The sequence below is a fragment of the Pipistrellus kuhlii genome, unplaced genomic scaffold (genome assembly GCF_014108245.1).
Source record: "Pipistrellus kuhlii isolate mPipKuh1 unplaced genomic scaffold, mPipKuh1.p scaffold_m20_p_39, whole genome shotgun sequence".
Classification (NCBI taxonomy): domain Eukaryota; kingdom Metazoa; phylum Chordata; class Mammalia; order Chiroptera; family Vespertilionidae; genus Pipistrellus; species Pipistrellus kuhlii.
This window is the reverse complement of record NW_023425539.1, coordinates 284,865-562,763: the sequence shown is the minus strand read 5'-3', so window position 1 is coordinate 562,763 and position 277,899 is coordinate 284,865. Positions and strand designations below refer to the sequence as shown.

At 52.6% G+C, this 277,899-nt stretch overlaps 2 protein-coding genes and 1 pseudogene across 11 annotated transcripts; 2 read left to right on the top strand and 1 right to left on the bottom strand.

The window, feature by feature from the left end:
* Window positions 1-10,407: 10,407 nt before the first annotated feature.
* Window positions 10,408-31,609, bottom strand: CCDC92B (coiled-coil domain containing 92B). The gene is made up of 4 exons (XM_036408412.2): window positions 31,341-31,609; window positions 18,071-18,223; window positions 13,431-13,478; window positions 10,408-11,485 (listed from the first exon to the last, which is right to left on the bottom strand). The coding sequence occupies exons 2-4, from the start codon at window positions 18,198-18,200 to the stop codon at window positions 10,917-10,919; spliced, it is 747 nt and encodes a 248-aa protein (XP_036264305.1). The 5' UTR covers window positions 18,201-18,223; window positions 31,341-31,609; the 3' UTR covers window positions 10,408-10,916.
* Window positions 31,610-36,309: 4,700 nt separating this feature from the next.
* Window positions 36,310-247,347, top strand: RAP1GAP2 (RAP1 GTPase activating protein 2). 10 transcript variants are annotated; one of them, XR_006739624.1, is made up of 27 exons: window positions 36,310-36,394; window positions 50,069-50,185; window positions 72,021-72,056; window positions 150,890-150,974; window positions 189,424-189,459; window positions 194,738-194,782; window positions 195,534-195,566; window positions 196,369-196,581; window positions 197,766-197,869; window positions 207,662-207,740; window positions 208,574-208,627; window positions 210,996-211,079; window positions 218,145-218,245; window positions 220,929-221,058; window positions 223,272-223,427; window positions 228,504-228,575; window positions 229,092-229,178; window positions 230,536-230,670; window positions 238,760-238,897; window positions 240,338-240,456; window positions 241,611-241,724; window positions 241,926-242,043; window positions 242,550-242,676; window positions 244,946-245,022; window positions 245,428-245,464; window positions 246,295-247,173; window positions 247,209-247,339. XR_006739624.1 is itself a non-coding variant. In XM_036408404.2 (26 exons), the coding sequence occupies exons 1-25, from the start codon at window positions 36,345-36,347 to the stop codon at window positions 245,434-245,436; spliced, it is 2,319 nt and encodes a 772-aa protein (XP_036264297.1). In that variant the 5' UTR covers window positions 36,310-36,344; the 3' UTR covers window positions 245,437-245,464; window positions 246,295-247,346. The 10 variants fall into 10 exon arrangements, 8 of the variants coding, with proteins under 8 accessions (XP_036264297.1, XP_036264298.1, XP_036264300.1 ...); XR_004982734.2 differs by having other exon boundaries at window positions 242,555-242,676; window positions 246,295-247,347; XM_036408404.2 differs by having other exon boundaries at window positions 246,295-247,346.
* Window positions 247,348-264,686: 17,339 nt separating this feature from the next.
* Window positions 264,687-276,587, top strand: LOC118702564 (annotated as a pseudogene).
* Window positions 276,588-277,899: the final 1,312 nt, after the last annotated feature.

The following is a 277,899-nucleotide window of genomic DNA, read 5'->3' as shown; positions in this document are numbered from 1 at the left end:
TTTTTTTAAATAGAAGAAACTGCTTAAAGAATTATGGCATAACCATACAATGAAATATTATTTAGCCATAAAATGGAATGAAAAAGCTTTTTGTGCATAAAAGATTATTATGCAATAATCTCCAGAATATATTGTTAAATTAAAAAAATCAGCACTGGTTTTGTTCAATGGATAGTGCATTGGCCTGCGGACATGTACCTCCGTTGCAAGTTCCTCCTCAGCCTGGGCCTGTGGACTGACAGGTCCCAGGTTCAATTCCAGTCAAGGGCATGTGCCTTGGTTGTGGGCACCTCCCCAGTAGAGGGTGTGCAGCAGTTTCTCTCTCACCAACGTTTCTGACTATCCCTCTCCCTTCTTTCTTCCATTGATTTTTAAAAAAATATATTTTATTGATTTTTCACAGAGAGGAAGAGAGAGGGATAGAGAGTTAGAAACACCGATGAGAGAGAATCATCGATCAGCTGCCTCTTGCACACCCCCTACTGGGGATGTGCCCGCAACCAAGGTACATGCCCTCAACCAGAATCGAACCCGGGACCTTTCAGTCCGCAGGCCGACGCTCTATACACTGAGCCAAACTGGTCCCGGCACTTCCATTGATTTTTTTAGAGAGAGTGAATGGATAGGGAAAGACACATCAATGTGAGAGAGACACATAGATTGGTTGCCTCCTGCATGCACCCCAACCAGGGCCAGAGATCATCAACTGAGGTACACATCCTTGACCGGAATCGAACCTGGGACCTTTCGCTCCGCAGGCTGACACTCTATCCACTGAGTCAAACCGGCAAGGTCTAAACTAGGACACTTTTTTTTTTTTTTAAATATATTTTATTGATTTTGTACAGAGAGGAAGGGAGAGAAAAAGAGAGTTAGAAACATCAATGAGAGAGTCATCGATCAGCTGCCTCTTGCACACCCCCTACTGGGGATATGCCCGCAACCAAGGTACATGCCCTTGACTGGAATCGAACCCAGGACCTTTCAGTCCCCAAGCCGATGCTCTATCCATTGCGCCAAACCGGTTTCGGCTTTTTTAAAAAAAATTTTTAATTTTTTATTTTATTGATTTTTTATAGAGAAAAGGGAGAGAGGGATAAAGAGCTAGAAACGTCGATGAGAGAGAAACATCGACCAGCTGCCTCTTGCACACCCCCTACCGGGGATGTGCCTGCAACCAATGTACATGCCCTTGACCGGAATCGAACCTGGGACCTTTCAGTCCGCAGACCGACGCTCTATAAGGTGGACATTGTTAATAATAACATTGGTTCATTGGGCATAACCCAAGACTTCTTGGCCAAACTGGGATGTCTGGTTCTCAAGTGAGGAGTCCGGCTGAGAGACTGGGTGACTTGGAGAAAAGGACCATACCTTATTTATCGGGGTATCCCCATTACCTTCCCAGAGACTGATGCATTGTGGGTGTTGAATGCATTTGTTTGTTGAATGGATGGCCCAGGTGTAGGGAGGACCACGCAGTCTTTTTTGAGGGCTCCACAAGATGCTAAGGGGGGAGAGCTCCTAGCAGCCCAGCCTTTCACCTTTGAGCCCCATCATTATTTGTAATATCTGGGCCTTCCTCACAGATATCCCCTTCCTGTACGCTTTGACCTTTGTATCCTTAGCTCCAGATCGTTTTCACAATGCTTGGCTGAGACCCACCAGGCTGAGCCCTGGAAAGGCACTGGCCTTGCTCTTCTGTCCTCCTCCTGGTCAGGGGCTGGGAGTGCCTACGGTCAGCATGGGTGCTGGTGACTCAGCAGTCCCAGAGGCCTTAGAGCCGGTAATTTGGCTTCCATGGGTGTCCTCTTCCCCTCCCCTAGCAGGCTCTTGTTACACAGTCCCCTTCTGCAGGGCTGCCTGGGTGGTACCCTGAGCACCTCAGTTTCCCCATCTGGGGAAAGATGCTAAGTGAGCACAGAGGGAGCTTTATCGAGGCTGAGACCTAGCCTACGTAATAAGCCTGCTTGACGCCGCCCACGCCTCTAATTACTGTTATGATAGATAGACCCACTCAGCCAGGCATTCCTATCCCTGCCTCCTTTCCATAATTCCCCACCCCCTGGAGAGCAGGAGGGAACCCCCTTCTTGCCCGCCTTACTCTAGGGACCCATAATAGAGGAAGTGTTCCACCTCCCTCAACCCCAAACCTGTGTGGGCAGAACTGCCAGGAGGGACGGGATGACAGTCAGCAAGATGCCCTCGGCCTGAGCCTCCCGATCTATAAAATAAGGGGGTTGCACAGATGATCTCCGCGTTATTTGATGTTGGCATTGCACCTCCTCACCCCACACTGTGATTCTGGCTGGGCTCAGCAGAGCGCCCCCAGGAATATGTGTGTGTGTGTGGGGGGGGGACTCTAAGTCCAATCTCTTCTCTCCTTTCTCTGTCTGCTCTCCTTTTTCTTGAGTTGTACATGAGAACCCAGAATCCTGGGCAGATGCTTATACAGGGCTGGGCCTTCCCTATGCCAGCTGCCCCTGGAGATAAAAGGCCACGGACAAGTAGAGGCCCGGCCGCACTTCCTGGGCTTGCTGCAGGTCAGGTCCCAGCCCATCCTGGGTTCTAACCTGATCCTCAGAGGCGAGAGCAAGGAACTGAGATGGGACAGCCAGGGCCTGCCTGCCTGCTCCGCGTTGATACACTGGTTATGTATGTGACTTCAAGTCTAGCTCCATCCCTGACTCCTTCACTATGTGACCTTGAGCAAGTCACTCACCTTGTCTCTATGCCAGCTTCCCTGGAGAAGTGTCCTGGGGAGAGATGTGGGAGCCACCCCATGTCTACGAAGTCAAATTCAGAACCGTTGTGTCTGTTGAACTTCGTAGTGGCAGCTGGAAGTCCCTCCCCAGGGCTCTGTGAATATTTTATTCAGCGGACTTTATTGGTTGCATCCACTTGATTTGCCTCCGCTGATTGTTTTTTTTTACATCATCCATTCTTTTGAGGTTAGCAAGGCACTGCAACTCAACTCAAAATGGCTTTAAAAGTGTGTTACAGCTCGGCCTTGGCCAGTAGGGCTGATTCGATTCCTAGTCAGGGTAGGTACCCGGGTGGTGGGCTTGATCAGAGATGGAGGAGGTGGGTGTGCGCAAGAGGAAGCTGATCAAGGATTCTCTCTCATCACTGATGTTTCTATCTCTCTCTCCCTTTGCTTTCCTCTCTTAAATCAATTAAAAAACAAACATTAAAAAGAAGTGTGCCACAGAATGGAGGAGACTAAAAATAATAATGGTAATAATAAATGCAATGGGATCCCGGATAGGATACTAGGACAGAAAGAGGATGCTAGGGGAGAAACTGATGAGATTAAAATGAGGCCTGTGGTTTAGTTAATAATCACATACCAATGTTCACTTCTTTTTTTTTTTTTAATTTTTGTTGCTCCATATAGACCAATTTTTTATTGATTTTTAAAAAATATATATATTTCATTGATTTTTTTTTTCAGAGAGGAGGAGAGAGCTAAAAACGTTGATGAGAGAGAAACATCGACCAGCTGCCTCTTGCACACCCCTACTGGGGATGTGCCTGCAACCAATGTACATGCCCTTGACCGGAATCGAACATGGGACCTTTCAGTCCGCAGACCGACGCTCTACCACTGAGCCAAACCGTTTTTTTTTTTGTTTTTTTTTAATAAAATATATTTTATTGATTTTTTACAGAGAGGAAGAGAGAGGGACAGAGAGTTAGAAACATTGATGAGAGAGAATCATCAATCAGCTGCCTCTTGCACACCTCCTACTGAGGATGTGCCCGCAACCAAGGTACATGCCCTTGACCGGAATCAAACGACCTTTCAGTCCACAGTCTGACGCTCTATCCACTGAGCCAAACCGGTTTCGGCCCAAACCAGTTTTGGCCAATGTTCACTTCTTGTTTTTGATAATTGTGCTATGATAAAGTAAGATGTTAACAACGCGGGAAAATGTGAGGTATATACACCTCTGTGTTGTTATTGCAAATTTTCTCTAAATCTAAAATTGTTTCAAGTAAAAAGCAGGGGAAACTCACAAATGAATGCTCACCACTTAAATACAAAAGTGGGGGAGGGGCCTATTGGCCTATGTAACTGAAAGGGGCAGGGGCGTATGGGCCGCAGGCACACTGGACCCAGGTGGCTTCCTTCCTAGGAATTGTCTCCATCTCAACTGATCCCGCTGCTTTGCTGGAGCTTCCTCCTCGGGCAGCCCTATCCGTAGTGGTGGCAAACCTTCAGGCTTATCTTCTGCCATTTTATTTTATTTAAAAAAATATATTTTTATTGCCGAAACCGGTTTGGCTCAGCGGTAGACTGAAAGGTCCCAGGTTCAATTCCGGTCAGGGGCATGTACCTTGGTTGAGGGCACATCCCCAGTAGGGGGTGTGCAAGAGGCAGCTGGTCGATGTTTCTCTCTCATCGACGTTTCTAGTTCTCTATTTCTCTCCCTTCCTCTCTGTAAAAAATCAATAATAATAATTAAAAAAATATATATATATATAATCAATCTTTATTGTTCATATTATTACAAAGGTTCCTCTTTTCTTCCCCCCTCCACCAGGTTTCCACCCCACCCTCCGCCCCCTCCCCACCCCCCCATTGTTCTCATCCATAGGTGCACAGTTTATGTTCAGTCTCTTCCTCCTTCCCTTCCCCCGCACCTATGCCCCCCCAGAACAGTCAGTCCACTCCCCTCCCATATCGCCGACTCTACTACAACAGCTATTATTGTTCATCAGGTTTTTCAATCTCTTTTTTGTTGTTGTTGTTGTTGTTTTTTAAATTAATAAACTTTTACACTTCTAAGAATAAATTTTAAACCTTGTTTTTTTTTCTGCCCTGGGAATTGAGAAGCAAACTTGTTTACATGTAAACTTGCCCTTAGGCTATCAAAAGGTATAGCCATTCAAGTGTAAATGGACGCATTGTTTAAAGATAGCGGCTGGTTGGAATTGGATTACCTGTTCTGGGTGGGAAGGGCTTGTCTTCCCCTTTCTCCATTAAAATTAAGGTGTTAGCTTTAAAACCTCTTTTTGGCGAGAGACCTTAAACTTTCAGAACTTTAAACTTTTCAGGTAGTAAATCAGTTACTTAGCATTTTCTCAAATCAATAATACCTCCACATGCCCAAGGATACACTTCACACAAAAGACATTTCCAAATAGGTCAACCAACCTCGTCCAGGCCCCACACAAGGCACTCACAGATCAACACCCCACCGCTATACTAACTCAACACATCCAGATCTAAGCCTTCATCACTTGAAAAAATATATATATATTTTATTGATTTTCCACAGAGAGGAAGGGAGAGGGATAGGGAATTAGAAACATGCGAGAGAAACATTGATCAGCTGCCTCCCGCACACCCCCTACCGGGAATGTGCCCACAACCAAGGCCTGTGCCCCTGACAGGAATCGAACACGTGACTCTTGAGTCCGCAGGCTGGGCGCTCTATCCACTGAGCCAAACTGGTTTCGGCTCTTCTTCCATTTTGGATTAATGCTCATTGGCTCGGAGGGAGTCAACTGCCCTTCTCCAGCCCAATCACTGTGACCTGCCTTACTCCAGTCACCTGTGTGGGATCAGCCCTCCCTGAAATATGGTAGCAATCATACTTGGGTAAAAACTGCCGTTTGAATTTTAACCTTGCTATCTGACTTCGACCTTCGAAACAATAGGGTAGTTACAGGAGATTGACTCCCACTGACTCAGTAGCTTCAGGGTTAGAAACTATAGATAATCTTTAGTTCTGCTTTTGTATTATGGGCAAGATAGGGCCACGTTCCAATGTCTAGCAGGGTGTGACTGGGAACCAACCCTGCGGGCTGCCCCCCAGTCTTTAGAATTTAGTCTTTAGGATTTAGGAACAGATAAGGATGGCCAGTTCTTTGTCCTAAGGGGCCAATCAGGGTTAGCTGAGGCAGTGACATCACTGACCTGAGTAAAACCCCTGGACTGGGCGAAATTCGCTCTCTTCCGCCATGCTGCCGGCGTGAGTGGGACAGCCCATGCTAGCATGGAGATGGCTCTTTTGTTTATTGCATTGGACTCGGCTCCCTGGTGGTCCTTGGGGATCATGACTGGAATCCCCAGCCAGGACCATGAGGGACCCCAGTCCGGAGAGCCTGACTGGCCACGGTAGGTGTGTGTTTGTCTGTTTTTGTGTGAGCGCTCTGGAGGGACTGCCCCTCCATCGGGGCTCTCACCTGGGTGTTTGCCGGCTGCTGCGTCAGCCAAGGTTTGAGTCCAGATTCGAATCTGTAATAAATTCTAGCATGCTTAATCAAATTGGCTCCGGTGGTCCATCTCTTGGGGACTCGCTCCATAACACTCCCCACCCCCAACACACAGACTGAGATGGGCGAAGGGCAGGCACCCAAAAGGAAGCAATGTGTCCCGCTTCCAGAAGGCTCACAGGCAGAACCATGGGGCCCCTGCAGCCTTAGCAGGCAGAGCTGCTGCCCTTTCTCCTAGAGCAGTGATTCCCCACCCTTTTCATCTCAGCTCAAAAATAAGCAAATCACTAAACTGCTGCAGCACACCACGTGATACTTTTTTTTTTTGCTGATTTGACAAAAAATAGTTATGATTTTGATTCATTCACACTGTGTTGGCTGTTGTCATTTTTTTTTTTAATGGTATCATTCCTTAATTTGACAATCACTTTTGTTTTTGATAAGGGAAAAGAGGTCAGTGCCCCTAGCTAAATAGTCAGGTATTTGCACCGTTTTAAAAACTCTTGTGGCCCACCAGTGTGCCTGCTGTGACACAGCGGTTGAAAATTGCTGTTCTAGAGCCTCCCACAACAGGCCTACGCTGAAATGTACAGGCTTGAATTCTCGTGGGTGTTGGGTGTGCTAAGCTGTCAAGCTGCAGCCCCGGGGTAACCGTCATGAGTGGAGGGTAAGAACGGGGCTCTTCCCTGGGAGGCTGGCTTCTTGCAGCTGGATCAGGCGGGGATGGTGTCAGGGGAGGGGATCAGCATGGCCCAAGATGCCAGAATACCAGGATGATGGTCCATTTCAGGCATGGAGCGCTTCCAACCCATCCTTCCCAGCCCTAGCCAGGAGCCTCTGACCTAAGGTCTCATTGATTCATTCGAATTGGGGTGGCATGGAGAGAGGGACAGGGCTAGTCGAGCATTGGGACAACTCAGAGGAGTGCCCTCTGCCTTATGTAAGAAATATCTACTGAGCCGAAACCGGTTTGGCTCAGTGGTAGAGCATCGGTCTGCAGACTGAAAGGTCCCCGGTTCGATTCTGGTCAAGGGCATGTACGTTGGTTGCGGGCACATCCCCGGTGGGGGGTGTGCAAAAGGCAGCTGGTCGATGTTTCTCTCTCATAGACGTTTCTAGCTCTCTCTCTCCCTTCCTCTCTGTAAAAAATAAATAAAATATTAAAAAAGAAAAGAAATATCTACTGAGCCCGGCCAGTGTGGCTCAGTGGTTGAGCGTCAACCTATGAACCAGGAGGTCACGGCTCAATTCCCAGTCAGGGCACATGCCTGGGTGTGCGGGCTCAATCCTGGGGTGTGCAGGAGGCAGCTGATCAGTGATCCTCTCACATCATTGATGCCTCTTTCTCTTTCCCCCTTCCTCTCTGAAATCAATAAAAATATATATTAAAAGAAGAGAGAAATATCTACTGAGGGGATTCTCAAGTCTCAGCTCCCAGTCTCATCCATTACCCGCCCCCCCCCCAGCCCCCCGGCTGACTCCCAAACCAGAGGGAACAGGGTGGGGTGCCCACAGAGAAAAGGTCTGGCTTATGTGTTTTTCAGATATTTTATTAAGAATAAGGCATATGACAGTCACCCCTAAAGCACAGGGCTCCATTTCTGAGGGTGAGTGAATACACTCTGAAAAGCATTGGGTTAAAAAGCACAGCCAACAGAGAATTTGGAGCAGGAAGCTTCCCCCCCCCGCCCTGCCCGTCCCCCACTCAAGGCTGGCACCTCAACGACCAGGGCTGAGAGACCCCCCCCTCTCTGCACTGGGGTGCTACTCCACACCCCTGCCTCCTGCCTCTGCTGATTTGGGGAAGGCTCACTCCCTTTCAGTCTTAGACTGATTCCCCAAACTGCAGGCCACTGTGGGTAGGACGGGGGAGGCAGGGTACAGATCCTCATATTGCAGTCCTCCTTCCTGGGCCCCTCCACACTTGGGGAGCGGCTGGAGCTCCAACAGGGACTCTGACTGCCCATGTCAACACGCCCCTCCCCTAATGGGGGCCCTGGGCGGCGAAGAGGGGAGAAGACACCATCCTTTCCCTTCCAGTCACCTAAGCTTTCCAGGGGCTGGCGGGAGGGGATCTTCCTCTGGCGGGTGGGCCCCCCAGGCTAGAGGATGGGGTGGGCCGGAAGCTGAGGGCGGGGCCTCCCAGGCTGGGCTCTGGCGCCTTGAGGCCAAGGGCAGGCCGCTGGTTCTAGTCCCATTCTGCTGCCCGGCGGGTTTTGTCCCAAACCCAGAGCAGGGCAGAGTTGTGGAGGGAAGTCTCCAGCCCAGGAGAGGGAGGGGAAAGGGGAACCAGTTAAAATGGGAACCCGGTGTCTGCCTCGGCCCCTCCTCCAGCTTGCTGAGTGGAGTGGGAAGGGTTGTCTTACTTCCTTTCCCAGGCCGAGCGTTGAGTCAGCCGCCCCAGCACTCAGAACCTTTCATCTGGGGGATCTCCGAGCACCCCCACAGACAATTAAGTGTCATTATTCCTGCTTGTTAGGAGAGGGACAGGAGTGGGGAGTTGCTGACGGGGGTCCCTTGGGGAGAGGCAGGCAGGTCACCTGAGGATCCCCGGGGTGGGGGTTGGATAGGGGTCCCCAGATAGACAGACACCTTGGGTTCAGGAGGGAAGGGGGAAGAGGGCTATTGCTATAGAGCTGGGGGGCGGGGAGGCAAAGTGGGGGAACTATGGCTTTTCGTGGGTGGGTGGACCGAGTATTTCACCGTCTCTGTAGAAGCATCGACACAACAACATCACCCTGTTCGCCCCAAAGTGTGGTTGTGGAAGATGGAGGCTGAGAGGAAGGCACCCTTTCCCTCCCCTCCACAGGCCTCTGGCTCCTTCAAGTGGGTGCAGCTGGGAGAGGAGGGGCCTCCTTCAGTCTCCCTGTGAAAGGGAGGTGACAGAATGAGGGAACATCGAGTTACACACACTCGAGGGGAGTCACAGAGGGCAGAGGCACAAGCACAGAGGCTGGCAGGGGAGGGTCAAGGGCAGGCAGAGCAAGGACCCTAGGCCACTGCCGTGGCCCGAGTGAGACGAGAGAGCACTGGGACGCCCACACCTCGGCCTCTGCATCCCAGCGGCCGGACGCCTAGACCAGGCTGGTTACTGCTCAGGGGTCTCAGCAGTCCCCAGTGCGACGGGCTGGGGAGGGGGCTGCGTCCGTGCGGGCTGGGAGTGTGCTCGGGGGGCTCTGCTTCCGGCCGATCTGCCACTCCCTCCAAGGCGCAGCGAAAGAGGGTATGTGGGGATTTCCTCTTCTCCGAGGGGCCCGGGGTGGCGGAAGCATGCTTCTCCCCTAGAGACTGGCTCTGCTCCCGCATGGCCCCTTGGTTCACACACACAATGTGGCCTCAGCCAGGTCAGGATCTGCCAGGACGGGGTGTCTGCGAGGGAGGCCAACGCCTCTCCCTGCCACGTGTCCTCCCTCTGCAGTCCCTGGAAGACCTCACAGGCACTTAGGACTCCATGCAGGGCCCATGACAGAGGAAGGATGGCTTGGGGTCGTGGGGGGCGGGGGGGGGACACTCTAGAGATGTTTCTTTCTAGGCTGGGCTTGGGGCGAGGGCAACGAGGGGGCTGGAAACTGCCCTTGGCCTTGAGAGCGGGCAGCAGAGAAAGGCCGGGAGCAGGTGGGGCATGCCACTCTCTATCGTGCCACCCCCACCCCCTAGACAGAGGACCCTGAGCAACACACCACCGCCAGGTCTGACCGCACTGGGGGCCTCCCTGGAGGGGCCTGGCTGGGGACGTCCTCCCCAGCGAACCCAAACCTCTATCAACGGCCACTGCCAGGAAGCTGGGGAAATTAGCACCAATAGACAGGACCCGGAACCTCCCGGGGCCCAGGGCGCCTCAGGTCCCAGCTACCTCCTGAAGGCAGTTTCTGCCCCTCCATCGGCCTGGCTGCCCCTCACTTCCCCAGCACAGCTCCCCGTCCAAGTCCCGCAGGTGGCTCTGCCGCCAAACCCACCCCAGTCCTCTCTGAGGGTCTGTGGGTGCTGCCTGCCAGGAGTCCCAACTTCCATGGGCCATGCTCACCCCCCCCCCCCCCCACCTCCCAACCAGGCTCTGGGAGGCGGTGTCTTCCACCAGGAAATCTAAAGTGTTAGGTGCTAACCTGGACGGACCTGTCAGCGGGGTGGGGAGAAGGGGCTCCGAGGAAAAGGTCCAGCCAGTCGCGCACCTCCCCCCCCCCCGCCCCCCAACTCCAGCCTCTCCTAGAGGGAAGGCTGGGAGGGAAGGGCACGTGCGGGGCTGGGGAGGGTGGAGCTGGAAGGCAGAGGGGCGGTAAGGGCCACTGGGTTCCTTTCCATAGACCAGCCCAGCCTTTCCCCGGGCCCAAACGATTGTCAGCTTTCAGGGATGGGGTGACCCCCTCCCCTCTCCCCTCCCCTCCCAGGGGCAGGGTGGGGACCAGATGGGAGCAGTATTGCGAGTCCCGTAGAGAGAAGGCGCGCTCGCTGAGCCCCGCGGAGGGGCTCCTTGGCGGGAGGGGAGAGCTCGAAGCTTTGAAAACGTGGGGAAATACAAAAGGCGGGGCGGCGGGAAGGGAAGGGGAGCGGGGCTGCCTCAGATGGATCTCTGGAATAGGACCCGCTTCCTCGCCTTTCCCCTCCTCCCCCCGGACCTGTCTGCAAGGCCGGGCCGCGTTTCCAGCCGGGAAGGGGGGGCTCCCTCCCTCCCCGCCGCCCCGCCAGCCCCGCGCCTACTCCGGGGCCCCGGGCGCAGCGGGCGCGGCGGGCGGGCAGGCTCGGTCCGGGGGCTCCAGCGGCGGCGGCGGGCGCGGGCTGCGGCCGCCGGGCCGCGGGGGCCTCCGCGCGCAGAGGAAGAGCGCGGGGTCGGGCATGGGCTCGGCGGCGTCCAGGGCGCGGGCCGCGCGGTCCCAGGCGGCCCAGTCCCGGCCGGGGCCCTTGGCGGCGGCCTCGGCGGGCGGGCGGCGAGCCCGCTGTGCGCGCCGGCGGGACCGGGGCTCGGCGGCGGGCCCGGGGCGCGGGGCCTGCAGTCTCTGGCGCGCCGCGTGCAGCTGGCCGGACAGGTGCGCGGCCGCCTCGCTGTGCCTCTGCAGCTCGGCGCCCAGCACGGCGGCGCGGTGGCTGCGGCGGCGCAGCTCCTCCAGGAAGCGGCGCTCCTCGGCGCGCAGCCCGCAGCGCAGCGCCGCCGCCAGCGCCTCCCGCTGCGCCACCTCCCGCCGCAGCTCCGCGTTGGCCGCCGCCCGCGCCGCCAACTGCGCCTCCAGCGCGCGGCACCGGCGCTCCAGCTCCCGGGACGCCTCCTCTGGGAAAGGGAGAGAGGGAGGTGAGGGTGCAGACATCCTCCGGACCAAGCCCTGCGACTCCCCAGCTATGTACCCAGCACCCAGCTTTGTACCCAGCTGTGCTCGGGGGCGGGGGTGGGAGTGGGGGCTTCCTTTTCCTTCCTTAGGCCTTGGCGCCTATCCTGCCCTCGGCTTGCTCTCCCCTCTTATTCTCTTTTTAAATGCAAAACTCTCCTTATTCACTTATCTACCCCACAAGTATTCGCGGAGCCTTTCCTATGTGCGTGCGCTGTGTCAGGCACAGGGACTAGGGTGGATAAGAAAACATCATAACCCAGCCTGGGTGGCTCAGTGGTTTAGCATCGACCTATGAATCAGGAGGTCACGGTTCGATTCCCAGTCAGGGCACATGCTTGGGAATGTGGGTTTGTTTTTTAAAAAATATATTTTATTGACTTTTTACAGAGAGGAAGAGAGAGGGATAGAGAGTTAGAAACATCGATGAGAGAGAATCATTGATCAGCTGCCTCTTGCACACCCCCCATGGGGGATGTGCCCACAACCAATGTACATGCCCTTGACCGGAATCAAACCTGGGACCTTTCAGTCCGCAGACCGACGCTCTATCACTCAGCCAAACTGGTTTCAGTGAGAAAGACTATTTTTGTGATTCATTTTTAGTTAAGCATTTATGGAATCCCTGTCCATGTCAGGTCATGTGTTTTGTACTTTGAGACAACAGGTACCATCCAGTCCTAATTCTCAGAGATCGTATACTCAGGTGCTTAAGATCTCAACAATGCGACCCCTTCCATTTTTTTTTCTTAAAAATATTTTTATTGATTTAAAAGAGGAAGGGGGAGAAAGATAGAAACTTCAATGATGAGAATTATTGAGGCAGAATGATTAGCTGCCTCCATCACACCCCCTACTGGGGATGGAGCCAGAAACCCGGCCTGTGCCCTGACCACGTTCAACTGTGGCCTGGTTCAGAGGTCAACATTCAACCACAGAGCCATACCGGCTAGGCCTCTTCCATTAAAAAAAAAAGAAAAAAGTTTTATTTCTGGTAAAAATAACAACATAAACTTTTTACCATTTCTAAGTGTACATTTCAGTATTGTTAAGTATACAGATCTCTAGAACCTAAAAAAATATTTTTTTATTGATTTCAGAGAGGAAGGGAGAGGGAGAGAGTGATAGGAACATCAATGATGAGAGAGAATCACCGATCAGCTGCCTCCTGCACCCCTCCCCCCAAACCAGGGGGGAGCATGCAACTCAGGCGTGTGCCCTTGGCTAGAATCGAACCTGGGACCCTTCCGTCTGCAGGCTGACGCTCTATCCACTGAGCCAAACCAGCTAGGACGTCTAGGACTTTTTTTATCTTGCGGAACTGAAACTCTATACCCCATGAATACTATCTCCCCACCGCACCTGCCATTTAATGGGTGAACTAACAACCCGTAAAAAAGTCTTTTAGTGGGGAAATATTTGGGGCTGGGGAATGGTAAAATGATGGATTTGCTAATGTGCTTGTGTCAGCTTTCTCTTCCAGACTCAGTTCTTTAGAGTCAAGGACCCCATAGTGTCATCGTGTTGCATCTTGACATCATCTTAGAGGATTCGGACTGTGACCATGGGAATCATTTGTGCACGGATGGGAAGGATTGGGGAGGGAGGTCACAGAGAGGAGTTAATTCAGCCAGGTGGACCTCCTGGACACCACCTCCTTCTCCTCCTCCTCCTCCTCCCTGCTTCATTTTCCTACTTTGGCCGGGAACTCGGCTACAGGGCACTGTGTATGGCGGTGCAGGCTGTTCACCGCACACATGGGGCTGACATCCTGGCCTATGCTCACCAAGCCTGGACCGGGACACGGAAGGCTTGGGTCCTACTGAGAGGGGGGGAAAGGTGACCTGTTGGGCCCCCATGGCACCTCCCCACCAGCCATCCTTCTCTTACCTTGCTGGTGAGATTGGGCCTCTCTCATCTCCAGGTCACGGGTCAGTTCTGGGGGGAGAGAAAAGAAAAGGCAATTTTTTTTTGTTTGTTTGTTTGTTTGTTTCTCTGTGTGTGTGTGTGTGTGTGTGTGTGAGAGAGAGAGAGAGAGAGAGAGAGAGAGATATCAGGGAATCACAGCTCAGTAAAAGTGGCAATAAGGATCCAAATCACACGCCAGGCCCACTGTGCTACAGCCCCACCGGGAAGAGGTGAAGAGAGGCACCGAGCCTGATCTGCCTCGTTCTAGGTCCAGCGCAGGCTTTGTGGCTTAGATTTGGGAGGTAGTTGAACCCGGTGGGATGGAGGAGCCTGGCTGCTCTGGGGCTGGGGAAGGATTTGCTTCTTCCCACGGGTGATGCACAAATATTGAACACGCCACCCACCAGAGCTGGTCTGAAGGCCCCCCATCCTCCACCACGGCCACTGCAGAGGGTACAGACGTGTGGCTGGTTTGTTTTTTAAGTAGCAATGGTGGAAATTTATTGAGAAACAAGCACAGACTCCCGTGTGGGGAGGGGGAAAGAGTTTCCGGGCACAGACTCTTTAGTGTTTAGTTGGTGGATCCAGGAAGGCTGAGTGCACTGGCTGGGCTGCTCGGTGCCACTGGAGGGGGATTCAAGGCAGCGGCAATTTACCAAGAGGACACATGTTTCTCTGTTTTCACAGCCGGTACTGCTGGGCCAATGTTATTATTTTTTGAACATGAGCCCCGCCCCTTTCCCAGCCCCTTTCTGCCAGGCAGAGAGAGGGGCTTCAAGGAGGACAGCGCCACCTGGTGATGAAAGGCATGCAGGGCACTTGGAACCACATGTGTGGCTCGGCCCTGAAGGGGTGGCGCAGCCAAGGAGCCCGCCAAGGGCGCTAGTGCAGGGGCAGTCTCCTCCTGGGCACCGGCTGGCAGCCCAGCCACACCTCTCTACCTGGCTGTCTCCCCAGCCCCGTTCCTTACACCCCAGAAGGTTATATCCCTCAGCCAGCTGAGTTTGATCATTTTTCTAGCCCCATCCCACCTCCCCGACTCCCCCAGGAGCTGGGACAGGGACACTGGGGAGCTACAGCTGCCTATGGGAGGGCACCTGCTCAGGAGCACCTTTGTGTACCTGTGAACCTGGGGTGGGAGGAGGTAACGCATCTCTGGGACATCCCCTACAGAGACAGCCGTGTGGGCCCTGAGCTGCCTCTCCTCTCTGCCCTCACCCAACTCTCCTAGAGAATCAGGGGCTTTGCTGGAGGCGCCTTCCCCGGGGACGCCAGCTGTTGCTAGGAGACAGAGAGCTGGGGTGCCTGGGCTTTTCGCTATGACCTGAGCCTGAACCTCCTCCCTGGGGCCCCTGGAAGGACTCTGATGCTCCATCCGCAGGGCTTCCTCCTCCAGGGGCCCTGCGCTGTAGCTCAGGGGAGCCTGGAGGAGGCTCAGGGACAGCCCAGGGATTTTGGCGACGCTGCTATCTCCCGGTGGACTGGTTTCTCCTCGGCCCTTAACCACGGGAATTGGGGAAGAGGAGATGAGTCTCAGCCGGGCCCCGTGTCCCCATCCATCAACTCTCCCTGATCATCTTCTGGTCAGAGTTCCCTCCGTGTAGATGAGCACGCTGTGAGGTCAGATACACTGTGACCCTGGGCCAGTGACGACACCTTTCTGAGGCTCAGTTTTCTCATCTGCAAAACGGGGACAAAATTGCTCCTGCCTCACAGGGGCTGGTGCTGGGATGGAGAGAAACAGAGGATTGAATACACAGGAATAGTTCCCGTTCTTGTCCCGCTGCCCTGCCACCTAAAACACACTCATCCCCCCTCAAGGCCTTCGTTCTGTGTCTTCATCTCTTTTTGGCAGGCTCTCCCCGTACTCTGCCTCCTTGGTGCCTACCCTGGCCCCTCCATCGCCCATCCCCTTCCGTGTCCTCTAGAACAGTGGTCGGCAAAATCAGTAGTCAACAGAGCCAAATATCAACAGTACAACGACTGAAATTTCTTTTGAGAGCCAATTTTTTAAAACTTAAACTTCTAACGCCACTTCTTCAAAATAGACTCGCCCAGGCCGTGGTGTTTTGTGGAAGAGCCACACTCAAGGGGCCAAAGAGCTGCATGTAGTTTACTGACCACGGCTCTAGAGCAAGATTGTCAAACTCTCGGCCTAAAGAGGCATACGGCCTGCCGGCCTGAGTTTGACAGGCTGGCTCTAGAATCTTCTTAAACAAAAACAAAAAACAAAAAAACGAACAAACAAAAAATCTCTTTTGTTCTGTTCTCTTCTCCTCACTCCCCCACCCCTTGGAGGAGGCCCTTAGTCAGTCATTTCAGCCCCCAGAGTGGCTGCCCCAGGCCAGCTCAGTTATTTTTATCTCCTTAATCAATAACCTAGAGGCTGCGGGCCCACACCCATCTGAGAAGGATGATGGGGGCTGAGGGCACTCTGTTCCTGCCTGTTATACTTTCTTGGATCCTGGCCTGTGTCCTGAGTGGAAGGACCCAGGTCTTCAGAATGAGGGCAAAACAAAAAGGAACTAGAGGAGGAGCTGTAGGGTCTGAGGATTCGCTCATCTCAATTTTCCTTTAATGCCATTGCAACGGGAAGGGGCATCAGGCAGGGGTGAGTCCATGTGGGGCTGGCACTGCTGCTGCCATGCAGGCTTTGGAGGAGACTGCAGGGAGCCTGGCCTTGGACCCAGGCACATGGAGGGGGAGGAGGCTGTGGGGGCGGAGCGTCAGGACTACCCGCTTTTCCTGACAAAGTGAGAAGCCAGCCAGGTGGCTCTGGGCCTCAGTTTCCCTCCAGGGAATGGAGAACCTCCCATGAGCGGGCCTGGAGGAGTGATAGGAGTCTGGCCATCTTGGGGAAAGAATAAGAGGAAAGCTGTAGAGGCAAGAAGGATGGAAAGTCTAGAGATCTGGGTTCTATTCCTAGCTCTGCCATTAGCATATTGTGTCTGTCTGTCTGTCTGTCTGTCTCTTTCTCTCGCTCTTTGGGCCTCAGTTAAACTGCTTGTACTCTGAGGAGGTTGGGCTGTTTCAGCTGAGACATCCTGTGGGTCACTGGCTCTGAAGCCAGGGCTTGGAGACTCCGCTTGGGTGAGCACTTGGGGCAGAGCCAGGCCTGGGTGAGGGCCAGGCAGGAGGTCAGGCCCGGGGTTCAGCTTTGTCCTCAGTGCTTCCCTCTGTCCTGCTCTCAAACCCAATCTGTTGCCAACTCCCTTCCTTCCATCTGCTTCCCACGGGCCCTTCCCTTCCGTTCCCCCTTCCTCTCTCCTCGGGACCATTTCATCAGCCCCGTCGCTGGTCTCCCTGGGCCCCTCTCTCACCAGTGCTTCTCCCACACTGAGTTTCGTCATGCAGCGTGATGCTGCCCCAAACCTTCAGCGACTCCCACCACGCAGGAGGACAGGCCGAACTTCTCCGCTGTGTTTGTCAAGATCCCCCGTGACCCGGCTCCAGCCCTCCTTCTTACCAGGCCCCTCTTTAAGCTCAGCTGCATCCATGGAATAGAACGCTTCTGAAGCGTGTGGGGTCTTATGTAGGAGTGTGCCACGCTGTTCCCTTCATCTGGAGTGCTCCCTCCCCGCTCTGCCCCGGTAACAGCTCAGCATATACACGTCTTCCTCAGCCTGTGGGAGTGGAAATGCTTCCTTTCTCTGGGGGCCCGGGATGCTCGTCTCCTCCTTTATCACACCCACCTCAAGCTGGACATGGTCCTGCCAAAGAACTCCCATCAGCCCTCTTTATTTTCTGTTATTTTTTTTAAGTTTGTCCTATTTTATTTTATTTTTATATTGTATTGATTTTTTACAGAGAGGAAGAGAGAGGGATAGAGAGTTAGAAACATCAATGAGAGAGAATCATTGATCAGCTGCCTCTTGCACACCTCCTACTGGGGATGTGCCTGCAACCCAGGTACATGCCCTTGACCGGAATTGAACCTGGGACCTTTCAGTCTGCAGGCCGACGCTCTGTCCACTGAGCCAAACCGGCTTCAGCAGCCCTCTTTATTTTCTGTTATCTCAATACTGTGTGTGTGTGTGTGTGTGTGTCTGTGTGTGTATGTGTGTGTCCCCAATTAAACTGAGGTTTTCTTGGGGCTGGAAGGTGCTTGATGAAGACTTATTAGAAAGGGACAGGAGCCAAAACCAGTTTGGCTCAATGGATAGAGCGTCGGCTTGGGGACTTCAAGGTCCCGGGTTCGATTCCTGTCAAGGGCATGTACCTTGGTTGCAGGCATAGCCCCTGTAGGTGGTGTGCAAGAGGCAGCTGATTGATGACTCTCTTTCATCGATGTTTCTAACTCTCTATCTCTCTCTCTTCCTCTCTGTACAAAATCAATAAAATATATATTTTTTAAAAAAGAAAATAATTAAAAAAAAAAAAAAAAGGGACAGGAAACTCCCAGGAATGGTTCCCAGGTTTCCCTCTGCTACCGACTGAGAACCCCGTTACCATGAAGACTCACTTTCTTCATTGAGAAAAACGGGTGATGCACATCACTGGCAGGAGGACTGTTCTGAAGCTTTTGGGGCTCACAGTGGACACCCCATCAGAGACAATGATTGTGCTGATGACTGTTGCCCTCCTCCCTGCCCCCCGCCTGCAGCCACCCCTCCTGGTCGCACCTGAGCAGCGTTTCTGCAGCCGCAGGATCTCCAGGTGCAGGTCTCGCAGCAGGGCCATCTGCTCCTTTTTCAGGAAACTGATGTGGCGTTGCACGCTCTGGATCTGATGCTCTAGGGACATGGTATCCATGGCAACCCAGGCCTGGGACTCACCTGGGGAGGATGACAAGGTGAACACACATCTTCTGGGCCCATCTGCCCTGCCCACCCTCACACCCCTCACAGTCGCCTCCAATCTGGGGTCCTATTGTCACCGGGTAAGTATTTTGCCATTGAGGCCATTTCCCCTGTATTTACTCACCAGAGCTCCATAAACACGTGGTGGTGTTGGCAGGGAAGTATAGTTATTCCCATTTAACAGAGGGAGAAACAGAGGCCCAGAGGGAAATGGCTTCACTCCCCTGCCCAAGGCCTCTTCTGCTTCTCAGAGAGGAAAGCCAATGGAGCATCAAAGTCAGGGAAGAGAAACAGAGACGGGCTCCAGCTGCTTTTTTTTTTTAAAAGATATTTTATAGAGAGGAAGAAAGAGGGATAGAGAGTTAGAAACATCGATGAGCCCTAACCGGTTTGGCTCAGTGGATAGAGCTTTGGTCTGCATACTGAAGGCTCCCCCAGGTTCGATTCCGGTCAAGGGCATGTACAATACATTTGTTGCGGGCACAACCCAGTAGGAAGTATGCAGGAGGCAGCTGATCAATGTTTCTCTTTCATCGATGTTTCTAGCTCTCTATCCTTCTCCCTTCCTCTCTGTAAAAAAAAAATCAATAGAATATATTAAACAAACAAAAAAGGAAATATCAATGAGAAAGAAACATTGATCAGCTGCCTCCTGCACACCCCCTACTGTGGATGTGCCCGCAACCAAGGTACATGCCCTTGACGGAAATCGAACCTGGGATCTTTCAGTCCGCAGGCTGATGTTCTATCCATTGAGTCAAACTGGCTAGGGCTCTAGCTGCTTCTTAAGCAGCTGTGTGACTTTAGGCAAATCCTCTCTCTCCCTGGGCTCTTGGTTTTCTCTTGGCCAAACTGGGTGTGGCAAAGAAGAACCCTGAGGTCTCGTCCAGCTCCGTCATCCTGCGAGCATTCCAGCTCCCGGGTGACCATCACCGGGCAGGGCAGCAGGTGGTTCTGAGCACCTCCTCTCCCAGGTCAACTCCATTTCTCTGACTTAACCTCAAGTAGGGCCCTGGGCTCTTTTGGGTCAGAGGAAGAGCTGATGAGTGTTTCACCAACATTGACTCAGTGGGCTAAAGGCAGGTGGTAGAGTCCCTTTTAAAAAAATATATTTTATTGATTTTTTACAGAGAGGAAGGGAGAGAGTCAGGAACATTGATGGGAAAGAAACATCGATCAGCTGCCTCCTGCACACCCCCCACTGGGGATGTGCCCGCAACCAAGGTACATGCCCTTGACCAGAATCAAACCTGGGACCGTTCAATCCACAAGCCAAAGCTCTATTCACTGAGCCAAACCCGTTAGGGCGGTAGAGTCCCTTTTAAGAGAGGAATAGGAGAGGGTGCTAAGGAGACGCATGTGGTGAATCCACGGTGGAACATAGGACACTGATGGGAGGGGGAGATTTGTATCCCTATGGATGGCCTGGCCTTTCAGCTCTCCTGCCGGCTCCACCCCTTTCCCAGTGAGTCCCTCCTGTGGTGATGAGAATCCTGAGAAGCAGAGGCAAAGAGTAGTGGAGGCCCTGGCCTCTGGAGGACTCAGAGCTCACGCCTTCTCTGCCAGGGCCTCCCTAAGCTTTTGAAGGACCTGCCCCCACCTGTCCCAGGAACTCCCAGGGCAGTAATGAGGGAGGCTAGTTGATGGACAGCTCTCGTTAGCAAATGGTCCCCTCCAGACTGGCTTCCATGTAAATCTCTGCAACTTCACATTAAAAACAAACAAACATATTTTATTGATTTTTTTACAGAGAGGAAGAGTGAGGGATAGAAAGTTAGAAACATTGACAAGAATCATCTACCAGCTGCCTCTTGCACACCCCCTGCTGGGGATGTGCCCACAACCAAGGTACATGCCCCTGACTGGAATCGAACCTGGGACCCTTCAGTCCACAGGCCGATGCTCTATTCACTGAGCCAAACTGGTTTTGGCCAACTTCGCATTTTTATTTGTAGGGTCACACCAAGCAGGTCCGCCAGACACCCTCCCGTTCACAGGCTTCTCTTTCTGGGTTCCCTTCCCTCGTACCCACCTGACCCCCCCTGGTCCAACCAAACAGGCCTATCACTTCAGTCGCGGTGGCCCTTTGGCCTGTGAGAACCACTGGCTCTGTTTACCGACCACCTGCTAGTTTAAACAACTTTATACACATTATCTTGCTCCTGCCAACCATTTTTCAGTACGTACGACCACACCCATTTCACAAGCAAATAGTCTCAGCGCTGAAGTGACCCGTGCCAGTTCACAGGTCCAGTAAGTTGTGGCAGATCCAATTCTCCAACCAAATCTTTTGAATCCAAAGAAGATTCTCAATATTTATACTGAGGACAATCTTGGGTTTGAATCCTGGGTCTTTTAGTTACTTGCCACAGGATTTAGAGGAGTGGTCGGCAAACTGCGGCTCTCGAGCCACATGTGGCTCTTTGGCCACTTGAGTGTGGCTCTTCCACAAAACACCATGTGCGGGCGCTCAGGTACAGGGCGATTGAAACTTCGTGGCCCACACACAGACGTCAGGTTTCGGCTCTCAAAAGAAATTTCAATCGTTGTACTGTTGATATTTGGCTCTGCTGACTAATGAGTTTGCTGACCACTGATTTAGAGCAAGAAAGTCTAAAGCCCCGCCCCCTCCCCCTTCCGTAAAACAAGGCTATTACTGTGTTTCCCCGAAAATAAGACATCCTCCGAAAATAAGACCTAGTGCATGGAAAGATAAGACATCCCCTGAAAATAAGACCTAGCGCAACTTTGGGAGAAAAAATTAATATAAGACACTGTCTTATTTTCAGGGAAACAGGGTAAAAGTAACAATGAGGATGAAGTGAGATTAAAAAGGATAGAACAGGAATCACAGGACCTGGTGCCACACCCCTTCCCGTTTCTGTTAAATGTGTGCGGAGGTTAATCCCTGTCTTGATTTATACATCTCTTCATCCTTCATTCATTCAGTGAGTTATTATTATTATTTTAATATATTTTTATTGATTTTACACAGAGAGGAATTGAGAGGGACAGAGAGTTAGAAACGTCGATGAGAGAGAAACATCGACCAGCTGCCTCTTGCACACCCCCCACTGGGGATGTGCCCGCAACCAAGGTACATGCCCCTGACCGGAATCGAACCCGGGACCTTTCAGTCCGCAGGCCGACGCTATATCCACTGAGCCAAACCGGTCCCAGCCATTCAGTGAGTTATTATTGCCAACTGCTCTACTGGTTATGGGGAACCCTGATGAACAAGACAAAGTCCTTGTCCTCATGAGCTCCCAGGGCTCAGGGGAGAGAATCAAACAAGCGAAAAGTGCATCACAGAAACAATAATACAGATAAGTTTACAGTTACAATCTGTGGTAGGTGCCATGAGAGAAACCTACGGTGTTATATGAAAGAAGGTCCCTGAGGAAGTGATTTTAGAATGAGACCTCATGGCAGACAGAATTCTGCAAGGGTCCTCAGCATTCCCAGGCCATACAGGTCATGCTCTCCTATATTATCTCCCCTGACTTGGTGTGGGTGGGACTGCGAACATGAGATTTCACTGCTGCGATTAGGTTTATGACAGAGGTGAAAGGACCGTGCAGGCGTAATTAAGGCCTCCAATCAGTTGCTTTGAGTTAATCAAAAGAGAGATTACTCTGGGCGGGCCGGTTCAAAGGGTCCTTACTGAACGAAGGAAGAGATTTGAAGCCTGAGAAAAATTCTGCTGCTGGCCTCGAAGAGGTAAATAAACGGCCGTGCTGTGAGAGAGTAATGGAGGAAACCACACGCGAGGGCCTGAGAGAGGCCACTAGCTGCTGAGGATGGCCCCAGGCTAACAGCTACCAAGACCATGATGGCGCTCCAGTCCTACAACCACAAGGAACTAAATCCTGCTAACAACCTAAGTGACCTTAGAAGTGGCTCTCGCCCTAGTGGAGCCTTCAGATGAGGATGTAGCTGGTCTTAATTTCAGCCTTTGTGAGATCCTGAGCAGAGGACCTAGGTGTAAAGTGCCAGACTCCTGATCCTTGGAGACTGTGAGAATATTCATTGGTGTTGTTTTAAGCCACTTAGTTTGTGGTTAATTTGCTATGCAGCAACAGAAAAGTAATAGAGACTTGACGGAGGGGCAGGAGTTAGTCAGAGGAGTACCAGGAAGAGCGCCCCAAACAGGAACAGCACTTGAAGGCCCAGAGGCAGGATAATGACGGCTGACGGTTACTGAGTGCCTACTAGAAGCGAAGCCCTATGTGTTAAGTGCTTCACATGGCCTTTCTGAGAAACAGCATCATCGCCAATTGCTGATGAAGGCTGATGGCTAAGGTTGGGAGGGGGATGGGTGGGGAAGGGGGAGGGGTTGCAGGCAGTGAGGTAAGCAAGGAAAGGATCACACAGGGTCTTGTAAACTGTGTTAAGCTTTGTGGGTTAATATTAAGTGAATTGGGAAATTATTAAAGGAGTGTAGGCAGTGAGGAACATGAGTTGCATTGTAAAAAAAAATCACTGTGGCCCTAACCGGTTTGACTCAGTGGATAGAACATCAGCCTGCAGACTCAAGGGTACCAGGTTCGATTCCGGTCAAGGACATGTACCTTGGTTGCAGGCACATCCCTAGTAGGGAGTGTGCAGGAGGCAGCTGATTGATGTTTCTCTTTCATAGATGTTTCAAACTCTCTATCCCTCTCCCTTCCTCTCTGTAAAAAAAATCAATAAAATATATTTTTAAAAAATCAGTGTGGTTGCTGGGGGGAGGGCAGAGTAGAGGGGACAAAGTGGATACCAGGATGTCAGCTGGCTCAGGTGAGAGAGGATGGAGGCCTGGGCCAGATGGTGAAGATGGAGATGAAGGGAAGTTCCAGGCCTATTTTTGGGGGTAGAAATGGCAGGACATGGGGATGGATTGGACTAGATAAGCGATTTTCAACATTTTAAAAAAATATATATATTTTATTGATATTTTACAGAGAGGAAGAAGGGAGAGAGCTAGAGAGCTAGAAACGTCGATGAGAGAGAAACATCGATCAGCTGCCTCTTGCACACCCCCTACCGGGGATGTGCCCGCAGCCAATGTACACGCCTTTGACCGGAATCGAACCTGGGATCTTTCAGTCCACAGACCGACGCTCTATCACTGAGCCAAACCGGTTTCGGCGATTTTCAACATTTTTTTTGAAGGTTTTTTTTTTTTTTTTTTTTTTAATTTGATTAAAACATTTTTTTAATTTTTTTTTAATAAGGAGGGCCGAAACTGGTTTGGCTCAGTGGATAGAGTGTCGGCCTGAGAAACTGAAAGGTCCCAGGTTCGATTCCGGTCAAGGGCATGTACCTTGGTTGCGGGCACATCCCCAGTAGAGGGTGTGCAAGAGGCAGTTGATTGATCGTTTCTCTCTCATGAATGTTTCTAGTTCTCTTCCTTCCTATCTGTAAAAAATCAATAAAATATATTAAAAAAATAAATAATAAGGAGAAAGGGAGCGGGAGAGAGATAAAAACATAAATGATGAGAGATTGGCTGCCTCTTGCACGCCCCACACTGGGGATGGAGCCTGCAACCGGGCACGTGCCTTGTCTGGGAATCAAACCGTGACCTCCTGGTTCATAGGTCAGTGCTCAACCACTGAGCCACACCAGCCATGCTTCAATCTTTTTCATTTCATGGCACAAATAAGTAAAATTCTGCAGCACACAAAAAAATATATATGTTTTTGCTGATTTGACAAAACAAATAGGTATAATTTTGATTCATTCACACCATAGGGCTATTGTATTGGCTGTTGTCATTTTTCTAATTGGACAGCCTAAATAGTCAGGTATTGTATATTTGAAGCATCTTTGCAGCACACCAGTTGAAAATCGCTGGGGTAGGCCATGATAAGAGAAATAATTCAGGGTGTTTAACCGTTTTCAGCATTGGGAAAACTCTAGTAGGAAGGCACATTTGCTGGATTCCCTCTATTTCCTCACCTTTCACATGGGACCTCTTCTCTGTCTAATCGCTCCTAAGGTGATCGTGTCCAACCCCATGGCTGTGAATTCTATTTCTCTGTTGACTCGAACACAGACCGACTATCTAACACATCCACCTGGATGTCTCCCAGGTCCCTCAGACTTGAGTCCCAGGACTGAGCGAGCTCTCATGATCACTCCTGCAAACCCGCTCTTGCCTACTGTTCGCCATCTAAATAAACAGCACTTTATCTGCCTTTCCCTCGGTTGCTCAGGACAAATGACTATATGTCATCTTTTATTCCTTTCTTCACATTCCACTGCCAATCCATCTGCAAATCCTGCTGACTCTACCTTCAAAAAACTTCCTTTAACTCCGACCAGTTCTCACTGTCCCCATGTGTTTCCCTAGTCCCGGTTACCGCTACCCCTTGGGTGTAACCCTGCAGTAGCCTCCTAACTTCTCGCTTCCACTATTTTTCTTTTTCTTTCTCTCTCTCTCTTTCTTTCTTTCTTTCTTTCTTTCTTTCTTTCTTTCTTTCTTTCTTTCTTTCTTTCTTTCTTCCTTCCTTCCTTCCTTCCTTCCTTCCTTCCTTCCTTCCTTCCTTCCTTCCTTCCTTTCTTTCTTTTTTAAAAAAAATATATTTTATTGATTTTTTACAGAGAGGAAGGGAGAGGGATAGAAAGCCAGAAACATCGATGAGAGAGTAACATCGATCAGCTGCCTCTTGCACACCCCTACTGGGGACGTGCCCGCAACTCAGGTACATGCCCTTGACTGGAATCGAACCCGGGACCCTGGAGTCCGCAGGCCGATGCTCTATCCATTGAGCCAAAACCGGTTTGGGCTCTTTTCTTTCTTTCTTTCTTCCTTTCTTTCTTTCTTTCTTTCTTTCTTTCTTTCTTTCTTTCTTTCTTTCTTTCTTTCTTTCTTTCTCTTTTTCTTTTTCTTTTTTTAAAAACACACATATTTTATTGATGTTTTTACAGAGAAGAAGGGAGAGGAGGGATAAAGAGTCAGAAACATCTATGAGAAACATCGATCAGCTGCCTCTTGCACACCCCCTATTGTGCCCACAACCAATGTACATGCCCTTGACTGGAATCGAACCTGGGACTCTTCAGTCTGCAGGCTGATGCTCTATCCACTGAGCCAAACCGGTCAGGGCTCGCTTCCACTCTTGTCCTTCTTTTCCGTGCAGCAGCCAGAGCTCCTTTAGCAAATCTGATCTGGTCACCTCATCTCTCATTCAACCCCCGCCACGGGCTTCCTATCACACTTAAAGCCAGATTCAAAGTTCTCACCAGACCCTACACAACGGCCCCTGGCTCTGTTTACCTTCATCTCCTGCTATTTTCCCACTGTTGGCTCCATCCCGGCCTCCTGGCTGTTTCTTGAATATGCCAAGCCCCTGGCCTCAGGGACTTTGCATGCACTGTCCCCTCTGCCAGGAATGCCCTTTGCCAAGATGCCCTCGTGGCCCATCGCTCCCTGCATTCAGGACTCTGTTCAAAGGTCACATAATCAGGGTCCTTCTCCGATTATTTGATTTAAAACAGACCCCTCTGTCACTCTCCACTCCCTTCACCAGCATTGCTTTTCTTCCAGGAATTTATCACCACATGCATATATTACATTTGTGTTTACTGTCTGGTTCCCCTGCCAGATTGTTGGCAACACAAGATGAAAGACTGTTTTGTTCCCTAGCACCCAGGACAGAATCTGGCAAACAGGAGGTATTCTGTAAAATATCTGTAGAATGCGCGAGTGAGTAGATTTGTGGCGCTGGTTTGTGAACTGATGTGGAAGGGCAGATTTACAGAGAAGGTGAGATCCAGCCAGTTAGACCTGGCATGCTCAAGAGACCTCAGACAAGGAGAAACAGATGTGAAGAGGGCAGTCAGATATACTGACACATTACTCAGGAGGAACAGGTGAGCCGGGCCTGTGCTTTTGTCTGTCTGTGTTGGGATATGTGTGCCTGTATATGCATCTGAGCCCATGTCCAAGCCTGAAGAAGTACATGTATACATGTATGCATGCATGCATGTGTGTGTTGCATCTCTTGAATCTAAGTGTCTGCTGTGTGCACAGCTGGAGGATGAAGGTGTGTGGGCCCGTGCTTACCCTGAAGAGAAAATGTCAGCTCCCAGCTGCTGAAATGCAAATGTTTCGGAAGAGTCAAAGGCCTTTGCACACAGCCCTTGGGGACTGGATGCTGGTCACAGTGACAGGCTGCGCCAACCAGCTGTTTCCATGCTTCACAGAATGGCTTGAGTGTTTGCTTCCAACGAGCCAGGTGCTCTTCTCAGGGCAGAAATTGGGGTCACAAATGGTCTTGGCAAATATACTTTCTTAGACGCTATTGCTTAGTTTGTTTTGGGGAGGGTGGGAGATGGGGGTAGGAAGGGGAAACCAGGGTCAACAGGGATCTGTGTGTGTGGCTGGGGAGCCACAAGTGTTTGGAAGACCCAACTCAGAACAATGTCAGGTTTCCACACACAAATGTAGACCTGGAACCTCCCAGCTTCTGAGGACAAGGTCCGGGCCAGCAGCAGCAGCTGCTGAGGGGCAGGAGCTGTCAGCTCCATCTTCTCCCCACGCCCAGCCTGAGCCGCCCGGCCTCCCAGGTTACAGTGAGGTCTCCCACCTCTGTCCGCTGTCCTGACTACCTCAGGAGCGGCATTGTTCCTGCTGCCCGCCTTCTCCCGGTGCTCCCACCTCTTTAATTTTCTAGCTGGATGGAAAATGTTCATTTTTAAAGAACTGTCATCAAGAGTAAAAAAGGACCTGTAACACAGAGCTCACAATGTATACAGTTAATTCCAAGTACTTTGGACAGGCCTCTCATCTGTCTGAAATCTTGTTTTCTTGGCATGTCTTCTGTTTGGCTCAAATAAACTCAAGTCAAGAAAAAAAAGGAAGGAAGGCAGGCAGGAAGGAAGGAAGGAAGGAAGGCAGGCAGGAAGGAAGGCAGGCAGGCACAAATGTTTTCCATTTAAGGAAGTTGGTGGGAGGAGCCTTCTGTGTTCAGGTCCCCAACCCCAGACAGTGTCAGGTGCAGGACCCTCTGACCCTGACACAACAGTGCCGCTCTAAGGCCTAAGCTCCTGGTCCCTGAAAAAGACCTCACCTCCTGCTTGGCTTTGGAACTCTCGGGTACCCACTCTCCTCCCCAGCTATCTACCTACAACTGACCTGGTAACGTAGGAAACTGTGGCCCTCTCCCCTCCCCAGGGCCTATCGTTCTTTGCATTGGAAGAACCACAGAAAGTACAGAATCATAGCACTCAGGGCTCTGAAGGGTCGTCATGATCGTCTCAATCAGTGATTTTCAAATTTCCCCAGAGAACCCCAGAGTTCTGCAGAGGGGTCTCCGATCTTGTCAAAGGGTTGGGGGAAAGGGCAGGGCTCGACGTTTTGCTGTCTTCACCCCTCTGTTCTATGATGGGTTTGTGCTCACAAATTCATCGCAGAAAAGGCTTCTGTTAACCAAAACTTTGAAAACCACTTTTATAGTCCAAACTTCCTTTGGGTGGCTAACTCCTGCTCCCTTACTCTGTTCCATGTCCCCGAGCCTCTGCTGCCCCCTCTCTCCCTCAGGCAGGTGCGTGGCCGGGGAGGAGCCAGAGCTAAGCCTCTGGCTTTTTGCTCGCACGGAGTCTGCCATGTCTGCCACCCTCACCCTTGCTGCTTCTCTTGTCCTAGTTTCTATTTCATTCTCAGGACTAAAAATATTTATTCAGTCAACAAATATTCTTGCACTGCTCTGAATACTCACCCATATATATATATTTTTTTAGCCCTACAGTTTTATTTTTTTAAATAAATTTTATTGATTTTTTACAGAGAGGAAGGGAGAGGGATAGAGAGTTAGAAATATCGATGAGAGAGAAACATCGATCAGATGCCTCTTGCACACCCCCCTACTGGGGATATGCCCACAACCAAAGTACATGCCCTTGACCAGAATCGAACCCGGGACCTTTCAGTCCAAAGGCTGACGCTCTATCCACTGAGCCAAACCAGTTTTGGCCTCACCCACATTTTGTTAAAAAAATTCTAAGTATGCCTTCTTGTTTCAAGGAGAATGTTAAACTTATTTTTATCATTCTAATTGCCAGGGGAGGTATATTAGATAGGACAGTGATGGTAATAAAGGAATAAGTAAGTGAATTAAAATGTTCTTTACTTTTCTTCTTTTTAAAAAATGTATATATTTTTAATTGATTTCTGAAAGGAAGGGAGAGGGAGAGATAGAATATTAATGATGAGCCGAAACCGGTTTGGCTCAAGGGATAGAGCGTCGGCTTGGGGACTGAAGGGTCCTGGGTTCGATTCCGGTCGAGGGCATGTACCTTGGTTGTGGGCATATCCCCAGTAGGGGGTGTGCAAGAGGCAGCTGATCGATGACTCTCTCTCATCAATGTTTCTAACTATCTCTCTCCCTTCCTATCTGTATAAAATCAATAAAATATATTTTTAAAAAGAGAACATTCATGATGAGAGCACATCATTGATCAGCTGCCTCCTGGGGACCGAGCCAGAAACCCAGGCATGTGACCAGGAAGCAAACCATGACCTCCTGGTTCATAGGTCGATACTCAACCACTGAGCCACACCAGTCAGGCTGTTCTTCACTTTTCTTACTTGTTATTCCTCTTAACTACCTGACTCTGAGGATTGGGGCAGGAAGGAAAGCAAGAATCAGAAATTCTTTCTCAGACATGGATGCACAGGTAATAATACTTATAATAATTACTAGAGGCCCGATGCACGAAATTCGTGCACTCAGGAGGGTCCCTCAGCCCGTCCTACACCCTCTCGCTGTCAGGGAGCCCTTGGGGGATGTCCAACTGATGGCTTAGGCCCACTCCCCTAAGCTGGCAGTCGGACATCTTTATCGCTGCTTTGGAGCGGGGAGAGGCTCCCGCCACTGCAGCTGTGCTCACCAGCTGTGAGCAGGCTTAGGGCTTCTGGCTGAGTGGCGCTCGCCACTCCTGCATCAAGAGCCTGCCCCTGGTGGTCAGTGCTTGTCATAGCAACCAGTCGTTCTGCCATTTGGTCGATTTGCATATTACCCTTTTATTATATAGGATTATTATATAGGATTATTGCACAGGTATTAACACTAATAATAATAATAATAATAATAAAAATGGCTGGCACTATTCTTAGCACTTTACATATAGTAATTCATTTATCTTCATAATTGCCCTACTCAGTGGTCGGCGCACTAATTAGTCAACAGAGCCAAATATCAACAGTACAACGATTAAAATGTCTTTTGAGAGCCAAATTTTAAAAACTTAAACTTCTAACGCCACTTCTTCAAAATAGACTCGCCCAGGCCGTGGTGTTTTGTGGAAGAGCCACACTCAAGGGGCCAAAGAGCTGCATGTGGCTTGTGAGCTGCAGTGTGCTGACCATGGCCCTACACTGAAGGTTCTGTTAGTACTCCACAGATGAGGAAACAGAAGCTCAGAGGAGTTAAGTAGTTTGCCCCATATAGTAGTTAACAGTGTCTCACAACTTGGAGCACTCCCTGGCATTTAAGGCCCTTCACAATCTATTTTTTAAAAATATTTTTAATTGATTTTTTTTTTTACAGAGAGGAAGGGAGAGGGATAGAGAATGAAAATTATTGCTGAGAGAGGAACATCGATCAGCTGCCTCCCGCACACCCTCCACTGGGGGCCTGCAACCAAGGTACATGCCCCTAACTGGAATTGAACCTGGGACCCTTCAGTCAGCAGGCTGATGCTGAGCAAAACTGGTTTCAGCTGTCCTTCACAATCTAAATGTGGTCCACATTTGCAGTCTCCTCTTTTGGATTCTACCTCTTGCTGCTCCCACAACAAACTCTCCTCATACCCGTGAGCATTCCTCATTTACTATCCCTCTATCCTGTCTTCCCCTCCTTAAACCTCTGAAGGATGCTTCCCCGCTCAAATGCAGAAAGTCTTCCCTGATCCCCACCAGGCCGGAATGCCTCTCTTCTTTTCTTTTCTTTTTCTTTTTCTTTTTTTTTAAATTTATTTATAATTTTTGTAGTTTTAAAAAAAAATATATATTTTATTGCTTTTTACAGAGAGGAAGAGAGAGGGATAGAGAGTTAGAAACATCGATGAGAGAGAATCATTGATCAGCTGCCTCTTGCACACCCCCTACTGGGGATGTGCCCGCAACCATGTTACATGCCCTTGACCGGAATCGAACCCGGGACCCTTCAGTCCGCAGACCGACGCTTTACCACTGAGCCAAACCGGTTTTGGCTGGAATGCCTCTCTTCTGCCACTGGATTCCCCCAAGCATTCCACCAGGCATCCCTGTGTGTGTGTGTGTGTGTGTGTGTGTGTGTGTGTGTGTGTGTCTGGCTTCTGCTGCTCTGAGCAATAAGCTTCCTGAGGGCAGGGCTCTGTCTCCGGGAATTCCTTGCACGGAACAGGACCACCAGGAATGTTGGTGAAACAGGCAGAAGGAGTGAACATCATTGGCAATCACCAGGGCAAGTATGAAAAAATAATCACTCCCTTCGTTCTCAGGTCCTTGGCTCTCCGGGGGGTTTGGGTTGGGAACAAGAAGTCAGCTCTAGATAAACGTCTGAGACTCTGGGGTCACTTGACTCGTGAGTGGTGGAGCCACATTCTCTAGGGGTCTCCTGGTCCTCTCCACTCCAGACCCTCCTCCTCCAATACCCCTAGGACATGGCACCCCCCCCTCCACTGAAGACCGCAGGAGCCCCGACCTCAGCAAAGCAGAGGACCCAGGAACACGGGAGTGGGGCGAATGGGGAAACTGGAGCTCCCACCCACTTCAGTCTTGATGTTCTGCCCTGATTACGCCTCCAATATGACTCCCTGAGAGAGGGGGGGCATGGAGCCGGAGGGAGCCGGGGAGAGAGGTGCCAGGGAGGACAGGGACAGGCAGGCAGAAGGAGAGGTGTGTGTGGCAGGAGATGGCAAGGGGTAAGGGTGGCTTGCTCTCGGCTGCTCTGGACTCTCCGCCAGGGCCGGGAAGGGTCCGAGTCTGGGCGGTGGAGGACAACTTCTGCCAGCAGCCCGCGGGTCCTGCCTGCCTCCCGCGCGCTGCGGCGCCCACCCCCAGGCCAGCGCTCCCGCCGGGGGACCCCTCGGCGCCCACCCCCACGCCCACCGGCCTCCTCACCTTCAGGACCTGAGGGAGCGATAGGCCGGAGGAGCCGGTCCGCGGGCTGGGTGGCGGGGAGGAGCTCTTCTCCCCACGCTAGCTGCGCCCCGGGTTCCGCAGCGCCCGCCCGGGCTGCGGCGCCATCAGCTGCTTCGAGGCTGCGGGGCGGTGGGGTCGGGGCTCCGGGGGCTCCGGGGCGCCGAAGGGGGGGTCCCGGGCTGCCTCCAGGCGTAAACACCCAGCAACGTGACCGGAACTGGCGAACGAGCAGTAGGGGGGAGCTGAGGGGGCGGGAGAGATCAGGGGAGGGGAGGGACCTGGGACTGGCGGGGAGGGACCATGGGCGGGGCCGGGGGGGCGGGGGGAAGGGAGGCTGGCGGCTCCCGGTCGGGAGAGGGGCGGGAGAACCCCGGAATCCCCAGGAGCCAGGTCTAAGGACCCCGAAGGGCCGCTGAAAACTCGAGGAGCTGGCTTTGGCTGGGATCTGGAAGGGAAACCTGGGGAACCCGCCTGCCGCCTGGCGATCCAGGGCGCGGCGGGCGGATCAGCACCGCGGACAGCGCCCAGGCAGGCAGGCAGGCAGGCAGGCCGGGATCCGCTGGGCCCGCTGCCTACTGCTCGGCATAGGAACCACAGACAGTGCCCCCGCTGGCCCAGGGAGGAGTTGGGTGGGAGGTGAGTTGACCAGGGGTCAGGAAACCTACCTTGGGCCTCGTTGGCAACAAAGCTGCCCCAGGCCTCTCACTAGCTGTATAACCTTGAGTGCATCACATCACTCACTCTCTGGGTCCCGGTTGATAAAACACTCTATGTGAAGGTCCGAAAAGCCCAGAGGAGATGCTTTAGAAACTGAAGTCCAGAACATTGGCATTGATCCTTTTTCACTGCACATGGAAGGCTTCTAAAACCGGGCTGCTTGGCTTCTAATTCTGGCTCTGTCAATACCTTCCTCCTCCCTGGGCCTCAGTCTCCTCATCCATAGAATGGGATAATGATGGTCTAGGCAGCTCATGAGGTCTTTGGGTTATTGTGAGGGTGAAATGAGTTTATACAGTATATGTAAAATGCTTCAAACATGCTGAGTTCTCATTAGCATCTGTGCTGGTGATGGCAAGGGACCAGGTGACGTTGTGTGAGTGGCTGGTGGCTCAGAGCTCATTTCAGGGAAAAGCACCATGGACTCTGCCAACAGGATCGTTTTGTGAGTGCATTCGAATGGGATTGTTATGACTAAGCCCCAAATGTTATTCTCCTTGATCTGTAAAGGCCTGGCCGCTAGGGCTGCCCTCGGGACTCTTACCACATCTTTGGCTGAAAAAATATTCATAGGTGAGACAACAAAAAGATATGCACAAATCACTTACAGAACCACTAAATAGATGAGCCTGCAGAGCTGAGAGATGGCCCTGTGAAGGCAGAGCTAGGGAATGGACTAGGTGGGGCAGGTGAACAATCAGTCAGTCAACACAGTTATATTGAGCAAGACTGACTGCATGGCACTCTACCTGAAGTTGTGTGGAGACCCAGAGATTCATTATAAACCATGGCGGTGATGACAATAAGAATTAAGATTTATCAAGTACTTTCTGTGTACCAGGCAATCTATTAACTATTGTTAAAACATCACCCTCCCCCATTTTCAGCATTAAACTTATAACAAAGTCAATGCAAACTAAAATGTATAAAAAGTGTACATCTTACCTCAGAAGTAACCATTATTTTGAGTCGAGCACTTTACACATTTCATCTCATTGAAACCCTATTGGAAATTTAACACCAGGCAGTTTGTAAGCAGCGGAGCCAGGATTCAAGTCCCAGTCCAGTCAAGGTCGAAGGTAAGCTTCATCAGGTCCCTCAGCGAAGAGATGAATCTACTTGTGGCAGAAAACACCCCTGAGCTTTACAGGAAGGTGATAGCCATGAAGACTAGTTAAGAGAGTGAGTTTGGGGTGACAGAGAAGGCCTTGGGGCTCCCTCCATCTCTTCATGATAGCTTGGAATACTGACTTTTTTTTACTCCTCACCCGGGAATATTCTTCCATTAATTTTTAGAGAAAGTGGAAGACAGAAAGACAGACAGAGAGAAATATCGATGTGAGAGAAGCACATCGATTGCTTGCCTCCTGCGTGCACCCTGACCAGGGCCCGGGCTGGGGAGGAGCCTGCAACTGAGGGACGTGCCCTTGACCAAAATCGAACCCAGGACCCTTAGGTCTGCAGGCCAACGCTCTGTCCACAGAACCAAACCAGCTAGGGCAGAAGACTGACTTTAAAAAAAATATATTTTTATTGATTTCAGAGAGGAAGGGAGAAAGAAATATAGCAAAATCAATTATAAGAGAGAATAATTGCTTGGCTGCCTCCTGCACAATTCTGGAGATTGAGCCTGCAGTCTGGGTATGTTCCTTGACCAGGAATAGAACTCTGATCTCCTGGTTCTTGGGTTGATGCTCAACCACTTGGCCACACCAGCTGGGCTCTTCCAGATTTTTCAATGAATATATGAATGTACTAGTTATATTTGGTAACATTTTTTCCTCTTAAATTTTTTTTAAAATTGAGATACAATGACATAATTTTAAGTGTATAACACAATGATTCGATATTTGTAATATCACTACAATAAGGCTTGCTAACATCCATTACTATACAGTTAAATATGTTTTTCTTGTGATCTGCTCTCTTAACAACTTTCAGTTATGCCAGATAGTATTATTAACTATAGTCACCATACACAACAAAATACATCTTGAGTTTTTCATGCCAATAAAGTCTTCTTTAGTAGCTGTATAATATCCCATCATATGGACTAGCTTCTTTAAAAAAAGTTTAAACGTTTTTAGTTGATTTTTTTAGAGAGAGAAAGGTAGAGAGAGAGAGAGAGAGAGAGAGAGAGAGAGAGAGAGGGAGGAGATATATTTGTTGTTCCATTTATTGGTTGATTCTTGTATGTGCCCCGACCAGGGCTGGAACCTGCAACCCTGGAGCATCAGGACAACAACCCAACCAACTAAACTACCCACCCGGCCAAATTAACTGATCTCCAATTTGACTTTTGTGTTGTTTCCCTTTTTATTCTATTGAAAACAAATGCTGCAGTGGATATTCTTGTACAGATATATCTCTTTTCATGTTTCTAATTATGCTCTTAGGATGAATTTCAAGGAGAGAAATCAAAAGACATGCACACTTGAAGGCTTTTCATCAGAGTGTCAAATGGCCGTGCACAAGGGTTGGACCAATTTATTCTCCAACCTCAGTCACAGTTAAGAGTGTCCACTTCCCTTCTCCATACAAACAAAGGTGGGGTAGTTAAAAAGCAATCAATGGGCCCAGCAGCGTGGCTCAGTGGTTGAGCGTCCACCTATGAACCAGGAGGTCATGTTTGATTCCCTGTCAGGAGACATGCCCGGATTATGAGCTCAACCCCCAATGTGGGGTGTACGGGAGGCAGCCAATCAACGATTCTCTCTCATCATTGATGTTTCTGTCTTCCTCACACTCTCTCTTTCTCTTTGAAATCAATAAAAATATATTCAAACAAAAAACAAATGAACAAAACAAAAAACAGCCCTGGCTGGTGTGGCTCAGTGGAAAGAGCGGCGGCCTTCGAACTGAAGGATCCCAGGTTTGATTCCAGTCAAGGGCACATGTCAAGGTTGCCGGCTTAATCCACAGTGGGGGGCGTGCAGGAGGCAGCCGATCAATGATTCTGTCTTATCATGGATGTTTCTATCTCCCCCTCTCTCTTTCTTTCTGAAATCAATAAAAATATATTAAAACGTTCACACAATCTATAGTTACAAATTAGACAAGTAAAAAACAGTATCACATTTAACTTTTCAAGTGTTGACCACTGGGAGGGCACCTATGGTCAAACTTACAAATGTCAGTAGCCTTTGGATTCCCCGTGCACACGCTTCCAGTGCTCCTGGCAATGGCCACAGACGCCAAGAAGAAGGCACACAGGTCCTCACACTGGGGCCAGGTTTTGTCCTCTCTGCACCAGTTTCCCTCTTGCAAAGGATGTGGGCTGCCCTGGTATTGGATGCAGGTGAACTGGAAGGACCATGTTCAGACAAATGTTCCTACTAATAAACGGTTCTAAAACTCAGCTCCTTCAAACCAGGCTTGACATGCATGGTCCCATGATGCCTTGGGCCAGGCGGGTCCCTGCTCTCCTGCAGGAATGACCGGGTTCCTGGGGTGAAGCTTGACTGAAGACACGAGAGGAGCTGGTCCTAGTATTGGCAGTGCGCCCCGCTAATATTGTCACCTTAAAATACTTTAACCAGTCTTCCTTTTAAGCATTTAGAGTGGTTTACTTTTTTTTTAAAAAAAAATATTTTATTGATTTTTTAAAGAGAGAAAGGGAGATGGATAGAGAGCTAGAAACATTGGTCAGCCGCCTCCTGCACAGCCCCCACCAGGGATGTGCTTGCAACCAAGGTACATGCCCTTGACCGGAATCGAACATGGGACCTTCAGTCCGCAGACCCACGCTCTATCCACGGAGCCAAACCAGTTTCGGCAAGAGTGGTTTAATTTTTTACGCATAACTTCCTAGGTGGGCAGAAGGGGTGTCAGGGAGTAAGGCAGAGCTGGGTTAGGAAGATCGCCTCCAGTCACTCAGCAAGTCAGGCGTCCCGCACCATGGAACTGGGAGAACCCGCCTCCTCACCTGGTGCACCGGACGTCTGCTCTGCTGCGCCCCCCGCCAGCGGGGCGAGGAGAGGGCAGGGCGAGGGCAGAATTTGGTCGTGCCGGGGCGGTGACCCAGCCCTGGTGGGATCCAGAGTCCGGGCGGGCGGCGCCCAGGGGCCCAGGGGGTGGGATGGGGTGGGGTGGGGTGGGGATTGGGGAGATGAGCGCAGAACGCGTCGCACAGCCCGGCTGCGGCCCGCCTCGCCTCGCGCCCGCCCCGCCCCGCTCGCCGGTCCCGCGCCGCCCCCCGCGCCGGCGAGCGCGCCCCGGGCACTGGCTGCGGCAGCCGTGCGGGGAGCGGGCGGCGGCGGGCGAGGCATGGCGGGCCGCGGGACGCCGGGGGAGAAACGCTGGCAGCTGGTGCGCTGGTGAGTGGGCGCCGGGGGTGGGGGCCCGGGGCAGCACCGAGAGGAGCGGGGCCGCAGGCGCAAAGTTTCTTCTCGGGCTGAGGCTTCGGGCGGCTTTAGGGAGAGGCGCGGGCTGCCCGCTCACCAGCATCCCGCGCCCCGGGTCCCCGCGCGCGCTCTGTGGCTTTCCAGGTAGTTAGGCGCTGGGACCCAGGACCAGGTCCCTGAAGGTCCCGGGGCCCCCTTCCACAGGCTCTTCGCCAGGGCTTCCTCCCCACCCCCCTCTGCTTTTCTATTTTTGCAATGGGGGACCCCGCCACCTGCATTCCTTCTGCTGCTCGGGGTCGGGCCAAGGACTTGTGCCCAGGAGAAGCGCTGCCACAGTCCTCAGCTCCCCTGTTTAAGGAGATGTCCTCGCCCCCTAAACCGGGACCCCTGAGAGTGGGCACTTTGGGGGTGGGGGCTTAGAGAAGGGGGCTTGGGAGGCTAGGGGAGAGGTCCCATTGCGGGGCGTGGTGGCCATCCCACCCCCCACCCCCCCCCCCCCCCGCCCTGCCCGGCGGGGGAATCGGGCCTGCGGGTGTCGGGTTACGGGACTGCAGGCTCAGAGGCTTTCAGACACATCGCCGCCCAGTCACCTGGGTTGGGCCCAGTATCCCCGCGTCCGGATGTGGAGGGCCGCTTTAGCCAGGGACCTGCCCCGGGCTTGGCGGGCTGAGACTGCAGGGTAGGCTGCTCTGCCCACCACATTCTCAAAGGAGACTGTCTGACTGGGACCCCTCCCCACCGCACATCATCCCACCCGCACCAGGGCCGGGAGACGTCTCGGAAGTAGCACACCAGACAGCTCTCACCGGTCACACTCTGTAGTGTGAAGACACAGCGACAACGATGTGATCATCCATAGTAGCAACCGAGCCTTCCGGAGCGCCTCCTGCTGGCTCCACCATAGGATCCAGGCTCTGACTTAGTTACTCTTCACAGTGAAACTCAGAGGGAGGTATCAGCACCCCCATTTTACAGATTAGGAAACCGGGGCTCAGAGAAGGAAAGTGGTTCGCCAGGGTCACCCAAGCAAGCAAGTAGCAGAGTCAGGTTTTGAACCCAGGTCTTGCTGAACGGAACCTTTGTTTTGCTTCCAGTCTGGCCACGCATCCAAGTGCACATGGTTAGAAAATCCCAGCATGTCAGAGCAGCCTGCTCACCCATTCCCCAACCTGGGAGGATCCCAACAATCAAAGTCCAGATATTCAACATTATTTATTTTTTAAAAATCTATTTTATTGATTTTTTTACAGAGAGGAAGGGAGAGAGATAGAGAGTTAGAAACATTGATGAGAGTCATCGATCAGCTGCCTCTTGCACACCCCCCACTGGGGATGTGCCTGCAACCAAGGTACATGTCCTTGACCGGAATCGAACCCGGGACCTTTCAGTCCCCAAGCTGATGCTCTATCCATTGAGCCAAACCGGTTTCGGCGATATTCAACATTATTATTCAGCAGTGGAACCACTCTTCAAAAGAAGCCCAGAATGCACAAATCAGATCAAGGTAGAGCTCATCTGTTTGAAGAGCTGGCAGTTACTTACTGTCCACTTTCTAAAAAGGAAGCGAAACCTCAGGACCCCAAGACTTCCCAGATTAAACTAAATTTGCTTAGTTTCATTCCTTCCCTCACTTCATGGAGGAAACAGGAAGAGTTTTAAAGGGTCAGGGCTTGGATTTCGGCTCTGACTCTCTCTGCCTGGTGATGCAGGGGTCATTGTTAGTGCCTCTGATTAGGTTTTGGGTCACCTCCCCATCCTCATATGAAAGCCTATTGCTTTGAGAAGGTCCTGAAAGAAGTGGCTTGAGTGGTGAGGCAGCCTGGCCAGGAGCATCCTGAAGGCAAGAAGCCCTCTGCACCCCACGGCATGCTCCCAACACGGTCAGCCTTGGCCCCTGGTCCCGGGATTTCAGGTTGAGTCAGTTGGCTCAGCTCAAACTGGCTGAAGAGAAAAAGGGAAATTGTTGGCTTACAGAACGGAAAACTCCAGGAACTCTCCATGCTTCAGGCATAACTGCATCCAGGTGCTCAAATAATAGCACCAAATAACACTCTACTCTTTGTCTTTCTGTTCCACTTAAAAATATATATTTTTATTGTCTTCAAAGAGGAAGGGAGAGGGAGAGATAAAAATATCAATGATGAGAGAGAATCATTGAATGGCTGCCTCCTGCATGCCCCACAGTGGGGATGGAGCCTGCAACCCGGGCATGTACCCTTGGCTGGAATCAAACCCAGAACCTTCAGTCTGGAGGTCGATGTTCTACCCATTGGGCAAAACCAGCTAGGACCCTCTGTTCCACTTTCATTCCCGTGTGGAGGCGAGTGGCTGTCAGCTGCAGGCAGCCCCCAGGTTAGTGACCTCTTCTTTTTGAGTGGTTCCAGCCAAAGTCTCAGGATGTCATCTCTTTGGCAAGAGTTGAGTCACGTGGATATCCCTGAGGCAATCGCTGTGGTCAGGGTGATGGACCGCTCAGATTGGCCAGGCAGGGTCACATGTCCACCCGTGGAGCTGGGGCTGCAGTCAGCTCCATCCAAACCACAGAGCCTCTGAGTGGGAGAGAAGATGAGGAATGGTGAGTTGTTGGGCAAGAAAAACAAGTCATGCAAACATGCAATAAAGTTAAAAGGTAAACTAGAAGCTAGATAACAATATTCCCATATAGCAGGCTAAATGTCTATATGCTAAATGTAAGAAGCACTCTTAAAAGAAAATAAAAAAAAAATACTGCAGGCTGCTTGGTTTGGACAACAGAAATTTACTTTCTCATAGTTCTGGAGGCTGGAAGTCTAAGATCAGCATGCCAGCATGCTAAGGTTCTGGGGAGGCCTCTCTTCCTGGCTTGCAGGGAGCTGCCTTCCCATGTGTCCTCTCATGATAAGGAGAGAGCACACAAGCTCTCTGGTGTCTCTCTCTTTAAAAAAAAAAAAAATATTGCCAGGACCGGTTTGGCTCAATGGATAGAGCGTCGGCTTGGGGACTGAAGGGCCCTGGGTTCGATTCCGGTCAGGGGCATGTACCTTGGTTGCGGGCATATCCCCAGTGCGGGGTGTGCAAGAGGCAGCTGATCGATGACTCTCTCTCATTGATGTTTCTAACTCTCTATCTCTCTCCCTTCCTCTCTGTACAAAAATCAATAAAATATATTAAAAAAATATTTTTATTGATTTCAGAGAGGAAGGAAGAGTGAGGTAGAAATATCCATGATGAGAGAGAATCATGGACCGGCTTCCTCCTGCAAGTCCCTCACTGGGAATTGAGCCCACAACCCAGGCATGTGCCCTTGACCGGGATGGAACCTGGGACCTTTCAGTTTGGAGGATGACGCTCTATCCACTGAGCCAAACGGGCTAGGGCTCTGGTGTCTCTTTTTATAAGGACACTAATCCTGTTGAGCCAGGGAGCTACCTAACCTTAATTTGTTCCAAAAAGGGCCTATTTCCAAATACAGTCACACGGGGTGGGGGTAAGGGGACTTAAGGCTTCAACATATGAATTGGGGGAGGGCAGGGACAAGGACAAACATCAATCAGTCTCTAATGCTTACCAAGAAAAACACGGGAGTGTAAGTGGTGAATGATTCAAGCTTAATACCTGAAAGCTGGTGGATGCTGCTCAGGATCTCATCTGGGAGAATAATGTCTGAACAGGAAGCAAGGGAGCCAACTTTGGAGCTAAGTGTGGGGCATCTGGCAGAAATGGCAGACACAAGGAGCAGGGATTTCCCTCCCTACAGCAGTTTAGGAGTCTAGGGGGCTGTGCAAGACTGGTGTTAGACAGTGCCACCTTGTGGTGCAGAGATGCAAGAGCAAGAGAAGGTAGTTGCAGTTTTCTTAGAATCGGGTCCATATTTCAGACTTAAGGTAAGGTTCTGGGGATTTGGAAAATTCAAAAGCAAGATATTAAGCTTTGGACTTTGAGGGGAGGAAGGTTTCAAGTGATTAATTAGAAAAAAGATGGCCATGCCCTGACTGGTTTGGCTCAGTGGATAGAACATCGGCCTGCGGACTCAAGGGTCCCAGGTTCGATTCCGGTCAAGGGCATGTACCTTGTTTGTGGGCATATACCCAGTAGGGAGTGTGCAGGAGGCAGCTGATCGATGTTTCTCTCTCATCGATGTTTCTCTCTTTCCCTCTCCCCTCTTCTCTGGAAAATCAATGAAATATATATATATATACAAAATATATATATATATATATATATATATATATATATATATATATATATATATATATATGGCCAGTTTCTCATCCTAAACTATTATAGGGCATACTAGTGTCACAGGAAATGAATGTATATGCATACATATTAATTTTTGGTATTAATGATATTTTTTTAGCTGTTCAAATTGGCCAACCTTTTTATATATTCACGGTACATAAGAGCACAGGCACACCTAAATGCCACAAACATAGGGCAAGACTTTAGTGGTTCTCTCATAAAACAAAATGCTTCACATGCTTTTTAAATGTTTAAAAAATTGATTTTAGAGGTAGAGGAAAGGAGAAGGAAAAAGAGAAACATCCATGAGAGAGAAACATTGATCAGCTGCCTCTTGCATGCCTGGTACTGGGGATTGAGTCTGCAACCCAGGGCATGTGCCTTGACTGGGAATCGAACTGGTGACCTTTTGGTGCCTGGGATGATGCTCAACCAACTGAGCCACACCTACCAGGGCTCACGTGCTTTTTAAAAGTGAAAAGCCAAGACAGAACCTTTGTCTAAGTAAGGTCTAAGTGTGGCAACCAATTACCATGTTTGCATTTGTGGGAGAATGGAGGTCTTTTTTTTTTTTTTTTTTTTTTTTTTTTAAGTAGTGGTTTTAAACAACAATGGGTTACCACTATACACCTGCCAGAATGGCCAAATTCTGGAACACTGATGACTCCAAGTGTTAGCGAGGATGTGGAGCAACAGGAGCTCTCAAAGATCGTTGGTGTGAGTAACCATGGTGTTGTCGCTTTGGAGGACAGGTTGGTGGTTTCTTACAAAACTAAACATACTCTTCCATACGATCCAGCAGTTACACGCCTCAGTATGGACCCAAAGGAGTTGAAAACTTATCTCCACACAAAAACCTGCACATGCATGCTAGTCGAATCTTTAGTTATAACTGTTAAAACTTGGAAGCAACCAAGACATTCTTCAGTAGGTGAGTGGACAAATACATGAGTACATCCAAACAGTGGGATAGTGTTCAACCGGGACCCTGGTGTATTGGGACTGTGCTCTAACCAACAAAGCTCCCCAGCCAGGGCAGAAGTTGCATTTTTTAAATGTTTATTGGTCATTTGTGTTTCTGTTGTTGTAAAGTACTTATTCATTTTTTTTTCATATTGCTTTGTAAAAGCTCTTTGTTTACCATGGAAATTAGTCTTTTTATCTTTTAGTAAATTTTGTTAGTAAACAGAAAGGAGCTATCAAGCTGTGAAAAGACATGGAGGAACATAAATCCCCAGTACCAGGCTTGCAGGAGGCAGCTAATCAATGTTTCTCTCCCAATTAAACGAACAAAGCCAATCTGGAAAAGCTACATTCTGTATGATTCCAGCTATATGACATTATGGGAAAGGTAAAACTGAAAAGGTTAAAAGCTCAGGGGTCTCCAGGTATGTGTGTGTGTGTGTGTGTGTGTGTGTGTGTGTGTGTGTGTGGTGAGAGGGGAGATGAATAGACAGAGCACAGGGGGTCTTTAGGGCAGTGAAAATACTCAACTATAATGATGGATTCATTAAAAAAAACAACACAAACTGCCCAGCTGGTGTGGGTCAGTGATTGAGCATCGACCTATGAAGCAGGAAGTCATGGTTTGATTCTCTGTTAGGCACATGCCTGGGTTGTGGGCTTGATCCCCAGCAGGGGGCATGCAGGAGGCAGCTGTCAATGATTCTCTCACCATTGATGTTTCTATTTCTCTCTCCTCTCCCTTCCTCTCTGAAATCAATAAAACTACATTTAAAGAAAACCGTCCAAAACCAAACAAACAGCAACCCAGGTCCAAGTGCCCTTGCAGAATAGCCTTCTTCCTTTGGACTTTCCTTCTCCAAACCATAAAGTACCAACAATTAAATTAGAATTTCATTGGGCTCATTAGTTCAAGATATTAAATATCCTTTCAGCATTCCTACCATATCAGAGGCCTGTGCTGAGCCCTGCCCCGTTTCTGATGGTGGGCCCTAGAGTCTGGGAGAGGGAAGGACAGGGGGTAGAGGCCAAGGCTGTGTGAGGAGTCAGAGAGCGGCACAGAGCATTCTGTCAGCGTTCTTTTTTTTTATTTTTATTTTTTTATTTTTATAATATATTTTATTGATTTTTTTACAGAGAGGAAGGGAGAGGGATAGAGAGCTAAAAACGTCGATGAGAGAGAAACATCGACCAGCTGCCTCCTGCACACCCCCTTCTGGGAATGTACCCGCAACCAATGTACATACATGCCCCTGACCGGAATCGAACCTGGGACCTTTCAGTCCACAGACCGACGCTCTACCACTGAGCCAACCCGTTTTGGCGAATGAACCAATATTGACATATTATCATTATTAGCTACAGTCCACAGGTTATTCAGATTTCCTTAGTTTCCCCCCAATATCTTTTTGGTTTGTTCTAGGGTCCCATCCGGTACCACATGACGCTTAGTGGTCCCACCTCCTGAGGTTCCTCTCGGCTGTGACCGTTTCTCAGGCTTTCCTTGTGTTTGCTGGCCTTGACTATTTAGAGGAGTACTGGTCCCTCACTTGGAATGCTCTCTCATAATTAGACGAGGGTTATGAGTTTTGGGGAGGAGGCCCACAGGGATAGGCCTCACACACATCATATGAAGGGGACACACCAGCCACGGGATTTGTCACTGTCGATGTTGACCTTGGTCGCCTCACTGAGGGAGTGTTTTTCAGGCCTCTCCATCTCAGCCCCATTTCCTGAGCATTCCCTTTGGAAGGGAGTCGCTATATGAAACCCACATTGCAGTGGCGTGGACTTGCGAGCTGCCTCCTCGAGGGTGGGGCATTTACATACATGGCTTGGAATCTTTCTGCCTGAGAAGTCTGTCTCTTTCCTCCTCTTCATTTACTTTTCAACCATTTATGTCAGTACACACTCATGGATATTCATTTATTTTAAACTAGGGACCCAGTGCACGAATTCGTGCACCTTGAAAGGAACTGTGGGCCTCGAGGCTGCGGTGGGTGCAGGGATGGGTCTTGGCCCATCTTCTAAGCCCCCACCAGACCCCTCCAGCCACGACCCCTGGTCCTCTGTCTTCCAGCAGCCCCGCTCCCACCACCACTCTCCCACACACTGATGGTGTGGGGCAATTGGGGCCAGTGTCAGCAGCTGGTTCAAGCATTGGCTGCTGCTCCAATTGCCCCTCAAGAGCAGGGGAAGGGAGAGAAGCTCTGAGGGGCGATCAGGGCCAGCAGCCGCCAATTGCAACCGCTGATAGTGCTGAGTGATCAGGGACTGGCGGCAGTGGGTGTGAGCACTGGGTGGGACCGTGGTGCTCCGGAACAAAGAATTTTCAGTAACTGCCATAGGCTCATCCTGATAACAGTGACCAGTGCCCCACCTTGGTCTGGCGCTCATCTGCTCCACCACCATCCCGCTGCAGCTGATGTCTGCCATGTTCCGCGGGTGCTCCTGGTAGTCAGTGCATGTCCTAGTGATCGGTTGTTCTGCTGTTCGGTCTATTTGCATATTTGGGGTTTTATATATATAGATTTTTTATTGTCAATAGTATGCATCTTTTTAAAAAAATATATTTTATTGATTTTTTACAGAGAGGAAGGGAGAGGGAGAGAAAGTCAGAAGCACCAATGAGAGAGAAACATCGATCAGCTGCCTCCTGCACATTCCCCACTGGGGATGTGCCCACAACCAAGGTACATGCCCTTGACTAGAATCGAACCTAGGACCCTTGAGTCCATAGGCTGACACTCTATCCACTGAGCCAAACTGGTTTCAGTGAATGCATCTTTTTTATGACAGGTTTATTGAAATAGAATTCATATACCATGCAACTCACCCATTTAAAGTATAAAATTAAAGGGTTTTTAGTATATTCACCGAATTGTGCAACTATAAAAAAAAAATTGTGCAACCATCACCATAATCGATTTTAGGACATTTTCATCACCCTCAAAAGAAACTGTCATCTTTAGCAGTCCTTCTCCATTGCCTCTCAACCCCCACTACCCCCAGCCTTCAGCAACCGCTAATCTACTTTGTGTCTCTGTGGATTTGCCAATTCTGAGCATTTCACAGAAATGGCCTATTGTGACTGGCTTCTTCCTCTTAGCACAATGTTCTTACGGCTCAGGTTTCAGTCTCTGCCTGACCTTCCCCTGTGTTCGACTTAAAACATGGGTGCAACCTGTGAAGTGCCAGACCCTTCTCTTTGGTGATGGCCGCATCCTCTGAGGGTGTCACCCTCCCACCCCCCTCAGCCTGGGGCCTGTTTCTATGAGCAGCCCCCACCCTTCCTCTTCTCTTCCTATTCCCTTCAGCATGTTCCTGACAATGCTCCTGCTCTCCTGGGGAGAATCTGAGACGCTGGTGTCTGCTCCAGTCTGAATGGCTGATGAGTGGTCTACAAGGCTGGTTTTTAACCTCCTCCAGGGTACCACCCCTGGCATTTCAGGGACATGGCAGGTTCACCGGGGAGATATTTGGAGATGGGAGGTCTCCTGTTTTTCCTTGTAGTCAGTGTGGTCCAATTCAGCAAATACACTTCCTAAGTGAAGTTGTACTTATTAGTGGAGATAATCAGGGTGTGAGGGGTCAGTGATCACTGTTGCAGGTGTGATTTGCACGGCAGGCCGGCTGGGTTGACCAGAAGGCTGCAAAGGCTGCTGCAGGCTTTCCCTGAGGCTGCTGCAGGCTTTCAGAGGCTGTGGCGGGGTTTCAGAGGCGCTCAGACACCGTCTTGCACTGCACCGGGGAGACAGACAGGCTCATAAATAACTCACTTGCGGGCGGGCAGAGAGCAACGTGAACAAGGTTACGCAAAGCATCCTGGAACCTTGGAGCCGGCCTGGATCCCAGCCGGCCCGGGGGCTTGGGGGCAGATGCTCAGAGGCTGGTTTGAGCCGTTGGGGCGGGAGGGTGGGGCTGGTCTGGGGTAGAGACGGAGGGAGAGCAGGTCAGGAGGGAGAGCGGGAGGGAGGCTCTGCAGGGAAGAGAGGGGAAGCACGTTTCTAGGAAGACAGGGGTGCGGGGGCGTGTGTGTGTGTGTGTGTGTGTGTGTGTGTGTGTGTGTGTGTAAGGACGGGGTGGCATGCAAGGACGGAAAGGGCTGGAAGGGAGCAGGGCCGGGAGGATCAGAGGAGCGGCTTGGTGACAGCTGATCTGCAGTGGAGGAGGCGACCCCTCCGGGTGCTGGGAAGCGGAGGCGGGTGGGGAGGGGGGAGAGGATGGGTGAGGAGCAGGCGGGTTCAGAGGAAGCCAGATGCCTCCAGCTGCAGGTGCACGGAAGGCCGGCCTCTGCTGCTTCCTGCGAGAACGACCTCGGACAAGTCCCTTTCCCTCCCGCAGCCTCCTCTTCCTCACCTGTACAATGGGATGGACAAGGTCCACGGGGTTTGCTGTGTGGCTGGAGGAGAACATGCCGGGAGCGGGTGTGTCTGCCTGTCATCGGGAAAGGCGTGAGGCCGGGGAGACTGGCCGCTGAGGATGATGGGAAGGGAAGGAAATCACGTGGCAAAGAGCGGCCCTCACATCTCACTGAGTCCTGCAACAGCCCTTCGCAGAGGGCACTGTGATTGCTCCCACCTGACGGGTGAGGAGTCTGGGACTCACGTGGACGCTCACTCACTGGAGCTGGGGAGTGGGATCCCATCGGGGAGCCTGCAGAGGGCGGAGGGGGGGGGGGCAGTCCCTGCACCTGTCTCTGGGGGAGGGGGGAGAGGGAAAGGGGAGGGGAGGGGAGGGGAGGAGAAGGTGGCTGCAGCAAGGACGGGAGGTGTGCTTGTGGCCGAGGCTGTGTGGACTCCCCGTGGGTAGGGGTGACGGTGGGTGAGGAGAGAAGCTGGGTGGGGATGGCTCCTGTGTGGGCCTATTCCTCTCTCAGCCTAGGGACCTGTGTGCGCCTCCTGGGGTCAAGCCTGGGAGTGAGGGGTCACCACCACTGGCCTTGGCTCTCGCTTCATTGACCAGCCCTGTGTCCGCTCTGGGCCTCATGGCCTCATGTGTAAAATACAGCTTTTGGACCAGTGAGTGGCCTCTGGTGTTTGTTTTTTGCCCTAATCACCTAAGACTCCATCATCAGCAGAGTTCACACACACACACACACACACACACACGATATTTACTTCTTGAAAGCATAGTATATTTCCATGGTTCAAATTCAAAGGGCACTAAAGCATTTACAATGCTCCCCAGCCACTCACTTCTCTTCTTAAAAAAGAATTTAAAAAAATTTGATTTTAGGGAGAGAGGAAGAGAGAAATAGAAACATCGATGAGAAAGAAACATCGAGCCAAAACCGGTTTGGCTCGGTGGTAGAGCATCGGTCTGCGGAATGAAGGGTCCCAGGTTCGATGCTGGTCAGGGGCATGTACATTGGTTGTGGGCACATCCCCGGTGGGGGGTGTGCAGGAGGCAGCTGGTCGATGTTTCTCTCTCATCGACGTTTCTAGCTCTCTCTCTCCCTTCCTCTCTGTAAAAAAAAAAATCAATAAAATATAAAAAAAGAAAGAAAGAAACATCGACATTGATAGGTTGCCTCCTGCATGATTCCCAATGATTGGAGCCCATAACCCAGGCATGTGCCCTGACCAGGAATCGAATCGGTGACTTCCTGGTACATAGGTTGATGCTCAACCACTGAGCAACACCAGCCAGGCTCACTTCTCTTCTTTGGAGGCAATTGGTGTTATTAAGTTGCTCCCACAGAGATGGCAAGAGGGTGTCATTCAAGGCTGAGTCCCGAGGAGCCCAAGGACAGGGAAAGGCATGGACGCTTGTCATCGGAATGGGATGGGATTAACCAGGGCGGCTTCCTGGAGGAGCCGAGGTTTGAGCCAGATTTTACAGGAGGAGCATCATCGTGGGGCAAGAAGCAGGTCACAGAGGAGAATCGTGTCCAAAGTTAAAGACAGGATCTTCCCTCCCAAACATGTCCTTGTCCAGCGTGGATGGCATGGAGGCCAGTGCCCGCACAAACCAGGAGCTGGGGAACAACGTTTCCACCTGTCTCCCCCTCACCCAGGTCCAACCCATCCCGGGGAGCGCAGCCAGCGCTGCCTTCTTAGCCGCCTGAGAGCCCACCCGCTTCACTCCCTCGCCAGCACCATCCCCTCTGGCACCACCCTCCCACCTGGAGCCCTGCAACAGCATCTACCCTGTCTGCCTCGCCATTTCCCACTCAGCAGCGGGGAGGACCTTCCCACAGTGCCCATCAGATCCGAGGGAGGAGAGGGAAGGAAGCAGGCAGGAGCCAGATGCCCTGATATGGGCGGCCTGGGAGCCTGGAAACACTCTTCCCCAGCAGCCGTGCCTTCTGGGAAATCTGCCCCAGCCAATAGCCGTGGTCCCATGGCAGTGTCGGAGCAGCTGCTCAGTTGCACACATTTTTTTTCCTCATAGCACTTTACACAGTTTGTAATCACACACACACACACACACACACACACGCACGCACGCACGAGCACAAACATTTGTAATAGGTAAAACCTCTCTTGTATGAAAAGATAACATTGTTAAAAATGCCACTTCCCTCTGCCCCCACTCACCAGTTCCCCCTTCTCCCCGCCCAGGTAACGATTTTTATTAGCTTTTGTGTCTCCAGAGTTTCCGTACATAAAGATAAGCAAATACGAATTTATACTTTATTCCTTCCCTCCCCCTTTTAACATAAAGTACACATACTGCTCTTCTGCACCTGATTTTATCTTAAGAATGTGTCTTGCAGATCTTTGCACGATAGCACTTAGGGGACGCCGGGGATGCCCGCATTGAATTTTTTTTTTTTTTTTTTTTTTTTTAATGTGGCTGCACACTGTCTTAGGTCACGGATGCACCGCTGTTTATTTAACCAGCCCCTGACTGATGAGAGCTTGGGCTGTTTCCAGTTTTTGTTTTTATAAACAATGCCACAGACAGCCTTGTCCACATGCTGGAGTGTCTAGAGTAAGTCTCCGAAAGGCGATCGTGGGGCTATTGGGTAATTGTAACTTCGACATTGCCGGGTTGTCCAGCGGAAGGCGTGTACCCCTCCCCTCCCTCTCCCACTGGTATAAAGAGCCTGCTGGTTTCTCTCCCACAAAACAGTAAACTCCAGGAGGGCAGGGGTTAAGTCTCTATCTTTTTAAAAAACCATATCTTTATTGATTTTAGAGAGGAAGGGAGAAGGAGAGAGAGAGAGAAACATCAATGATGAGAGAGAATCATTGATTGGCTGCCTCCTGCACACCCCCTATTGGGAACTGAGCCCACAACCCAGGCATGTGCCCCTGGCTGGAATCGAACCTGGCACCTTTCAGTTCGGTGCAGGCTGATGCTCTATCCATGGAGCCAAACCAGCCAGGGCGGGATTAAGTTTCTTTTGTTCATCACCATAGGCACGCAGTAAATGTTGAATTAATCAATGAATTCATGTTTCTACCAGGAGGGGGTGGCCAAGGTGAGAGAGATCCTTTTGTGTTCGCTGGGCCCAGCCCAGCTTTCCCTGCCCTTACCTGCGGCTGAATGTCTGTCTGGAGGGTGGCTGGGACCCTGGAGGTTCTGGAAGATCTGAGCCTGGCATCTGACTCCTTACCTCCTCTCCAGAGCAGCCCTTCAGCTGTGAAATCAAGAAGCCCAGTGTCTCAGCACTGTATGGGACTTGGAGAATGGACCCTTGTCTGATGCTTGAATTCCCAGCCACACTCTGCTTACATACCTCCCGTGACAGAGAGCTCACTCCTTCCAACGGGCTCCTGCCAACGCCCGACAGCTAACTTTTAGAGAGCCTTTCCATCTTGTGAGCTGAAACTTGCTCTCCGTAGCTGCCCGCTCTTCGGGGAATTTTCTTTTTTAAAAAATATATTTTATTGATTTAAAAAAATATATTTATTGATTTTTTTACAGAGAGGAAGAGAGAGGGATAGAGAGTTAGAAACATCGATGAGAGAGAATCATCAATCAGCTGCCTCTTGCACACCCCCTACTGGGGATGTGTCTGCAGCCAAGGTACATGCCCTTGACCAGAATTGAACCCAGGACCTTTCAATCCGCAGGTTGACGCTCTATCCACTGAGCCAAACTGGTTTCGGCTTAATTAATTTTTTTTTTTTTTACAGAGAGAAAAGGAGAGGGATAGAGAGTTAGAAACATTGATGAGAGAGAAACATCAATCAGCTGCCTCCTGCACACTCCCTGCTGGGGATGTGCCCGCAACCAAGGTACATGCCCTTGACCAGAATGGAACCTGGGACCTTTCAGTTCGCAGGCAAAAGCTCTATCCACTGAGCCAAACTGGTGAGGGCTCCTCGGGGAATTTTCACTGTGGCCTTCTGGAAAAGTCTTTCTGGCAGATACCCCCGGGGCGGGAGGTGGGGAGGCGGTGAGTGCAAGACAGGTACCCCACGTCTGTCTTTTCCCAGCAAGCCAGGCCAGTTCCTCAAAGGAGCTCTGCAGCGCCCTGCCCACCTCCCTCCTCTCTCCCGCCTGCAGGTACGTGCAGGAGGGGCGCTTCCGAATTGAGGAGAGGACGCTGACCGCCTTCCAGTGGCTCTACAGCCCACAGCAGCACCGCATCCTCGGCCGAGCTGACCTCGAGTCTCCCTCCCGGTGAGTGAGCCACAGCCCCGAGTCTCATTCTTTGGCCCCCACAGGGGGTACTTAGCCACACGGGCCCATAAACCCACACGGGGGAACCCTGGGCGTGGGGAGGCCTCCCGGGTCCTGCCAGGAGTTTGTCCGGCACTGAGTGATCTCAGGCAGCTCACGAGGCCTGCGCTGTCCTCTGTAACGTGGCTGGGGCCCTGTGTTCCCTCCTTTCTATGAGGGAGAGCGTGGTTCTCAAGTGAAAGGAGGCCTGCAGAGATGCCCCAAGCCTGGAGGCCAGCTGGTCCCTCTTTAAGAGGGAGAAGGAAAGCCAGATTTGCCGGGCAGCCCCTGCTCTGACCCAGGCGGAGGCAGCCCTGCCTTCCCTGTCTCTTTCCTCCCCCATGCCAGAGGAGCCGGCTGGGGCCCGCCGTCTGGGTGACCGGCTGGGCGACGAGGGCTTTTCCGGGCCCAGATTCCTGCTCCCAGGCTCCTGCCCACTCTTCATTCATACTGTGACAGGTGTGACCGGTGCTAGTGGTCTCAACAGAGCTGTTCTGTGGCCCTGCCGCCGCCACAGCCCTTCCCAGGGCTTCCGCTAGACCGATCCTGGACCTTCCTTCCCACTTGCCCATCAGGACCCCCTTGCCCTAGATTCTAACCGAGCAGGAGCCTGGGTGCCCAGGACGAGTGGCTTCTCCTCCAGGGGTGTTTGAAGGGAAGAGGGACGGAAGTGATGCCGTCCGGGGGGTAGGCCGTGGGCTGGCCGACTGGAGGACAGGGACGATGCTCTGACGCAGCTCCCCGAACTGGCCCCGGGAAGGAAGTGTAGACGTGATGGGTACCTTCACTTCAGCGCCATCTGCCAGGAACCCCAGTTAGCTAAGAGCAGTGCATCTGCTCCCTCTTATCTCACTGGTGACTTCAGAAGGTGCAGGAAGCCGTGAGGTGGACGGGTACTCGGGACCCAGTTCTGTGGAAAGAGAAAGAAAGGACTAAGTGATGATGTGGACATGACAGGAGCCCAGGGAAAGGTGACTCAGGCCACCCAGGAACTCCTGATGTTCAGGGAACAGTGCCTTGGGTTCCAGAGGTGGATTTCAAATAATGCAGAGAAAGGGCAGAAACGCCTCTAGAGCAAGCATGTCAAACTCGTAGCCCACAACGAATATTTTTGCAGCCCAGCCAATATAATGGTATGTAAGAAACGCTTTAAAAATTTTTTTTATTGATTTTTTACAGAGAGGAAGAGAGAGGGACAGAGAGTTAGAAACATCGGTGAGAGAAAACATTGGCCAGCTGCCTCCTGCACCCTCCCCCCCCCCCCCCCCCCCCACTGGGGATGTGCTCGCAACCAAGGTACATGTCCTTGATCGGAATAGAACCATGGACCCTTCAGTCCGCAGGCCGATGCTCTATCCACTGAACCAAACCAGTTTCGTCTGTAAGAAATGTTTTTATTTTATTTTATATTTTATTGATTTTTTTACAGAGAGGAAGGGAGAGAGATAGAGAGCTAGAAATGTTGATGAGAGAGTAACATCGACCAGCTGCCTCTTGCACACCCCCTACCGGGGATGTGCCCGCAACCAATGTACATGCCCTTGACAGGAATTGAACCCGGGACCTTTCAGTCTGCAGGCCAACGCTCTACTGCTGAACCAAACCGGTTTCGGCAGTAAGAAATGTTTTAATAAAAATTCTGTAACTTAATTTTTACAATATCCTGTTATACATAATTATTAATAACAAACTACAATGTTTGCTAATGACCGATTACTATAATCGTGTTGCATTCATTTCCTTTATGTGCCTTACATTCGCTTCAATACTAGGAGCAAATATTTTAGCAGCCAATTGCCATGTCATTCAGTCTTGGACTGACTTGTTTGGTGTGTGCAACAGGAATTATTTCTCTTTCCGAGAACAAGAAAAATAGGTTTATTTGCGTTATGCTTATTAATTTGTGTAGTTATTCAGTGTCTGGTAAGTTCATGCTCAAGAAAAAAATATTAATTTTTATAAAAGTCTTCTATTATTTTATGTTAACAATTATTTATTTCAGCCCTTGTATTCAGCATGTCTCTGTCGAAATAAACCTACATTTCTTTTTAAATATATTTTTATTGATTTCAGAGAGGAAAGGAGAGGGAGAGAGAGATAGAAACATCAATGATGAGAGATAATCATTGATCCGTTGCCTCCTGCATGCCCCCTACTGGAGATTAAGAATGAAACCTGGGCATGTACCCTTGACTGGAATGGAACCCGGGACCCTTCAGTCTGCAGGCCGACACACTGTCCATTGAGCGAAACCAGCTAGGGCTAAACCTACGTTTCTATGAAAACTGAAGCTTTTGTTTTTTTGTGGCCTACATGAACTTAAACCTTGTTTATTCGGCCTGTGTTAGCCTTTGAATTTGACATGCTTGCTCTAGAGCTTGAGACAAGAGTACTGAGAAGGGCGCAGGAATGAGATTCTGAGTGTACAGCTGTGCTTGTTTGAAGGGGAAAAGGAAGAGGCATTGTGGCTGCCTTAGGAGCATCCTAGGACACCCAGACAGAAGGGGACGTGGGTTCATTTTCAGGCACCTGCGAAGCTTATTGTGTGCCAAGTGCCTCTGACATAAACTAGCTCCTCCCTCATCTTCTTTCCTTCCAAGCTCTCACCACCAGCTGACAGGATCTCATGGGTCTATTTGCTCACCGCCCTGTGGCCCCTGGGATGTAAGGCCTTTTCCACATTGTTTTCCTCTGTCTCCTGAGGTCCTAGCCCAGAGAAGGAGCTCACTGAATGGAAGACAAATGAACAGAACGTAGCTCAGAACCTGTAAGAATTTGATAGAGAGGCTAGCTCGAGACTGAGGTGGGCCAGTTACATCTGCCCAAGAAAAGAGGAAGGAAGAATGGAGAGCGGTTCAAATGGCCTGAGGCGAGGGGAGCTGCTCTGTTTTCTGAGCCAAAGAACAAGGATGCTCTTTGGAATCACAGGAGGAGAGCAGAGTCCATGACTCAGTGGATAGAGCATTCTGGTCAAGGGCATGTACCTTGGTTGCAGGCACAACCAAGACAGAAGCAATCATAAGACAGGATAGAGCCATTTGAAACAACTTCAGCTTTCACATTTGGGAAGGCTGCATCCCAGGATGCTTAAAGAGCAGGCTGCCACCACTCCATGACTGTACTAATTTTTATGATAGACTATTAATCATTAATTAAAAAATATATATATTTATTGATTTCAGAGAAGAAGAGAGAGGAAGAGAGAGAGAAACATCAATAATGAGAGATAATCATTGATTGGCTGCCTCCTGCATGCCCCCAACTGAGCCGGCAACCCAGGTATGTGCCCTTGACCCGAATCGAACCTGAGACCTTTCGGTCCACAAGCCAACATTCAGTTCACTGAGCCAAACCACCTCGGGCTATTTATCGATAATTTTTGAGTGCTTATTACATGTCATGTTGTCAATGTTTTGCAGGAAAAATTGATTTACTCTTCATAACAATGCTGTGATCTTGGTGCTATTGTTCTCCCCATTTTTCAGATGGCAAAACCGAGGTGCAGAGGTTCCATAAAAGCAGCTAGTAAGTGGCAGTGCTCACTGCGACTCTGCACACTGCTTCTCAGAAGCTAGAGCCTGTGCCAAGGGCAGGAGACAGGGAAGGTGCTTTCTACCTTTACGAAGAGGAAATAAGTCCATCAGCCATAAACAAGTGAACTTAGTTAGAATCAGTCCTGGCCAAGCTGTAGAGTCTGTTATGACAGAGATGGGGTGGGGGCACCTAGGAAAGGGGACTGCGAGTGGATGCCCCTAGAATCCTCCCTGCTGGGGAAGCTTACTTGCTTTTCCGATTAGTTTTCCAGTCTAGAAATACGTAAGGGTTGTGCTTTTCAGCAATAAATGTTTTGTTTTGTTTTTTCATCAGCAAAGCCTTGCAGGAGACAGAGGCATGTGAGCCAGGGGTGGGGGGCTGATGAGTGACTGACACGGGTTGAGTCCTGCTCAGTGTGTTTATGAGTGGCTTGGTGAGGAAGGCTGTGGACAGCATGCTGGTGTCACTGCGGATGGAGGGAACCTGGACACCATCCCAACAGTCGAGATGTCAGCATTGGACCCATACTGTCCTGGGGGCCGGATCCAGGTCTAGGAGGTTCACTTCAGCTGGGATAGAGAAGTCCATTTTGGCTTCTCATCCCGTCTGTGCCTGGGCGTGTGTGTGTGTGTGTGTGTGTGTGTGTGTGTGAGGGAATCAGAGCTGTCAGGGGAGTTCCAATAGACTAGAAGCTTGGGAATGTTCCTGTGTTTTAGGTTTTAGTGGAACTGCAAGAGCTCAGGGCAGAGCCGAGAACGGGGGAGGGCAGGACCAGGGGTTTGGAGTCTCAGACTTTCAGAGGAATGTCCCTGTGTCTGTTCACTTATTTATTTAATATAGTTTTTATTGTTTTTTTTTTACAGAGAGCAAGGGAGAGGGATAGAAAGTTAGAAACAATGATAAGAGAGAAACATCGATCAGCTGCCTCTTGCACACCCCCCATTGGGGATGTGCCTGCAACCAAGGTACATGCCCTTGACTGGAATCGAACCTGGGACCCTTCAGTCCCAGGCCGACGCTCTATCCACTGAGCCAAACCGGTTTCGGCTGGTAATTTATTTGATGGCTAGGGTTGGAGCACCAGTCCTCTGCCAACGCTGTGCCAGATGTTACCCTTGCACGGCTGAGCAGACTGCCTTCCGGGTGATGGGCCAGGCTGCGGAAGGGACTCAGACCACGGGCTGGCCACCCGGCCTCCCTCCCATCCTGCTGTGGGTCAGGCCCTGGGGCACACATTCTCGTAGGGGAGACAGACTGCAGACACACAGACAAGAAAATGTCAGAGTGAACTTTCCAGAGTGCCGAAGAGACTAACACGGGGCCTCGAGGTGAGGAGCGCCCAGTGGTGTGAGGGGCTTCGGGAGAAGTGGATGTTCTCTCTGACAAGGTGACATTGGGGCTGAGCCCTGGAGGACACGGGGTAGCCGTGTGGAAAAGGTGTTGGTGAGGGGTGCGGAATGGATGGGGCTGGGGTGGGCTCAGGAGATGGGGTGGAAGAGTATTCTTGCAGGCGGAACAGCTAGTGCAAGGCCCTAAGTATGTTCTAGAAGCAGAAAGCCACTGTGGCCAGAGCAGCGCGAGGCCGTGGCCAACAGACAGGAGCAAGGCCGAGTTGTGGGCCAGGAAAGAAAAGGGTTTCTAGCTGCTCCAGGGCACCCAGGTCGCCCCCTTAGGGAGTGAGCGTCCCATGGCCGAGGTGTGCGAGCCACATTCAGAGGCCGCCCTCGGCGGAGGCTGCTGAGGAAGAGTGTGGGCAGGCCAAAGGCTTCCTAGAAGGTTCTTCACTCCTTCCCCCTTCAGGCTCAGAGCGCCTTTGGCCTGGCAGAGGCTGAGGCCTGTGTGGAGTGAGTTCGAGCTCTGGGCTGCCAGGCCCGGGGAGGGGCAGTCTCAGGGGTTCTGGCAGCTCCTGGAGCCCCCCAGTTCCAAGTGCAGGTAGCACTGCACCCCTCAGGTCCCTCCGCGCTCAGAGCTGGAGAGTGTCTTCAGGAGACCAGGAACCCAGGAGCTTCCTGCACCCCGCTTCCCCGCAGCCCCGGGGGTCCCATCTTCCAGGAACCTCCATGGGCAGGTGGGATGCTCCCTCCTCTCTCCCCTGGGTCCCCCGGGATGCGCCCGCCCCGCCCCGCGCCTTTGTTCCTGGGAAGCGGCCTCTGGCAGTCCCGGCGGCGGTGACGGCGGCGGTGACGAGGCGTCCCTGCCGAGGTTGCGGCGCTCAGGCCCCGCGGCGTTCCCCCTCCCACCGGCTCCCCGCTCTCCGCTCCCCCTTCCACCGGCTCCCCGCTCCCCGCTCTCCGCTCCCCCTTCCACCGGCTCCCCGCTCTCCGCTCCCCCTCCCACCCGCTCCCCGCTCCCCGCTCCCCCTCCGCCTCGGCGCCGGCCTCCCATTCCCTCCCGGCAGCTGCCTGGGTGAGCACCGTGCGCACCGGGGCCACTGGGCGGTGTCGCGGTGCGGGAGGGCGGGGTGGGTGCGATCGCGGCGCGCGGGTGGCGGGGTGGGGGGCACCCCAGCCTCTGACCGGCCAGGTGACCGCGGCTGCGGGCGGCGCGCCGGGTGCGTCCTGAGCCGAGCCGCCGGGTGTGCGGTGCGCTGTGCGGTGTGCGCGCCGCGGTGACGGTGCACGCGCGGGGCGGGCGGCGGGAGCAGCCGCCGCCGGGAGGAGGAGGAGGGGCGAGGAGGGGGGAGAATGAGGGGGGAGGAGGAATGGGGGAAGAGGAGGGAGGGGGGAGGAGGGGGCCGGTCCGGATGGAGACGGCGGGCGGGCGCACGGGCGGGCGGAGCAGCGCGGGGCGGAGGCAGCCGCCAGCCTGGCTGTTGACACTCGGAGGGAGCCGGGGCCGGCAGGCGCGGGGCGGGGTGCGCAGCCCCCCGGGCGGCTCGGAGCAGGAGGACGTGAGTCCCGGGTGAGACCGGACGCGGGGCCGGGGCGCGCGTTGTGAGTGTGGATGGATGCGCGTGTTTGCCAAGAGCCGTCCCGCCCGTGCGGGGTGTGCGCCCGCGCTGCTGGCGGTCCGGGCGGCGGGGCGTCTGTCTGGGCGGCGGGGAGTCTGTCTGGGCGGCGGGGAGACTGTCCGGGTGGTGGGGAGTCTGTCTGGGCGGCGGGAGTCTGTCTGTCCTCGGAAGCCCGGCGGGCGGGGCGCTGCGCACACACGCCGGGCACAGGGGTGTGTGTGCGGGGAGACGTGGCTCAGCCCCGCGGAGTCTCTGCCGGGGGAGCGGATGGAGGGGGTCCGAGGTGGGTGTTTACAGGTGGCGGGAGGAGGAAAAAGCCAGGAACCTCAGGAGGACCCTGTGGCTGCGCTGGGTTGGTTTGTCCCCCCTGCACCTCCCCCCACCTCTGCCCCGCACCTCGCCCAGAGGTCATCAACACCACCCCATCCTCACTCCAGCCACAGGGAGGGGAGCTGGGATGTGAGGGGCTGGCTGCCAGGCCTCCATGGACCTTTGGGGCAGAGCCAGCCTCCAGCCTGCTGCTCACCCCGGGAGGGCCTGTGTGTGTGTGTGTGTGTGTGTGTGAGCCAGCTCCCGGAGGGGGGTCCGGGGCAGGTGTGTGTCCCGGGGACCTCAGGACCGTGTAGAATCCACTTGTCTGTGCCGCCACCAGACGCCGAGTGTCTGGAGCTGGTTGCTGGTGGAGGGGGCACCCTCCTCGCTCCTGTTTTCCTGTAGTAGCTCCCTCTGCACCCTTAACACACTGAAGGGCATTCACAAGCAAGTGGGGTTTGGCCTGGGAATGCCGGGATCCGCCTCTGAGCGGCCCCCACCAGAGCGGCCTCCAAGGGGGATAATAGGGCTGTCCTGGGCCCGGCGCCAGGACTCTGGCTCTTTTCCTGCATCGTGACCCCCAGGGCTGCTCCTGGAGCCCCACGGCCTCAGTTTCCCATGGAGAGGGGAGAAGGCTCCCTCCCCGCTCTTCCAGCTGGCTGGAGGGGCTGAGGAGTAAACAGAAAGCTCACCAGCTGCGGGGGTTGTTGGTCGCCTGTCGTTCTCTCCCCAGGAAAGGCCCGGGGGAGGCTCTGCCCTCTCCTCCAAGCAGGGGTGTTGGTCCTGAGTTCAGGGGTGGGGCAGGGTGGGTGTCCGCTAGATCTGGCCCCGGAGGCTTCCAAAAGCTCCCTCGGGCGCCCCCTCCCTTTCCAGATGTTGAGAAGTGGGGAAGGATGGGGCTCGAGGGGCCTGGTGGGCAGTGGGACGGGGACTGGAGCCCAAGAGCCACAGGGGTTTCCGAGCAGAAGCAGGTGCTCGGCTTGAGCAGGGACTGCCGCTCGGCCCCGGGTGCTGGAGCAGTTTGGTGGGAGGTGCCCCCGGTCCCACAGGAGATGACCCTTGTGCTGTGGGCACTGCCACGCCTCCCCCACCCTCTTCTCCTTGACCCCGTGGAATCCAGTGTGGCGGAACCACAAGTGGTTCAAGTGACTCGGACTTTGAGGGGAAGGGAGCCTGGCATGGGTGGTGGTGGCCGCGGCAGGCACAGTGGTCACACATACAGGCTCTGTTGTCACTCCGACGTGGGTTTAAATCCCATCCCCCCCATCCCCCCTCGCTCGCTGCGTCTCACCTGTGGCGTTTCCGGAAGCAGAACCTGAGCGGAACCCTTGGGCAGTGGTCCCAGGGAGGAAGGGGGGGGGAGCAGGAGGAGGGAAGGAGGGAAGGGGGAGGCAGCGCTAGGATGCATCCTTTTTATCACCACCCCCTCCCTCTCTGGCCTGAGCCGGTCTCCCCGGAGTCCGTGGAATGAGTTTCCACCGCCCTGTCGGAGAGGAAAACATGGGAGTGTCCATCCATTAGCTCTGTCCCCCGATGGACAAGGCGCCTTCAGGGACGTGAACTCCCCTGAGATTGCAGGTGCACGTGTGTGAGCCCCGGGGGGGGGGGGGGGGGGGTTCCTGTGGGCGGCCCCTGCTGGAGCCGCACAGAAGGCTTCTGTGGCCCCGGATGGAGCTTAGCCGCTCAGCCCACAGGGGACCAGCTGGCTGTGGCCCAAGTGGCCGGAGTGAGAGAGGGGCCCTCAGGGGTCCCACACCCTGCATGACCTGGGGCAAGGGGCCCCTTCTCTGAGCCTCTGTGTCCTCATTTGGGGTCTGTGAGCGAAAGGAAGATGTTTGTTACATTTTTGAACACGGTGATGGGTCCGAAGCAAGGGTTCCAGGAAGGGTTCCATTTCTGTCTCTTTGGGAAGACCGCGCTTTGCGGTGGCTCAGAGATTCATTTGCTCAGGTGGAGGAGGCGGCTGGTAAGGTGACTGCCCATGACCTTCCTCCCGGTTGTAGAACCTGGGCTCCAGGCCGGGATACCTACCGTACCTAGTCAGTTCCTTCTGGAGCTGAGGCCCTGGCTCCCAGACCCCCGGGAAGGTTCTGGCTCACAGTTTGAATGGGAGGCAGCAGTGCCCTGCCCCCGGGGGGCCCCTCAGACGTGCCTCGCGCTGGAGTCTGTCCCAGGAGGACATGGGGCCTGGCGGTGGGCAGAGGGGATGAGCAGGCAGCTCAAGAGCAGGTGCCTGAAGGAGGCGTGGAGGGAGGGCAGATGCTGGCGTTTGAAGCTGGCAGATGGTCGTGGGCACTGGTCTGGGCCCCATCAGTGGGGAGGACGGGGCAGGGGGATGGGAGGGAGGGCGAGAGGAGACGGAAGGCAGGAAGGGAGGAAGGAAGAGTGGACTGGCAGAAAGTGGCCAAGAATGATGGAGGGAACAGGGCAGTGGGTGAGGTGGGCAGCCCTAATGCAGGGGGTTTGGGGGTGTCTGGGTGGTGGGGACAGGCTGGGCTGCAGGGGAGGGATGGGGTGGTGTGAGAGAGGGGAGGCCGTGGTTGAGGGTTCGTTAGGGAGTCCGGGGGCACAAGCCGGAGCAGCACCTAGCAGCCTCATGCTCCTTTTCCCAGTGTGTCTACCTGTCCCTCCCAGGCCACCCCCTCCCCCCTGCGGCAGGAGAGGTGTTGTCTGCAAACACTTAGCTTCTGTTGTGAGCGGTGATTGGACAAGGCGTGGATGTGTCTCTGCCGAGGCCTGTTGCCATGGCACCATGGTGGCCCTTGTCTCCCTACCCTCTGCCATCTCTGAGCAACGTGCCAGCCCCTCGGGGAGAGGTCACGCAGCGGGGAATGTGTCCAGCTGCCTCTTGCTCGTGCACGGGAGCTCGGGCTGGCATCTAAAGGTCACTGCGCCCGTCCCTCGGCCCGGAGGCGAGATCACACCCAGCCTGGGCTGAGGAGGGGCAGCCGCCACCGGCTCTGTTTACCGTTCTTTAAAGACTCCTCTGCTCATTTGGGGCTCATTTTGTTTTTCATAAGTTTAGTAAAAAGCAAAGACAAAACAGTAATGCCAGCCTCTCCATCGTCTCCACTTTCCAAGAGGGCTTCTTCATGGAGCCCGGTGACTCTCTCTTCTTGCCTACACCTCCTTCACGCTTCTCCAGTGGGAAGCTCTGCCTCAGGTCTGCCCTCAGCCTGCCACGCTGCACTTGCCTTTCACCCTCAGTTTGCCACCCCCCCACCCCCATCCCCTGAAGGGACTTCCAACTACCGTGTTTCCCCGAAAATAAGACATCCTCCAAAAATAAGACCTACTTACAGGTTTCCTTCTGAGTGAAATATAAGGCATCCCCCCCGAAAATAAGGCCCCCCCCTAGGCTAAACATGAGAGATTTGGTCCACTGATTCTGAAAGAAATGGAGTCACAAGAAATTCACCAGGAAATTCAGGAATATGATGATGTTCCAGAAGATGATGACATGATTGTCATTGAATAAATGAGTAAATTCTTGATACTGTAGGATTCACAGTTTGTCTGGTTTGTGTTGACAACTACCGTACTACCGTACGGTATACAGGTAGTAAATTTCCTTTATTTTCATTTAACAGTAAATGTGTACGGTATTCTTCTTCATGGAAAAATAAGACATCCCCTGAAAATAAGACCTAGCGCATTTTTGGGAGCAAAAATTAATATAAGACATTGTCTTATTTTCAGGGAAACAGGGTGGTCCCAAGGGGATTCCTCTCCACCTGCTCAAGATGGGAAGCGGTTGTAGGGGCCTCCCAAGGCACATGGGGTGCCAAGGCAAGGCCTGTGCTCTGGAGGACCTGGCCTGAGCATTCTCTTTCCTCCCCTCCCCGCCTCGTTCCCCCCCACCCCTCCTGGGCTGGCTGGTGTCCCACCCCCTCCCCTCGTTCAGATCCAAGGCTGTCAGAATCCTTCCTGAATCACGCTGGGCCTGCCAGGTCCGGGCCAACAGATGGCACTGGGCACGGGCGTGGGGGACCTGCTGGTTAGATGGCTGGTAGTGAGCAAGAGCGGAGGGGCGTGATGGCTGTCAGGAGCAGGGAGGCGTGCAGGTCTGCGCACGTGTGTCCCTGGAGGACGTGCTGCTGGGCCGCTGTGTCTGCACATGTGTGTGTGACTGTGTGTGGGTCCCCTGAGCGCACCCCTGTGCGCACTGCACTGTTGGGTGTTCCGGGTTGTTCTTTGCTCTGGGTGTGTGTGATGGGCACCCACCAGCCACTCTCCCAGGTACTCAAGGGCGTGCCTGGTCCATGGCGGGTGATACCTGACCCCAGCAGGCTCTCCTGGCCCCGGGAATCCCTGAGGCTCATGCCCTGTCCAGTTCTGCCCTCTCTCCAGGCTTCCTGTCCCTGTCTGTCTGTCTGTCTGTCTGTCTCTCTCTCTGCACTCAGGAAGCTGCTTCTCCCGCAGTGGGTGTGTGGGTGCCCACGGCCATTGGGGTGGGACCTGGGGAGGGACAACCAGGCCAGCCTCCAGCCCTATTTTTTGAGCACTGAGATAAGGGTGATGGGTGGGTAAGCCTGGGCTGAGGAGATGAGTCAGGGCCGGCTACAGGGGTGGGTGGAAGCTGGGCTGTATGTCAGCCGCTCCAGGAAACGTGCACCCCCACCCACTCACAGAAGCTTGGGTGCCCGTGCGGCAGTGGGAGGCCCCGCACCCCTCCGCTCTGCCCTGTGGCTGGCAGAGCTGTCGCTGAGGCTCTGGGCAGCCCACCAGGGGCCTGGGCCTCAGCATACTTCCTGCACCACAGTCACAGAAATGCCTGAGCTCTTCCTGTGCCAGGCCCCGGACCGCACGCTCCACATGTATGAGCTCATTGGCCCCTCAAAGCAATCCCATGAGGTGGGTTCTGAAAGCGTCCTCATCCTATGAGGAAGAGGAGGCTCAGAGAGGCTGGGTTACTTCTGTGAGGTCACACAGCTAGTAAGCGAGCCCAGGTCTGATTTATTTATTTATTTAATATATTTTATTGATTTTTTACAGAGAGGAAGGGAGAGAGATAGAGAGCTAGAAACGTCGATGAGAGAGGAACATCGACCAGTTGCCTCCTGCACACCCCCTACCGGGGATGTGCCTGCAACCAAGGTACATGCCCTTGACCGGAATCGAACCTGGGACCTTTCGGTCCGCAGACTGACGCTCCACCACTGAGCCAAACCGGCTTCGGCTGTTGACCGAGATTTTCACCAAACGCCGGGATCCTGCCTCCATTCGGGGCACTTTATTGTGCAGAGCCCTTTTGAGGGTGGGGGCAGTGACGGGGAGAGAAGGGGAGACCTTGAGTGGAAAAGGCCTTTCCTGTCTCAGTTCACTATGTCATTCCGAGTCAGCTCTTCTACGGGGCAGGGGTTGGTGGAGAGGACAGGATGCTGGGGCTCCAGAAGGACTCCTCTGGGCTTGGGGGCGGGGCAGACCCTGCGAGGACCCCCATCTTTCTCTGAGCTGCAGGCCTTTAACATTTTTTAAAATTTATTATTATTTTAAAATAGATTTTTATTGATTTCAGAGAGGAAGGAAGAGGGAGAGACTGAAACATCAATGAGGAGAGAGAATCATTAATCGGCTGCCTCCTGCATGCCCCCCACTGGGGATCAAGCCCGCAATCTGGGCATGTGCCCTGACTGGGAATCGAACTGTGATCTCCTGGTTCATAGGTGGACGCTCAACCACTGAGTCACACCGGCCCGGCTGAACTTCAGGCCTTTTTAAAAAGTGTCTGAGGGAGCCTTTCCTGTGTCACTGCTCCTCTGCCAGAGGTGTGATTCCCCCAGCCCGGCTGCCAGGGCTGGGGGAGGAATCTCAAGGTTCGTTCATTCCAGCCCAGGTTGGGGCTGGCTGCTCCTTATCTGGGCGTTGGCAGGGTCGCCCTGGCCCGGCCTGGTGCTAGCTCACATCTAGCCCTGCCCTCATTGGGGCCTGCTCTGCAGTAAGCTTCCCTATGGGAGTGGCAATATAGTTAAAAGCCGTGGCCTGGACTGAGTTTGCAACATCCCTTGACTGGGAATCAAACCTGAGACTCTTCAGGGCACCCTTCTCTCTCTAAGAAAACCGATGGACACTATATCCTTGGGTAAAGAAAAAAAAAAAAAAAAAAAAAAGCCAGGGTTCTGGGTTTTAATTCTGTTGCCACCACCTACCAGCCCTGAGACCTGAGTGGGTTTCTTAATGTGCCTGAGCTCCATGCCCTCCCCAGGAAGGACAAAGTTATGGGGTAAATGAAATAAGAAGCATGGCATACCTGGCTTATGGGAGATTCTCAACAGATGATCGCAGTTATTCTTCACAGATGGAACACCTGAAGCAGAGGGAGTGTAAGTGGTTTCCTCGCAACTACGTTGCAGACCCAGAGCTGCAACCCAGGTGTTCTGGCTCAAGTGGTTGTTACTTATCTCTTGCAACACAGAGAATCCCCCCCACCGTGCAGTCCCTTTTTGCTTGAAGGCGATGAGGCTGCCAATACCAGCCAGAAGACACCCCCTTTTCCTCCTTGCACTACACTGACCTGCCTGCAGAGGGCGCTGATGTCCACCTTCTGGTGGGGAAGAGGCTCTGCAATGCCAGGGAAGGGTTGGAGTGGCCCAGCCTGATGGAGGGAGAGTGAAGAGCTGGCTTCGGATCTCTTTTAGGAAGAATTCCCTTCAGCCAAAACCGGTTTGGCTCAGTGGATAGAGCATCTGCCTGCGGACTGAAGGGTCCCAGGTTTGATCCTGGTCAAGGGCATGTACCCTGGTTGCAGGCACATCCCCAGTAGGGGGTGTGCAGGAGGCAGCTGATGGATGTTTCTCTAGGTTTTTTTTTTAATAACCTTTACTATCTGATGGACAAAAGTGATACGTAATTATTATGTAAAATTAAAAAAAAATTACAGTACATTTTGTAGTTTCTTTAGTCCACAGCCACGCGTTGCTAGTAGCTGTCTTGGTGGGCTGGCATTACTGGACAGACCGGAGTGAATTGTGCAGCCCTGGGTGAGAGGCCTGCTCTTGCAGTTTTTTTCTGGAATTTGCACCATCGGGAATTCAGGCTGGCCCTCGAGACGTGAGCGTGGGAAGTGGCCGGCGCGCTGTCAGTCACAGTGCGGATGTTGGATGTCATTCATCTCAGGCCCAGGTGTGGATCCCCACCCCCCGTGGGCTGGCTGGCTCTATGTGCCACGGTGCCCTGCTTTCCTGGTGACCAGAGTGCCGTCTGCCCTTGTCCTCGGTTCTCACCAGGTTTGTAAAGGAAGCAGCGGGAGGTCAGCTGGAGCCCCCGGAGTTCATGCCGTGATGGGCAAGGTGATTCAGTGGCCGAGCTGTGAGGAGAGCCGAGCAGAGCCCCACCTGGTCAGCCCTGGTGCCAACTCCCGCCGCCCGGAGTCGGGGAGGGTCTAGGCTGAACGATGTGCCCGCCTCTCTAGGGGCATCTGTTTCCTGAGCTTCCGGTAACTGCTTCAGCCCCGCGCCCGGGAAGGGAATCTGTCTCATCTTTCAGCCCCATGGGTGGCTGTGAGGACAGAGCTGCCCACGGAGAGGAAGCCACACCACGTCTCCCTCCCCTCCTGCCCCCAGAGGCTGGCAGACACAGCGGAGGGGCCGCTGGCCGGGGCCCGGCTGCCTCGTCCCCTGTGACCCCAGCCGGCTCCCTCGGCTCTGTGTTCAGAGAGCTGGGCGGGGGCCGGGGAACTCTGGCTGGGACTTGCCCCTTCGGCTGGTACCTAGGAGCACCCATAGGCCTCCACCAGGGAGGCCAGGGCCTTGTGCCTGGGAGACTCAGAGTCGGCTGTGAGTAGTGGAAGGAGCAGCCTCGAGAGGGAAGGAGGCTCTGAGGAATGGAAGGAGCAGCCGCGGGAGGGAAGGAGCAGCCTGTCTGGCCAGGGGTTGGGAGGACTTGCCCACTTGGCCGCTGTTCTCTTCCAGCTGTTGAGCTGAGCTTTGCCTCCTCAGGGCCTCAGATCTCCATCTGTGAATGGGCACTGTGCCCATGGGCACTGCCATCTCTGTAGGCTGAAGAGTCAGCAGGGCAGTGTGACGGGCTGGCCGGCCCACTGCCGCCGATCACCGTGTGGAACCCCGGTTGAGAACCTGGGCCCTGGAGTTAGACCCAGCTGTGCCACCATCATGCCAGGTCGATTTTGTCAGGGTCCATACCCTCTCTGAGCCCCGGTGTCCCCGTTTGGTAAAATGGGGATGACTGTGGTACCGTCTCACAGGTGGTTGTGGGACTGAAATGAGCTAGGCCAGTGGTCGGCAAACTCATTAGTCAACAGAGCCAAATATCAACAGTACAGCGATTGACATTTCTTTTGAGAGTCGAAACCTGACTTCTGCACATGGGCCTTGAAGTTTCAATCGCACTGTACGTGCATGCCCGCACATGGTATTTTGGGGAAGAGCCACTCTCAAGGGGCCAAAGAGCCGCATGTGGCTCGAGAGCCACAGTTTGCCGACCACCGAACTGGGCTGTTAGGTGGGTGCTGGTCCCTAGTAAACCCACACACATCTCCACCCTGACCTCCCGCGTGCTGACTCAGCGAGGGCCGGGCGGAAGCTGGGCTGTGCTTGAGGGGAACAGGAGGGCAGGGGCTGGCGCACAGAGCTTCTCTTTTCTCATGATTCACAATCTCTCCCAGAGGGCACGCGGGCCCCTCACTGGCCACCCGCTCAGAAGAGGGGTCAGGGCAGGGGTGACAGGAAGCTGAGGGAGGCAGGGGAATCATCACAGATAATAATTATAACGGCTCCCATAGCGGGGTGGGAGCCCCGTGTGAAGGTCCATTTGTAATCTTGTGGGGTTCGTGGCAGCCACCCTATATCATACAGGAGGAAACTGAGGCCTGCAGAAGTTACATAACCTGCTGGCGGGCATGGGCCTCCAAAACCTGAGTGCTGAGGAGAGGGGAGAGGGGGAGGCGCAAGGATGGCTCTTGCCTCCCTCCAGAACATACGGAAAACAGATTGAAATCCATCTGTGGCCAAAACCGGTTTGGCTCCGTGGATAGAGCGTCGGCCTGCGGACTGAAGGGTCCCAGGTTCGATTCCGGTCAAGGGCATGTACTTTGGTTGCGGGCACATCCCCAGTAGGGGGTGTGCTGGAGGCATCTGATTGATGTTTCTCTCTCATCAATGTTTCTAACTCTCTATCCCTCTCCCTTCCTCTGTAAAAAAAAAAATCAATATAATATATTAAGAAAAAGAAGAAAAAGAAATCCATCTGCTGCCCTCCTCCTCCCTCTCCAGCCCCTCCCGCTGGGGAGCCAGGAGGGCACGGGCTCTCCTGGCCTCTCCACGGTCCCCAGATCTCAGTGGCCTCCAGGAGGTGCAAGGTGCTGGGCGGTCTGTGCTCTCTCTCCTGGGGCTTAGCAACCCCCAGTAAGAGCGGGGAGCACGCTGGGAGTGAGTCCTGGTGGGCCTGCTGAGGTCTCCTGCCCACTCCTGAGCCAGGCTCTGTGGCCAGGAGGGTGGATGTCCTGGGTGGCCAGGCCTGGCCAGGTGCTCCGCTGGGTGCTCTGCTCAGAGAGAGGCCAGGCTGCTGCCCGTGCCCCCTGGAGGTGTCAAGGAAATAGAAATGTCCGTGCCATTTGTCCACAACCTGGGGGTCGCCCTCTGGCACCACAGCAAGGATCTGACTCCCCAAGTAGCAGCGGGCCCCACACAGGAAGCTGCGGGGGGAGTGGGCCAGGGAGAGAGGCCACTGGTGGCAGCCACAGCAGCGTTGTTTCCCTTTCTCTCTGCTTGGGGGCGGGGCAGGGGCCTGGCACCCTTCTATGTCCCCCTACCCTGGTCCGGTCCAGGTATGTGCCACGCCCCTCTGCGGGCTGTTCAGTGAGCGCTGCTGTGTGCCCGGCATGCTCAGCGCTGGAGCACGAGGAGGCGAGGGCCCGCCTTCAGTTCCAGCTGGAGAGAGCACTGCGCACAGGTGCCCCCTCCCACCCTGTTGCGTGAAGGGTGGCACTGCTGGCTCCTGTCTGGACCCGCGAGGGGGTCTGGGAAGTGCAGATCTGTGCCTGCGTATGGTACCCGTGAATGTACGTTGCAGGCATGTGTGCAACCTGAGCGTGTGCCTGGGTTGCACATGTATGTTGATGCGTGTGTGAGCATCACACGTGATGCACGCGTGTGTATCTCCATCCGTGTGTGAGCCTGTGTCTGATGGGGAGTTATATGTATATAAGATATATGTACACATGTCCAGGTGTCTGTTAATGAACTCGACTGTGAGCGTGCATGTCCAATGACATATGTGAGCACACATGTACCTATACGTACAGGTGGATCATGCGCACATATGTGCACAGGGATCATTACATATGTGAAGCTGGCTTTCCTGGTGTGCGCGAAGCCATGGTGGAGCAGGAAGGCAAAGGTCGCATCTCGGACGGTGGGCATGAGGGGCCCCAGTCTGCAGGGGTCCCCCAGTGTCCCAGCCAGGTCTTCCTCCCGGCCAGGCCCCATGCAGGAATCCTCGGCCCTCCTCAGGGTTCTGGGAAGCCAGGGCTGCTTGGGGCTGAGCTGCCGGCTCGGGCTGTGGTGTAATCTGCCCGCCGAGCCCCTTCCGGAGCTGCGGGTTCCTCTGGGCGTGGGGAAGCTGCCCTCTTCAACCTCCCCTGCTTGTCTCAGTGCCTCCCAGAACCCAGGACACACCTCCTGGCCCCGGGGCCTCACCCACAGGAAGTACAGGTTGTGGGGGGTGGCCGTGGGGGAGGTGTCACGCTGGGCGCCCCGCCCTGCGCTGGTGGCCCGTTGACCTGCTGCACTGAGGCACGGAGGCCCCCTCGCCGACAGCCCCGGAACATCGCTTGGCCCTGGGGGCCCGGCGGCCACCACCATGTTTGGCAGGAAGCGCAGCGTGTCCTTTGGGGGCTTCGGATGGTGGGTGACGAGTCGGGGGCGGTGGAAGGGATGGGGGTGAATAGCTGTGCCGTCTTGTTGAGCACTGTGGGTGCTTGTGGGTACAGGGACCTCAGGTTATGCCTGAACCCTGGGTGTGGGGGGTACTTTTAGATGCCAGCGGATGGAGCTGGAGGGTCCTGGTGGTGGCATCAGACACTGTAAGTTTTCCTCATCGTCTGTTGGGTCTAATCTTCTAGGGAAGTTGGAAGGTTGGAGCTGGAGCCAGTATATGTGACTGGTGACTGGTTGTGTGTGTGTGTGTGTTGTGTGTGTGATGTTCCCATTTCTGTGTGTGGCCTGCACCTCTGATGATTGTGCATGTGTGTGTGCGTGCCTGAGATTGTGCATGAAGTGTGCCTGTTGAGTGTGAGGTGTATGCCTGGCTGGGAGGGTGTGTCTGTGCGTGAGCCCACGTGCACGCCCTCTGTTTCCGAGCAGGTGCCAGTCTGTGCCTGTGTGTGTGCTTGTCTGTGCGTGTGTGTAACGTTCCTGTCTGTGTCTCCTTTGTGACTCGGTGGCAGAAGGAGTCTGTGGCCTGCTGACCGTGGGGCTGCCTCCTCTCTGCAGGGGGTGAGCTGTGAGAGGAGGGGGCAGGCCTGCATCTCCGGGTCCCTCCCCTCCGTCCCTCCGCCTGGACAGCCAGTCCTAGCTCTGTCCCAGGGTGAGCAGCTGCGTCTGTGCTGGGCCTGTGGCCCGGTGCCCTGGGCCACCTCTTGCCTCTCAGTTACTGTCTGGACAAGGAACAGGCTTTTTCCTCCGCGGGGGCCAGAACGTGGGGAGATGGAGGTCAGAGGTTTGTCTGGTCAGCAGCTGGGGAGCGAGCGGGATCCTAGTGGTTTTCATTATCGGTTTCCTTTCAGCTTCTGGGCCTGGGGCGTTGGCACAGCCGGGGTCCCGCTCATGTAGGGAGGGTGGCCGGGGTGTCCTGGTGTAGAAGCTGGTGGGGTAATGGGGGCCCAAGAAGCGAGGGGGCCCGGAAAGGAGGCCTGGGGGCTGGGAACAGAAGGGCTTTGTTCCTCGGGCCGGTTCCTTGATCCCATATGCATGCAGCTCTCATTTCCCCTTTCTCCGCTCTGAGGGCACTTCGCCTCCCATCCTGCGGCAGGAAGGCCTACGGCTGCTCTGTGCTTGGCAGATGAGGACGGAGGAGACGGAGTGGCCCCGTGTGGCCTGGTGCCTGCTCATGGTCCTTCCTGACACTCACACCAAGGGCTCCTATCCTGAGGCGGGGGTGCATGCTCAGATCCCTCGTCTGCTTCCTGGTCAGGGACAGTGTGCGAGGCTGGGCTGGGCTGGGATCCTTGTAGGGCTGGACCCTGGCGGTGACACGGTGTCCCCTGAGGCCCACCCTTCTGTGGGGGCGTGGAGCAGAGAGAGGGACTGCTTGGCACCGTGTAAGCGCTCAGGAGACGCTTATGGAATGGCTACGTCAGGCGTTTTGTGCTGTTGAGCTTGAGAGAATGGCAGGGCTTCCTGGTAGGCTTGGAGGTTTGAGGATGGCTGTCAGCCGGGAGGGGATATTCATTGGTTGGGGACTAGTTTACAGCTCTGTGGAGCCTGGTCTATCGCAGACCGCAGACAGTGAGCAGAATCTCGGGGGTGGTCACTTTATTTATTTATTTATTTATTAATTAATATATTTTATTGATTTTGTACAGAGAGGAAGGGAGAGAGATAGAGAACTAGAAACATCGATGAGAGAGAGAGTCATCGATCAGCTGCCTCTTGCACACCCCCAACTGGGGATATGCCCGCAACCAAGGTACATGCCCTTGACCGGGATCGAACCCGGGACCTTTCCGTCCCCAAGCCGACGCTCTATCCACTGAGCCAAACCGGTCTCGGCGGGGGTGGTCACTTTAAAAGCCCCTTTGGCCCTAACTGGTTTGGCTCAGTGGATAGAACCTGTGACCTGAAGGGTACCAGGTTTGATTCCGGTCAAGGGCATGTACCTTGGTTGCGGGCACATCCCCAGTAGGGAGTGTGCAGGAGGCAGCTGATCAATGTTTTTCTCTCATCCATGCTTCTAACTCTCTATCCTTCTCCCTTCCTCTCTGTAAAAAAAAAAATCAATAATAAAAAAAAGCCCCTTTGAATGCCAGAGGTAGGCCAGGCGGTGGGAGTGAATGGGATGAGGAGAAGGTCCCGGGAGAACCTGGGGACTTTGGCTTCCGGGAAGGGAAAGGTCCAGTGTCACAGCCACTGCCCTGTCTGCTGTCTCAGCGCTGCCAAGGCCGTAGGCCCCGCCCTCCGGGGCCCGCCCCAGCGTGGGAACCCTGTGTGGGTCAGGCTGCTGGGAGGTGTGGATGTGGGCAGGACGGGGTGCTGAGGCCCAGAGCGCGGGCGGGTGGTTGGGCTGAGCGGGTGCAGGTTTAGTGCTGACTCCACCCTGACTCGGGGAGGAACTCAGAGGGGACACTTCCCTCCTCTGGGTCTCAGTTTCTCCATGTGTAAGTGGGGCTTTCTGCCTTGCCCACAGCACAGCTTGTTGGAAGAAGTAAGAGAGACTCCCTGAGAAATTGTAGAATGTAAGGGCTTATCGTTTGGGGTTACAATTGGGCTGCTCTCGGTTACAAATATGACCGCAGAATTTGGGGATCTGACTCCTCCGGGGTCCAACCTACCTTCCAATGGCGGGTTGAATGGGAGAGGAGGAGGGCCAGCGTCCCAGAGGGGGTTGGGGGCCAATGAGACCCGGGGGACCCGTTGTGAAAAATACATTTTATTGATTTTTTACAGAGAGGAAGGGAGAGGGATAGAGAGCTAGAAACATCGATGATGAGAGAAACATCGACCAGCTGCCTCCTGCACACCCCCTACTGGGGATGTGCTCGCAACCAAGGTACATGCCCTTGACAGGAATCGAACCTGGGACCCTTCAGTCTGCAGGCTAACGCTCTACCTACTGAGCCAAACCGGTTTCGGCCCTTAAAAACTTTTAGGAGCACCCCATGCCTTTCCCCTCTGAACTTCACCACATGGCCCTGAGATCACTCCCCTGCCCCTGCTGGCCCCAGCAGCCAAGTATGTGGGAAGAAGCTGTGGCAGTTCTGAGCTGGATGGATCGGGGTGGCTGAAAGAACTTTCCAGGGTTTCAAGCATCTTGGAGGTGTGGTGATTTTGGGGGCACTGATGGTGTTACTGATGCGGTGGTGACATTGATGGTGATGGTGATACCGATGGGGTGGTGACACGGATGGTGGTGGTGGCACTAGGGTTGATGGTGAGGGTGACATTGAGGGTGAGGGTGACATTGATGGTGATGTGACATTGATGATGATAATGGTGACACTGGTGGTGGTGGGGACACTGATGGTGACAGTACTGGTTGTGACCCCCAACCAAGAGGAGACACCAGCCGTGGCAGTCTTGCCTACCCTTCTGTCTCCGGAGGGAGGAAGGGGCCTCTTTCCCCAGCCATAAGGGCTGGCATACGTAGGGGGTAAAAATAGAAGCTCAGCCGCGCTGCCTTGCCTTCCAGAGAGGCGCAGGCTGGGCGGAGGCGCTGGCTGCCAGGACAGTCTGCCGCAGACGTGATCGTCCCCGAGCTGAGCTCCTGGGCGTGACTGTCCCAGCTGCCCGTGCACCTGGGCCTGCTGGCGGCTCTGTCCCAGCTGTGGGGCCTGTCTCCTTGGCTGGACTGGCAGTGCCCAGAGCAGGAGGGGCCTAGGTGCTGGAGGTATGGGGAGGGAGGGGGAGCGGCTTGCATCTTTTAAAGCAGAATCCTAGGAAGTATTGAGGTGCTGAATGTCCAGTTGCCAGTGACTGATGGATCTAGGATTCAGAGTTTCTTGTGAAATGGGGGCCATGAAGGGAGAGGCCGCCCAAAGTGCTTACCATCCCTGGGTCTGGCGTCGGATACCTGGCTTCAGGCTGGGACATTGATTTCACCCTTCTGAGCCTCAGTTTCCTGACCTCTGAAAGGGCGAGAATAACTGTACCCACCTCCCAGGGTTCTGTGTGGCTCCAGAGCTCACTGCCCTGCCTCCCAGGGCTGGCCGAGAGCTCCCTGCCGGAGCAGCTGTCCCTGCAGCGCCTTTGTCGGGCCGGTGGTCTGGACCTAGGGGGGAGCCGTCAGCCCTGGCACTGACCGAAGCCCTTGCTTTTCTCTTGGCAGGATCGACAAGACCATGCTGGCAAGCCTGAAGGTCAAGTGAGTAGCCACTTCCTGTTACGTAGAGGTCAGAGGGCAGACCGGGGCTCTGCTGGGGCCCTCGTTTCCCCATACGTTGTGGGAACCATGGGTGGGGCTGTTGCGTTTGCCAGGTTCTCCTCAGTCCGGGGGCTTCTGGCCTGGAGGAGGCTGGTCAGGTCAGGCTCTTGCCCCTGGGGCATCTGGGCAGCAGATGCTGGGAAGGAAGCGGTGGTGGGACTGTGTTTAGCGCCGTGACTTTTAGCCTACAGCTTAGGGTGTAAGGAAGAGAAATGTATTTCCTTCCTCCTTAGTTTTTATGGAAAGCCCTAGTCCCATAGGCTGTCTTCCTGGCATGCCCACCTACCTAAAACTGTGCTGTGTAATTCTAGGTCACCATAGAACACCGCGGGGTGTGTGTGTGTGTGTGTGTGTGTGTGTGTGTGTGTGTATGTATGCGCGCGCGCAGTAGGTTATTGAGTCATCTGGTACCAGATGGTGCCATGCTGGTCGGCCTGGCCCCGGGGTTCTCCGAGGCTTCCAGCACCAGATTCTGGGACCGGGAATTATCTGCTCCGTTTACCATGCGTGTCTGCTTGTCTGTCTGGGAAGCCCTGAGCAGACACACCTCTCCGCTCGATCCTCCCACTGCTCTTCCTCACCACTGTTGTTCCTTTTCTCTCCACATTTCTGACCAGTCTTGTCTGCATCCTGTTCCTCTTTTCCCCGTGAGGCTTAAACAAAAATCACTTCCATCTGCATCCCTCCTCTGGGCAATGAGTGCTGACCAGTCCCCTGCCCCCACGGAGTGAATTGAAAATGAGGAAAATTCTAGGAGGGAAAAACAGCACTGGTCACAAGCTCAAAACACCATCGTGCTGCACGGGAATCAGCTCACCCGTGAAAATCCCCTTTTCAAGGCAGCTCCTTCTGTCTACAACTCCCTCACCTTAGCGGAAATTTTCCCAGGCCAGCATTCCTCTGCCCTGCCATTCAGCTGTCAGCACTGCCTGTGTGTCCCCTGGGTACAGGTCTCTGGGCAAAGCACAGCTTAGGGGTGTAAGGAAATGTATTATATTTCCTCCCTAAGGGTTGGGATATGATATGGTTAAAAAATGAGGCCTCCCATTCTGGTTTGTTCTGTTCAGAAAGGAGAGGGTGGGCAGTTAGGGCAGGGATGCATGGCAAACTGTTCCTGCCCTCGGAGAGCTTTTAGTCTCTCTGAAGAGTTGACATCAGAAGTGCCGTTGGAGCAGTCCTGGAAGACTGGCAGGAGGAGGTGGCTTGTTTAAAAATATTTTTATTGATTTCAGAGAGGAAAGGAGAGGGAGAGACAGATAGAAACCTCAATGATGAGAGAGACTCACTGATAGGCTGCCTCCTGCACGCCCTACACTGGGGATCGAACCTGCAACCCAGGCATGTGTCCTGGCCGGGAATTGAACCGTGACTTCCTGGTTCATGGGTTGATGCTCAACCACTGAGCCATGCTGGCTGGGCAAGGAGGTGTCTTCTACTAGGAAAGCAACTTTTATATATGTAATTTTTTAATATATATTTTATTGATTTTTCACAGAGAGGAAGAGAGAGAGATAGAGAGTTAGAAACATCGATGAGAGAGAATCATCGATCAGCTGCCTCTTGGACACCCCCTAGTGGGGATGTGCCCGCAACCAAGGTACATGCCCTTGACCGGAATTGAACCCGGGACCTTTCAGTCCTCAGGCCGACGCTCTATCCACTGAGCCAAACAGGTCCCGGCTAGGAAAGCAACTTTTAAAGATGGGGTGGGACAATGGGCCGGCCAGTGCATGTACATGGGATGCACATAGTACAGCCCAGTGTCCAGGGCCAGTCACTCTCAGGCAAGGCACAGTTTCTCTGGACTTCAGTTTCTGTATCTTTTGTCCAAAGGGCACATCAATGTTTGGCCTTCCTAGAGCTTCTTCCCTGCCTATGAGCGTGAAGTGGAAATACTAAGTGGTGTAGAGTGGTACCAGTCTATTTCATGATGTTGTCTTGTGACCTCTTGTTCAATTTCACAAGCACATATCGAGGGCATGTTTGCTTTAACTGGTGAAGATGATATATGTAACCTGGAAAGGAACTAGCTAGTTACAAGGCTCAGTGAAGGGCTGGGGTCAAGGGTCATCGCTGAGGTTGGGACCTCAGTGGGGTCTCTGGGTACTTGAGGGACAGTCTGAGGGCTTCAGCCCTGGAGAGGTGGTGTTGAGATGGTTGTCTGAGACAGTGTGTAGGACCGTGTTCCTACTGTATCTGGTTATGATTCTTTTGATTGCAAGAAACAAAACCTAGTTTAATCTGGTTAAGCAAAAGATGGAAATTAAAAAATTATTTTTATTGATTTCAGGGAGGAAGGAAGAGGGAGAGAGAGAGAGAAACATCAATGATGGTAGAGAATCATTGATTGGCTGCCCCCTGCATGCCCCCTACTGGATATTGAGCATGTAACCCAGGCATGTGCCCTAGATTGGAATCAAACCTGGGACCCTTCAGTCTGTAGGCCAACGCTCTATCCATTGAACCAAATTGACCAGGGCAAAGATGGAACTTATGGAAAAGATTTTAGTGTGCCTCCGGGAACCCAGGGGGAGGAGAGGGCGTCGAGGTTGGGAAGGGCTGAACGGGAACTGGAAACCCATCCTCATTAAATTTTAGCTGGCTTCTTCGCAGATGTGGATAAACTGATCCTAAAATTTATCAGTGGAAATTTAAGGATAATCTTGAAAAAGAATAATATGTTTTTAAAATTTACTGAAAAACCATAGTAATCAAGACAGTTTGGTACTGGCACAAGGATAGGCATGCAGATCAATAGAATGGAATTTTAAGTCCAGAAATAAACCCTCCCATTTGTGGTCAGTTGATTTTCAATGAGTGTGCCATGACAATTCAATGGAGAAAAGCAGTTTTTCCACAAATGGTGTTGGGACAAGTGATAGCCTATGCAATAGAATGAAGCGGAACCCTTCTCTGATGCCATATACAAAAATGAACTCAGAATGGATCAAAAACCTAAATGTTAGAGCTAAAACGAAAAACTCTTAGCAGAAACATAGATAAAAATCGTTGTGACCTTAAATAAGCCATTGGTTTTTTTTTTAAAGATGTGACACCAAAAACACAAGCAACAATAATAATAATAACAGATCGATAAGTTGAATTTCATTAACATGAAGAACTTTTGTGTTATCAAGGACGCCATTAAGAAAGTGAAAAGACAGCCGAAACCGGTTTGGCTCAGCGGTAGAGCGTCGGTCTGTGGGCTGAAAGGTCCCGGGTTTGATTCCGGTCAAGGGCATGTACCTTGGTTGCGGGCACATCCCCGGTAGGGGGTGTGCAAGAGGCAACTGGTCGATGACTCTCTCATCGATGTTTCTAGCTCTTTATCTCTCTCCCTTCCTCTCTGTAAAAAATCAATAAAATATATTAAAAAAAAAAAAAAAAAGAAAGTGAAAAGACAACTCACAGAATGGGTGAAAATATTTGCAAATCACAGACGGGGGCTTGCACCTAACATACATAAAGAACCCTTATAGCTCAGTCATTCAAAGGCAACCCAATTAAAACGCGGCCCAAGGACCTGAAGAGGCCTTTTCCCAAATACAGTGAGCTCACCATCACCCGCCATCAGGGACATGCGAGTCAGAGCCACCGTGAGATGCTGCTTCACACCCACTCCAATGACTGTAATAAAAAAGACATAATAACACGTTGCTGGTGGCAATATAAAATGGTGCAGCTGCTTTGGAGAAACAATAAGGTAGTTTCTCAAAAGGCCAAACATAGGATTATCATCAGGCCAGCAACTCCACTTTTAAATATATTGATAGATCCAAGAGAAATGAAAATGTATGCTCATGCAGAAACTTGTACATGAGTGTCCACAGCAGCATTATTACTGGTAGCCCAAAGTGAAAATTACCCAACTGTTCGTCAGGAGAGGAATGGATAAACAACATACGGCACATCTGTGCAATGGCATGTTATTTGGCCATAAGAAGGAATGAAGTCCTGATACATGCTTACAACATAGGTGCGATCGATGACTGTCACCCAGGACTGGCTGCCGTGGGACTGGGTGAGCACGGGGTCGGCTCAGTGTAGCCGGTCTCCATTGCTGGGGCCGCAGTGTCATGCACAGCCCCAGTGATGGAGAGACCTAGGACCTCTGCCTTGTAGAAATGACATCTCTGCATAGAGAGAAAGCTGGTGATGGAGCCGAGAGGGTTCAGTCCTGTTACTTCTTCCTCAGGAGAGGGGTGGAGAGGCCCGGGAGGAGCTGTCTTCCTCGCAGCCTGGCGAGGCAGTATTTCAGCTGTCCCGTGGTTTGGCCAGAAGATGACACCACACAGTCACGTGTACTCTAGCTTTCGGATTCCACCAGCTCAGAATCCAGAATCCAATTAGAAACGAGGTGACCCCACAGGGCCGGAGCAGACCCCCCAGGGCCCCTGATGGCAGCTGCTGGAGCCATGGCCCACGCAGGACTGGGGAGCAGGGGTTGTTGTTGCTTCCAGAAAGCTCAGATCTCCTGCCGTGTCATAGCCCTTTACACTCAGGGCTTCCTTTCCCACCCTCTGAGAACGATGCACAGATGATCACCTCTGTGGACATCTGCTCCTCCTGGGGCTTCTCCTGGTTCTCTTGGTGTTGTTAGCAAGGTCACTGTTGGGGGTGGGTGGCCTGAGAGCAGAATCAGTGTCCTGTCCTGCATCAAGTCTGTGTATGCAGCTCTCCAGCCTTCTTTCCTTCTGGAAAGCCTATTCCTCCACAGTCTACCCCTCAGTCCCAGTTCAATGGCTTTTTTTTTCTTTTCTTCTTTTTAATATATTTTATTGATTTTTCACAGAGAGGAAGAGAGAGGGACAGATGAGAGAGAAACATTGACTCAGCTGCCTCCTGCACACCCCCTACTGGGGATGTGCCTGCAACCCATGTACATGACCTTGACCGGAATTGAACCTGGGACCCCTCAGTCCCCAAGCCGACACTCTATCCATTGAGCCAAACTGGTTTCTGCGTAATGGCTTTTTTTTTCATTAACGGCTGGTTGAGGGCCATAATCACCAGTCCATCTTCCACCAGCTCTTCGTTTACTGTGGATTACAAGGATCTTTGAGGTGCCACAGAGATGTTCTAGAACCTTCTGGGAGTGCTCCGCCTTAGTCAACTCCTCTCTTATACGCCTAGGACATGTGCTGAAACTTTGCTGGGGCTGTTCAGGAGGGCTTGGCTTTGGGGGTGGGTGGGAGGGGCGACAGGCTGAATCAGCCCAGCTCACATTTACCTGGCGCCCACACTCCACACCCAGCGGCAGGTCCCAGGATGAAAAAGACACAGCCTCTGCTCTGAACCCTACATCCCCATGTCGGCAGGGAGACAGACAGGCAGACAGACGATCCCGATGGGATGTGACAGGTGCTCACAGAGATGTTCTCAGAGAGGATGGGACCTTGGGGCTGCCCTGCTGTCTCCGAGGGTGAGGGCCGTCAAGCCGGAGAGGAGAGGCCTCCCAGCTGCTGTGCGCCTGGGTGGCGGGGTGGGAGGGATCTGGGTGTGGTTATCATTAGCCCGAAGGCGGCTTAGAGTGCGGGACCCGAGGGGCTGTGCCTGGGGTGTCGGAGGGCGGTGTGGAGGCCTGGGGTGGCTCTCCGGGGCCAGAGGAGGATTTTCAGCTGGAGAATGGTGTGGCCACAGTTGAGTCTGGGAGCCCCCGGACTGCCCTCGGCCAGCTCATTGGAGAGGTTGGCGGCCAGGGCAGGGGCTGTGGGGTTGGGGAGAGTGGACTGACTGGGAAGCTGTCAGCATGGCGGAGTCCCCAGCCTGGAGCTGGTTTGGGTGTGGGGGGTGAGGGCAGGGGAGGTCAAGGTGAAGACCGCCGGGTTTTGAGTGAGCCCTTGGTCCCATCTACAGAGACTGAATATACAATCTCTGTTCCTTTTTTGCTACAATCACCTCCTGGCTTAGATCCTGACCCTTATACCTACCTCTTCATGCCTTTCTCCTCTTCCCCCCCCCCCCCCCCAAGGGGACAGAGGAGGGGACGCAGGCAGGCAGAGCTGGTGGGGGTCCTGGACTCCGGCCCCGCCCTGCTCGGCTCCTGGAGTGCCTTTGGCAGGTGAGCTCCAGGTCAGCAGTGGCTGAACTTGACACTGACAGCTGGCCAGACTGGGCCCTCTGGGAACCTACTTCCAGACACATCCCAGGAGGGGCCGAGGGGAAAGTTGGTTTCTGTCAGGCCCTGGCCCACTGGCTTCCTTGGGATGGGCCTTGAGCCTGAGAACGGTGTTGGCGTGTGATGGCGTGTGTAGGCATGTGGTACGCTTGCCTGTGCAGGTGGACGTGAGTGTTGGGGGCCCGTGTGGGTGATTGTGTGGTGCCTTTTTTTGGCTTTCGTGGGTTCCTATGGTAACCACAAACGTGTCTGTTTTGGGATCTGGAGTCCGTGGGGCGTGAGTGGCTACAGGGAGAAGCAAGGCGGGCGGGTGCTTCGCTGGCAGTTGGGCTGTGGCCTGATTTCATTGCCAGGCGCCAGGGAGGCACTGAAGGGGGCTCTGCCAGGCAGCAAGGGCTGCAAACTCCGGGGACTTGTGTGCTCCTGGCCCGTGGCCCAGCCCGCCCCCGACATGCCCAGGAAGCCCTGGTGAGTCCCTGTTCTGATTTCTTGGTGGACACAGCTCGCTGGGTCTTCACCAGGTCTGGGGGGTGTCTGCGGACGGGCAGGCAGGGAGCCAGCTGGCAGCTCTGCCCAGTAGGTGCTGGGCATTGGGCGTGGGACCGCGGGCCAGAGGCTCTGTTCACCCCGGGGCCCTGTGTGAGCGCAGCCCTGTGCTGCAGAGCTGAGGGCACTGGCTGATCCCGGGGGACAGGGCTGACAGTGTTACTGTGGGTGACAAAGGCAGGGGTGCAGGAGAACAGCATGGGGTGGGGTGGGGGGGGGCAGCCTATGGCCTGAAGCCTGGGGTCAGCGGTCCTTCAGCTCATCCAGCTCCCCAAAGGAGCCCGTGTGGACCCCAGGTCGCTGGCCGTGCATCAGCTTCTCACAGGTCTCACCGGGCCCGGAGGCCTGCTCGCCTCCCTGCACGGGGAGACTCGGGCCTGCGGAGAAGAGGCCAGAGGGCTCGGCCCAGCTCCCCGGGCCCGGGCTGGGAGGAACGGCTCCCGCTGGGCCTTGGGGAGCGGCCCAGACTCCCCCGTGGGCATCCCTCGTGCTTCCTGCTCGCACGCTGTGGACCCCTGTGTGCGCTGCGATCCGCCGGCCCGTTTGGAGGGGCTCGTGATTGGACAGCAGCCCCGGCAGCACTCGGCGGTGTCTGGTGATGTGTGTGTGGGGTGCTTGCTTTTATTCCTCCCTTTTATTCCTGCTCCTCTAGGGCTGGGAGCAGGGAGTGGGGAGGGAGGGTCAGGAGGAGGTGCTGGGCATCGGGCCCCTTCTGAGCGGGGTGTGGGACTGCGGGCAGGAGGCTCTGTTTCTCCTGGGGCCCAGCGGCTCCCTCGGCCTCTGGGGCCTTGGGTGAAGCTGTGCTGGGACGGGGTGGGCAAGCCCAGTGGACATGAGGATGGACAGCTCGAGGTCATGGGCCTCAGCCTCCCTGTTCTCAGATCAGCGCAGGAGACCCAGGCGGGGACTGCCCCACTGAGGCAGTGGGTGCGGGTGCCCCTTCCTGCTCCTCCTAGTCCTCCATCTCTGCAGCTTCCCTCATCTTTCCTTCTGAAGACAGACCTGCTGTCTGCAAGGGTCTGTCGGGCCCGAGCACCACCGTGGTGAGGCCCCGGGCGCTGGCGAGCCGCCTCGGTGCTCTGCTGAGCGCCACCTGCCTCACCAGGCCTCCCACTGAACCAGAGAAGCCGAGCATTTGGAGTTTTAGCCGAATCTTGACAATTAACTCAAGAATGGAAAAAAACAAAGCCCTATGTGCCTGCAGGCCCGGGTCCGCTCCTTGGGGTCACCAGCGTGCCACCTTGCTCCCATGCACCCGGCCTCCCTCTCGGGTCCCAGCTCCCTCTCCCCCTGGCGTCTCCCCAGTCCCTCTGCCCAGTCACCCCTCCGCTGCTGCTCTCGTCCCTCAGCTGCTGACTGGCCACTTCCTGCTCGGTCCCCAGGTGGGACTCACTCTCAGCGAACCTTTCCTCTCTTCCAAATCCAGTTTTTTTCTCTGTCAGTGGGTTGCCTTGGGGTTTGGTCCCCCTCCCGCCCTCCTCCCGAGTTAGGCCCATTGTCTCCTGCCCAGACGGTGACGAAGGCTGTCTCATTAGCTTCCTCCTCCTCGGGGCTGGCCGGCTCTGACTAATCCGTCATCCCCAGGCCGGCCCTGGCTCTGCCCTCCGAGCTCCGAGGAGGCTCGGCCTGCCGTGTCCACCGCAGACCCTGTACGGGATGATTCCCCACAGGCTGGTCCCTCAGACCGGTGTGCCCGGCACCACTCCCTGCCGGTGGGGGCTGCGCGGTCTTGGGTGGTGCTGACTCCCCGCTGACTGCTCTTTGCGGCCCTGGCATCGCTCCCAGCCTTTGCTCCACACCAGGTCGCTCGAGCCTCTCCCTCTCCCCCACGCAGCAGCCTCCACACCTCCCTGCCCCTGGCTGTCCCCCAGGAGGCCGTGCGAAAGGCCCGGGGCCCAGGTTGTCTTCCTTCCAGAAAGGAAGGCAGAATGTCTGGGGTGGGACCAGCGTCTGTACCGTTGAAGGATCCCGTCTGTGTGTGAGATGCCAGCAGCCTCCCGGCTGGCAGGGATAATAAAAAATGTCTCCAGACCGTGCCATTTCCGGGGCAAATGTAGAAGCTCTCCCACCCCGCCGAGTGTGGCTGGGAGCAGGCCAGGTTCACCTTGTCCCCGTTCTAAAATGTGCCCAGGAGAAAGGGCGCCAACCGTGAAGCCATCTCCGTGGCCAGGCAGCCCATGCTGAAATCCTGACTCTACCAGCTGGGTGACCTTGGGCAAATGACTTGACCTCTCTGTGCCTCAGCACAACTCTAGTTTTTTGTTTTGCATATATATATATAATTTTTTAAATTTAAAAAAATTTTTTTACTGACCACGGGTTTGGTGACTCTAAATTTTTTTACTGAGAGGAAGGGAGAAGGATAGAGAGTTAGAAACATTGATGAGAGAGAAACATCCATCAGCTGCCTCCTGCACACCCCCTACTGGGAATGTGCCCGCAACCAAGGTACATGCCCTTGACTGGAATCGAACCTGGGACCCTTCAGTCCGTAGGCTGACGCTCTAGTTTTTCAAGGCACAACTCTAGTTTTTCTCTTTCTCTCCTTTATTTCTCCTACCTGTGTCTCCTCTTGACCTTTGGCTCCAGCTCGATGATGTGACTTGCTTTCTGGTCCTTTGTTTTCTGGCACCTTTCAACCTGGGCCTCTTTGCTGGTGCTGGCTCCCCATGTGAAGTGCCTTTACCTCTTCCTCCTCCATCAGCACCTCCGTGTCCATCCCTCCAGGATCAGCCCGGAGGCCGCCTCCCCTCTGAGCGCCTCCTTCCCCGTGGGGACCAGGTGCTTCCTTCCTCATGGTCCCGGAGCAGCTAGAACCTCGGGGCTCACGCTAGTGCTTCCTGCCTTGCGGTGGGTGCCCTTCTCTGGGGGGGGGAGGGGGGGTCAGAGGCAGGGGGAGCCTCCGGGGTGCCCGGTCCAGGCTGCAGGCTGTTTTGTTGTGCAGGTGAGGTGCCAGCCCCTCCCTGCTTGGGCTGGGCTGTGAACCAACAGGTGACGGCGGCTCCCTTTTCACCCACGCCCAGCTCATTCTGAGAGGGTGGGGTGGGCGGAAATCCGTGCCTGGCAGGCCACAAAGCCACACGCTGACTTTCGGAGCCCTGCCCTGGGAGGTGCGTGTGACACGGCGGTCATGGCCACCTTCTTGGGTGTCTTGCCGCTAGCAGATGCCATCAGGAATTGAGGGACTTGGGGCTCTAGATTCTCCCAGGCCCAAGAACAGGACTCATAGGGACATAGGACAACCCTGTCCCCACCTGCCATGCCCCGTCCAGACCCCGTCAGCCCAGCCCAGCCCAGGCTGGCCCAGGGATTGACACCCCCCCCCCCCCCCCCCCCCCCCGTGCTCCCTCCCCACCCCCGCTGCAGCGCAGACCCATGCTGGGCAGGCAGCTTCCTCAGGCCTGGGTGGGGCCAGGAAACCTGTGTGTTATCAGGGCCAGAGGGGGGGACATACCTCTGAGGCAGCTGGGTTTGCAGCTGTTTGGGAGCCAGTGACATTTAAAGCGCTCTCTCCCCACAGCACAGGCTCCGTGGTTGGGTTCATGTGGTCTGGGTGACCTCAGGCACGGTACACATCCTCTCTGTGCCTCAGCGTTTCTCTCTGGGGACAATAATAGTACCCGCGGGCAGATGCCATTGGGAAGCTGGAGGGCGACAAGCCAGGGGCAGCACGGAGCACAGTGCCTGGTACTTCATGCTCGGTGAAGGTTCCCTGCCTCAATATTCCTGCTGTTAGCTCCTACCAGGAATAATAGTGCTGGGCCGTGCGGACACATATAACCTGCAAGCATGCCCACCCCGCACACTGGAACAGTGGGCACCCAGACCCAGGCCTGCTGCTGAGCACAGACATGGGCAGGTGGTGGTGTGACTGTAGGAGCACACGTGAACACACGGTTACTCGATACACATATCAGGAGGGCAGACGGGTGTGTGTGTGTGTGTGTGGCCTGGCAGATAGAGGTTTTTATTTTATTCACACGCTGACATTATTCCTAGAGTTAGCAGCACCTGGGCTGAGCTCTGGGAGCCCAAGGTGCCCCATGTTTCCATAGCAACCACAATGCAGTAAAAATAGGAGGCAGAGGGAAGAGACTGGGAAGGCCTGAGCCGCTGGGAGGGGCGCCCCCGCCTGCCAGGGCCGGTTTCCACATCCTGGGCAGACAGGCCCTCCCTCCCTCCCGGTGTTTGTTTGGTTTTTACAACAACAACACGGCAGACCTCCGAGTACCCATGACTCAGAACCGGCAGTTGTTAGCATTCTGTTGCGGTTTCATCAGGTATACATAACGTGAATGCACTATTTTAACCATGGTGAAGCATGCCGTTTCGCGGCATTCAGCCTATTTATAATATTGCACACCTGTCACCACCCTTCATTTCTAGAACTTTTTCATTATTCCTGAGTTTGTACCCATCAGACACAAGCTCCCATTTCTCCCACCTCAGCCCCGGCCACCACCACTCTACTTTCTGTTTCCGTGAACTTGACTCTTCCAGGAACCTTGGACAAGAGGAATCAGGCGGCATCTGCCCTTTTGTGACTGGCGTATTTCACTTCGCATAATGTCAAGGCTTATCCGTGTGGTAGCATATGTCAGAATGCCCTTCCTGTTTTTGAAATATATTTTTGTTGATTGCAGAGAGGAAGCTTAGAGGGAGAGAGAGATAGACACATCCATGAGAATCATGGATCGGCTGCCTCCTGCACTCCCCCTACTGGGGATTGAGCCCGCAACTCAGACATGTGCCCTGACCTGGAATCGAACCGTGACCTCCTGATTCATAGGTCAACACTCAACCACTGAGCCCCATGGCTGGGCAGAATGTCCTTCCTTTTATGGTTGGATACAATTCCATTGTAGGACATGCCGCATTTGTTCATCCATTCACCTGGGGGTGGACGCCACTTGCTCTCACCTTTGGCTGCTGTGAGTATAATGCTACAGACGTGTGTGCACAGATATCTTTTTGAGACGCTGCTTTCAGTTCTTTTGGGTGTGTATATTCACAGAAGCTGAATTATTGGACCACATGGTAACTCTATATTTAACTTTTTGAGCTTTATTTATTTATTTATTGTTAATTTCTTTATTGATTAAGGTATCACATATTTGTCCTCAACCCCCCATTCCAATCCCTCACTCCCCCTCCCAATCATGCCCCCCCCCCCCCATTGTCCTTGACCACTGGTTAGGCTCATGTGTGCACATAAGTCCTTTGGTTGATCTCTCCCTTTTATCCCCACCCTCCCTCTGAGGTCCAACACTCTGACCCATGGCTCCTTATCTCTGGGTCTGTTCTTGTTCATCAGTCTGTGTTGTTCACCTTTTCCCCCAGATGCGTGAGATCATATCCTACTGGAAATATACTTATAAGAATAAAAAATGAGACAAGCAATAATGGTTATGCTGAAAGGCATATGAATCAGTCTGTAGTGAGCTTCTTTCTGGGCCAACAGTTCTTTTGAGACTCAATTTCAATGTCAAACAGTTCCTTATGTGTACATGTCAGCAATGATATTTCAGGTCTGGATGGTGGGCTTGAGCTTCATTTTTAAATAAAGGAAATAAAACATCATAAATTTAAGTTCTTGCAGTCACTCCTTTTTGGCCCTATTACCCTGTCTCCCCATCCATGGAGGTGCACAGGAATTGGTGTGTTTTCTCAGTCCATGTTTTCAGTACTTGCGCATCTACAGAGAGGTGTCTAGAAACACTACCTAGCTCTTTGTATTAAAAATCCACAGCATGATGTCCTTTTGAATCTATGTGAGTGTCCTGAGGGTGTTCTGGCATCAGACTGCTGGGGTTCCGGTCTTGGCTCTGCCACTTACCAGCTGTGAGACCTCAGGCAGGTCACTTAATGTCTCTGCACCTCAGTCTACTCATCTGTAAAATGGGACTGTGTAAGCTTACCTGTGCCAAGCGTTAGGACAGCGTGGGGAAGGCGCGTGCACTCGATGTGAGGGTCGGAACCCTTACAGTCCTGTCTTTGTACCCCTCCACATGGATTCTGGAATCTGTCCATGGTGTCAAGTTCTTTATTTCTAATTGCCATGTAGCATTTATTTGTACACACCTATCACATTTCCCCGATTGGATCTCTTCTTGTTCCCATTTTCTTATATTGCAAACAGTGCTGTCGTGCAGGTCCCTCCTGTGACCCTCTGCACATGAGCCCGGAGAGGTCACGTGGGGAGGGCCTGGGAGCCGGGGCTGTTGGGTCCCAGCTAGGCCAGATGCAGCCAGATTGCCCCTCAGAGACGGTTGACCATTTTTACTCCTGCCGGGGTGTGTGATTCTTAGTTTTCACCTTGATTTGACTGACCAGAGCACATGCTGTCTTATTCCTCAGTCCGAACTCTGAACAAGCGGATGGAAGCCTCCTGGAGTCTCTCTCCACAGGCCCAGGGAAGTGCCCGTTCTCCTTTTTTCTGCCTGTGTCGTGCGCATTTCCCCATATTGGTGCAGTCTTTTATCCCCCTCTTAAAAATAGCTTCTTTTTATGATTATAAAAATAGTGCATGCTCTCCATGGAAGACATAGAAAATGCGTACAAATATTGAGATGAAAAAAATAAAAACCCATGGCTCACTGCCCCAAAATGTCATCATTTTGACGTGCTTCTTTACAAGTCTTTTTAGTTTCCTTTAAGAACTTACTATATAATGACAATTCATCACCATTAAATATTCTTTAAAAACATGATTTAAAAAATTGTGTATCATCATTGTGATGTTCCATAATTTATTTACCTATTGCTTTATTTTTAGATATTATGGTTGTTTATAATTTTAGACTATTAATTCATAATGCTGCAAAAAATCCTTGAATACAGATCTTTGTATGGACCTTTGATTATTGCTTTTGGCTATCACTGCAGATAAAATGTTTTCACATATTTATCTTCAAAAAATTAAAAAAAATATATTGATTTTTTACAGAGAGGAAGAGAGAGGGATAGAGAGTTAGAAATATCGATGAGAGAGAATCATCGATCAGCTGCCTCTTGCACACCCCCCATTGGGGATGTGCCCGCAACCAAGATACGTGCCCTTGACTGGAATCGAACCTGGGACCTTTCAGTCCACAGGCTGACTATCTACTGAGCCAAACTGGTTTTGGCTCTTCAGAAATTTTTGAGAAAATATTTCTTAATGACTCTTGCCTATTTTTCTATTGGGATGTTCATATTTTTCTTGTTAATTCATTAGAGCTCTCTTTTACTTATTATTATTATTAAAAAAAATACATTTTATTGATTTTTTTTTTTTTTACAGAGAGGAAGGAAGAGGGATAAAGAGTTAAAACATTGATGAGAGATAAACATCAATCAGATGCCTCCAGCACACCCCCTACTGGGGATGTGCCTACAACCAAGGTACATGCCCTTGACTGGAATCGAACCTGGGACCCTTCAGTCTGCAGACCGACACTCCATCCTCTGAGCCAAACCGGTTAGGGCTAGAGCTCTCTTTTAATTAAAGCTGTGAACCCTTTGCCATTTATTGTTTTATTTCCAAATAATCTTTCTCTTTACCCTTTGCCAATAAATTTGACTCTTGTTTTTTTTAATGCAAAGGTTTTAAATTTTAAGAGAGTAAAACTGCCCGTATTTTCATTTGTGACTTCTCTTGTTATTTTTATGCATAGGAAAGTCCTTTTCCACCCAGAAAGTTGATGATTTCCTGTATATTCTTTTATTTATATTTTAAACAATTTCATTGCCTTTTCACATTGAACTCTCTACCAGGGGTCTTCAAACTACGGCCCGCGGGCCACATGCGGCCCGCAGAGGAGTCTGATCCGGCCCGCCAGGTTTTTTGGGCAGTGAGCGCAGCCGAGGTGTTACAGTAGGAATTAGTAGTTCATATAGTCCGGCCCTCCAGCTCTCTGAGGGACCGTGATCTGGCCCCCACTTTAAAAAGTTTGAGGACCCCTGAATCCATTTGGAATTTAGCTTGGAGGAAGATGAGAGATGAAATTATAATTTTATTTTTTCCCCAAATAATCAGGCAGTTGTTCCAGCACTGCACTTTAATTTTCAGTTTCTACCACTAAATTCTCACAGATCCAAAGATATATGCCTGGGTTTCTGTTTGATTCCATTGATCTATCTGTGAATCTTGTAAAGGCTCAGGGGTGAAAAAGAGCAAGGTTTGCCTAAGTATTGGATGAGGCCGGAGTCTCGGGAGAGTGAGGATTCAGGTTCGGGGGATGGTGGTGGGCTTGTGGGCTGTGGTGATGGGCCTTGAAGGTCAGACTTCAGAGTGTGTGTTCAGCTCACTGGGAGATGGTTGGAGGTTTTCAGCAGAGGTATGGAGGGGCTCCATCTGAGCTTTATAGGAGGGCCACTGTGCTGCTAGGGTAGGCCCAACGGGGCCCCGTGGAAGTGGATGGACAAGGACCAGCAGCTGCTCAAGGGAGAGGTGAAGGTGGCGTCAAGTGTGCTGTGGAAGCAGACAGATGACCACACGATGCTACAGGGTAGGATCTGTGAAATGTGGAAGCTGGCTGAACTTGGGTTGGAAGGAAAGGGGGAGCCAAGGTATTGCAACTGGGTGACCCAGAAAATTGTATTAATGAGGCCTTTTTATGTTGCAAAACTTACATGATGATGGTTATATTATATATATAAAAGGCTAAGCTACTGGCTAAGCAACTGGCTGGTAGGCATGGCACACACTGACCACCAGGGGGCAGATGCTTAATGCAGGAGCAATGCAACTTTGCAGAGGGCCCTCTTGCACTCTGGGACCCCTCGTGGGATGTTAGACTGACAGTTTCCATCCGACCACCGCAGGCCAGGCGGAGGAACCCCACCTACCAGAGGGACCCCACTCACTCTGCAGATGCCCTTTGAGCCCTGGTGCTGCCCAGGTGTGGCCAGCCAGGGAGGGACCACGGGAGGTTGGCTCCAGGGTGTGTCCAGCCCGTCTCACCCAGTCCCACCCCGATGACCACCTTCTATTTAATTTCCTTTCAATGTGCACGAATCCGTGCACCAGGCCTCTAGTGTAAAGCTATATTGGGGAATAATAATTTTAGCAAACACTGAATGCTTCTTTTGCATAGCCACACTGTGTGAAATGCTCTCATGTGTGTGACCTTTAAAATATATATTTTTATTGATTTCAGACAGAAAGGGAAAAGGAGAGAGAGATAGAAACATCAATGATGACTGAGACCACAACCCGAGCATGTACCCTGACCAGGAATCGAACCGTGAACTTCTGGTTCATGGGTCGAAGCTCAACCACTGAGCCACACCAGTCGGATGTTATATGCCACACCAGTTGGATGTTATATGCATGAGACAGGTGCTCTGATTCCTATTTCACAAATATGGAAAACTAGCCTCAGAGAGCTGTGGCAATCGGCAGTCCAGGCACTGAACCAGGTTTATCTGCCTCTAAACTCATGCCCGTGTCTGCAGGAAGGATGCACAGAAAGGCCCTGGGTAGCTCTTCAGCCATGTGGCACCCCTGCTCTTCCAGGTCTGGGGTGTGCAGCTTCCTAGAAGCATGTCTGGGACCTACTCCAGGACCCCCGTGCTTGTCGTCTTGAAATAGCAGGTGCACTTGGCTTCCCACTGCCTTCACTGAGTGAGCTTGTATTCAGGGCCCTAAAAGAGGACCTGATTAGTCAGGACTGTGTGGAAGTGGCCAGAACCCAGGTCAAACCAGCCTAGGTACGTGTCCTGGTTCTTATACCTGAGAGGTCCAGAGAGTTGGTCTGTCTGGCTTGAGGCATAGCTGACTCCCAGGATTCAAACAGTCCTCCAGACCAGTGCTGCCACAGTCACGTGTGTAAGTAGAAACGAATTAAGATGAATTACAATTTACAGTTCAGTTCCCCAGGAGCACTAGCCACCTTCTCCGTGCTATAGTCACTTACCATGTTTCCCCGAAAATAAGACATCCTCCGAAAATAAGACCTAGCACATGGAAAGATAAGACATCCCCTGAAAATAAGACCTAGTGCAACTTTGGGAGAAAAAATTAATATAAGACACTGTCTTATTTTCGGGGAAACAGGGTAGCTAGTGGCTACTGTGCTGGACAGCACAGCTACAGGACATTTCCTTCGACAGCGAAAGTTTGTTGGGCAGCTCTGGTCAGGATCGAAGGCCACACACCCCTGGCGGTCTTCTAAGGACGAACAAGTCCAGAGATTCTATCTGGTCTGCGACTTGTCACATGCGGCACAGATAGATGGTCACCAGGCCAGATGTCTGAGCGGCACAAGTCCAGTGCCACTAGGTGGCGCTGAGGAGGCGGCCGCGAGCTGGTATCTGGCAGCTGGCAGCTGGGAGCTCACACACTGGGCCTGTGAACAGAGTGCATCGGTGGGCGCCCAGTAAATCAGGGGCCCTGGCTTCTCCTGCACCTGCACCTGCACTCAGACGCCTACCACCAGGTACATGCAGTCAGACACGACCACACACACCTGTCACTCGGGGTCTTACACAGTCACATCCACTTGCACAAACACATCCCCTTCTCCCCCCGAGGCACAAGCGTGGTTATCACATTCCCTTTGATGGCAACAAGAAGGGCACTGGCCATGCCACCTCACTGCATCCTCACAATCGTCCTGGGAAGTGGCTTCAAAAAGGAAGACTCCAAGACTCAGGGCAGGGAAGTGACCTGCTGGGTTACAACCGGCTCAAGATGGAGCGGGATTCTGCGTTCAGAGAGCACACACAGGACACCTGTGCCCTCGGCGTGTTGGCCTCCTGCCCTGGGGCCTACATTCCTTGGGGTGAACTGTCAGGGGAGCCCTAGCGATGTCTGCACGCCCCGCCTCCCACCTGGTGTGGGTTCAGGAACTTACAAGTGTCTGAGAAAGAAAGAAATTAGCATTATAATTCAGTTACAACACCGTGTTTTTCCTGATGGCACACAATCCACTCCTATTCAGGTGCAGGTGTGGAGCGTGTGCTATTGTGTCTGCTGTGGAGGAGCTGTGAGCGCACCGGAAAACGCGGGCTGGCTGCCAGTTCTCAGGGCGCCGCACGCCGCACGCTCCCCTCTGGGGAAGCTGCCCCACACTCTCGGCTCACATACCCATCCGGTCAAGGTCAAAAGAGGTGGCCACGCTCCTGAACGGTTGTGTAATATGGAAGGCAGCTAGAAAGAATGTAAAACAGTGCTAGAGCCATTACCGAAGAGCCAGAATGGGGAAGCAGCCAGATGAATGGGAAATCGTGTACTGCTCGCAGTTGTCGGCTGAGTGGAAGTAAGGAGATTGTGCTAGAGAAGAGGAAGAAGAAGAGGAAGGGGAAGTGGGTGGAGACGCCTGTGGCCATTCTGAGAGGAACCTCTGGAACCTCTGAAGGCTGACTGTCCGGTGTCCAGTTTCACCTAAAAACGTATCAGGCTCCCCCCTCCCCCCTTTATTATTTTTTATTATTATTAAAAATTTTTTTTAAATTGATTTTTACAGGGAGGAAGGGAGAGTGAGAAACATTGATGGGAGAGAAATATCAATCAGCCGCCTACTGCACAGCCCCTACTGGGGATGTGCCTGCAACCAAGGTACATGCCCTTGATGGGAATTGAACCCGGGGCCTTTCAGACCACAGGCTGACACTCTATCCACTGAGCCAAACCGGTTAGGGCAGGCTCCCCTCCCCTTTTAAATGCAGGTTTATCGCGCGTGTTTCTCTCACCTGTCCTCGCAGAGCCATTTTGAGCCCACAGTTTGGCCGGGTGGGGGAGGAGGAGAGGGGGAAGAAATGTTGCAGAAATAACTGGGTCAGACTCGGAGCAGAGAAGGCAGGGACACGGGCTGGTCATGTCTTGGAGCTGTGAACACGGAGGGCTGATGCAGGAGACAGGAAGGTGTTTGCTCATCTAATGGATATTCCCTGGGAGCCTGCCTGTGCCAGGCGGTTTCAGGGGCTGGGGATCGTGGCTCTGCCCCTCAGCAATGAGGCTCCTTGGCAAAACCTGAACCTCTCTGAGCTCCTGCGTCACTCTCTGGACAGAGAAGATGAGGCGAATCCTTGCCTCACAGGGAGGTTGGAGGGCTGGATGAGCTCACACACGCAACACCCTTAGCACAGAGCTGGTGCTCACTGCCGTGGCTCTTCCTGAAGACACTGAGAGTGGTTAAGTGACTTGGGGCCTCGCCCCTGTGCCCTGAGAACACCAGTCTCTGGGGGAGACAGACATCTCAAAGCTAATGCCAGTAGGGAGATGGGACCAGCAGGAAATTCTTCCTGGTGGAATCAGGGAAGGCTTCCTGAAGGAGGCATTGGAAGGTTTAAAATAAATCCCTTAGGATGCCGAAACCGGTTTGGCTCAGTGGTAGAGCTTCAGTCTGCGGACTGAAAGGTCCCGTGTTCGATTCCGGTCAAGGGCATGTATCTTGGTTGTGGGCACATCCCCGGTAGGGGGTGTGCAAGAGGCAGCTGGTCGATGTTTCTCTCTCATCGACGTTTCTAGCTCTCTATCCCTCTCTCCTCCTCTCTGTAAAAAATCAATAAATTATATATATTTTAAAAAATAAATCCCTTAGGAGGGAAGGGCTGCAGGGGGCATTTCAGACGGAGGGAACGGCCAGGGCAAAGGCTCAGGGTAGGAAAATGTATGGAGCTGTTTGAGAAACAGGGAGATGGGTACCCAGGCCCTGAGGCAAGAGAGGGGTCTGCTCAGGGAGAGTCTGGAATTGGTGCTGAGGAGGGGGTGGGAGGGGAGGCCTGTCACCAGGGGACTGGCGCTCTGGGGATGGAGCAGGGAGGTGAAGAGAGGTCACTGCTGAGGAAGAGGAGGTGGGGCACTGGGGCTGGAGGGGAGGGGGAAGGCCGGGCCGAAGGTGGAGTCCTCAGATGGGGAGTCTGACCCACGTGAGGAGTGGGAAAGGGGTCCTGTAGGAACTGGGGTTCGCCTGGAGGATTTGCAAAGCTGTCCCATGGATCGCGGGGGAATGAGGGAGGAGAACCCATGTGCAGGGGGAAGTCATGATTCCGGCCTTGAATACGGTGCGTTTGAAGAGCATGTGGGTCCTCCCTGCGGATTTGGAAGTTGGGTTTCTGAGCCCCGAAGTGCCCAGCGGCACGAATATGAAGTGGTTTATTCAACAGTGATCATTGCTAACACCTGTTCTGAGTGCAAGCCATAAACTAGGGGTGTCGAACTCAATCAGAGAAGGGGCCAAAATCTAAAATCCAGCCTACATCGCGGGCCGAATGGTTTACTGAACAGTCATAAACTGTCATTGTGATGGAAACGCAGCGGAGTGCAGTGATGACAGCGCGGTGCGGGCCACATTGCAAGGCCTGGCGGGATGGATTTGGCCCGAGGGCCTTGTGTTTGACACATGTGCCATAAACAGTGGACCCTTCAGACCCGGTGGGGCCTCGTGGTGCTTTCTAAAGCGGGAGGTAGACTGGAGCAGAATGGAGAACCCAGGTGATCTCAGATAAGCCCAGTTCCAAGAATAGGGAGGTGATAAGGGGAGGGGAGCAGGGGGCTAGTTTATTTATTTTATTTTAAAAATATTTTTTATTGATTTTTTTACAGAGAGGAAGGGAGAAAGATAGAGAGCTAGAAACATTGATGAGAGAGAAACACCTACCAGCTGCCTCCTGCACACCCTCCACTGGGGATGTGCCCACAACCAAGGTACACGCCCTTGACCGGAATCGAACCCAGGACCTTTCAGTCCACAGACCGATGCTCTATCCACTGAGCCAAACCAGTTTCGGCAGGGGGCTAGTTTAGGTGGGTGATCAGCAATAGCTTGTGCATAGAGGTGACGTTTGAATGGAGAACTCAGAGGAGAGGAAGGAGCCGACCATGAGACACAGAGGCCGAGAGGCAGAGACAGGCTTGGCAGGTGTGAAGATGGGGAAGAAGGAGGGGTGGGGAATGGAATGAGGGATGGCGGTGGTGTCCCAGGTGGTGGGCAAGATGGGAACAGGGACAGTTCTGGCTCTGTACCAGCAGGTGGCACTGTCAGCCCAGGATTGCCCACTCTGGGAGGCCCAGGTGGGCAAGCGGAAGAGTAGGTTGCCTTGACCTTGGGTTTGTAATTTGGGAATGGAGGCTCCTGCTGTCTCGGGAGATGAGGTCAACGCATGTGGGAGCCCGGGTCAGGGCTGGACGAGAAGGTGGTGATTTCCCGACTGTCTGGCTCCCTCTGCTGCTCCGTTTTCAGTGTTTCTTTGCTCATCTCCCCTCCAGCGACTTTCTCGGTCTCTGTCCTCCCCTCTCCCTCCTCCCGTCGCCCTGGTGCAGCTGGTTCCTGTCTCAGAGATTGATTACCTGCTTTCCGGATGTAGCGCTGACAGAGGGCCTGGTGAGTTAGGGTCAGGAAGACACTGTTCCTTATCTTTTTTCTTTTCTTTTCTTTTTTTTTAAATCCTCACCCGAGGCTATGCTTTTACTGATTTTAGAGGGAAAGGAAGAGAGGGAGGGAGGGAGGGAGAAAGAGACAGAGAGATAGACACAGAGAGAAACCTCTATCTGTTGCCTCCTGCACATGCTCCAAGCAGGGAATGAACCCGAGACCTAGGTCTGTGTCCTGACCGGGACTAGAACCCACAACCTTTTGGTGCACAAGACGACGCTCCAACCAATTGAACCGCCCGGATACTGTTTTCTGTTGTCTACTCCTCCTCCTTCCTGGGGCTTCTCCAGGAAAGGCCAGGTTCTCCCAGTGACCCCAATCGGCAGAGAATACTGCTGGGGACCCCTCACTCCCTGACCCCGGGGGTCTGCCTCCCAGGGCGATGCCCTGCTCACCTCTGGCGCCTCCGGCAGGCAGCTCTGGCTGCTTGTCATCCCTGTCAGTGGGGACGAGGGCTTTGATGAGAAGGGAGACCCGGACAGCAAAGCACATGGCACGAAACAGCCCAAGAGCTCACCACAAAGACTGTTATGAAAGGGTCCTTTTTCTTTTTATCTTAAAAAAATATTTTTATTGATTTCAGAGAGGAAGGGAGAGGGAGAGAGAGAGAAAAATACCGATGATGAGACTCACCCATCCACCGCCTCCTCCTGCACCCACCCCCCAGGGAATTGAGCCTGCAGCCCGGATGGGCATGTGCCCTGACCAGGAATTGAACCATGACCTCCACCTAGATCATAGGTTGACGCTCAACCACTGAGCCACACCGGCTGGGTGGAAAGGGTCCTTTTTCATTTAATGGAGAAGCATCTATCCTAGCCCAGGTTTAGGACACACCCTTGGCGTGATTTCTCTGTGGAGACTGACTGGCCCGCTGCTGACCCTGGCTGTCATCTGTCAGGGTTAAGGCTCTCAGTTGAGCACAGTGGGTAAGAGCTTGGTCTCCCACAGCCTCCTCCCAAGTGGGCAGTCTCCTGTGGCCAGCAATGCAAGTCCCTTCCTACCCTCCTCTGAGTAGGCAATCTTCAGAGTTTGGTACATATTTTTGAAGATATTTAAAAAAATATTTTTATATGCATCTTAAGTAACCATAGATACCCACACATACAGACTTAGCTCACTCCTCCCCACCATTTATAGTGTATGGCTTGTGAACACATCCCACCTGTGTCCCTCTAAGTGCTCCTTTCTGGCGTTCTTTGCTCCATGGAGAGTGCCTCGTGCACGTCCTCGTGCGTATCTCCACACAGCTGCGTGCGCTCCTCTAGGCCTGAGGAAATCTTAGAGGTGCTGTTGCTGGGTGATAGGGTAGGTGACTGCTGAATCGCCCTCCGGTTTCTACACCCACCACGAGGAGGTGTGAACATCTTGCCAGTCTGTTGGAGGGAAACATCCTGTCTCTTTGTCGTGATTTCGTTCCTCTGGTTTCTCCCCCTCTGGGTTTCTCCAGCTGCTCGTTGCCCGCACAGCCTTTGTCCACGGTCCCTGAAGCCAGTGGACTGCTCTCCGCGTCGCTGGGGTCTTTGCAGAACGGCCTTTGCTGAGAATGTCCTCAGCCTCTCCCTTCGCAGAAGCCCCAGGAGTCCGGAGGGCTTTATTGACTGGAGGGGTGGCCAGCGAGTCCGTTATGAGAATGGACGCACAGACTCCTCCAGCCAAGTTCAGAGGGGCTGACCTTGGCTTTTCTTTTTTCTTTTTTAAAAAAAATATCTTATTGATTTTACACAGAGAGGAATTGAGAGGAATAGAGAGTTAGAAATGTCGATGAGAGAGATACATCGACCAGCTGCCTCTTGGACACCCCCCACTGGGGATGTGCCCGCAACCAAGGTACGTGCCCTTGACCGGAATCGAACCTGGGACCTTTCAGTCTGCAGGCCGACGCTCTATCCACTGAGCCAAACCGGTTTCGGCTGACCTTGGCTTTTCATCCTTGTCACAGGCTCTGCCCGGAGAGTCCCTTGGGGGAAGCCACAGCTTGGAGCCCAAAGGCATTTCATTTGCTGATGGAACTGAGAGGCTTATTCTCCTTGGGCTAATCCAGGAGCACTGCCTGCCAGGTTCAAACCCAAGGTCAACTTCGAAGGACTTGTTCTCCTGAGACAGTTACCATGGAGACAGTTACTGTCGCCTACGCCCACCTTCTTAGAAAGGGCCTTCAGATAGAAAGGATCATCTCTTCTATCTTAAGGCCCTTCCCCCCGGTGTTCCAGCCACCCAAACGCCCATCCCACATCTCATGGCTGTATAAGGCTGCGCCAGCCCTCACTCTCCAGCCAGGAAAACAGACTGGGAAAGGGACGCGCGGAGACCGACGGGAGCGAGGTGCTACAGGACCTGGTTCTGCTGACTCTGGCCCAGTGCTCTTCGCACCCCAGTGGGTAGAATGCACGCATACATGTGTCCACACACATGGTCGTTGCACACATGCATATATGTATGTGTAGACTCGAGGGAAGGTACAGCCAAGGATGGTGTGTTTTTTCAACTTTTTATTTTGAAAATTACCCACCCGTGCAAAGCTGAGAACAGTACGATGAGCATCTGTATTCACCGAGGTTCTCCACTTGCTAAGATTTGCCACAGTTGTTTGCTCTTTCTCTGAATCATGGTAGTCAAGTAAAGGACGTTGCAGGCATCTGTATTTCATTCTAAATACTCAGCGGGTGCCTACCAAAACTAATGTCATTTTCTTTTTTAATATATTTTATTGATTTTGTACAGAGAGGAAGGGAGAGAGATAGAGAGCTAGAAACATCGATGAGAGAGAGTCATCGATCAGCTGCCTTTTGCACACCCCCTACTGGGGATATGCCCACAACCAAGGTACATGCCCTTGACCGGAATCGAACCCGGGGCCCTTCAGTCCCCAAGCCAAACCGGTTTTGGCAATAATGTCATTTTCTGACATGACCATAACACTGGTATCACATATAAGACATTAATATTAATTCAGTACTATTACTTAATATGCACTCCATATTCATATGTTTCCCCCATTTAAATATGAGCTATTATTGGATTATATTACTGACATTACTAATGGCCATTCACTGCGCTTGATTGTCGAATCTCTTTAAGTCTCTTTACATACAGAACAGCAGACCTGGCGAAATTGTTTTGTAGACTGTCCCACATTTGGGATTTGTCTGGATGTCTTTTTTTTTTTTTTTTAAGTTTTCCTTGCAGAGTCCTTGATTTGACTGAAGAAAGATGAAATGAGTGACCCACAAGCTGATAGCAAAGAGGCGGGGAGAGATTCCTGTCTTTTCTGCGGCAGATGTGTGCCACCCTGCCGCTCCTTGAGTAGGGTTGAGAGGACTGCCCCCGAGCCTGTCCCTCAGGATGGGTCCTCTTGGTGATGGGGAAGCGGCTGCGGGGGTTCTTCCTGGGAAAGCTTCTTCCTAGGCTGCTCCTTCTGCAGCAGCTGCTCCCTCGGGCGAAGGAGTGGGCTGGCCTTTTCACTTGCCTGAAGCTGCTGTTTTGTTCTTTCATGCGTTTCCTTGCCCGTTGTGTAGAAATCGGGTGTTAATTAACCGGACTATGAGTGACAGAAATCTAACTCAAAAAGGCTTAAGGAAAACAAAAGACATCAAAAGAAGAGACATTCAAGAAAACTTCGGCAACTGATGTGTTTAAGGAAAGTGGCTTCAGGAATGGCTGGATCAGGGTGGGTCAGAAAACATCATCAGACAGTGTTTGCTCCTGTGTCTTGGCTCTGCTTCCCTCTGCCTTCACTTCACTCACAGGCAGACACTGACTTCAGAAGCCCCGGGGGGTAAAAATCTTCTTTCAACGCCGGGTGCCAGCAAAAATCCAGGTGTTCATTCTGTTTGGACCAGCTAGGTTTTTATGCTCATCCCTGATGCAATCATGGTGGCCTAGACCATGTATGCACCCGAGAGCTCAGGAGGGGGCGGCTGAGAGAGGGACAGTCCCACCTGAACCACAAAACCCAACAGTGGTGTCAGGGTACTCCCAGGGGAAAGTCAAGATCTGTCAACCAGAAGAAGGGGCCTGAGTACTGAGCAGGCAGAAAAGTAGACTCCACTTCATCTGGAGACAGGCACAGCGGACCTCTGACGGGGTCCTCGTCTCCCTCATCTCCCGTGGTCTCCAGTCTTCTTCGTTTTGGGTTTTGTGGGAGCCAGTGTCCATAGGGACCCTATGTGTCTGGGTCCCGGCTCTGCTTCTCAGGAGCTGTGTAGAAGAGTTAGCCTCTCTGGGTCTCAGTTTGCTCATCTAGCAAATGGGAATGCTACTTGTATTCCTGCCTTAGAGCTGAGAGTTTCTAGTGGAGTAAAGGTGTGGAAGTGCTTGCCACTGTGAAGAACTGTACCAACGGGTGTGTGTGTGTGTGTGTGTGTGTGTGTGTGTGTGTGTGTTAGGGGTGGGGATGGGGGTGTGGGTGTGGGTGTGGGTGGGGGTGGGAAGGTGGTGCTAACTCCAGAATGCTTCCTCTGCCTCAGGGCGAGCAGGGCCTGCCCTCGGAGCTGCTCCTCCTACAGGTGGGATGGTGACCTGCACCAGGCCTTGGGCTCCTCCGAAGGGGTGTGGTGCTCCCTCCACAGGGGACCACAGAACAGGCAGAGCACTGTCCACAAGGGGACACTCGAGTCCTTTGCTCATTCTCCGAGCTTCGGAAGAGGGCGGGAAGAAGGTGGAAGTGCATGGACTGGTATAGAGATCCCCAAATGGCACCTGGGAGAGGTGACGTCACTGGTTCAAGGACACATTGCCTGACACTGATCACCAGAGAAGGGGCCATCCCCTTTTCGATGCTCTCTCCGTGGCCCTCAAAACCTCAAGGAGAAAATCTCATTAGGCATGAATGTGTTTTCAGTGCCTCTGTCGCACTGGCTAGCGGTCCTTGTTCACCGAGCGTGGTGTGGGCTCAGGCTCAGGGCCTTGGGCAGGCAGCAGGGATGCTTCTGGAAGGCAACATCATTGTTTCATTTTCGTTACGCTTACTTTAAAAAAGGTAGACAATTTTTTTCTTTTTTTATTGCTTAAAGTATTACATATGTCTCCTTGTAAATTGAGAAGACAGTCCAGAGGGGTTCCCACATATCCCATAATCCAGTTCCCCTGTTGATATCTTGGATTAGTGTGGTACATTGGCTATAATTAATGAGCCAACAGTGATATTTACTAAAGTTCCTGTTTTTTTTTTTTTTTTTTTTAATATTGTCTGTTGAAATATTGTCTGTTTCACAGTGTGTCTCCCATCTCTTTTATTTTTATTTTTAAATATATTTTATTGATTTTTAAAAAAATATATTTTATTGATTTTTTTACAGAGAGGAAGGGAGAGAGATAGAGAGTTAGAAATATCCATGAGAGAGTCATCGATCAGCTGCCTCTTGCACACCCCCTACTGGGGATGTGCCAGCAACTCAGGTCCATGCCCTTGACCAGAATCGAACCCGGGACCCTTGAGTCCACAGGCTGACGCTCTATCCATTGAGCCAAACCGGTTTTGGCAGAAGGTCATTTAGTATAGTTAGTTTTATAGTTACCTTATCTGTGGAAAATGATTCTATCCATGTATGGTATTAATACAAAGTATTTTTTAAAAAAAGTAAGTTGCTTTATAGAAGAGTATTAAGTCACTGGAGGCAAGTACTATTCGGTGATAAATTAAGTAAATAAGTAAAGTGGTAGATGTTAGAGCAGTGGTTGGCAAACTCATGAGTCCACAGAGCCAAATAGCAATAGTACAACGATGGAAATTTCTTTGGAGAGCCAGGTTTTTTAAACTTAAACTTCTTCTAACGCCACTTCTTCAGAATAGACTCACCCAGGCCGTGGTGTTTTGTGGAAGAGCCACACTTAAGTGGCTCGCGAGCCGCAGCTTGCTGACCACGGTGTTAGAGGAACGCTGGAGGCAGGTGGATATGGAGATATAGGCTGGGAAATGCACAGGCCTCGGGCTCACCTCCTGGCCTGTTCCCAAGGCCCCTTCAGACAGGGAGTGGGAAGCAGGTGTATATTCCTGGGCAGTGACAGCTGTGGCCCCTGAAAGTCCCAAACAGCCCAAAGAGCTGAGGCCGCCCCAGGGATGGGCGTGACGACTCCCTGGACGTGACCTTTCCGCTCTCTTTCTCCCCTGGTCCTCTTGAACTTGCAGCATTTCTAACGGACCAGCTCGGAGACCCGGGGCGGGGAGAGCCTGTGGCAGCCCCTGTGTAGGTGGCCTCTGGAGGTCGAGGCCTTTAACCTCCCTACAAGCTCAGGGTCTGAAGGGCCCTTCACGAATGTTCACTCCACAGCCCAGGCGGTGTTGGCACCTTGTGTTTATAGTTGGAGCAGCGTCCTGTCTAGGTCAGGGCCGGAACTGCACTTTTCTTTTCTTTTTAAAATATATTTTTATTGATTTCAGAGAGGAAGGAAGAGAGAGAGAGAGAGAGAGAGAGAGAGAGAGAGAGAGAGAAACAATAATGATGAGAGATCTACTGGGGATTGAGCCTGCAACCTGAGCTTCCTGTCCTGCCCAGGAATCGAACCGTGACTTCCTGGTTTCTAGATTGATGCTCAACCACTGAGCCATGCTGCTGGCCGGGCCATTTTTCTTTTTGTAAACTTTTTTTACATGGAATTTATGGGGGTCACATTGGTTCCCCAAACCATACAGGTTTCAAGTGTACATCACGATAAAACATCATCTGCAAAACAAACAAACAAAAAACCCACAAAAAACAAAACAAACAAACAAACAGAATCATCTGCATGCTGCATCCTTTGCCCATTGCCCCAAGCAAAGGCTTTTTCCCTCTCTATTCCCCCACCCCCCTTTGCCCACCTCCACCTATCCCCACCCACTCCTTTATTTTTTTAAAAATACTTAAAAAAAAATCCCTCTAAGGCCCTGGCCGGTTTGGCTCAGTGGCTAGGCGTCAACCTGCGGATTGAAGGGTCCTGGGTCAGACTCTCAGTTAACCCCCTGAGTAGTCAGTCTTCTGCCCAGCATCCGGCTGCCCTTTGGGGCGGGCGGGGCGGGGTGAGGCGGTTTCTGCTCCGGGCTCTCCACAGGCAGGGCGCCTGCCTGCCCAGCATCATGAAGAAGGCGTTCTCGTAACTGACGCGGGGCCACTTGAAGGTCACTGCCGGCCTTGCCTGGGACAGCCTTCCACCTTCTCCACGCGTCCCCAGCAGAGGCAGGGTTGATGGATGGTGTTCAACAAAGCTGGCTGCTCAGCCCAGCCCAGCCCCCCGTGACCTTGGCACTGGTCGAATGTATGAAGAAGGAGGAATAATTGGGAAACGCTGGTCCTTCAGTTATTAGCTGTGACCCATCATCTGAGACCCGTCTTGCTTTGTGACTGAGTGAGGGGGGCTGGGGCAGGAGAGAAAATGGGTGGAAGCCAGGAGTTGGTTGGGGTAGAAGGAAACTGGGTGCAGTTTCTGAAGCTGCTTGGGACTTGGCGTCTTCCCTGAGGTGGAGGGGAGCTGCTCACCCATAGAGCTTAGATTTCAGCAAGAGGGATGCAGGCCAGAGGCGGGGGGACTTCCCTGACCGGAAGCAGACCCAGTGAAAAGCCTGCAAATTGCAGACCAGCAGCTGCTCAGCAGGCGGCGCAGAGCCGGGGAGTCTGTGCCCTCCCGGTGGCTAAGCTTTGCGTTTGCCTCAGAGGTGCCGGACCTAATGCCGGCAGGAAAGAGCCATCAATCCATCAACAAGTGCAGCGCCCAGTGAGGGGAAGCCCTGGACGGAGCAGTTCCCTCTGGAAAGGAGGTCCCACCGTAGTTCTTTAGGGACCGTAGAAGCAGGAGATCAATTAATTCAGAAACTGGGAAACAGGAAAAAGTGAATTTCTCAGGTATCAGGTAGATAGGGCTCCGACTTTTGAATGTTCTGCGTGTCTAGGCTTGTGAGCTATGCTGTGCTTGGCAACACACACACACACACACACACACACACGTACACACACCTGTGCAAACACACACATGCACAAACACATGCACATACGCACACACGCGCGCACACATGCACACACTCATGCACACATAAGCACACACACACAGGTGCACACTCATACACACGCACACACACACACACGCACACACACACTGTGCTGGGAATACGAGCACATCTCGCTGGCCACACCGTGGGCATCTCGATGTCAGTAAACCAGCCAGACGCAGCAGGAGCTCAGTCTTTCTCACAGCTCCTTTAAAAACAGTTTTAGGAGAATGTGGAGTTTATTTGTTGGGACATCAAACAAAACCCACCCAGCGCTCCCTTTATTTCTACGGGTTCTCCCACCCAAAACCTCCGACAGCCATTTCGCCCCACAAGATGGCTAGCAGGGACTAGAAAGGTGCCGAGCTCCCCAAAGGGACAGGTGCTCAGCTTGAGGGCGATGACTGGGTCAGAGGACCCCGTTTCTGGGGGAGCCCACCCTTGCTCTGTCACAGCAGCATGTCAGTACCACGGCCCCCGGGACCAGAGGCTGATGTCAGGGACACTCTGAACGTGGGACTGGCAGGAGCTGCTGGCCGAGGCCGACCTCTTCCGCCCTCCGCACTTCTTCCTATCGCTTCCCTGTCAGACCCTGCGCTGCTCTGCTAGTGCTGGAGAGACCGATGCTGAGACCAGGCTGAGGGGCTTCTCCGAAAAAGAGGGGGGGAAGCAGCAAGGCTCCTTACACACGTAGGACTTGCCAGGGGACAATATTAGATGGTCCAGAAAGCAGTGACAAAGGAGCAGCTTCTCAAATAAGCATGGGCCAGGTACTCCTTCATGCATGTTGATCCAGACACAGAGGCCAGAGCCTTATTGATGAGAGAGAGAGGAAGAGAGAGAGAGAGAGAGAGAGAGAGAGAGAGAGAGAGAGAGAGAGAGAGACACCTCTTCCTCATGCCTCAACCAGGTAATATGCCCTGACTAGGGATTGAACCTGTAACCTTTGGTGGGACAATGCTCCTATGAACAGAGGGCCCTGCTCTTGTTTGAGGTGAGATTTACATACATTGAAATGCACAGATCTTAATTATACGTTTTGGAGGAATGGATCCCACCACCCTGTCCTGATATAGAACATTTGGAATCATACAGTAAGTATATTTGGCATCGGCTTCTTTCACTCAGCATCATGTTTTTGAAATTCAGCCATGTGGTTGCATTATCAGTATTTTGTTCCTTTTTTGTGGTGGGAGTGGCAATCCATGGTGTGGGTATGTCACAGTTTGTTGATGGGCTGTCTCTTGAATAAACCGATGAACGTTTCCACACAAGTCTTTGTGCAGCCCGTGCATGCTCATTTAATCCTTGTGAGAGCTCCAGGAGGATGGCATTGTTCTTACCCCCATTTTACAGATGGCAACACTGAGGCTCAGAAAGCTAAATTTCTAGCCCAAGGCCACACAGAAAGTAAAAGCTGGAGATGGGATTCTAGACCAGGTTTGTCTGACTTCAGGGCCTTTTTGTTTTTTGTTTGTTTGTTTTTGTTTGTTTTTAAAATATATTTTATTGAATTTTCACAGAGAGGAAGGGAGAGGGACAGAGAGCTAGAACATCAATGAGAGAGAAACATCGACCAGCTGCCTCTGGGGGTATGTGCCTGCAACCAAGGTACATGCTCTTTTTTTTTTTTTTTTTTTTTTTTTTTTTTTAATATTTTATTGATTTTATACAGAGAGGAAGGGAGAGAGATAGAGAGCTAGAAACATCGATGAGAGAGAGAGTCATCAATCAGCTGCCTCTTGCACACCTCCTACTGGGGATGTGCCCGCAACCAAGTTACATGCCCTTGACCGGAATCGAACCCGGGACCCTTCAGTCCCCAAGCCGACGCTCTATCCATTGAGCCAAACCGGTCCCGGCAAGGTACATGCTCTTGACCGGAATTGAACCTGGGACCTTTCAGTCCGCAGGCTGACGCTCTGTCTACTGAGCCAAACTGGTTTTGGCAGGGTCTTTTTGTTTTTATTCCCTTACTAGTATCTCCTTACCACAGCTGATGGAGGCCAGGGAGTAGAGGGACACGTGGGTCCTCACCTCAGTGGCCTTCCATTCATAACTCAGTTTTAGCTCAGCCAACAGGTGGTATTGATAAGAATGGCGTGACTCACCAGGAAAAGGTTAACAAAAGTAGGGAAGACACTTCAGAGAAGTCTGTCGCCAAGATCATGACAGGGAAAGTGAGCAAGCAAACAAGCAGAAGTTTTGCTACTTAAAGCTCTGCTGTCTGGAAATCTCACTTAGGTGTGATACGTCATCTCCCGAGGAGGCCAGGCACAAGGGCCAAAAGGCATTAACTGGGCATATAAAATAGTATATAAATAATTCATGTGCGAGGAGCCACTCTTTTTTTTTTTTTTTTTTTTTTTAGAGCCAAACAGAGTGGATTTTTGGAGAGCCTGCTGGTTCTTGCTTTGAAAGATGTTGCTAAGCAATGCTGCTAATATTATGGAAAGACAGCTTCCCTCCCCACTTTTCCACTCGGCCCCAGAAACCCTAGAGCTGGGAGTGACTGGGGGGAGCAGCAGCTGGAGAGGATTGGTAATCGGTGGGAAGGGTTGGTAATGAGTGGGGAGGATTGGTAATCGGTGGGGAGGGTTGGTAATCGGTGGGGAGGGTTGGTAATGAGTGGGGAGGGTTGGTAATGAGTGGGGAGGGTTGGTAATGGGTGGGGAGGGTTGGTAATGAGTGGGGAGGGTTGGTAATCGGTGGGGAGGGTTGGTAATCGGTGGGGAGGATTGGTAATCTGTGGGGAGGACTGGTAATCCTGTGGGGAGGACTGGTAATCCGTGGTACGGGGGCTGGTGGGACCCTGGGTCCTTGGCCCCTGACTCCCTTCAGGGACCCCTGGGCAGCTTCCATGCAAAATTCACTTCTTCATGTTCATCAGAAACTCCACACCCAGAAAAACCCGTGGTAAAAATTACAGTCATGCCACTTAGACTCATGGATTCAGAATTCCACAAACGAACCAAAAGGAACTATTTTAAACGCCCTCAGGAACCCAAGGAGGAGAGGGAGAACTCTCTTCTCCCAGCCCCCAGTTTGCCACCCCTGCAGGGGAGGCAGCAGGGTTCGGGTGGACATGCATTGCGGCTCAGGGTGCCACATGAGCGCAGTCCACAGGCTGGACGCCTGCCATCCAGTGGGATCTGTGGGTTTCCTCGGGGCATGGCTTCCTTTCCCCCAAGACTCGGAAATGCCACACGAGTACACCAAGATGTCTTTCCAAACTCTGAGCCGGCTTCTCGCCAGAACTTCAGTTCAGTCTGATATGTGTGGCTGCCGTTCCCAAGCGTGGCTTTTAGGCCTCCCAGCCCAGCCTGGGCACAGCCTGATGCTGCCACCGAAAGACCCTGTTTTGGGGGGACGGACCCGTGTGGGGTGGTCGGCCTCTGAGAGAGGAGGTTAGGAGCCGGGAGGAGAGTCAACATGTTGGCAAAGACTCCTGTCGCTCTCTCTTTTCAAAATAGAAACTGCTTCCCTACCTCAAATGACCTTCTCAATGTTTCCCTTACTCACCCCCTCCCTCCCCCCTCCCTCCCCTGCTAGGTCTGTCCCTCCCTGCCCTCCCTCTCCCTCTCCCTCTCCCCCTTGCCTTTCTCCTTTTCCTCTTATGGTGGTATTCCAGACATGCAACTGTAATGTGGCCCAGCAGGGGGCGCTGATGTACCAGCCAAGCATGAAGGGCTGTATTAGAAGCACAGGTGTGAGTGCTCTCTGCAGAAGTCAGAGCTGAGGGGGGCTTCTGAGTAATCCCTCCCAGCTGGTGTGCGTCATGGGTGTGCCTCCAGAGGCTTAAGAGTCAGGATGCCTGCCTGTCCTGAGCAGGTCCAACATTATATGTTTATAACCCTTGGATTACTCCAAAGTTTGTGTGATTCACGGATGGATGCAGGCGTTGACCCTGCAGAAGGGCTGGGGGTGAGGATAAGGCATCTCAAGATCTGTTTTCCTAAAAGTTCCCACCCATTGGCTCCAAAGCCCCTCTTGCCCTACATCTACTCCCAGTCCATTTTGTAGGGACCTAGGCCCTGGGCGTCAGGTGGTGGTGGTGGGGATGGGGGTGGGGGTGGGGGACAGGGAGGAAGCACCGCCCCAGCCTCGCTCTGAGACTCAGGCTCCAGCAGTGGGGCCGATGCCCAGTTTCACACGGATGTGTCTCCCCGAGCTGGTTCCCAGGCACAGAAGGCCCCTTTCTTCAGGACCAAGCATGCGTGTCTGCCTGTCTCACCCTGCTGGCCCCTTAGGACCGGGCTGTGCAGCTGTCTGCCCTGTGTTCATGATTAACTTCCCTGTCCCCCTCCCCTTCCACTCCCACCCAAGCCCCCCCCCCCCCGAGCCTTTGGGTTTCCCCAGATTGGGGGCAGACACCCAGGCTGGCAGCTGCCTGGCACTTTGTTCTCAGGGACTGTGGGCTGGGGGGAGGAGGACTGACATGGCCTCTGAGGTCCTGTGATCTGGGACATGGCTGGGGATAAGCTCTGCCCGGGAGAAGACCTCACGCCCTGCGGACTGAGTGGGTCCACCCGGCTCAGTCCACCCCAAAGTGACCCACGGAGGAGGCCTGAGAAGCCCTTTTAATCACTGATGTGAAAAGTGGCCCCTTCGGTTCTCTTTCAAACTTTGTGATTTCTCCAAGGACCTAGCTTTTGTTTGGTGCTTGCGCGTGGCTAACAGCTAACACTTATCTACTTTTTTCTTTTAATGAAGGTGACTCAGGCTCTGAGTCTTTGCCAGGCCATAGCAGGGAGCTAAAATGTAAGAAATTTGTATTTGTTTCCATGGTGTGAATGACAAGTGATAATGGATTTTCATTTTGGGTAATAACAGTGTTTTCTTTTAAAATTAAGTAAAGAATGAGTTGACTTAGTTAAAGCAAAAAGAATAAGTAAACATTGCCGAAATCGGTTTGGCTCAGTGGTAGAGCGTCGGTCTGTGGACTGAAGGGTCCCAGGTTCGATTCCGATTAAGGACATGTACATTGGTTGCGGGCACATCCCCGGTAGGGGGTGTGCAAGAGGCAGCTGGTCGATGTTTCTCTCTCATCGACGTTTCTGGCTCTCTATCTCTCTTCCTTCCTCTCTGTAAAATATCAATAAAATATATTTTAAAAAATATATAAAAGAATAAGTAAACATTATTATATGGCAGTGTTTCCCAAAGTGTGGTACGGGTACCCCCAGGGGTACGGGAAGAGTTTGGTGGGGGTACGCTGTGCAGCTGTCTGCCCTGTGTTCATGATTAACTTCCCTGTCCCCCTCCCCTTCCACTCCCACCCAAGACCCCCCCCCCCCGGAGTTTGGTGGGGATATGCACTGCACCGTGCTTAGCTGTGCCTAATTCTACATTCTCATGAGTACGAGGGGTACTCAGCGTTACGAAAACTATAGAAGGGGCACAGATATGTTCAAAGTTTGGGAAACACTGTTTTATGATGTTAAGACAAAAACTTGTGGAGGTTGTATGCAAATTGCCTAATTTGGGGGAACAGTGGCTGGGTCACGAGGCACAAGCAAGGTGGGAATGGGGCAGTTGGTGGTTGTGTATGAGGCCCTGCTTGTTCTGGGTAAGGGTCGTCTTCCATTGCCCTAGTCTAGTGGTGGGCAAACTGTGGTGGCTCGAGAGCCGCGATTTGCCGCTCTGTTGACGAATGAGTTAGCCGACCACTGGGATAGGGGCTTCATCACAAGGAACCACAACAGCCTGTAATTATTGGAAGGGAGAGTCTAGGTCAGTGGTCGGCAAACTCATTAGTCAACAGAGCGGCAAACCGCGAGCCACCTGTTTGCCGACCACTGACTGCCCTAGTCTCTCGCATAAGCCGGTCGCTTCCTGATTGTTTGATGGATGTTGGTGCAATGGACAAGGCCAGCACAGACAGCCATCACCTTCCCTGCTGTGGCTGGGTTCCTTTACGCTGTGAGGTTTCCTGTGGGGGGTGTGGGCAGAAGGAAGGACCTCTTTCTCTTAGGGCCCCCGGAATCGGATCAGACTGTGATCTTTTAGGGACAACCTTGTATTTCCAGCCCATTAGGGGTGGAGCTAATCGTGGCCTCAGAGGGCCTGGGACCCCAGAACTACAACGAATCAAGTTTTCCAACTGCTTGGTGGAAAAAATTTTCGCATTCATCCCAAGGTCCTGTTGCCCCACTGATGCATTTGACTTAAAATATCTTCTAAACAGTGAGGGGATGAGTAGGGCCACCCACACTCACCCACCTGGGAGAGAGCCAGGCCTTGCCCTCAGACAAGCAGCCTGCCCTTGTGTGTGGATAAAACATACCCATTGCTGGGGCTAGACGTATGGCCGGTGCCCCGCATCCTCCCTGCCATTGGGCCGAAGCGATCCGTGAGCTCACTGCTCAGGTCCGTGTTCTGCTGGAGGCAGGACAGGCCCTGGGCTGCCGGTGCTGGCTCTGCCCTCTCCTCCGCTCAGGACAATCATTTCCCCATTCTTCTTCCAGACTGACTCTCAGGTCCTGCTGCTGTGGTCCTTGCAGCTGGTCTAGCTGCAATCCCAGGGGTGGGTGGGGCCTCCGTAGATGTCAATCCCAGGGGTGGGTGGGGCCTCCGTAGATGTCCATGGCAACACTTGTGACCCTCCCCCCCCCCCCCCCCACGCCCAGGCAGGCTCATGGGGGCTGGGGGCACTGTTAATGGATGCTTCATAAATAAACCAGGCACATTTTGGCACCAGCCGCGTGCTCCCGCTCCGCTCCTCCACCCCAACTCCGATGCCAGCAAGAAGCTGTGCCCACACAGAAGGGGGGTTGAGGCCCAGGCCTTTGAGTTTATCTGTAGCTCCTGTCACCGCTCCAGCAAGGCCCTCGTGCCTGTCTGGATTTTGTGTGCTTGCTTCGACACGAGATTTCATTAAAAAAACAACAACAACAAGGCAAATTGCCTCGGGGACCTCCTTGGCCCCACCAAAGCTGTTCCCAAGGATGGACTCACTGTCTTGTGTTAATTCCCTCCAGCCCTCTCCCTGGTTGTCTTTCCTAGGAGCGCTGGAGGGAGAAGCGAAGCCAGTGGACACACCCTGGATGATGGTAGGGGTGGTGGTGAGAGGGGGCAGCAATAGAAGTGGGGCTTAGGAGCATGCTGACTTCATAGCAGAGACTAGGCCGGGACCCTTTCCCACCAACTGGCGGGACCGTGTTCGAGAGGACGAAGCTTTCACGCGGTGCGCAGGAGCCTGGGAAGAACCGGACCCAGCGTGTGTGCAGCCGTCAGCGCTAGCCCCAGGGATGCTGGGAGGGTGGGATGCCACCCCATCCCAACCCCTGCGTCTCCCTGGCAACCGGGGACGCGTGGCCAAAGTGTAGCTCAGGGAAACTGACCGTGTTGACCTTAGGTTGTGCCAAACTCCCGGGGCCCGGGCAAACAAATGTTAACGGGGGACTGACCCCGGCCCACTAAGGCGCCCACGCTGGAGTGAGCCACCGCACCGCACCGCACCCACCCCACCCCACCCCACCCCACCCCACAGTCCTTTCCCGGATGAGGGGAGAGGCGAGAGGCAGCCTCTGTCTTAGCCAAAAAGCTCGGGAGCCTCGGGCCAGGGCTGGCGGGCGCCCCTCTCTCCTTAGGCGCCGGGCTCTGGGCCGGGAGCCTGCGGCGGCGTCCGCGAGCGAAGGTAGTTTCGTTGGGACCGAGGACGCGCGTTTGCTCCCGGTGCCTGTGTTTCTCCTGTTTTTAAAGACAGTGACCGCATCGGGGAAGTATCCCGGCGGCCGGGCCGGCAGAGGCGTCAGCTCCGGGGCCGGGGAGGGGGCCCGGGGAGGAGACCCGGGGAGGGACCCGGCCCGGCCGGCGGGGGCGGGGAGGGGTGCGCGGAGGTGGGGGCGGACGGAGAGGGAGGCGGCAGCCCGGCGGGGGCAGAGGGCGAACACGGGCGCCGAGACCCCGAAAGCGCAGAGCTCGGGACCGCCTCCGGGGGCTGCCAGGCGGCCGGGCGGGCGGGATGCAGGATCCGCTCGCTGCCGAGGCGCCCCGGACCCAGCTCGGGAGGCGGGGTCAGGGCGGGTCCCGGCGCGGGCGGGTGGCGGGCCTGAGCGGGAGCCCCGGAGTCGCCCGTCCCGGCGGCCGCGCCCCGAGCGAGCCTCGCCATGCCCGCGCCGGGGCAGCGGGCGCCGGCCGCCCCGCGGGCCCCGCGGAGCCGCTGAAGGTCGCGGGGAGGGACGCCCGGCCGGTCACCTGACGCGGGCACCTGGGCGGGGCGGGTCCATGCGCGGCGGGCGGGCGGGCGGCCGGGGCCGGGCGGGCGGCGCGGAGCGCGCGGGGCCGGGCCGGCGGGGGCGCGCGGCGGGCGGGCGAGGGCGCGGCCGGGACGGGCACCGGCGGCGGCCGCCTCGCCATGTCCCAGCCGGCAGGGAGGATGCACTGCCGGAAGGCGGGGATCCGCGCCGCCGTGGTGCTCATCGGACTCCTGCACAAATCCCGAAAGCAGAATAAAGAAAAAAGGTAAAGCCCGGCCGCGCCGCCGCCTCCTCCCCGCCGCTCCTGCGCTAAACCCCCTTTTCTTTAGGGGCCCTCGTTCCCCAAAGGGCGTCTGGCTCCGAGTTGGGTTGGGAAATGCCTGGAACCCAGCGCTGTCGGTCGGGGAAGCGAGTTGGGATCGTGGCCCGGACCCTGGCTGTTAGGAGAAAGCCCAGGCGGGGCAGCTGGGGGGCCCCCGTCTGGTGTTCACAGACGGGCCCCGGGTCCTCAGCCCCTTCTCCCGGCAAACGCCGATGGGGCCGGAGGGACAGCATTGATCCACCCCGGGGCGGCACAGTCCGGGCTCAGCCAGAGCGGCTCCGGGCGCCGGCGATGCCATTTGCTTCTCTGCAACTTGGCGGAGCCCGCGAGGTGCCCGCCAGGCCGCGGTCTGCCGGCTCTGAGGATGGTTCTGGTCCGCAAGGAGCAAGTTTGGGGGTTGCTTCAACCCCTCCCTCCTCGATCCTCCTCCCCCAGGCCTCGCTGTCTTTGGGTTTCCCTGTCTCGAACGCTTCACTTTTCTTGGGGTTACTCTCTTTATTTTTTTGCTCCTGGGTATTGAACATCGTCCTCCCGGGTTATTTCAGAGTCACAGCTGGACCACCTAGGAGAGGAGGTGTGTGTGTGTGTGTGGGGGGGGGGGTTTCCGGTGGGCCCAGGAGCTTCTGGGGGCAGCTTCCTGGGACCCCACGGAGCTGCCCTCACAGGCTGGCACAGCCTCTCTCCTCTGCTAGGGCACCGAGCCCCAAGCTTCCCTGGAATTGGGGGTCGTGGGCAAAGACTGTTCACAGAGATGTGTGGAATTGGGATAACCTCTGGTGCCCCTGCTGGATTCTAATTTCCAGGGCCGTGTTGGAGTGGCCAGCGCTTTGCTCTGTACTAGAGGAGGGTGAAGATAAGGCTGGAGGAGCCGAGACCAGAGACCTGGGTGGTGGCTGGGGCCCTGGGACTTGCCCCAAAGCGGTGTGTGCCTGGGAGGGGGCAGGCAGGGAGGGAGGACTTTGAGAAACCGGCAAGGGTGGTCCCCGTGGCTGTCTCCGCTCCTGCCTCTAACGCATCCCTCCTGCAAGGTGATCTAGTGCGATGCTGCCTGCAGCACAGGGTGAGTCTCCAGTAAAAGGACTTCAGCCGATTATCCATGAAATGACATTGAGTCGCCTCCTGAGAAAGTTCTTCTTTCCAGTTCTCTGCAAACTCCCGTGATTTCTTCAAGGGGGAAAGTTCCTGGCTGGTGCTACTGTGGCTTTAACACTCTTTATTATTTTTAAATATGTTTTTATTGACTTTAGAGAGAGGGGAAGGGAGAGGGAGAGAAACGTCGATGAGTGAGAGAAACATTGACAGGCTGCCTCCTGCACAGCCCCTGTTGGGGACTGAGCCACAACCCAAGCCCAGAATTGGCAGCCTCTGGGGTGCATGGGACAACGTTCAACCAACTGAGCCACACCAGCCGGAGCTGGCTCTCACACTTTATAAACACTCGCTAATCTCCTGTTTATGACAAAGAGCAGGACTCTGGCTCAGGGCCTTTCGAGGGCTGCTGGACACCCCCGGCCGAGCACTGTGGGGTGCAGTGGGGTGGGGTTCGGTTCGGTGCGGTGGCTCACTCCAGCGGGGGTGCCTTAGTGGGCTAGGGACAGTCCCCCGTTAGCATTTGTTTGCCGGTCCCCAGGAGTTTGACACAACATAAGGCCAACGGTCAATTTTGCCCCAATCTACACTTTGGCCACCTGTCTCAGGTTGCCAGGGAGATGCAGGGGTTGGGATGGGGTAGCATCCCACCTCCCAGCATTCCCGGTGTCCAGCGGTTCAGAATGGAAATGCTATGCAAATGCGATAGGAAATGGCAGGAGTCCTGCAGGTGACCTGGGAGTGACTGCTGTTGAGAACTCACATGTCTAGCAGAGAAGCTGCTGGAGAGACTCTGGAGCACAGTCCAGGCCCCGGCCCCATTCTCCTCTAGACGTAGATTCTTTTCCATTCTCTGCCCTTCAGCTTTTATCTGCAGAGATGGGGTGAACAAGCCAATCCTCTCAAGTCAGGAGGATAGGGGGTGGCTGTTCTGGGTCAACCTGGGCCCTTATTTTTATTTTTTTTAAAAAAATATATTTTGTTGATTTTACACAGAGAGGAATTGAGAGGGATAGAGAGTCAGAAACATCGATGAGAGAGAAACATCGATCAGCTGCCTCCTGCACACCCCCCACCGGGGATGTGTCCGCAACCAAGGTACATGCCCTTGACCGGAATCGAAGCTGGGACTCTTCAGTCCGCAGGCCGACACTCTATCCACTGAGCCAAACCGGTTTCGGCTGGGTCCTTTTTGAGGAGTGAGAAGGAAGACGTACTTGATAGAAGGCAGATGCATGGGACCAGTCCCTGTCTCTGAGTATGGGATCTGTGGTTTGGGAGAGGGGCGGGTGGTCCCTGCTCTGGGAGCTAGAAGTGCTAGTCCTGTGATGTGATAGTATAGATGCATTCTCCCTGAGCCTCAGTTTCTGCACCCACACCAAGGACTTTCAAGGCTCAAGAACTACAGATAATGGGGGTTGGGGCGGGGGGAAGATGCAGCTGAAAGGCAGGAAGCACCGTGTAAGGATGGAGGAGTTCATCAGGGCTGCTCTCTCCAGCCTGGTCCTCCAGAAACCCAGGTAAGATGTCTGATGGTGCAGCCCCACTAGTAGTCAAGACCAGCCAGGCAGGGTCCGGGAAGCTGCAGGCAGGCCTGGGACTGGGTGGGAAGGACCTGGACAGAGGACCGGAAGGGATTGGTCTGAGTGTTGGCGTCTTGTTCTTCCTCCTGGACATACTGTGCTCTTTCCTGCAATGCAGCAGACGTTGATGACCCTCCAGGCCCTGCCTTCACCCCATTCTGTTCTTGCTTCTGGCATTCGGATCGGTTTGGCCACGGACTTACCCTATTGAGTGATTGATTTCACGTTGGTGTTAAATGACTTTTGCCTCCCTTGCTGTAATCTGGAGTTTCTTTTTCTTTAAGCTACTGAGATCAGTTCAGGGCACACCATCGACCCTTCCCTCTGCGGCCGCTGGCCATGGGGAGCCTGGAGCAGGCTGCAGCTGATCGTAAGTGCTCCCCAAACTCGCCAAGTGTGAAATTTGCTGAGTTCCTCCTTCCTCCCCCGTCTCTCTGCAGGGTCAGGTCAGACTAAGGCCCCTTCTTCATTTTTCCCAGAAGGCTTGACCCATCCATCTTCCCCGCACCTCTAATTGACAGGCATACGCAGAAAAAACTCCTGGCTGTTGGCCATAGGGATGAAGTGATTTGTGTGACTTGCGGCCTTGGCGTGACAGCTCTCTACAGGGCTTGTGGGATGAGCTGAAAGTTCTGCTTCTTTCTTTTTCTTTCTTTTTTTTTTTTTTTTAAATATATTTTATTGATTTTTTTACAGAGAGGAAGGGAGAGAGATAGAGAGTGAGAAAAACGATGAGAGAGAAACATCGATCAGCTGCCTTCTGCACACCCCCTACTGGGGATGTGCCCGCAACCAAGGTACATGCCCTTGACCGAAATCGAACCTGAGACCCCTCAGTCTGCAGGCCAATGCTCTATCCACTGAGCCAAACCATCTTTGGCAGTTCTTCTTTCTGTCTTCTGGGGATGGTGTCACCTGGGATCCTGAAAAAGCAATGGTGTGTTTGAGGGGATGGATTCGGGCCTGGTCCTAAGGAGGCACCCGGATGAAGCTTTCCTTGGAAGAGAGCTCCCTTCAGGGCTTTGGTTCTCAGAGGCTGTTCTCTTACAGCCCGGGCAGACCAGACCAGAGCACGGCTTGAGAAATGGCAGGAGTGGGTGGTGGGGCAAAGGGTGCCCTCTGGGGGGCAAAACTTGTGGCGGGAAGGACTGAGGCAGGAACACAGTCCAAATGTGTGTGCTCTGAAAGGCCGTAAAGTCAGCGTGACCTCAGGTGTGCACTGGAGAGAGTCCAGTTAGCATGAATCAGTGGTCGGCAAACTGCGGCTCGTGAGTCACATGCAGCTCTTTGGCCTCTTGAGTGTGGCTCTTCCACAAAATACCACATACCCTAATTAAGTTTATAACAATGTACCTGCATATATAGTTTAAGTTTAAAAAAAATTGGCTCTCCAAAGAGATTTCAGTCATGCTGTTGATATTTGGCTCTGTTGACTAGTGAGCTTGCCCACCACTGGCATAAATGAAAGAGAACTCCCGTTCTCACGGGAGGTAGTTACTTTGGGATAACTCCCAACAAAGGGTTCATGAGGAAGAAAAAATATGAATTCACTGATCATTCAGCAAATCAATACATGGCAAACCCTGGAGAGCAGAACAGGGAATCCGAGGAACCTGATTTCTCTATTGTGGGTAGAATGTCTAGTGGGCTATTCCTGGGTAGGTTATTAGAAAAAGCTCATTCCTAGATTAAAAAAAAAAAAAAAAGCACCTTTATTGCTGAAATTTTCGAGTGTGCATAAGAGGAGAGGGACTAGTGTAATACAGTACCCGGCTTGAAGTAAATCCCAGGCATATCATTTCATCCTTAAATATTTCAGGATGCATCTCAAATATAATTCTCCTAAAAATATAACACTACCATTATCTTACACCCGACATCAACACTAACTTCTTAGTATCATATTCAGCCCGTGTTCAGTTTTCCCCATTTGTCTCATGAAAGTGTGACTGGTGCTTTTCCTCTTTATCTAGAAACGTTCTCTCCCAACGCCTCCCCCGCTCCCCCAATAATGGCTGAGGAAATGGAACTGCTGGTCTTAGTGAGTTTCCCACAGTCAGGATTTGGTGGGTGGTGTCTCCGGGCTCATTTTACCATATTCTTCTGTCCCTTATGTTACCCTCGATAGGTATTTAGCTTCAGAGGCTCTATCAGATGCGTTTTGTTGCGTCCCCCCCCTCCCGCGCAAGACTGTGCTGCTGGAGGTGGTCTAGTTGTGTGCTTTTGTGATGTTGGCAGCTGTCGCTTGGCTTGTCCTTAGGGTTTGAAGGCTGGTACCAGTGGGGATATTCGCGTTCTCCCGTGGGAGAGCCAGTGACAGCCCTGCGCGCTGGCTGGGTGTGGGGTCTGAGCCGGTCGGGTGTCCAGCGGCCCTGGCCTCGCGGTCCCAGAGTCCCGGGCTGGAAGGGGCACAGAGCGGAGCTGATCCACTCCCGGCCCCAGAACAGATGGATGGCTGTGTGTTCTTCAGAGGAGGTGGCCGGGTCCTCCCCGAGTGCAAGGCCTGTCACTCGCCCTCTTTTGTCCGAGGTTTGAATGCCACCCTGTTGGCTGTCATTGCTTTAAAGAACAAGCATCTCCCTTGAACCAGCTTTCCATGTGTAACCCCACCGAGAGTCTGAGGAGTTAGACGCAGAGTTAAGGGCCAGAGTTTGATTCCTTTTGAGCCACTATTTTTTGTCTCTTATTGGTGACCTTGCTTCTTGTCCCTTTTATCTAGTCGCTTATGGTGGCCAGAGTAGAGTTTTAAAAATTCAAATAAGATCAAGTCTCTGTCCTGCAGAAGGCTCCCCATAGGCTTTCCACTGTATCTTACATGCAGGCCGGACTCTGCAGCTGGTCCTGCACTACTGCCTGGTTCTCTGACCTCACCTCCCACCACTTTTCCTCTCCCACTCGTTGGTCACTCTGAAGCCTGGAAGGCCTTCTTTCTGTTTCTGGAACATGCCAAGCTCATTCCTGCCCCAGGTCCTTTACACATGCTATTTACAGTGACTTAATTGATTCTTTCCTCGTCCTTGTGCTTACCAGTCAAATATCATCTGCTACAAAAGGACTCCTTCCAATCTGAGCAGCTCACTCCAGCCATTATTTCTTTTCCCTGATTTATTTCCAACAGGGCACTTACCCTGAACTGGCGTCATCTAGCTTTTATAATAAACAGTCTGTGGACTGTTCCATCCCCTAGAATATGAGCTTTTGGAGAGCAGGGACTTTACCTTTTTCTTTTAATATATTTTATTGATTTTTTACAGAGAGGAAGGGAGAGGGATAGAGAGTTAGAAACATCGATGAGAGAGAAACATTGATCAGCTGCCTCCCACACCCCCCCCACTGGGGATGTGCCTGCGACCAAGGTACATGCCCTTGACCGGAATTGAACCTGGGACCTTACAGTCCACAGGTGGATGCTCTATCCACTGAGCCAAACTGGTTTCGGCGACTTTACCTTTTGTACCTCTTGGTTCCCATTGTCCAGAACAGGAGGCGATCAGTAAATATCTGCTTAATGGATGAATGTGTCCTCAGGAGACTCAGGGACTCCCCAGGTGAATTGTGCCCATGGCCTGTTACCCCGAGGCAAGCCTCTCCATATTGCAGCGCCCTCTGACAGGTTCCTCGGCGCCCTTTGTCTGAGCTTGGAGATGGTTTCCTTTCCCTCTCCTTCCTTTCTGGGAGAGATTTTGCAGGAAAATGCAGCAGCAGATCCCTTGCACACATGTTGCTCCAGTGCTGTCCCTCTGACTCTTTCCTTGTCTCTGTGAGGTTTGGGGAGCCGTGGATGTGAGGCTGCAGGCTCAGTCCTGGCCATCTTGACGCTGGGGCTGGGCACCTGGCTCTGGCTCCTAGGTCTAGGGTCCCGGGGCTGCTGTTCAACAGGCGGAGGCAGATCCCTGTCACTCGTGTCAGAGAGAGGCCAGTGGGTGTGTGGATTCCTGAACAGTCACCATTTAGTGAATATGCATTTTTTAATTATTTTTCTAAATGCAGCTTTCCCTCTGTGGAGCCAGTGTGGCGCACAGATGGCTGGTTACCAGGATGTTGCCAAATAGAGGGCTTGCCAGGCGTGCTCGGCTAAACCGACGAAAATCACTTCTGTGCACACGGGGCTGCTGAGGGCGCCCAAGAAGTTTCTCAGTCATTTTAAGCAAACGATCCTCCCCCTCCGTCCCCCAAAACTGAGTTTCTCTTGCCTTCCAAACCCATAAAAAGTAGGCCAGGTGAGCAGGATGACTTCAGGCGGACAGGTGATTTTTATTTTAATAGCCATTTAAAAAAACGAATTCTGGCAAGTGGCACCGGTTTTTCCATGGATGACAGTTACATAACGTTTTAAATAAAGTAAGTGAGTTTAAATACAAATTGAATATGAATGTAAAGAAAAGTGTTAGGGAGAGTAGTAGGCACGGCACACGGATTTGGGGAAGATTGGGAAGACGGTGCGGAAGTGCCTGCTGTTCAGGGAAGGGAGGGAGCACATGTCTCTCTGGGAACATGGCCGCCGTAGCACCAGTGCCTGGGTTGTTGAAAGAATGGCTGTAACAAGCTACACCGTTAGAGGCTTACTATCTGCTAGCCCAGTGGTCGGCAAACTCACGAGTCCACAGACCCAGATATCAACAGGAGGACAACGATGGAAATTTTTCTGGAGAGTCAAATTTTTTAAACTTGAACTTCTTCTAACGCCACTTTTTCAACATAGACTCGCCCAGGCCGTGGTGTTTTGTGGAAGGGCCACCCTCAAGGGGCCAAAGAGCCGCATGTGGCTTGTGAGCCGCAGTTTGCCGACCACGGCGCTAGGCCCTGTGCCAAGGAAGGGCTTCCGTGCATATGTGTCTTAATTCTACCGGTTGTTATATTTTTGTTTTCCAGACAAGAGACAGAGCCTCAAAGGCCGAGGAGTGGACTGGGGGCAGACTCAGAGGTGGAGGAGGAGGGGTTTTTAGCCGGGTCTGTTGAGGTCCAGAAGTTATTCCCTTAACGGTCACGTTATTTGGTTACAGTGCTGGCTTCTGAGAAGCACGTGATACGTGAACCAGAGTGCTCCTGTTTTTATGAATGTATGGAAGTGTAACCTCCATATGGTTGCGTGCACAGTGAAGGGTACAGCTCAGTGAAATTCCACATCTGTATCCACCGGTGGTGCAGACACCACCCAGATGGAGATGCAGAACTTCCCGGCACCGGGCAGGCTCCCTCACACCTCTCCACAGTCTGGGGGTAATCCCTGTGGGTCAGGTCCGGCAGCCCGGACACCGTGATTAAGGGAAGAACATGTCTGGAATTTCTGAATAGGATTTCTGAGTGGGAAGTAGTTCAACCTTGAAGAGGTTGGTGTCAAAGAATCCATACCGATTTATTATTATTTTTCTTAAGAACTTCATTTTATTATCATTTTTCCTACGCTACAACTCTTATAACACATTCCATTTTTAAAAACACATTTATGTTTAAAAATATTTATTGTTAAAAGTATTATAGAAGATGTCTCCCTGTCCTTCTCCCTCACCCCTCAATTACCACCTTCCATCCGGTTCCTGCCTCACCCCAGGCCTTCACCACCTGATTATCTCTGTCTATAGGAAATGCATCCTATATAATAAAAGGATAACACGCAAATTGTCCCCATGGGAGTTGGACCAGAAGACTGGGAGTTCCATCGCTCACTATGACATGCACTGACCACCAGGGGGTGGCGCGGAACATGGCCAGTGACTAGTAGTGGCAATGGTGGGGTGCTGAGGGAAGGACTCGGGGAGGCTGGGAGATGGGGAACCTGATTGGCTCTGATGGTTGGCCAGCCTAGGGACCCTACCAGTGCACTGGGCTTCTAGTATATACATTTGGTTAATTCTTCCCAGCTCCCCTCCCCACTTCCGTCTGTTCCATGTTTCTATGCTTCTGATTCTATTTTATTCATCAGTTTGTTTATTTTGATTTTTAAATTCAATTATTAATAGATATGCATTTATCACCATTTTATTGTTCATATTTTTGATTCTCCTTCTCCTTCCTCTTCTTCTTAAAAAATACCCTTTAACATACTTCATGTAAAACTTGATTTGGTGGTGATGAACTCCTTTAGCTTTTTCTTATCTATGAAGCTCTTTATCTGACCTTCAATTCTAAATGATAGCTTTGCTGGGTAGAGTAATCTTCTTTATAGGTTCTTGCTTTTCATCACTTTGACTATTTCTTACCACTCCTTTCTGGCCTGCAAAGTTTCTGTTGAGAAATCAGGTGACAGTTGTATGGGAGCTCCCTTGTAGGTAACTAACTGCTTTTTTCTTGCTGCTTTTAAGATTTTCTCTTTGTCTTTAACCCTTGGCATTTTAATTATGATGTGTCTTGGTGTGGGCTTCTTTGGCTTCCTCATGTTGGGACTCTCTGCACTTCCTGGACTTGTAAGTTTATTTCTTTCATCAGGTAGGGGAAGTTTTCTGTCATTATTTCTTCAAGTAGGCTTTCATAATCTTGCTCTGTCTCTTCTCCTTCTGACATCCCCATAATGCCAATGCTGGTATGCTTGAAGTTGTCCCAGAGGCTCCTTACACTCTCTTCATAGTTTTGGATTCTTTTTTCTTTTTTCTCTTCAGATTGGGTGTTTTTTGCTTCCTCATATTCCAGATAATTGATATGAATCTTGGAATCCTCTACTGTACTGTTGAATCTCGGTAAATTATTCTTTATTTCAGTAGGTTTATGCTTAATTTCTGACTGGTTCTTTTTCATGTTTTTGGTGTTCTCACTAAGGTTCTTGAAATTCTCACTAAGATCTTTGAAAGTCTTACTAAGTCCCTTGAAGCTCTCATTAATATCCTTGAGAAACCTTTTAACTATTGTTTTGAATTCTGTATCTAGTAGTTTGGTTGCTTCCATTTCATCTAGTTCTCTCTCTGGAGATTTCTTCTGTTCTTTCATTTGTGATATGTTTCTTTATCTCGGCACTTTGGCTGCTTTCCTGTGTTTTTTTTCTATGTATTAGGTAGAGCTGCTTTGTCCCCTGGAATTGCTAGAGTAGCTTTGTGTCATAGGTGTCCTGTAGGGCCCAATGGCTTAGCCTCTCCAGTCACTTGATATGGGCCCTGTAAGTGCACCCCTGTGTGCACAGTCTTGTTGTAGTTGAGCCTTGATTGCTGTTGGCATCACTGGGAGAAATTAACTCTAGGCCAATTGGCTGTGAAGATCAGGTGTGACTACAGTGGAAGAGCTGTTGTGCAGGAGACACCCTTATGGGGCAGGACTTGCTTTAGTGGGGCATTGGTGTTCACTAAGTCTGCCCCTTGAGTGTGTTACTTGTGGATGTGTAGAGTTGTAATTTGGTATGGTCTGAAGCTGTCCACTGGATGCACCAGCTCTTGGGCCTCCTTGGAGATGCAAAGTCAATCACTGCCTGGGGCCACCAGGCAGGAGCCATAGAATGATCTGCAGATGGTTGCTATTTGTATTGAGCTTGGAAATGCCCAGGTGTGGTGAAGCTGTGAAACAAGACAGGCTGGTGCTAGTGTCTTGTCTTGGGCCTCTTACTGAGAGGTATGGGGCATGCTGATGCCAGATGCTGCTTGTTTGAGAGATTTTAAGAAAGTCTGAAGCCTAAGCCAGGACAAGCTATTGTATCATATGGAAAAGCAGCAGCAAACAGCTTGGGTGGGGCTGCAAATTGGATGGGGAGGGGTCTCAGGGAATCACTAGGGTTGAGTGAACAGTGTGGTCTATGCTGACGGAAACTCAGATATGACTGCTAGTCTGTTCTTCAATGGGGAGGTTTTAGCATAGGAACAATGACCCCTGTGAGCACCTCTGTCTGGGAGAAAACTGCTTCAATGCCAGACAATCCAGTTCCTCACTGTATATCCCTGGGTCTCCCCAAATCACTGCCCCAGCACTGGAGCGCAGAGAGAGTGAGTCCAAGTAAGTTTGTGTGCTGGCCCTTTAAGAGGAACTGCCTAGGTCTCCAGCAACCTCTCTGTCAGTCAGCCATAATCCCTGCTGGTTTTTACAGCCCAAAGTTATGGGTACCTCTCTCCCCAGCTCTGGAACTCTGGGCTGGGGGTCTGGTGTGGTGCTGGGACCCCTTGCTCCTCATTTTGGGGGGACAGGCTTTGCAGTGGAGATATCCCTCCTGATTAAAAAAACCCTGCCACACCTGGGTGTCAGACCAGCTTATTCTGTGCCCCTACCTCTCCTTCCAGTTTCAATGTACTTTCTCCTTTAGTTCTCTAGTTGTAGGACTTCCATTTAGCCAGCTTTCAGGTGGTTCTGAATGATGGCATTTTAGTTGTAATTTTGTTGTGGTTGTGGGAGACAGTGAGTATTGGCGTTTTCCTACACCACCATCGTGGTTCCTTTCCCTGGAGCTCTTTCTGATAGAGTATTTGAAGGCTTCTCTGGCATGCAGGCTTCTAGGGACGAGTGACGAGTTTCACCTTCCCCTGTCCTTCCAGACACTCGCAGTGGGAACCGGGAGCTGATGCTGTGTTTATTCACTGCCCTTGGAGCAAGGGTGGGTTAAAAAATTGTCACTTGCTTTTAAGCTTATCAGTTATGAACACTGTTTTCATGCAAGCTGGAACTGCAGCCAAGTCCTTCCCAGAGCCCTTTGGGGGTGGGCTGACCCAGCTGGGCCTCACAGTCCACTTCTGCAAAGGCAGGAGGGAGCAGGCCTCTTGAATGGAGCTGTCCCCTCCCCTTCCCCTGTCCTTCTCTCTCCCCCTCCTTTTTTGTGTGTGTTTCTTTACTGCAAAAATTTTTACAACCACACTGAATCACACTGAATGTGAGTGGTGGAACAAGGGCGCCGTGATTGTCCTAAGTGCTTACAACTCATAACAGGTCTCCCCGTTCTCCAGGGCACAGCTCTCTCCTCCTTTACAGGACAGGACCCCCTCCCCCATTTTCCCCTGTGATGAGCTACAATACCATGCTGTCCTGTCTTAGAGAGGGGGGACCGCGGCACCCCTAGTCCCTGGGAGTGTGCCGTCTGAGGCGGAGGTCGGAATAGGCCCCTGCAGATTCGTGAAGCCTCTACTCTGCCCCGGACCCTGTCCCAGACGCTGCGGGACAGCAGGGAACAGCACAGACACAAAGCCCTGCCCTTTGTTAGATCACACATGCTTCCCCCCTTTTACACTGATATGTTAAAATCGGAAGGTTCCACGCTATGAAGTTGTATTTCAGTCTTTTCTTGAGAAACCAGAAGCTCTGGCAGCGTGGACTGGGCTTGCCTTTCTGCAGGGGCTAGTGCCCGCCTGCTCACCTTAGCATTCGCACCTGGCCACACCTGCCTGCCCCGCCCCTGAGGGATGGGGGTGCAGGGTGAGAAGCAGGAGCGTGGGGTTGGGGAGCTCCGGGTGTACCTGAACAGGGCGGCCGGAGGCCAGGCCCCAGCTCTGCATGTCCCCTGGGCCTCCTTGGTTTGGGGCAGGCCCCCTGTGACTGGAAACACAGTGTCTGAGCAGTCTGGCTGGGGGTCCTGTGGGGCCTGGGCTGCAGAATGGCCACAGTTAATTCGCTGTTAGATGTGCTCCCTCCTAATTACCCCCATATAAAGTAACGGGATTGATGGGAGGCTGGGTATCACGGCACAAAAACTCAGGAATTTCAAGTGGAGGGGCGGGGATGGGAACGTGTCCTGAGCTCCACTGCTGAGTGGCACTGGGCTGGCACTCAGACCTCACTCACCTCGTTTCATTCTCTGCACGATGCTTACTGTCGTCATCTTCATCTTTCCGAGGGGAGAAAGCCGAGGTTCCCAAGGGGTGACGTGCAGTGTCACTCAGCTTCTGCAGCAGAGCTGGGATTCAAACCCAAACCTGTCTTTTCTTGTCTGTCTTGGTGCCCAATCTTATGTCTTTTCTCCCTCGCCAGTTATAGGGGGATGCTGGCTGAGTCACTTGACCTCTCTGTCCTTGACTTTCACTACCTGTGAAGTGGACTGCCATGCAGTTCAGGTGTATTTTGAAATGCACACCAGGCATATAAAAAGCTCCAAAACATTAAGAACTGTGGTATCTTAGCGTATTCTCATTTTATTTGTTTACTTACTTATGTATTTATTTATTTCATTGATTTTAGAGAGAGGAAGAGAGAGGGAGAAAGGGAAAAGGGATAAAGGGAGAGAGGGAGAAGGAGAAGGAGAGAGAGAAAGAGATATGTGAGAAACATCAGTTGGTTGCCTCACCTATGCACCCTGTCTGGGGACCCAAGCTGCAACCTGGGTATGTGCCCTGACTGGCAAGTGAACCTGTGACCCTATGGTCGTTCCAGCCAACTGAGCTACATAGGCCAGGGCAGTATAGGCTCAGTATTTTTTAAAGAAGGGACTGCACGGGTCTCTTGGGCTTCTGTTGAATACTAGGCCTGAGCTGGGGGTGTGGTGGAGCCTAGCGTGGGGGGAAGGGTCTGTCCTCCCAGGCTTCAGATAAGCTGAGAGGTCTGGCTGCCGTCCTCACTAATTAGAACAGAAATTCCCGCTTCCCGATGAGAACGGGGAGCTCTGGGCTGGAGCCTGGCTTGCCCGTGCCATCTGTGTGGTAATAGAACATTTATTTTAATAAGCGATCTCATCGGAGATGCAGAGGCAGAGGCAGTGTGTGCATCAGGAGGTCACTGAAACAGGCCCTGTGAGACCTAGACCTGCAAATGTGCCAGGAAGGACTCTGGAGTGTGACATCAACAAAGGCGCGCCGTCCTGGCAGCCGAGAAGGTCCCCCAAGGGCAGAGCCGCCGGTGGGGGCGCCGGCGCAGGCGGCGAGGACAGGGACACCTGGCTCCCGCATCTCCGTTTCCCTGGCCTCCCCAGGCCCCACTCCACTCTCTGGAAATTGCTGTCCCCCCCGCCCCCGGCACGCGCCCTCTCTTTCTCCTCTCTAAATGCAAATGCAGGCAGCGGTCCTGCTTATTAAAGGGTTGTGCTCCAAATGTTCATTCGTGCTGTTTCAATTCGCTCCCATCAATATTTGTGGAGTGCCAGATGTGCCCCAGGCCCCCGACGGCAGGGCGGGAGAGAGAAGGACACGCTGTCAGCCTCACGCGGCCTGTGCTCCCGGAGTGACCGGGAGAGGGCGGCTCCAGGACAAGAGGGGCCAGGGCCCCTGGATGTCCAACGAGAGGAGGGACCACCCAAAGCCCTTTATCCCCCGAGTTCATCCTGAACATTGAGGCAGGTAGACAGGTGCCTGCCCTGGACTTCATCCGGGAGGACAGGCTGGCCTGGCTCAGGGTCAGCCCTCAGCTCTGGGGCTGGAGAATCCCCCCCGACCCCCACCCCTTCTGCTGATGCTCCGCGGGGCCAGTTGCCCCTCAGCCCGGCAAGTCTGGATTTCTTGCATAGAGGTTACTGGCCATCTAGCCACAAGAGCCTGGCTGAGAGAGGTGCTGGCTCTCAGTGCTCCATCCCAGGGGTGTGAGAGGTAGGGCCCCCTAAATAGCAAGAATAAAACCGAGGATAAGTCGCCTGAAGCCTCCTGGGAAAACCTGGGGAAGCAGCACCAGGTGCCTGGTGTTCACACGATGGCCCTCCGTTTCCCCGTCTGTGAAATGGGACTAGGACTAACGGATGATTCTCGCGTGTTCTTGAACTGAATATTTATCTAAATAAAAATCTCACCCAGCGATTCCACTCCTAGGTGTTTAGACCCCAAAGAGCTGCCAGCAGGGACGTGAACAGATCTCTGTACCCCTGTGCTCAGAGCAGCACGATTCACAATAGCCCGAAGCAGGAGCAGCCAGAGTGCCCGCCCTCAGATGAATGAATAAACACAGGGTAGGCTATGCAGCGATGGGAGGTTATTCAGCCATCAAATGGGGTGGAATTCTGGTACAGCACGGACGGACCTTGAACACATGGTGCTATGTGACCTAAGCCAGGCCCTAAAGGACAGCTCTTGTATGATTCCTCTTGAGTGCAGGTACCGAGAAGATGTATAAAACAGAGGAGAGAGTTTTCCTCTGGTTGACGATGGGATGGGCAGGTCAGGATGGCTCTGGCCTGGCCCCCACCAAAACAGATGCAGGGAAGCCACAGCCTGTCTTCCCTAAGAGCCTGACGTTGCAGGTCCCCAAGGCCTCTGTCCCGCCCAAGCCCACTCCCCCACCATCTTCCCGTGCTGCTGGGGAAGGTGGGTTTAGGGAGCAGGTGCCACCTCGTGTGAGCTCTCGTTTTCCTTTCCTGCAGCTGTGGGCTCCTGGACAGGCTCTCCTCAGAGGCCCAGGAGAATGGTGGGGAGTGGGGTCTCCCTGGGGGTGGGGATTTTGGAGGCTCAGCATGGGTTCCAGGAGGGGTGTGTGCAGAGAAGAGTTTTGGCTCCAGCTGATCTGTGGACAAAGTCCAGAGCCCGCCACCTCATGATGGAGGGCTTGGGTTTAGTGCACACGTGTGGATGCCCTCAGCGATCTGCCAGCTGTCCCAGAGAGGAGCAGCGGCCCCCCGGGGGGCACTGACCACACAGAGCAGGTTTCGGGGGGAGACATCCCTGTTGTCCTTGACCATGGCATGGGCTTAGAACCTTCCTCTCAGCATTCTCTGGGCCACTTCTTGCCAATCTGATTTTTTAAAAGAAATGTTTATTATGTTCAAAAAAGTCTATGTTCCTTGCAGAAAATTTGGAAAACACAGAAAAGTACAAAGACTAAAATAAAAATCATCTGTAATCCCAGATGGGGGTTTGCAGAGATAATCACTATTAACATTTAATAAGTTTTCTTCTGTGTTTTTTTTTCTCTTTCTATCCAAATACCTATTCTCCCACACAATGTATTCACATCTGTACCTACACCTGTTTCTTATAACAAAACTGGGGTGATACTTTACACACACACACACACACACACACACACACACACACACACACACTAGAGGCCTGGTGCACGAAATTTGTGTATGGGGGGAGGGGGAGGTGTGTGCTCTTCAGCCCAGCCTGCACCCTCTCCAATCTGGGATCTCTCTCGCAATCCAGAACTGCTGGCTCCCAACCGCTCACCTGCCTGCCTGCCTGATTGCCCCTAATGGCTTCTGCCTACCTGATCACCCCTTAACTACTCCCCTGACAGCCTGATGATGCCTAACTGCTCCCATGCTGGCCGATTGCCCCCTAACTGCCCTTCCCTGCAGGCCTGGTCACCCCTAATTGCTCTCCCCTGCTTTAATGGGAGATCAATTGGTATCATCCCCTAAGCAATACAACTTGGCAACACCTGTCACCATTTTGCATATTCCCTTTGACCCAGTGAATCACTTTTGGGACTTTATCCAGCAGGTATATTTCTATACACATGGAGTGATGTAGATCAAGGTCATTCACCACAATATTATTTGAAATAGCAAAACATTGGAAACAATCAAATACCCATCAATAGAGAACTGATTACCTAAATTATTTCACATTTATGCACTGGACTATGTATTATGCTACTTGAAAGAAAGAATGGTGAACTTTCTATGTACTGATAGAAAGTTCTTTGAAGATATTTTGGGTTGCTGAAACCGGTTTGGCTCAATGGATTGAGCATCAGCCTACGGACTGAAAGGTCCCGGGGTTCTATTCCAGTCAAGGGCACGTACATTGGTTGTGGGCACATCCCTGGTGTGCATGAGGCAGCTGGTCAATGTTTCTCTCTCATCGATGTTTTTAGCTCTCTATCCCTCTCCCTTCCTCTCTGTAAAAAAATCAATAAAATATTTATATTAAAAAAAAGATATTTTGGGTGGCCCAGCCAAAATAGCTCAGTGGTTGAGCATCAACCCATGAACCAGGAGATCACAGTTCGATTCCCATTTAGGGCACATGCAGGTTTGATCCCCAGCAGGGGACGTGCAGGAGGCAGTTGATAGATGATTCTCATTAATGTTTCTCTCCCTCTTCCTTTCTCTCTCAAGTCTATAAAAACATTAAAAAATATTTTGGGCAAAGAAAGCTAGGTGAAGAATAGAATGTACAATATACTACCTTTTGTTTAACAAAAAGGGAAAATAAGACTCCATTTTTGTACTGGCTTCTATTTTCATAAAGGAGCTGTAGAAGGATGTGTAAAAACCATTTCTCATCCACCTGTGAACTAGGTGGATTGGGTCAAGTGTAGGATGAAGCCTTTCACTGAATACCTTTTGATAATTTTTGGCTTTTGAACTACACTAATGTATTACTCATAAAGAATGAACAAATCAGTTTCCATTTGGAGTGATGAAAAAGTTCTGGAATTAGGACTTTGGTGGTGGTGAATGTTGATCATTTAAAATTTATTTTATTTTATTATTTTTTTGGTTGTGTTTTTAATTAAAAAATATTTTCAATTACAGTTTACATTCCATATTTTGTAATAGTTTCTGGTGTATAATGTAGTGGTTACCGTAGATAATCCTATACTTTGCAAACTGTTTCCCCCAATATTTCCAGTACTTATTTGGCACCAGACATAGTTATTACAATACTAGAGGCTCGTTGCAGGAAGATTCCTGCAAGAATAGGGCTTCCTACGGAGGTCTCCGACACCCAACCTGCTTCCCTCCCTTCTCTGCCACCCCACTTCCTTCTCTCCCTTCTCCTCCGCCCCGTCTGCTTCCCTTCCCTCTCTGCAGCTTCGCTCCCTTCTGCAGCGCTTGGCTTCTTTCTACACTGTCTTCAGTCTGCACTCTGTGCCTGGATATGCAAATTACCACAATCTTGTTTGGGTTAATTTGCATGTTCACTCCTGATTGGCTGGTGGATGTGGCTTGTGGGCGTAGCAGAGGTATGGTCAATTTGCATATTTCTCCTTTATTAGATAGGATTATTGACTATAATATATTCTTATGCTGTACTCTATATCCCTGTGACTATTTTGTAACTACCAATTTGAACTTCTTTAATCCCAGCATCTTTCTCATCCAGTCTCCCCAAATCCCTCCCTTATGGCAGCTCAGTCTGTTCTCTGTCTCTATGAGTTTGTTTCCATTTTGTTTTGTTCTTTAGATTCCACATATAAGTGTAATCATGTGGTATTTGTCTTTCTCTGAATGACTTCATTTAGCTAAATTCCCTTTAGGTCCATCCCTGGGGTCACCAAAGGTTAGGGGTTCATTCTTCATTATGGCTGAGTAATGATCTATTGTACATGTATGTACCACAGCGTTTTTATTTATTTATTTATTTATTTATTTTTAAAAATATATTTTATTGATTTTTTACAGAGAGGAAGGGAGAGAGAGAGAGCTGGAAACGTCAATGAAAGAGAAACATCGACCACCTGCCTCTTGCACACCCCCCACCGGGGATGTGCCCGCAACCAACGTACGTACATACCCCTGACCGGAATCGAACCCGGGACCTTTCAGTCCGCAGACCGACGCTCTACCACTGAGCCAAACCGGTTTCGGCATACCACAGCGTTTTTATTCACTTGTCTATTGATGGGCACTTGAGTTGCTTCCATATCTTGGACTAATATAAATAACACTGCAGTGGCATCGGGTGCATGTATTTTTTCTGAATAAGTGTTTTGGGTATCTTCAGATATATATACCCAGAGTGGAATGGCAGAGCCTTAAAGCATTTTTTATTTTTTGAGGACCCTCCATACTGTTTTCCATTGTGGCTGCACCAACCTGCATTTCTATCAATAGTGCATGAGTGTTCTCTTTTCTTCCCATCCTCACCAATACTTGTTTTTTGTTGATTTATCGATGATCACCATTCTGACAGTTGTGAGGTGATATCTCATTGTGGTTTTAACGTGTTTCTCTGATGATTAGTGTCATTGAGCATCTTTCCATGTGTCTCTTGGCCATCTGTATGTCCTCTTTGGGGATGTATCTGTTCAGGTTCTCTGTCCATTTTTAAATTAACTTGTTTCTTTTTTATGGTGTTGCATTGTATGAGTTTATAAATTTTGGATATTAACCTCTTATTAGATGCATCGTTGGCAAATATTATTTTCCATCCAGTAGATTGTCTTTTTGTTTTGTTGATGGTTTCCTTTTGCTGTGCCAAAACTTAAAAAAAAATATATTTGTATTGATTTCAGAGAGGAAGGGAGAGTACGAGAGAGAGAGAGAGAACATTAATGATGAGAGAGAATCATTGCTTAGCTGCCTCCTACACACACCCTACTGGGGATCAAGCCTGCAACTGGGGCATGTGCCCTTGACCAGAATTGAACCCAGGACCCTTCAGTTGCAGGTCGATGCTCTGTCCACTGAGCCAAACCAGCTAGGGCTGTGCAAAAACTTTTTAGTTTGATATAGTCCCATTTGTTTATTTTTTCTTTTGTTTCCCTTGTCTAAAGAGATATATCAGGAGAAATATTACGATGAGAGTATCGGAGATTTTACTGCTTCTTTTTTTCCCTAGGAGTTCTATAGTTTTTGAGTCTTATATTTAAGTCTTTAATTTATTTTGAGTTCATTCTTGTATATGGTGTGGGAAGGTGGTCTAGTTTCATTTATTTTGCATGTATCTGTCCAATTTTCCCAATGCCATTTACTGAATAGACTGTCTTTACCCCATTGTATGTTCTTGCCTCTTTGTCAAATATTAATTGATGATATTGATTATTGACTATATGTGGGCTTCTTTCTGGGTTCTGATTTCTGTTCCATTTATCTGTAAGTCTGTTTTAATGCCGGTAACATGCTGTTTTGATTACTATAGCCTTATAGTATAGTTTGATATCAGGTAGTGTGATTCCTCTAACTTTGTTCTTCTTTTTCAAGATTGCTGTGGCTATTTGGGTTTCTTATAAAATTTTAGATTATTTGTTTTAGTTTTGTAATTACACCATTGTTATTTTGATGGAAATTGTGTTGAATTAGAGGTTGCTTTGGGTATAGATGACTCTGTAGTAGTCTGTTGTATACTATATATGCCATTCATCCCTCCAAGGACCCTTAGGTTGTTTCCATATCTTGATGATCATAAATAATGCTTCAGTGAACACAGATGTGCATATATCTTTTCTAATTAGTGTTTTCATGGTCTTCGGGTTTTGGTGTTTACCAAAGAAGGTGGAAGTCTGGAGATGGATGGCAAAATGGATAAGGGGGGGGGGTTCCTATATTTTAAAAAATTAAATTTATTGGGATGACATTGGTTAATAAGGTTTCAATTGTATGTTGATGGATAGAAACTAGGCTTGGTGGTGAGCATTTATAGTATATACAGATGTTGAATTATAATGTACACTTGAAACCTTATAATGTTAGAAAACAATGTTCTCAATTAAAAAAAAAAAAAAAGAGATGAGATTACCAAGGCTGCCCAAGTCAGGCTTCCTCCGCTCTTAGCTAGCTGGGACATTTGCACTTTAATGGAAAGTCTTGAAGACTAAAAAGATTTAAGACTCCAAGGGTGGAATGGTTGGAATTTGTAATTCCACCTGGGGAAAGTGAGGTCTTTTCTCGAGGAGAGTTAAACTTTTACCTTGTCTTCACCTGTAGATCTAGATGATTGAATTGGAAGCATAAGAATGAGTGACCTGCCCTAGCTGGTTTGGCTCAGTGGATAGAGCGTTGGCCTTTAGACTGAAGGGTCCCAGGTTCAATTCTGGTCAAGGGCCCATACCCGGGTTGTGAGCTTGATCCCCAGTGTGGGGTGTGCAGAGGGGAGCCAATCAATGATTCTCTCTCATCATTGATGTTTCTAACTCTCTCTTCCTCTCCTTTCCTCTCTGAAATAAATAAAAATATATAATAATAAAAGCTAATATGCTAATTAGACCGGACAGCTGAATGACCTTTCAGACATCATTCTGGATGTCCTTCCTGACAAAGCTGTGGTGGCAGGGGCTGAGGCAGAGGCAGTTAGGGGTGATCAGGCAGGCAGGTGAGCAGTTGGAGGCAGTCAGGCAGGCAGTCAGAGGCAATTAGGGGCAATCAGGCAGGAGGTGAGTGGTTAGGGGCGATGAGGTAGGCAGGCAGGCAGACAGGTGAGCAGTTAGGAACCAGCAGCTAGCAGTCCCAGATTGTGAGAGGGTGCAGGCTGGGTTGAGGCACCCCCCCCCCCCCCCCCCCCCCGCACGAATAAAGAATGATTTGCTAATGGGATGGGGTGGACTAGGGGAAGGGAGGGGTCCACATCTGAAGGTTTGAATTTAGAGAAAATGAGATATTCCTTGGGGGAAAAAACCAAAACAAGCAGCTGTGGACCAACCAATACACAATCCCCACCCCAGCCTCCCTCAGCCCCATGTCACCTCCAGCTACTGCTCTCTCCCCCCCTCAGCAGAACTTCTAGAAACTGACCCAGCTTTGCTCCCCACCACCACGCCACAGTGGCTGCTCTGGTTTCCAAATTTAGTGGCTACCTTTCCTGCCCACAGCTCAGAGTTGCTTGACACAGCTTAATGCTTTCTCCTTCCTAAAACTCTTTATTTTGCTCATGAAGGCTCACCTTCCGCCAGCTTTTCCTACCTCTCTTGGCTGGTCCATCTCCCTCTCATCCTTCTTCTCTGACTTCTATGTGTTATGTCTGGGCCGCTCCCTCTTCCCTGTCTTCATCAGTGAGCTCCACTGGGTTGTCCGAAAGGCATTCTAAAGCGAGCATGCCCACGGTGGAATCCTTGGTCTCTATTCCCCTCCCCATCGAACTCCTCAAACTCATCCCTCCTGCAGCTTTTCCCATCTCAGTTGCTTGGGCCAAAATTCTTGGTATCACCCTTGACTTCTCTATATTCTTACTCCCCGCATCCAATCCATCAGCAAAGCCCGTTGGCTCTGCCTTCCTACTGCATCTGGAGATGGACCACTCCTCACCATCTCCATGGCTGTCCATCTAGTCCGGTCCTTCTTCAACTCTCACCTGGGTCAGTGAGGTAGTCACCTTTTAACCGGCCTCCCTGCTGCCACTCTGCCTCCTTACAGCCTAGCCTGTCTTCAGTACGGCAGCTGGAAGGATCCTCTGAATCTAAAATCACATCTCTGTTCTGCTTTCAACCCTCCCTGCCACAGCTTCCTGTTTCCTTCAGGAAAAGACAAAGTTCTTACCATGGCCCAAACCCTCCAGATCTGCCCCCTCCCAGTGATTTCTCTGCCTTTCAGCTCCATTCTTTACCCTTTCCTCACTCTGTACCAGCCACACTGGGCCTGTTGCTATTTGCTGCCCAACTAAGCTATGCTCAGACCTCAGGACCTTTGTACTTGCTCTTCCTTCTCCCTGGATTTTTTTTTTTTTTAAAGATATATTTTATTGATATTTTACAGAGAGGAAGGTAGAGGGATAGAGCGCTAGAAACATCGATGAGAGAGAAACTTCCATCAACTGCCTCCTGCACACTCCCTACTGGGGATGTGCCTGCAACTGATGTACATGCCCTTGACCAGAATTGAACCTGGGACCTTTCAGTCCACAGACTGATGCTTTATCCACTGAGCCAAATCGGTTTTGGCTCCCTGGAATGTTTTTCTCCCAGAAACCCTCATCACTTGCTTCTTCACGCCTTCAGGTCTTCCCTCAAATGTACTTTCTCATTGAGGTCTCTGATGACCCTATTTAAATTAGCAAACTTTCCTCCACTTTATTTTTCTTCATCTCATTTGTCACCACTTGATATATGTTTAAATAAAGCAAGTTTTATAATTCTTTTAAAATATTATTTAAAGTTTTCTTTTTTACTTAAAAATTTTATATTATGCCAAAACCGGTTTGGTTCAGTGGATAGAGCATCGGTCTGCGGACTGAAGGGTCCTAGGTTCAATTCTGGTCAGAGGCATGTACCTTGGTTGCGGGCACATCCTCGGTGGGGGGTGTGCAGGAGGCAGCTGGTCGATGTTTCTCTCTCATCAATGTTTCTAGCTCTCTATCTCTCTCCCTTCCTTTCTGTAAAATCAATAAAATATATTTAAAAATTTTTATATTATTTAAGGTTTTTTTAGTTATTAGGTATTTATTATCTCTTTTCCCCACTGGAATAGACGCTCCTGAGGATAGGGGTTTTTGTTTGTTTTGTTCACTATTCTCTGTCTGTTGTCTAGAACAGTGCCTGGCACATAGAAGATGCTTAGTTAAAATGTCTCGAATGGATGCATGAAATCGGTCTTTGTAGTGAAGGTAACGGGAAGGGGCTCATATGATCAGATTTGCTTTTTTTTTTTGTTAATCTTCATCCAAGGATATTTTCCCACTGATTCTTAGAGAGAGTGGCAGGGAGGGGGAGAGAGAGAGAGAGACATTGATTGATTGCCTCCCACATGTGCCCCGAACAGGGCCAGGGATCGAGCCTGCAACGAGGTATCTGCTCTTGACCAGAATCGAACTCGGGACCCTTCACTCACCGGCTGATGCTCTATCCACTGAGCAAAACTGGCTAGGGCCAGATTTGCACTTTGAAGGGTCACTTTAGCTCCTGGGGGAGAAGGCGCTGGAGGAGTGAGACAGGAGTGGGATTATGGAGATCGATGTCAGTGGGAGATGGGAGGGGGCGGGGGGAGAGACATGCAGGAGGCGGAGGAAGGCATTGTTGATTATGAGAGCCGCGCTTCTCATGCTTGACCGTGCACACAGGTCACCTGGGCATCTTGTTGAAGTGCAGGCTTCCATTGGTGGGCCTGGGGTGGGTCTGAAAATTGCGTCTTACATGAGCCTCTGGGCCACACCCCTGCTGCTGGGCCATGGACTCAGCTTGGGCCTGGATGGCCAGCATAAGGCAGGGGGAGGAGTCAGGAGTGCTTGGTCCTCTAATGGAGAGGCAGCCCCTGGGAGGAGGAACCGGTTGGAGGAAGTGATGGGGTTCCTTTTGGAGTTTGAGATGCTGTGAGATCCCAAGGGGAGGGAGATGTCTAGTTGGCAGGGGCGTGTGAAGCTCAGAGGCGAGGTCTGAGCTGACGATGGGAAATGATGATGTCATGGGAGGTGATGTCACCCAGTGATGGTGGCAAATGCCGCTCTGGCGTGGGTGCGACTGGGTGGGGAGAGGGTGCATCCCGGGAAATCAGGGCTGGGCGGGCCTCCTGCCAGTCCGGAAGCTGCACTACTACCACGGCACATCCACGGACAAGGGAGGGACATTCGTTCAGCAGGACTTGGCCTCACCAGGCTATGGTCGTGCTGGTTTAACAGCCTGGAGGGTAGGTTGAGGGGTGCAGGGATGGATATGGGTTAGGATGGGGTGCCATTGTCCAGGTGAGAGATTGGGAGGTGATGGCGTGACAGTGGCAGTGGGATGGAGAGAACAGATTCGAATGGGGAGGTGGAGAGGAGTTAGTGACGAGGGGAAGAGGGGCTCAGCCACCACTTATTCCCATCATGTCCCTAGAGGCTGGCACCTAGTGGGCGCTTTATAAATACTCACTGAAAGAATGTCAGGTTTTTAAAAATATATTTTATTGATTTTTTACAGAGAGGAAGAGAGAGGGATAGAGAGTTAGAAACATCGATGATAGAGAAACATGGGTCAGCTGCCTCTTGCACACCCCCTACTGGGGATGTGCCCGCAACCAAGGTACATGCCCTTGACCAGAATCGAACCTGGGACCTTTCAGTCGATAGGTCGACGCTCTCTCCATTGAACCAAACCGGTTTTGTCTGAAGGTCAGATTTTGAAGCTCGTCAGGCCCTTGCCGAGGGCCCCTCCCGTGACTGCTTCCTAATAGCACCCTTGGTCCTGGAGGGGGTGGGCGAGGGAGAGGCCTGGGAAGCCCTTCCTCTGGGGGGAGCTGCAGGCTACTCAGTGGGAGGGTGGGCGGCAGAGCAGCCTCCTGCTCTGGACCGTGTCTATCCTCTTATTTCAGGGTCACCATGTGGAGGGGGCTGGGAGCTGGAGAGGTGGCCTTTGGGTGAGGATCTGAACCGGGATGGGGAGGGGGCGGGGGACAGTCAGTGGCTAGACTGGCAGCTCTGAGGGCAGCAGAGCCTTTTCCGAGTTCCTGGGGCTTGGGGTAAAAGCACTTCCTGCCTGCGGGTGGAGCGGGGATGCCACATGCAGCCCACAACCTCGGCAGCCCCCGCTGCTCCTCTGGGGGACGCCAGGGAGCACTCAGAGGCTTCCTCTGACTGTTCCGGCAGAATCCCAGGGGGACCCGGAAAGGCCTGGCCCAGCCCTTCGTGTGGTTCCACCGATGCCCCTGCCACAGGCCGTGGCTCTGGGCGACCCCGAACTGCTGGGCTTTACCAGCTTGGCGGCGGGGGGGGCGGGGGGGCGGGGAGGATTGTTTAACTGATAGATTTTGGGGTTGATGGGGAGGGAAATGTCTTTAATCTGAACGCTCTTAAAAAAAACTTTCGTTTTTCTCTTCTCTCCACCCTGTCTTTCCCCTTTCCTTCTCCGCCCTTGGTTCCTCCCCCTTCCACTCCTCCCCGTAAATCTGTAAAACAAACCTATTAAAAAGCCCCACTTATGTGTTCCATCTGCAGCTGGGAGCAGGATAGCGCGGCCGCCTCCCCTGGGAGTTGGCTTTGGCGCCCTGGGCCTTAGTCAGCTCTGTTCCCGCAGCGAGTGGCGGAGGATCCCAGGGCGCTGCCGAGCCTCCAAGGCTCTGACCCAGATCGGCAGGAGGCGGCCCTTTCTCTCTGCCGCCTGCTCACTCTCCATCTGGAGGGGGACCCAGATGTCAGGCAGGAGGAGACTGGGAGACGTCAGCGTCTTGGCACAGCAGCAAAGCTGCACAGGGTCTCGAAGCCACCCCTGTCTGTGTGGACCGCAGACCCCACCTCTGCCTGCTGGCCGCTCCCCAGGAGGGCGCGGGGCCTGCGGGGAGGGTTCGCTGGAGGCCACATCCTCCCGCTGGCTTGGGTTCCTGGACTCCGGCGAGCCGTGCGACAGCACCAGGTGCTGCGCCAACAAGGTCATGGCCGTGTCCTCGCTCGGCCAGACAGGAGTGGATTGTGCAGCGCTGTTGGAGGTGCAGGGGGATGTGAGGAGCACAGGCCGTGGTCCCTGGAAGCTTGGGGTGTGCACAGCAAGAGAGACCCCTCCTCACAGGCAGGACGCTGACGGGTCAGGAAGGCTAAGCACGGGATGTGAGCTGTGGGAGGCAGAGTGGGGGGACGCCGGGGGCTGCAGACGTCCCTCCATTCATTCTCCCCTCCACCCTTCCACTCATTCGCTTCCACACAAACGGGATCGCTTGGACCGCAGGGGCTTGCTTGCAATCAATTCCTGAGCTTGGATTCTAGTCGCCCCGCTAACTAGCTGTAGTACTTCCTTTGGCAAATCACGCAGCCTTCCCCAGGCCTCAGCTGCCTCATCTACACGTAAGAAGGAACCATCACTCCCTGTCCGGACCATCTTTGCAGAGTCGTGGTGGCAGAGACGGAGATAATAAACGTTTTCGGTGCAGATTGTTATTCAGTGTCAGGTCTTAACAGGCAGTTCTGGGCCCCACGCCCCACGGAGCCGGCTGAGACAGTGCCTGCCCTCAGGGCGCTTGCAGCCTGGTCAGCAGATAGGCACATTTCTTGGAGAATCTGGCTAGAAGCTTCTGTTCATGCTCTCTCTTGGGGGCACTGACCCAGTACACTCACCAACCTCTTCAATTCACTCAACAGATAGGTACCGGGTGCCCTCAGGAGCAGCCCGTGTGCGGGGGGCAGAGGAGGAGGGAGGGAGGCCTGCCAAGGCTCCAGGTGCCCCCCAGGACTTAGAGCCGTGCCTGGCTCCTCTAGCGGGAAGGCTCTGTGTCCTCCCGTCCCACTGCACTAAGTCCTGCGGCCAGGCCTCCAGGAGCCCCTTCATTGGCTGACTTTCTGGCTGGCCTAGGAGTGGCCTCTTCCCGTCCCTGTTTGGTCTGGCCCCTGGGGCAGGGAGGAGGTCTGGGAGGGGATGACAGAGGCCCCGGCCCGGACACACAATTCTCAGCGGCCCCCGCTGCCTGGCCGCCTGCAGAGACGGACTTCCTTGCGCCTCCTGGGAGAATAAGGCTGTGCCCGCGGACAGAGCCTTCCAGCGTTATTGACATTGATACATCATCTTGTCACTTAGCTGGCCAGGGCAGCTGGACGTGGCTCAGCGGGAAGTGGGACAGCGGCCTTTTCGGAGCCCGGTTCCCGGTGGCAGGCGCTGCGTCTGCTCCCCAGGGCCTGGCGTGCTCTGGTCTGATGGCAGAAGGCAGATGTGGCGGGCCCCTCCCCATACCCAGTCCATCTTGCTAGATGCCTCTGGATTCTCTCTGTTTTTTAAACCAATGAGTATATATTAATATTTACAATAAAATGTAAAAACCAGAAATAGAAGGATGGTCTCTCACTCAGTGTACCCTTTGAAATAACCCAGAATGGGGTATCTGCACTGAAAAGGATGTTTTGTAAGGCATTCAGCAAATGAAAAATAATTTTCTCAAAAAAACCCCCAAAACAACAATAACAAAAAAACCTCACCTCATGCTCTTTTCCAAGCAGCTTTGCTTTGGAAAGGTTGGTCTAGGAGGGCACTCTCAGGCCTTTGAGATTCATTTTTTTTCTTCTTTTTTTCAAAAGAGGGTTTAATAAGGGATCCCAGTGACTCAGCTGGCAGCTCTCAGAGACCAAGACTAATGGGTGGGGAGTGGGACTGACGCTGAGGCCTCCAAAGCAGGAGTGTGAGAGAGAGGAGCCATCCCCAAGCTGCCCTCCAAGGTCTCTTAGGGTCCCAGCTTGGACACTTACTTGCTGTGGGGCCTTCCATAAGTCACGTAACCTCCCTAAGCCTCAGTTTCTTCATCTGTAAAATGGGAGAATAATTCTGAATCGGAGGGTTTTGAGAAGATTAAATGAAACAATGCATGTGAAGTGCTTCACATAGTGCTTACTATTAGTTTGTATTATGATGATGACGTATAATAATAATGAAAGCATAATATGCTAATTAGACTGGACCTCCTTCTGGATGAAGCCAGGGCTGTGAGGGAAGCCCAGAACCCGGGTGCTGGTCACTGGCAGCTGGGGGGGAAGGAAGGCCTACTCTTGCATGAATTTCATGCATCGAGCCTCTCGTTAGTGATAATGATGGAAGATACTTCTTTTATCTCTACTATTGGTGTCCAGAAGAGGAATGCAAGGCCAGGAGGAGAACCAGTTATCAGGGAAGGACATGAGTTGAGTAACAGACCAAACTGGTGGGGATTGGGCAAACTGCCTCAGACACTTGAGCGAGGAGTTAAGGTCATTTAGAGCAACAGCAGAGAAGACCGAATTGCAGTGGAGACGAAGGCTTGCCCCGGACACTCCAACTTAGTCCCTGAGCTCCGAGGGTTTGTGAGCTGCTCATCTGCTTATTCATCCTTCGGTTCGCTCAGTGCCAGCAGCTCTGTCGGGAGCTGGGCCTGTGGGCAGGGTGTGCATTAGAGTCCAGCGAAGGGGCCAGAACGGTGGCTCACCAAGGCCCTGTGCTCCCGCTGAGGCAGGAGGTGAGTCTGGCCCGGGGAGTAGGTTTCTGCTCATCACTCGGAGATCGTGGTTCTCCAGCGGTGCTCCAGGCTGCCAAGCCCTTTTCCTGAGCCTCCCAGCCGTAGAATATGCTGCAAGGGTCATGCTTAGGTTCTAGGATGCCGCTGGGGCTCTCACCGTGATCCTGGCCTTCCTCTCCTAATGTCCCCGAGAAAGCAGCCGGTGCTGGGAGGAGGCAGGAGGCTTACCATCGCTGGGTTTGGTTCACCTGTGCTGGTCTCTGTGTAGGCGGGGTTAGAGCACACAGTTGGTAAGATGAGATCGCAGTCCTGGTTCTTGGGGGCGAGTCAGCTTCGCTCAATTGCTTGGTCACAGGTGGACCCCTGTGCCCTGGACATTTATCTCCCAAAGATGCAAGAATGATGCCGAAACCGGTTTGGCTCAGTGGATAGAGCATCGTCTGCGGACTGAAAGGTCCCAGGTTTGATTCCGGTCAAGGGCATGTACATTGGTTGCGGGCACATCACCAGTGGGGGGTGTGCAGGAGGCAGCTGGTTGATGTATCTCTCTCATCTATGTGTCTGGCTCTCTATCCATCTCCCTTCCTCTCTGTAAAAAATCAATAAAAATATATTAAAAAAAAAAAAGAATGAGGATAGGCATGTGTCCTGTATGCAAGGCAGCTCCAAGTATGTGTCTTTCCAAGGAGTGAAACAGATAGGGAGGAGCATTATTAATATAATAGATGAGAGATTATTAATAGAATAGATCAGACATTATTAATGAATAGGTCAGACACATTTGCCCTGAAATGCTATGATCTGAGCCCGCAGAGACTGTCTTTTAGTTTGAACTAATGATCAAGATCACTAATCTGGTGACAGAGTAATGACTTATTCAGAAGAGTTAAGGCTTGAGAGGCAGAGTCTTGGAATAGGGTGGGGTGATGGCTTGGCTGGGCGACGGGTCCGCTCTGTGGTAGGGTGACCCCCCAGTGTTAACAGACTGTTGGGTGGTTTCTGAGCACGGTGGTTTCACACACCACTGTGCTGGGCACTGTGAGGGGCACTTCTCCCCTGGGGCTTACTAGGAATTCAGCCAAGACCTGGGACCACTCTGTGAGCCATGTGTCCTTTCAGGAGCACCATTTTTTTTTTTTTTTTTGGTTTGATTCAATAGTTGATGTTTATTTATTACTAGGGGCCCAGTGCATAAATTCGTGCACCTTGAAAGGAACTGTGGGCACAGAGATGAGTCTTGGTCCATCCTCCATGCCCTTGCCTGGCCCCTCCCACCACTCCCTCCCCCATCCCCTGTCTGTCTGCAGTCCTCCAGTCGCTGCTGCTCCCATGCACTGATGCTGCTGGCCCCCCTTGCACCCACTGACAGTGTGGAGCAATTGGGGCGGGTTCTAGTGGCAGCTGCTCCCCGATCAGCCTTCAAGAGCAAGGGGAGGTGGAGAAGCCCTGAGGGGTGATTGGGACTGGCAGCCACCGCTCACACCTGCTGATGGCACCAAGAGATTGGGGCTGGCCCCGGGCACCAGCAGTGGAAATGAATGGCAGCTCCAGTACCGGCAGCGGATGTGAGTGGGGCCAGCACCAGCAGCAGGTGCAAGTGCCGGGTGGGACTGCCATGGGTGGGACTGCAGTGTGTGGGAACGAAAAATTTTTAGTAACAGACAAAAGCTAGCCCCGATGACAGTGACTGGAGCCCTGCCTTGGTCTGGCGTCCCTGCTCATCTGCTCCATCATCCCACCCTGGCCGATGCCTGCAATGTTCCTCGCTCTGCTGCCTGCTGCCAATGCCTGCCATGTTCTGTGCGTGCCCCCTGGTGGTCAACGCATGGTTGTTTGGTCGTTCTGCTGTTCGGTCTATTTGCATATTAGTCTTTTATTATATAGGATGACTAAATAATGTTTATTGTTGAGCTAAAGAGGGTGCTATAATTTGGTTTTCTTTTTTTGTTTAACCTTCCTGCTTCTACCCTCCCAAGTTAATGATTAACTTATGTTCTCCCTATTAGCATAGTTTTCTATGTACCTATATTTTTCTATTTTTTTAATTTTACCATAATTCCTTAATTTTTTTCCTGCCCAAAGCTTGCACCCATTAGATATCCTGTCAATTCCATTCTTTCCATCAGGAGTTTTCATGTTCAGAGCTTGTTCTCCTCTACTGGGCTGTTGCTTTTGAATGCAAGACAAGGTGTGGGGAGTAAACTTTCCTGAGCTCTTGCATACTCCGGATAGTCTCTTCTACTCTCACACTTGGCTGATAGTTTGCCTGGGTATAAAATGTTAGGTTGAAAACAATTTTATTTCAGAATTTTGAAGGTATTACATTATTGCCTACTACATTCTAGAGTTGCTGTTGAAAAGCCCAATGATCTGATGATTTATATTTCTTTGTATACGGTGTGTATTTATATTTTCTCTCTGGAGTTGTTGAGGATTTTTCATTTACCCAGGTGTTCTGAAACTTGCTGACATCATTTGGAATACATCTTTTGTCATTCATGTGCTGGGTACTTGGTGGCCCCAGACTCAGGTCTTTCAGTTCTGGGAAATGCTCTTGTACTGATTCTCTGATAATTTGCTCGGATTATGGTGAAACAACACCCATTTTATTGGTTGCCTTGGCAATGGATGGCTCTTCTCTGCTTCATAATGTCTTTCTGGAACCTTTATTGGCTAGATATTATATCCTCTGATGTTTTTATCTTCTCTGTTTCATTTTCCATATCTTTGTTTTTTGTTTTATTTTTGGGAGGAGACTTTTTCAACTTAGTCTTTCAATCCTATTTCTGTTTTTTAAGATCTCTCTCTTTCCCGACCATTCCATGTTTATAGTACTTTCTCTTCATGTCATGGATACAAAATGTTATCTCTCTGCAGGTTTTAGTTTATAGTATTTTTGAAGTTTCCATTGGTTCCTTACATTGTCTGTTTTCTTCAGTTTCCTCTTGATGTCTGGCCATCCTTAGCCATCCCTCTGTACCCAGGAGCAAGCCACTAGAGAGTGGATCAGGGATTCTGTGTTTGGGCTGGTGTGCCACCTGGGGGCGGGCGTCCATGCAGGGTGATGGCTGGGTAGCAAGTAGCCTTTCCAATGGAGGTACCCGGTGTTGTCTTTTCTGACAGATTACTCAGTTTTCCATGGCGGTGAGGGTTGAGAGGTCATCTGGCTGGGGAAGGAGGGATAGGTTGGGAGGGGTGTGGGGGGTGTCCAAAGCCTAGTGTCTTAAGTATCAAGGATTCCCCCAAGTCATCCATCCTGGTCTGTCTTCCAGGTGCCTGTGATCTCGTGTAAGCTGAATTTTTCTTTCCACTACATTTGCTTTTGTCAGTTCACACTTTAAAAATAAAAAAAATCCCACACTATTATTTTAAAGGGGCTTCAGAGAAGCATTAGAAATGCATGCGGTCAATCTGCTATGTTCATCATGGAAATCTCAACAGGCTTAAGACGATATCTATTTCCATCTCTGTCTCTATATCCATATTCATATGCATAGTTATAGATGTCGCTCCTAGGGAAGTGAGGGAGAACTTCTTAAAATTACTTCTTATTGTGATACGTGTCATGCATCCAAGCCGAATCATAAAACAAGCACCCGTGCACTTGCCATCCAGGTCAGGAAATACTAGCAGGCTGGGAAGACGCTGCCATTCTTGCTTCTTGACCCCATGGCTTAGTGGGCGTGATTCTGAAGCTGTCTGAGGCCGTGACCTTGGGAGCTGGCCGCCTTTGCTCGGGCCATGACGTAGCTCCCTCATCGGAGGCCAGGCAGTGCCAAGCAGAACCGCTGGCCCCGTATCGGAAGCTCCTCGCCAGGCAGTTTCCAAGGGATTCGGCGCATAAAGGGCTGGATGAGACATGCCCGTAGGTCAGTGATGTCCTCGGTGCCGGAAAAGTGGAGCCTCTGTACAGTGGGGTGACTCGCGGGCCACCACCCCTAGGCACTCGCCCTTCCCTCAGCTTCCCCACTCCACTCCGTCCGGCGGGTCCTCCCTCTCTCACTTCTCCTTTCCAGTCCCCACTGAGCACTCTGTTCCTTTCTGACTTTTCAGCTCTACCTGTCCCCCTTTCCCCGCATCCCCCTTTTCCCCCCAGTCTCTCCTCCCATGGCTTCAGCCTCCACCTTTGTTCTCCTCACCCGGACTCTCTGTTTAGACTTCCGTTCTTCTCGGATCCCACCTGGGTGTCCCAGGGCCATGCAGTGTGACCAGAACGAATGAGTTATCAGCTGCCTCTTGCAAACCCAGTTCTCCTCCGCCCGGGTCATGGTTGAAGCATCGATCATTCCGCTTTCAGAAGTCTTTTCACGTGTCTGGCGCTCTCGTCCTCCTTTACCCTCAGCCGCCAAGTGCTCCTCATTTTGCCTCTGAGAGGCCTCATGGCTCTGACCCTCTTGTTTCATGTCTATGGCCATGAGCACCGGGGAGCCCCTCCCGCTCATTCCTCCCTCCGCCTCCTCCCCTTCCCACCCCCCGTCCTCCTCTCTGCCGCCATGGCGCCCTCCAGCAATGCCCTGCGGGTCAGCCAGTCCGGCCTTCTAACCAGCTGCTCCCCTTTGCCACAGATGCAGTCAGATGGCTTAGGGCCTGTTCCCCCAATCCCAGCCATCAGCAGCCACCCTCACTGTTTCCACCACGTCTGTGTGCCACCTGTGCTAGTTACTGACTAGTTTCCGTTAGCTGGCTCAGTGCTAAAACCACGAATAGACTAGTTTTAGAAGGCAGTGTCACTACCCTAAAAGGAAAATCAGAGTGGCCTCGTCACAAATGGAAGGTCACTGTAGATCAGTACATAACCATTACCATCAAGACCACCCCAGGTCACCTCGGCTGCCAGTGGGGCAGCATGCGCCCCCGTTTTGGGCAATGTGGTGGGGCGCCCCTCTCAGGGGGCTCCTCTCTTCCCCACGGCAGTGCACAGAGGTGGACATTGTGGTCTGTACCCTGGCTTCCCTTAGCGCCCTGTCCTTTCTCCTACCCTTGGCCCCGTGTAGGGACTCAGGTCTTCCAGGAAAGGGCAATGTCATCCTCACCTGTCACACCCCGAGAGAAGCCAGCGTGCCCTTTGACGCTGCTGGGGCGGAGTGTCGCCCAGGCCTCCCTTGGTCCCTTGTGCAGCCACAGCTCGATACCCAGGCCATAGCCTGGGGTGGTCAGCCACACCTGGCACACCCCCTTTACTGCCCTGGCCTCTGCCGTCATTCCACTCCTTACTGGGCACCCCTATTGCCCTTGGACCTCTGCCCCTCCTCCCCCCTCCCCTCACACAGGGCCCTGGTGCTCAGGCTGTGTGTGGAAACCAGCGGTGCTCCCTAATGTGACTACCCTCTTCCCGCCCATCCTGCTGCGGTGGCCTGGGATCTGAGCCCAGCGTTCCTGTCTGGGCTGCTGACGGTTCATACTGCTTGTCCCGGGCTGCTGGTCTCTGTGTCCATGAGCTCCGGGGCTGGGTGTGCACCGTGGTGGGGGAAAGGTTGCTGATTTGCATCCCCTGGGGAGTGTCGAATGATCGGAGGTCCAGGTGGGGCTCCGAGTCTCCACGATGCACTTTGAATATACACGGGTTTAGGATGTGCCACCAAAGTCCACGGTGCCAGGTGCCGACCGGTGAGCCACACCCACTCCTTCCCACGGGGTCTCCCAGGGGCACCGGAGGCTCTCCCTCCACCTGCTGGAGCCTCATTCCTGAATCCAGTCACCCCTCTCCTCCCTCCACCCCTCTGCAGGCTCTGCTGAGCTCGTGTCCCTCTTCCCTTCCACATGGGCCCCCACACGGGATGGATGCTCACGTCTTCACCCCTGGGCTCTCCGTTGGGGTTTGTGTATGTGCAGGACCTGGTGGCCCCCACACAATGGCTGTGCTCCCCTGTCTGTGCCTTCCAGGCTTAGGGTCCAAATATGTGGGCATCTGTGTCCCCCCAGATTAGAAGCCGTCCCTGCCTCCCCTCCCCCCTCTGGCTGGCTTTGTGCTGGTCCCCTCCGTCAGGCCCACTCCTTCCAGCCCACTTGACAGCAGCCGTGGCAACAGTAACGGCGGCGACCAGGCCTGTGTGTTTGCTGAGGACCTGGCACTGTGCTGGGCGGGTTACAGGCCTTATCACACCACCTGGTCAGGGGCTGGCATTTTGCAGATGAGGAAGCTGAGGTACAGAGAGGTGAAGTGGCTGGTCAGGGTCACAGGGGTCGGCGCTGGAATTCTAACCCAAGCCTGCTGGACCGTAAAGCCAGTGCTTTTGATCCACTGCACATACCGCCTCCCTCGAGGCCCGAGCCTGGCCCTCTGCTCCAGCCTGCTGCCAGGGTGTCCTACACACATGGATGGAACTTCTGGAATGTTTCCCACTGCTGGGGATGCCACAGCACTGCTGGCTGGTAGAATGAGGGCTCTGTGATTGTGCCACTGGGCCTTGGGTCTCTGTAGGCAGCAAGGTGGATTCCTCTGGGCATGGGCCCTCAGCCCCACCTAACCCGATCCACTCAGCCATCCCCCTGGCCCAGCACGCCCAGTGAGCACAGAATTCTCAATCATCATGGAAAATGTCTAAAACTGGTCACATGGAGAAGCTGAGCACACTTTGCTGAGTCCTGTGCAGGAAAGGTGGAAAGTCATAGGAGTTGTGAATTATGTGCCCATTCTGCAGAGGGGAAAGCTGAGGTTTTTGCTAAGACTCTGTCCAGCTTTTCATAGTCCAGGCCTCTGGTTTCCTTTTTCTACCAATTGTGTCAGTTTCACATGATGACTTCTCTTGAAGCTCTTTGTTTTTTATACTAGAGGCCTGGTGTACAAATTCGTGCACCTGGGGTCCCTCAGCCTGGCCTGTGGGATCAGGCTGAAACTGGCCCTCTGAGATCTCCCAAGGGGTCCCAGATTGCAAGAGGGCACACACCAGGCAGAAGGACCCCACCGGTGCACCATAGGGGATGGGGAGGGCTAGACCCTAGCAGCAAGCTAATCTACCAGTTGAAGTATCCCCTAATGGTCAGTGCATGTCATAGTGACTGGTCGACTGGTCAACTTGCCTGCCCCCTGGTGGTCAATGCATGTCATAGCAAGTGGTTGAGTGGCCTTAGCATATTATTAGTATACTAGAGCAGCGTTTTTCAACCGCTGTAGTGTGCCTCGAGATGTTGCCTGGTGTGCCGTAGGTGCAGACAAGACAAGAATTTTATAATTTTTCACTATTTTGTTTACTTAATATTTCATAATAAAGTAATTATAAAATACTTTCTTTGTGTTTATTTGATTCCTATTCAAGAGAATTACTTTATATATAGTCAATACAGGCACAGAGTTAAATTTTTTAACATTTTCTAATGGTGGTGTGCCTCGTGATTTTTTTCATGAAACAAGTGTGCCTTTGCCCAAAAAAGGTTGAAAAACACTGTTTTTGAAACACACTTGTACTAGAGGCTCAAATTTGTACACAGGAGGAGTCTCTTGGCCTGGCCAGTGATTGGAGCTGATTGGGGCCATCTTGCCCAGTCCCAGTCGGGGCCCATTGGAGTGGGCTGGCCACAGGAGGTTGGCCTGCTGCTGGAGGTTGGCTGTGGTAGTGCACAGACTGCCAGGAGGCAGCTCCTGCATTGAGCATCTGCCCCCTGTGATCAGTGCACATCATAGTGACCAGTCGACCAGTGATAATAGTCGCTTAGGCTTTCATATATATAGATTATGCTTTGATTTGTTGAAAAGATGACCGGATGACTGGACACTTAGCATATTAGGCTTTTATTATATAGGATTATGTTAATGCTATTTTATTTCTTTTAAAAATTTATTTATTGATTTTTAGACACACACACACACACACACACACACACAAACATCAATTTGCTGTGGCACTTATTTATGCATTCATTAGTTGATTTTTGTATGTGCCCTGACTGGGATTGAACCCACAACCTTAGTGTATCAGGATGATGTTCTAACCAACTGAGCTACTTGGTCAGGGCAATGTTATTCCATTTCTTATTGCTTATGGTCTAGTTGGTTGTATAAAATGTAGAAATGTGTAGTTAGAACTCTAAAAATCTCTCCAAGGGGATGACTCTGCTGTACGCAGTTAAGAGTGCTGTGAGCACTCTTTTCCCTCTTTTCCTTCTTTCCATCCTTCCTTCATTTTCATTGCGCTGCAGTTCACATATAAGATGTTGCTTTCAACAGGGGGAGTAGTAAGGAAACCCTACTCAGCATCTTAGGCATCGCCTTAAAGCAAGAACTTGCTCACAGCCTGGCCCCAGGGGCAGCACAGGCAGCCGGAGAAGAAGTTAAACAGCAGGATGACAGCAGTGGAGCTCGGTCAGCAGTGGAGCTCGGTCAGCCCCTTTAAAAAATTGATATACATGCAGAAACAGGTTTGGCTCAGTGGGTAGAGCGTCGGCCTGCGGACTGAAAGGTCCCAAGTTCGATTCCAGTCAAGGGCATGTACCTTAGTTGCGGGCACATCCCTAGTGGGGGGTGTGCAGGAGGCAGCTGATTCTTTCTCATTGATGTTTCTACAATAACTCTCTATCCTTCTCTTTCTCTATGTAAAAAATCAATAAAAATGTATTAAAAAATTAATATACAACTTATAGGTAATAAAATTCACCCCATTAAGGTGGATAATTCAGCGGTTTTCAGTATATTCACAACATTGCCCAACCGTCACCACTGTGTAGTTCTAGAACATTTTATCACCTTACACTATACCTCAGACCCATGAGTGGTCACTGCTATTCCCTCCTCCCACAGCTCTGCACAACCACTAACTATAATACCTTCTGTCTCCAGATTTGCCTGTTCTGGGCATTTCACTTAAATGGAATCATACAATACCTGGCCCTTTGTGTCCAGATTCTTTCACTTAAGTGCTCCGTTTTTGAGGTTCATCTGCGTTGTGGCATTCTCACTACTTCACTCCTTTTCACGGCTGAGCAATATTCCCTCCTGGGAAAGACCACACTTTGTTTTTCCAGCCGCTGGCTAATGGGCAGTTGGGTTATTCCACCTTTGGGCTGTTGTGAGTGATGTTTTTCATTCCTCTGGGTTGGTTTTCCCAGTAGCTCTTTGCAGTGGCCAGCTGTCTCCATTCCTCTAGCATGGCTGTTTGGGAAGCGAGAGGAAGCAGAGCCCAGCGTGGTGGCTGGCAGGAGGCTGGTGTCCGGGGAGACGCAGATGCCGACAAGGGGAGGGAGGGCCCACTGCCATCTGGTGGGAGGTGGGTATTTCCCCTGTGGATTATTAACCGACGGTTATGATCCTGAGAGTAGATCCCTGGGGCTAGAATTGGTGCTTAGTTGAGATGCCAGAAATGTTTTCAAAGACATTTAAATGGTCCTGGACCCTTGGTTCTCTCTCTACAAGGGGACCAGATCGCCATTTTATGAGTCACGGTAACAGTAAAGATGACGATGATGATGATTATAATAATGGTCTACATTTATATAGGTCTTTATTTTTCATTTCATAGCCATTACTTTTAATTCCTTAGAACCTTGTCACCCCCATCTGCAGATGAAGGAACTGGGACACAGAGATGGGAGGTGACCAAGGTCACACACAGTGGGGAAGCAAGAAGAGCCAGACTTAAACCCAGGAATCTCGTGATTCGTGGGGTGGGCATTTTCATAGAAGTGTGTGAGGGATGATGGCTGCAAGGGTCTCAGATGGTCTGAGGCAGAGCCAATGGAGGTTGAAGTGAGAACCCTGGATGCCTGGGTGCTGAAAGTGGGGTCCTTGTCCTCAGGGCCTGTCCAGTTCCCTATAAACAGCCCCGTTTGGATGACTTGTCTTTTGGTTTTTCAGCTTCCCCTCCAGGCTCTTTGATCATTTCCTCCTGAGATTTGCATTTGGCTAAAGCCAGTTAGCACCTCTCCGGGCCTCCCTAAGCCCTCCCCGACCGCCCAGGCCCTGGGAAGGAACCATGGACACAGGAGCTCAGTGCATGTGGATTCAGGAGGGAGGCACGCTGAGTGGGCAGTGCCCTGACCCCCTTAGGCGGGAGGAGGGCTCCTGTCCAGTCCATTCACACCTGCTCTCACCCCCCTTCTCTTAGCTGAGCGAATGGTCTTCCTCTCCTCCTCGGCCTTCTCTCTGCCCTCCTTCCCCCTCCGCCCCTCCCATCACCAGCCCCTCCTCCTGTGCGTCCCTGCATGGGTCCGGGACCCTGAGTCCTTAGAGCTGCGGGTGGGCATTTGGCTGTCTTGGTTGAAGGGGCAGTTTCCAATCTCACTGATACATGTCAAGATCCCTGTGGGCTGCTAGAAAGATGTTACAGAGACTAGTGAGGGTCCCACCTCTGCTAATAATTTAGTCTTTTTAAAAAATATATATTTATTGATTTTACAGAGAGGAAGGGAGAGGGATAGAAAGTTAGAAACATCAATGAGGGCAAACCGGTTTCAGCAATAATTTACTCTTTACTTATAAAAATTAGATCAGATTCAAGGTCACCCCTTGATAGACTCAGGTCACTCTCACCTACTCATGTGTGACATTTGCCTGAGAAAGGGCTGGAATTACTGTCTTATCTCAGTACCAGTCAGTAGCCGGGGCCGGCTGGCTGTCCTTGGGAGGGTGGCTGACACTCGAATGTCATTGGTGGTGGAGGCTGGGGCAGGACAAGGTGAGGCCCAGCTGACCACAGCAGGAGCACGAGGCTGAAGCAGGGATTTATTTCATCCTTGTTTTGGGTCCTCTGGTTACAAAGCCAAGGCCAGAGCCTGGGACGTGGGCAGCGTTTTTGTTTCCTAGGGCTGCGGTAGCCAAGCAGCACCAACGGGGGCGGCGGGTTTGAAACAACAGACATTTACTGCCTTCGTCCTGGAGGCTGGAAGTCCAAAGTCAAGTGTCGGCAGGGCCAGGCTCCAAGCATCGCGTGGGAAATCCTTCTGGTGGGAGACACCCTGTGCTCCCACTTGACAGTCCTCACTGGTCCCTGGAGGTGACTCCAGCATCCGGGGCACACAGGCTGGCGCAGGGGAGAGGGGCTCAGTCCAGGGAGGGTTTGGTACGGGGGCCCTTTGTCTGGGATGCAGGGACCTTGGAAAAGAATCGCATCTGCTCTGGTCTCACGGGAGTGGACATCGTGGGCCTTATGGACAGACCCATGTACACGGGCGTCCCTGATCACAGGTGTAACACCTGCCAGGATTGCCCTCCCCTAGAGTTTGTGTGTTTGGAGAGCCAGGGCAGCTATTGGTCAAGTTCGCCCACAAGCCACCTCCGGGGGCGTAGGCCAGAGGTCCTCAGCTAACCCGCAGGGGTCCTATAGACTCTGATTTTGGGGGGGAAGGGGGCTTGCCTCCCTTCCCTCCCTACATGCATTTTCCTTCTAGGTCCCCAGCCCCTGAGGGGAGCTGCCTTCCTCTGTCCTCACCTCAGGGACCTGAGGGTGGTGCTCTTCATCCCTTCTCTGTCCCCACCACGGCTCTCAGGGGTGCAGCCCTAGAGGAGGGACCGTGGCTGCTTGGGAGAGGGCAGAGTGGCAGGAGGGGTGGGCCTGAGTGGACCCAGCTCTGTCAGGCCCACAGGCAGGGGAGGGCCGGAGTAGCCAGGCTGGGTCCCATTGTGGAAGGGAAGGTTGGTGGTTCTGGCGGAAAGCTAGAAGAAGCTGTGTTCATTCGTGTGTGTGTGTGTGTGTGTGTGTGTGCATGCGTGTGTGTGTGTGTGTGTGTGTGTGTGTGTGTACATGTGCTGAGTCTTGACCCTGCTGGTTCTTAAGCTAGCTATAGTCTGGTTCAGGAGGGAGACCCTCTCTCCAGCCATCAGAATGAGGCAGGCCAAGGTCAAAAGAGGAAATCCCGGCCTCGTGGTTCAGTGGTTGAATGTAGACCTATGAACCAGGAGGTCATGGTTCGATTCCCAGTCAAGGGCATATGCCCGGGTTGCAGGCTCCATCCCCAGAAGGGTGCATGCAGGAGGCAGCCGATCAATGATTCTCTCTCATCATTGATGTTTCTATCTCTCTCCCCTCTCCCTTCCTCTCTGAAATCAATAATAAGTATATTTAAACACACACCACACACACACACACACACACACACACACAAAGAAAGGAGGAGGAAGGCAGATGGAGGAGCAGAGGGCGAGTTGGCAGGATGGGGTTAAGGGTCACAGGGAGCCTGTCCCAGCCAGATGTCCACTCAGCCTCCTTGTCGTGCTTCCTGGAGGACAGGCTGCGGGGCAGGCAGGGCTTGTGTCAGGGTGGACAGGGCCCGGGGCACTGGCCTGGCTCCTCTTAGTCTGGGCCTGTCTGGCTGAGAGGAGCTGGGGCCCGGGACAAGGTGTGCTCTGGGCAGAGGGGTGGGCTTCTCTCAGGAAGGAGGTTGGGGTTGGAGCTGTGACCCCCTTTGGCAGTACATGGGCTGCAAGGCAGTGCAGAGCATTCTCTCGAGCTGGCAGGGGGTGTTCTTTGGTCATTTAAGGAGGACCAGGTGTTGGGGCTGTCAGCAGCTTCAGGCTGGGGCTGTGGAGAAGGAAGCATTTGCAAAGTTGGGGGTTGGATGGTTCATTCTGATCTTTTGAGGCTCCTTGTACTGTGGCCCTTGCCTTCCCTCCCGTCCCAGGATATGACTGGGGCACGTCCGGGACGCCAGAGTCCCTCGTCCGGGGACTCCCGGGGTTCTGCCCAGCTGGCCATTGCGTAACCACTGCCCGGAAGCCTTATCCAGCTGCAAACATTCTGCCTGGAGATCAGACTGTGCGCCAGCACTCCCTGGTCACTGGAAGGGCCAGATGGAAAGTGGAGGGTGTGGGAGAGCGGGGAACCTGTCGAATCATGTTGTCATGGCGACACAACTCTGTTTAGCAGTCTCCCCATGGCCCTAGCCCACAGGGGCTAAAATAAGTTTTACCTGCAGCTCACACAGCAGGCAGCCCCTCCACCCAAGGCCAGCTGCCTGGCTGGGGTGCGTGTGTGTGTGTGTGTGTGTGTGTGTGTGTGTTGAGGGACGAAGGGGCCACGCCTTGCCCCTTCTTCTCCACCCAGCCCCACCAATCCTGTATCTCTTTAGTCCCGTGGCTCTAGATTCTAGAACCACCTGAAGAGACGGTTAAAATGCACATTCCGGGGCCCCGTCACCTGAGAGTCCCCGGGTGCACCTGAGAATTTGCATGTCTCGCAAGTCCCCGCTGCTGGAGCAGGGACCACACGGGGAGCAGCCCTGCTCTGCGTTTTACTCCATCGCAGTCAGGAGGGGCACCCACTCTGGTTTGCTCAGTGTGTGTCGGACGGTGCCCCCAAGCCCAGCGCTTTGGAGGAGCGGGGACGGTGCAGGCGGGCCCCACTCACCTCTCCTGTGTTCTCTGGCCTCCTCACAGGAAGCAGGAGCTGGCCAACAGCTCCGATGTGGCCCTGCCGGACCGGCCGCTGTCCCCTCCTCTCACGGCACCTCCCACCATGAAGGTAAGAGGCTTAGAGCTGGAACTGGGGAGGGGCGGGAGAGGGTGCCGCTGAAGGCTCTGCTTTGTTTCCGCACCGGGCCCAGCTGCGCCTGCCCAGTGAGGGTACCGGGTGCCCAGCCTCCTCTGGAAGCAGCGTTCCCCTGAGCTCAACAGCGGGAGGGAGGTGTGACTGGGACTCAGGGGTGTTAGGTGAGGAAATAGACTGGGCTGAGGGGGGCTGGCGGGATGCTGGGTAATCAGTGAGAGGCCTTGTAGAACCGTGGGGTTCCGGAACAAGGGCCCCAGGCAAGAGTCAGTGGGAGAGGTTTAGAATGAAGCTGCAGGCTAGTGCCTTAAGGGGCTACTGCCCAGGCGGGCTGCCAGGGCCTGGGGATAGGAAAGCAGGGGTCCCATGGGTTGGGACCCTCCTGGTTATTTTTTTTTTTAAGACATTTTAGATATGGCTTTTAATTTGATTTCTGAGAGGAAGGGAGAAGGAGAGAGAGATGGAAACATCAATGACGACAATCATTGATCGGCTGCCTCCTGCCTGCAGCTGTGACCTCTTGGTTCATGGGTCATTGCTCAACCACAGAGCCACACACTGGTCAGGCCTCTCCTGGTTCTTGAATGGAACTTGCATGCAGGTCTACCTGCCTCCGACTGGCCTTCTTGGGCTGGCCCTGCCACCCCAGTACCGGGAGAGTGCCTTAGAGGTTCTGGGTGATTCTTTTCCTGTTAACATTTTATTCACAATCTGTCTCCTGGGAAATCACATCCCAGGTCCCCATGCCCAGCCCCATCTCATTCCTGGAAAGGGGCTGAGGGGTGGCACCCTCTCCCCCATAATGCCCCTCCCGCTTTACCCTTGACCCCCTTGGTGGCATGGTCACCCACACCTGATGTGGCTCTCAGGGAGGAATTGGCTCAGGCAGTGTCCCTGCCTAAGCAATGCACCACCCTCCATCCGTCTCTCCCTCCCTTGCATTTTGCCAGGTGAGGACTAGCTTTGAAGAGGTCGCCGCTTCCTGAATCAGCTGAGGGGACATGTAGGCCAGCCTCCGGCTCTGTCCTGGAGCTCTGCTGTGAGGTGACTCACAGGGAAATAGGGCTCTTCTCTCCCCTGATCTGGAACTTGTAGCCTAGCCAGGGAGACAAGAGTTGGAAAAATAATTTTAAGAATGAAGGATGGATAGTTCGGTGTGATGATAATTAGGGCTGCTCTCTGCTGCACCCCCTCTTCCCTGACCTGATCTGTTGCAAAGTGATATCCCCAAAGAACGCGGGTAAAAAACCATCTTTCCATTATCACCCATATTAAATGCCCACCATCACAGAGCTGTGTGGTAAGCACTGAGGGGCAATATCTCTGAATGGCAGCAGCGCCTGCCCTGGTTGGACTAGGATTCAGGAGTGGGTGGGGCATAGGGCTGACTGAGGACCTCTCTGCTCTCCTCCTTGTGGGGTGCCCTAGGGGGCACGGACAGCCAGAGGACCTTCATCAGCCCAGTCGCAGTGCTGGCATCTGAGCCAGGGGCTGGGTGCCTTGTTTGCACGGCGGATTGAGAAGCCTGTGGCCATCTTGCACGTTGGTCTGCAAGATGGGGTGCGGGGTGCTTGTCTCTGTGCTCATGGATGGGGGGAGGGAATGTGCAGGGAGAACTCTGCAAGTTTCCTAGGACGAGTCACTGAGTCCTCCTGGCAGTCTTCAGTTGCTCACATGCTCATGTAATTCATTCAACACCCAATATTTATTTGAATGTTGTATTAGTCAGGACTCTTGGTTTCAAGGGACAGAAACATAACTCACTTGGGCTTAAGAATAAATGAGAATTTATTGCCTTCATAATGGCTTTCTACTTCTTTGCTGTACTGGTTTCATTTTGTTGTTAAACTCTGTCTCTGTGATGACAGGAATGTGACAGCTGCTCCTACTTGCTAAGTGAAGAGTCTCTTTTCCCCAGTAGTTCTAACAAAAGGCCCAGGGAGGAAGCTCATTGGCCTTGCTTAGGTCACGTGTCTATCTCTGAACCAATCATAACCAGAGAGATGGAAGGCTCTGACTGGCTAGACGTGGCCTCGTCTCCACCACCTAAACCCTAAGGACCAAGCGTGGGAGAGGGGTGGCTCCTCAAAGGGAAATTCAGGTGTTACGACGAGAAGAATGCTGACCATGTGGCATTGTGGTCCTTGTTGTGGAACTTGTAGTCTAGCTAGGGAGACAAGAGTTGAAAAAAATAACTTTAAAAAGGAGGGATGGACCGTTCGATAGGAATATTCCAAAGACGTACAGCATAACAGGGGAACAGTGTAAGGTCTGTGGAGGGGGAATCTAACCTAATCTTGGAGAGTGTCAGGGAGGGCTTCTTTGAGGAAACTATGTTTAAGCTGAACCTTGAGGGTTGAGTAGGAGCCAACTGAGGGTGGAGGAGGGTGTTCTAGGTGCTTCCTACTCAGTGAGGCCAGGAGACCACAAACACCTGCATCACTTGGGAAGCTCCGCAGAAGTGGAGAATCTCGGACCTCCCTCCAGGCCACTGGATCGGAATCTGCACGTTAGCACCATCCCCATTCATATGTACTTTACACTCAGGAAGCCCTGCTGTGGCCTCTGAAATGCTCTGTGGCAGGAGAGCCATGGCTTCTCCAACCAGAAGACCCGCATGGTCAGAGCACCCACAGTTAGGGATGGAGGGACAGACCCTTGGAGGTTCTGCTGAAGATATCGCGCTTCTTCCTGCCGAAGGGCAACGGAATCATTGAAGGTTTCAGTCGGAGGAGTAAGATGATGGGGAAAATCACCGTGGCTGTTGTGTGGAGAGGGTGTAGAAAGGAGCAGAGTGGAAAGTGGGAGATGAGTCGGGAGCTTCTGCAGGAGTCCAGTGAGGAGAGGATGGTGGCCTGACTCTGAAGGGCCTGGGGCCTTATTTGGGAACAGTCAGATCTCAGATCTCCTACCGGTAGACTGTAGGAAATAGGAGGATCTGGGAGAGGTGGGATCCACTGGATCGATGGTACAGCCATTCTCTGAGATGGAGGGACCCAGAAGGGAGGGCGAGGGCTTGGCTTCTAAGTGCTGGATTGGACATACTTGAGACACGAAAGGGGATGTCAGTGAGTGGCTGGGTATTTTGGGGGCCAGGTTTAGAAGGAAGGTCTGGACTGGTCCTTTTCATAGAGATGGGATTGAAGCTTGGGGTAGGAGTGGGGGTCATGGGGCAGTGAACTCTCCAGGGAGAGGATGGAGTAAGAAGATTCCTGGGATAGCACCTGGAGGGACTCAGGGCTGATGCGGAGGAGGCTAGACACACAGTGAGAGGAGCATTCACAAAGGAGGGGCGGCTGGCGGCTGTGTCCGCTGCTCCAAGAGGCCAAGTACAGTGGCCTTGGGGCTGAGTGCCCAGGTTGCCGCGGCTGATGTAACTGAGAAGGGCTGTGTGGAGGGAGGGAAGAGGGTGGACACTAGACTGGGTGTGTGAGGAGCAAGTGGGGATGGTGCAGGAGTCAGAGGGTCTAGACAACGCTTGTGAGATGGGAGGCTTGAGCGTGTGGAAATGCTGAAGGGGAGGGAGCAGGGTGTACGGAGATACAGGAGAGAGGGGTGCTGATGGAGAATTTGGAGCACAGGGAAGACATTATTAGTTAACAATGACTCATGAAAAAAGTTATTTATGAACATCCGTTGGATGCTGGGCCTAATTTGCTCTGGCCAGCACAGGGGTCCGGCCAGCTGTCAGGGGTTAAGGCTGGCCTGCGTGAGACCCCAGGCAGCCTCAGAGCAGAGCAGCCACCTGCAGGGATATCTTAGTGACCCACCGTCAGAAGGCAGCCCTACCCCCGAGAGCTCTGTCCTTCTCCTCTTTGAACTCAGCTCAGGAATTTCCCAGCCTGGGACTTGACTGTCCAAAGCCCCAAGACCAAGGTCAAGGCTGGGAACTCAGAAAGATTCCAGGGGTTGCCCTGGGGACTCACCCTTGGTTAGGACCCTCCTGTGGTTGGCATTGGGAGGTCAGTGTGTGGTATACCTGGACTTAGGGGTCTCTTTGTGATTGTCATTTGGGCTTATTCTATAGTTAGATGCCGGTCCACGGCTAGGACTTTAAAAAAATTCTCATCTGAGAATATGCTTTTATTGATTTTAGAGAGAAAGAGCGGGAGAGTGAGAGTGGGAGATAGATAGATAGAGAAACATTGATGTGTGAGAGAAGCATCTATTAGTTATCTCCAACACTTGCCCCGACCAGGGATTGAACCTGCAATGTAGGTATGTGCCCTGACCGGGAATGAAACCCAAAACCTTTTGGTGTACAGGATGACACTCCGCTAAGCCACACTGGCCAGGGCGGGACACTTTTTTTCTCTTTGTGCAAAGCTAACTGATCCATGTGGGACTTAAAACCAGCACCCTCACTTACCTCACCAGCCTGCTCACCACAGAGGGCGGGCCCTTGGTGGGATGGCACTTACCAAGTCTGTGGCTGGTTGCGCGAAGCTTCTCTCCATTGAGTTCCTGGAGGCAGCAATTGTCCTGCTCTGCAGACCCCGGTCCTTGCCGGGGAGGCTGGGTGGCAGCTGTTTGTGGTGTGATGACCGGAGGGACGTCCAGGTCAGAGGAGCCTTCACTTGATCTTCCATTTCTCTGGTTTGGCTTGAATCTTCTATCCCAGCTGAGCCTCTGTGTCCACGTGATACTTCTCTAAGTTAAGCTCCTAGACACAGGTTCTTCAAGATGGGACAGAGCCCCATCTCCCCCATCCGTCTCACATGGGATCATATGCGCAGACCGGGGTTCCCACTGGCTATGAGGGCAGAAAAGGCCTCTGACCTCCCAGGTTGTTATTTATTTATTTTTAAAATATATTTTATTGATTTTTTTTTTTTTACAGAGAGGAAAGGAGAGGGATAGAGAGTTAGAGACATTGATGAGAAAGAATCATCGATCAGCTGCCTCTTGCACACCTTCTACTGGGGATGTGCCCGCAACCCAGGCACATGCCCTTGACCGGAATCGAACCTGGGACCTTTCAGTCCGCAGGCTGACGCTCTATCCACTGAACCAGACTGGTTTTGGCCCGGGTTGTTATTTACAATGGAGTCTGAGACACCTGAGGTGGAGGCCGGATCCTCTCCAGATCTCTGGCCCTGGGGGTTCTGGGCCATGGGGGCGGGTCTCCCCTGGTTTCCTTGACAATGTCGGTGGGGCAGGGGTGGCAGGCACACCCCATTGATATTGATTAGCTTGGGAGCCTCAGAATGTCAGGGATGGATGAGCCCTCTCTTTTATGGACAAACTGCATAGAAAATGACTCACCTCAGGTCCCACTGAGGTTACGTGCGTTCCTACGGTAGCCAGCAGATTTAAACTCAGAGACCCAGTTCTCCTTGGTAAAGCGCTCTTTCCATCCCACCCCCACAGGCGGGGACAGCCCTTCTGGTAGCTGCTTCTTTGGTGGGGGAGGGGCTGCTGGAGGAGCCTGAGAAGGCCCTTGGTCCCCCAGGCCACTGTCTCCCACAACCCCTCTCTGCCCCCCACTGCCATGCCTGCTGCAACTGGTCCCCCGCAGCCTGCCCCCTCTCTTTGCTGTTTGTGTTTTTCAAGGCGATTTTTCCCCCCTTCTAATATGAAACTGAGAAAAAGCAACCAAAGCGATGCCGAGCAGATGGGCTGAATGAGAGCCCAGTTCCCAGCCAGAACTCAGACTGTGGATGGCACAGGGTGGGCTGGGAGAGGGACTGGGGCTGTCTCCCTGGGAGTACTGTGGATTATTTCCAGGCCCGAGTTTGTCATGATCTGGTTTTCATGCAAAGAAACCAGATCAACAGGCATTTAGGGAGGGCTGGCTCTGTGTGCCCGGCATTGCGCTGGGCCCCAGGGGGTCACACGGAGGCCGCTGTCCTCACCCCTCAAAGAACCTGCTGTCTACGGGGACTCTGAACCGAGCAGAAGGAACCATATGGCTGAACATGTGACAAGCTCCCGTGTGTCATGTGGCTTCTCAGTGGGGTGGAGAGGAGTGAGGACAGCTTCATGGGGAGGCCGTGGGGGAGCGGGAAGGGGCCCTCACGGCAAGCACAGGGGGTGGGGCTAACCCCCCTGGGACTGGCCTCACACAGCAACCATCCAGGGCTTCATGGAGTGAAGGGGATGGGGCTGCCCCCCCAGATCATCCTCCAGCTCACAGTGCGGTGTGTTTTGTTGAGGGTGACAATGCTGGGACTTGATGTGACATTGATCTGAACCATCTTGAGAGGTGACCCTTGCTCAATCTTCTCCATATTCCTTTGTGTAAATCTGAGGGTGGCCCCTACTCAGACCTTCTCCACCTCTCTCTGTGCACGGCCTGCCCAGACCTCCTCCCTCCCAGCAGAGGAGAAGGAGGCCTGGTGTTCCTTCGTGGGGATGACCAGAAAGTCATGTTCCTGCTTTGCTTCCTTGGTACTTTGCTCTTCACTCACAAGTGCATCCGGAACCTTCAGAGTCGGGGCAGGCCGGTGGGCAGGCCTCCAGGTGCTGGGGAAGAAGGCGGGTATCAGAGGGACCTTCTCATCATTCCCAGCATCTGGTCTCCTCCTCCCACGCTTCCAGGCTCACCAGGGCCCACCAGCCAGTCTCTCCCTCTGGGCCTGGCCGGGGTTTCCTTTCCAGCTTGTAGCACAACCTCAGGCCCAAGCCCCTCTCTTCCAAACTTTGCCCCTCGTTTCCCCCTTCTCTCCTGGGAAGAGTTGAGTGAGGGGGTGTCAGCCCCTCTCAGATCTACCAAGTGTGTGAACAAGGGGGGGAGGCATTGGTGGGAAGGATGCTGGGAGCCTCTTGGGTGGGGGCAGGAAGGGCTCAGGGACACAGCAGGGAGGTTTGGTTTTTCCTTTCTTGGAGAAAGCCCTGGAAGGGGACTGGGGAGGGCAACTATTTGTTGCCCTCATCACCACCGCTGCAGGAGGGTTAGCTGGCTCTCTCGTTGATGTCTGTGGGCCCTGGGAACGCCGTCTGTGGTCTCCACACAGACCCATGTCTGTCGCCCGTCCAGAGGCCATCTCAGGAGCCACTTCCAGGAGTGTTTTGATTTCAGAGGCCAGAGGACAGGGGACCCCAAGGGCAGAGCATCTGGTCTGCACCTGCCGGGCTGCCCTTGGCGGCATCAAGACCACGGAGATGCCTGTGTGTGCAGCACCTGCCTGGCTCCACCCCTCATGTGTGCACAGCTGCACATGTGTATAGTGCCCCTGATTTTCATTGTTCATGTGTTAGAGGTCAACTAGCTTACACTTCTTGCTAATCTGGCTACCCATTAGCTGCAGCCAGATTTTAAAAAGTTGACATACATTGAAATGCATAAGTCTTAACTGTATACTTTTAATTAATTATTTTTTTAAAATTCTCACTTGAGGATATTTTTTCATTGATTTTTAGAGAGAGTGGGTCAGGGAGACACACACACACACACACACACACACACACAGCAATGTGAGAGAGACACATTGATTGGATGCCTCCTGCACACACCCTGACCTGGGCCTGGGCCGGGGAGGAGCCTGCAACCAACGTACATGCCCTGGGCTGGAATTGAACCTGGGACCCTTCAGTCCACAGGTCGATGCTCTATCCACTGAGCCAAACCGGCCAGGGCTGTATGCTTTTATTAAAGGGTACACTCTGATTTAACGCAGACACAGGACATATCTGCCACCCAACAAAGTTCCTCATGTTCCTTCACAGTCAATCCCTCCCACCCACTACCTCCCAAGCAGCTAGTGTTCTGGTTTTTTTCACCCTCAATTGGTTTTGTCAGGTCTAGAACTCAATTTAAAAGGAATCATGTAGTGTGTACTCCTTGTGTCCAGCTCAGCACCATTTCTGTGAGATTTGCCCATGCTGCTGAGCATGTCAGCAGTGTGTTCCTCTGTCTGAACACACCAGTTTGCTTATTCTCCTATTGAGGGACATTCGTGTTTTCAGTCTTTGGCTATAATGCACAGGCAGATACTATGAACATTCTGGTATAGGTTTTATTGTTTTGTTTTCACTTCTCTTAGGTAAGTACCTAAAGTAAAATGGCTGGGCCAAATGCTGGGCGAGTGTTTAACGATATGAAACCAAACATTTTGCCAGATGGTGGTACTGTTTTACAGTCCCGCTGTTCCACATCCTCGCCAACATTTGCCATTGTCAAGTTATTTAATTTTAGCCACGTGAGTGAGTGTGTAGGAGTATTTCACTGAGGTTTTAATTTGCGTTTTGCTAATATTGTCACCACTTCTTCGTATGCTTGTTGACCATTCTTATAGTTCCTTTTGCCCCTCATCCTCCTTGAAAACTGGGGTGTTTGTCTTCTTGTAGGCATTCTTTACCTATTCTGGATACAAGTTCATTTCTTTTTTTAGAAGTGTCTTTTTAAAAAATATATTTTTTATTGATTTTTTTACAGAGAGGAAGAGAGAGGGATAGAGAGTTAGAAACATTGATGAGAGAAAATCATCGATCAGCTGCCTCTTGCACACCCCCACTGGGGATGTGCCCGCAACCAAGGTACATGCCCTTGACCGGAATCCAACCTGGGACTTTTCAGTCCTCAGGCTGACGCTCTATCCACTGAGCCAAACTGGTTTCGATTAACAGTGTCTTTGATCAGCAGAAGTTTTGATTTTGATGATGTCTAACTCCTGGATTTTTTTTATTTTTTTATGTCTGTAGCTTTCCACCTCCTAAGAAGTCTTTGCTTAGCCTATTATCACAAATATAATTTTCATGTTTTCTTCTAGAAGCCTTATCAGTTTAGCTTTAGGTCTAAGATCCATGTCAATTTAATTTAATTGTGAACAGCCCAATATAGGGGTCTAGGTCTATTTAGTCCCATGTGGACATCCAGTTGTTGAAAAGACGTTGAGTTGCTTTGGTATCTTAGTCAAAAATCCATTGGCCGTATGTATCCACGTGCACACATGTCTCTGTGGTGTTTCTCCAGATCAGGCGTAGCCAACAGGTGACTGGTGCTGTCACCCTGCCTTCCGCCCCGTGGCAGGTGTTCGTAACTGATCACGGCACTCGTTCCCATGAGCGTAGACGTGGGTCAGAAGCCTCTCCCGCAGAGCGCTGCAGGCAGCGGGGCCAGCCCCTGGGCGCTGACATTTGAGATGAATTACTTCTGGCATCTCTGATTGAAATTGTCAGAAGAGGGTAAGTTATTTGCTCAAGATTCCAGAGCTGGCGGTGCAGAGCCAGGATCTGGAGTCAGGTCTGCCTGTGTGGCTCTGAAGCCTGTGCTGTCCTAGTCACTACTCCAGACCACTCTGCAAGAATCACGTGAGCATGTTACTTACCCCCTGACCTCCACTTTCTTCCCCTGGGGAACAGGGACAGGGGTGTGAGGAGGAGCGAGGAATCCAGGAAGTAGCTAGTGGAGGGACTACATGTAGTAGGTGCTCAATAAGTCATTATGATAATTATGACCATTATGATAATTATGGTGGTGGTGATGTGATGTGGTTCTTACCCCTGCGACACAGTTAAGGCTTCTCTCTAGGAACCTGGGAGCCACCAGCACATGAGAGTCCCTCGCCTGCTTCCACGTAGCCTTGGGCCCCTGGCCTTCGGAGCTGGAGTCCCCACAGGGGAGCCTTGCTTCCAAGAAATTGCTAAGGAAGCCCACGGCCAGGCCTAGGCATCTGCCCATCTGGTCCTTATTCCTTCTCTCCTTTGTGTTGGGGAACAGGCCAGCTGGGCTTCCAGAATGCTCTCTCTGGGAACTCTCTCCCTCTCTCCTTTAGCCTCTAGCCCCGTGGTCGAGCAAACAGTGGCTCGCGAGCCACATGCGGTTCTTTTCTTGAGTGTGGCTCTTCCACAAAATACCACGGCCTGGGTGAGTCTATTTGGAAGAAGTGGTGTTAGAAGAAGTTTGAAAAATTTGGCTCTCCAAAGAAATATCATTCGTTGTGCTGTTGATATTTGGCTCTGCTGACTAATGAGTTTGCCGACCACTGCTCTAGCCTGTCACCCTTTCCTTTGACCCGTCGAGTCCCTTTGACCTGGATCGAGCCTTCCGAGGCTCTTCCTCAATGTCGAGTAGTTAAGAACGCAGTTTCTGGGGGCAGTCTGCCCGGGCACTTTCGGGCTGTGTAAGTGCTCTCTGCCTCCGTTTCCTCGTTAGCAGAACAGGAATGTAAGAGGACCTTTCTCATGTGGCTGCAAAGGGGTCTAACTGAAATGATGCGCGTTTGTCACTTGGACCAGAGGCGCGTAGCAGGTGCAGCAGAAACGTTAGTTAGTCATCTCTCCTCCAGAGAACAGCAGTGCTTACAGGGAAAGTCTGGAAGGGAGTACACCGGTTTTTCTGCTGTGAATGCAGTTTCTCCCCAGGACTCCTTGATTTCCTGCCCGGCTGGGGTCCTCGCGGCTCAAGAGTCTCTCTCTCCATGTCCAATGAACACACATTGAAATTGCGTTTTGTGTGAGTGGCCGCACCGGAGCCCTGTGTGTTAGACCCCGAACTCTGCCTGAGAAACTGGGGTGACAGTGGGGGTATTGGCAAAAGGCTGGAAACAAAGATCCTGCGCCGCCGCCGCCAGCTCGGACAGACCTGGGGAGGGCTCCTCTTGGGGAGGGAGAGGGAGAGGAGCGTCCCCGTGGTATCATGTTCTGGGTTCCTGCGGTGAGGCTGGCCTGAGCCAATCAGGGCTCACCGTCCAGGCGGTCCCCAGGGGGACAGGGACACCCTGCAAGGTCAGGTTCCTCGTAAAGGATTTAGAAATTGGACGGAGTGGAGACCTGGACAGTTCAAGGGTATGGAGAGTCCTACGGTTGGCCTTACACTGTGTTTCATTAAAAAAATTTTTTTTTTTACAATTTAAAACTAATTTTTATTTACTTACCAAATATATTGTCTTCAACTTTAGGCAAACTTACAATGCTGCATAGTAATTAAAATTTTTTTTTTGTTAAATTATTATCTGTGTACATATTTTACCATTGGCGCCCCCCCCTAAAATTTTCTTATTAAAAAAAATATTTTTGTTGATTTCAAAGAGGAAGGAAGAGGAGGAGAGAGATAGAAACATCAGTAATGAGTAAGAATTATTGATAGGATACCTCCTGCTCTCCTCTTACCCCCGACTGGGGATCGGGCCTGCAAACTGGGCATGCACCCTGACCTGGAAGTGAACCCCCTGGGCTAGACAGTGTTTTATGAACTGTTTGTCCCCATCACAAGTTTCCTTCCTCATTCCTCTGGCCTGCGGCTACTGTGGAAACGAGTTTGTGTTTCTAGACAGACCCTGACCTTGTGCCCCATAGAGCACTTGGCGTTTAGGGTGTTTCCTTGGGGCTGCTCCCCACACTTCTCTGGCCCTCGTTGTGCCACCTGCCTTTGAGGCCTGACCCGCTGCCCTCCACTCACTCAGCCCCCAGCTCTATGGCTTCCTGCTTGTTTGGGGCCATGCTTTTCCTGATGGACTGTGGTGGGTCTGGGACACAGGGGCCTGGGCCCAGCCGTGGGATTTAGGAACCAACTATGAGGCATTGTGCAGCTCCGTCATCTCAGTTTCTTCTGAGATTTGCAGAGCTGAGCCCGCCCTAGGAGGTGGCTTTGAGGATTACAGGAGGAAGCAGGTGGGCGAGGGCTTCGGAATGCATCGGGCACATATGGTATTATATATCGGTGTGTAATGGATGCTAGTGGTTATTCTCATGGGCTCTGAGCTCAGTGCTTGTGGCACTGGTTCATTGGTTAACCCACTCTCCTGTTCCAGCTGCTGCGACTCTGCGCTGACACCCGCTCAGGAGGGCTGTTCTGCCAGACGTCCCTCCTGAACTCAGGCCCAGTGTGTCTGGTGCCTTGGGGGACAGTAGGTGGGTGGGGGGTCCTGTGTTTGCTCCTAAAGGGATACTGAGCCCCAATATGTACTTCCTGTTGTCCTTTTCCCCTCGGACCCCTGGCAGATTCCCTGCTCGATGTGGAGATGAGTTTCAGGCCACGGGTGTGCATTTATTTCCTGGGGCTGCTGTAACAACTTAACACAAACTTGTGGCCTAAGACAACAACAGGCATTTATTCTCTCGCAGTTCTGGAGGCTGGAAGTCCAGAATCAGGGTGTCGGCAGGGCCGTGCTCCCTCCAAAGGCACTAGAGGAGGAGGGTCCTTGCTTGCTTCTCCCAGCTTTTGGTGGCTCCAGGCATTCCTTTAGCCTGGGGACTCCCCTCTCTCCTCCGTCCTCACCCGGCCTCCTCTCGTCCCTGGCATCTCTGCTCTGTGGGTCTCTGACGAGGATTTAGGGCCCATCTGGATCCACCTGGGTCTCAAGATCCTTAACTTAATTCTATCTGCAAAGACCCCTTTTCCAAATCAGGTCACACTCGAAGGTTCCTGGGGAGGGACATACATTTTTTGGGGGGGATGCTGAAAGGGGGGTCACCATTTAACCCATTCTAGGTCTGGGCTGTCCCCTTCAGGAGGTTCTGAGGAGCTTGGTGAGGCCCAGATGCCGTGCCAGCACCCCCTGACCTTGTGTGGTTGGGTGTCATGCAAATGAGACTGCAAGGGTGTTGGATGGGACAGGGCGCTGCAGGGGCAGGGCTGGGAGATCCGGCCCAGGGCGGCCCAGGCTCACATCCCACTGGGACAGGGCGTGCTCTTCCCATCCTTGCTGCCGCAGGGCCTGGTGCAGAAGGGCCCACATTGGTGATTCCTAAACACTTGGTGGCTGGTGCTTCGCAAATGGTCCTAGTAGGTGATTTATGACTCCTCACCGGTGGCTCCAACCTTGAGAACGTGGCATGGAACAAAAAGCCCAGTATTTTCTTAGAGAATGTTTATAAGACTTTTTTTGTGTGTGAAATAAAATGGTATATTTCTTATTATAAAAAACTCAAGCAATTGTAAAGCACAGAGAAAGTAAAAAACACACACCACACACCCTAATAATAATTCTACCACCCAGACATATTCATCCTTACCATTTGCTTAAGTGTCCAGACATCTTGGCATCATACACAGATACAGACATAAATAAACGGGATTGCACTGCTTGTGCTCCTTTATAATAAAAACAGTTAAATTCAATTTAACCAGGAAAGAGAAAAAAACAAAAAGCTGGCAGCTCAGAAGGGATTGCTGAAGTTTAACTAAATGTTTCCTCTCTGTAAGAGAGATTAATTCCTATAAGAGTCCTCTGAAGATGAGCTGAAAGATTAAAAAGCATAATTTTAAGGGTGGACATGTTAATTTTTATACTGAATTGTTTCAAGCTTATACGTAGCGGGCGGCTCTCCGATTGGAAATATGAGGACCAGGCTGTGGAGGGGCTGGTGCCGTCTGACTGGGCCCCTCCGAGGGCCTGGCTGCCGCTACGGAGGCAGGCGCCCTGCTCTGCATCTCCAGCCTCATGAACAGAACGTTCCAGAGCCCGGGCTCAATTACCGGGAGACCAAGCTGAGCGCTGCTGGGGGAGCTGGGGGAGTGAAGAGGTCTGTTAGCAAAGGACACGGGCTGAGCGAGCAGCGTGTGAAATGTCAGATGTGAATGTGACGGCTGGTCGGCTCTCAGTGGGAAGCCAGGAGGGAGGGTGAGTGAGGCGAGGAGAGGGAAGAAGGGACAGAGGAGAAGCAGGGAGGGGGAAGAGGACAGGGAGGGGCTGCGAGGTGAGGTGGGAGGTGAGGTGGAGGAGATGGGTGTGCCTCATGGAGGATCACTAGCTGGCGGGCCCTGGTTGTCCCCAGATGATTGTGTTTGGCCAGCAGTTCATCTCCATACTACGGGGAAGGGCGAGTTCTCTCCAGCTCCTGTTGTGCCTGCTGTCCTTCCTGAGTCCTACAGGCGTCTGGTTTAGGACCCTGGCCAGATGCCCTGCTGCTGTTTCTAGAGCTGTCCCTTCCCAGGGCCTGGTTGTAGTGGTGGCCGAGCTCAGAGGAGACCAGGTTGCGTCTCACCCCAGGGGCGTGGTGGGGGTCGGGGTGATTGAGACTCAGACTGGGTTCCCTCACTGCTCCTGGGCCTCACCCTCCCGTGGATGTATGAGGGGGTCCAAGACAACCTCTGAGTGTCCCTTTGGGGTGGGTGTTCCGTACTTGGGAGGGCTGGGCTGTGGGAGGCAGGAGGCAGGGTCTGTGGGTTATTTCTCTTCACCTTCTCACGCTGGTGACCCTGTATTGCACCGGGGAGGAATGATCTCTGCTCTTGGAGGGTCTGATGGCTACGAGGAGGCAGAGCCCAGGAAATCACCCTCTGAGAGTGACATGAGGCGGGACATGACCTCCCCGGAGTGCTCCGGGGTCCCTGCTGGGAGGTGGAGGCAGGAGTAGCCTGGGTAAGCGCCGGAAGGCAGGAAACCAGGCACAATGCTCTTCCTATCACTTTGTCATGAGGGGTGGATCCTGGGGTCCGGGTGCCCTGGAGGGAGTCTCTTGAACACCAGGAAAGAGAAGCAGGAAGCATGTGTGTGAAATAAATGGTCAGACTTGGGAGCAGGAAGGTGGGACTTCAGAGCCTGGGAGGGTCCCATAAGGTCAGGGCTGGGCCTCGTCACCCGGAAAGAGGGCTGAGCTGGGGATCCAGAGCCTGGGGGAACCTGAGGGCAGAGCTGGCAGCCGAGGTGGGAGCTGGGAAGCCAGGCCTCCCAGGTCCTCCGTCCAGCCCGAGTCGCCATGGACTGGCAGTGCCCCGAGTCCTGTTGGTCCTTCACACCGGAGGCAGCCTTTCTCCTGTCTGCAGGAGTCCTGCCCCCGGGGGAGGTCCGGAGGGCACACCTGGTCTCTGGAAGATTAGCGGAGCGCTTTAAGGCAGCTATCAAAATGTCAAAGTAAAGTTCACCAGACTGAGTACTAGGTGCCACAGAGCATTTCAGCGTGGAGGAGCGGGGGAGGGTTACCCGCCAGAGGCATGGAGCAGAGGGTCCGAGTTCCTTCTCCCACAAAGGCCTGTTGGACTTGCATCTGTTAGGAGGTCTGTTTTTTTTTTTAATAAATTGATTTTAAAAAATTGATTCTTTTAGAGAGCTAGAGGAAGGGAGATGGAGAGGCAGATAGAAACATCAATGAGAGAGAAATATAATCATTGATCAGGAGCTGCTTCCTGCACACCCCCTGCTAGGAATTGAACTTGCTACCCTGGCCTATGTTCTTGCAGGGACGCCAACTGGTGACCTCTCGATGAACAGGACAATGCCAAACCAACTGAGCCACAGGCCACCTGTCCATGAGTTCTTTATCTTTCCTTCCTTCCTTCCTTCCTTCCTTCCTTCCTTCCTTCCTTCCTTCCTTTTCCCCCCTTAATCCCTCCACCTCCCCATTGCCCCTAAAATGGGGGATTTCCCCCCAGCACATGGAAGGCCTTTCTCCTATGGGGTTCCATGCTTTCTCCTATGGGACTCCATGGTTCTGCCGCTGATTCTCTGGCTGCCTTACTTTATTCCTTTGTGAACTCATCACCATACTATGACTCCAGAGGCCCTCCCCCTGACCATGGGGTTTAAAGGGTAGGCATGTTGCATGTCCCTAGGCTTTCCCACAGAGGAAAGAAGGCCACCACCCACACTGTCAGTCTGGAGCTGGGATTTGGCCTTGGTTTTGTCACCTTAGGCAGCAACTTCTGAACCCCCACCCAGGGGGAATTATAACCCCTCATTGAGGAAAGAAAAAGAGACGAGCTTCGCTCAGCCCCGATGTCAAGTTGTCCAGTCTCTTCTGGAAAGGCGGCGCCATTGCCCGCCTCAGTCACCTGTTCTCCCCTTCCTCCCATCTAATCTGAGTCTTTCTCGCTGCATGTCCAGCCTCTTGGCTCTTGGTGTGGCTGGCAGGGAAACAGCAAAGCTGCCCCCCACCCCAGGTCAATGATGGCACCTAATCCCGGGAATCTGCTCCTGTCTCATCCTAACAGTGCTACCTCTCCCGTCCGCAGAACCAGCCTCTGCTTCTTCCCGTCAGCACGCGGGCTGTCCCGTGGGGCCAGGGTCATCTGGGGGTGAGGTGGGAAGGCCCGTGGGAGGGGAGGGAGGCGCTGCTGCATTGACACTGGCTGTGCCTGGATAAGCTCCCCGGGTGACCTGCCTGGCACAGAAAGTCCCCCTCCTGGTCCCTCAGGTCAGATAGCGTTGCCTGGCTACCGGGCAGCCAGCGAGACTCTGGCAGGGAAAGTAAACAGGGGCACATGTTTACAATTCAGTATTGCCGCATAGGCAAACACCCGGCAGGGCCTTCCAGCCCCCCGATAATCTCTCATTCTCCTTGCTCCATTCGTGCGGGGGCTCTGCACCCAGACCCAGATGGTCTCCTCCGGGAACTGGCTGGCAGCTGTTGTGAGGGACGGGGAGGGGGGAGGCAGTTGCAGCCTCGGCCCCACGGGGACTGTTACCACGGTCATCTGGGCAAGACTCCCGGCCACCCTGAGCCTGGCCCGCTCTCCTCAGCTGATGGGCCTTTGAGGGCACTGGGCTCTGGTGCAGCTCAGACGTTGCCTTGGACTCAGAGACCCTGGGAGGATGCACACTGTCCAGTGTGCCCGGCACAGGGGAGGAGTGGGGCTGAAACTGGCCACCCGCTGGCCAGCAGGGTGTCCGGGGAGGGCCTGCATCTGGCCAGCAGGTTAGTTACCTGAGGGATGCTTTTCTTGAACTCACACAAGGCAGTCTGTAGGTTCGAAAAACTCATGAAGTTGGTTGAGTCCCGAAGACCACGCGTGGGATGCTGAGTGTCATGGCTTGTCCCACTGCCTCCTGAGGGGGAGCAAGGGTCCACCAGATGTGGGAGAACTCTCTATCTGGGGCAGGAAAGCAGGCCAGTCTCCCCTTAGCTGAAGGTGCACACATGGCTGCCTCGGGGTAGCGCCGGGCACTCGGTGGTGGAGGTCATGGGTGGAATCCCAGGAAGGTCACTCCTGTCCGGGATCATGTGACAACAATGGGTGGTGTGCAGCCAGTGAGGCTGACTGTCCTCCCTGCAAGTGCTTCATGCTCACTTCCCTTCTCCCCGATCCTGTAGCCTCCCTCCTTCTTCCCAAATGTCCTCACTCAGAGGCTCAGCCACCTTCCCCATGAAGCCCTCCCTAAGCTCCTCTATCAAAAATGGAAGGAGAAAGGCCAGATTGGAAACTATTGCTCTAGTCTGGACAAGCAGTGCAGGGGACTTGGACCTGGTAGGTTGGCAGTGGAGGAGGACAGACATGGATGGATTCAGGTTGTGTATCGAGGAAGCCCAAAGACAGCAGGTGTGCCTATGGGTTGGACATGGGGAGTGAGGGGAAGGGAGGAATCTAGATATCAAGTCATCCCAGATGGGACTTGAGCAGTGGATGGGTTTTGTTCCCATTTTTCTGAGATGAAGAAGCCTGGAAAGGTTTGGAGGGTAAGTTCAGGGGCTCTATTTTGGATGCCCCGAGTTTGAGAAACTCATGAGACGGTGAAGTGGAAAAATCAAACATGCATCTGGAGATGCTGATGTGGAGGTCCAAGGTGAGGTCAAGGTTGGAGATATGCATGTGGGGGGATCAGCACAGAAATGGGATTAAATCCGGAGGGGTAGGTGGGTAGCATGGGAGGACAGTGGAGACAGGGATGGGAGGAAGGGGCGTCTGAGGGGGCTGAAGGGAGACCAGGAGAGCGGGGCTGCTGTGGAACCCGGAGGAGGGAACGCCGCAAGAAGGAGGGGTGGTGCTGAGAGTTCTCCTTGGATTTGGCAGCTTGGAGGTCATGGGTGACTTTGACCGGAGCATTTCAGGGGAGCTGTGGGGCCAGATGGATCGGTGGTGGAGGCAGGAAGATTGGCGCTCCATCCTCTCCCTGTGGAGGTGGGGTCGCCATATGCAAGGCAAGACTCTCCTCCTGGTGGCTGGGACCCAGGACTGCCTGCCGCTGGCTCCTTGAGCAGTCCGGACACGCTGTTTCCCGGGGCGGAACAGATCCAGGCCGCCTGACAATTCTAGGAGGGGAGGATGGCTGGGAGGGTGAGTGCCCTGCCTGAGTCTCTCATAGGTTCAGCCAAAATCAGGATGCCCCTTCCCGCTCCAGGAGACATGTCCTATCCTTTAGGCCCGAGAGAGCAGGGTTATGACTTCACTTCTTGGTGGCCCTTCCAGGCTGGCCACCCCCAGGGCTCCAGGCCACCCTTCCATTTGGGTAACATGTGGCCAGTGTAGTGAAGATGGGGCTGTGCCCTGGGGTCCGGGCAGATCACCTGCTCTCGGGCGGCTGAGAGAGCCCTGGCAGGGTGTCTGGGCTGGGAGGAGGCAGGGCGCTCTTTAGATAGGCCTGCTTTGCGGTCACCTGTCAACATTGCAGAGGATGGCACGGTGCCCCAGTTGGGAGTTGGCACCTCTGTGTGGCTCAGCAGGCCCCCTGGTGGCTGCTACCATCAATACTAGATGATTGGCTGGTGGTGGGGGGTGGGGGGAGAGGGAAGTAGGGTGTTTGGGGGCAGAGATTAGGAGAGGCCACAAGCTCACCAGCTGCTGGCTAAGTCAGCTGGTAGACTCAGGGGTCAGGTTGCCAGGAGCTGGGGCCTCACCACTGTGTCCACAGCTAACCTTGCCCCTCAGGGCCCCTGGAGACCTCCTCAGGGGAGACCAGGCCTCCGTGGAGGCTGTGCGGCCTCCTCGGCCAGAATGAGCGCTTCTGCTGGGCCGCACACTCCCAGCACACTCCTGTGCGGGCCGTCCTGCCCAGATTCAATCCTGGAGGAGGCACCGGCCTCTGAGCACGGCGCCAGCACCGCTTCACACACACTCCCGGGAGGCGTGGAGCTCTTTTGGTGGAAAAGTAGTGGATGGTGAGAAAGAGGCGGAGGTTTCTAATTTCGTCTTTCTTGCCTTCTTTGCCTCCTTTGAGGAGGGGACCATTGGGCAGGCCCATTGCAAGCGGCAACAGGTGATTACTATTTCTACAGTAGGAGGGGTGTGCACTGGGTCTCGGGGGCCCATAAACCTCCCTGAAGCCCAGGTTTGTGTTTGTGTGTGTGTGTGTGTGTGTGTGTGTGTGTGTGTGTGAATGTGAATGTTGGGAGCTATCCATTGTACCACCCATGTGTTTGGTTGTTTGCCTGGGGGTGGGGACTGCAGGAGGCTGCGTTGGTGTGAATGCATTTGCAGCCAAATGCGTCCTGCAGCCCCAACAGCTGGTCCTGGGAGGGGCAGCCCACGGGCCCTACCCCAACCCTTGTCAGGCCCTGTGTTTGCCCCAGCCCCCCATTCATCAGCCCCAGCTGGCAAGAGTGGGCAGGGCCATCGTGGTATTTGACACACGGTTTATGGGGAAGAAAGCTGTTCAGCATCCACACCCCCACGTGGCTGTATATGTATAATTAGGCTGGTGGAGCTTGGGGAGTGACTGTTAGAATCACCGGGGACCAAAGCATTTATTTAGGTAATCATTAACCGGAAGACAGGGAAGGCAAAGAACATGCAATCTGCAGACGTCCCCCTTCCCTCAGGTTAGCCTGGAACGAACCACCCTGGAGGTCTTCCTCCTGCCGCCTCCCCCTGGGGAGAAGGCTGGGGTCTTTTTTTTTTTCTTTCTTTTTTTAAATATATATATTTTATTGATTTTTCACAGAGAGGGAGAGAGAGGGATAGAGAGTTAGAAACATCGATGAGAGAGAGACACTGATCAGCTGCCTCTTGCACATCCCTCATTGGGGATGTGCCTGCAACCAAGGTACATACCCTTGACCAGAATCGAACCCGGGACCTTTCAGTCCGCAGGCTGATGCTCCATCCACTGAGCCAAACTGGTTTCGGCTGGGGTCTTTCAGGGGCTGCCAGAGCCCAGGTGGGGTGGCATCTCTCAGGCCCAGTGGTAACCCCCACGGTTACCAATTTCCCATGACCTTCTTTTCCCTTGGCTCAGCCAAGCCCCGTGGCACAAAAACTCACCCTGACGGCCGGCCTCAGTCCTCAGTCCAGCGCCTCTGGTGAGCTGATGGTAACAGTCAGTCTCTGTGGTGAGCGAGGGACTGGCTCCAGCGAACACCCAGGGATCTACTGTCCGGGGTGGGAGGGTGTTCACGGGAAGAGCCCAGGCAGATGAATCTCTGGCTTAAAGAATCTCCAAACCTTGCTTTTGCCACCAACTGACCGAGCGGTGTGGGCTGGTGGGTGGGGAGCTCTTTTCCCTCCTCACCTTGGAGCGGGTGCTGGTGTCGCCGGGCAGTCAATGGCCTGCGGCTGCTCCTAGGCACCCAGTGGTCCCTCTGGAGTAACAGCTCAGCCTCCTGCATACCCTAGGATGAGTGTGGAACTGAGGCACAGAGGTAGGAGCGGCCCATCGGGAGGGTGGGCTGGTATGTGGTCTATGCCTGGGTCTGTGGCGCTTCCTGCTTTAGAAATGGTGTGAGCGTGCGCCCTCGCTCACCGAGGTTCCCGGCAGCCCCGGAGTGAGTTGGGTGGTGAGAATGGCATGGATCGTTATTTTGGAGATGAGAGAATTGAGCTCCGGTCACAGCCGCGTGGCTGGCAGGATGAGGACAGCCCCTGGAGTGGCAGCTGGCCGGTTCCTGGTTCCTGTGAGGACGCTGCACTCTGCCTGGAGGGCAGCGGTTCTCCCATGGGCAGGGGGAGCCGGCGGGAGGACTGCTGGGCAGGGGGACAGCTGCTGGGATAAAGGATGGGAGCAAGGCCTTGTGGGGGTGGGGTGGGGTGGAGACAGGTTCCATGTTCGCTCTGTGATGGGTTCTCTCCGGAGCTTCCTCAGCCTCCCTCCTCTCCCAGGATGCAGGGAGGAGGCTGATTGGAATTCGGTCCACAGAGCCTGTTCCTGGAACCGGCTTGGTGGAGGGAGAGGGGCAGAGGTGGTGGCGGGCTCAGGAGGCTTCTGCTGCCCCAGCTGCAAACCCAGAGCCCGAGCTGCTGGGCTTGGCTGTGCTGCCCACTGCGGGAGCCAGCAGGGACGTGGGCAGGACTGAGGGGGGAGAGCGGGAGAGGCGGAGGCGGTGATGTGAGAGGGTAAGTTAGAGGGTAAGTTGGACAGTGCCCTGGTCCGTGCAGGAACCTTGCCTGGGGAACAAAGACCTCCCGAGTGAGAGAGGGAAGGAGCCACCTCTGACACCTCGAACCCGCCTGCCAGCGCCAGTTAGGAGAGAGTACAGCAATGGAGTCGGGGACAGGAGCCTCAGGGAAGCCGAAGTTTTCTGGAGGCTGGCACTGCCGAGTGCTTCTATCCCCTCAGCCTCGAGGTCGCTTTACCTCCTATTCCTGCGCTTCTTGTCTGGGCCCAAGTGTGGCCACTGGTGAGACAAAAGCCAGACTGGCCCCTCCTCACCCTCCTGCCTCCGAGCCTTTGTCCAGCTGTTGCCTCCGCTGAGCCTGAACCCCCAGGCCAGCCTGTTGCAGGCCTCTGAGGTTGGCTTCACGTACCCTATGAGATGCCCAGAGCTGCCTTTAGAGTCCCCCACTGTGAGGGGCAGACCGGGGGCCGAGCCCGTCTGTTGGGAAGACTGGACGTCTCCGGCCACAGACGGGAACAGAACCGGGAGCTCTGCCAATTGCTCCCTGAGGCCTGGCTTAGGGAGCCTCCAAGGTGTCGACACCTCGGTTCCTCAATCAGCTGGGCCAGGGACATGTGTCACGCCCTGTTCCGAGGTTGGGAGCAGGTTGTTTCCTAGAAAACAGGGCTGGATTGCCCCAGGGCAACCACGTTCTCCCAGCTCCCCCTGCAAACACCATGGGGCTTCCTGCCTCACTCATCATGGCGGATGGTGTCCACTGTCCACTGTCCACCTCCTTCTGGTTTGTGCTCCAGGCTGACACAGTGCTTTACAGCTCACAAAACACTCCCTGGAACCCTCCCGGTTCTCACAGCCCCCCTGGAAGAGAAGAAGGATTTGCTCAGTTCATAGAAGAGAAAACCGAGTCTTAAATACATGCAGCCCTCCCCGGAGCCTGCGGGTAAGACGCCAACTGGAGGCTTGTGATCCCAGGTTCGCGCCTTCTTTCTGTTGCTCCAAGAAGTGCTAGTAATTGCCGAGTGCAGATAATTACTGAGTGCCTGCTGCTGTCTCTCCTGGTGGGTAGGCACCTCCTTCCTCTCATGTAACATCTCTGAAGTTGGGGTGTGCTTTGCTAAAATAGCAGCCATTGCCTGTGACTGCCAGTGTTTTCACTTTGTTAGTGGTACTTAACGTAGTGTGCATCTTACAATGGATGTCATTTTATTTTTTATTTTATTTAATTTTTTATTGATTTCAGAGAGGAAGGGAGAGGGAGAGAGAGATAGAAACATCCATGATGAGAGTATCATTGATCTGCTGGCTCCTGTACGCCCCCTACTGGGGATTGAGCCTGCAATCCGAGCATATGGCCTTGACCGGAATCGAACCCGGGACTTTCCAGTCTGCAGTCTATCCACTGAGCCAAACCAGCGAGGGCTGGATGTCATTTTAGATCCATGAAGCTCGGCGTGTGTGGACTGGGTGTGTGCAGAGGTAGCTGCTGCCTGTCAGGGGTTTTCGGTCCAGAGCGAAGATCGCAGTCCCAGCCACGGAGACAGCGTGGAGGATGTGTGAACCCAGAGCAGGCCCAGGGCCCGGGGAATCCTGGCCGCGGGGACTCGGAAGGACGTTCGGGGGATGGGTGAGGTTTGGACCCTGCGCACCCCGTTTCTTGTGCATCAGCCAGCTGCCGGGGGAACAGGCCCGGTTCCCGTTGGTGTGGCTGTTGGGAGCGTGCACGCTGGAGGCTGCCTGCGTCGCTGATGCTGCCCGTTGACCCAGTTCTTGGACGCTCCGCCTCGGTTTCCACAGCTGTCCAGCGGGGATGGCAGTGGTGACCGCCTCCCGGGAGGAACAGCTATGAGAACACACGGGAGGGACTCAGTCAAGGGCCTGGCGAGAGCTCCGTTAGTGCCAATTCCTCCTGGCGGGGCGTTCTAGAAACTCGGCAGAGCCGGCCCGTCTTTGGTGATCAGCTGCTGTCCTTGTGTTGGGTGCGCTCACGTTTGTCACCTCATTTCATTTCCGGAAGCACCTGGGGAGGTGAGGGATGGTGCTTGTAATTTTACAATAACTGGAATGGGGCCCCCACCCCCCAGCCGGTGGGTGGCCGGGCTGGCTCGGGGTGCTTGTGTGTCCGACGCCCAGGCCCGCGCGCTTGTGACTGGCTCACAGCTGCTGCGGAGATTACAGGGGAGAAGGGAACCCTGCTGCTCCCGGGCCTGGCTTCAGGCAGGAGATATCACAATCAAATCACTACCCTCGGCGGGCTTTCTCAGCAGTGGCTTTTCCGCTGCCGGAGGGAGGGAGGTCTCACTCAGCGGTACCGGAGGCTCATTGGACGGAGGGGAGATTTGCTCAGGCCTTCCCGACTGCCTCCCCGTCCCCCTCCCCGCTGCTGCCAGTGAAGAGCGTGGAAAGCCGGCAGCTTTGCCTCAGCAGAACGGCCATTTGTCTCCCCGACTCTCCTTCCTTCTTTTGTGCTCTGGCTTCCCTCTCTCTGGCCTGTGGGTTAGGATTAGGGTTAGGGTTCGGTCCTGCTGCCACTGCTGCTTGTGACCCTGCCATGGGCCCTGAGTGTCTGTCCTGCCTCTGAGTTTAACACAGGCAAACACACACCTTCTCTCCCCACTTACTCCCCCTCTTCCTCTCCTTTCTCTCAGGACAACCCTCTTTCCCCCTAGAACACGTGGCTCTGCGATTATCAGGCTGTGTGACCGTAAGCAGGTCCGTTAACCTCTCTGAGCTTCGTGCCCCACCTCCTCCCCACACGGATAGTCAGTCCTCAGAGTCCAAGGGGAGGCACCGGAACGGAATCCTGGGCCTGGGTATCGGCTCTCCCACTCTGTATCCTTTGACGCAGGACTTGACTTCCTTGTACCCTCTGTGGCCTTAGCGGCCAAACGGGGAGAGTGACCATTTTCTGGAGAGTCTTCTTCGCGGCACAGCCAGTGCCTAACTCCTGTGAGTCCCTGCACTGCCCATCCCCGCCACGCCGCTTCCCCTGGGCTGTCATTGTTTAGTTCTCTGATTGTCTTAGTCCCCCGGTTGGAAGTCCGTTCCTTCGTTCAGTTATTCATCCAGCAAGTACCGTATTTTTCGGACCATAAGACGCTCCGGACCATAAGATGCACCAGTTTTTAGAGAAGGGAAATGAAGAAAAAAAGATTCTGAAACAAATAGTGTCCTAAAATATTTTATGTGCATTAAAACCCAACATCACAGTCATAAACACATGTAATCAACCCTGTAAAGTAAACAGCAGCATTTAGAACCATTTTAGAGCCCGGCAAGCACACAGAGACCACACAGAGCCGGGCAAGTAAAAAAACTTTTTTTTTAAAGTATATGTGTAGGCTATATTTGGACCATAAGACACAGGGACTTTCCCCCCCCACTTCTGGGGGGAAAAAAGTGCGTCTTATGGTCCGAAAAATACGGTACTTACTCAGTATCTACCTGTGTGCCGGGAGCAGAGGTTACAGATGTGTGAGAAAACAGACAAAAGAAATGAAAATACGAAGATATCAATGATGTGACAGGGCACCTGTAGGATGGTACGGAGGTACAATCTGGGGAAGGGGTGGAGGCCAGGAAGGCTTCCTAGAGGAGGTGACCTTCAAACTGAGGCCTACAGGAGTCAGACCAGTAAAGGGGAGTGGGTAGCAGGAGGGGGGCTGAGACTGGTCTTCGTTGGGTCTCCAGCCCCAAGCCAGTGCCTGGACCAGGGGGGATCAGTAGGTGCGTTTCCTGTCTCTTTCCTTCCTCAGTGCCTCTGAGTGCGTTCCTGCACAGAGGCAGGGGCTGGGGCCACAGGGCTTCCTGGGCCCTGGGGGGCTGCGGACAAGGGGGGTGCAGCGGAAGTGTTCTGGATATGGCATGTCCTGGTGGCGGGCTGCAGGAGCGGGCATGGCGGGTGTGAAGGGCTCTGCTAAGTGACTCCCTGGCTCTGAGCAGGAAGGCAGGTGAGCCAGAGCTAGTGTGGGAGGGATTGAAGTGGATGTGGAGGATGCAGGAGCCTTGTCCTGAGAGAAGGGCTTAGTCAGGACAGTCCCGCTGGGCCCCCGTCCCCCCCCTTGACTGCATCCCTTCTCCTGATGTGATCTTCTTTATTAGAATTTTTTTTTGAGAGAGAGAAGGAAGAGGTGTTGTATTGCAAATCGGTGAGTTTAATAACAGAAGGCATCTTATTAAGCCGAATTAATTTGGAGTCTTTTATTACACTAGCGGGCTCAGAGGAATATTGCTTCTCAAAATCTGGGCCCCTACATGGAGGAAACTTCCCTTTTTATACTTTTCCCCGTTCTTTGTCTCCCAAATTTGGAACGAGACCTTCTGAGAAAGAAGCTCTGTGTGCTGGGAAGGGGCCATGAGACCATATCTCAAGGCCTGGCCCATACCAGCACTGATAACTCTGTCTGGGGTATGGTTTATGGCCTCTCTGAAATGGGAGTAGTCTTATTTCCCTGTTATTTAAGCAAGCATGCATGTTTACAGAAGCCAAGAATAGCTGAGTTAACATTGCAAACAGCAGATGAAGATGCTTCAGAGGGAGATAGAAATATCAATGATGAGAGAGAATCATTGATTGGTTGCCTCCTGCACGGAGCCCAAGACCCAGGCAGGTGCCTTTGTCCGGGAATCGAACTGTGACCTCTTCATTCATGGGTTGACACTCAACCACTGAGCAACTCCTGCCGGCCACACTGCCTTTTCTGAGGGATTTAAAAAGTTCAGTTTTTCCTCCTTCCGAGTCAGGCATATTGCTCTCCTCTCAAAGCTGGGACAGGACCGAGAGCAAGTGCTGTGTTTGTCAGTGTTGAAAGAGACTCGGACCCAGGTGGCCCCTCACTCCCCACACCTGTGCTCCTGTTGAAGCACCGTCTGGAGCGCCTCTGGGCCCCGAGCCTCAGATGCTGTGGGAGTCTTCCCCACGCCATGCACTTTCCTCCTTTATAATTTTCCTTGTGGGGTGGCCACAGGGCCTGAGGACGGCTCTCTTTTTTTAAAAGAACATAATTTTTTTTTTAAACAACATACATTTCTTTTTCAAAATATATTTTATTGATTTTTTTACAGAGAGGAAGAGAGAGGGAGAGAGTCAGAAACATCGATGAGAGAGTCATCGATCAGCTGCCTCTTGCACACCTCCCACTGGGGATGTGCCCGCAACCAACGTACATGCCCTTGACTGGAATCGAACACGGGATCCTTCAGTCCGCAGGCTGACTCTCTATCCACCGAGCCAAACCGGTTTTGGCTAAAAAAAAATTTTTTTAAGCCTAAATAATACAACGCAATGATTAAAAACACACACCCAGGCTGTTCACTACAGCTCTGCCCTCCCCCCCTCCCCACGCTTCACCCACAGAGAAACCACTGCGTACTGTCTCAGCCTCTCTTCCAGCCTCTGAGTGAGACATGTTAGGCTCTGTGAGGTCCACGTGAATGCACCAGCTTTCTTTCTTTCCATGCTTCATCTTTCTTCTCCTTACACAGAGGGCTCCCAATTCTCAGATGGGAACAGGGAGGCCCCACGCACTCAGGTCTGCCTTGAATCCCACGACACGTTAGACACTTGGATTGTCTTCAGGTCGTGTGCCGTCCTGGGCTCCAGTCCTGCCTCCCTCCCGCATCTCGGGCCAGTTGTGTTGGGGATGCATCCAAGGTAGGGACGGAAGGGCGGACTGCTTCTGTACCCTGACTCTCCTCGGCCCCCAAGCGAGTCTCTCTGACCGCCTGCGGGCACGGTGCCTGTTCCCGTGGAGGGACCTCTTGCCTTATACCATACAACCGTGTGGTGAGTTCACCAGCCCCGGGGTCCCCAGAAAAACAACATTGGCCAAGGAAGGGTCAAAGGTCAGGGCCAGTCAGTGTGGCATAACAGCTCCGGGCGGACACCCAAATCCTGCAGTTCCTTGTTTGATCTTAAGGAAGTTGTTCAACGTCAGTGGCGGCAGCAGCTGGGGTGGTAGCAGCCACACCTACAGCGGTGCCCAGGCAGGCAGGCAGGCAGGCAGGGCCCCCCGACGCGCAGGGCACGGGCCCCGGTGGAAGATGATGGATTTCTTAAAGAACCTGTTGGTGAGTGTCCCGGGCGGTGGCGGGGTGCGGGTCTGGAGCCCCCCTGCCTGGCATGGTGGGTGGCGGGGGAGCCAGGGCCCCTCCTGCTGTCCCTGGCAGGGAGCTCCTGGTGACTGGTGGCCTGTCATGCGGGCAGGAAGCTGCCTGTCCCTCAGGGGAAGGAGGAACAGACATCAGGTCCGGAGAGGACTGTGTGAGGAGGGGTCCTGGGAGGCCGTGGCACAGTGTCAGGGGCGAGGGCCTCTCCTTGGCCTGGAGACCTGAGGTGGGGGTCCTGGCACGGGACTGGGCAGGGCTTCTCGGCGCTGTGCCAGGGCCTGGAGGGACCCGCGGCCAGATGCAGGCTGTGCGCAAGGAGGGGGGTGCCAAGGCGAGAGAGGGAGGGACTCGGCAGCCGGGCTTCCGCCTGGCTGCAAACACTGGGAGCCGGTCCGGCAGCCCTGTGGCGGTGTGTGGTGCCCGGCGTGGCCCTGGCAGGGGACTCTGTCCCGTCTCAGAGCCTCGGGGCTGGGTGGTTAGCGTGACACCGGGGGGTGTATGTGTGATGTTCCTGGTTGGCCTGGAGAGTCCGAGTCCTTTGCTGAGCAAGACTGTGCCAGGAGGCTCTGTGGGTCCCTGGTTCCGGCTCCTCCAGGCCCTGTGTGCCCCTCCCCGCGACCACGGGGGCGCGGGCTGCGGGGCCAGGTCAGGACTGCTGGCTCTTCCTCATTCCCGGACCTGCCTGCCGCAGCCCGGCGTGGGCCCATCCCTTCCATTCTTCCTCCCTTTGCAGCGTTGTCCTGCTTTCTCCAGGGGAGCTGAGCCTGGCAGGTTAGGGGTGCATGTGGGGAGTGACAGGGCACTTGTTTGGGGTTGGGCCAAGGAGTTCCTCAATCTCAGGCCATGTCACCACTGGCTCCAGGACAGGGAGAGCCTGGTGTCCGCGCACCAAAAGGAAATGGCCTGACCCCCGTAGGGGTGTGGAGTGGTACACTGCAGGGTTTTAAACTGGGGACTGATGGCACCTGATTTATCTTTCAGAAAGACCATGTGGCTGTTGTATGGGTAGTTGCTTGAGGACGGTGTTAGTGTGGAGGCCAGGAGCCCAGTGATGGGGCTGCCACATGGTCCCCGTGCGGGACAGTGAGAGGTGGTGGGTCAGGGGAGCTGCTGAGAAGTGCTCAGACTTTATATATATATATATTTGTGTGTGTGTGTATGTGTATGTTTTATCACCTGAGGGTATGTTTTATTGATTTTTAGAGAGAGGAAGGGAGGGAGAGAGAAACATTGATGTGAGAAACATCCATCAGTTGCCTCCTGTATGCTCTCCAATTTGGGATTGAACCCACAATCTAGGTATGTGCCCTGACCTAGAATTGAACCTGAAATCTTTTGGTATATGGGATGGTGCGCCAACCAGCTGAGCCACCGGCCAGGGCAGTCTTGGGATATATTTTGACGGCAGACTTGCGGGTGGGTTGGAAGTGGGGAATGAGGATGGAGAAATCACTGATGACCCTTAGGGTTTTGTCCTGCGTGTCAGGGTGGCTGGAGGGTGGGAGATGGGCTGGGGTGGAGGAAGGTGTTTGAGGGAAAAAGTTAGGGGGCCTTCTGTTGGGTTTTGCTGAATCTGAGGTGCCTGTCAGACATGCATGTGAGATGTGGAGTTGGCAAACTCAGATCGACCTGAACTTGAACCTGGCTTCTGCCTTTTCCGTGTTCGCTGTGGGACAGTCGTTTAACCACGCTGGCCCTGCCACTCTCTAACCCCCTCCCTGGGCTCTTGTGAGGCTTGTGGGGTGGCATTTGTGAAGTGCCCAACTCAGGGCCTGGCACATCACGGGCACCGAACAGAGGACACCTAGGGCTTCCAAAAGCTTTGCTTCTGTCATCCCATTTTCTAGCTCAGAAACATTCAGTCGCTCCCTGTGGAAGAGCTGAGCTTGGAACTTGTGTCTTGTGGGCTGATTTGGCTCATGGCTGTATTTTGTCTGGTCCACATGGAGGTCTTAAAGTTAGATTGGTGCCGGAACCGGTTTGGCTCAATGGAAAGAGCATCGGCCTGCGGATTGAAGGGTCCTAGGTTCGATTCCAGTCAAGGGCATGTACCTTGGTTGTGGGCACATCCCTAGTGGGGGGTGTGCATGAGGCAACTGATCGATGATCCTCTCTCATCGATGTTTCTACCCTGTTTCCCCGAAAATAAGACAGTGTCTTATATTAATTTTTTTCTCCCAAAGTTGCGCCAGGTCTTATTTTCGGAGGATGTCTTATTTTCGGGAAAACACGGTAGCTCTCTATCCCTCTCCCTTCATTCTCTGTAAAAAAAAAAAATCAATAAAATATATTTTTAAAAAGATGGATTGGTTATCAATGTATAAGAATTGGGAGCGTTCACATTCAAATTTGGATTTCTGGCTTGTCTTGACAAATTGAAAACTCTGGTTACATCGAGCTGATATTTCTACTAGCAGCCGGGCACCAGATAAGCAGCAGCTGCCCCTTTAAGAAGGGGGCGTGTGCTCTTCCCTTCATTGTTTCACTCTCCCAGTCTTAGGTCATCTTTGTTGTTGAGCTGAAATTTACAGAACATAAAACCAATCACTTGAAAGTGAACAGTTCAGTGGCACCTAGGACAGGCACACCGTTGTGCAACCACCATTTTCTCTGGTTCAGGAATATTTTTTATTGCCTTCCCATAAAACTCCCTTAGCAGTTACTCTTCCTTCTCCCCTCCTTCCGGCCGCTGCAGCTGGTAAGCTGCTTTCTGTATCTGTGGACTTACCTAGCCAGGGTATTTAGTAGAAGTGGAATCAGACCATACAGGGCGGTGCAAAAGTAGGTTTACTGTCGTTCATATGGGAAATAATACAATGACTAATAAGTAATAAATAATACAAGGATAAACTCTGCTTTGCGTACTCACAATTGTAAACCTATCTTTGCCCCACCTTGTATGTAACCTTTCATTTAAGCATAATGTTTTTGAGGTTCATTCACATTCTAGCATGTATCAGTACTTCATTCCTTTTTTAAAAAATATATTTTATTGATTTTTCAGAGAGGGGAAGGGAGAGAGACAGAGAGCCAGAAATATCGATGAGAGAGAAACATCAACCAGTTGTCTCCTGCACAGCCCCCACCGGGGGATGTGCCCCCAACCAAGGTACATGCCCCTGACTGGAATCGAACCCGGGACCTTTCAGTCACCAGACCGACGCTCTACCACTGAACCAAACCTGTTTCGGCCCTTTTCTTTCTTTCTTTTTTTTAATTTTTAATTTTCACCTGAGCATATTTTCCCATTGGTTTTAAGAGAGAGTGGAAAGGAGAGGAGAGACACACAGTGAGAAACATCAATGTGAGAGAGACACATCCATTGGTTGTTTCTTTAATGGTTCCATGAGAACAGGCCTTGACCAGGGCAGGGGTTGCAACCGAGGTAAGTATTCTTGACTGCAATTGAACCTGGGACCCTTCAGTCCTCAGGCCAACGCTCTATTCACTGAGTCAAATGGCTAGGGCACTTCATTCCTTTTCATGGCTATACTAGAGGCCTGATGCACGAAATTCGTGCAAGAGTAGGCCTTCCTTCCCCCGGCTGCTGACACCGGCTTCCCTCTGGCACCCAGGACCTGGGCTTCCCCCACAGCCCCGGCTTCATCCGGAAGGTGTCTGGAAGGATGTCCAGTCTAATTAGCATATTACACTTTATTACAATATTATATCCATTGTGTGGATATACCACAGCTTGTTTTTCTCTCCATTTGTTGTTGGACATTCAGTATGTTTCCATGTTTTGGCCAGTGTGAATAATGCTGCTTTCCAGTGTATAAGTGAAGAACATTTGTGTGCAAGTGTTTGTTTGAGTGCCTGTTTTCAGTTCTTTTGGGCACCTACCTAGGAGTGGAATTGCTGGGTGATATGGCAGCTCTATGTTTAACTTCCCGAGGAACCGACAAGTGTTTCCCACAGCAGCTACACCATTTCACATTCCCACCAGCAATGCATAAGGGTTGCAATTTTTCCACATTCACAGCAACACCTGCTATTTTCTGTTTCGTTTTTGTAATCATCACCTGAGGATATTTTCTCCATTGATCTTTTGGAGAAATTTTGAAGAAATTTATTTTATATATATGATTTATGAAAATTTTATAAAATTTTTTTCAAAAATCATAAATTTTTGGAGAAATTTTGGAGAAATATCTATCAAATCTTTTGCCCATTTTAATTGGGTTGTTTGTCTTTTTGCTATAAGAGTTCTTTATATATTCTGGCTTGTAGTCTTTTAACAGGTGTATGGTTTGGGAATATTTTCTCCTGTTCTAGTGGTTGTCTTTTTACTTTCTTGATAATGCCCATTTCTTCGATGAAGCCCAATTTAGCTGTGTTTTTGTTATTTGTTTCTTGTGGTGTCATATCTGAATCCATTGCCAAACCTAAGGCTGTGAAGATTTACTCCTAAATAGTCTTCTACGAGTTTTATAGTTTTAGCTCTTAGGGTTAGGTTGCTGCTTCATTTAAGGAACTTTTTGGATATGGTGGGAAGTGTAGGGGCCCAACTTCTTGCCTCTGCACAAGGATATCCAGTTTCTCCAACACCACTTACTGTTAGGAGGTTTTTGATGACTAAGTCAATCTTGACGTGTTATCCCTTCCCGCCTATATGTTATTTGCCTGGTACCTGTAGTCATTTGCATTTTAAAATCCTGTCTTAGAGATTTAAATGTAAATCTGTTGAATTTTTAAGGTGTCTTACAAAACCCCCGCCATCCTTCCATTCTTCCCCGTGTCTAAATACAGCTCATTGTTGGAGCACCCGGTGGGGGTAGGATTGACTGTCCAGGGTGAGGGATACAGTCTGTTGCCAGAGAACACACTGTACTTACTGGCAGGGACACAGGCCTATCCAGGCCTGGGACTATACTTACTGGCAGGGACACGGGCCTGTCCAGGCCTGGAACTCAGCCTCCACTGTGTGCTCCATCCTCATCTTGCTGGGCAGAGTTAAGCATCTGGTCATTCATTCAGCAAGTGTTTCTTGAGCATCTACTATGCACCAGGTGGTTCAAGGCCCAGGGATACAGCAGTGGACAAAATAAAGAGCCCTGCCCTGGAGGATCTTGCGTTCTTTGCCTTCTTGGGGGGAATAGCCCTGATGTTTTCCAAAGGCCTTGGCAGCCAGACCGGAGACCAGCTGACCCTCATCCTGCCCATCCTGAGGATGGGACGCTGAGCCCAGCAGAGCCCTGGCAGTGCGCTGTGCACCGTGGCTAGGCAGCTGTCAGACCTACCGGATGTGGCTCTCAGTGGGGTGTATGTGTTGTGAGTTTCTAGCTCTCCTAGCTTTCCAAAAACCTCTCCAGAAATCCTTCTCGTGGAAGTCTTCCTTCTCCGTGGGGATGTGAAACTTGCTCTGAACCCTGTTTTCCTCCTCCCCCCAGCGCTGTGCAGCCCTCATCTCCATCCCATTCTCCTGGGGTGGGGTGAAGACACTTTGGCCTCCATCCTCATCTCTTGAGTGTTTCTCGTTGCTGTTGACATGCCTCTGCCCCTCGTGTGTGTCCTGGGTCCAAGTGGGCAGGGATAGGAGGCAGTGGCTTCTGCGCAGGAGCCTGGTCTGTGTGGGATGCTATGCCAGGCTCTGCAGACTGGCTCACGTTACCCCACCACAGCCCGTGGTCCCCCTGTTAGCCCTGCTCCAAGGTGTCCTATGCTGTGAGCAGTGGCAGGTGGCAGTGGGTGCCACCCACTCCAGTTAGGGCCAGGGAGGAAGAGAGGGTGTGGGAAGCTGTTGGTGGGGGCCTCCTGGGCTTGGATGCAACAAGGAGGAAAGAACAGGTGGCCGCTGTCTGCAGAGAAGGCCGTGACCATGGGTAGAGCTGCTGTGGACCAGAGGGAGGCAGGCTGGGCCGTTCCTGCCATGGGAAAGGAACGGGGTGGTGAGAGGGTGGCAGTGGCTCTGCTGTCCTGGAACATGCCATTGCGTCTGCTCCTTCACCAGCTGGGCAGGGGCCAGTGCCAGAGAGCAAGTAGGGGCATCGGGAAGATTTCTCAAGACTGGCCTTGCGATGCTTGCTCTCGTCTGCTCCTGCGATCTCAGACCTCCTCCAGCATCCTCCCCGCCAAGGACTCCCTTTGCCCTCCCAAGGGGAGACCAGGCTGTTTCTATATTGGGAGGTGAGGACGACTGGGGTTGAATCCGAACTGAACCCCCGGGGACCAGCCTGCAGTTTCCTTGGCTGGGCGCTAGCTCCGTGCGATTAGTTCACAGCCTATTTGACTACTGGCTGTTAACGAGGAGCCCGTGGGGGAATGCTGGCCGGGGTTCCGAGTGGAGTGGCAACAGCTGCTGCTAATAATACATCAGACAGCTGAGTGGATGCTGCTATTGATGAGGAGGCCGCATTACACTTCCCGGAGACAACCCCGTGCCTGGGCTTCCTGATGGAGGGGGAATTCCCGTCCAAAGCATGCCCCGGGCAGGCCTCCGCTCTGTCCTAAAGGGCTCCTGGAACCACACCAGTGAGTCAGGGAGCATTTATTGAGTGCCTGCTGTGTGCCCTTGGCTGTGTGCGGCCATTTCAGGGGGTGTGGACCAGGGTGGGTCCGAGTGGCCAGAGCCACCGTTCCAGGCTGGCCTGAGTCACCCTGCTTCTGGGTGGGAAAGGAGACTTGCTCTGTGCCAACGCTGGAAAGTTCGACCAGCCACCGAGCAGCAGAGCCAGCTTGGCTGAGGTCAGGCTGCCACGGGCCGGCTTGTGCTCCCTGGCACCGTCCTGGCACCCGCGGCCCATCCCGTGCGTCACTCGGGGCTGAGGCTGAATCACGGTCCTTCTCTCTCACCGGCTGTGCCAGCCCCTGGAGCATCTCATCTCCATTCGGGAAACACAGGCCCGTTTTAATACTCATTTAAACGCCCTTTTCTGGGAAAACCGATGATGGCAAGAAAAGCCAAGCGTCCCAAATCAGGGAAAAGGAACCTAAAACTCCTTGCCGGTCCCGCGACGGGACCGAGCTCTTTGCAGAGCGAGCTCTCCAGTAGCTCCTCCTGTGCGCTGGCTGTGCACCAGGCCTTGGCCGGAACGTTTTGTCCACGCTCTCACTTCATCCTCACCTGAGCCCTCAAAGGCAGGAGTGACACCTCCCGTTTCCAGGTGAGGGGACTGAGATGGAGTGACTTGCCTCGTGCCCCACAGCTGGACAGTAGCCGGTGGCCACTCCCAGACCTGGCTTTGACCACGGGACTCGACTGCATCCTGTATCTACAGTAGCCAGACCTCAGTAGCTCTCCACTGCCTTCCAGGTTAAGCCTGAGTTTCTGGCATTCTCTCAGGGACTCTCAGGCCTAGACTCCAGCCCTTCTTTCCCGTCTGATCTTCAGGATGTTGACCGAGAGGCCTCCGTCCAGCCAGATTGATCCAAGTTCATCCAGTCCACATCATGGTTCTCCACCTTCCCCCCACTTTGCCCTCGCAGTTGCCACTGCCTGCAATACCCTTGCCACCTCTCTGTCAAGTGATCTGTTTATTCTGTAAGGTCTGCCTGGGATTCCACCTTTTGCAAGGAGCTTCCCTTGATGTGGTGATTTTAAAATATGTCCATGAAGCCAGGCCGTGGCTCAGTGGCTAAGCATCGACCTATGAACCAGGAGGTTACAGTTCGTTTCCCGGTCAGGGCACACATCCGGGTTGAGGGCTCAATCCCCAGTGCAGGAGGCAGCCGATCAACGATGCTCTCTCATCATTGATATTTCGGTTGCTCTTGCCCTCTCCCTTTCTCTCTGAAATCAATACAAATATATTAAAAAAATAAAATATGTCCATGAATATTGTTATGCTAAGTGAGATCATACCATATAATCTCACTTATATGTGGAGTCTGATGAACAAAATAAACTGATGAATGAAATAGAACCAGAGGCATGGATACATGGAGCAGACTCATAGGTATTGGGGGTGGGGGTGGGGGCGCAGGTAGGGAGGGGACTGCATAAAAGAAGGTGAAGGGATTAGCTGGCTCCTCATTGGAACCAGCAGAGAAACCCTGAGCTGGAACTACACAACTTAGCCACTGGGAAGTCCTGACCCACAGAAATTGTCTTGAGTCACTAAGCTTTGGAGTAATTTGTTACACAGCAATAGAGAACTAATACACTTGCCCGCTCAGCCAGAAGTGCTATGCCCACTGGTCGTCTGTAAAATATCCCTGGCTACTTTGTGTCATAATTAACATCAAGTACCCTGGAAACTGGGCCCTGGCTTAGTATTTCCAGAGTCCAGTCCATGCTTTGCAGGGCTTATTAGGTTAAGTCAGTGGTCAGCAAACTCATTAGTCAACAGAGCCAAATATCAATAGTACAACGATTGAAATTTCTTTGAGAGCCATATTTTTTAAACTTAAACTTCTTCTAACGCCACTTCTTCAAAATAGACTCGCCCAGGCTGTGGTATTTTGTGGAAGAGCCACACTTAAGGGGCCAAAGAGCCACATGTGGCTCGATAGCCGCAGTTTGCCAACCATGGGGTTAGGTGAACTGATTAACCAATACCAGGGCATTGTCTAAGAATATACCTGAAATATTGTTTGATTTCCAGTTGGCACAGGTAATAGAGGAATTTGGGGGGATTCAGGAGAGCCTCACTGTCTATAACACACCAAGCCAAGGTCAGACCTGGACATGAGTTGGCCTGAATCCAGGGACTTCCTTTGGGCAACAAAGGCTGTCCTTGTGTCCCTGAACACACCCTGTCATGAAAGTGGCGGAAGGGCCTAGAGCAGGAGGTGGGGGAAGCAAAAAGGAAAAGTTTATCCTTAACCTGTAATTCAATTCGGCATGTATCCTTCAAGATCTATTTCTCTGGATGACTCATGTGTATATTTACATGCAGATATATCTGTATATCTATCAGCCATGTATCTATGCATCCATGAATCTATCTCTATCCATCCACCCAAATAGGTTTTTTACATTTAATTAAAAAAATAATGGGATCACGCTCTAGACTATTTTCCCCCCCACTTAGCCACACGTTGTAAATATTTGTGCTAACAAAATCAGCACCGATCTCCTGTCATAGTATTTGATTGCATGAGCTTTCTCTCTTGCAGTATTATTCTTTCCCTCACTGGTGGATACTTTGGCTGTCTGTGCTTTAAAAATTTTTTTGTGCCTATAAACAATGTTGTGACAAATATTCTTGCATACATATCCTTGTGTAGTTGCTCAACTATTGCTGTAGAGTACATTTCTGGAGTGGGTTTATTGGACCAAAACATGGGACCGTTCTAGACTTTGGGCTCACAGTGCCCAATTGCCCTTCAGAAAGGTGTGCCAGGTGCACATGTACCTGTTGCCCCTGTGTCCTTCGCTCCATATCCTTGCTGGCACTGGGTTTTCTCTTTAATCTTGGCCAATCAGATAGATGGAAGATGTTATCTTAATTTCTTTAATAACCAGGAAGGTTGGGCATGCGATTCCATTGTATGAGTCTGCGGTAATTGTTTAACCATGAGTTGGTGGGCATTTGGGTTGCTTCCACTTGTTGGATATTATGAATGTTGCTGCTGTGAACATTGGTGTACAGGTTTCGTGTAGACATATGATCTTATTTTCCTTGGGGGTATATTGCCCAGGAGTGGAGTTGCTAAATCAAATGGTGAATCTTTGCTTAACTTTGTGAGGAACTGCCAAACTGTTTTCCCCAGCGGCTGTACCGTTTTATATTCCCACCAACAGTATACGAGGGTTCTAATTTCCCTTTATTCTTGCCAATACTTGTTGTTGTCTTTTTGGTTCTAGCCATTCCAGTGGGTGTAAAGTGTTCTCTCATTGTGGTTTTGTTTTGTATTTCCCGATGATTAGTGATGTTGAGCATCTTTGCATGTTCTTGTTGTCTCTTTGCATAACTTCTTTGGAGAAATATATTCTAGGTACAAATCTCTTATCAGACGTAGGATCTGCAAATATTTTCTCCTGTTCTGTGGAGTGTCCATTGAAGTACAAACACGCTTCATTTTGGTGATGTCTAATATGCTGTTCTTTTTTAAAACAATGCACATTCGCACATGGGGTTTCCAGACCCTGCGACCTGAACTGCTGGTGGGTCAGAGACACTCTGCCTTTGACAGGTCGCTTCTGCCTGGGAGCGGCCATCGGGAGCCTGCCGCCGGGCTGGGTCTCCCCAGGTGCCCCCACGAGGGACCCTCCCATGGCGGGTCTCTCCTGAGGACTCTGAGGGCAGCTGGGCTCCAGGTGGCCCTGGCTGTTGATGCCTGCAGAGGAAGGGACAGTGTTTGGATGCTCTAGCTCTGCACAGAGAAGTGACAAGGACACACTGGGTCCTCCTTATCTCTGCTTTCTGTTCTCCTCTCTGTCTGGGCACTCGTGAACTCACGGCTAGCCAGGGCCCAGATGTGGGCAGTGGTGTTCAGACAAGAAAGTGTGGCTGTTTCCACCGAATGGGAAGTGGGGAAACCCGTGTTTATTTAGTTAGGGTAGAACTTTCAGCCCCTCACACCTTCATCCCACTTCCTCCTCCTCCTTTTGGTCTCACCTGGAGTTGACAAAGGTGGTATCCAAGCAGGAGACTGATTTGATTACATAGTTTGAGGTTTTTAAAACAGCCCATCCGGGCCCCTGGAGGCTGCTGCTCAGTGGTTTCCAGGTTGTGCTTCTCCAGCTGCAGGCCCCGGGCAGCCTCAGGCAGGGACGGCATATCCAGGGCCCAGGCCCGACCTGCTGCCCTGGCCAGGGTGGCCCTGCTTCTATTGCCTTAAAAAAAAAAATCCTCACCCAAGAAGTGAAAATACTTTTCCCATTGATTTTTAGAGAGAATGTGGAAGGGAAGGGGAGGGCGAGAGAAGCCGGGGGAGAGAAAATCATCCATGTGACTCATCAATTGGTTGTTTCCTGCATGTGCCCTAACAGGGTGCGGGAATCGGACCTGCAACCCAGGTGACGTTCCTTTGACCGGAGTTGAACCTGAGACCCTCTGGTGCGCAGGCCAGTGCTCTAACCATTGAGCAACCCCTATTTCTTTTCTGTATCAGGGTTCCAAGTGAGAGTTTGTAGAAGGAGATGGAAGGGCTGTGTTGGCAAAGCAGTTGGAAAACTGCTCGTGGTGGATGCCTTGGCCTCACTGTTGGGCTGAAAACACCCCAAACACGAACCCTGCTGGAGGCCGACTCCCATGGTTCCCTGGGGAACTCGGATTTTCCCAGAGGCCCCCACGCTCCTCTCTGCTGACGGAGACGGCGTGGCTGCTCTCCCCGTGGCACTGGCCAGCCTCCGTGTTTAATCTTTCCCTTTGTTGTGTGGGGTGTTCTGGCCCCGCAGCTCTGCGAAGGCAGAAATCCAATTACCTTCCCTCTTGATCCAAATGCACGTTGTCTCCGGGAAAGCCCTGGGCTGAGGAAGCTTTTAGACGGTCGGTCCGTGAGGCGGTTTTCGCAGCAGGCCTCCTGGCTCACACCCACCTTCCTCTCCCCTCTTTGTGTCTTGCAGTCGGCGGAGTTCTTCGAGATGCTGGAGAAAATGCAGGTGAGCATCCACCCCCAAGGGGGAGAGCCCACCCCGGGGGAGGGGGGAGGTGGAAGAAGTGCTGCAGTGACTTCGGAGGACACAACACCAGGCAGAACCCACGGGCAGAACGTGGGCACCTTGGAGGGAGGGGCAGAGAAGAGAGAACTCACCGTCCCCATGGCCCGGACAGCCCGAGGCCATTTCCACACTGAGCGGCACTGTGGCTTCAGACCAGGGAGAAGATAAAAAACAGAAACCCAGCAGTGTGGACGGACAGGTTGCCGTCAGCCCCAGGCCGGGGGAGAGTTTGAGGTGCTCCTGGAACGGCCGGAAAGAAAGCCCCTTCGGGGGGCCTCACCCCTGTCCCGGAGGCAGAGCGGAGAGCGGAGGGCGGAGGGCGAGGGGCAGACCTGAGTTCAAACTCCGCCTCTAACGCTGGCTTGCCAAATTCCTCCTTTTTAACCGCTGGCTCCTGTGTTTTGTGTCTACTAACAGACCGCGCTCTCCCCTCGCTCTGACACCAAATGTGTGGTTGTGTTCCCCAGACAATGCCGAGAGCCCGCTGGGTTCCACGCAGTTCTGACGCTGTCTCCCTGGAGGTAGTGTCAGCTCCCACCGGGCACTCAGATGCCAGTCCCGAGTCCAGGTTGCCACCTGGGCTTCCGACCGGTGCACCGGCTATACGTAGGAGGTCCCTACCACCCCCTTTTGCAGTTCAGTTAGTTTGCCGAAGTTGGCTCCCAGAACCCAGGAAAACGGTGTACTTACCACATTGCCAGCTTATGGGAAGAAGGATGCAACTCGGGAGCAGCCAGCGGGAAGAGAAGTGTAGGCAAGGCCTGTGGGAGGGGCCCAGAGCGGCCATGCCCTCTGATGCCCCACTCTCCCCACATCTCTGCGGGCACACCAACCCCGGACGCTCCCCAAACCCCGTCCTTTTGGGTCTGATGGAGACTTCATTACTTAGGTTTGATGGATAAAATCACCGGCTGTGGGTGATGGTCTCAGCCTCCAGCTTCTATCCCCGCCCCCCTCGAGTGGGAGTGGCCGGTCAGCTCCCCTCCTTAGGAAAGTCCCAGAAGCCACCTCATGAACATAAACTCACTCACACAAACTCCTGGGGAACACTCCTTTCGCCTTTATGGCCCCGGAGCTGTGGCAGGAACCAAGGACGGAAGACCAGATCCTAGAACAAAACTGCTCCCGAGTGCTCTCCTTGCTCTTGTCACTTGGGAAATCCCAAGGGTTTTAGGAGTTCCGTGCCAGGAACGGGATAAAGACCAATATATATATATATATATTTCTTATAATAAATCACTGTCACAGCCTCTGGAAAGATAGAAGAACGAAAATGTCTACTTGCATTGTTTCTGGGATAAAATGAGATACCGTATTTTTCGGACCATAAGACGCACCAGTTTTTAGAGAAGGGAAATGAAGAAAAAAAGATTCTGAAACAAATAGTGTCCTAAAATATTTTATGTGCATTAAAACCCAACATCACAGTCATAAACACATGTAATCAACCCTGTAAAGTAAACAGCAGCATTTAGAACCATTTTAGAGCCGGGCAAGCACACAGAGACCACACAGAGCCGGGCAAGTAAAAAAACTTTTTTTTAAAAGTATATGTGTAGGCTATATTTGGACCATAAGACGCAGGGACTTTTCCCCCCCACTTCTGGGGGAAAAAAAGTGCGTCTTATGGTCCTAAAAATACGGTAATTTCTATAAATACTTGGTGGGCAGTGCATAGAATCCGTGTTTAGTGGGGGGCCTCTGTAATTGCTCTCAGGAATATGGGGAGAGGTCCAGAAGGTAAGAGTGGAAAGAGTGGCAAGAACACATGGATAATAGCGCCTATACACTGAGTGGCCAGATTATTATGATCTCTGAACGCATACTAATCTGGCCGCTCAGTGTATTTGTATCTCAAACGGGTACCAAAAGTATTCTAGACTTTTGCTGGACATGAGCCACCTATTTGCCCTGAGCTTTCTATCAGCCAGTGCAAAGTGGAAAACTGATCAGGTGCACGATTTATAGTGTTTTTGATATCAAATAAATGAGGTACTCAAGAGAGTACACTGAGTGGCCAGATTATTATGTGTTTCAGAGATCATAATAATCTGGCCACTCAGTGGATGTTAAACACTGGTCTGGGGTAAGAGATTGACAGGTGTTATCTCATTTCTTCTTGACAAGGCCCCCAGGAGGCAGGTATGTTGTTGTTATCACCATCATCCCCATTTTACAGGTGAGAAAAGTGGGGCACAGAGATATTAAATGAAAACTTTCAAGGGCTCATGGCTAGCAAGTAGCTCCAGAGCCAGAAGGCATAGTCATCCTGTCATGCTTCTTACCTGAATTATCAGAATCTCCAGGCGCAAGGAAGGAAGGGTCTATAGCAGTGGTCGGCAAACTGCAGCTCTCGAGCCACATGCGTCTTTTTAGCCCCTTGAGTGTGGCTCTCCCACAAAATACCACGGCCTGGGCGAGTCTATTTTGAAGAAGTGGCGTCAGAAGAAGTTTAAGTTTAAAAAATTTGGCTCTGAAAAAAAAATTTCCGTCGTTGTACTGTTGATATCTGGCTCTGCTGACTAATGAGTTTGCTGACCGCTGGCCTATAGGAATGGTCTGGAATAGGAGGAAAGGCTCGCAGGGTGCCCACTGCCGTCCTGAGACGCAGGCGGAGCTTCTGAGAGCGCTGCAGTGAACAAGCCAGATCCTCCCCGGAAAGCAGGTCTCCCTCAGGATGGGGAAGGGGAGGGCTGGTTTGAGAGAAAAATACTCGTAGTGGTTGTGTCATTATCACGAGCGAGTTATTAAGACCCGCCTCTGTGCCAGGAGAGTGTGGACTCCCAGCTAATGAATATGCATTTGTATGCATTTAGGGGACTTAGAACCAGGGGGCGGGCACAGGGGTGGCGGGTGCCTATGTAACGGAGCGCCCCGTCCGCTGGAGGAGAGCCGGATCTCACCCGAGCCCGTGGAGTCGTGGCAGTCTGGGCGGCTGGCAGGAGGTCCGCAGCGCACCCTGCCTTCTCTCCGGTTTCTCCACGACTGCCCGTCCCTCGCCCCCAGGGAGCACCTGTTCCTTTGTTCGAGCACATGATCCAGCCGGCCTTGTGCTGTCCTGTTGTTTGGGGGCCGCGGGCTGGACCTCTTAGCTCCATCGGGAGCCTCTGCAGGGCAGGCGTCTGGCTGTGGCTCCCCCGTGTCCTCACGGCAGCCCACACCACGGGCGGCTGCCGACTCCGTGTCAGTGGAGACTTCAGTGTTTAGGTCCCGACCACGTGCCCACTGGGCCCAGCCTCTGTGGGGCCGGGGTTTCCAGCTCCTCGGTATGTAGGGAACAAATCTCACATGGGCATTCTGACCCCCGAGTGTGGGTGCCATCCGGCCTCCAGCTGCAGTGTGGGCCTGAAGCTCCGTGGGCAGGTGCCCAGCCCTCTGTGAGTTGCGAGGAGCAGAAACGAAGACCCCAGAGCAGGCGTCTTCAAACTACGGCCCGCAGGCCACATGCGGCCCGCAGAGGAGTCTGATCCGGCCCGCCAGGTTTTTTGGGCAGTGAGCGCAGCCGAGGTGTTACAGTAGGAATTAGTAGTTCATATAGTCCGGCCCTCCAGCTCTCTGAGGGACCGGGATCTGGCCCCCACTTTAAAAAGTTTGAGGACCCCTGCCCCAGAGGCTAGGATTGTGAAGAAGGGCACAGGTCCCGTGCAGCACCGTGTTGGGTGCCCTCTGTTCTGGGTTCAAGTTCTAACGCTGACCATCAGGAGCGGAGTGACCGTGGTCAAGCCGTCCCACCCCCCTGAGCCCCAGTTTCTTCATGGCGGGGCAGGGGGAGGAGGAGAGGTGATGAGGGGAGGGGACAGCCGTGGCTCTGTCCAGGCGGAGCGGAGGGACAGGAGGAGGTTTGTTCCCAGCCCAGGGGCTGTTCCCAGGCGGGGATGACTCATGCAGGACACACAAAGCAAACTGACGTCAGGCCCTTCCCCACCCGCCCAGTGTGCCTCCCTGGACAGGGTCTGCGGGCCAGCCAGGTGGTTTGCTCCCTGTGTGGGGAGAGGAGCACCTGCCCAGTGGGAGGGACCCCCACACCCAGCTGACCAGGCCCGCAGGGTGACTCAGCCCAGAGCGGCGGGAGGAGGAGCCGCCGTCTAAGTCTGCCAAGCGAGCAGGAACCCTGAGCCTGGGGCCTCGGCGATTTGGCCATGCACTTGGTGGACAGATGGCCCTTCCACGCGCTGTCTGTGTGACACCCGGCAGGCAGCTTCCGCCCTGGACCTCGGTTTCCTCTTCGGTAAAAAGGCGCTGAGGGCCTCGGAGGAGCCGGCAGCAGAGGGAGCGCGCTGTGGACGGCTCCAGGCCCTGGTCTTAGGATGAGGCAGCAGCTGCTTCCTGACCCTCTTCTCTCCTGTCTGTCCCACCGAGGATGTGGACTGAGTCACGTGCCTGTGGAAAGGCAGCCTGCCCTCCGCCCACAAGCCCAGTTAAGTGGGAACTGGACCGGACGGTCCAGGCCCTGTCCCCGCAGGGAGTCTTCCCGATGTCGCAGGGGAGCCGAGTAACCCAGGCCCCGCTGGTGTCTGCTCCTTGAGACGGGGTGGGCGGGTGTTAGAATCCTCGTTTCACAGAGGAAACTGGGAGCGCTACAGAGGCTTAGCATGGTGAGGCGTCACTAACAGCAGGGCAGTGGCAGGATGAGGACCAGCCTCAGGCCACCTGCCTGCTGCCCACCGGCCCTCCCACCAGCGAGGCGGTGGAGCTGGTGTGGCATGAGGTCCAGAGTCTGGCTCTGACTCCCACAGACGTGGGTTCCCTTTCTGCCCCTCACCTCATCCCCTGGGAGACTGGGGGCGATATTTCAACACCATGAGGAGGACACTGCCCGCCTCGTGACAGCAGTAAGTCATAGCCTTTACTATATGCCGGTCAGTCGCTCTTCCCCAGGCTTAACCGGTTCTCCACATGTTACCTTCACCACTGTCAGAGAGGTTTTGTGACTTGCCCGAGGCCATAAGGTCGTAAAAGACAACAGTGTTAGGATTTAAACCCTAGCGATCTGGCTGAGTCCATGCTCTTAACCCCCTGCCCCGCTGCCTCGAACGGGCTGCTGGGAGGTCTGAGTGTGACCAGCTGTGTGACTTGCAAGGGCCCAGCCGGTGGCAGCCCTTTGCTGTGATTGCCACGGACCCCCCGCTGAGGCAGGTGCTCCCAAAAGACTCCTCCGTGCCGTCTCTGTTGTGTGACCCTTGCGTGTCCATGGATCCTCTTTTCCTTGTTTCTGCAGGGGATCAAGCTGGAAGAGCAGAAGCCGGGACCCCAGAAGAACAAGGTGGGCTGGGTGGGCGAGGTGGCAGCCAGGTGGGCCCCGTGAGGGGGCCGGGTGAGAGCAAGGCAGGGGGAGCGGCCAGCATGCTGGGGCCCGCTGTCTTACACCATCGAACTCTGGTTTTCGCCAGGAGCCACCGAAGTGGCTGCACCTTGTTGACGAGGGCACGGTGAGCAGGAAGCGAGGCTGTTGGGCAGCTTCGGAGCAGGCTGGGGTGGAGGCCTCGGGGGAGACCCCAGGTCTGCAGGGTGGCCTGGCTCCCGCACGCCTGCTCCTGTGGGCGAACCACAGTGTGTGCAGGGGTGTCAGGCTCTGCTCCAGGCTCCCACAGGCAGGCAGCTGTCAGCTTCAGAGTCTGTTTCCGAGGCCAGGAGTGCAGTTTCTCCCCCGGAGGTCAGCCCCATGGCCCGGGGAGGGGGGACCAGGCCCATCTCCCTGTGGGAGCCTCCTGGGAGAGCAGCTCGTGTCAGGATGCGTGTGAGGTCCAGCGCCTTGTGTCCTGCGTCTTCCTTCTCTGCACTGCGTCTTCCGCTGCCCCTCTGCTCTCAGGCTCTGTCCGTTCCGGGGAGAACTCGAGAGAAGCCGGAGCCCAGGCTGCCTCTAGGCTGTCCACCCGCCGATGCGCCCGGAGCCCCGGTGCGGCCTGCCGGGCCCCCAGCACCTCCCCCCGGGCCTGGGGGAGGGAAGGGAAAGAGTGATCGAGCTTCAGGGCCCGTGCTGGGACTGACAGTGGCATTGTGTGTTTGTCTTGCAGGACGACTATATCCCATACCCCAGCATCGACGAGGTAGGAGCCCCCTGGATCCCGTCTCGGGGCCAAGGCTGGGGGAGCTGATGGTGATGATGGTGATGGTCCCTCCGCTGCCCCATGGTGGGGAGAGCCTTGGGACTTGAGGGCCTGAGACTTTCCCATTTGTGACTTCAGCTTTTTTTATTTTTTATTTTATTTTATTTATTTATTTATTTTTTTTTTTTTTACAGAGAGGAAGGTAGAGAAATAGAGAGTTAGAAACATCGATGAGAGAGAGAGACATCAATCAGCTGCCTCCTGCACACCCCCAGCCAACTGGGGATGTGCTTGCAACCAAGGTACATGCCCTTGACCAGAATCGAACCTGGGACCTTTCAGTCCAAAGGCCGATGCTCTATCCACTGAGCCAACCGGTTTCCACAACTTCAGCTTTTTAAAAAACATTAGTCCTAGCTCGTTTGGCTCAGTGAACAGAGTGTAGGACTGTAGACTGAAGGGTCCCAGGTTTGATTCCGGTTAAGGGCATATGCCTGGGTTACAGGCTCGATCCCCAGTTGGGGGGTGCAAGAGGCAGCCAATCAATGATTCTCTCTTATCATGGATGTTTCTATCTCTCCCTCTCCCTTCTTCTTTGAAATCAATAAAAAATGTATTAAAAAAGACAAAAAATAAAAATAAATCAGGAGTGCCGAAGGTGGAGATATTGTGGATCTTGTTACTATCTTGGATTCACATATGGGGGTCCCCCCTGTGGAGTAGCTCAGATTGGGGGGATACCACCATTGATGCCCCTCCACTCCCCCTGCAGACCAGGGCAAGACTCTCCCTTTGCCTCCAGGTTGTGGAGAAGGGAGGCCCGTACCCCCTGATTGTCCTGCCCCAGTTTGGGGGCTACTGGATCGAGGACCCGGAGACCGTGGGCACGCCGACCTCGCTGGGCAGCAGCATCTGCGAGGAGGAGGACGAGGACGGCCTCAGCCCCAGCACCTTCGGCTACAAGCTCGAGTGCAAGAGTGAAGCCAGGGCCTACCGCAGGCACTTCCTGGGCAAGGTGAGCCAGGCCTGGGCGAACGCGGCTGCGGGGTGTGTGTGTGTGTGTGTGTGTGTGTGTGTGTGTGTGTCTGACTGGGGAACCCAGCGTCCCTCCCCAGCGTCCCCTTCTCTGCCCTGTCCCCCCTCCCTTGCAGCCTGCTTCTGTCCTCCTCGCAGAGGTCTGCCTGGCTCTGCTCCTGGGCAGGGGGCGAGGGTGTGCAGGAGCCCAGGGGGCTCGGTGTGATGGGTCCTTGTGGGACCACCACAAGGAGGCGGTGGAATAGGCTGTGTTTGGGGTGGAGGAGGGTGGAAGGAGAACATACATCTCACTCCTTGGAGGCCTCTGTGTCCGTGTAAATAGTACAGATCCCTCGTGGCCTCCCTCAGCCAGGTCCCGGGTGCTCGTGCTGGGATGTGCTCTGAGCCTCTGATTGCTTAACCGGGACAGTTCCGTTCCTTTAAACACTTCCCGGCCTTCAGCCTTGCCAGGTTCCTGAAGTCCCGAGGGCAGGCTCCGGAAGTCTCCAGAAGTCTCCGGCTCGGCCCCTCAGCTTTGCTGAGTCTCCCCGGAGGAGATGGATCAGGAGCGCCCTGTCTCCCCGCCGTGTTCACATGCAGAGTCCAGGCCCCGCCCTAATAGCAGGCTGGGTGCGCCCCTGAGCTGGGGGAGACCCACTGGGAGACCCACTGTCCACGTGGTGGAGGTGCCAGGCCCTGCCCTTCATTGTTCTCCCAGATCGCCTGAACTGGCAGGGGCTGCTCCCTGGGCCAGGGGTGGACTCAGTGTCCTGTGGGGAAGCACTGAGCTTCACCAAGGCGTGTGTGGGTTTGAATCCTGGATCTGCCGCCTCTAGCTGTGTGACCCTGGGGAGTGACTTAAACCGCCCTGTACATGTTTTCTCCTTCTGCCCCCCTAAAGTTGTGGTCTGGGTTACAGGAGATAATGGGCACTAAGCAATTAGCCCAGGGCCTGGCACAGACAGCCTGAGGATTTGGTCACTGGAGCCAATTACTGTGATCCTCCTCCTGCTCCTCCTCCTCCTCCTCCTCCTCCTCCTCCTCCCCATCTATAGCAGCCACAGCTGGCATATCCTGCTCTTCCTCCTTGCTGTGGGGCTTCTCACTCCTGGTGAAGGAGGGGATTTGGGGGGCTGTGCCTGGAAGGCCCCCTCCTCCCTGCTAACACCCGATTTCTGCTTCTAGGATCATCTAAACTTCTACTGCACCGGGAGCAGCCTGGGGAACCTGCTCCTGTCCATCAAGTGCGAGGAGGTGGAGGGCATTGAGTACCTGCGGATTATCCTCAGGTGGGGCTGCTGCACGGTTGGAGGCCACACCCCTAGTGGTGGGGACCCAGAAATACCAGTCTGACCAGTCGTGTGTGTGTGTGTGTGTGTGTGTGTGTGTGTGTGTGTGTGAGAGAGAGAGAGAGAGAGAGTGTGTGTGTGTGAGAGTGTGTGTGTGTGTGAGTGTGTGTGTGTGTGAGTGTGTGTGTGTGTGTGTTTGTGTGTGTGTATGGAGGAGTGAGGGGGGGGATAGGGGAGACAGACCTGGCTGTGTTCTATGTTGGGGTTGCCAGGCAGGAAGACCAGGTGTTTTTGCCAGCTGACTGACTGGGAGTCGGAGTGGCATCCTGGCCTCAAGGTCAGGTAGACCTTACCCTCACCTGCCTGTCTCTGGCTGTGAGGAAGGCAGAGAGGGAGAATAGCGACGGCTCATTTTGCAGAGACTCAGTCCCACGTGGTCCTGGGAGAGGGTTTGCCGGGACTGCCCCCGGCACGCATCCAGGCGGGAACTATAGAGCCCAAAGCATTCGGGTCCTCAGGATGTGGTGGCAGCTGGAACAGGAGCACCGGTTTACAGCTAAGCCAGGGGCCTCTCTGAACTGGTTTCCATTTGGTTCGACTAACCCAGTGGTTGGCAAACTCATTAGTCCACAGAGCCAAATATCAACAGTACAACGATTGCAATTTTTTTTGAGAGCCACATTTTTTAAACTTAAACGTCTTCTAACGCCACTTCTTCAACATAGACTCGCCCAGGCCGTGGTATTTTGTGGAAGAGCCACACTCAAGGGGCCAAAGAACCGCATGTGACTCGCGAGCAGCCGTTTGCCGACCACGGGACTGACCTGTCCCATGGAACCTCCTTTGTACCAGGAGCTGAGACAGGGGCTTGGGCTGCAGCGGTGACTGAGCGGTGGTGCCTCCTCTCTGAAGGCGAGAAGACGGGATTTCAGTGTGTGGCACAGGGGCTGTGTCGGTGACAGGCTCAGGGTGCTGTGAGCACAGCGAGGCCGTCTCATTCCTCTCTGTCCCTGGGCCAGAGGGAAGCCAGGACGGCCAGTGTGAAGGCCGAGGCTGGTGCTTGGCAGGGAGCTGTGAACCTGACAGGCTCCCCATCCCTACTTGTTGAATCAAATTGGAAGTCCTTGAAGGAAAAGAATAATAATATTTGGAAAAAAGCAGTAACAAATTTTTTTCTGCCTAAATTTTGAGATAAATAAGGGAGAGGTGGGGCGGAACCAGGAAGTTGTAAGCAAAAATCACTGGAGAGCATCTGGCCTGCCCATTGGTGATGCTGCAGAGAAGCCGGGGAGATGTGGAGGTGCTGCTGCAGGCGGCCAGCGGCCGTGGACAGGGAGGCTGCTGAGCCGAAGGATCTGCTGCACCCCGAGCTAAAGGAGAGCCTGTTGCGGGGAGAAGGGAGTCCTCAGGGCTGAAAAAGCAAGAAAAAGAAGAAGAAAAGGAAGACGAGGAAGAAGAAAAGGATGATGAGGAGGAAGAAGATGAAGAAGATGAAGAAGCTGGTTCTTGCACAATTTTTTTTCTTGTCTATAAAGCATTTAACCTCCGGTACACAACTCACTCCTTTTAAAGAAAAAAAAAATTGAGAAGTAAGGCTGTGTAAGATTTGTTTTTAAACTGTACTATATATATATTTATTTATTTATTTTTGTATAGTTAACACACTACCGAATGTATCTTCAGATAGCCCTGCCCTGGTGCTATTTTCCTTCTTTCTTTTCTAAAATATGTTTTTATTGATTTAGAGTGAGGGGACAGGAGAGGGAGAGAGAGAGAGAGAGAGAAACATTGATTGTCTGCCTCCTGCATGCCCACTATCAGGATTGAGCCTGTAACCCGGGTGTATGTCCTGACTGGGACCTCTCACTACATGGGACCAGGCACAACCAACTGAGTTAAAGGAGATGATGGGCACTAAGCAATTAGCCCAGTCAGCCAGGGCCCTGGTGGTGTTTTCCATAGCCACTAGCCTTGCCAAGTGCAGGATGGGAGTCATAAATTGGCATGGAAATTTGAAGTGAGTTTTTGTTGGTGCCCAGCTCTAATTAGTGATATATGGGAAAGGCGGTTTTTCATCTTAATTTGTCTCTAATGCAGCTTATGCAAAATAGTTGTTCTGTTAATGGAATATAATTTTGTAATTGCAAAAAATGATTGCAGCTTTTTAAAAAATATATTTTTATTGATTTCAGAGAGGAGGGAGAGGGAGAGCGAGATAGAAACATCAGTGATGAGAGAGAAGCATTCATCGGCTGCCTCCCGCACACCCCCAACTGGGGATCGAGCCCACAACCTGGGCCTGTGCCCTGACCAGGAATTGAACCGTGACCTCCTGGTTCATAGGTCGACTCTCAACCCCTGAGCCACCCCATCCGGGCAATTGCAGCTATTTTGTTGACATTCTGAATGCTTCTAAGTAAATGCAATTAAAAAAAAATTAAAACAAAACGAAGCCTTCTCTCATCTCTCCCTCCCTCCCTCCCTCCCTCCCTCCCTCCCTCCCTCCCTCCCTCCCTTCCTTCCTTCTTTTTTTAAACTGACGTTCACCTGGCTAAAAATTTGTAAAGCAAGAAGAATCACTTAACTCTTTGGAGCCAATTTTCTGAGGGAGCAATATCTGAACCCTCATGTCCAGACAGGATTTCGAGATAGGTGAACCTCTGTAAAGAAAATTACTTTCTTTCTTCATAAAAATCAGACCCAGATTGGCAGGATCTCTGAGTAAGATGACAGTTGAATATAAGGGTCTAACCTCCTTTTTCTACTGCCGTATCCTATCTGAAATGTTGGCATCAAAGTGAAAACTAGAGGAAGATGTCAGGAATGTAACATGCTGATTTTTTTTGGTTAATCTGTGGGCAGTTAGGACTATAATGTGGGTGAGATTGAGAGCTGGACCGCATCTCCCCTTCCTTAGAAAGCAGTGTCACGTGGAAACACTGACATTGGAGATCCTGGGGGAGTCCCCTACTTTTCAGAAGTGAAGGTGAGTCCTGGCACAGCCGGGGTCTTTCCACATGGAACCATTTTTGCTGTTTTGAGCCAACAGCATTGGAAGTCATTGCCATGGGAGCCCAAGGGCAAGCTCAGATGTGGCTCTCCCACAGACAGCCAGTGGGAGGGAGGTGGAGAGAAGCCTTATACCAGCTAGGGGTGGGACAGTCCCATCGTGTGCAGACGTAAAAAGTTGGCCCCATGGCCGGGCGGTGTTAACAGACACAAAGAAGGAATTATGCGGAGATGAAATTCCCCCGCTGGCGGTGGCTCCTGTCCCAGCTTCTTCCTCCTTCCTCGTGGGCTTCTGGATTATTTAATTGATGTCTCATAACAACCAGCTCTGCAGCCTAAAATCTGAGAAGAGTATTTTAACAGCCTCTGTACGTGCCGTGAGAGTAACCAAGAAGAAGCTACCCACAATTTGGAAACAAAGAACAAACCAGAATCAATTTCTTCCTTTTCAAGTTGACATATGAAGAAGGAAGAGGAGGAGGAGAAAAAGAAGATCCCCACAAAACAGTGAAAGAAAAGTTTCTGCATCTAAAAACGCATAACCTGGCCCTGGCTGGTGTGGCTCAGTTGGTTGGAGTGTTGTCCCATACCCCAAAGGGTGGTGGGTTCGATTCCTAGGTTGTGGGTTCGGTGTGGGGCAATTGATCCATGTTTCTTTCTCACATCAGTGTTTTTTTTCTCTCTCCCCCTTCCTCTTTCTAAAACACACACACACCCAATTAAAAAAAAATGAAAAGACCGTAGCCTAGCATTCAGAAGGCAGGGCAATAATAGTGTTTTAGAAAGGATTTATTATAGGAAGCCAAGTAAAATTTACTTGCTAACTTTGTATATTCAGCAAACTTCTTGAAAAAATAAGCTGTATGAGAGAAAAGACAAAAGATAATGGAAGGCAACGAAAATGAGACAAAAGGGTTGCTGCTGAAATGAAAGAAATAATATAAGTAAACTAAAAATGGCCCCAAAGAATTTTCAATGGCATCAGAAGCAGTAAAGAACAAAATCTATGCTGAGCCTTTTTATTGTTAACAGTATATATTATAATATAGTATATATATATTTAGATATATATATATACATACATATATACACCTATATATGTATATACACATATATGTATATATAATGATTAAAATACGCAGAAATTCACAGAATAAAATTACAGTGATAGATTCAAACACACTTCTTATCACTTACAGATCAACACAACTTATCACAGATAGAAAATGAGAGGACTTGGATAATCTCAGTATTATTTATGTGAATTATATATATTGATATGTATTCGTATCTATCAAAATATATAATCCACATAAATAATAATGAGATTATCAAACTTTGACCCTCTAACAGAGATTTTGACTGCTTTTCCAGTGCTTATGGAATATCCACACATTGATTGTAAGGAGATCAGTGGTTTTCTCTGAATGTGCTGCAGCAGTCATCTTAGAGAAAAGTGAAAAACAAACAAGACTCAGACTTCTAGGCTCAGACCATTTATAAGTTAATAAAGCCCAGCCAGTGTGGCTCAGTGGTTGAGGATTGACCCATGAACTAAGAGGTTCCTGGTTTGAGTTCCAGTCAGGGCACATGCCTGGGTTTTGGACTTGATCCCAGTAGGAAAAAAGAGGTAGCCAAATGTTTCCATCTCTTTATTCCTCTGCCTGCCTCTCTCTTTCAAAATTAAAACACACACACACACGTTTTTTTAAAATGACAATAAAAATTTAAACACGCACATACATATACAGTATATTTGAATATAAATATTTAAGATATATAAAGACATTAATAGCATATATTCCTATTCCTTTTTTATTTCTATGATAGAATTCTATAGAACATTGTTCTGTAACATACTTCTCTTAATATATCTAGAGTTCTTTCTAGATTAGTACATGAAGAAGCTAGCTTGTTAATTCCTTTTACTGCTGCATAGTATTCCATTACATGGACGTGAAATAATTTATTTAATAGATCTCCTATTAATGGCCACTCTCAGTATTTTGCTGCAATAATGCTGTAATGAATATCCTGGTACAAATTGTGTGGTTTAAAATAATTTCTCAGAAGTGAGTTGGCTGGGTCAAAACATAAATGCATTAGTGTTTTAATAGATATTGCCAAATAGCCTGCTGTAGGAGGTCTATAAACTTGAACCTTCACCAGTAATGCATCAGAGTACTTATTTTCCCAAAGCCACTCCAACAAAATATTTTGTCAAGCACTTGGATTTTTGCCAATCTGACAAGCAAAAACAGTATGTTAATGCAGTTTAAATTTACAACAATTTTACTGAATTATGTTGGGCATCTCTTCATATATTTAGGGAACACATGTATTTATTTTCTGTACAGTGTATTTATAACCTTTGCTTCTTTTAAAAATGGAATTGTCAGTCCAAATTTCTATTTTTAAAAATCTTTCAGGTAATTCTTGATAGCATGTGGATTTAGGAACCAATCTCTTGAGGCATAAAATAAATCTATATAAATTTCAAAAGCAGATACTTTGCCAAACATATTTGCTTTATAATTCGATATATTGTAGCTATTCAACAATGATTGCTGCTATTATTATCATCAGTATTATTACCTAAATGGAATAAGAGGAAGGAATTAAGGATTAAGGCCAACAAATAAATTAGAAGTAAAATGAGCACAAGACTTGATGTAGAAATCTAGGCTACAGATTTATATGTGGTGTAGAAAAAGACACATTTCATTTGGGAGAAAACAACAACAAAATAGGTAACTAGCTAGTCAAATATAGATAAACATAAAATAAAAATCTACAAGATTAGGCATTAGGAGAGGCATATAACTACAGATGTGAAGAAGATTAAAAAATTACTAATAGATATTATATTCAATCCACATTATTATAGTGGAAGTTTTATTTGAAACAGATGCCTTTCTAGGAAAGCATGCTCATTTAACACGAGATTAGAAACCTGAACAAAAATTATGTAATAAATAGAAAAATTTGCAAGGTATTCTCTCTCCAAAAGTTTCTGGGTCTGGCTGGTTTGCAGGTCGTAGTTTTAAGCTCACAAGGAACAGATTTCATGCTGGCTGCTTAAACTGCTCAAGAGAAACAAATATGAAAGCTTCCCAATGAATTTAACAATGCTTAAGAGATTCTCATGAACAATATTAGTCCAAGGAAAAGGGAAAAAGAAAGGAAGGAAAATAGGGCCCAATATTCCTTAGGAAGATAGGAGATTCTAAATAAAATACCAATTCCAGCAACTCAACTCTAAGCTGATCTTTGAGGATTAATTCGAATATAATTCACTATAGCCAACAGAGAGTTACTTTAGGAATGCAGAAGTGGTTGATATTAGGAAAGCATTTATCCGCTCAGTGCTTATTTAACCAAAGCATAACAATGCATGCCAGACTTTTCCTAAGGAGAGGGACATGTGCGGCATAAGCTCTTACCTGGCTATAGGAAGCATTCTGTTCCCATTACATATTCTTATTCCTTCTTCTGACTCACCTTCTCCTATGGACAAGGGTTATTATTGGCTTGGGAGGGTGATCCAAAGATAGATGGTCTGGGAGAAGTGAAAGAATGTGGTGGAGTGTGTGTGTACAGGTGTATACACAGCTGTGAATGTGTGTAAGGTTGAATGGTCATGCTGGAAAGATTAAGAAAAAAAAAAAAAAAAGGGCCAAATCATGAATAAACTCTATCTAGGAACTTAGAGTTTAACCCTGTGAGCCAATGGGAGAGCTCCTGAAAAGAACATCGTGCCCAGACTTGCACTGTGGGATGAATGTTGGCCAGAGTCAGGAGGATGGCTTGAAGGGAAGGCTAAGCCAGCAAGCAGCAGGCAGATGAGTCAGGAGGCTGCCTTGATGAGTCAGGTGATGAGTCAGGTGACTGGCATATATTAGGAATGGTGCCTCACGAGCTGTGCTATCCAATGGCCCCGATGGGAACTGGAGGCAGGATAGAGAAAAATGGGGGTGGGGGAGAAACATGGATCAGCTGCTACCTGCATGGTCTCTACCCGGGTATGCACCCTGACCGGGAATGCAATGAGCAATCTTTCAGTGGATGGGCAACCAACTGAGCCGCATGCGCCAGGGCGCCTCTTTATCTTCGATGTTCTAACATTTCACTTCGGTGTCTAGAAGGATTGTTTTGTTTTACAATCTTGTCCAATACCACGGTGTGCTTTCTTCCTTCAGTTCTGAAGTACTCTCAGCCATGCTCTCTTCGGACAGTTCTCCACTGGCTTCCCTATTCTTCTCTTCGGGAATCCTTTAAGACCAATGCTGGGGCCTCTCAGTCTATTATCCATGTATCTTCTTTTTCATATACTTTATCACCATATCTGTACTGTGCTCTTGGAGCTAGCTGCCATCAGGGCCTCCCTCTGCTCCCCTGGACTGCAAGTCCCCCCTGAGCAGGACCCACGAGAGGAAGCTTGCCCCTGCCCAGCACTGGCTGGGACTGGGTGGGTAATTCTGGAGTTTAGTCAGAAGATTCACTTCATCTTCATGCTACCCTGCGTGCTCCCTCTTGGCTTTTACCAGTAACAAAGGAGCTATTTTGACTTCCAGCTGCCTTACTGTTAATTTTTTTGTTTATTTCTGAATGTGTTCATCGCCTGGGCAAGGAAAGATGCCCTTCACGGGAACCTCGGGGCCCTCGGCCCACGTGATGGTGAAGAGAGCAGTCCACCCAGAAGAGCGAACAGTCCTGAGCATGTGAAACATGATCTTGAATTTAAAAAGCCCCAAACTGTTAGGAATATAAGAAGTAGACAAATCCTAGGTTATAATGGGAGATTTCAGTAACAGTCCATACACCAATGGACAAGCAGGCAAAAGATTGTGAGGCTATAGGAGATTTGAACAATACAATGAACAAATTTGATCTCGTAACATACTTTCCTGAACTCAACAAAAGAAAAAAAGTACATTCTTTTCATACCCATATAGAACATGAAAAAAAGTCCACGAATTAAGCCAATACATTTCAAATAATATCATGCCGATGATGTTCCATGGATATAAAAAAATTTAGAAATCAACAATTAAAATACTGAAGAAAAAACAGACATTTGGAGAGTTAAGGAAAAATTCTTTTATATTACTCATGGGCTAAAGGGAAAAATCACAAAAGAACTGACAAAATATTTAGACCTAAATGACAATGAAAATACTACTTATCAATGTATGAGATGCAAAAAAAAAAAAAAAAAAAATGGTAGAGGAAGATGTATAGTTTTAAATGCATTCATGAAAACGAAGGAAGATTAAATGTGTAAGTGTGTGTGTCAAGAAGTTAGGAAGAGCCAAAACCGGTTTGGCTCAGTGGATAAAGCATCGGCCTGCAGATTGAAGGGTCCCAGGTTCGATTCCAGTCAGGGCATGTACCTTGGTTGCAGGCACATCCCCAGTGGGGGGTGTGCAGGAGGTGGCTAACAGATGTTTCTCTCTCATTGATGTTTCTAACTCTATCTCTCTCCCTTCCTCTCTGTAAAATATCAATAATATATATTTAAGAAAAAAAGAAGTTAGGAAAAGAATAGGAAAAAAAACCACACAACACCACCAAAAAAAAACAGAAGGAAGGAAATAAAGAAAAGAACAAGCTAGCAAAGTAGAAAGCAAAAATAACAAAGAAATTGAGACAATCAACAAAACTGAAAGCTGAAACCTGAAAAGATGAGGAAGGGACCCACCTGCAAATAGAGATGAAGGGCAAAGAGAACCCCAAGCAACTTGTTATCGATGCACTTGACAATAATTTTATAGAAAAATATATATTACCAAAATTGATCCAATAAGGAATAAGAAACCTAAATATTCACCATACTACAATGGAATTGGTAGCCCAGGGATCCTTCCACAAAAAGTGGCCCAGAGATTTCACAGACAATTTCTAGCAAACCTTTAAGCATCAGAAGGTGTGGTATACAAACTCTTTCACTCGATGAGACGCTCTCCAGCAATTTTATGAGGCTGGAATAACCCCCCGATATCAAAACCTGACAAGGGAAGCACAAGAAAAAAAAAAATAGGCCAGTGTTGTTATTGAACATAGATGTTTCCCTAAATAAAATATTAGCAAATTCAATTTAGCATGACGTGAAAAAATAATACACATGCAAGTGGAATCTTTACCCCTGGAATGAAAAAATGGCTCAAGAGAAATGTAATCCACTAGTTTTTACAGATTAAGAACCCTATAATTATTTCAGCAGATGCAGAGACGCATTCAGTAAAATTCAGCACACTCACCATGTGCTAGATGAATTGGGAACGGGATAAATTTAGAGCCTTATGGTAAATCCCTTTCTAAAGCAACTTTCATCCCATTTATATTTTGAGTAAATCCAGATTTTTCAAATATTAGTTTCTTTTTATAAAGGTTTAGTTGCATGTGGGAACCTAAATATATCCAGAAGCTGTACCCAGTGCTTTGGGAGAACACAAAACCCCCCACAAAGAAACCAAAAATAATGGTGACCTTGAAGGTGACTATTTGGCTTTTCCCATATTTTGATGTTGGACAGCTTTACCAAAATATGGTTTTGGACAGTAGGCCCTTTAAGTGTCCACTCCTCCCCTCCCCCCATGAGGTACCTACGTAGCATTTCATTTTCCCATCACTTGAGTGTGGTGCCCACTGCGTGGGTTGGGTGCAGTGAGGCAGATCTGACCCCGGGAGACGTGAAACAAGTGTCCCTGCCTTGAGGTCGGACACGATCTCAGCCCCCATCCTCACTGACCCCGCTGCTTGTGGACACGCCTCCTCCTGCAGGTCCAAAGTGAAGACGGTGCATGAACGGATCCCCTTGGCTGGCCTGAGCAAGCTGCCCAGCATCCCGCAGATTGCCAAGGTAAATGCCAAGCCCCGAGAGAGAGTGGCTACCTCCTTCAGCCCAGGGCTGGCCTCTGGGCTGGTGAGGCTTGTCCTGGGTGGGTTTGCCCTTGGGGAGGGGAAGGCCGCTGCACTCTTTGGCCCTTGGCTGCATGGATGAGGTTGGGGGGTGGGGGTGGCGGGGTGTTGGCAGATGCCTCTGTCTTCCTGACACCCTCCCTTGTCTCATCCTCAGAATGATCCAGGGTCTTAGCCCCCAAGTTTACAGCTAGTTCAGGAGACAGGAGACGTGGAAAGAGAGGGCTGGGTGTGGAGAGCGGGACTACAGAGGAGGAAGAGGAGGGGGTGCCAGGGAGTCTCCACAGCTGAGAGTTGGGGTTAGGAATGGCCAGGCTGTTGATTCAAATGGAGGAGCCCTCAGGCAGGAGCCACCAGCTGGCGGGTGGGGGTGGGGGGGAAGTGAGGGTGGGGTGGGAGGAAGGGGGAGAGAGGGGGAGGGGGAGGGGGGCTGGGGGTTGTATCTGCTCTGGGATCCCGGGAACTGGGGAGCTGAATCAGTCAGTGGAACTAGAAGGATGGCCAGCTGAATTGGGCTGGATCCGCACTCAGGGAGTGGGAATGCCGGGCAGAATCGAGCCCAGTGCCTTCCGGTGCCTCCCTTCAACAGGAACCCAGGGAGTTAGCTCACTTCCCTGGCCACTGGACCGTGAGCAGCAGAGCCCGGAGCCAAGGCCAGGCCTCCCGACACCCGCCGCAGGCCTTGGCCTCCCCTGCTTTCTCCCCAGGGGGCCGGGGAGCCCAGATGCTCTCCAGATGCGGTCCCTGAACTGTGTGTTCTCTCTCTCCGCTCAGGCGTTCTGTGATGACGCAGTGGGACTGAAATTCAGCCCTGTCCTGTACCCCAAGGTGAGATTCGTCCCTCCCCTTCCCCAGGGCTCTGCAGCCTAGCAGGGATTTGTGGGAATCCTCTGCATCTTGGTGGGGGGTTGTGGGGTCTCTGTGAGAAACCTCCCTGTCTCCCCTCCCCCCTGCTCATCCTTCACAAACTGGCTTGAGATGCCCCCAGCTGTGTGCAGGTGGCAGAGTGGCAGCTTCCCCACCTCTCACCGCCCTGCTCCTGCAGCCCTGAGTAGGCACTGGGGGGCGTTGCACCTCAATCTGGGGGTGGAGGCTGGTGCAGACCTGGCCAGCCATCCAACGGGGGGTTGGGGGGGTGGCAGAAGGCAGAACCCAAAGACTGCAGCTCCTCATTGCCAACGTGACCGCAGCTCTGAGGCCTTCCGAGCCCCTGCTCAGCCCTCCATCATAACCCGGCTGGTTCTAGTTATTAGTTTCCTTAGGACTGTTCAAACCTTCACCCCGGTTCTGATGTGGGCATGAGCAATAATAACACAACAAACCTCCAACCCACGGAAGAACCATTATGGAGGGACAGGACTTAAATCACCCACAGACAGTGAATTGCGTTAGACTGGCTGCAGGAAGAGACCCCGTGCACCCACTCACTGCTGCTTCCTGAGCCGGCGGGGTCTGGAGAGAGGCTGGTGCAGGGCTGAGCTGAGCCTGCACTGCTGTCAGTGCTGTGACCTTGGGCTTGCTGGGGCTGGATCGGTCCATGCCCGAGTCCCAGTTCTGACAGCCAGGAAGCACGAACCGAAATGTTTGGCGGGGAAGAGAGGCGCTCTCCTGGCTGGACATCCAGAACCCTCTGGAACAGACACCTTAAATGTCCACGATTGGGTAGGTCCCTCTGCTCATCCCTGTGCAGCTGGCTGAGCTGAGGATGGGCCCTCTCTGCACAGAGAAGGCACCTCTGTCTAGTGCTCTGAGCATCCATAGGCACTTACCAGCCACTGAGCACTTTCTGTCACTCCAAATGCCCTTCTTTTTATAATTAAAGCTGAATTAGTGAGGTTTAACCAAAGACGAAAATCCCACCATAAAGGCCCAACTTAACTACAGGCTGGGCAGTGTTTGTTGTCAGATCCAGTCCACGGAGAGAGCCTATTGGCGCCCGTTTGCATGGCTCTCTCTGTCCCTTGGAAAGCCTCCTGCTGTGGTAGCAATTAGGAGCAGCTGGGTTTCCATGTTTTCTGTAACTGAAGGACGGCTTAGTCCGGCTGGGATGTTACTCCGGCTGGTGCGTGTGTGTGTGTGTGTGTGTGTGTGTTTAGAATTCACAGGGTTTAGAATGTTCCTTGGAAGGTCTCCATGGCCGGGTGCCTCTGCTCTGCTCCTCTGAGTCATCCCAGCGGCGAGTGGGCGGCTCCCGGCGGGTCGGCCAGAGATGCCCCGAGTGTCCGTTTCCCAGGCAGCTGCGGGCCTCCCCGAGACATGTCATGTGCGGCAACCTATCCCCGGCCTCCTATTGCGGCCAGACACGTCGGGCTGGTTTGTTTCTCCCGCAGCATGACATGAGGTTGGATCCCTCCTTTTTATTGCAAAGGGTATCCCAGTAGCATCCACATCTTCCCTCCCCCACTGGGCTGGGTCCACTCTAAGCTTTCTGGGGAGTTACATTGAGGAGGATGAGGAGGAGGAGGAGGATGATGATGACAGGTGCTCTGTGCACTGAAACTCATTGAACCTTCACAACCACACATCTCCGTTTCATGGATGAGGAAACGGAGGCCCAGAGAAGCTAAGTGGCTCACTCGCTGTTATGTGTTTGTGAACATTACGTAACGGCAGATTCTCAATGGGAGTTTGGCGTTTCGGACCTTGGACGCGCAGTGGACAGTCAGACGGAATCAGTGGTCAGGCTTCTTTGCCCTTTGCAGATTGTATTAGGGTGTGCCACTCCTACCAGGGGGCTCCGTGCAGACCCCGCACTTACAGATAAAGGGAATTACAGTCCGGCCGGAGCAGTGCCTTGTCCAAATCACGTGCTGATTACAGGGGGGGAGGCAAGCTGGGGTCACCCTCGCTTACCGGTTGTGGGGGCCTGGCTTCGCAGTTCACATCACAGGCTACAGTCAGTTCCCTGAGTCCTGCTGGGCCCCCTGTGAGCTCAGGCCGTGGCTGGCACATCTGGATGGGGATGGAATCAGTGGTCCAGAGGTTTGGCCCCAGCTGGGGAACGCTCAGGTGTTGAGACGCAGCTAAGAGCTTTGGAGTTGCATCCTGACCGCCTGCTTCTGACTTCATCCTCTCTCCCTCTCTCCCCTTCTACGTGTGGGTGTCAGGGGGCACGCTCTCCACTGGAATGGGTGCTTCCCGCTTCATTTCCCTCCAAATTAATAAACAATCTGGTTTTTCTCCCCACGTTTTCCAGGCCTCCCACATGATTGTGTCCTATGATGAGCATGATGTCAAGAACACATTCAAATTTGGGGTCATTTATCAAAAAGCCAAGCAGGTAAGCACCACGTGTCCATATTGGTCATTATATCCTGTGGGTTCTCACTGGGGATTCTTTATTTCTTCCCCCAAGGACCCGTATCATGTTCTTAAATGTGTTGAAAACCACGATTTTAAGTACGATTTAGACTGGAGGTGGCTGAATTGCCATGGTAAACTACCCCTCACACAGAGGCCTGCAAAGCCGTTAAGTGGCATTGTAGTTTTCCAGGCAGTAAATTCTAAATCTTCCCGGCTGCCTTAGCTTATCTGTTGGTCACAAGAAAAATCAGACTGGGTAGAGGGAATGGTCGGCAAACTCATTAGTCAACAGAGCCAAATATCAACAGAACAACAATTGAAATTTATTTTGAGAGCCAAATTTTTTTTTAACTAACTTCTTCTAATGCCACTTCTTCAAAATAGACTCGCCCAGGCCGTGGTATTTTGTGAAAGAGCCACACTCAAGGGGCCAAAAAGCCGCCTGTGGCTCTAGAGCCGCAGTTTGCCGACCATGGGATTAGCCCAAGCTGCTCTCTTTGCTCGCCGTCCTCCCAGCTGAGAATGGCTTTCTCTCCCCAGACTTCAGTAGTGCGGGAGCCATTGTGGGCATTCGTTCCCATATCCGTGTTCAGGGACGTCCTGTTTGTAGCTGGAATTCAGCTCTGGTGGAAGTATTTGCACCACGGTAATTGGCAAACACCAGGGCTTCTGTTCCCCAGTTTGGAGAACTGGTTGTTAAAATTTTTACCTGTAACACCCACTGCTCCCCCTCCACTGTCTCTTTTAGCTTTGTAGTTGGTTACCAGGAGTGTTTTTCAAAACGTGGTCCATGAGACAGTCTGGTGAAGTGCTCTGTGAACAAATGACACAGAGGGGGCTTGGTTGTATAGAAACATTTTAAAGGCTCTCGGAACCCCCATGTTAAAGAACTCCTTATAACTTTGCCGAATCCTTATTAACATCTTGAGAAGTAGCCTGCTGAACAGGCTAATGATTCCTCACCTAGGTTTGTTTTAAAAAATATATATATTTTATTGATTTTTTACAGAGAGGAAGGGAGAGAGATAGAGAGTTAGAAACATCAATGAGAGAGAAACATCCATCAGCTGCCTCCTGCACACTCCTTACTGGGGATGTGCCCTCAACCAAGGTACATGTCCTTGATCGGAATCAGACCCGGGACCCTTGAGTCTGCAGGCTGATGATCTGTCCTCTGAGCCAGAAACGGTTAGGGCCTCTCCTAGGTTTTATGAAAGAAGGTTCCACACTCATTTTATCTTTGTATCATCCAGGATCCTTGCATGGGACTTTGTATAATTACACTCGTCATGTTTTGTGATGTGAATTAATGAACGCATAAAAGCTTTTGGCTCTGCTAATAGTAGCTCAACAATATCTTTCACTATTATCCGTGGAGGTTTTTTTTCCATGTGTGTCTGGCTACATAATAACTGACTTCCTTGTCTGAAGATATTAGACCACAAGAGACATGTGTTCTCTTAAAAACACCCTAATTAAGTGAAGAGTTTAGGAGCTGCAAAACCAACAGCGATAAATCATGTAATTGCAGGGAGATTATGCAGGTAGCTGGTCTGATTGTTTTCACATATTGCGTTTTTTATTTTTGTACAGCTCTGCTCATGTAACCCACCTAATTAAAGCTCTTAGCTTGTGAAATCTACCAAAGCTGATCTCATAAAGTGATTACCATCCAATGTTCCAGCGAAGTTATAATTGCTGAACATGAACCATCCACCTCCGAGCAGGAGTCTGTCTGTTGTTTATGTACCTGATGCTGTGGGGGCAAGGTGGGGGCGCAGGGAGATTTTTTTTTTTTTTTAACTTGGCAGATTGTTATTCTGCAAACCTACAGCCTGGGGACATTGAATGGGAACATTTGCTGCATGAAAGCCCTATGCTGGTCTTAGGGTATAAACAAGCCCCATCTAACTCTTCCGTTTGTCAGGCACTGTGCTAAGCATTGTGGGGGATACAAGTGATGACTAAGACCCCCTTCCTGAGTGCATGGTCAGGTTCAAGGCCAGTACAAAACAAAGATCATGCTAATGCCAGGCTGGGTGTAAATCTGCAGAGAGGTCTAGCTGGACAGTTTTCCCCGAAGGAGATGCTGTTGCCTGGAGCTAGTTGTTCTCCCACACTCGGCCTCAGGACCTGGGGCCAATGGGATGCTGGGCCAGACTTGGGATGCTTTCCTGGCATGCTGTGAACGCTTCCTGTGCAGGGGTAGGTGGTAAATATTTTAGACTTCCTGGGCTATGCTGTCTCTGTTGTGGCCACTCAATCCTGCCTCTATAGTGCAAAGGCAGCCAAAGGCAATATGTAAGTGAGTTGGTCTGATTGTGTTCCAATAAAATTTTATTTATAAAAACAGGCAGCAGGCCAGACATGGCCCACAGGGCATAGCTTGCAGGCTTCTGCTAGAGAGTGGTGTGTCCCAAACTTCAGACATTCACAAACCATACTCGGTATCATTTGTGCTACTATTACAGTTTTTTTTTTTTATCACACCTCTACTATCAATTGCTTACTATTTTCTTTAATTTTTTTAAAAACTGAAATGCATTTATTATTATTATTATTAAATATGTTTTTATTGGTCTCAGAGAGGAAGGGAGAGGGAGAGAGAGATAGAAACATCAATAATGAGAGAGAATCGTTGATTGACTGCCTCCTGTATGCTCCCTTCTGGGGACTGAACCCACAATCCTGGTATATGCCCTGCCCAGGGATTGAACTGTGACCTCCTGGTTCATAGGTTGACACTCTACCACTGAGCTATGCCGGCCGGGCTGAAATGCATTTATTTTTAAAGGAAATTTTTATATTGATACTCTAATTGGAACATCAGTATTGTTTACATGAAATGAAGGTGATTCTAAACAGAAATACTGTGAACATTAAAAGTTAGTGAAATCTAGCCAGATTCTGTTACCTGTTGAAGGCTTGGAACCTGGGGTCGGCTCCTTTTTGTGTAATGTTCGCGCGAAGGAGGGTTAAAGAACACCTGTTGGAGGCTTCCTCCTTCCGGAGGTTGTGCAGCCTGGAGTGTCTGCGTCATCTGAGGCTGCTCATGGCCAACTGTGGATGCTTGTGGAGCCCTCAGCTGTTTGCAGATCCGCCACTGTGGGAGCCTGTGGACCGGTGGGCCACACAGTGTTTTTTTAAAAAATATATTTTTATTGATTTCAGAGAGGAAGGAGAGGGATAGAGAGATAGAAACATCAATGATGGGAGAGAATAATTGATTGGCTGCCTCTTGCACAACCCCTACTGGGGATCGAGCCCACAACCCAGGCACGTGCCCTTGGCCAGAATTGAACCTGGGGACCCTACAGTCTGCAGGCTGACGCTCTATCCACTGAACCAAACTGGCTAGGGTGCCACTCAGTGTTTTAAGCTTGTCACAATTGAGGAGCCTACTACTGTTTTTAGCTTTGCCTTCTATTTAAAAACTTTATTAAATTTCTAGTTTTTAGATATTTGTAGATTTACATGTAGTTATAAGAAATTACATAGAAAGATCTGTGTACTCTTTACCCAGTTTCCCCCACCAGTAATCCTATATAGTAAAGAGCTAATGTGCTAATTAGACCGGAGGGCTGAACAACCTTCCTGACTGACCTTCCAGATGGCCTTCCGGAATGAACAGTGGGTAGGGCTGCAAGGGCCTATTCTTGCATGATTTTTGTGCATTGGGCCTCTAGTGTCTTATAAAACTAACTAGAGGCCCAGTGCACGAAATTTGTGCATGATGTGTGTGTGTGTGTGTGTGTGTCCCTCAGCTCAGCCTGCATCCTCTCCAACCTGGGATCCCTCTCAAAATCCAGGAGTGCTGGCTTGCCTGCCTGCCTGCCTGATTGTCCCTAACCACTTCTGCCTGCCAGCCTGATTACCTCTTAACCACTCCCTTGCCAGCCCGATTGCCCCAAATGCCCTCCCCTGCCAGCCCAGTCACCCCTAAATGCCCTCTCCTGCTGGCCATCTTATGTCCACATGGGGGCAGCCATCTTTGACTACATGGGGACGGCCATCTTATGTGTTGGGAGTGATGGTAAATTTGCATATTACCTCTTTATTATATAGGCTAGAGGCCTGGTGCACAGGTTCGTGCACTGGTGGGGTCCTTGGCCTGGCCTGTGGGGATTGGCTGAAACCGGCTCTCTGACATCCCCCAAGGGGTCCCGGATTGCGAGAGGGTGCAGGCCACGCTGAGGGATCCCACTGGTGCACTGGGCCTTTAGTATGCATATAAGATCTTTGGTTAATCTCTTCTCCCCCTCCCCCTTCCCCCTTTCCCTCTGAGATTCATCAGTCTGTTCCTTATTTCCATGCCTGTGGTTTCTGCTCCTGTCTTGAGTACCTGTCCCCTGGTGGTCAGTGCAAGTCATAGCTACCAGCTGGCCAGCTGGTTGCTTAGGCTTTTATATATAGAGAGAGATAGTGCAATATCACAGCCATGCAATCCATGGGTCTTATTCTGACTTCACCAATTTTAGTGTGTGTGTGTGTGTGTGTGTGTGTGTGTGTGTGTTTGTGTGTATTTCATTCTATATAATTTTATCACATGTTTAGATTACACAGTCAAGATACAGAATTCCATTGCCCTATTTGTTTTTAGGACATCTTGTGTTTTCTTTTTGGAACCACACCAATCTCCCTCCTGCCTCTTATGTTCCCTTCCTCCTCCAGTCTCTAACTCTTGGAAACTACTAATTTGTTCTCTAATTTCCAAAACTGTCATTTCAAAATTGTTTTCTGAATTGCATCATTCAGTATATAAAGTTTTGGGATTGGCTTTTTTCCACCTGGTGAAATTTATCCAAGTGTTGCAACATGTCAAGAGTTGATTCTTTTCTTATGGCTGAGTAGTATTCCATGGTGTGGGTGTACCACAGTCTGTTTAACCATTTACTCAGTGACCAAAAGCTGGGTTGTTTCCAGGTTTTGGCTATTCTGAATAAAGCTGCTTTGAACATTTGTAGACAGGTTTTTTTGAGCATAAGTTTTTACTTTTGTGAGATAAATACCCAGGGGTACAATTGCTGGGTTATATGGTACCTATACACTTAGTTCTGTAAGAAACTGCCAAACTGTTTTTGAGAGCAGTTGTTCCATTTTGCATTCCTGCCAGCAATATTTGATTGGTCTGTGATTTCCACATCCTTGGCAGCATTGGGTGTTGTTAGTATTTTTTTTTTTTTTGGCTGTTCTGATAGATGTGCAGTGATACCTCATTATATTTATACCTTATTATTATTTTAATTTGCATTTCTCTAATGGTTGGTAATGTTGAACATCTTTTCATGTGCTTATTTGCCATCTGTATATTCTCTCGGATGAAATAATTATCGTGTCTTTTGACTATTTTCTTTTTTTTTTATTAGCATAGTAATAGAAGCTTCAAAAGGAAAGTTAATCACAGTAGATCCTAATCCTTAAAATAGAAAGCAGAAGCAAGAAGAGGATGCTATTTATAGCCACAATCTTCTGTATCTCTGAACAGTACAGAAAGATTCCCAGAGAAAGATTAAGATGACTGACTGTTGATTATATTCTAATTGGGTTATTTTTTACTGCTGAGTTAAAATTAAGAAAAAATTTTTAAACCTTTATTGAAGTATAACTCAGATACCATATAGTTCACAATGGCATGTGGATTATATCTAAATACTGAGTACAGTTCAGTTGAATATTCACAGAATTATGCAACCATCACCACTCTAACTCCAGAGCTTTTCCATCAACCCCAAAGAAAGTCTACATTCATTAGCAGTCACTCTCCATCACCACTCTCTCTACCTCCTGTTAATCACAAACTGGCTTTCTGTCTCTATGGGTTTCCTGGTCTGGACATCTATCTATCTATCTATCTATCTATCTATCTATCTAAGCCTAAGCAAGCAACTGTTATGATCAGTCAACCGGATGACCGATTGACCGATGGCTATGACAGACATTGACCACCAGGGGCAGATGCTCAGCACAGGAGTTGTACCCTGGTGGTCAGTGAGCTCCCGCAGCCAACTTCTTGCAGTCCCTTCCCTAGTTGACTGGCTCTGATCGGTCTCAATTGCCCACCAGGCCTAGGGATCCCACATGTTCACAAATTCATGTACCGGGCCTCTAGTTTCATATAAATGGAATCATAACATGTGGCCTTTTGTGTCTGGCGTCTGTCACTAGCATAATGTTTTCAAGATTCATCCATGTGGTAGCATGAATCAGCGCTTTACGCCGTTCTGTGGTTGAAGGATATTCCATTGTATGGACATACCACACGTTGTTTATTCATTTGTCATCGGGTGGACATTTCAGTTGTTTCCATTTTGGGGCTCCTATGAAGCATGCTGCTATTAACATCCCAGTGCAAGTTTTGGTATGGACTTACGTTTTTATGTTTCTTGGATATACTCTTAGGAGTGGAATTGTGGGTCTTATGGTAACTCTACGTTTAGCCTTTTGAGGAACTGCCAGACTTTCCAAAGTGAGAGCACCATTTATATTCCCCCCAGCGGCATCTGCGGATCCCGATCCTTCTTTATCCTCACCAACACTTGCCTTTCCTTTTGATTCTAGCCATCAGTGCGTGTAAAGTGGTATCTCCTTGTGGTTTTGATTGCTATTGGGTCTTAAGAGTTCTTTATGTATTCTGGGTAGGCGTCCTTGGTCAGAAGTCCAGCTATCAGTTTTTCACTTACGGACAGGTTTTTGGCACCCTGTCCGAGAGCTCTTTGCTTCAGCTTTGTTTTTTGGTGTGTGTGTGGGGGAGAGGATGCTCTATTAACTGAGCCACACCAGCCAGGGCTTTGTAGCTTTGCTCTTTGTACTGACCAGCAGCTTGTGCTTGAGGAGAAAGTCCTCCTTAACCAGCACCCCCAAATCCAGGTCTGTGAGTGAGCCCCCGTCCTTCCTCCAGGCGAGGACAGAGCCACTGGACGGCGCTTGTGGTGGGGGACGGGGAGGAAGAGAGAAAGGGACCAGTCACTGGACAACCACGTTCCTTCCTTTGGCACCAAGAAGGCTGTTCCTGACCCCCGCCCCCCGCCTGTTTGTCTTGCAGACGCTGGAGGAGGAGCTGTTTGGGAACAACGAGGAGAGCCCCGCTTTCAGGGAGTTCTTGGACCTGCTGGGGGACACCATCACCCTGCAGGACTTCAAAGGGTAGGTGTCAGCCACGTGATGGCGGCAGCTCCACGGACGAGGACTTGGAGGAAGGGCCAGGGGCGACAGCTGAGGTTCAGGGAGGGCATGTGAGAGTGAAAAACATACACAAGAGCCCAGCCAGTGTGGCTCAGTGATTGAGCATCGACCTGTGGACCAGGAGGTCACAGTTCCATTCCCCATCAGGGCACATGCCCGGGTTGCAAGCTTGATCCCCAGGGCAGGCCATGCAGGAGGCAGCTGATCGGCGATTCTCTTTCATTATTGATGTTTCTCTCTCTCCCTCTCTCTTCCTCTCTGAAATCAATAAGAAATATATTAACGTCTCCTCCCTGCCCCCCACAACACACACCGGAAACGTGGGGTCCTTTTTCAGCAAACGATCACCACCCCGTTCTAAGGGAACAGAAGTCCAGGGGATAACGGAGGACGGCAGGCTATCGGAAAGGCGCTGACATCGGCCTCGGATGATGAAACGGCTCCACCTCACATGCGCCTCTTCCTAATTCCATTTGGCTCAGCCCGAGAGCTTAATGAATCCACCTTCCCCATCACTCACCTGCCCGCACTCAGGGGAGAGGCCCTGTGCCTCTTCGGGGGAAAGGATCCATTTTAGATAATACACAGAAAGAACGGATAACTGAGAATTGGTAGAAATACAGTAGCTCACACGCCTAGCCCCCTCCCCCTGGCAGGAATCTATGCAACAGTCTGTGGTTCTCCAAGTGGACAGAGAGAATATGGGAGCGATTGCTTGGAAAACTCTGGCCTTGGGTTCTCCTTGGCTATGGCCACCTTTGGGAGGGACCTTCAGGCCTGGCCGGGCTGTGCTGTGTGTCATGGTGGCGCGTGGCTTCCCTCCGAATCCCCCACTCCAGCAGCCACGTTAACGGGGTCTCCCTCCGTGTGTGATAACCCCCAGGCCTGTCAGTACTAGGTGTTGTGTGACCCCTTTCTTCCTCTGCTTCCTTCTCTCCTCTTCCTTCTCTCCTCTTCCTTCCCCCCCTCACCCCCTTCTCCACCCTCTTTTCCTTCAAGGTCGCCACTGTCCGGAGTCAGTCCCACCTGGGTTACAGTTCCGCCTCCATTACTTGGTAGCTCTATGACTTTGGACACGTGACTTAACCTCTGCAAGCCTCCGTTTCCTCACCTGTAACAGGGAGATAAAGGCAGTGCTGACCCCACAGGTTGCTGGGGGTTGAGGTAGATACGCCCGAGAGGCACATAAGCTGGTGCTGAGCACAGAGGACCCACCCGCGGTCATTGTCACCGTGGCCCTGCCACCTCCGTGGACCCTGAGGTGCATCCAGAGTTCACAGATCGTAACATGTGAAAAGATGTGTCTTAGAATAGATGCAACAAAGTCTACTAAAACCAGGAAGGACCCCAGAGGTCATGTTGTCCTAGCCCTTTATTTTTTTATAATTTACTTATTTGTTTATTTTTGTTAATCCTCACCTGAGGATAGTTTTCCACTGACTTTTAGAGAGAGTGGAAGGGGAGGGAGACACACACACACACACACAGAGAGAGAGAGAGAGAGAGAGAGAGAGAGAGAGAGAGAGAGAGAGGGAGGGAGTTGTGAGAGGGACACATCGATTGTCCCCGATGAAACTAGGAATCAAACCAGCAACACAGGTACATACCCTTGGCCGGGAAATGAACCTGAGGCCTTCCGGTGCACAGGCCAGTGTTCTCACCACCAAGCCATGCTGGCCAAGGCCTACCCCTTTATTTTATGGAGAAAGGAAATGGGCCCGGAGAGACGAAGTGAGATGCCAGGGCCCCGTGCTGACTTAGGGGCAGAAGCAGGTCTAGAACCTGGAGAGCCTGACCCCGGCCCAGCGTGCTTCCTGCCATGCCGCTGAGCACATTGCCTGGACGGTATTGCAAGCCTGGGGGGACTGATGTCCAGGGTCTGTTTGATTTTATCTTCTTAAAGGAACCAGCATCCTCCTTTTCCTGCTAAGAATGTGATCCATGGCCAGCAGCCCGTTTCCATAAGGAAGAGGGGGCAGCTGCCAGAAGCCTCCCAGTTCCTTAGCTCCTCAGGGAGAGAAAGCAGGAGAGGGACCTCCCTGGGTACCCCCAGGCTGGGGGCTGCTGTATGGGGTCCAGTCCCCACATGGGACACTGGCTGGGCAGAAGTCAGGCATCCGTCACCTCTTCAGGCTGCCTCCGGAGGCTCCGATGGGGCTCACCACCACCCAGCAGGATGGCCAGTTTCCTGGGCTTTGGGCCGAGGAGTTAGACATGGCCTTGCAGAGAGCTACTGGCACCCAGGACAGCATCTGTCTGGGATTTGTGGGTGGACAGCCTTCCTTCCCACATGACCTACGTCAGTGGTCGGCAAACTCATTCGCCAACAGAGTGGCAAACCGAGGCTTGCGAGTTGCGTATGGCTCGCTTGCGTATGCCGACCGCTGACTTACATTATGGAGGGGACGCAGCCACGGCTTGGAATTTGCCTCTGTCTTTTCAGTGTGGGTGTATGGGTGAGCCCAGGGCTCCTCTGCTCAGAAGGGCAGACCTGCCTGCTCTCCCCTCATTGCAGCCTCTCGGCCAGCTCCCCACGCCCCTCGTCCCTTCCCCCGCCCCCTGTGCTCAGGGAACGCTGCGCCCCGCTGCCCGCTAACCCCCGCTCTCTCTCCCTGTGGCACTTGCCTCGGTTTTGTGCCGACAGTTTCCGAGGAGGCCTGGACGTGACCCACGGACAGACGGGGGCGGAGTCGGTGTACACGATATTTCGGGACAGGGAGATCATGTTCCACGTCTCCACAAAGCTGCCCTTCACCGAGGGCGACGCCCAGCAGGTAACCGGGGTCGGGAGGGGGCCGGGAGCCCGGGGCGTGCGAGGTGAGAGGCTTCTTCTGGTGCCATGTACCTGAGGGACTGCACACCCCTCCTTTCATCATCGAGGCCGGTCTGTGCAGCGGTGCTCCTGCCTTCACAGCCTGTTCTGTCGCTTTATCTCACCGACACCGACGTGTGACGGGACAGCCGGGCTGTGGTTACCCCTCTGACCGGGGAGGCACTGCACCTCGGTGAGGTCAAAAGACCGTGTCCCAGCTGCCGGGGGCAGAGCTGGGAGCAGAGCCCAGGGGCCCTGGTCACGTGGGTGGTGGTGGTGAGGAATCCTGCTGGGGTCTGCAGATGGCAGCTTGACGCCAGCTCTGCACTTCGGGGCACATGATTCTGGGCAAGCGGTTGATCCCTCGGCCTCACTGTTCTCATCTGTAAAATGGGGAGAGTGCCATGTCTGCCCGAGCCTTGTGGTGGGGATCCACATGGTTCTGAATGTAGGATTCAGTGCGGCAGCCTTGCTCCCCACCAGCTGTTCGCTACCCAGCCCGCTGTGCCCGCTTCCTGCCCCAGGGACTTGAAGCTGGTTAGTGCACGAGACACCTCCCACCCCAGCTTTCCTAGGCTCTCAGCCTCCCGGCTCAGCACACCTGCCCGCGGGCAGGAATCCAGCCCCTCCTCCGCCAGAGAGCCTGGAGGAGACCTGCTCCCAGGGTTTTCCTGCTCTCCTTGCCCTCTCCGTGCGGCTCTGACGGCTGGGTGTCCCCAAGGCGGGCCTGGCTCTTTCCTTGTTGAGCCCCAAAACCAGCAGCTGCTCTCTGGCTGCCTCACCACTTCCCCATCCCGCTCGCTGCCTTTTCAGTCTCTGGGAGAATGAGCAAGGAAGGCAGGCCTTTCGCCAGAAGCCGACCCATCGTCTCTGAGCAGGGGGCAGGGCGGGAGTGCAGATGCAATACTGAAAACAGAGCTCGGCTTCTATGGAAAAAAAAAAGGGAATTGGCAAATGGGACTGTGATTTGGCTCTGACAGAACCATTGAATGTTCCAGAAACAAACGGGACAGGATTCCTTTGTATCCAAAGCAGGTTTTCACTGTGTTTCGCCTCGGTCTATGTCCCCTCCCGGCCCCGGCCCCGCCCGCCACCTAACCTGCTGCTGAGGGCCTTCTCTGCCCGCCCGCTCTCAGCCTCACCTGTGTTAATTTTGTTGAGACTGGCTGTTGGCAAGGACTGAATAAACACCACGTTTCCCTTACCAAGAAATGAGCTGGCGTGTGGAGAATAAGTGAGAGGATGTGTGTACAAGTGCCCTGCACTGGGCTCAGTATACAAAACAGGTGCTCAGTGAACAAAAAACTCCAAGTGACGTGCAGAGCCTGCATTCAGTAGGTGCTTAATAAAGGAACAAACGCTCAGGCAAGCACCTCGCCAGCACATGGTGTACAGGAGGCCCTTGTCATTGGAAATCACGCGTGTGGACAGCCCAGCATGGCTCCTGACGCACAGCAGGAGCGAGGGGATGGAGGTCACCTGTGAAAGCACCTGGCACAGTTTGTGGGACGGAGTCCGGGTTGGATTTCTCTCCCCCCGCCCCCATGACCTCCACTAAGCCATGTTGTCCCTGTTTCTCATGGCTCTGCTCCCCTCTGATGTAGAATGATCTGCGGCCTCATCCCTGCTCACCCACATTCCCATCAGTTGTCCCACCACTACCTCCTCTTCCAGGAAGCCTTCTCAGATTACCCTCAGGCCTCTAACTTTGCCCTCTTCCCTGCCCCCTGTCTCCCCTGTCCCCCCCCCCCCCCCCCCAGCAGCAGGCATTTGTGTGCAGGAGCTGACTTACCGCTCACCGACTGGTGGCCTTGTTCCTGTCCTCAGGTGGCTTCACCCGTGTTTGTGTCTCTCCTGGCTCAGTCGCAGGCTCTTTCCCAGGGCAAAACCTGAGCCTCAATGTTGAACTCTTTTCCCGAGTCCCGTGTGTGAGCTCTGCACACCCTGGAGTTCAGTGAGATGCTCCCTGGTCTCACCCTCACAACTTGGGCAACTTCCCCTTTTTCCCCTTTCTGATGGCTTCCAAAGATGACATGAAAAGCTCCCCGGAGAGCTAGGCCTCCGGCTTCCAGGGCTTATGGATAAAGATAGCAGAACGAGGCACTTCCTGTGTAGATCTCTCCTGCTTCAGGATGTTCCCGGCTGACTTGTAACACTGGGACGCTTTTTGTTTAGCTCCAGAGGAAGCGGCACATCGGGAATGACATTGTGGCCATCATCTTCCAAGAAGAAAACACACCGTTTGTCCCAGATATGATCGCCTCCAACTTCCTACACGCCTACATCGTGGTGCAGGCCGAGGGCCCGGGCACGGACACCCCAGCCTACAAGGTGAGGGGGACGTCTCCTTGGAGGGCATGGTGGCCGCGGCTGCCCAGAGGGATCCAGCGATACCAGGAACTAGCAGTCCGCGACGGTCCTCCAGCTGGACTCCGAGGTGCCACTCCTGGCTGCGGTGTGTCTGATTGCCCACAGCTCTCAGGTTTCTGAGATGTGGGGGCTAGACGCTTAGGGGAGGGCACCCGCCCTCTGAGGTCACCTCACCCATCCAGTTCTCTCCGGGCTCAACCCCATCTCACCTGAGGGCTGAGAAACTCGGATGCTCCCTTATTTGGGATCTGGTCATGCTATTGGCAGAACCAGAGGGGAGCAGGGAAACAGAGAGAGGACTGTCAGGATGGGGAAAGGAAGAGGGTGGCAACAAAGAAAAGAAAGAAAAGAGGTGTTCGTGGTGAGAAGGGCGGGGCGCAGGGGCCTGGGAGACCTGGCCCCCGGGTGGCCCCTCTGCTTTAGCTGTTCTGGAATAAATGCTCGGTCTTCATTTGGAGACTGCCAGGGGGTGGATAGTGAGTACGTGGGTCTCAGCCCTCTGATCGATAAGCAATCTTCCAGACGAGCTCAACATTCTTGTGGATGACGGGGAGCCCGCCACCTCAGCCGCCCTCACAGGGCCCTCTGGTGGCTGAATCACTGACCCTCCCCTCCGCTTCTCCGCCAGAAATAACCCAGCATGAGACCCCAGGGAGACAGGCTGAGGCAGGGTTTCTCAGTGGATGTTAGGTAGCCTGTGGACCCGCTGCAGACACGTGTGTGAGCTTCTCTGCGTGTTCTCTGTCTTTCCTAGGGGGAGGGGGTCTCAGAGGACCGCCCGCTCCCCACAATGGAGGAGCCGCTGCTGTAGGGAGAGGGAGGGGCTGATGGGACACCCTGAGGCCCGGACACGTTTCCTGTGTCATAACTTGGGCCGGCGCTGGTTCCGGGGGTTTACGATGCCCTCGCGCCTCGTGGCCGTCTGCATGAAGTACCCATTTTGCTGGAGGTTTTTGGGAAAAGAAAATGATGTTATATACTTGCTATTACCGTATAAGGTGACCAGACGTCGCGCTTTTGGCGGGACAGTCCCGATTTTTAACAATTTGTCCCGTGTCCTGCGGAGTTTTAAAAAGGTCTCGATTTAAAACGCCGCGGGACGCGGGACAAATTGTTAAAAATCGGGACGTCTGGTCACCTTATATTAGTACAAAGCCAGATGGAGTAAGTGCAGACTTCACATCAACTTTAAATGCAAGTATGTGGTTTCAAAAAGAAATCCCCAAACCAACCACCGACAAACACACAGCCAGACGAGCCCCACCCGCTCTCCTGTGGAGGAGAGCCGGTCTCTTTCATGTCCATGTCCATGTCCATGTCCATGCTCATGGCCTCTTGCCACTGAGCGGCTTTAGCCGGAAAGTGAGAGCAGCCGGGCTGTGGGCATCTCCCCGAAGGCTCACTGGCTTTGACCGAAACGGGCGCGTAGCTGGCTGGATTTGTTGGTGGAAGCAGACTTGATTCACTCCGTGCCCACTGTGTGCCAGGCGTGGGCACGTGCAAGTGATGTTCAGAGCCAGCCTTCAGGGAAGAGAGAGAAGAGCTACTGCTTGGGATCCCCAAAGAAAGGTGTGTGGTGGGCCAGAGGCGGCGGGGAGCGGTGGCTCTGAGACCCAGCCAGGCAGCAGTTCCATGCATACTCTCGGCTCGCCTGCTGGGCCTCTGCTGGCCAAATGGGCCCTCTTGTGGACGCTTTGCATGTTTAAAGTTTCCGATAGGACATGGAGTTCAGCTAACTGGCTTCTCCACTTTCCCAAGAGCGTAGCAGCGAGAAAAATCACAGGCCCCCAAATGGGCACCCCACCTCCAGCTGTGATGCTAGAAGTCTTTACCAAGTCTTCCCGGCCACCGAGGGTGGTCCGAGTGGGAGCGCCTTCCTGAGAGCGGTGGTGAGAAGCAGGGAAGTAGGACCCACAGGAGGAGCCGGGCTGGCCAGGGATGTGGGGCCTTGCGCCCCACCTGTCAGGAGAGCATGGAGGTTGGAAGGCAAGATCTGCGAATGGGGCCAGAGAGGCAGGGGGCCAGGGAGGGAGGCCAGCCTTCCAAGGTGCTCCCCAAACCTCTGTGAACCCCAGGTGAGGAGCAGACTGAGGAGGAGCTGGTCATGTCCCTCGGGGGGTGCTTGCAGGCATAGGGGCGATGGGAAAGCAGGGTAAGTGAGGTTTCCCTGGGGCTCAGCAGTGCCTGGGGAGGCCCCCACGGGGAGGACAAACAATAGGAAAGGAGGCGAGGGTGGGGTGGGAACGTGCAGGAAAGGGCCCAGGCCTGGAGTCTCGGAGCCTGGGGTTCTGGTCCTGTGCCTATGACCTTGGTTTGTCCCTGCTCCCTCTGGACCCCCGATTCTGTCTGTGTGAGATGAGGAAGTTGGGCTAGACAACCTGAGAGTTCCTTCCAGCCCTGATGTGGTCGGAAGGGGAAGGGGGGACGTTGAGACCAGTGTGTGTGTGAGGTGGATGAGAAGTGGTCTGGGGGGGACTCTCCAAGTGTCCTTTACTGGGTGCATTTCGTAGGGAAATGGTGGAGGCACCTTGTCCAGGTTGCCCTGTGGTTGTGGACCCTGAGCCGCCGGGAACTTGGCTCCAAAACTTGGGTGCGCGTGAAGCGTCACCTGGGATTGTCCTTCAGACACCAGTTTGGTCCCCTTCCTGCCAGGCTGGAGTGGAATCCCAGCCGAGCCGTCATCAGGACTCCCTCCCTCCTCTTCCCACCTGAGACAACCTGGGCCTGGCCCCCAAAGTCCTGCACAGGCCTCAGGAGCCTTCCATGACGCCGATCCTTGGAGGGGGGCCTGGGTGGGCCCCTTCCCCTCTCTCTCCTCCCTCCCCTCCCTGTCGTCCATCGCTCCAGCGACCTGGGCGGTTCTCTGAGGTTTCCGGGGCCCACGTGGGCGCGAGTCCACTTCCTGGCGCATCCTCGATCCTCACAGGCCCCTGGTCTTCGTCCACTTTCCAGCCTCGAGGAGTCTCTTCCTCTGAGTAACCCGCCGCCTCTGAGCCCTGCTGGGCCCCTGCACAGGACTGAGGGGCTTCTGCTTCCGGCCCAGCAACCCAACCCTAACCCTAACCCTAACCCTAACCCTAACCCTAACCCTAACCCTAACCCTAACCCACATGTGTCAAACACAAGGCCCGCGGGCCAAATCCGTCCCGCCAGGCCTTGCAAAGTGGCCCGCACCGCGCTGTCATCACTGCACTCCGCTGCGTTTCCATCACAATGACAGTTTATGACTGTTCAGTAAACCATTCGGCCCGCGATTTAGGCTGGATTTTAGATTTTGGCCCCTTCTCTGATTGAGTTCGACACCCCTACCCTAACCCTTCTGCTTTCGGCCCAGCAACCCAACTGTGCCCAAGAGCCGGGAACAACAGAGGCCTGAGCTCTGCTGGAAAGGGGTCAGGAGAGGGAGCAAGCGGGGATGGAGAGGAATGGCCGACATGGGAAGGGTCCCGTCCCCTCCTTTCTGACTGGCTGCTGCGGTGGACTTGTCTGTCTGCACACGTGGTGGATTTCAGAACACACTCGAGGCCATTTGCTGACGCTAACGCACGCCTGAGAGGGGGTGTCCAGGTGGGAAGAGGAAGGGCCAGGCCTGGCCTTGTCCCATCAGGAGCCTCCCCTCCACTCCCTCCCCAGGTTCTGGCTCTGTGGGTGGCATTCTTGACTTGGGCCATGGCGCCTGGTGGGTGGTGGTGATAGGGAACTGTGTTTGGCAGCTGGAACCAAAGCCAGCAATCACGTCAGCAACCCATACCCCGGTTCCTCACTGTGGTCGCTGCCGTGTGAGGCCCTGCAGTGGTGTGGGCCCTGCAGACAGCTTTGAACTTGGTACTGACTAGCCCTCCTCACTCCCTTCCCCTGCAGACCCTGGCCGGGCCTTTCCTTGGCCGGGCAATGAGCTGCCTGCTCCCCCCGTCTGGCCGACTCCCGGCATCTGCCCTACTTCACAGGCCAGCAGCTGGCGGCGGGCCAGGGCCGGCTCACGTCAGAGCTGCTCGCCTGGGGAGCGGAGAGGGCAGATCTCCAGAGAGGCCTGCAGCCTCGTGGGCCGAGGATGGGTGAAACCAGGGCACCTGTGTGCAGAGGGGAGATGGAAGTGTGGGGCCTGTCCCGGGCCTGGGGGACCCCACACAGAACATCTCGGGGCTCTCCCTCCATTAACTCGTGCCTCGCCAGGCTGGCCAGAGGTGCACACTCACCCAGAGCCTGGTCCCCCTCTGCAGCACCACGAGCACCCCTCGAAGCCCTCCATCCCCACTTCCCAGCCTGGGCCCCGCACTGCTGGTTCAGGCCTCACCCCAACTGCCTCACCCTGTGCGGGGCGGGTGTGTGTGTGTGTGTGTGTGTGTGTGAATTAGGGCTTCCAGATGCTCACCTGCCCACTGCCAGGGGCTCTCAGGAGCTCACAGCTGCAGATTCCCGGTTCGCCTCGGTGCTGCTGCTGCTGTGGCAGGCGTGGGATGGAGCCGTGCAATGGGTATTTCTTGGTGAAGCACTTGAAGTGTGGGGAGGTTGGGAGCCAGTGTCGTGGGGAGAACCCCAGAGCAGGGTCTGGATTCTCTGTTCACCTCGGGGGTGAGTCACCTGTGTGCCTCTGGGAGGGTCACTCGTGTCTCTGGGCATCTGTTTCCTCATCCGTAAAAGGGCTGAGAATTCTCACTGTGCCTCCCCGGGGGCTCAGCTTCCCGGTCAGTGCTGTCAGGAGGCTCAGCTTCCCGGTCAGTGCTGTCAGGAGGCTCAGCTTCCCCGTCAGTGCTGTCAGGAGGCGAGGCGTCCTGAGCGCTCACACAGCATTAGAGTTGGGGTCCCAGGCTCTGTCCCCCCACCTTGCCAGGCTCAAGCCTGGCCTCCAGCGGTGCAGACAAGCATGTGGATGGTTCCATGCCATGCAGCCCACTCCTAGGAACTCTGCCATGCTGGCCACGGCCCCCAGGGCGCCGGGAGGCGGGGTGAGGTCTGCCGTGGGAGGTGGGGCTGCCCCGGCCCCGGGCACTGCACGTGGGCCTCTCCCGCCTGGCCCACACCGAGGCTCTGTTGCAGGTCTCGGTCACCGCGCGGGAAGACGTGCCTGCCTTTGGCCCGCCTCTGCCCAGCCCCCCTGTTTTCCAGAAGGTAAGACACTCTCCTTCCTGCCCCTCTCAGATCCAGACTCCAGGTTCCCAGGCCTGGATGGCAGGGATGGCAGCGGGGCCGGACCTGGGCGGGGACCTTAGCCGGGCCTTTACTCAGCGGGTTGGGGGCTTTCCTTGGGGTCTCCCCCACCTCTGCTCCTGCTGGCAGCCTGGCCTAGCACCGGATCTCGTTCAGGGTGTTTGAATTTCGGCTGAACGAAGCGTTTTTATACCAGGAGCTGGCGGGGAGAGGGTGGGAGGTGGGAGAGGGGGAGGCTGGGATTGGGGGGCAAAGTCACCTCCAGGCACGGGAATGCCCTGTCAGTATATGGAAGGCTGATGTCCCAGGACCCGGGTAGCTGGTTCCCATGTTGGCGTTGCAGCAGCTGGGCGTGGCCTGGGCTAGATGTGAGCCAGTGTCTGAAGAGACTTTTCAGGGGTGCTCCCAGACACCCCCCACCCCGTTCTGCCTGCCTGTGGGGCGGCTGGGAGAGTCCCAGAGTGCCTTGTCTTCCAGGGCCCCGAGTTCAGGGAGTTTCTGCTCACCAAGCTCACCAACGCAGAGAACGCGTGCTGCAAGTCGGACAAGTTCGCGAAGCTGGAGGTGAGGACGAGGTTTCCGGGGTCTGCCCTCTGCCCTCCTGTTCGTTAGCCGGACTCGGCCAGGGTCTGTTCCTGGGGGCTGTTCGAGGGGGGAGAGCATGGTCTTTGCCCCTCGAAGTCGTCAGTCCTGTGCGGATACAGCAACTCTTCTTGTGGAAACGAAGTCCAAATCTCAGGTCTAGTCAGCCACTCACCAATCGTTTCTTGAGCACCTACTGTGTGCTAGGCTCTGTTCTGTTTCCTGGGTCACGGGCCTAAATGCGACTCAGTTTCTGCCCATATCGCGTTCCCAGGCTGGTGGGAGCGGCCATTATAGAGGTGTGACACAGTTTGCCAGCACTGAGCCCTGCTGGAGGCCAGCCTGGGGGCTGTGACTTAGGATAGTGACTGCCTCTGCCTGTGGGGGTCTAGGGGGTATTCAGGGAAGGCTTCCTGGAGGAGGTGGCCCTTCGGCTGCTGACTCTGGGTACCTGATGAGTCGTTTGCCAGGAGGGAAGAGTGGGGAGGGCTATTCCAGGCATGGGAACAGCATGAGCAAAAAAGCATCAGGGCAGAATCAGAGCATGACTGGGTGAGGGGGTTCCCTGAGGGGAAGGACTCATATGGGGGATGGGATGGCGGGGACTCAGCTGGAGACGTAGATTGGGTCATTTCAGGAAGGGATTTGAGCTAGAGGGGATGGGCCCTATTGAAGGAGTTCGGCGGGAGAGTGATGTTTGCTTTGCATATTAGATGGTCATTCTGACAGAGGCGGGAGGGTGGATTGAAAGGGAGGAGGGCGGGAAGGGTGGCCAATTAGAAGCTATGACAGGAGCTCAAGAGAGACAATGGCAACTTGCTTACCCAGGCAGAGGAGGGAAGGATTGGGGAAGACCCGATGGACTGCTGTATTCAGGGTGGGGAGAGGTGGATTGGTGGGGTGGCTCATAGGCCTGCAGCCTGGCTTGTTGCTGATCTGGAGGAGCCTGCACAGGCTGGGTTCCTGAAAGGGCCAGTCCCGGTCTGGTTACATGGCGCCCCCTGGAGGTTGTACGGATGGCTCTGGAGGAACATCTGGATGGAGAGGAGCAGTGGGCAGTGGCATGTGGATGTGGGATTCAGGGTAGGGATCTGGGCGGGGCCAGGAGTCAGGTAGAGCAGGGAGAGTGGGGCGGCCTAGAGAGAAGGGGCAGAGGGAACAGAGCTGGGCTGGGCATTGAGTTGTAGTGTCAGTGGCAAATTTGTGAGCGCGGAGCCCAGCCTGGCCTGGGGTCCACACCGTCACCAAGATGCGCTTGGCCGGAAGAGCAGCCCTCAGCCAGGCCTCGGGAGCCCCTCTGCTCTCAGTGCCGCTCCACAATCTCCCCTCCTCCCTCCAGGACCGGACGCGGGCCGCCCTCTTGGACAACCTTCACGACGAGCTCCACGCGCACACGCAGGCCATGCTGGGACTCGGCCCGGAAGAGGACAAGTTTGAGAACGGGGGCCACGGGGGGTTCCTGGAGTCCTTCAAGGTACGAGCGCAAGGGCGGCTGCCGATGGCCGTGGCCGGGAGGGTCGAGATAAACGAGGGAAGAGGTCCAAGAGGTCCAAGATCTACATGATCCTGACCCCAGGGCCCAGGGCCAGCCAGAGGCAGCAGGACCAGCAGGGGCCCTGCAGGGGCTGGCAGAGGACAGGGGCATCGGGAAGGGTGAGTGGTTGGAGCAGCCAACGGTGTCCTGACCTGGATCTTCTCCTCCTGGCCCGGGGTCTGACAAGTGGGGCTGGCGGAAGAGTTAGCAGGAGAGGAGCCAGTACAAACCAAGAACACACCTGCCTCTGCCTGCCTCCGTCTGTGGCCAGGCACCCAGGGCAGAATGGCGGGAGCAGGGACACAGGTCTTCGCTGTCTTCAGCAGCTGGTTGTGGGCTCCGAAAAGATTTCTCCAGCTGCCAGGGCACCCGAGGACCTGGGCAGGGCCCGCGTGATGGAGTTAGAGGCAAGTCCCTGTGGACTTTGCAAAGGGAAGAGCTTTCTAACCAGAATGAGCTGCTAAAATACGTAGTGAGCTCTCTATCCCTGGGAGTATTCAAGTGGAGCTGGGACAGCCGCTTCGCGGGCCTGGCATAAGGAAGACTCATTGTCATGGGCTTGCCAAGTGCTTGCTGGTCCGCACAGCGCTCACATCCAGCCTCTGAGCTGAGCCTGGCTGTTACCCTTTCCGGTTGGCACGGGCCTTGTTATGTCCACTCCCGCACAAGGGGACAGGATGGAGCCACAGGACTGCTGAAACCTTACCCCACTGCCCGGCCGGCGTGGCTCAGTAGCTCAGTGTTGACCCACGAGCCAGGAGGTCATGGTTCGATTCCTGGGCAGGAGGGCTCGTGCTCAGTTTTTGGGCTCAATCCCCAGTAGGGGGCGTGCAGCCTATCGATAATCCTCTCTCATAATTGATGTTTCTATCTCTCTCCCTCTCCCTTCCTCTTTGAAATCAATAAAAACATACTAACAAACCCACAAAAACACCTTACACAGCTCAGAGGTAAAGCCTTGTTCCAAACCCGGGCTTTCCGGTTCTTAGTGTTCTGCTTGGTTTCTAAAGCTGCCGTTTTGGGGACAGGGTGTGAGGGTGAGGCTGGACCTGCCTGTGTTAGAACCCCAGCTGGGTGACCCTGGCCACTGTCTTTCAAGTCTCTGAGCTGCATTAACCACACAGGGATGGCCGACAGGTCCTGCGTGTGGGCATTGCTGGGAGAACTCATGGAAATAGTCTGAAGAGGTTGCATGGCCTGGAGTACAGTCAGTGCCCGGTGAACATGTGTGCTGTCTGCATTGCCCTGTACAGCGAAAGCTTAACCCCCCCCCCCCCACTACCCCTCTGAACCCTCATGGCCATTCCCTTCGCCCTGTGCAAGGCTGGGATTGCGGGTAGAATCGCCGATACCCGATTTCGATAGTTAGGAGTGTCATTTTGCACGTGAGGAAACGGAGACCCGGAGAAACGGAATCACTTGTCCCAAGTCACCCAACAGATTCGGGAATCGAAGCGTGTCTGGCAGACGCCGGGGCGCGTGCTCCCAGTTGCCACATGACACCGCCTCTGGGTCCCAACTCAGTTAAGATTCCACCCACTAGCCTGGCCCGGGCAAGCCTGGGGTCTGCCCCCGTGCCAGGCAGCGGCACGGAGCGCAGGGCAGGGCCTGCTGGCCCCCAGGGCCAGCTGCCGAGATTCCTCACGCGGGCGCGGGCAGGAGCCGGCTGCGTGTCCCGGCTGGTGGGAGATTCCTGGGGCATCTGTCCCAGCCCTGATGGACAGTGGCGGCCAGGGCGAAACGGGAGGAATTGAGATACAGAGGAGGGCGGGGTGGTGGGAGAAGAGGAGTGGGGAGGAAAGAGGGAGCCAGGGCAGCTAGCCCGGCAGAGGGAGGGGTGGACGGGAGACCAGGTAACTAGGAACACCTCCGAGGCTCCGCCCACATCCTGGCAAGCATGTCAGATGCTCCCGGCTCCACAGCAGATGTGATTTGTACACGTCTCGAGCTGTCGCTGACTGCAGACATCTGGTGATTTGTTGCTTTCCGTTTTTGCAGCTTTCTCTCTCCTTTTGGAGTTAATAATAGTTTTTTTCAGTTTTCAAATATTTCTATAACCTGGGAACTCCTGCAGGCCGTGCCCACGGTGCCCAGCGGACAAAACAGCCTGGCAGGTTTCGGGTCTAAAGGCAGTGACCCGAGGCCATGTCCCAGGCCCCTGCCTCTTGGCCGACGCCAGTGGCTTGACTCCCGGGCTTTCCCATGGAGGGACATCTCCAGGCCCTGTCCGTTCCTTGTCTCTGGCCCAGTAATCCAGGGAAGTTTTCTCTTCAGCCCTGACTACTTCCAACCGTGGGCTGAGGACAGTCCCTTCTACCTTCGGCTTCCGCCCGTGTCCGAGGGGCCCTGTGGGGTGAGGGAGGGGCCGTCACGGCCAGTGGCGCAGAGCGAACCTTCCGAGCTCTGCCGGGGATGAGTAGCTTGGTCTCCTCCTCCCGTCGGGACATGAGCTCGTGGCCCTGTGTGTTCCATCCCGGCCTTCGGTGGGCGTCCCGGGCTGTGGTCTGCCCAGCTCAGAAAACGGACTTCAGTTTCCCCATTTCTTCCCGGGCATCTTGGACGGTGCTGTGGTGTCAGGATTATTGTCATTCCTTTGGGCGTTGTGTCTGGACCGCCACGAAGTCCTTGCGAGAGTGGTGCGTGAACTGATTCCAGGAGGAGAGGTTCCTGCTGTCTCTCTCCTTCCTGTCACAGTTCTCGTCCCACAGAAGCACAGAGACATAATCGAGAAGTCCCCAGGCTCACAGCGACCCCAGGTACCCATCCCTGCCTCTGTGGCTGTTTCCCCTCCCCTACAGCTCAAGGACCCTCTGTCCCTCTGTCCTCTGTCCCTCTGTCCCTCTGCCCAGAGCAGACCCGTCGCCGCCCCAGGCTGTGCTCCTGGCCCCTCACACCACATAGAGTAGCTCTTCTCCTCTCCATGTCCGGCTTCCGTTCACGGGCTGTCAGCTTAGTGTTTCTTTCCCGAGAAACAGAACCGTTGGTTCATGGATGCCTAGGCCTGCTTCTGAGGAGCTTGGGGATATTCTCGGGAATCCTCCCGTTCTACAAACACATACACATCTTGCATTGTTAAGTAGCGGATGATATAAAAAATGCTTTTCCAGTCGAGATTAAACTTTGGCAGCGAGACTCACCATTGAAAGACATGAGTACGTGGGCAAGGACCAATGCAGCTGGGGGTCTGTGGACAGAGTCTTGGAGTCTTGCAAGAATAGGTTTAGGTGAAAAACATGTATATTAGTTATTGCTGACAATGTTACAGATGGTCCCGCATTCCTTCCCCCATCGCCCTCCTCCACCCAGAATAGTTTTCTCTTCCGAGCAGCTGGGTATTACTCACATTTGAAAAATATTGATCTCTGAACTGTTGTTCTCAAATGCCGTGCTCAGCCCCTGCCCGCTGTTGAGGTTTCTGTTGGTCCCTGATAAAAGAGAAAGGCAAAATATGTACACAAAGCTTGTGGGAGCCACATTTTGAGAAACCCTGAGTAGCCATGATGAGTAGCCTCTGATGACTTCATGCAGAAGGAGGGCCTGAGGGCCAGAGGAGAGGGTCACCACCAGCCCCAGAACTGGGACAGCGGAGAGCAGGACTGTTGGGTGAATGTCTCCCAGCCTCTGAGGGGCTGGCAGCCGATGCTCTGGTCTGCTCTGACCCCTAGTGGCCGGAGTGCCACTCTGCAAGTAGCTCTGGCAAAGGCAGCTCATGGGATGGAGCTCTGGTTTGTCTGAAAGGAGACATGGAGGGATACTTCCTACTTCCACCAGCCTTCCTCCTTTATTTGTGCTGCTAAAGGGGCAGGAGACCCTGCTTTGGACCTCAGATTCTTCCAATTAGGGGGTCGTCATAGCCGGCAAGAAATTAGCATCTTTCTCTCCGCCGGCCCTGCCTCTGTGGCTTACTTGGTGCAGGTAAGCATGTGTTCCCCTTAGAGTTATCCTTGTGAATTGGGTCCCCCAAGTTGAATTTGTTAGGTGGAAACAATTCACAAAAGCTATTCGTAAAGAAGTGGGGTTTGGGGCAGGCCCGGAGGAGACGGGTTCCCTCTGTGACACTAGCTGGTGTGACACACGCAGACATGCGGGAGTGACTCCATCCCTCTCTTCTCACTCCCCCCACAGTGTGCCGAGGGTTGGGAAACCATGGCGACTCAGGGTGGGGGACAGAACTAGAGGTGACAGAACTCAGAGCATCTGAGGACAGATAGGGATAGTTGTGTGAAGTGTGGAACAGACTAGTCCATGGCGCCAACATCTGGAAATGGTAAGATTTCAGCTTGGTGTGCAGATCTTTTCAAAGGCAGTGAGCAGCCCGTCCCTGGGAAGATGCAGGCAGAGAGGACGTGAGCTGTGGCCTGGATGCGCAGGGTCTAAGTGGGAGAGGGGGCCGGGTCCCCGGAGACCTCCTGACGCCCCGGCAAAGGCTTCATGGGCCTGTCCTCTTCTCTCCTGCCTCCCTCTGTCCACATCGCCGTGCTCTGTATTCTTCTTCGCCCTGTACCTGACTCTCCTGACCGATTTGAAAAAGCTGTGTGTCCAGCTCTACCTCAGATTGACATGTGACATGTCAATGACTTTAGACCATGTCACTGGGTGATTTTGTCCAAACGGAGCCTCATTGTAGGGTTTCGAGGGAGCCATCACCTCTCTTTTCCCATCCCTAAGAGTGGGGAGGAGAGATGACCTTGAGCAAGCAGGTGTCACGCCAGGGATTGGTCATCCATCGTGTCATCCTCACCTGGGGACCATCACCACACTATACAGGGGAGGAGGCTGTCTCAGAGAGGCTCACACGCCGTGCCGGGGAGAACCAGGAGTCAAGCCTCGCACATCCCCGGAGTTCCCCGCCAGCAGCCGCTGTAGCCTCAGACTTACCCCACTGACTCAGCAGCACCATGGGCCTTTGGGGAGACGAGTCCTCCCTGATGTCAGGGGGGCCGAAATCACTTGGTTTCTCGACATCCTCAGTCCATCAGCCAGTTGGATTATATGTCCAAGCTGGGCTGGTTCTTGGGACCCTTTGGTCTGGAGCCCAGGGTCCTGGGTTTGGTCCTGGTTCCATCTCTTACCTTTGGTGTGACCTCACAGCCATTTGCATTTCAGGACCTTTTCTCTGTGACTGCCCTCTCTGTGTCCCAGAGCTGGAAGGATGCAGTAAGATCACGTGTGTGACGCTCCATGGACCAGCTGCCGTCACACAGGGCTCTTTAATCTCCTCCGCAGAGAGGCAGTGAGAAAGCATCCCAACATAAAAGAGCCATTGACATGTCACAGTCGATGACGGTGGTGGTGGCAGCACACATGAGGCACCAATGGATGGAATGAGGTTGAGTTGATGGAGCACGTGACTCGTTTAAGGAAACTCTGTTTATCCAAGGACACCTCCGAGTGGCGCCATGCCTTCCCTGCCTTCAGCTTTCCCATGGGCACATGTCTGACTGATGTTTGGGTGGTGGAATGAAGAGAAGGTGCTGGCTGTTTATCCATGTTGCTGGGAGATGCTCCTCTGTGGTCTAGAAAGAGAGAGAGTTGACGTCCCTCGAGGGGGCGTCTTCGGCTCAGACAGGCCAGGCCAGATGAATGCCATCAGGGATGCACAGCTGATGGGTTCCCTGCCTTGTCCAAGGGGAGCTCACCTCCAGGACCATCATCTTTGCAAACGGCCCTCCTTCCTGAGTCAGCTTCCTCCTCAGGATAGGAAGGCAGGCAGGGTGTGGGCCTCAGCCACTCCTGAGCTTGGCGAATGCCCGACCTTGGGGAGAGCTCCCGGGTTGGGGCAGCATTCCCGCTGCTTTCTCCGGACGACCTTTCCGTAGACTCAGTGCTTCAAGGGAGGGAAGGGCGGCCGTTCCACATAGGTGGACACGCAGAGCGCGGAAGCAGACACATGTGGTTCACGCGTGGGTGTGAGCCAGGCGAGGATGGGGGCAGTGTCCCACCTTTGTCCTTCTGCATGGGTTTTCTGAAGCTGAGGTTCCGAGAACTCCCCGCCTCAGCTGACTCACGCCATGAGGAAGATCCACTAGCTCCCTTCACCGGAAGGCCTAGGTGGCTTGTGGCTCCGTGTGGTCAATGGCGGGCAGATTCTGTCCCCCTGTCCTCTGCCATCCCCATCCTGTCAGCTTCACCCGTAGACTTGACCCCTCACGGCCCCACGGCGGCGGTGATCCTAGGTGCAGAGGTGTCACCTCTTTTGGGAATTGCTGAGGAGGTCTTTCCTTGAAGCCCCCAGGGACGTCTCCTCATGTCCCACTGGCAAAGGCATGGATGAGGTGACTGCCTGAGAGGGCCATGGTTTACTCCTTCGTCCTGTGGAGGAAGAGGGGGCGTTGGGCCGGACGGTGGCTCTGCCAGCAAGGAACATGGCGGGGATGGCTCTTGTATGTGAGCAACTAGTAATGTCTGCATCCGTGAGGCTCTGAGGCCGTGGGGGCCTGGACTTCTGGTTAACAGAGCGGCTCTGGGCCTCTTCCATTGCCCTCAGTTTAGGGATGCCTTGTTCCCCTGCTGACTGGACACTCCTTGGAGGCAGGGCCCATCTCTCCTACGTCTTTGACTCCCCTCCTGCAATTCTTCCTGTTTCTGGCAGTGCTGGGCACACAGGAAGCACGTGACAAGTACTTGCTGTTAAGAAGAAGAGTAGCCACATTGACTAGGTACTTAGTGTGTGCCGGGTGCTCTGCTAAGAGCTTTATAAGTATGGCCACCTGGCCGCATTATCGAAGGACTGAAGGGAAATGATGTGGGGTTTGGGGGGTCCTGGAGAGAAACTTCCCTTCCCAGAACTCCTGTTGTCTTTGAAGGCCTTCAGGACCAGGGAGCATCGTCCTCATGGTCGGTGGGAGCCTCTAGGACTTCCAGTGCCAGGAAATCCTCCCTCAGGTCCAAGTGGGATCTGTCTGCCTCCCTCTAACCTCGAGTCCGGTTCCAGAGCAACGCAGGCGGCCTGCAGAGCCCTGCCGAGCTGTCCGAGAGCAGCCGGCACCTCCCAGCTCTCTCCCTGCCGTGCGCGCAGCAATCTTCATGTTAACTGTTCTCATCCTTGCAGGCACTGGGACCGGTGACTGTCCTGGTTGTCTCCCCCCACCCCTGGACACTGCGCTGTGTACAGATGGGCCCTTCGTTCTTTGGTGGCCCTAAGTGGGCACAGGGCTCCATGCGGCCTGAGCAGCCTGGAGTCTGAGCGTGCCTGTCCTGTGTTGGCAGCGGCACCAGCTGCGGGCTCATCGTTAGCCGCTGCCGAGTGTGGTGTGGCTCAGTGTACGGACCCGGAAGTGCTCTGGCCACAGGGCACCAACTGGGAACATATACTAAGTTGTACCAGGCGCACTTCGGGGTGACAGCAGAAGGGATACCCAGTGTTTGTTTGTTTGTTTATTTATTTATTAATATATTTTATTGATTTTCTACAGAGAGGAAGAGCGAGGGATAGAGAGTTAGAAACATCGATGAGAGAGAAATATCGATCAGCTGCCTCTTACACACCCCCTACTGGGGATGTGCCCACAACTAGGGTACATGCTCTTGACCGGAATCGAACCCGGGACCTTTCAGTGCGCAGGCCGACGCTCTATCCACTGAGCCAAACCGGTTTTGGAGGGATGCCTAGTATTTAAATATAGGAGGACGCTTCGTTTTCTGCTGCTTGGACCGTGTCATTCCTGATCTGCAGATGAGGAAGCTCAGGCTTGGTCAGTTCTCCGAGCCTCGCTTTCCGTCCCTCTAACAACCTTTGTCCACCTCGCAGGGCATCTGGGGCACTGACCCCTCAGACTCCTCTGTCCAGTACCCTCCCTCGCCTCTGCCTGCAGAGCACCACAGGCCCAGAGCCTGTGAAAGCCCTCTGCAGACTGTAGTGATTAGCATGTAGGCGAGAGAGAGAGAGAGAGAGAGAGAGAGAGAGAGAGAGAGAGAGAGAGGAGCGAGGAGAGCCTGGCGTGTGTCTACAGATCCCACTGAGGCAGTGGGGTCATCTGGAGAGGCCTGGCTCCAACCCTCAGGCCCCGCTCCCCTGCTGTCCCCACAGAGGGCCATCCGTGTGCGCAGCCACTCCATGGAGACCATGGTGACCAGCCAGAAGAAGCCGCACGGCGGGGGCCTCCCCGGCAGCCTCAGCGGCGGCATCTCCCACAACAGCGTGGAGGTCACCAAGACCACCTTCTCGGTGAGTGTCTGCAGGCCCTGGGGTCCCCCAGGCCGTGGTGGGGGGAGGGGTGTGTTCACCCAGGCCTGGGCCAGGGGATCAGCAGGGCGAGCTGGATGATGGGGAGGGAGACTGAGGCTGCCTAGGCCCGACCCCCACCCCCCAGCCAGGCAGCACTGGCGGCTGGCGCAGACCGGAGCCCACCTGTTGTCCTGCTCTCTGAGTTTCCTTGTCGCCTGGGCCTCCTCAGGACCAGCCCGTGAGAGGGCCCTGCCTTTGTTATTCCTGATGACACGCAGCTGCCCCCGCCTGCTGTGCACCGGGCACTGAGCGAAGTAACTCCTGGGTCCCTGTGACACTGAGGGAGGTGCTGAGTGCTCTCCTTCGCACATGGGCGGAAGGGGAGGCCCCGAGGGGTTAGGTAATTTGCTGGAGGTCACCCAGCGAAGCCAGAAGGACTGGGATTTGGGTGTACATCGCCCAGATCCTAAGTCTCCGCTCTTCATCGCTGTATGTACAGCTCTAAGAGAGGACAGCCCGGCCGGCCCAGGGGTTTGGGTCTGGTCAGCTTGCACCAGGAGCTGGCCAGGTGCGGGGACCAGAGTCCCTCCTTCTGTAAAGCGAAGGGGCTTTGTATTTGTGCACGTTGGGGTTTTCTTGCCCTTTTTTGTACTAGTAGAACACACCGACCACGGCACTGACCACTGGTATTGTAAACGATCGTGTATGATGCATTTGAGGGTCTGGGAAGGGATCGGGGCAGGGCACTTACCTCCAACCTGTGGGTGAGACCGAGGCCCAGAGAATTCTCCCACTTTTTGCCCAAGGTTGCACCATGTGCAAACGGCGAACATGGGGCCTGCCTGGCTTAGAGGCCTGGGGGGCGCCCGTCCCCACCTCCCATTCTGCTGCCCTCCCCCGCCGGCATCTCCCGCGCGCGGCAGAAGCAGAGCCACATGCGTGGCAGCCCCCTGTGGGTGCCTGCCTGAGGGTGCGTGTGGACCGCATGCTGTCCTGTCGGGGATTTGTGACCCAGACCCAGTGCCCTCGCCCCTCCTCTCCTCCACGTCCTCCTCAGTAAAGCGAGAAATTGCACCGGGTCGCTCCCAGGACTCTCTCAGCTTTTGGGTCCCAGTCTGTGACCCCCCTCGGTCATTCTGTCCTCTCAGTACGTGGGTTCTCCTTAGGGTGGCCCTGACCCCACGTTCCTCCAAGGATTCTGTTCTAGCGGATTGTTACCTGGGGCCATAAGCATTGGGCTAAGAACATGGGAAAACACGCCTTCCCTGCAGGCGGCTTGGGCCGACAGACCCCACCCTTCCCAGCTGTCGTGTTTCCGGGGTCCCTCCAGACCAGTTGTGGGGTGGGAGGAGGTGCCCAGGCTCTGTGGACCGGAAAGGGGGTGAAGGGAAGGGACCGGGTGTGGGGAGTGAGCGCTCATGTTGGCGGTTGCCTTGGCAGCCTCCGGTGGCGGCGGCAACTGCGAAGAACCAGTCGCGGAGCCCCATCAAGCGGAGGTCGGGGCTCTTCCCCCGTCTGCACACGGGCTCTGAAGGCCAAGGGGACAGCCGGACACGGAGGTGAGTGTCCAGCCTGGCCTGGGTGGGCGCCCTCGGAGGGCTGCGGGCAGCGTCAGCTTCGAGCTATGGCTTCCTTCGAACCCTGGTCCCCACATCAGGCCCCCATGTCCCCATCACTCATTCAGTGCTTCCTCCCCCTTGTCCCCGTCACTCATTCAGTGCTTCCTCCCCCTTGTCCCCGTCACTCATTCAGTGCTTCCTCCCCTATGTCCCTGTCACTCATTCAATGCTTCCTCCCCTATGTCCCTGTCACTCATTCAGTGCTTCCTCCCCTATGTCCCCATCACTCATTCAGTGCTTCCTCCCCTATGTCCCTGTCACTCATTCAGTGCTTCCTCCCCTATGTCCCTGTCACTCATTCAGTGCTTCCTCCCCTATGTCCCTGTCACTCATTCAGTGCTTCCTCCCTCATGTCCCTGTCACTCATTCAGTGCTTCCTCCCCTATGTCCCCGTCACTCATTCAGTGCTTCCTCCCCTATGTCCCTGTCACTCATTCAGTGCTTCCTCCCTCATGTCCCCCTTTGAGCCGCACTGTTTAAGTGAGTGAGTTGTATGCGGATTGTATGTCCATGAAGCTGTCATGAACATAAAAGTACATTAGGGACAGGGCCCCAACAGTGGGCACTGAGCAACTGGTGGGCAGGTTTGCGGCATTTGTTAAGCTGTGGAAGGGAAGCCGTGGCCCTGGCTGGGAGCAGCCTGTTTGCCCAGAAGCCCTTCCCAGCTATCAGCACACGCATCCGGGAGCCATTTGTGGTCTGTGTGAAGGGCGCCCCCTGGCCTTCTGCAGCAGCCGAGGCCCCGCGGGGTGCGTGTGCGCTGGCTGTGATGCTGGATGGCCCAGACCTCACTCCACTCCCTCTGTGGCCTGCCCTTACCTAGAGCTCTGCCAGCTGGGATGGACTTGGGCTCGGGGGCATCAAGCCAGGACTCCTGCCTGGTAGCTCTGGACCCTCACCCAGGAGCCTGCAGGGGAGGGACCTGGCAAAGCAGAAAGCCCTGTTCTCTGAGGGGGCGTGGGTGGGAGAGGTGGCCTGGTGGCTGTGCTTTGTCGGGGATGCTGTGACCCCACAGGCCCCCTTGGTGCAGTCTCGGGCCTGGGTGAGGTGGGAGTGGGGAACCGGCTCACCCCTCTTCATCCTCATCTCTTCAGTGACAGTGCATCCAGCAACCCCAAGACTGTGGACGGCGGGCACTCTTCGCAGGAGATAAAGTCCGAGACCTCGTCCAACCCCAGCTCCCCGGAGATCTGTCCCAGCAAGGAGAAGTAAGAGTGCGGCCGGGAGGCCGGGAGGCCGGCTCTCGCCCCGCGGGCCCTGGAATGGGTCTCTGCTCCGACACCTCCCGCTTGGGGGACTCCCTGGGACGCACCAGCCAGCAGGCAGGGCATGGGGAGACACTCTGTCTCTGGGGTCCTGCCCTGCCTCGGCCCCCTCGTGTGACCAGGGCCGCCTTCCCGCCCCTGCAGGCCCTTCATGAAGCTGAAGGAGAACGGCCGGGCCAACATCTCCCGCTCCTCCTCCAGCACCAGCAGCTTCAGCAGCACGGCCGGGGAGGGCGAGGCCATGGAGGAGTGTGACAGTGGGGTAGGTGCGGCCTGGCCAGCCTGGCCGTGGGGAGGCCCACCGCTCCTCCATGTGTTAAAACAGCTCCTGGTGGCAGAGCCCCTCCAGGCTTAGAGGGAGGGGGGGAGGGGGCAGGCGGCGCTGGAGGGAGTATGGAAGCAAGAGGTGACCCACTCAGCCGTTTCCACCCTCTGGGAGCGGCGGTTTGGGGTCTCCCTGGGGTGACAGGGGAGCAGCAGCGGCAGAGGGTCAGAGGTCAGGCTGAGCGTGTCCCTGCCGTGGGGTTCTGGGACGGTGAGGAGAGAGATCAGCGCTGCCTGAGTGTGGTCAGGGGCCCTGCCTGGGGCTGGAGGGAGCCAGGGCTGAGGCCGCGGGAGGAAAGAGCGTGTCCACGTGGGCACTGGGGGGCCGTGGGGGGCCGTGGGGGGAAGTGGGGGGCCGTGGAGGCCGTGGGGGGCCGTGGGGGTCAGGGGCTGCCAGGTCTGCTGAGGGTGGGCCCGCCTCGCTCACCCAGCCTCTCTCCCCAGAGCAGCCAGCCGTCCACAACCTCGCCCTTCAAGCAGGAGGTGTTTGTCTACAGCTCGTCCCCAAGCAGCGAGAGCCCCAGCCTGGGGGCGGCCACCACGCCCATCATCATGAGCCGGAGCCCGACAGGTTGGTGTGTGCCCCGTGGCCGGGCCCTGAGCACTGTGTGTGGGGCGCCAGCCCGGCGTCCGGAACTGGCGGGTCTCGGTCCAACCCCGGTGTGAGGCCTCGAACGCCGGTCCCTCACTGCGTCTGCCCCGCATCCGCCTTTGGGGCCTGTTCTCATCCTCCCGTTACTCCCGGGAATGAGCTCAGAGAGGCCGAGTTCCTTCCACGGACCTCTCGCCCCTCCCCATCTCCGACTCGGGGCCCCCATCACAGCGATGGTCCTCCGAGTGCAGGTGCCGGTGGGGAGAGCGCTGCAGGTGGAGGGAACAGCACATGAGAGGCCCGCAGGGAACTGAGAGGCTGTGATCTGGAACCACACGTGGGTCAGGGGGCTGGAGTTCACAATGGTGGCAGGACAGGTGAGAGAGGGGACAGTGGTTAGGGGCCAGGGCCAGGGGGACAGGGGACAGGTGAGAGGGGACAGTGGTTAGGGGATGGGGACAGGGGGACAGGGGACAGGTGAGAGGGGACAGTGGTTAGGGGACAGGGCCAGGGGGACAGGGGAGAGGGGAGACAGTGTTAGGGGCCAGGGCCAGGGGTTCAGGGGACAGGTGAGAGGAGGCCATGGTTAGGGGCCAGGGCCAGGGGTTCAGGGGACAGATGAGAGGAGGCCATGTTTAGGGGCCAGGGCCAGGGGGACAGGGGACAGGTGAGAGGGGAGGCCGTGGTTAGGGGACAGGGCCAGGGGGACAGGAGAAGGTGAGAAGGAGGCCATGGTTAGGGGACAGGGCCAGGGGGACAGGGGAGAGGGGAGACAGTGTTAGGGGCCAGGGCCAGGGGTTCAGGGGACAGGTGAGAGGAGGCCATGGTTAGGGGCCAGGGCCAGGGGTTCAGGGGACAGATGAGAGGAGGCCATGTTTAGGGGCCAGGGCCAGGGGGACAGGGGACAGGTGAGAGGGGACAGTGGTTAGGGGACAGGGCCAGGGGGACAGGAGAAGGTGAGAAGGAGGCCATGGTTAGGGGACAGGGCCAGGGCTGCTCCTGGTGAGGATCTGGGCTCTGTCCTGCAGGCAGTGGGAGCCATGGGGAGGTCTTAAGTCTCTGAGGGTTCCTAAGCAGAGAAGCGCCATCTGGGGTTGAGAAAGACCGTTTTGTGGCTGCAGCAGGGCCAGGAGAAGGACTGGTGGGAGCAGGTGCAGGGGGAAGATCCGAGAGGGTCACGGTGAGTGGTGGGGGTGATGGGCATGGATTGTGGGGTGAGGGAGCATTGGATTGGAGAGAAGCCAAGGAGGTAAATCTTCGGGGCTCAGTAGCGGGGGCTTCAGAGAGAGCAAGGAGTCTGGGCCTTGGGGTCCTGGGATCCCTGCAGTTGGACAGAGTAGGAGGAGCGGCTCTGGGGAGAGGGTGAAGGTTGGCACCTGAGGGGCATGTGCCTGGCAGGCACTGATGGGCTCTGTGGGTGCCCAGAAGTCAGAGCCTTGGTCCCGCCCTCCGGGAGGGCAGCACGGTGGGGTGAGGGCAAGCACAGGACCCTGGTCCACCACTGACGAGCGATGTGACACTGGACACGTTCCTCAGCCTTCCCAGGCCTCAAATACCGGGAGAACTTTCCGTGTTATTCGTAATGCTATAGACACATACGCTTCCACGTTGCGTCTATATTACTAATATTCTCTCCATCAGTTTCTGAAGTCTCGGCAACAAAACAGCAGATCAAGTTGATTTGTAGCATCTGCTGATCTCAAGCCACCGACGTGACTGACGTAAATAACCTTAAAAGAATAGGGAATGGTAAAATACAGTGAAATAACGAGGAAGCGATGGCTTTTGAGTATTTATTACCTTTGACGAATATCACTTAATTCTAAGCTTATAATTGATTTTTTAAAATTAATCCTCACTGGAAGATATTTTTTCCATTGATATTTTTTTTAGAGAGAGTGGAAAGGAGGGAGGAAGAAAGAGAGAGGGAGAGGAACATTGATGTGAGAGAAATACATTGATGGGTTGCCTCCTGCATATGCCTCAAAGTAGGGCCGGGGATCAAACCTGCAACCCAGGGACATGCCCCTGACAAGGAATAGTGCAGGCTGCGGCTCTAACCATTGAGCACACAAACCAGGGCTAAGCTTGTGACTGTGTGTGTAACAAGCAGCTCACGACATTTGTAAAAATGTAAGGGTTGGCTCTTGTGAATTGATGCGTCTGATAGTGTCTCCCTGCCCAGTCCCCCAGCAGCCCCTGCCTGCCACAGCCTCACCCTCTCCTTGGGCATTCTTCTTTCTCCTAGATGCCAAAGGCAGAAATTCCCCGAGGTCAAACCTGAAATTCCGCTTTGATAAGCTCAGCCACGCGAGCTCCAGTGCAGTAAGGACCTAGGGGTGTGGGGGCGTCAGGGGGAGCCTCCTGCATCCCACATCCCACCCTCTTCCCAGCCAGCCTTCCTTCCTGGGGCCTGTCACAGTGGGGCAGGGGGGGGGGGCGGGGGGTTTGGAGGAACCTCTGGTCCCATGGGGGTGGGGGGGGTGAGGCTGTGGGTCCCGCGTGGTGCGGGCAGCAGCCTGGGGGTCGCCAGCCACCTCTGCCTCGCGCCCCGTGTGAGAGCCACACCCTCGGACACACAGACGTGAGCTGTGAACCGTTGGCTCCTGGGGCCTCGGATCCCTTCTGAGCTGCCCGGAGAGCGGAGAGCTGGGCGCGCGGAAGGTGCCGTCGGCAGGGGTTATGTTGCCTCGTTTTATAAAACTCTCACATGGGTTTTCCTTGGAACAGGGTCACTAATGCGAAGAGGAGACTTCGCCTGTCAAAGGTGGGTCAGGTGTTTGTTCTGCGGTGGCCGCGGGGCCTGCTGACCCAACACTGTCCCGAGGCCCTGCCGGCCGGGAGGGTAGTCGCCTCTTCTGAAGCCTCTGTGCTGGGCCGGGATGGGAGGGAGACGGCGGCCTCCGTGTGGATGGGAAGGTTGTGTGGGTCTGGGCCGGACTCACTGAGTCGGTCCCCTTGCCCCAGAGGAGCCTGGCTGGGCCAGTCCCCCAGCGCTGCTTCCTCTCCTGGAGGGAGAGGCGTCCGTCCGTCCGTCAGCCCCTGCCTCTCTGCCATCAGCGGCCTTTCCCAGGGCCCTGGGCTGAGCTCTCCTCCCCGGGTGCCCAGAGACGCCTCAGCACCCTAACCACTGCGCCGCCCGAGGGAGGACCCTGCTGGCAGCCACAGCCAGTCCGGGGCAGGCAGGAGAGTGTGGCTTTCAGCAGATCAGGCCTGGGCCCAGCTCCCCCCCGAGGCCCGAACGTGTGCTGGTGAATTAGCAGAGATCCCCTGATTCCCCCTGCTACGGGGCTGCAGGGCTGAGGTTCCAGTTGGGACCAAGGGGAGGAGGGGCAGAGCTGAGCCCATTTGCACAAACCTCATCTGTAAAAAGGCAGGTGAGCTGGGGGTGCCGGCACACTCACTCCCATCCTGCACCGCAGACCCTGCTCACCAGGTTCCCGCCGACGCCAGCCTGCTCTGCGGTCTGACGCCGGGCGCCCTGGGTGGGCCCCTCCTGTCCCAGCATATCCACGGGCTATGGCCGTGGGCACCCGTGTCCGCCCTTCCTTCCTCCACCCAGTGTCTGATCGCCTCCCCCCTTCTTGTCTCCTCCAGGGAACCCCGATTCTGTCTTGGAGAAGGCTCCGATCCCAGCAGTCTGGGGGTGCCATTCACTACTCTGACCGTCACAGGCCTGTGGCTCCGTCGGCCACCTGCTCGCCAGACCGACCAGCTACCTGTCCCAGTGCCCCGACCGGCACAGCCCCGCCCGCTCCTTTGCCAAGACACCCTGCCAGCCCCTCGCCCTCTCTGGACAAGGCCTCATTCCTCCGGGCTTCCCTTCTCCTGATCCCTCACGTGCTGTGTGTCTGGGTCACTTGTTACCTCGTTTTTGTCTGCGGCAGCCAGCGTTGGGTGAACGGGGGGTCTTGGTACTGGGGACTCAGAGAGCCGAGAGGCCGAGCCTGGTGGGGGTGGGGGGAGAGCAAAGGGTCCTGCGAAGAGGCATTTTGTGAGCTGGAGGGAGCACTTTTCCAGGAGCCGACTCTGTAGCTCCTTGAAGATGTCGGCTGGTGGAAGCCAGCTCTGTCGCTCCCACGTTTCTGGAGCTCCCAACATCTGTTTGCGTCTGTGCTAGGAGCTTCTTCCCCCCTGCCCACAGCAGCTGCCGGCCGGGGCCTCTGTCCCTGCTGCCTGGGCCTGGCCTGGTGAAGCTGCCCCAGGGCTGGGCGTGTGGGAGCGGCCTCGTTCACGCAGGCTCCCGTGGGGTTGCTGTGGGAGAGGCCGGAGCCAGTCTCTCCTTTGGAGCAGATGCTTTTTCCACGGAGGGGTGGGTGCCAGGAGAGGAGGCGCTGGGAGGGAGCGAGGCAGTGAGCGCCTGGGCCTCGGCTGGAGACCCTGAGACCCAGGCCAGGCCAGGATCCCTGTCCCTGCTGGTGGCGGAGGTTCGTAGGTTCGTTGGTGAGAGCGGGGAGGGGAGATGGGAGGACTCAGGTGCAGTCAGGCCTTGGCGAGGAGGGAGGACTCAGGTGAGGAGAAGGGGCAGCTCCTTCTGCGTTTATGTTCTGGGATCTCTGGGATGTCCAGTGCTGCCTGGGGGCTGTGCCCTTTGTCTGTCAGGCTCAATCTCCGACCCCCTCTCCTCTCCCCCTTTCCCACGGCGGGTGTACAGCTGCCACACGGTGGGATTCCTGCAGCCCGGGCCCCGGCTGGTGCAGCTGAAACACCGCCTGCCAGGGCCCTCAGCCACAGCCACCGCCCGGGGTGAGCCAGCGTGCTCTCTGCGGGCAGCCCCCTCCTGGCTGCTCCCGCCCCGAGTCCTCGGTGGGGGTTTCCGGGTGTCCTCCAGGTAGAGCGGAGTCTGAGGAGCAGACCCTCGGAGGTGCCTTGGTTTCAAGTGCACCCGGGCCCCTGGGCCTCGGGCGGCCGGGGCGTTGACGGGCAGCGGGCAGGGTTCTCCAGCCCAGTCAGTGCTTCATCTGCTTCGGATCTGGGCTTCTTCCTGAGCCAAGGCCTATAAGCATCACACCTGCTTCTGGGGCCACGTCCCCGCTGTGTTGGCAGGGAGAGCAAAGCCTCGGCCCTTTGTCCCCCGCGCAGGTGGGCCCTGTGGGACCCCGTCTGCAGGCCGCGGGGCCTCTCCCCTCACACCGGCTGGGAGACGTGTTCACGTAAAGCCGTAGCCCCGTGGAGTTTGTTCCAGTCAGAAGGTCAGCAGACGTCTGCGTGGCGCTGATTAAATGTTCCCGCAGCGGCACCGAGAGCTGCAGGTCCTGGCGGCGCCCGCTGGCTGGGTTTCTGGAGGAACTTGGAAGGTCCAATTGCATTTCTTTAAAAACAACCCCAGGCTCTGGCTTGCTTCTCTGGAGAGCTGGTGTTTGCAGCTGCTGGGTGGTGGTGCTGTGCTCGTGGTCGGGGCGGGAGGGGTGGAGGGTGGGGGGGGCGGGGGGGGCGGGGGTCCTCTGGGGTTTCCAGGGAGTCCCTATTCTGTCCTGCTTGGGAACCTCATACCCACCTTCCCCCACCGCTCGCCCCCCACCTCCCCCTTCAGACCCCGCCTTTCTGGAGGGCCTTGCTCCTGCCTCTGAGCCCGGGGCCAGGCGGGCTGGGCGTGTCCCGGAAGCCAAGAGGCACAGGTCCTGCCCCTGGAATCGCAGGCTGAGCAGTGGGTCTGCCCTCTGCTCACGGGGTGCCTGGGAAGGATCTGAAGGGTCCCTCCCTCTGAGTCTGCGTCACCATCTTTAACAAGTCCATCCTGTAGCTTCCAGAGTTTAATGGCCAGGGTGAGGGGGGAGGAGAGGGGCCCACAGCCGCCCCCGCCCTCGGACCACGGGGCAGGCAGCTCGCGTGCCTGGACAGTCTCCTTGCACCTGCTCTGGCCTCAGATGTCTTTCCTTTTATTGCTGCGCCCAGTCTTGGGGCTCAGAGATGTGCAGAAGCCTCATGGGTCCTTGTGACTAGACTCGCCCCCATGGTGCTCATGCTGGTACCCGAGGGGCTCCCCCCCCGCCCCCACACAGAGGAGGAGTGTTTCCCGCTCGCCCCTCTGGCTCCGGAGGACACTGCCTGTGGGCTCTGCGGGCACCCGGGTGCCTCTGCTCAGACGATGCTTAAAAACAAGGCGGGAAGAGCTGCTGCGAGGTCTCGGCTGGGGTTTCTGTCATGAGTGTTTCCTGAGGACGATTCCGTGGTTCAGCCTTGCTGGGAGCATCTTGCTGTCCGTGCCTCCTGGGCTTCTTTTAGCATCGAATCCAGCCAGTGCATCGTCCGGAGGAGAAGCCGCAGCCCCTGGGAGGGGAGCGTCACTTGTGAGGCCCCCTAACCAGCCAGCGGCAAAGCCGGGCCGAGGGCACGCAGCCCAGGCCTGTTCCCGGCACCGCCCTCGTGGCAGCGGGTGCCGGGGACATGAGCTGTGGGAGCTGAGGAGCTGGGTCTGGGCCCTGGCTGGGGGTGTGAGCCGCCCAGGGTGCTGGTGGGGCTGTCCCAGGGTGCTGGGGCCCTGGGGCTCTGGGTGCAGCTTCAGGCCTGGAAGATGGGGCGGGAAGACAGATCTCAGTGGCTTGTTCCCCTGTGACATCGGCCCTTCACCTCCGGGTGTCAGGGAGGTGGAGGCCAGGGCGTCGTCGACGCAGTCATCCGGCCCTCCGTTTCCTCCTTTTCAGCTAAGAAAACCCTTCGATTCTCCCCGATCCTTAAGCCACGTTGGTTAGTAAACATGTAGACGCAGGTGACCGGGTGGGACGGGAGGGAGCCAGCTTCGGCTTCTCGCCCTGACGGTTTAAGGTGCCAACGCAAACACTACCTTCTTCACTCAGTCGTGAGGCGCCAGAGGCGGGTCGGTGGTGGTGGTGGTGGGGGGTGGCTGGGGTTCAGGCAGATCTTAGGGCTGCAGGTGTCTGGCAGGGACCTGGCCGCTCAGGACCCCACGGCTCCTCCCAGCCTCTGGCCACCCCTCCCTCAGGGCGAGGTGGGTCAGAGGGGTTTGCCAAGCCTGACCCGCAGCCTGGGGCATTCTCTACAAGCTCTGATACCTGATTCATCACGAGCCCCTTGCCCCAAGTGTCCCAAACCCACGTGCCCCCCCCCCCCTTTAGCCGGGCCGTGGGCCCTGGGGGAGGAGGAGACAGCCCCCAGCAGGGCCAAGGACGGGGGGCCCTGCCCGGGGAGAGGTGCTGGGGCAGCGGCTCTGCTCTGTGCCTTACCAGCCCCGGGGGCAGGGTGTCTGGCGGGAAGGCTGGAACTTCAACGCTGTTGTCTTTGACCTTGTGACATTTCCGCTCCGAAGGGTCAGTGCCCCCTACGCCCCGCTCCTTCGCATGTGCGCCTGCGCTCCCGGTCATGCGCTCCCCTCCCGCACCCCGGCCCGGGGGAGGCCAGAGGGGTGCCGCTTGGACCTGAGGCCCCCCGTTTTGGTGACTCCCCTTCCCTCTTCCTGAGGGGGTGACGTGTGGACCCTGACTGCCTATGTCCTGTAAATAGTGTACATTTAATTTATTGCTATGGTAGCACATTGTATTTGTTAATGTATAAAACAAAATTCTAAGAGGTTGACAAATGTATATTTTGTTGCTTAAACGTGTCTTTGCAGAAATTGACAATAAATAACATATTTTGTGTCCATCCGTGTTCGGACTTCTTTGCTCGGGGCCCCACCCCCCAGCCAGCGTCGCCTGCTAGCTCACCGGAGGTCGGAGACTGGCAGCCCCCGGGCCGTGTGGGGCCCTCAGATGTGCTACTTGAGCCTAAAAAGTGTTTTACAATCTCCCAGTGAGTTGCTGATGTTTAAAAAACCAGACTACAGCCCGGCCGGCGTGGCTCAGTGTTTGAGGGTCAACCCGTGAACCAGGAGGACACCGCTGGATTGCCCGTCAGTCGGGCGTGTGCCTGCGTTGTGGGCTCCATCCTCACTGTGGGGCACTCGGGAGGCAGCCCGTCAGTGATTCTCTCTCATCATTGATGTTTCTCTCTCCCTCTCCCTTCCTCTGCGTAATCAACAAAACTATATTAAAAATAAACAAAATACCGACTACAAACATTTTTTTAAGACCTAGAAGGTCACAGAAACTTCCCGCTTCTGTCACGAGTCCGATGAGACATCCCCGCCCGCGGAGTGGCTGGGCTTGCTCAGCGCTTACAGAGGCGCCTCGGTGGGGCCTGTGCACAGAAGTTCCCTCGGTGACAGCTGGAGCATCTCACCCTCTCCTGCTTCTGCTCGGCCCCGCCCCGGTGGGTGTCTGAGTTGGAGACCCCTGCCAATCACCGATGTGTCCTCAACCTGGGGCTTTCTCCTCCTGCCCACTTTCTCTCCGGAGTCCCAGTTTTTATTTCTCCAGGGATTCTTTCATGATGAAGTGCCCTCCCTCCTGTCCCCTCTGACTCCGAATGGCCCCACCACACTCTTACATAGATACCCTTCGTTTTATAATGTTTGGATTGCGTGTGTGTGTGTGTGTGTGTGTGTGTGTGTGTTTTCCCTTAAGCAGGCCTTTGTATATTGGTTGTGTGATCTTGGGCACATTTAAAAAATATATATATATATTTTATTGATTTTGTACAGAGAGGAAGGGAGAGAGAGAGAGAGTTAGAAACATCGATGAGAGAGTCATCGATCAGTTGCCTCTTGTACACCCCCTACTGGGGATATGCCCGCAACCAAGGTACATGCCCTTGACCGGAATCGAACCCGGGACCCTTCAGTCCCCAAGCCGATGCTCTATCCATTGAGCCAAACCGGTTTCGGCAGATCTTGGGCACATTTTGTAACCTCTTGGATTTGCATTTTCTCCTGTGTGTCATTGGAAAAACCATCTACAAGGGAAGCACGAGGAGAGAAATGGGTTTATCATTGGGAAAGAGCTTTGAAAAAAAAACCCCGGCAAGTGTTATTCAAGCGCCTGAGGTTCCAGGATGATTGTTATTGTGATAACTGGAACAGCAGCTGACATGTGTTGGCTGTTAGCACGAGCTTAAGTGTTTCCCATATTCAGCCGGTTTTCCTGTAACACGATATATTCGTTCCTAAAAGAAATCACAACACTATGCAAAGTTGTGCAAGTGGGAAAAACAGAGCCAGGGACATAACAGAAACACGGTCAGTGACACATAAAAATAAAAGTTCGTTCACTAGTCCTGGTCCATGTGGCTCAGCTGGTTGGAGAGTCCTCCTGTACACCTAGAGGTTGCCAGTTCGATTCCCTATCACGGCACATGAATATCATGGTTGTGGGTTTGATCCCTGGTTGGGGTACGTATGGGAGGTAACTGACCAGTGTTCCTCTCACAGTTCTCTCTCTCTCTCTCTCTCTCTCTCTCTCTCTCTCTCTCTCTCTCTCTCAAAATCAATGGACATATCCTTGGGGGAGGCTTAAAAAAAAATTTATGGTTGGTGAAGGCCTAGGGCAGGAGGGGGGAGGGAAAGGGGAGGGATGGGCTGGAGGGGGTCCATGGGGGAAAAAGTGGAACATATGTAATTCTTTCAACAATGAAGATGAAAAGAACAAATAAAAAAAAACTTGCTTTTAGATTTGGAAATTGCATTTTTGAAAATTATCAAGTAGGTTCTATTGTAATTCAAATAAAGCAGCATTGCTAATTAAAAACATTCATTCACTACCAAGTGGAAACGGCGGCACAGTTTTCCACGTTAGAGGACTAGGAAATGTATGAACTCTACAATAAACACGGTGTCCTTACTTTGAGTCAGACCTGAGGTTCGGTTGTGAGGGCCGGTGCTGGCAGGGCTGCCGCGTGTGTTACCGAGAGGCGGGGTGCGAGGTTTATGAGACCCGGGACAGCGGTCAGCCAGATGTGGAGGGTGTAGCTCACAGCACACGGTGTGCCCTGAGGCCGCGGATGCTGGCGTAGTGTCCCTGTGGGCTGTGTGCGTTCCTGTGCAGCTCGGCGTAGCTGGGCGCAGTTTCCCGCCAGCACCTAGTATTCTCGTGGGAGGGCTGCATATGCAAACATGCAGTTTGTGTTACGTTTTCTTCTAATATGTCAATGGCCTTGGACCAAACTACCAGTTTCAAAACAAGCATTTCAGCAGAACGGACTGTATCCTCTCACTTAGTCATCCAAACGGCCCATTAACGTGTGTGTTACCGTCTCCATGTCGTAAAGAGCCAGAGTCAAATTTCAGTTTGGAATGCAAGTTCGGTGTGGGTTTCCCTGGCTGTGCGGACCTCAGGACGAAGGGGTGTTCGGGAACGGGGTGCCAGATGTACCGGGACGGACCTGGCAAAGTGCATCCAGCCCTCTGGTTCCTCTGCCCGGCTCACAGCTGCAGTCCGGGAACCATGTCTGCAGTGTCCTGGGCCACCATGGTCACTCCCACATCATGTGAGGCCTCCCAGGCCTGTGGTCTCCGGCTTCCTATTTCTCAGAGTTTAGGTTCCACCTGCAGAGTCCCCAAGGCTGCAAGCGAAGCTGCATCTTTTACACAAACATCCAGGGCCATCTGCACCTCATGGGTTGTCTGCTTCCTGGGTTCATGCCCTCTTCCCAGGCGTGGGGGATCGCTGACTCCATGGAGCTCTGGAGGGTGACTGTGTCCTGTCTGTGTGGAAGGGCTGTCGGGGCAGGGGTGACTCCAGCCTGGCCAGCTACAGGTCCTCCGACCAGGGGCGAGGCACCTCTTTTCTGCCGAGGGCCATGTGGATATTGACAACATCATTCTCGGGCCACACACAACTACCAGCTTAGAAAGTGACCTGCTATACTACATGGTCAACCATTTGATTGACTCAGCCCTAGAGCCGGCCTATGAGCCGGACGCCCGCCATCCTCGCTAAACCTTCAGCTGGGCTTCTTTAGTCCCTTCCAGGCGTCTTCAAACTACGGCCCGCGGGCCACATGCGGCCCGCAGAGGAGTCTGATCCGGCCCGCCAGGTTTTTTGGGCAGTGAGCGCAGCCGAGGTGTTACAGTAGGAATTAGTAGTTCATATACTCAATAGTCCGGCCCTCCAGCTCTCTGAGGGACCGTGATCTGGCCCCCACTTTAAAAAGTTTGAGGACCCCTGCACCTTCAGCTTCTCAGCAAGCTCAGCAGGGTCTGTTCAGGTGTCCCCCACTAGAGGGCGCACTCTGTCAAGTTAGGGGCTTGGTCTTTAGACTCTTGCCACCTGTTCCCCCACCTCCGAGTCCAGCAGCTCGCAGCTGTCATCAGCCCTCCTGGGCCATCGCTCCGCCTCCCCGCGGGCGGAGGCCCATCTGCAGCTGCTGGGCCAGGCTCGGCTGGGCTTCTATCTCACTCTCCAAGTGCCTGCTGCGTCCATGGTGCTGCCAGCGGTGTGCCAGCCAACCCGCCTTTGCCCTCTGGGTGGCTGGCTCCAATACCACCACCGCAGTCCAGTTCTCTGACTTTGCAGTGGCAGCCAGGTACTAAGACAGGGCCATTTCAGTTCTCTCAGTCCTGTTTGTCCTAAACGTCAGTTCTGGCATCCCCACCAACCTCCTGGGGCAGGTTAGCCTGCTGGGCCCAGGGGCCTGTGCGTGGCAAGGACCCCCTCCTTGACCTAATCTCTGAGCCCCCTTTTCAGCTAGGGGTCATCTTTGGCCCGTCCTCGGCCTGTCCAGCCCAGTTTGAGCAAAGCATCCCATTAAACTGGTTTATCAAGAATCCGCTCCGCTCATCACCATTGATATCCAAGTTGCGCTTCCCCAGCCTTTGACACATAGCCAAGTTCCTTGTAGTAATTTTCCACCCAATCGCTCACCGTGCCTGCTGGCTAGAACGCCCCACGTGTTCCTGTTGTATGTGGAGCTTCGGTCAGTTTTCAATACAGTCCTCGCTGCCTGTGGCACTCATTGGGTGCAGATCTTTGACTGGTGGCTGCTTCCCCCGCCCCCTATGTCCAAGCCCCTCCCTCCTCTGCACTTCTCCTCCAGTGCTGGGGTGGGGAAGAGAGAGTCCAAGAGGCCTTCCATTTGAGGACTGCCTCTGGAAGACCTCCGTGGTTGTCTGGGTAGTCCGAGAAGCAGATACCCAGATGGGAATAAGGAATGTATTAGACTGCAGTGTTGCCCAAAGTGTGGTACGCGTACCCCCAGAGGTACAGGAAGTGTTTGGTGGGGATACGCGTTGCACCGGAGTTTGGTGAGGATATGCACTGCGCTGTGCTTAGTTGCGCCTGATTCTACGTTCTCATGAGTACGAGGGGTACTCAGCGTTACGAAAATTATAGAAGGGGTACACATATGTCAGAAGTTTGGGAAACACTGTATTAGAGGAAAGACCTGTGAGAGGAAATGGGGAAGGAGCTGGAGAAGGCTGGAGAGATGGGAGAACCATGGTGAGATGGAGGCGTCCTATATAATAAGAGGTAATATGCAAATTGACTCTCACACCCTCGCACAAGATGGCTGCCACGAAATGGCCAGTAGGGGAGAGTAGTTGTGGGAGACCAGGTCTGCAGGGGAGGACAGTTGGGGGTGGGGAGGGGAGACCAGGCCAGCAGGGGAGGGCAGTTAGGGGCAATCAGGCTGGCAGGGGAGCAGTTAGGCATTGATCAGGCTGGCAGAGGAGTGGTAGGGGGTGATCAGGCTGTCAGGCAGGCAAGCGGTTGGGAGCCAGTCATCCCAGATTGTGAGGGGTCCCCTACCTGGCCATAACATCTGGAGAACCTTTGTGGAATGTCATCCCCAACTTCAGAGCAGCCCTCTCCTCTCCAGCAGCTCAGCCTCAGGGCATGAAGGAATCCCTGGAGGGACGTTAACATGCGGATTCCAGCCACTAGAACTCACTGGGCTGGGCGGGCCCGGGGCCTGTAGCTCACCAAGCACAGGCGGGGTTCTGCTGTAGCCTTTCCCTTTGGGAGCCACTGACCCAGGTGCAGGCTCTGTGAGAGCCTCTCTCCTGTCACAGGGTCTCCAGCCCAGCGAGGAAGCGGTGGGGGAGTGAGGGTGCAGGGGGGTTGAAAGATGCCAGCCCCCCACCTCATTGAGGGACTGTCATCATCATTGTCACACAGATGCCTGTCCCAGCGAGACATAAGATCCTGCAGGAAAACGAAAGGGAGACGCCAGAGAGAACAGAATAGAGACACGTGCATCCAATAAAGCTTGTATGGCGTAGTTTCAGGGGAGAAGTGACTATGGCTGCGTGGAGGACACGACAGGGCAGCCTGTGAGAGGAGCACTGGGAGGAAAGATGAGCACCATGCAGGAAGCAGAAGGGATCTGGTGAAAAGGAAAGCCGGATACCGAGAGAATCAAAAGTTAAATGGAAATTTAAAATGGAAAACAGCCAGAGCCCCTCTCTTCAAATCAAAACAAATGACCAGAGGAGAGATGGGACGTGAGACGGCGGAAACCTACCTGCCGTCTGGGGATGAAGCCGCTGCCAGGAGGAGCCGAGGACGCCCAAGCGAAGTGTGCCTGGCACTAACGATGCTAAAGGGGAACGAAGCTCATCACCCCGGCAGGCGGAGAAGGTGGTTGGTGAACCGACTCCATCAAGTGGACGAAGAACACGACACAGCCCCTGTGAGAGAAGGAATAAGAAGACCTGCAGCCGAAACCGGTTTGGCTCAGTGGATAGAGCGTAGGCCTGCGGACTGAAAGGTTCCAGGTTCGATTCCGGTCAAGGGCATGTACCTTGGTTGCGGGCACATCCCCAGTAGGGGATGTGTAAGAGGCAGCTGATCAATGTTTCTCTCTCATCGATGTTTCCAACTCTCTATCCCTCTCTCTTCCTCTCTGTAAAAAAAAAAAAAAAAATATATATATATATATATATATATATACACACACACACACACACACACACGCGCACACACACACACACACACACACACACACACATATATATATATATATATATATATATATATATATATATGAAGACCTGCAGCATAGATGGGTCCGTACACATGAGAACATACACATGAGTGATGGGAGAGATGCAGCAAGACTGTACTGTCTGTGCTTATGAGAAAGAGGGTCGAGAACTGGCTCAAATTATTGGGTCAGATGCATTTCATTAATCTCCTGTAAGACATTATATTTAAGGAATTGAAATATAAGACTGACAGGGAAATCTTTATACCTTTGCTCTAAAATATCAATCGGCAGGTTTTACAAGAGTTTGTCACTAATAAGGGGTCTCAGAAAACGGCCAGGGAAAATGGACAAGGAGGCCCAGATGTCACCCAGCTACTAAGAGTGCAATAGTGAATATAGTGGGAAAATATTTTAACTTCTTTCATTATACAATTTTCCCCGAGGGAAGAAAGTTTCCCCAGACTGCCAAGGTTAAAATTCCAGCAGATACAAACAATTGCAAACTATTACAAGGACTCAGCGATGATAAAATTATCTAAGATTTTAATTCAGTGGCTTGTTGCCAGCTTGTATTGAGTAGGCTGACTTTGTGGCAGGGCTTCCAGCCAGCTTGAGCTAGTGTGAGCTGACAGAAAAGGAGGCATTCATTCAAGAGAGATGGCGGTGTCTTCTAGAATCAAAGGGCAGGGGTGCCGCTGAGCCCCCGAAGACAGCAAAAGTCCTATCTTGCCTCCGCTTTCAGCTTTTCTCTGTGCCTCTCCGTATTTTTTCTTTCTTTCTGTTGGGTGGGTTTGTGATAATTTTTTGTTTACCTTTATTCTCACCCTGAAGACCAGCTGAGCCGAAACCTGTTTGACTCAGTGGATAGAGCATTGGCCTGAGGAAGGAAAGGTCCCAGGTTCGATTCTAGTCAAGGGCATGTACCTTGGTTGCAGAAACATCCCCAGTAGGGGGTGTGCAAGAGGCAGCTGATAGATGATTCTCTCTCATCGATGTTTTTAACTCTCTATCCCTCTCTTTCTCTCTGTAAAAAAATCAATAAAATATATTAAAAAAAAAAAAACACAAACAAAAAACAAACAAACCAGCTCAGCTGGTCTCAGCACCAAGTTTTCCCTTCAGGCCTAGACTGTGAAATGGATCCAGTCTGTTCCCTTGTTAACTGGCACCATGCTCAGCTTTGCCAGCAGAGGGCGCAAGAGTCATGCTTTCCTTGTCAACTGGCACCATGCTCAACTTTGCCGGTAGAGGGCGCAAAAGGCACGTTGCAGGAGAAGGGTTCTGTTTCTGGTTCTACACTTGCTGGGCAAACTCTGGGACACAGGTGCATGAGTGGAGCTCAGGTCTGGCTCCTGCACCCTGGGCAGCGCATCCAATCCTAGGTTCCTGCAGCTCCTTCAGTGCCCAGCTCCTGCGGTGCCCAGCAACCAGCAACACCCGGGGGCCAGCTGCTTCTCTGGGTAGCAACCTTTTCCTGAGCCCAGTTGGTCAGTAACCTCGGAGTTCACTGGGTGAAATCTGATAGTTAGACAAGGGGGTGGGGGCTGAGGAACCAGAGAAACCAGGTTCGGGTGGAGCAGAAGGAACTGTGTGCCCCTAGATAGGGGTGTCGAACTCAATCAGAGAAGGGGCCAAAATCTAAAATCCAGCCTAAATCGCGGGCCGAATGGTTTACTGAACAGTCATAAACTGTCATTGTGATGGAAACGCAGCGGAATGCAGTGATGACAGCGCGGTGCGGGCCACATTGCAAGGCCTGGCGGGACGGATTTGGCCCGCGGGCCGTGTGTTTGACACATGTGCCCTAGGAGGTGGGATGAGATGCTCACAAGGTTCAGGTTGGGACCAAGGCTGGGATGGGGCCCGTGCAGGTCAGGGTCCCGAGGAGATGGAGGAGAAAACAGAAGCCCTCGGAGGACTGGACCACAGGAGGCAGAAGCAGAGAGGGGATGGGGAAGAAACCACATGGAAAAGAAATGAAGCCCGAGGTGGGGCCCGGAGCCCAACAGAGCATTTCGACACCCCCATGCTTCCAGCAGCACCGAGTTAATCTCCAGCATCAACATCAGGGTTGGGTCTCCGGACAAAATAACATCTGAACGATCTGGTCTGACCTTACTGGGCTTGAACAAGGTCCCCGGGGGGCTGACCAGACCATAGAGCAAGAGCTGCGTGAAGTGGGCTGGGGAAGGCCCCAGGCATGAGCCTGAGTAGGATGCTGAGTGTGAGCAGAGAAACACAGCCCTGTCCCAGGCCCTGGGGGAAGCCTTATGGGGCCATCCCTGTGCGAGTAAAGAGGGACTAGGCTCAGGCTTATGGGAAGAGAAACACTTGCCCCGGATCTTGGGCCGTTGGGTGGAAGGGAGCTGGGACCCTCGGGCTGCCTGTCAGTGGGGATCACAGTAGGTCCTCGGGTTACGTCGGAGATCCGTCCCCAGGGTGCCAGGTAATGCGATTTTCGCCGTAAGTCGGAACCCACCTACGTAAGCACCTACATCACTCACACGGAGCCACACCAGCCGGGCTAGTTTTTAATAGTTCAAGTAGGACATCGAAAAGTATTTTTTATTTCAAGAATGAAAACACGAAGCAAAGAAATCAAAGACTTCACTTGATATTCAGCAATTGACTCTGAAATTGAGGGCCATGGGAAATAAAGGGAAGCTCTGAATGAAAAGTGGCAATTATTGTTTCCCATGATATTTTTAAAAATATATATTTTCTTGATTTTTTTGTTTTATAGAGAGGAAGAGAGAGGGATAGAGAGTTAGAAACATCGATGAGAGATTATCATCTATCAGCTGCTTCCTGCACACCCCCTACTGGGGATGTGCTGGCAACCAAGGTACATGCCCTTGACCGAATCGAACCTGGGACCTTTCAGTCCCCAGGCCTACGCTCTATCCATTGAGCCAAACCGGTTTCAGCTGTATCCCATGATATTGAGGCGAATGGAAGCAGGGCAGGGAAGCTTACACTGTGCTGAATCCTGTGACATTCAATTTGGAGCAACCATGAGATGTTATCTTGTACGTAGTTCCAGCACATGTTCTCTGGGATCTGACACCCCTTTCCTGGGTGAGGATGGTGGCCGGGTGTGGGGACAGTCTGGGTGTGGATCAAACCCAGCAGCTCTTTCCGGATGTCCTGCTCCCCCCACACTGTTCCCTTTGCTCTCTTTCCACCTACAGAACTGAGCTCACCTTTCAGGACCCCATTCCACAGCCACCTGTTCTGTGAGGCCCTATGAACCTCCGAATGGTTTTTATCGCTTCTTGCAGAATCCCATGACAGCTTTGCATCACTGTATTGTTCTGATAATATTGATGTACTGCCCTCCCCACAACCGGGCAAGGAACTGCCTGAGGAGCAGGGTTCTGGCCCATGACAGACTCTCACTGAGTACTCATTGGATGAATGAAAAGACAAATCACAAGAAAACGTGATTAGAGGCCCTGGCCCAGTAGCTCCGTTGGTTAGAGCATCATCCTGATACACCAAGTTTGCAGGTTCAATCCCCAGTCAGGTCACATACTGGAATCAACTAACAAGTGCACAAATAAATGGGACAATTGATCTCTCTCTCTCTCTCTCTCTCTCTCTCTCTCTCCTCTAAAAATCAATCAATTAATCTAAAAAAACTGGGAATAGAAGTTAACAACTTGTCCCAGGGTCGGGAGTTCTGAGCTCCAGTCACAGCTCCACCATAACTCTCTGTGTGACTTGGGAGAGACTCATTTCATCTTGTCTTGGTTTAGCAGAGTGTCAACGAGAAATAAGAATCGTTCCCCACAGGGTACTCAACTCAGTCATGCGAGATAAAGGGTGTAAAAGTGCCGATCAAATGTAGTGAGGTAATAGTCCTCACCTGAAGTGGAGGAAGTCAGTGGAAGACAGGTTAGCTATTTGCAAAGGTTGGAACCAGCATGAGTGTTCACTGAGAATCAGGGGACCTGCCTTGTGGCCAACACCATCACCAACAACCTTTATAGTATTGAGCAAGTCCGTTTTTCTCTGGGCCTCGGTTGTGTTACCATAAGTTATAGGTTAGGAATAGGTTGTTCCCAAAGAGCCATCTGCTTTAAGGATGTGACATTCTTGAGACCCGAGGCCAATGGGACCCTGGGTGGAACGGACTGATGTACATTGGGGCAGGGACCCTTTATGTCATGAATGTCCCTAGGAATCCGTATTTCATTTGACTTCATCTCCCACCAGCACATGGGCAAAGCATGGTCCTAAGCGCCCCCTCGCTTCCATGTCACAGAATGCTGTAGGGTTTAGGCAGCAGGAAGACTGCCACCTGCCCCTGGACAGGAACTTCACCCTGCTCCACTCGCACTGGACAGCATTCTGAGCATCTCCTCTTTGGCCCATAGCGCTGAAGAGGGGACAGGATCACAGACGGTCAGAATGCAGAGCCTGAGATAAACCCAGCTGTGCGTTCTCAAAGTTGAAGTCCAAGGTTCAACCAGTTTGCTCAGGGGATCTGGAAAAAGCTGTGCTGGTGGGATCGTGTACAGGCATGAAGATGGTATGCAGAGAAGGTGAGCATTCGGCAGCCTAGACAGGCATTGGCCAGAATTTGCCTGAAAAGGAGCCCAGATTTGGAACCTCTGTCCACAGCCCACCCAGGGTGGAGAGAACTGGGCTCCCTTTACACTGAGCTCACAGGTAAGCAGTTCTGAGTCACACCCTCATTGGCTAATTGGGAAGCTGGGATCCATAGTCAGGCTTAGATGCTGCTCAATGGACATGACATTCAGAGTCCAGAGTTCAGAAATGTTCAGACCTTCTAGGTCAAGGTCTCCCCTTATCCCCCTCCACAGAGTTGGTTTGAAAATTAGAAATCCTGACAGATTAGAAAGCTCCTGCCTATTCCTCCCGATGTGGGGTCTGTTATGTACTGGGACCTAGGAAGGGAGCACTGTCATGCTTAAACACACACACACACACACATATTGGATGTGATGATCTTGGGTGGGATTAAAAGAAAAGCATACACAGAGGAGACGACAACTGGAAAGGAAAAGAGGTTGGAGGCACTGCCTACACATGACAGTCCTCCTCCTACTTCACAGCTACCCCCACATGAGCCTGAGGAGCCCGAAGAAGCACCTGCTGCATAACCCATTGAGCAGGCAGGAGAGAGAAGGGCCCTGACAGGCACAGGGACTTATCCAGGAAGAGGTAAGAATGATGGGTTGAGTCTGAGCCCAGGTCTGTCTCCTCAACCCTGGATCCAACAGAAGTTCTAAGGTGCTGGGAGAGGGGTGTGTTGGTGCCACTGTGTACAGATCAGGAGTTTTATGGAGAAGAGGGGTCTTCAGACAGCGACCCACAGGACTATGTGCATAGCTGTCATGAGATAAGGGAACTGAGACAAAACAATCCCAGGTACTGAGGTCACTATCCAACAGAACTTTGACACCTGCAACCAGGCAACCACATCAGCCCACAGGCAGCTCACTTGCCACGAGGCATTTGCCAGTGCAAGATGTTTTCTCTTTGTGTTCCCAGTGATTGGTGTTCTTGCTTCTGGAGACCCGGGAGTGAGAGCTTTTTTAGCCGGTGCAGGCGTTGGTTCAACCATCAACCCCAATGTTGCCGGCTAGTTTCAAAAACATGGCCTCAGGTAACATATTATGGCTGGAGTCAGACCAGTCTTGGCCAGGCCAACTCTGTGAGCCATCCCTATGCAGCCCCCATACCCCCGGGACAGAAAGAGGTTGCTGGGTGTCGGATAACCTAGCAGTCCTGTCATGGTCACACTCAGGACAGGGCAGGCAGATGGAGGCAGATGGGCTTCCAGAGGGGCCCTTATCTGTGCCAATGGGCATCCTAAGCCCTCAGGCTGTCATGCCTGTTCCTCACCAGTAGAGGTATCATCAAATAAACTCGTGTGTGTGTGTGTGTGTGTGTGTGTGTGTGTGTGTGTATGTGTGTGTGACTGGAGTGGAAGGTCACAGGGGCAAAGAACCAGCAACCCAGGGCTCTGAGGCTTTCCCTGGGTGACTGGGAACTGCCTTTACAGAGCTCCGCATAGGAGAAGAAAGAGAAGCCAACAGATGGGGTCCTCAGCTCCATGCCCCGGCAGGAGGCACAGGTGCCCCATCCCTCCCCACGCACGCAGCACGACCACAAGGTGAATGTAGGAGCTGGGCTGACCCAGACTCCAGGACCCCTTGCAGTGAAAGAGGCCCTCAGGTTTGAGAAGGCTCCCTGCTACTCCCCAGAGATCCCTCCCAGATTCCAATTTCCAAAGGCATCAGGGTCCACATCTCCTCCTTCCAACCTAACCTCACTGTCTATCCCCTTTTCGATAAGATGAAAGTCACTGCCCACAAAGTTTTGGTAATATCAGAAGGGAGACTTTGCACCATTTCACTATATGCTCAGTCATGAGTATTTTTGGATTTTTCTAAAGACTTTCCTGTTGTTGTTGTTTTTTTTTAAAAAAATATATTTTATTGATTTTTTACAGAGAGGAAGGGAGAGAGATAGAGAGCTAGAAACGTCAATGAGAGAGAAACATTGAACAGCTGCCTCTTGCACACCCCCCACCGGGGATGTGCCCGCAACCAATGTACATGCCCTTGGCCGGAATCGAACCTGGGACCTTTCAGTCCACAGACCGACACTCTACCACTGAGCTAAACCAGCTTTGGCTGTTTTTAATATATTTATTTAATTTAGAGAGAGGAAGAATGGTAGAAACATCAATGATGAGAGAGAAACTTTCCTTGGCTGTCTCCTGCACTGCCCCTCCTGGGGATCAGGCCTGCGACACAAGCATGTGCCCTTGACCGGAATTGAACACAAGACCCTTCAGTCCGCAGGCCAATGTGCTATCCACTGAGCCAAACCAGCTAGAGCCAGACTTTCCCTTTCTAATGCCCATTTCCACGTGTCCATGTTGTCCTGACAATCCTTACACACCTTGTCCCACTCTTACACATCATGGTGATTAGTGGGGATGCTTTTCCCAAAAGGAAGTGGAGCTCAAGGTACCAAGTCTGTTGCTTTGCCCTTTGCTGCCTTGGGGACCACATCCCCTTAGACCCTCCCGGTCAGGAGCTGGGGCCTCCCTGGGCTGACAACATACCAGGAGGGGGACATGTTATCAGGGCTGGCAATCCATCTCTTCGCTGCTGTGTGACCCGGATATGATCCCCCCCTGTTGCCATGTCAGCAGTGCTGGCCTTAACAACCCACTTGTCCTAATATCCAGACCCTCCCACCCCAGGAAAAGCCTTGTGTTGCCATATTAGAATGAGATGTTTTGTCAGAAATCCCAGGACTGATGCTGTAATACAGGGAGGTGCTGTCCATCCTCTGCTAAGAAATGACCGGAGATATAAATGTGTTGCATCATTCCTCACCTACAATTCTACTTTTCCTGCCAAGTATCTTTTCTCATGTCAATATGAGAAATTTTCAAACCTGTGAAGAATTTTTGTGAGTTTATTTTAGCCAAAGTGTCACCAATTGCCAGGAAACAAAATATCAATGAATAGAGAGAATGGCAGCTTTGCACCTTATTTTATACATTAAAATTGAAGCAGGAGACCTACATGGGTCCCATGAACTCCACTGGTGATGGATTAGGGACCAGGAGAAAGCAAAGTGGGGAAAACCCTGAGGTTGGAGGGACAGTAAAATGGTAGACACGTACTTCTTTCCCTGGGTGTGTGCAGGGTAGTTAACAGTCAACAGTGAACCCAAGAACATTGAGGGGATGTGTGGTCTCTGCAGAGAGCAGAGCGGTGCCTGTGCTTGGAGGGGTCTGAGTAAAGGAAAATTATGTTGACAGTTTGAGGATATGTTATTCTAGATGCAAGAAGACAATAGACTCAGTTGAGGTAAAGACTGAGCCTTGTCAGGGAAGATGCAGGCCTAGGATGTGACTGCCCACCATAAACCGCCTTTACTTTAGTTGAAAAGTTTTAATTTCAGACCATCCTTTGTGGTCACTTTAGGTCTCTGAGTTTGCAAGGCTGCCAGGTTAGCACTCCTGCCCCACCTATTGCCACCAATCACTGTGTGCCTGGGGGTTCGTCTGAGCTGCAGCCCCCCCTACTTGTCAGTTTATGAATTGCCACTGATGGCATGTGCCCTCTCTCCCAACACAGGGTAGAAAGACCACCTCTGTGAGTCCTGCAGCTACAGCTTCACCATCATCCGCTGGCCGAGACAGCATGCCAGCTGCCAGCAAAATACTGGTGGCTATGAACCTCTTTGGAGCCTGGGAGGTGGACTGCTCCAACCCCACTTGTGTGCCCAGGCTATGCAGCCTCACCTTGACCAAGCTGCTGATTCTCAAGGAGCTATTCCAGGAGCTGACCTCCTTAGTGATCGCGGTGAGGATTGCGGGCTCACAGTTTGTCCTGAGGTCTGATGACATTGTGGTGCCTCCCAGGAGACCAGTGAAGACCGACCTGGCACTGACCTTCTCCCTGAAGTACCCCCACTCCATCAAGAGGGAAGGCAACCAACTGCAGATCCTGCTGCAAAAGAAGTTGCGTAGTGAAAACCGGACCAAATTGGGTTACCAGACGCTGGCCATGGGCACCATCGACATGGCTGAGGTGATGCAGGGAGCCCCTGAGGATGGCCAGGTTTTGAGCCTCCACTCCACCATCAGGGAGGCATGTAGGCACGTAGCTATACTCAGCATCTCCTCACTGTCCAGCCAGCCCATTGACCTCATTCACAGCAACCAGGAGGCCAAGTCCAGGGTTTATTTGTCTGAAATAGAATGCACAACCATCTCTGAGCAGCAGGCCAGCCATGATCCCGGGCAGAGGCAGGACCAGGATGAGGAGGACTTCCAAGTGGAAGAGCCCAGGAAGCAGCACGAAGAAAGACTAAGATGGGCATTAATGACCAGGCAACAAGATGCCAAAATCAAAGTTGGGGTGTGGCTGAGCCAGGTTCAAATGTGGGAGACAGACCTGGACTCAGAGGAGGCGTCTCTGGAGGATGTCCCTGATGTGGAGGAGGAAGTAGATTTGCTCTATGATTCTCTAGAGAAGTTTACTGATAGTAGATCATGAGTGTGTCCTGAGCAGCATCCTCTCAGGGATACAGTTACTCTCACTACAATTCCCAGCCCCTGATGCCAATGAAGATCGTGGTGGCAGGGGCACAACACTACTCCATGTGGGTCTTCATGGAGCTGCTGTGACATGAGAAGCCTGACTGGGTAACTGGGTTCCCACCCTGTGATCAGGTACCTGTGCTCTGTGGGTTACTGCTACAACTTCTTCTAAGACCTGGTGTGGGGGGACCTGTTCCTCAAGCTGGAGGCTGGGAGGGCGTGCAGGACACGCTGGGCATGTGCTCCCAATCACCAAGTACATGCAGGGGGTCAGCTGTGCCCACCAGTTGCCCATCAAGAAAGCCATGCTCTCCTACCAGCAGAAGTGCTCCGGTGAAGAAGAGTCCTTCCGCTTCATTCCCTTTGTGGGGATGGTGGCATTTGAAATAGTGGGACTGTCCTGGGCCACATCAGGAGACACAGGCCACGCAGTCCCCTTGGGTGTCAGCACGCGTTCATCCACCCCGCCATACAGGTGTCACCACCAAAGACGCCACACTACCACCTCCCCAAGGCAGAATCTCAGCACCAAGATGACATGGCTTCAGCAGGCTGCCCAGCAGTGGTGAGGAGGCAGCCATGCCGTCCACGGAGCTGCTGTGGTCACCAAAGCAAAGGACAGGGTTTTCCCCACAAAACCAAGGACAGGGATCAAGGGGAAGCTGCCAATGTAGAAGGAACTTTTTTTTTTTGGTCTTGAGTTGGCTAAGTTCTTTATAAAGTTTGGTTATTAACCCTTTACCAGATGTATTATTGGTGAATATTTTCTCCAATTCAGTAGTTTTTTTTTTTTAAATTTTGTTGATGGTTTCCTCTGTTGTGCATACATTTCTTTAGTATGATGTAGTTCCATTGGTCCATTTTTTATTTGGTTTCTCTTGCCTGAGGAGATATATCAGAAAAAAACATTGCTAAGACAAATGTTAGTGTGCTTACTGCTTATGTTTTCTTAAAAATATGTTTTTATTGTTTTTTAGAAACAGAGGAAGAGATATATATATATATGAACATCAATGAGAGAGAAACATAGGTCGGCTGCCTCTTGTACCCCCTTACTTGGGATTAAGCCCACAACGCAGGCATGTGACCTGACCTGGAATCAACCTCTTGATACCTGGGGCAGCCCTCAGTCCACTCAGCCAACCGCTCAGGCTGCTTACAGCTTCCTCTATGGGTTTTATAGTTTCACCTCTTACATTTATGTCTTTAATTAATTTTCATTTTGTTTTAGTCTATGCCAAAAGTTAGTCGTGATTCCACTATATTCCTTTATTTCACAATCTTATTTTTCACACAGAAGCAAAATTTCATAATAGTGGATCATTCTCTTCTGACAAGTGCAATATACTCGTGCCATGAATATCATGAATTAATTTTTTAAGTTTTCTCTTTATTCATATAATCTTTTGCATAAATATATTATTGGCTTGAATATTAGGAATGATATTCTTCTTTTAGACTGTTGAGTCTGTTTAAACAATATTTTAATCTATTTATTTTCAAAAAGGCAGGTTGGGTTTACTGCAGGGTTTTTTTTAGGGGAGATGGAGTAGAGTCACCAAAATGAAATGTTGATTGATATCCAATATAGTAATCTTATAATTCTAAGACATATGACAGAAATAAAGAATGAAACTGGCCAGTGTGATTCATTGGTTGAATGTCAACCTATGAACCAGGAGGTCAGGGCACATGCCTGGGTTGTGGGCTTGTTCCCTAGTAGGGTTCATGCAAGAGGCAGCCAATTGATGATTCTCTCTCATCATTGATGTTTCTATCCCTCTTCCTTTCTCTCTGAAATCAATAAAAACATATTTTAAAAATAAAGAATTAAAGAAGATTCACGTAAAATGAGAGCAGGCATATTTCTATTTATTTATTTATTTATTTATTTATTTTTCTGAGATATAATTTAATTTTTTAAGGAGGCATAAGTTTTAGATTAGAAAACACATTCTAAGTCAGATTAATCAACGAAGGAGAAACACCACTGAATGAAACTTAGTAAAATTTTAATTTTAAGATTAAAGAAAAACCATGCAGGGTGAAATATGAGGTTATTCAAGAAGAAATAATAGGTAATAAATGACAATATTGACTTGGAGAAAGTTGCCCTCACCTAGGGCCTTGATGTTTTCTTAAAAATGCATCAAGATGACTGAGAGCACAAAACTGAGAGCGTGTTCACCACAATGTTGACAGAGCCTGTATGACAAAACTTGAAATGACTTTTACTTTCATTCTATCCCAATTTCTTGTTTTGCTTGAATTATTCACATTGGAATGTTTGTTCATAATCAATAGATTGCAATGTATTAAAAAACTATTTTGGGAAAATGGATTCCATAGGATCTCTATAAAAATTACTTCATAAGTTATTGAAGAAGAGTCAACAAATTTCAAATAGTGGAAGTTGACAATAAGTGAATACAAGCTTCAGACAGACGCTAATGCTAACAAATCATCTTAGAAAGGTAATAGGGATGGCACATAAAAAAGGAACTAGAAATAAGCCTCATTTATAAATATAATTATAAAAATCTAAATAAAATAATTGAAAATTAATTTAAAATTTTATACCAGGAATGTGAGTGTGTTTCAATATTACCAAAATGACTCATGCAAAAGGCACTGATAAAGTATCTAATTAAAAAGAAAAAGACAGAGCTAATTACTAAAATACTACTGTAAAATGTAAATAAAAGGACAGTTACTAAATATATATACACTCTTAAACATTTTAAAGCTCCTCATGACACTCAAAATATAAAATTACAAAACTTAGCAAGGGTCTACATGGCCTGACCCATTCTTACCCACACAAGGCTATATTCCTCCACTCTCTCCTTCACTCCAGCCATACTGACCCATATTTAAATCCATAAATACAGCAAAGACCCAGCTCAGGGCCTTTGCACATGCAGCTCTCCTTCTGCAGTGCTCTCTGATTGAGACTTCATAGTGTGGCTTTTTTCATCCTTCACATCTCAAAATATGAGTTGTTATCTATGTTCATTCAGCCAGATTCAATGTAACTTATTTATAGGTGCTCCAATTTATTTTTCCAAATTTAATTTTTTAAAATTTCTTATATATTATATTTTCAATAGGAAAATGGCACATTAAGTTATTTTAATCTTTGGTATGTTTGGAACATGTTTGGTAAGAAACAAGATATTGAGCTTGCATTTCCCCCCAAATAATTATACAGTTATCTCAATGCCATTTATTGAATACTAGAGGTCTGATGAATGAAGATTTTTGCAAGAATGGGCCTGCCTTCTCCTGGTTGCTGGAGTGAAGGGCTGCTTGGTGTTTGTTTATGCAAATTAACCTGCCATCTTGGTTGGGTTAATTTGCACAATCACTCCTGATTGGCTGGTGGGTGTTGCGAAAGTACAATCAATTTGCAACATAAACTGATGAACAAAAATAGATCTAGAGACAGAGAAGCATAGAACCGATCCTCAAATCTTGATGGGAAAGCAGAGGAGAGTGGGTGGGAGGAGTAAGAGTTTAACCAAAAGACTTATATGCATGCATATAAGCATAACCAATGAACACAGATACTGGGGGTATGGGAGTGTGTGCTAGGAGGTGGGAGTGGCTGGGCAGGAGTCCATGTGGGGAAATGGAAACATATGTAATTTTTTAAACAATAAAAATAAAATAAAATAATATAAAAATCCCTCTTAGTAATAAACAAAACAAACAAACAAAAAAACCAGCTAGTGCTCTTTCTGGATCCCAGAACAAAGCACCCCCCTTCCCTCCTACCCCAGCCCCCAGATACAGAGGAGCAGGCAGGAGCTTCCCAGTATGTCAGGATTTCTAATGTCCAGACCAACTCTGTTGGAGAGATTGAAGCCTTGGCCTGGAAGGTCTGAGCATTCCTGAACTCTGGGCTCTGAATATCAGGGACATGGGGTAACACCTGCCACTCTATGGACATCAGTTTCCCCATTTTCCATTGAGGGTTGGGTTCCGAACTCCATAAACCTGACCTCAGAACAATGGGGCCCAGCTCCCTCCACCCTGGGTGGGAATTGGACAGAGGTGCATGAATGTGGTTCCAACTCTGGGCTCCTTTTCAGACAAATGTTGTTGCCCATCTGACTTGCCGAATGCTCACCATCTCCCCCTTGCGTCTCCATGTCTGTGCATGACTCTGCCAGCGTATCTTTTTCCAGAGCCCCTGGGGAAATCTGGGTGCAGCCAGGAAGCCAATTTTGAGGACATATCGCTGGGATCATCTCAGGCTCTGTTGGGTTCGGTATCATGTTCATTTATTTTTAAATACATATGACCCTTTTGGATAAAGCATGTGTGAGTATCACCAATTTCATAAAACATTTAAACAAACAAAACACTTCTCCCTATCAGTTGAATTGGGTCAGATTTTATTAGCAAAGATATATATTTGCTAATATTGCTATAACATTCCCTAGTTGGAAACAGGTTTTCATTAAAAACAGACATTGGTTAAATATTCCTGCCATTTACACAGAAGCTTTACTCTGACCAATGGACACAGACACTGGGGATGTTTGTGGGAGCATGTGCTAGGGGGTGGGAGTGGCTGGGGAGGGGTCCGTGGGGGAGAAAGGAAACATATGTAATAAAATAAAAATTCCTCTTAATTGGATGTGGTTAAGAACAAATAAAGTAGCCCCAGTATCTATCTCCAAAGGTCTCAGTGGCTCCCTTTCTATGATCATTTCAACTTCTCCGAAACTATCAGTGAGAAGGGGAAACACCCTTGGGTCAACCCTCTGGTTGTTTTGTAGCCCCCCCCCCCCCCCCCCCCTTTATTACATCTTACTTCAGTTTCCTATGATTCTAACAGTGGACAGACTTCTCTACAGGAATTTTCTTACAAACTGTATTTACAATAGAAATTGTGTTTCATTTGTTGGCAGAAATCATTAGCTATATTCATTGGAATTGGTTAGAATAGCCAGGATTACATGTTCTGACAGATAAATGCCTTTGAGAATCCATCAGGGTCATTGAGAAAATCAGGAACAATTGCTGGTTCCTCTCTTGCTGAGACAAGCTTTTCTCCAAAGGGAGCTGTTGGAATTCCTATTCTCATTATTCCTTAGTCAGTAGGGGGTGGTTGTGGAGGGGACTGAAGCGGAAGAAAGAAGGGAGGGAAAGGGTAAGTATATAGGGGGGGAAGATGGGGTGTTGGCATTCATTAGCTTCGGAGGAGTTCAGACACAGTTTCTAATTCCTTAATATTCTTAAAAAAGAATTTATATGTGTTTCTCCTTAGAATCTACTCATTTCCAAATCAAGATATGCCTCCATTCATTAATTCATTTTAATGTTAGACCTGACATTTTTCTAATTTTTATTGCATGCCAAAAAATTAATTTAGGCACGCAAATAAAATGCATTTTGACTATTTATAGGAGGATATTTTCTAGTTAAATCTTCCCATTTTTGTGAAGCACTTGCAAGTAAAAGCTTGTTAATTTTAAGTGTATTTTGTCGTTGTTGATTTGTAGTTTGTGTGTGTGTGTATGTTGTTATTATTGTTGTTTTGTTTCTTTTTCTGATATCTGCAGAATCTGAGCAAATTTTCTAAGATTGTAATATAATGTAGTTGGTCAACATGTACTGCTTATAGTTGAGTTTTATGAGGCTCTCATCCCTCAAGTAACATTCAATCCTGTTATGTGCCTTGGTTTTCTACTGCTGTCTAAAACAAGCAGAGGGTTCAGAGAACTAGTTGACCAAAACAAATGGGTGCTCCCCGACCAGAACCAGTCACTTTAATTGCAGTTGAGTTTGCTTTGGGGCCCTTGCATGTAATGAGGAATGACCTGCTACCTCCACAGAGATTCTTAGTCACCTAAGAATACCCGATATTCAGGCTGGAGGGAAGACAAGGCCCTGTATTTTTGGAGCTGATCAAGTTCAACTTTAATTTATACAGCAAAGGTTAATTTTTCGCAGATTCTCAGAAAGCAGTTCCAATTGGAAAGCCACAATATAAAACCAGGCACCCATTGTTCCTCCTGCCTTGTCTTAGCCTGAGTTCCCTCAACCCTTAATCTTAGTTTCACCTGGAGTATTTAAAATACAGCTCAAATAAATCAAACCCTCTACCACCAGCAAGGGAAAGTCCTTGGTCTAAGACACAATTCACCCACGTTCACCTGATGGGTGGGGAGCCAGTGGGTTCAATGTTTTTTTTGTTCAATTGTAGCACTGGGTCCACAGTTTGGTCTGGGAGGGAGGTGGAGCAGGTTCTTTAGAATCCTGACCCACTATGCCAAGTAAATATCAAAGTAAGAAACACTCAAACTTGAGAAGAATTTTTGTGAGTTTATTTAAGCCCAGCTGGCAACAATTGGTGGGAAGAAAATCTCATCGGATTGAGAGAATGCTCTGGAGAATGGTGGTTGTGCACCTTATGCGATACATTACAATCAAAACAGGAGATGTATGTTGGTAACATGGAATCCAGTGGTGATACATTAGGGTCCAGAGAAATAAAAGTGGGGAATCCTATGTGACTGGATAAACAGTAAAATGACACAGACATCCCTTTACATAGGTGGACATAGGAGACTTACAAGTCAACACTTAACTCAGGAACAGTGGGGGCATTTGTGGGCTCCACAGAGCATTGCCTATGCTTTGAGGGGTCTGGAAAAAGGGAAATTCCTTTGACCTTCCAATAGATGCCAAAAGACAATAGACAGGCTCAGTTAAGATAAAGATTGACCTTAGTCAGGGAAGATGCCAGCTTAGGACATGACTACCCACCATAAATTGCATTTAGCTAAGTGTTTTCATTTCAGAACACCCTTTGTAATATCTTTAGGTCTCTGAGTTTGCAAGAACACCACACAGGCCTTCCCTGAACTAGTCAGAGAGCATGTGGTCCCTTTCGCAATGCTGTCCTTGGATCACTCGTGTCCCACCTCCTGACAACAATCTCTGAGTGCTTAGGGGTTCGGTCTGCACTACAGCGCCCAACCCAGCTGGCAGGTGATAAGCTGCCTCTGACAGAATGTCTCTCCTCTGTCCCAATAAGGGAAGAGAAACCATCACCCCAGAATACAGAAAAGACCTGTATGGGGCAAGCAGCTGCAGCTTCTTTGATGCCCACAGTACTGGTCTCCACAACCCCCTGCACCCCTGACCCATGCCCAGGCTCAACACACCAATGCTCAAGAACATGTTTGCTACCCAGGAGTTGGACAGCTCTAGCCTCAGATTCCCAGGTTGTGCAACCTGACCTTAGTGAAGATGGTGGTCTTCAAAGAGCTGGAGGAGGACCTCAAATCCATGGTGATTGCCAGGAAGATGCAGGGCTCCAACCTCATATCAGTGGTGAGCAACATGAAGATGGGAGTGGGCTGTTCCACAGTGGACAACTGGAGACAGACCTGGGGCTGACCTCACTGCAAGACCCCAGCTTCATCAAGAGAGAAGGCAACAAGCTACAGGTCTTGTGAACTGGAGGAAGCGCTTTACAAAACAGATAATCTGGAGCTACAAGACACTCCCTGTGGGAGCCATCCAAATGGCCAAGGTCAGGCAGAGACCCCTCAAGGGTGGCCAGGGGCTGTGCCTCTGCAGTAACATCAAGGAGGCTTCTGCCAAAGTGGCTGAGATCTGGATCTGCTCCCTGTCAGCCAGCCCATCTTCCAGGAGGTCAGTGCCATACAGGCCAGATGCAAGCCCAAGTCAAGAGTTAACTAATAGGCCAGCAACAATGCTACCCATGGGCTAGACTTAACTAAGGAGGGCATTGACATGGGGATGTCCAAGAAGCAGAGGCCATGGATATTAGGAAAGACATCCATTACCAGGCCACAAAATATCAAGAAGAAAGTCATGGCATGGCTGGGCAAGTTCAAATAGTCAGAGGAGATTCTGGACTCGAGCATGCCCCCAAGTTGGAGAGGGATCTGGACATGCTATACGATTCCCTAGAAAAGTTTAATGACAGTGACCTGGAGGAGAACGACAGTACCCTCAGCAATCCCAAGCTGAAGTGTAGGCTGCTCTTTGAAGGCTTAGCACACTCCAGCTCACAGACAAAGATGGGAAGCATCCACAGGCCCCAGAGCCAACAATAGCCTGCAAATCTGGCCAAAGTGTGAGAGAACACATGAGCCTCAGGCATCAATCATCCCAGCGACAGTGTTTGGAACACGGTGGCCCACAGCAGCTCCAACCCCAAGTTCTCCTGTGTCTGTACCTTTGTCATGAGGACAGTGCCATGCAGGCCGGCCCAAGGTCAAGTCCACAAATCACTACTCTAAGGAGGAGTATGAGAGCTTCTCGGAGCAGGAGGCCAGTGAAGATGCCGCCATGGGTAGGACCCAGACCAGGACAACTTTGACATGGGGAAGCTCAAGAAGCAGTAACTATTGAAAGTCACAACTATGCCCATGACAAGGCATCCAAACTTAAATCAGAAAGGCATAGCTTGGCTGAGCAGGGCCTAAGTATCCGAGTAGGTCCTACACTCAGAGCAGGATCACCTCCCTGAGTGGAGGAGGACCTGCGCCTTCTGCCTGACATGCTGGAGAACCAGCGACAGTGGCCCAGATAAGGAGGAAGAGAACAGCCTTCTCAGCACCATCAAGGCCAAGTTCAGGGCATACTGTGAAGGCCTGTCACATTTATGTTTAGAAAAGGACGTGGGAGCATCCATAGTGCCTAGAGGCAGGAAGAGCTTCCGAGCCCTAGTAGGTTTCATTGGGGGCTAGTGTGTTGGCCCATGGACTAAAAGATCCCAGTTCCATTCTGGTCAAGGGCACACATGTCTCAATTACAGGCCTGATCCCCAGTCCTGGTCATGGCATGTGCAGGAGGCAACCAATCCATGTGTCCCTCTCACATTGATGCTTTACTCCCTCTCTAAATCTCCCTCTCCCTTCAACTCTTTCTAAAAAATCAGTGGAAAAATAAGGTGAAGGTTAACAAAACAAACAAAAGAGCCTCCTAGTCTGGCTGCAGTGCCCAAGACCAAGCCCAGGCAGCAATAGCCAAGTGACAGTGTCTTCCACTTAGTGCCTCAGAGCATGCCCACCCAGGGCAGCAGCCAGCAGAGCCCAAGGACAGCTCGAGGCAGAGCCCTCAGCCCTGGACATACTCACCAAGCTGCTGCCGCCCAGTGGGCTCATCACCAAGACAAAGCTCTCATCATCCCCTCCACCAAGGCCACGGGGCAGCATCGAGCCACCATGGCTGGGGCAGGTACCTGAAGGAGCGGCAGAGGGCACAGCCACAGAACAAGAGGCCAATAGCCTAGCGTTGCCAGACCCAGGGAACCAGCTGCAGATCCCCAGGAAGACCACATACAACCAGCTGAACCATGTCCTCCTCTCTGATGACCAGCTGCCGGAGAACATCCTCCTCCTCAACACCTCCGACCGACAGGAGCAGTTCCCCTCGGACACCCTGCAGGGGCACACGCTGCCTTGCTGTGCACCTGCTCCCCTGCTGACATCCTGGTGGCCTTCAGCTCCATCATCGGGCGGATACGGAGACACTGTCACTACCGAAGCCGGTGAAGATCCTGGTGGCTGGGGCACAACTAATTCAGCGCTGTGCTGCGCATCTTCCTGGAGCTGCTGTTCTACAAGATGCTTCGCTGGCTGGGCTACATGCGCTTCCTGGTCATCCCGCTGGGTTCTCACCCTGTGGCCAGGCACCTGGGCTCTGTGAATTACTGCTACAACAGCGTCTTCCAGGACCTGGCTTGGTGGGACCTGTTCCACAAACTGGAGGCCCAGAGCGCCATGCAGGACATGCTGGACATTGTGACGAGAATCACACAGTACATCACGGGGCCAACTGTGCTTACCAGCTGCCCATTGAGGAAGCCCTGCTCTCCAACAAGTGGAAGAGCCCCCATTAGGAGTCCTTTGGTTCATTCCCTTCAGGGCAGTGGGTGAAAGTTGGGATAGTGCAACAGTCCTCAGACATGTCAGGAGACTCAGATAATGGGCCCCCTTGGGCTGCAGCGTGCTTTTGTCCATCCCTCTGTCCATACCTCTGGTCGCCAAGGAGGCCTTGTCACCCCACTTAGCTCCCCATCAGTGAGTGGGGCTTGTTCTCCATTAGCCAGGGCGACGGCGCCAAGCTGATGGAGCGGCCGGTGGATAACTGGACGGCAGCCCAGCCCACAGACAGGAAGAGAGACTCGAAGAAGAAAGACCTGCCTACTGCCGACAACACCCCCAAGTGCACCTCCCACTCTCTCCGGGTCAGCAGGCTGCACAGCAGGGGAGGGGCCACAGCAACACCCACCGTCCATGACAGGGCTCACCAAAGAGAAGAATAAGATGGTGCTGTTTTTGCCCAAGAAAACCAAGGACAAGGTCGTGGAATCCAAAAGCCAGTGCCTAGAGGGCATAAGTCACCTGGTATGCAGGGCCAGCACCAGCAGAACATGCTGCGGGTCCTCATCAAAGGTGTGGTGTGGGATGACGTGGAGTTCTTCCAGCTGGCAGCCCAGGGTCCTCCCACGCCCAGCACTTCCCCATCTGCATCTCCAGACACTACGACTCCACCTTTCAGCCCTGCCTGTGGCCCTGCTGATGCCAAGCACAGGAGGGCCCAGCTCCTTTTCTGTGAATGTTTCAGTTTAGTACAGAGACCGACCCTGGGAATACAAAGAGAAACCTTCTTAAGTACAAATGTACTCACAACCTGGAAACTATGTGGTGGCCGCCAGTGGGAGCCCCCAACTGCTCTGCTGATTTCCAATTTCTCTGGTGGTGGAAGGTCAGGCGGGTAGTGCTGAGCTGGACTCACTGAAAGTGAATTTGACCTCAGGACCCCTAACACTCCCAGCGCGAAAGGCTCTCACCTTCTCCACCTGCCCTTCCTGGGAGCCAGGACTCTGCCCACACAGGACTCAGCTGGTGGTCAGATGCCAAGGGCTGGCCCCCAATCGGGCGTCCTGAGCCGAACATGGAGGCCAGTCAGCCCAGCCCTGGGCCCCAGCTGCCAACCAGCCCAGTGGCCCCAGCACCACCCACTTGGGGTTCCCTAAAAAAAATACCTCTATGGTGCAGACCCCCAGGCACACGGAATAGACAAACTGGTGGAATACCAGCTTCCTGCTTCCTGAACAAAAACTCTGCTTTTGCCCTCATCATTCTGTTATTTCAGAACATTTGTGCCACCCAACAGGTGTGGGACCATGTATTTACCCGGTGAGCACCCTGCCCCTCCACAGCACAGTGTTCCCTCGGCCACCTGCTTGCTGTGAGTCTTCAGGTCACTTCATGTTTCTGAGTGTTTGTGCCCCTAAACACGGGTGAGTTGAGGATCAAGCTCACAGGATTATTGTAGACACTCAGTGGGGTCCTCCCTGGAAAGTGCTCTCTGGGTGCCCGGACAGTGGAGAGGTCTGCTGGACGGGCTGTGGTTGAGCTCATTGGCCATTTTCTCTTCCTCGTGACAAATCCTCTACCTCATCTGTGATTGTCAACGAGGCCTTGGGCTAAGCTCTTTTCTCCTTAGATACAGAGATTAGAGATTCTAAGAGGAGTCTGTGTCCTGGGTGAAGCCAGAACCCAAAATCCCAGAAGTGAGCAATGAGGCCCCATGTTAAGTTTATTCTTGGCAAAAAGAATGCAGAAAAAGTGTGAAAAAAAATTCTAAAGTACTAGATAGTGTCAGCCATGTGTAGTGGATGAGGGAGAGCATGTTAACGAGCTTATCTTGCTGAGGAAAATATACACATGTGTAAGATACATGTAACTAAATGTGTTTTAAGTTAAGGGAAAGCATCGTGTCTTGCAAAATAGAATGCATTAATTTTTAACCTCTTTTAAGAAATAGGACCTATTAAAAGAGAAGCAATAAATGATTTCCTAAAAATCAGAAGAAAATTTGGCAAATGGAAGTTATTGTTTGCTTTGTTATACATGTTATATCAGCACCTAACAGACAATACCCATTCTTTTAAACAATATAAATTACTACCATGTACTATGCCACATAGGAAGTTTCAGTAAATTCTAAAGAAGAAATATATGTTTGTTCTCCATTGACATGTTCATGAACCGTAAAGCATATATGTTCTCTAACATAGTACACTAAGGTAAGAAGCTAATAATAAAGGATAGTTTTGAAATTCCCAAATATCTGGACACTTAAGAGGTATAATTGAAACTGAAATGAAGTATATTCTACATAAACCCTGAGTTCAAAGGAAATCATGAGGAGATTATGGAATACTTACAACCAAAAAACAATCAAGAAAAGCTGCCAATCAAAAGCAGCCATAATGGAGAGAGTTTTAGTTTTAAATAGACTTCTAAGGGAAGAATTACCGCTGTGAAGAAAGGTCTACA

Coding starts and splice junctions, on each gene's coding strand:
- CCDC92B (XM_036408412.2), bottom strand. CDS start 18,200: ATGGATACCATGTCCCTAGAGCATCAGATCCAGAGCGTGCAACGCCAC. Junction 13,479..18,070: donor GCTGCAGAAACGCTGCTCAG/GTGCGACCAGGA, acceptor CTCTCCCCCCAG/AACTGACCCGTGACCTGGAG. Junction 11,486..13,430: donor GGCCCAATCTCACCAGCAAG/GTAAGAGAAGGA, acceptor TCCCTTTCCCAG/AGGAGGCGTCCCGGGAGCTG.
- RAP1GAP2 (XM_036408404.2), top strand. CDS start 36,345: ATGGCGGGCCGCGGGACGCCGGGGGAGAAACGCTGGCAGCTGGTGCGC. Junction 208,628..210,995: donor GCCCTGTCCTGTACCCCAAG/GTGAGATTCGTC, acceptor CACGTTTTCCAG/GCCTCCCACATGATTGTGTC. Junction 238,898..240,337: donor TCACCAAGACCACCTTCTCG/GTGAGTGTCTGC, acceptor TTGCCTTGGCAG/CCTCCGGTGGCGGCGGCAAC.